This window comes from Erythrolamprus reginae, chromosome 2 (assembly GCF_031021105.1).
Source record: "Erythrolamprus reginae isolate rEryReg1 chromosome 2, rEryReg1.hap1, whole genome shotgun sequence".
Lineage (NCBI taxonomy): Eukaryota > Metazoa > Chordata > Lepidosauria > Squamata > Dipsadidae > Erythrolamprus > Erythrolamprus reginae.
Window position 1 is genome coordinate 117,314,571 of NC_091951.1, and position 288,358 is coordinate 117,602,928.

A 288,358-nucleotide genomic window follows, 5' to 3' on the forward strand; every position below is an offset into this window, starting at 1 on the left:
TCTGACTCAGAGTTCTATCAGGAACCTTCTCCCACCTTATGTAAAATTGCTAAGATCAATTGGTAATGTCCAGAACACATAAACCAGTGATGGTTTCCTACGGGTATGGTCAGATATGCAGAACCAGTAGAAAAATTTTGGTCGGGTGCACAGTATCGGCAGAAAAATTTTTGAATTTTTTTCTTTTTTCCCCTTCTGGGCTCTTTCATATCGCAGTAAAATGAGGTTGAATGTGTATAATTTTAGAAGAGCTGTGTGTATGTGTGTACATACAAGTACAGTTTATATAGAAGATAATATATATTGTTGTGTGCCTCTGTGTAATATGTATGTACACATATGGCATATATACATTGAATTAAATAGTATATTTTGGATGTTCAGTCATAGAAAATAGATAGGGAAATTGTATCTCTTTGAGGTGAGGAGAGGCCAGGGACTCTAACCCTAACCCAAACCCTTGATGTAAGTGATATCAAGTTGGCCACCTTTAAGCCAGACACAACCTTTAAGCCACCCCGGCCACATGATCGTCAAGCCACTCCCACCTGGTCACATGGCCAGCAAACCACACCCACAAAATAAGCCACAACCACAGTGTGGCAGTAACATTTTTTGCAACCCTTCACTGACATAAACACTGGGTTATAAATCTTTCAGACCAAGATAATATGTATATTTCACTACACAATCTCTGGGTATCGAAGTGTGGAGGGGATCAAAACTATGTATGGATAAATTTGAGAGAACAAAAGGAAGAGAATTTTGGAGAGGGGCGGCATACAAATCTAATAAATTATTATTATTATTATTATTATTATTATTATTATTATTATTATTATTATGTCCTATGCAGATATTAAAAATGTTAATCTTCACCAGGAACAACTGTTTCAAAGGGAACTTTGCTTTCTAATAGGAATATCTAATGCACAGGTGTCAAACTCATGGTGTCATGTTGACGTCACATGACGTTTTTCCCCATTTGCAGAGCTGGGGTGGGTGTGGCCTATGTATGACACATCCAGCCTGCGGGCCACCACTTTGACACCTCTGGTCTAATGTTCCACACATTCTGCCCATTTAAACATATTCTACTGTTCTCATCAGATGACCATCCTCCATTCATAGATAATTATTTAGGAGAAATAAGGAGTAAGTGCTGCACTATACTTGGATATTCACCGTAAAAGGTGAGGCGTCAGCCTAAAGCATCACATAAATGGTCTAAGAAAATATCGACTTGCTCAACGGAATCTTGGGGCTCCAGGGTGATAGTACCTAAGATCATGTAATCATGTTGATTTTGAAAGAAGGGAGATCTAAGCCACTTGGGAAGGCAGCAGTGGTTAGAAAATTGCAAAGACCACAATTAGTCTTGTGTCTCTCCAAAATGCAAGGTAGGCAACTGAGATGGTCTTAAAATATATATAAAGATAATACCAATTTGTATTCCTGATATGCATTCTCTCCCCCTTCCCCTTAATTCATAAATAGCTCTACACCATTACTTGAAGAATGGAGATCAAAACAGCTATCACAATCAAAGATCTGTCCTTCTCTATGTGCATGTGAAATTGATACAGATACAAGAGGGATGGGACTTAGATATTTGATATAATTATAGATTATGGCTTTTTTTTAACCAACACTGTCACCCTGAATAAAATAAGACAATGTTAACAACTAGCAGTTAAAGGGACAAACTTGTATTTATTGCACAAAATTCCCCTAAAACTGGGAACAGTTATTATAATACAAGTGCACATCTTGAGATATGTATGTACATTTGTGTATGTGTGTGTGTGTGTGTATGCATATGTATATATCTCAGAAAAACACAAAATATAACAATTATGTACATTTTATCCAGCATATAACACATACTACCATTTACATAATTTAGAGAAGACTTAAAACAAGACAATTAAACCCCCCCCCTTTTTTTTAAAAAATCTGTTTTTAACTCAGATTTTAAAAGGCTACATTGAAAAATCATGTTTCAGATTCCCCTTTCCCTTTGTTTTTTTAAAACAATCTTGCATTTACAAGTTAACAATGGAAATAAATCTGTTAGCATTTATGTGCAATATACTTAAATATTTTCAGCCTTAAAATTAAGACATATTAATGGGCATTAGAAATATTGCAAAAATCAAGATTAGTCTTGCACATACATTGTTCTGAACAGCATGATATGAGGTCAATGCTACAGCGCTGTTATATTTCCCTTAGAAAAACAAAATTAAAATTCAGATAAATCTATGCAGTACCTTGATATTTCATGTACCATATACAAGTTATCAGTCACAAGAAAGCATGCTCTCATGCCATACCTTTTGCACAGTAACTATTCCCATTATATAATTAGAATGAGTAACAAGATCATTAAAAAAAATCCCAATTCAACCAAATGCTTGGAATTGAAGGATAATGTTTAATCGTAATAATTTTGGAGAAATTCATGAAAGGTAACACTTAATACTTGAAGAAATTACCAAGATCCCCTGTTAATCCAGTACTTTTCAACCCTGACAGTTTGAAGATATTTGGACTTCAACTTCAACCTGGCTGGCAAATTCTAGAAGTTAAACTCCACAACATCTTCAAGTCGCCAATGTTGAGAAACGCTGGCATTTACAAGCTTTTAAAATAGCTAATGAGCCTGTATGCAGTGGGAAAACTTCCCATTTAGAGGTCCTGTTTTTAACTCTATTCACCCAGGAAACCACTTAAATGGATGTCTTCAAATCACCAATAGCCGCCATCAAGAAAGATAACAGAGTAACTACATACGCAGCTGTCACACAATGTAGAACCAGAGAGGGAACAAATAAGCAAATTTGTTGCTCCAACAAGATTTCCTGTATTTTACAAACATGAAAATAGCATACCAGAATATTTTAAATCCACTTGTAAATGCCTTTGCAGCCAAGAACAGAAGCCCTAAGAGGAATGGGAGAGTTGTAAGGCCAGACAATACAATCAACAGTTTAATTTCTCAATACCGCAGGAGGAAAACTAAGATGGAATATCATTTGGGATTCTAGTTTTAATTTTGGAAATTAGATGACAAATTGTTAAAGGCCGATCTATACGTGGCAAGAGCAGGCTACAGTGTTCCCTCGATTTTCGCGGGTTTGAACTTCGCGAATAGCCTATACCACGGTTTTTCAAAAAATATTAATTAAAAAATACTTTGTGGTTTTTTTCTATACCACAGTTTTTCCTGCCTGATGACGTCAGATGTCATCGCCAAACTTTCGTCTGCCATTGTTGATTGGCTGAAATCTCACCCAATCAACGTTGTTATCGGAAAAAAATAATTATTATTGTTAATAAATAATTATGTTTATAAATATCAGGATCACTAAGTGTCTTATTCATTGGTGAGTACCAGTAATAATGGTGAGTAAATGGTTGTTAAGGGAATGGGAAATGGTAATTTAGGGGTTTAAAGTGTTAAGGGATGGCTTGTGATACTGTTCATAGCCAAAAATAGTGTAATTACTTCCGCATCACTACTTTGCAGAAATTCGACTTTCGCGGGCAGTCTCAGAATGCATCTCCCGCGAAAATCGAGGGAACACTATATATCCTAGCTTTACATGTGAATCACACACTTTTAGATATGCAGATGATTTTTAGTCTTCTACCATTTGGAGTAATTATAACCTTCACTTCAGAATAATGGAGGAAAGAAAATTGACTGGAGAAAACAAAAGATTATGGTATAAACTGTCCTATCCTTTTGCAAAAAAATACAAATAAAAATGCAATCACAGAATATCTGCCATGAAGCTGCAGTATAGAAACCCCCGTGGGACTTAACATTTGAGTTAAAATTATGCTTTCAGTACTGCAGACTTTTATCAGCACGTTCAACATATCCATCACTTTTTTCAACATGGAAATCCTTGAAACCTGCAGTTTCTTTACTAAATATGTTCAAGGTGATTGTCTGGAAGATATATGGAGGTGAGGGGTGGGAGACAGATTTATCTTCAAACTGGAATGCAAATTATTTCTCAGTTGGGAAGAACCATAGACAATATTATAAATCAGGTGTCCTTGACTACTGAAAACCCCTTTTCCTTGTCACAGTTGTAGTTTCTGTTTTCAGGCAGACTTTTAGATCCCATTGTTTTTTAAAAAATTAAATTTTAGCACAATTATAATGTAGCCACCTGATGAGAACCACTTAAAAATCTAAGCATACATTTATTTTTGCTCCAATTTCTTTCTATTAAGATATTGAGATATTGAGCCCATGTTTGCTATTTGCTGGAGTTACCTTAATGACCAGCCCAAGATTAATTAATTTTAAGTACCATAGGCAAATCTATGTCCACTTAATTGTAACATTTAGTGCAGCCATTAGTGAGTAACATCTGTATTAAAATCAACCTGAGCTCTCATGGGTTCACATTAAGCTTACTGGGAGACAGCCTGATCTGCAAAGCTTCTTATCTTTCCATTTGTTCTGAAGAAAAACAATGGCCTGACAAGTTAAATGCTAAACCTACTCACTTGCCTCTACCACTGCAAAGGCCCAGCAGGCTGAATGCTAATTTATGATTACACTTTTTGCTAATGTGCAGGCGTAGGGATGAATTTTTATACCAGAAAAAAAATCTTGCTAGAATTTTTAAATGTTTGGAAAGTTTAGGGCATGTGTAACAAATAGGTAAGTGAAAGAGGAGACCACATTTATCTGTGGGCTCTGATGGAAATTGAATATTGTTTTATATGGATTTCTATTCAATTCTCAAGTATGTTATTAAAACTGTTCTTGTCTGTCAAGGAACAAGTATATTTGTAATGTGGAAGAACAGTCTGCATATATTATTGGGACTTAATTATTTCATCATATACTTTATTCAAATAAAAACTGTATTATTATTCATTTTTAATAGTTTTTTTCCCTGTAATATTAGCCCCAATCATGCCTATTGCAGCAAGTACTTGAAAGTAAGTGAAATGAAAGTGAAAAATAAGTGAAAATGGAAAAGAAACAGATAAATTAGAATCAGGTAAATGCTGCATAAGGTAGTGATTTTGTCCAGTTTTTAAAAAAACCAAAAGTATCAAATGCTGGAGAAGACATCAAGTAGTAAGAAGTGGGGAAGCAGGAATTCTTTAACAAGTGATAAGGTTTTAGTAGAGAAAATAATTTCAGGCTCTGACCAATTATTATTTAAAATTTAAATAGACTGCATAGGCTACTGAGCATAAAATCAATGATTATTTGTAAAGCTGCCCTATACCTTCTCCGGTTAAAACTGTTTTAAAGTTCCTAGATTAATCTAAAAAGTAGGATGGGGTTTCCTCCTATTACTATTGATCAGGGGTGAAATGCTGCCAGCTCTGTTGTGCTTGTGTTGGCCGGTAGCGCCAGCGACATGAGGTTTGGTGAATCAGTGGTAATGGCATGAAGCTCTGCCAACCCGCCCAGACGTTGGTCACATCCTGGTTTTAATCCTCTGTGCACACGCAAAGCCTTCTGTGCATGTGCACATGATCAAAACCGTGACATGATGATGCACGTCTGAGCGAACCAAGTGCGCGCGAGAGGCGCGTGCACTTCCGAACTGGTAAGGAAGCCAGCTGCATTTCATCCCGGTTATTGATGTCACAGACCTAATACAGTCATAGTTCACAGTAATGGTGTTACCAAAGTAACTCCAGAAGAACTTTTTAAATTACGGACAAGGGCAAGGTGAATATATCTTGAGATATGCTTTCCAGAAAAGGCAAGGAGGGAAGACTCTAGCAAGCTTCAAACATAGACCAAAAAACCTCCAACAACCCCTCAACAGCTGAAAGATTTCATGTGTGTGTGTATGAATTAGGGAAAATGTGTTTTGAATTCAACTGAATCAAAATATCACAAAAGAAAAGCAATTTGCTATGTTGATGATGGTACAGGGGAAAGTATTACATGTTCTTCATGCTATTTCCCCTTGTTTAACTCAAGGTAGTAAAAATGATTCAAAATAATATCATCACCCCCAAATTAAAAAGTATTACATCTTTTGGAACGACAACTCCCAAAAATCCATGTTGGCTGAGAATTCTTGGAATTATAGCTGTAAGACATCTAGAGGGTTTTTCAGAGGTCCCATATTAGAATTCTTTATTGCTTAATCATGACCAAAATGATGAAAGAGCATGGCATAATTTGCCTTTTCTTTTCTATATTCCCACTCCATATTTTCAGCTCTTCTCCCAAAGACTGTAGGTGGACACAAAGTGGTTGCCACAGGACACAATTGGAAAGAACTTGTAAATCCCATTAAACTCCCTGGGACTCACTTCAAAGAAAATATGCATATGATTAATCCAGTTCTTAATAAACAGGTTAGAAATGTTATCCCATCTGAATAGCCTAATAATTAATACAATGCAAATAAATTGAGTTTTAAAGCTTAAAATTTGTCAGAATAGTTGAAGAATTTTACCCCCAGCATTTTAACTCTATTATAGAAATTGTATAATTTTCAGTAATCCATTCCCTTTTGAATTTTTTGAAAAATACACTGAAATTAATGGAACACCAATATGTAATAAAGCTCTTTACAACATCCTCTTGTTTAAAAAACAGGTTTAACAGCGCTAGTTTTTCTTTATAGCATCCCAAATGAAGCATGATGAAAAGGGGAGGAAATTCTTGTTAAAAAACCCTAACAAAATATTACAGATCATTTGTTCAGCTTTTTGCTTTTTTAAAAATAAAAAAACAAACATTTGTTTTCTGTAGTCTTTAAACAGTAGTATCAACATCAGAACATAACAAGCATAATGTCAATTTCATACCCAAATGGGGGGATATGAATATATGAATATATTCATATTTATTCATTCATTCTCAACCAATATCATGCATTCATACAAATATTACACCCAGGTCTCCTCCTATGGAAAGAATTGCACACTACCTTCCCAACTGCTACCTGCCAACAACAAATTAATTTCTGCACTTCTGACACAGTTGAATTGGTTACAATCCTATCTGCCTTTATCAAATAAACATTTTGTTGTACTTCTAATGCAGTTGAATTGGTTACAAAAAGAGCTTCATCATTATGCATTGTAAATATACTATTAATTGGCTTCAAACATTAGCTGGTTCCAATCTCTTGTACAAGCACCAACAGCACTTTGGAGGCTACAAAGGAGTTATTCATTCTGGTGATCCTATTCAACAGTCTGCAGTTACAATCATTTTGGCAATCCTTGTCCAAACCATGTACTCCAAGCTCTAGTGTCTGTTCTATTGGTTGGTTGGTTGGTTGGTTGATTTTTAAATGAATAGGCAAGGAAAAGAAGGGGGAACATGTTTGTACATTTATGTGTTCACTTGCAGAGGCACATTATCAAGCTGGCAGGTTGTTCAAGTCACTTGCCTGCAAGCAAGAACGAGTCTGGAAAATGGAAGTTCATGTCTGTTTCCTTGTCTTCCGTTTTATAAAAATAGAATTATTGTCTTTGCCCTTTTGGTGTTTTAGAGAAGAATCTGGGCAACATATGGAGAGTGGGTGCTTGCTACAGCTGCCAATAAAGGGAGGTCACTGGATTCAATCCTACAAGACAAAGAAATATTATCATCAATAACCACCCTGACTTGAAAAGTTCTGAAGCTCATAATTTTCTCCTGTAAACGTACTTCTAGTTAGTTTATTAAAACATAAACAGCTTGTTTATATAAACTGTCAATGTACTTTAAATATTTTACAGTCTGGATGTTTCTGTAATTAAAGAATGCAAATACTTATTTCATAAGTGCATATGATGGGACTGATGATCACCAGAAGCAATTCCCCAGGACCAGTCTGACAACAGATCTGTTTTGCTAAAGTTTTAGTCAAAAGTGGACGGATGCAATGCAGGCACACAATTTTTGATCACTGGGTTTAAATTCGGAATGCTTTCTTAAAATTAAATATGAATAAATAGGAACCAAAGTAAAAGAAAAGCATAAACTAAGAAAATATATCCTTGGCATTGGCCTGATTTTATATGCTGCCTACAAAAATGGCTTTAAGGACTGGTTTTAAAGTGGATTCTTACACTGCATAAGAACAACATATTAAGATTTATCGTACATACAAACTTTTGTTCTTCCAAAAATTACCCTGTAATTTACCAACAGTCAACTCTAATTGCTGCCCTTAGATAGACTCTTCTTGCTTAAAGTTTTCGTTGTTTCTCACAGGAGTTAATAGCCAAGCAGCTGGTGAAATCTATCTTTCTTGCTCCAAGGAGGTTATAATTTAAACTCTGCAACTCAGTACAGGTCCGTTCCGTGTGAAAGCAAATTGCAAGTCAAATTCCTGACCATGGAACATTTGTAGCAAATGTCCAAATTGCAAGTCAAATTCCTGACCATGGAACATTTGTAGCAAATAACCCTACAAGTTGTGTATTCAAAATAAACAAGTAAACAAGACCAAGAATTGGATAGAAAGCATACCCCAGTACTACTCCCAGTTCCTTCACATGAACCCGCATTTGGCCTTTGAGATATTCTGACAACATTTTGCTCTTAAAATACAGCTCTTGCAACCGATCTTCTAGGTGCATGATACACTAGGAACAAATGAAAAAAGAAACTATTAAACCACAACATTGGCCAATAAGTCTTTATTGTAGACGCATACACATTTGAATATGCTTGCATTTTGTAGTCATTATAATCAGTAAACATATTAGACATTAAATAGCATCAATTCTTGAAAGTTGTCAAAGTTAAGTTAAGTTAACCAAAGATAAGTCTTCCAAACAGGATTCTTATACAGAATCTCAATAACTAAACTTATTGATTGAGGAAGAACAGGGTCCAGGAATGTCAGTAATTGGATTCTTACTCATACAGAACTTAAACAATGTCTTAATGTGAAAGCTGACAGTTTCTCTTAACAAATGTCCTGTGAAGATAAAAAAATCCATATCTTTGCAAGGCATAGAAAACCTGGCAATTACCTGCTTATTAAACCATCTCCTTTATCTTTTTTAGCTTCTGAACATTAGTTTTATATTAACTTACCATAGGTTGCAGAGCTTAACATACCCCCTAATTCTAGGGCTTTTGTGAAATTAAAAAAAAAGTAAGACTAATGATAATCTTAAAATGGAAGGAAGATACTCAATGGAAACCTTTCCTGCTTTAAAACTCATTCTGCTACATATCAACAAGTATTTGTGAAATAAAGCAAAAAAAAGTGCAGAGATAATGGATAATCTCTTCTGACTTAGTTTCATGAAGATAATTTTACCTGATTGTTGATATCATGATCAGTTTTCAAAATAGCCTCTGACTTGATGCATATAATACTCTTTAAACTTTCAAAATCAAGCAGGTTATAGGAAAAGTGGGAGTATATTTGAACAGCATAGGAAGAAATGATGGAAAAGAGGCAAGAAATGAATAAATATTAAATTGTTGCAAAGTGATTAGTTATGGCCACTCTGACGCATTTTGTAACATTTTTTCAGTTATTGAAGTTATAAATTCAAATATGAAAACTAAATAGTGTGTAGTCTGAAATTTCCTATTTAATCTACATAAGAAATAAAACCTGAGAGTGAGAGCTTTAGATGTACTGATAATCATAGTATTTTTCAGAGTATAAGATGCACCTTTCCCCCCTCTAAAAGTGGGTGAAAATTTAGGTGTGTCATATAGATTGAATACGGGCGTTTCTGGCTTCCTGAACCCATCAAGCGTCATGTTTTCACCCTCCCCAGCCCCAAGAAGCACTCTGCAATGCTCCGTATGGCCCATTTTTGCCAAAAATAAGCCCATTTTTGAGTTCCCATCAGATTTTCACCTTTTTTGACTCCCAGAAGCACTCTGTAGGCCAAAAATGGGTGCTTTTTTTGGGCAAAAACAAACTCTGGAGCATTGTAGAGTGTTTTTGGGAGTCTGGGAGGGTGAAAACAATGCACAGAGGGCTTGGGATCCCCAAAACAGGCCCATTTTTTGCAAAACCGGGCTGTGCAGAGCACTGCAGAGCATAGTTCCCTCTAAGCTGAGCAGTGAGCAATCGCTCACTTAAAAATCATCATCAACTCAGAGTTTTCCAAACCTGCCCAGAAGCCGAGAGGGAAAGAGTGAGAGGGAAGGAGAGAGAGAGGAAGAGAGAGAAACAGATAGAAAAAAGAGAGGAAGGAAAAGAGAAAGAAAAAGAATGGGAGTAAGGAAGAGAGAAAGAAAATCAAAATCTAGTTTGAAACTAGCTCAACTATTTAAGTGGCATTTTGATATTGATAGAGTTGCCCTATTATGAGCTCACTGTTATAGACACACAGTACAGTATTTTATTTTGAAATTCTCTGAGGCAAAACAGGGTGGGTTGTTTGTTTGTTTATTTATTTATTTATTATTTCTGTGCCGCCCAGTCCCAAAGGGACTGCCGCTCAGGCACTATACTTTTCGCCCCCCCCCCCAAAAAAAATAGAGGGAACACTGCTGCAGAGTGCTTCTGGGAGACTGGGAGGGTGAAAATGTGACGTGGAAGGCCAAAAACTATTTTTTTCTTGTTTTACTTGTGTAAACGTAGTTGCATCTTTTAGTGCAGTATGTCTTGTAGTCCAAAAAATGCAGTGTATTTTTGGAGCATAATCTCTAACCACTTCTGCTCTTTCATTCAACATCAGTCTTAGGGAACAACCAGAAGTTGAAGAATTGCTAAATTTGCTGGGAAGTTCCAAAGTTTGTAAGAATTCGTAGAGCTCACATTAAAAAAATAAATTCCACTGAAGTCAAAGGAACTAATAAAGACATTTTGATTTTGGGGGGAAGAGAACAAATACAGTAATGTTGCACAGTGACAGAAACCACAGGATTCCAATTCACAATTCAACTGCCCGAGTACTTACAAAATTTGGAGATAAATTATGCTTATAAAGTTGAAGAGTGGAATGAAGCAGGTTGGAGACAAGGTTAGAGACTAGTACATCTTTCCCGAGTTTGTTGTCGATGATTCGTCTCTGGCTACTGGCCACTTGCACTGTCCATTTATCAGTATCTGCGATAATGCAGACAGCTTCTGCAATTGGTTCATCCAGGACAGGATGCTAGAAGTAAAACAGGTACATGCCATTTAACAAATGTGACTTTGATATTAAAGATATTATAGCCAACAGCCAATGGTGTGGGAGAACTTTCTCAGTAAACTTGATTTGAGAATGAAAATCTCAAAATAATTTAGAATGAGAGGCCAAACAATGTATCAGCGAGATGCAGTGTTTTGGGGAAAGCTGCAATTCCATGAAAGGCAGTATATAATTTCATGAAACAAACTCTTAGTATATTCACTGTAATAAAAGAAAGTAGCTATAAGCAATTACAAAAGTCAATCTTTTCAAGGAAAGTTCCAGATCTCATTTTCAAGAACAGGTTCACATACAAGCTCCAAAACTTATTTAAAGATTTCTTTCTCTTCCTTTATTCTTTTGTGCACGAATGCTTCAATTTACATCAATTAAATTGGTATAGATCAAATTGTGAAGCTGTAGGCACAAGCCTGCCTTAAGCACCAACACCAGTAGAGGGAGCAAAAGAGAAGCACTTGTAAAATAATGAGTTTGAAGTATAGTTCTGAAGCAGACCAAAAGTGCCCAAGTTGTTTACATTTGAATCACAAAAGCCTAAATGATTGAGACTCTCAAATCACCAATATTATATCCATTCTCTCTTACAGCCAGAGTGGTGTATGGGAATGGATATGGGAGTCTGTATACAGTATATTGTCTCATCACTCTTTGTAATTTTTGATGTTGGAAATTATACAGGTAATCCTCAACTTATAATAGTTTTTTAGTGACTGTTCAAAATTACAACAGCATTGAAAAAAGTGACTTGACTGTTTTTCCACACTTAGGACTATTGCAACATTGCCATGGTCACATGATCAAAATTCAGATGCTTGGCGACTGACTTGTATTCATTCATTTATTCATCTATTGGATTTGTATGCCGCCTCTCTCCGTGGACTCAGGCCGGCTCACAACAAACAATTTTATGATGGTTGCAATGTCTCGGGGGCATGTGGTCATCTTTTTGTGATCTTCTGACAAGTAAAGTCAACATGGAAGCCAGATTCACTTAACAACGGTGTCACTAACTTAACAAATGCAGTGATTCACAACAACTGTGCAAGGTAAGTTGTAAAATGGGGCAAAATTCACTTAACAAATGTCTTAGTTAGTAATAGAAATTCTGGGCTCAATTGTGGTCATTATTAAGTCGAGGATTATCTCTAATCTGAGAAGAGTATGTTTCCTTTTGTTTGAAAATAAATGGAAAACTCCCCATTTCAAATCACAAGCCAGAAAATGATGACTTATATTTCCTGAGTAATGTTAATCTTTAAGTCGCTACTGCACAGGAAGTTGTTGGACAAAAATACAACCGGCTTCTAACCTTAAAAGGCTATGGCACATGTAAAGTTAATTTTAAGGTCATATTTAATATACATATTCCTGTTCATAGTTCATTACTACTTGTCTGCATTAGTAACAGAAACACCCTATTACACTTTTTAGTCCCAGTAACAAGTGAAAAAACTTAAATAATAATAACTATTAATGTATAATTCAGTTTAGACAAAGGGCTAACCAGATGCCTGAAAAACCTTCTAAGCAGGACAGGAAAATGAGTTCTTTCCCACTAATACCTATTAGTCAAACATTATATAAATAATATCACTAAATAGTCAATGAAATAAGATTAGCCTCAAATTTGAGAATTATGACCTCAAGGAAGAGACCACCTAAAGATCCTTAGCCAAAGGTTCTTAGCCTATATTGAACAAGTTTTTCATTTTTCTATCAAACGATAAGAACCTTTTCTGATTAAGATAATGACTAAAAAACAAAACTCCATGCCTGCTCTAGCAAGGCTTCAGAAATATTTCCTTTTGTTGGCTTTTGAGATATACTTCATCTGTTGAATATAGTTTAAATTACCTGCACAGCATGCGACAAATCTGACATCAAACAGTGTCTCAGTTTCTCATCATTTCCTAGTCCTTGCAAAACAAAGTCAGGTACGTAAGATGGACAGTAGCCACCTAGCAAGGACCTTCCAAAATTGGCAATATTGGGCTGGACAGAGTTCACTTCAATTAATTTTGACCTGAAAAAAAGGTATAACATGGGCATACATACTATAACTAGCACTGATTTCTCTCCACCGAAACACTACGGTGGGCAACTACTGCATCAACGCCACCAATATTTCACTGATTTCAGTGGGATTTACACACATATATGCTCCTATACAGCATGTGTTTGCTATACCATACCTTCTAGTACAATAAAGATCCCATCTTACCTGGAAAAACACCTGGAAAATTCTGATCATTTTTATGTACGGTTATAATGATTACATTAGCATGATTGCGTTTCCCTGAACATAGCCAAATTTTAAAATACTGCCTGTAAAATTATACATACTCCAACCTTCTACCAATGAATTTGCCAGCATGTAATGTTCTTATTCTGTTTTGTGCTTTTATTCTTATTTTAACATGTTTTGTTTTCAACTGACCATAATAAAGTCTGTTCATTTTGTATAAGCATATTTATATCAATTTTAGTGCAAATTGGGTCATCTTCACTGTGGATTAAAATTAGAATACAGATTAAAGAAACTCCCAATTGGATCATAGAATAGACATGAAGGAACTACAGTGGTACCTCAAGATACGAACCCCTCGTCTTACGAACAACTCGTGATACGAACCCGGGGTTCAGAAAAAATTTGCCTCTTCTTACGAACTTTTTTCGAGTTACGAACCGGCGTTCAGAGACTGCTGGGAAGCGGCACGGCTGTTTTAAAAGGTCGCAGCCGGCCTGGGGGGCTTCCCAGCACCCCCCGAACCCGGGTCGGGGTTCGGGGGGGTGCTGGGAAGCCCCCCAGGCCGGCTGCGACCTTTTAAAACAGCTGCGCCGCTTCCCAGCTGTCTCCTGAAGCCGAACGCCAAAGCTGAACTTCCGCGTTCGGAGACAGCTGGGAAGCCGCGCGGCTGTTTTAAAAGGTCGCAGCCGGCCTGGGGGCTTCCCAGCACCCCCCCGAACATTCGGGGGGGGGTGCTGGGAAGCCCCCCAGGCCGGCTATCACCTTTTAAAACAGCCGTGCGGCTTCCCAGCAGTCACCGAAAGCCGTTTTTTTGCAGGGTTTTTTTTGGTTGCACGGATTAATTGACTTTACATTGTTTCCTATGGGAAACAATGTTTCGTCTTACGAACCTTTCGTCTTACGAACCTCCTCCTTGCACCAATTAAGTTCGTATCATGAGGTATTACTGTATATAAACCTGGTTAAAAATTGTCATAGTACAGTAGTACCTCGTGATACGAACCTCTCATTATACGAACTTTTTGAGATACGAACCCAGGGAGTCCACGTTTCGGCCGCCCAGGAAGGATGTCTCCGTGACGTCAAAGCTCCGCCCATTGAATTCCCTATTTGGGATTCCTCACCTACGTTTGAGCCTCCCGACCGGCCGACAGCTCCGTGGCTCTTTTGCAAAGCTGACAGCCAGGTGGCGGGGTTTCTCAGCGTCCTCCCAAACCCGAACGCCGAACCTGAACTTTTGCCAAATTTCTGGGTTCGGCGTTTGGGAGAACAGCGAGAAGCCCCCCGGCTGTTTCAAAAGGTGACAGCCAGGCAGAGGGACTTCTTGATGGCCTCCCGAACGCCGAACCCAGAAGTTCGGCAAAAGTTTGGGTTTGGCGTTCGAGTTCGGGAGGATGCCGAGAAGCCCCCTGGCTGTTTCAAAGGGCAACAGCCAGGCGGTGGGGCTTCTCGGCGGCCACCCGAACCCGAACTTTTGCCGAACTTCCGGGTTCGGCATTTGGGCGGCAGGTTCGTAAGGCGGAAAAAGTTCGTAAGAAGAGGCAAAATTTTTCCGAACCCCGGGCTCGTATCTCGGGATATTCGTATGGCGAGGGGTTCTATCACGAGGTACTACTGTACTTTGAAAAATACGGTATGTGTCTAACTTTATACAAACACATACACCTATAAGTCTGGCTACTATCTTCAAAACCACTATTTGGGAGGAATGTAGTAAATCACTGGGCAGAGAAGAGGGAATGTCCTTGAGGAAAAGGAGGAAGTTTCACTACCAAGACAATGGTCAGATAAAAGAGGGTTGAGTCCAAGGCGGATAATAACCTGAGAAGACATCTCAGACAAGACCCTCTCTAGTTCTCACAAAGAAAAAGGAAAGGAGGGAGGGGGCAGCACATTCAGATTTGCAAAATTCTGTTATTATTACCTATTCAATAAAAAAAAATTGGTTTCCACATTTGGTCTACACTGAAGGGCTGACAATCATCCAGATTTGAGAAAATGTACATTGCTACAATAAATACTACCTACCCAGGAAATGGTATGTCCTCTTCTTCTGTCCATTCTTCTTGTTCTGCCCCATAATAATTGCTGCTTGTCCTTGCAGCATCCTGAGCTGCATCCTCACTTTCACTGTCACCAAGAGCGCTATCAGAACTCTCATTCCTTGGAATGTCCCAATCCACACCTGGATCAGATTTTTTTTCTAAGTTCTCTCTTTCCCCATGGGGGATAAATATGGAGAGCTTTTCTCTTTGGTCCTGCTCTGCAAAACAGCTTTTACAAGTTTCTTGACGAACAGATTCCATAAACTTACAAAATTCACTAGGGGATTTGTTATTCTTTGTACTCAAAGTTTTGGGTGGAAATTCTAAGCTACTGTTAGAGTCTAGAATGTCTCTCGCTGTTTCCACTGGAATATCATCTATAGTCCTGGTTACAACAGAACCTTCTTCAGCAAAATATTCGGTAAGCAAATTTCCACTTTCCGCTCTGCAAGGATTCCAATTCTGGACCTCAATAGCAACCTGAGGGAATTTTTCTGGCACATTTGGATCTGTTTTTTGGTCCTCAAGGATTTGTTTTTCACAGTTCTGCTCAACAATTGTCCCTTCTCCAATCTCCATATGGCTGCTATGCCTGGACATTTGTTCTTCAGCCACTTGACTTCGCACCTCAATATCTGAATCAGGGGACATAGAATCTCCAATGAGGAAAGTCACCTTGGTTTGAACTTCAGCCATGCTACAAGGAATTGCCTGCGATGACATTTTATCCGGTGGTTTCTTCTCTACCATTGTATTTGTTGATCTCAACAGTTCAACAGGCTGATTGTCAGAGTCTATCAGTTCTCTATTCTCCCATAATCCACCCGTTGGTTCCAAACTGGACTCTGGCAACACACACGTTTCCACAGATGCTGATCCCGAGAAGACTACTCTTTCTAACTTTATTCCTGCACAAGGCATTGATACTTCTTTACATTTAATTTCAACAGACGTTTCTTGAACATCAGAAGGCTCCACACTGCTGTCACATGAAGCAGCTTTATCCATCTTTAGGCCATTCTGTAAATCTTCTTTCTCCAGTCCTGAAACAGTATCTGCTTTTTGATTAATAGGGCATTTACAATATTTACAACAGCAGTCAGAAGTTCTCACTTCTTCAGACTCTTGAAAGGAAAGATTGCTTCTGTTCTTGTGCATTGTGACAAGCACATATTCAGATTCCTCTACCTCCCCTTTTGCTATTGTTGTGGTGATGACTGTACCAGGCATTACTATGGCTTCATCTTCACCGTTTTCCAAAAGATGAGTCTCTTGCAACTCCGAGCATCTTATGAAATAAGTAAGGAAATAAAGTAAACGTTGCACAAGATCTTGCCTTTTGCCAACCACAACTGTTTTTGATAGTCTCACAGGTGATCCAATGGCTCCATACAGATCTCCTGCGAAACAAAATATAAAAGTAATATGTTGTTATTTTCAGTATGCAACAGTATAATGGCAATCTTCTTTGTAGGCTAAGCGGACAATCTAAGCCAAATTGGTAGAGGGAACACAAATCTGCATAAACACACACAGACACATATTGTCTATCTCACAATCATAAACTTGCTGTTAAGGGCCACTGTCACTGTTGAAATTCATGAGAAGGCAGAGTATCTTTCTATTTCCTGACACTTGGAACATAAATAACCAACTGGAGAAGAACCACTGTGTAAGAGGGGGAAAAAGCAACATGGCTTTCCTAACATGAATTTTATAATGCAGTTAAGAGAGAGAGACAAAGACAGAGAAAGAAATGTCCCCCAAACTGAACTCTAGGGCTGGGCAAATCATTCAAAGTCACTCCTTGAAGCCTGATATAACATTTCTGAGATTATTTATAAATGTCAGGGCACGCATTAAAAAAATGATTGATGGAGGGTACCTCTCAGAATAGTTTGCAGAGAATCCTGGTTACATTGGTTTGTTCTATCTCAAATTGTTACTCTCAGATCGCTCTATTCTACTTCAATGATTATAACCAAATACTGTTCCAAAGTATGTACAATATGTTGTAACCTCTCTTCAAAAGCTTTCTAGACATTCTCTGTTTGGAACTCTTTCAGATGCAGCCCTTTATCTGGTTACTACTCTATAAGAATGTACTATGGCCTTACTGTCAATTTATTCTTACTCCTGTCTTTTTAAGCTCATTTTGACCATTGCTACAGAATAAAAACAAACAAACTGGCAGCTGTCTTGAAACTTTGCATATAAAAATCCCACAGAATGTGATTTGATTAATGCATAATAATGCCCAATCCATTAGGATTAGCTGGATAAAATCCAGAATTTTGCACTTCAGAATTTGTAATTTATCATAATGCTATTTCTAAATAAATATGCATAGAATCAGACTGTAACAAAGTTGATTAACAAACTTGGAAATACAGGTAGTCCTTGAGTTACAAGAGTTCATTTAGTGACAATTTGAAGTTATAATGGCACTGAAAAAAGTAACTTATAACCATTTTTGACACTTATGGCCATTGCATCATCTCCATGGTCATGTGACTTATATTCTGATGCTTGACAATTGACTCACAATTATGATGGTTGCAGCGGCCCAGGGTCATGTGACCACTACTTGCAACCTTCTAACAAGCAAAATCAATTGGAAATCCAGATTCATTCAACAATCGTGTTACAGTGATCCCCCGATTATCGCGAGGGTTCCGTTCCAAGACCCCGCGCGATAATCGTAAACTCGCGATGTAGCGGCACGGAAGTAAAAACACCATCTGCGCATGCGCATCCTGTTTTCCATGGCCGCACATGTGCAGATGGTGGAGTTTGCGTGTGGGCGGCGGGGAAGACCCCTTCGGCCGCCCAACAGCTGATCTGCTCCGCAGCGCGGCAGCAGCGAGGAGCCGAAGATGGGGTTTCCCCGTTGCCCAGGCAACGGGGAAACCCCAAGATCGCTTGCCGCTTGCCCGTTCGCCCGCCCGCCCGGCTCCTCGCTGCTGCGGCGCTGCAAGTGAGCACCCGGGCGGGCGGGCGAACGGGCAAGCGGCAAGCGATCTTGGGGTTTCCCCGTTGCCTGGGCAATGGGGAAACCCCAAGATCGCTTGCCGCTTGCCCGTTCGCCCGCCCGCCCGGCTGCTCGCTTGCAGCAGCTGAGTCCTGAAGCCAGACGGCAAAGGCGAACTTCCGCGTTTGGCTTCGGGACTCAGCTGGGAAGCGGCGCTGGGGTCTTACTGGCCGCCCACGCAAAGGGGAAACCCCGGCTCCTCGCTGATGCCCGCCACTCGCCCTCCCGCCAGCAAGAGGAGGAAGACCCAGGGAAGCCGCCCAGCAGCTGATCTGCCCGGGGAACGCAAACTCCACCATCTACGCATGCGTGGCCATAGATAAAAGGGGCGCGCATGCGCAGATGGTGTTTTTACTTCCGGGTGGAAAAATCGCGATATAGCGATTAGCAATGATCGAGAGCGCGAAACTCGGGGGATCACTGTACTAACTTAACAACTGCAAAGGTTCATTTAACAAATGTGGCAAGAAGCTCTAATACATCTGTTTCAACAATCAGGAATTAACAGCTTAGCAAAATAGAGCCGGGGTGGCCCAGCAGGTAGAGTGCTGTACTGCAGGCCACTGAAGCTGACTTTAGGTCAGCGGTTCAAATCTCATCACCGGCTCAAGGTTGACTCAACCTTCCATCCTTGAGAGGTGGGTAAAATGAGGACCCGGATTGTGGGGGCAATAGCCTGGCTCTGTAAAAAAAGTGCTATTGCTAACATGTTGAAAACCGCCCTGAGTCTAAGGAGAAGGGTGGCATAAAAGTTGAATAAATAAATGAAAGGATATTTTGTTTATGGAACAAATATACCGAGGTAGTTTAAAACATACCTAATTGTGCCCACAGTGGATTGTATGGGTGACTCTTTGCCAAAAGGTCCACTGTCTGTGAGGAATGCTTCTCTAGAAATATTCGAATTGGTGGCTGGCCATTTGGCATGACAGTTGGAACCCAGGCCAGATGGTTTGTCAAAACTGCAGTTAGAAGAGCAGGTAAAAATCTGGATGGGGAGGGAAAAGGCATATACTTTAGAAACTGAAGAACTGTAAAGGGTTTTGGATGAATTTACTTCTATAAAAGGAAGCCTGTAATAGACAATATCCCTTACGTAAGAGAGAATTCAATTAACATTTCCAGATCAGGGAAGAGAGTCTAAGGCAGTGATGGCGAACCTTTGGCATGGGTGCCACAGGTGGCACGCGGAGCCATATATGATGGCACGCGAGCAGTTGCCCTAGCTCAGCTCCAACGCGCATGTGTGTGCAGGCCATCAGATTTCTGGCTCACACAGAAGCTCAGGGAGGGCATTTTCGGCTTCCAGAAAGCCTCCAGGGGGATGAGGAGGACCTTTTTACCCTCCCCCGGCTCTAGGGAAGCCTTTGGAGCCTGGGGAGGGCAAAACATGAGTCTACTGGGCCCACTAGAAGTTGGGAAACAGAGGGCGTCTGGGGGGGAAAGCTGTTTTTGACCTCCCAGACATTGAATTATGGGTATGAGTGTGATAGCACACGTGCATGCTCTTTTGGCACCCGAGGAAAAAAAGGTGTACCATCACTGGTCTAAGTTATTTGCAAAACTAGTAGTATCACATTGTTGTTTCTGTTTCACAAACAGTACATCGGGGAACAGAATGCAGATCTTGTGTTCTACCAACACATGGAGTTTCTGAACTGGAACCATTAAATACAACCCATTTTTAAAAAATTCTACAATTCAGATTTTTGTAGGAAACCAAAATGTGTAATGCTAATAATTTTTAAAGGCAACTAGAATTTCAAATTCCCTCCCCACCCCCTGGTTTTCTGGAAGAGAAGATCCATTTGATCTTTAAAAGGACTACTGGCTTGGTCTGCATCACATTGTGCTCTCAAATAGCACAAAAGGGTCTTCAGTCAGTCACCTCTTCACTGGATTATTGTAACATCTCTACTGCTTCTCATGCTGCTGACAGCTGGCTTATAGATGTAATTCAAGATCCTGATTATTCCTCCTAAAATCTTGCATGGGCCCGATTATGTGAGGAACTGCCTGTATCCATATGTCTCCTGGTCCCAATAATTAAATAGTGACATCTTGGAGAACCTCAGAAGCATCCCTTCTCAGTGATAGTCTCTGTTGTGTAGAATGAGTCTACTGGGCCCACCATCATCCTGAGATTTTTTATTTTCCACACCTTTTTTATTTTCCACAAATTGCTAAAGATCTAGTTGTTCCCCCAGACCTTGGTTTAAGATTGTGATTGTTTTAGAAACATAGAAGACTGACGGCAGAAAAAGACCTCATGGTCCATCTAGTCTGCCCTTATACTATTTCCTGTATTTTATCTTACAATGGATATATGTTTATCCCAGGCATGTTTAAATTCGGTTACTGTGGATTTACCAACCACGTCTACTGGAAGTTTGTTCCAAGGATCTACTACTCTTTCAGTAAAATAATATTTTCTCATGTTGCCTTTGATCTTTCCCCCAACTAACTTCAGATTGTGTCCCCTTGTTCTTGTGTTCACTTTCCTGTTAAAAACACTTCCCTCCTGAACCCTATTTAACCCTTTAACATATTTAAATGTTTCGATCATGTCCCCCCTTTTCCTTCTGTCCTCCAGACTATACAGATTGAGTTCATTAAGTCTTTCCTGATACGTTTTATACTTAAGACCTTCCACCATTCTTGTAGCCCGTCTTTGGACCCGTTCAATTTTGTCTATATATTTTTGTAGGTGAGGTCTCCAGAACTGAACACAGTACTCCAAATGTGGTCTCACCAGCGCTCTATATAAGGGGATCACAATCTCCCTCTTCCTGCTTGTTATACCTCTAGCTATGCAGCCAAGCATCCTACTTGCCTTTCCTACCGCCCGACCACACTGCTCACCCATTTTGAGACTGTCAGAAATCACTACCCCTAAATCCTTCTCTTCTGAAGTTTTTGCTAACACAGAACTGCCAATGCAATACTCAGATTGAGGATTCCTTTTCCCCAAGTGCATTATTTTACATTTGGAAACATTAAACTGCAGTTTCCATTGCTTTGACCATTTATCTAGTAACGCTAAATCATTTACCATATTACAGACCCCTCCAGGAATATCAACCCTATTGCATACTTTAGAGTCATCGGCAAATAGGCAAACCTTCCCTACCAAACCTTCCCCTATGTCACTCACAAACATATTAAAAAGAATAGGACCCAGAACAGACCCTTGTGGCACACCGCTTGTAACCTGTCTCTGCTCAGAATACTCGCCATTAACAATAACTCTCTGATGTCTATGCTTCAGCCAGCTTGAAATCCACTGAACTATCCAGGGATTAAGTCCAATCTTCACTAATTTATCTATCAGCTTTTTATGTGGAACCGTATCAAAGGCTTTGCTGAAGTCCAGATAGGCAATATCCACGGCACCACCTTGATCCAACACCTTTGTGACATAGTCAAAGAACTCAATGAGATTAGTCTGACATGATTTGCCTTCAGTAAAGCCATGCTGATTTGGGTCCAATAAGTTATTGTTTTTTAGATGCTGATTTATCCTCTTTTTGAGTAGAGTCTCCATCATTTTAACTACAACTGATGTCAAGCTAACTGGCCTGTAGTTACCAGCTTCTTCTCTACTGCCCTTCTTGTGGATAGGCACAACACTGGCCATTCTCCAATCCTCAGGAACATCTCCTGTTAACAGGGACTGGTTAAACAAATCAGTCAGGGGGGTAGCAATGACAGATCTGAGTTCTTTAAGAACTCTGGGGTGGATGCCATCTGGACCCATTGCCTTATTTATCTTTAATCTTTCAAGTTCTTCTAAGACATCGGCTTCTAAGATCACTGGAGCTGAATCCGTACAGCTGGAAGCAATGCTATATCCCTCTATAGTATTATTTTGTAAGGTGTCTTTTGAGAAAACTGAACAGAAGTAGCTATTGAAATGGTCAGCGATCTCCTTATTCCCATCAATGCATGTATTATTCCCGGTACTAAGCTTTGTGATGCTGCAGTTTTTCTTCTTCCTATCGCTAATATATCTGAAGAAGGTTTTATCCCCCTTCTTTACAGATTTTGCTATTTCTTCCTCTTTTGAGGCTTTAGCAGCATATATTATCTGTTTCGCCTCCTTCTGTCTCATTTTATACACCTCTCTATAAGCTATACTTCCAGACTCTTTATACCTCCTATAGGCAGCCTTTTTTTTCCATTGACTATAGCCCTTACATCATTGCTAAACCATAGCGGTTTCTTCTTCCTTTTACCTTTAATTACTTGCTTTACATAAAGTCTTGTGGCTTTTAAGATGGCCTTTTTTAATACAGTCCACTGGGTGCTCGCTCCTGCCATTTTATCCCTCCCCTTTAATTCATTATTTAAATATTCCCCCATTGCATTAAAATTTGTTTTTCTGAAATCCAATACTTTGGTTGCAGTATAGGATTGCTCACAATCAGTTTTTACATCAAACCACAAACATAGATGGTCACTGCAACCTAAATTTTCTCCCACCTTGACCTCTGAAACCCAATTCCCATTTGTAAAAACTAAATCTAGAATATTCTCCCCTCTAGTTGGTGTCTTAACTAGCTGTGCCATAGCTGCTCCTGTTTTGCTGTTTTATTTCTTGGTTTTGTCCCTGGCCAGTTGTCTTTTTGTTTCTTGATCTTAATTTTCTATCAGTAAGCCACTTAAGAGTTGTCAGGAATTTAGGCTGCTTTAAAATTCAATTAATAAGTAAATAAATAGTATTCATAAAGAAGCTTTGAAATCTGGATACAATATACCATGGAATTGCATCAGTTCAACTGTCTGCCCTTTGAATAAGGCAAATTCAAGAAACATAGAAGGCAGGAATTTCAGGAATCTTCTTTATTGTTGGAGGGTAAAATAACAAAATCTCGAAAGTCTATCAAGATAGATTTTCTCTATGTCCCATCTTACATCAAACAAAATCATAGCTTTTATTTAGCTATGTTAAAATCATAGCATAGTTTATTTTCATTTCTTTTCTTGTGGTTTCCTCTTTCTCATGCTGATTTTTTTTTATAAAAAACCTGCTTGTCTTCACCATTCCCAAGGGCAATTCTACATTCCTTCCCTCCCACCCCCCTAAGAAAATGTAGTTAACATATGATATTGGGCAGCTGGTAGCTTTCCAGCATCTGGTTACTGAGCACTTTGGAGATTATATGGTTTGGCAATTCATCTTAAGTTTTCCTTCCTATTTATGCAAATTTGTATTCTTTCAGTCAGACACGAGGTTCTCATTGGCTAAAATCTTTTATAGCAACATTAACTTTTTATTTTAGAAACAGAATTGAACCGTGACTTAAAGCACCTGAATTTTTTTTAAAAAATCTACAAGTTGTGGTTTAAGTTATTATTGGCTATCAGGGTTATATAGTAGTATCAATATTAAGCAAATGTATTCTGTTTAATTTTTTGTTGCTTTAATGGTAATTTTTGGTTTGGAATTGAAATTTATGCTACACTTAATAAAGATTTAAAATGTTAATCCAGCAGTTTAAATTTGGCTTCAAAGAGAAAATTGAAATTAGTTATCAATTGAGATAATTTTCTTTTAGGTTTCTACTCTGTTTTTCCCAAAATAAGACATCCTCTGATAATAAGCCCAAACGGGATTTTGAGTGCACGGCAATAAGGCCAAGCACTTATTTCAGGTTCAAAAACAATATAAGACAGGGTCTTATTTGGAGGAAACACAATATCTTTCACTGTTATTTAAGGGCACATTTATAAATCCTGATAGATAGCATCTTTTATGGGCTTGAAGCATTTTTATGGGGGAAATGACATTGTCATGCATGTGATCCTTAATAAACTGCTACAAGATTTAAAAAGAAAAGAAAAAAGATAATATAGGAATGCTTTACTGGTTCCTGGAGGCTTGTTCCATTAGGAAAGTAAATTCCTTCATAAAGTGATGGCAGAATTGGTTCTTCTCTAGCATCCCCGACATCATAGTGAGCCAAACTGGTTCTGTAATTCGTGGCATAGTATAGAGATTGCAAATTGTTGTTCTAAATGGCAAAAAAGAGACAATTTTAAGTTTACCAACATAAATATTACATCACATGGTTCAAAGAGGCATTTTGTATGGGGGCAAACAAACTGTCCCCTATCCTGAGAAGCCTTGCCTCCCTGCTTTCAACATCTCCTACATACTGAGGATACTAAAGCACCCCATTCAACCTCAGAACTGCATCTTCTAGCCAACTTTATATCTCCAAGTGCTTCTCTGATATTTCTGTCTGGATGCCTCATTGTCAGCTCAAGCTCAGTATGTGTCAAAGGCTGAACTTCTCATCTTTCCCTTCTCTACTCATTCCATCTCCTTATCCATGTCTTTCAACTTGCCACTTATATTTAGTTGAATGATGACCAGATAGCATTACTTCAAAGTAATTTATATTACATTTTTTCCTTTTTTACAGTACAGATACCTCGTCTTACAAACCCCTCATAATACAAACTTTTCGAGATACAAACCCGGGGTTTAAGACTTTTTTGCCTTTTCTTCCAAACTATTTTCACCTTACAAACCAAAGCCACCGCCACTGGGATGCCCCACCTCTGGACTTCTGTTGCCAGCGAAGTGCCCGTTTTTGAGCTGCTGGGATTGCCCTGAGGCTCCTCTCCATGGGAAACACCACCTCTGGACTTCCGTGTTTTGCGATGCTGCAGGAGAATCCCAGCAGCGCAAAAACAGGCGCTTCTCTGGCAACGGAAGTCCGGAGGTGGGGTTTCCCAGCAAGGGGAGCCTCAGTGAAGTCACAGCATCATGAGGTGGGGTTTCGAGGACTTCTGTGTTTTTGCGATGCTGCAATTTCGCTAAGGCTCCCTTCACTGAGAAACCCCACCTCCGGACTTCCATTGCCAGCGAAGCACCCGTTTTTGCAGCATCACAAAAGCACGGAAGTCCGGAGGTGGGGTTTTCCATAGAATCAGGGGAATCCCAGCAGCGCAAAAACGGGCGCTTCGGCTGGCAAAAGGGGTGAGTTTTCACTTTACAAACCTCATCCCGGAACCAATTAAGTTCGTAAGACGAGGTATCACTGTATAAGCCTTTTAAGAGCTCTCTTCAGACCTAAGCAACTTATAACCATTTACTGTAGAACATCTTCCTTTTCAAGAATCTAAATGAGGTAAATTAAAATGTGTTAAATATGATGATGATGATGATGATGATGATAAAAATAATAATTTATTAGATTTGCATGCCCCTTTCCTAATCGTCTATAACCACATTAAATATAAAGCATGAACATTTTAACTACATTGATCAATTAACCACGTACGAGCACAAGTACACATATATTATTAATAGTATTTAATATGACTTCCTATATAATGTGACTATGAAGCGATAATTTTTGTCTTGATGCTGAGTATTTATGTAAGTGGTCACATATGAAAAATAGATCAAATGGGATTTCAAAGGAAGCGAGAAAGGAAAATACGTTTCTTCTAGAAGATTTCAGCTTATTCAATATATGGAGCATGGTTCTTCAAAGAAGACACAGGACAAGGTTTTTCAAACAAGGGACAATCCCTATGTAAACTAAATGAAACAATGGCATGCAAATAGAAAGATACAAGTATGTAGAGTATGAGAAAAGAGAAAAAAAGTTATAAAAACGTGTAGATTTAAAACAAAATACAGTTCATGGTAGACATCCCAATTCAATTATTGGAGAATCCAGTCCTAGCTTGACTACATAAAGTTGGATAAATATGCAGTTATGTAAATACACAAGTGAGTAGAGTTTTTCATTCACAAAATGAACAACAGAAATTGTAAAGCTGAGTTTCAACAAGTTCTGAGATTTGGGATTGAAAAACAAAGAATAAGTAACACTGGAGAAATTCTAAATATCTTTATAATAGTGTGATTCATCATCTTGAACAAACAGTCCTGCTAAACTACTACTAGCTCTAAGTGACTTGATAGAGATTTTCTGTGTACTGTATTACTCTGTAGTTATTGATTCAACATAACAAGTTTTTGTCTATTGTTGTGTCTTATTTAGGCAGTAAACAAATACAATTTACCAAATGCTGTTAGTAAATCTAAAAGCTACAGACAAGTTTAGATGTGCCTTCAATATTTTATCATCATTATCATAACATTCATCATTGTTGCGATGTTTATCAATATTATATTCCAACTTGTTTTTCATGGCCTTGATAGTTGGAAACACACTAACATAGTTGAAGTCCAACATAGCTGCAGAGCACTAAGCTAAAGGAAAGTTACTCTACTTTTATTAAAATAATTTACTTATCATTAATCTAACTGCTTACTCTTTTCCTGTTCACCTTATGTACAGTATTTCCTTCCTATATTTAGAGAGAATTGTGTAAATAAATCAATAAAAAACTTTTGTTTTTTATTGATTAATAAAATCAATATTTTATTGATTTTACTGTGTTTAATAAATTCATGTAAAATGAAAGCATTACATAGAAGGATAGAAAATCACTTATTCTGCAGACAAGAGAATATTGTTTGAAAATCTACAAACTCAAGAAGAAAAAAAAGAACTCCAAGAATGGAATATTATTAGCATCATTATTGTTCTATACTTTTAAAATCACACAATCTCTCAAGCTTTATTTACTTCATTTTTCTGGATATCACTTCATGCAGTTTAGAAATTGCCACAGTGGCCTGTTTGAAGGTCCCATGTCAAATACTAATGCTGCTTTCCATCATCCTTACTGATTTCTGAAACAGTGTATGTGGGTTCCATGAACTCTATACTATCCAACCTGGAATTTCTCAAATGACAACCGAAGGCAGCGATGGAGAACCTTTTTTGGTTCCGGAAGGCCCAATTTTTCTGCTCTCCCAAGCTCCAGGCCTTTCTAGGAGCCTGGGGAAGGTGAAAACAGCTTTCCCCACTGCCCCTGGAGGTCCTTCCATTTGCTGACTTCTGATTGAACCGGAAGGCCTGTTTTTTTGCTCTCCCCAGGCTTCAGAGCCTTTCTAGGAGTCTGGAGAAGGTGAAAATGGCCTTCCCCACCCATCCACCCAGAGGTCCTCCGGAGGACAGAAATAGCATGTTTTCCAACTTCTTCAACCTCTGAAGCCTAGAGAGAGCAAAAAAAATGGAACTTCCAGCTCAACCGGAAGTCAGCAAATGGAATATTTCCCACCTCTGGAGGGTTTCCAGTGATTGGAGGGTGGGAAGGGCCATTTTCACCCTTCCCAGGATCCTAGAAAGGCTCTGAATCTTGGGGAGAGCAAAACACGTGCCTTCCCCATCTCCTCCGGAGGCTGAAAAGAGTCTGTTTTCTGACTCCCAGTGGGCCCAGAAGGCCCAAACACCAGCTGGCTGGTACATGCCTTCATGCCAGGCCTGAGCTCATGTGCCCACCCATTGATATGGCTCCATGTGCCATTTGTGGCCCACGGGCCATAGGCTTGCTATCATGTACCTAAGGATTTCTCACCGAGAAAAGAGACTATAACAAAGCCTAGCAAAACTGATCAGCTTAAGTTCAGGTAGTCCTTGACTTACAACAGTTCATGCAGTTCAAAGTTACATCACTGAAAAAAAGTGATTTACGACCATTTTTCACACTTACAACCATTGCAGCGTCTCCATGATCGTGTAATCAAAATTCAGGATGCTGATGCCTCACATTCACAATGGTAGTAGTGTCCTGGGATCATGTGATCGATCACCTTTTGTGACCTTTCTGACAAGCAAAATCAATTGCTAAGCCAAATTCACTTAACAACTGTGTTAAGTTAGTAACCGTGTTACTAACTTAACAACTGAAACGATTCCCTTAACAACTGTGACAAGAAAAGGGACAAAACTCACTTAACAAATGTCTCACTTAGCAACATAAATTTTGGGTTCAATTCTGGTTTTAAGTTGAGGATTACCTGTATTAACAATATCAATGTGATTCAAACTAAGCCCCTGTAAAAGGAAATTAATATTAGCATCTCTAAAAGGTCCTGGAGATTATGAAAGTTTGAAAGACATAAAGAAACTGTTTATTATTAGAAGGTGTCCTCCATAGGTAGTCCTCAACTTACAACTGTTCACTTAGTGACTGTTTGAAGTTAAAATGGCACTGAAAAAAAGTGACTTATGTTTTACACTTGGGACTGTTGCAACATTCCTACAGTCATATGATGAGAATTCAGATGCTTGGCAAATGACTCATATTTATGAAAGTTTTAGTATCCTGGGTTCAAAGTCCTCAGCATTTTGCAACTTTCTGACAAGCAAACATCAATGTGGAAGCCAGATTCATATAACAACTGTATTACTAACTTTAACAACGGCAACAATTCACTTAACAACTGTGGTAAGAAGGGTCACAAAAGGTAAGAAAGGTCATAAAATAGGGCAACTGTTTAACACTTGCTTCACTTAGCAATAGTGAAGACTTGTGGCTGTAAGTCGAGGATTACCTGCATAGAAAGCTACTGTGTAGTATTTTTTTTCCTATGATGCACAGTATTGCTTGCTGTTTTGTTACCAAAGATTCAGAATTGGAGAATTCTGGTAGTTGAAGTTCACATATCTGCCTGAGGCCAAGATTGGGAGACACTGATGTAGACTCACAGTTAAACATAAAAACTGGAAGAAAACTACAGTGACTTTCATTAATAATAATAATAATAAATAATAATAATAATTATTATTATTATTATTATTTATTGGATTTGTATGCCACCCCTCTCCGTAGACTCGGGGCGGCTAACAACAATAATAAAAACAACATGTACAATCCAATAATAAAAAACAACTAAAACCCCTATTATAAAACCAAACATACACACAAACATACCATGCATAACTTGTAATGGCCTAGGGGGAAGGGCTATCTCAACTCCCCCATGCCTGGCGGTATAAATGAGTCTTGAGTAGTTTACGAAAGACAGGGAGGGTGGGGGCAGTTCTAATCTCCAGGGGGGAGTTGGTTCCAGAGGGCCGGGGCCGCCATAGAGAAGGCTCTTCCCCTGGGGCCCGCCAAACGACATTGTTTAGTCGACAGGACCCGGAGAAGGCCAACTCTGTGGGACCTTATCGGTCACTGGGATTCGTGCGGTGGCTTTCCTTGACTGCCACCCCGATCTGCCATCCAGCCATCAGAATTCCCACCACCACCAAAACAAAAAAATCAAAGAAATGGTTGAAGCGGAAGATGTAACTTGCATAAGAAAAAAAACAATACCCCATTTTGCAAAGCTGAGGTGGAATTCAACGTTTTCAAACCGGCCTCCTGGGCCCCATTTCAGCATATCCAACCCCCACCCACCTCACGCAAGCTTTCAGAAAGCTACCTCTGAACAGTCCATAGGTACTTCAAGGGCGGGAGGGAAACAGGAGGAGGAAGCAAGAGTTTCTGTTTTAAGCCAGAGATATTAAACGATTTGTTTTCGTTGAAAGGCTAGCTCTAGTCTTGTGACTCCTTATTTACTATTCTGGTAACTGTGGCTGCATCTGCAACTGATAGTGTTTCCTCAGAGAGATCAGATTCCACTGGCCGGCCGCCAGCAGGCATGTGACTGCAGCGAAGGGAACCCTCCGTGCCAGATATAGAAGTAATTTGCACAAAACACTAGGCAGAGGATTAACTGGCCAAGGGCGGCTGGACAGCCTGCCTTGCATTTCTCCCTGGTTCTCTCTCTCTCAGGATAAGCACTATTCCTTCCCTCCTCAAAGAAGCATCACAGGGCACAGCCAGGGATTATGTAAGGCCCAAAGCACGTCACAGACTGTTTCAATTCTTTCCTCCTCACATTTGCATCTTAAAGAGTCTCTGGGAAATCTCTTTGCCTCTTTTTCTGAGGAAGGCCTAATCAAGCCAACGTGGCCACTACGCAGAAAAAAGAGTGGGTGAGGTGGGGACAGGGCTGGAAAAAGGAAGCTATGCACACCGAAGAAGAGGAACTGGGATAAAAGGACACAGGCTAATTGTAGAAATACACATATATCTACAAGTCTAAGTCAACCTGTAGTCAATGCGGGGGTGAGTACAAGTGCACTAGAGTGCCTTCCATCCCCTGTCTTATTACTCTCCTATATCTCCTATACCTTTCTTCTATTCCTATATCTCTTCTTCTATTCTTTCATTGAAATGTTCTTTTACTATCTATTCTTTTCTATTCTTTCATAGATATATTTTACTATGAGTATCTCCTCTATAACCTTCATCATGTATTTTATTATGTGTATATAGATATTTACCCACTAAAACCCTCATTGTGTATTGGACAAAATAAATAAATAAATAAATAAATAAATAAAATAAAATATTTATTTGTTTTTGTCAAGTCCGTATTGGTGGTATACAAATATATAACAATCAAATTCGGGTTTTTGCTGAAATTTTAAAATTAAGGGAGACTAGGATGGCACCATTCCAACATAAAAAACATATATATACATTATACTGTACTAGCAAGAGAGAAACATTAAGACAGGGGACAGAAGACACGCCGGTGCACTTATGCACGCTCTTAGGAATCAGGAGAGGTCAACAGTGGATTATTATTATTATTATTATTATTATTATTATTATTATTATTATTATTATTATTATTTAGATTTGTATGCTGCCCCTCTCCGTAGAGTTGGGGCGGCTCACAACAACAATAAAACAATGTACTGTATAACAAATCTAATAATTTAAAATCACTAAAAAAAACCTTATTAAAAAGCAAAAAACATACACACAAACATACCAGGCATAGTATGGTCTAAGGGTAAAGTTTTGGGGGGTTAGATGATGATTCTACAGAGTCTAGTAAGTGAGGTCACTTGTCCAGGAGTTGATTAGTGGAAAGCAAAGTCAAGGCCCTTGGAGTTTCTTCTTTTGGTTCCTCAAGACTACATCTGTTTTACAACAGTCAGAAGCTGTTTTGCCCCTGCTTCCACTATTGTGATAATTATAATTATTGTAAAATTAAAAGGGGCAGGGTGGAGGCATCCATTCACAGAGCACAATGTTTGGAAACAAGGCCACATGCTTGTCACACTGCTCGCTGTGTATATTGCACCACACAGACTGCGGTATAGTATGGATATTCACAATCCAACTGAGCTGTTTTTTAATAGAGAAAATCCCCTCAGAAGATAAAGCTCAGAGTTTATGTCTGTGCTCTGCTTAAAAGCTCCGGTACTCCCGACCTTTCCCACAATTGATAGAAGAAAATCTCCTCATTATGAAGGAAATGGGAACGGGGTTGTAGCCGGGCATTTGCATTTCTACTCTGGATTTGTCAAAAATTGTGGCTTTAACTCAGCATCACAACTCAGACTCTTCTGGATGTAGTGGGAGATAATTTCCATCATCCCAGATATTGTGGTCAGGAATATTTAGGGCCCGGGATAACAACAGTTAAATCATTTAGCAAGAAAGGGACAAGGTTGGGGAGCATTACTTTAAATTTGACCACATTCAAATTGAATAGAAAGAGATATCACGCAGTTCTCGTCATACTAATTTACTTATCTCCAACTTGGTATCTAATTAGTTGAAAATTCTGCAACTTGCAGTCATAAAACAAATATACAAAGGGAAGGCTATTTTAGGCAATAATTTATAAAAGATGGAAACACACCTAAATTAGGTACTTAGGCAAACCAGGTTTTGGAGGAAGAAACTCTATTTATGTCCCTTTTAGAATACCCTTTTAAGCAGGGGTGAAATTTATTTATTTATTAGATTTATATGCTGTCCGTCTCTGAGGACTCACAAATGCTACTGGTTCGTACATGTTTGGGCGTACCAGTAGCAGTGGGCGCTGTTGATCTGGAGAATTGTTAGCAGTGGCAGCGCTACTCTCCGCCCACCCGCCTGGACACCCCCACTTTCTTTTTTTAACCCCCTGCACATGCACAAAGCCTTCTGTGCATGCGCAGAGAGTGAAAAAGCACGCATGCGAACGGAGCAGGGGTGACAAAGCGCGTGAAGCGTGCACCTCCAAACTGGTAGGAAAGGTAAGTAGATTTCATCGCTGCCCTTAAATTTTCTGTGATGGAGATCTACCAACTTTGCAGATTCCCCACAGATAATACAAGAGTCAAAACATGCCTGTTTAATGAAGCCCAACCATTTTGAACTTGGAAAAGCCAAAGTACTGTTGATAGCCTGATTTGTTTTGTGCTTATTTTTTCCACTTGTTCTGATCTTAACCCAAAAGCTGAAAAATTTACTCTGGAAAGGAAAAATTAAATTCATAATATGTTGAAGTATGCACAGGAAAATATTTATTTTTCTTTCTTTTTTGGGTAATGAAAAGTGCACGGACACTTTGTAAAAAGAGGTCACAATGCACAATTTGTTTTTTAGTGTAAAGATTCTCAAGAGAATAGTGGGGTGTGTTTTAAAACATTGTGCACACTGGCTTTCAAAGCTGACGATATGTTTCCCATTTGTAATGTTTCTTCCTTTTTCTGCACATTTTCCTCTCCCCATATGGTTATTATTTAAAAATGTCATAGCCACTGAACACACATGCCAGCAAACTTATCGTATGGTCTCTTGGGTGCTGGTTGCTTAAAGCCTGGATGAACTCATCTTTCATGGGCCTCTCAGTGACTGATTTAAATTCTGAAACTTGTTCCCTCCCTGTTATGTTTCGATGACAAAAGTTTCTTTGCTGTTTCTTTAGCATTTGAAACACTTTGGTGCTAACCAACCTTTTTCAGTTTCTTGTCAGCAATTCCAATGAATCATCTCCACCCACCAATTTGCCTCAAACCTGATAGAAACATTCATATACTAAAAATAAAACTGGTCTTTATATAAGGCTGGTTTCCTTAAAAAACCAGCTTCTTTTGAAAGGAAGGCAGACTCACACCAGCTGACAGCTCCTTCCCTTTGCCAACATACTCAAATAAACAAGACAAAAATTTGGAGGCAGAGTCTGTTTAAAATATATATGCAATCAGTGAAGAACAGAAAAGTAAGAATGATGCAATGTTATGACAGCAGTAAAAACAGGATTCCTTTTATTAGAACTCTTGGCATCCTAGTTCTTATTGTAACATTGTTCAAGCTATTATGTAACTTGTGGTAAGTAGAAATAAGTTTATAAGACGCTCTTGCTGAATTTATGAAAAACCTACAGTTTCTACAAATAACATTCCTCCACCCTCTATGCATATACGTTTGTCTAAAGAAAAGTGCAAAAATGCTTATTTTGAAGCGTTCTTACACTCGTACAGGTAGTTCTCAACTTACAACAGTTCTTTATTGACCATTCAAAGTTACAATGGCACTGAAAAGCGTGACTTATGACCATTTTTCACACTAATGACCATTGCAGCCTCCACAGGGTCATGTGATCAAAATTCTGAGGCTTGGCAACTGGTTCATATTTGTGACCATTGCTGGGTCCCAAGGTCACATGATCCTGTTTTTGCAACCTCCTGACCAGCAAAGTCAATGGGGAAGCCAGATTCACTTAATAAATGAGTTACTAATGTATCAACTACAGTGGTTCACTTAACAACAGGGGCAAGAAAAGTCGTAAAATGGAGACAAAAAATCTTATTTAACAACAGATTTTGGGCTCAATTGTTGTCATAAATTGTGGACGACCTGTATAAGAACATCTATACACGTACAAGAATGGGCATCATTATCTTCTGGTTTATTTGCTAATAAAGGGTTGGGCAACTTGCAGGTGTACAGTCACTGGCAACCACTTTGGTCCTTTGCATAGCACTCCACTGTGCATTTGATGAAAACATCCGTGTTACTTCCCCATCATGTGGAAACAGGACAAATACTAGTTTAAGTCAATGGTGAAATTCAAAATTTTTCCCTACTGGTTAGAGAGGGCGTGGCTTGGTGGTCATATGACTGAGTGGACGTGGCTCAGTGGTCATGTGACTGGGTGGCTATGGTTCAGTGGTCATGTGACCAGGTTAAAAAACCCAACTATCACACTTTACACAAAATAACACAAAAGCTACACAACTGACTCACAAACAATGCAAAAGCAGCTGGACTTAACATAAAATGACCCCTGCAACAAGCAGGAACCAGAGTCAGGTGAGGCGCTGAACTGAGTGGGCAAAGGAAGTAGTTGGCCGTGTGGCGAAGGGAACTTATATAGGGCAGGGGTGGGTGCACAGGACAAGTGTCTGGAAGCAGCGAGCAGGAAGTTAAAAAAAAAGATTCTGACGATTGCGTGGCACAGCTGATCATCATAACCTTTTTCTTACTTTTTGTTACCATTTGTTGCTATCTATTTGCACAATCTGGTAGAAAAAAATGCTTTAAAAGTTTTTTATAAAAAACTCTGATGATCAGCTGTGCGGTGCAATGGTTGGAGCATTTTTAAAAAACTTTTTAAAGCATTTTTTTACTACTAGTTTGGGTGAATCAGTAGCATTTTTATTACTGGTTCTGGCAAACCAGCCCGAACAGATAGCATTCCACCCTTGGTTTAACTCCTGGAACAAGCTTAATAGGGTTTTTTTAAACAAACAAGAAAATGTTGTATGCCATGGCATGACAACTCTTTAGGGGAAAAAAGATTGGAAAGTGAATTAGCTACTCTACTGCTAATATAAATAACTTGATAAACCGTTCAGTTTGCAGAACTCCAAAATTCCGAATTAGATCATCACTCTGACAACGCCAGCTCTTCTACACATTAACATGATTAGTTAAGTAGTAAAATCACTCACAGGTAGTTTCATCTCTATAATATTTTGGTTTCTATGCACCCGGCTTAGCTACTGTAGAATATTTATTTTATTTCAGAACTCTGGACACATTACTTGCCCAGCACTTCTCTATTTTCCTCCCGCCCAGCCAATTACATAATCATGTCATGTGCTTAAAGAGGTAGTCAACAAATATCTCTATACAATACAGAGTATAGATTTTGTTTTTCCTTTTTGAAATGTTTTCCCTTCCGTTGCTCTTTCACTTCAGTAGCAAACCACCCCTTTTTATTTAATATTCTCCATGAAGGTAAAAGTGCAAAAATCAGTCCCTGAGATAAACAAAGGAGGAATTAGCAATTTCAAGCCAAATCGGAACTGCAGAGAAATCCTACAACACATATACAAGATAAGAGTGCTGCTTATCCTGCATATGTCTACAGGGCAGCAGCACTAATAATATTAAAAAATACAGTGGAGCACAAGCAAACACCTCCTCTCTTTCAAAACCTCCCAAAGTCCATTTCAGGATACAATGTGCTGCAGCTTACAGACACTTGCAGATTTATTCATGTGAAGCAGCCTTTTGGGGGAATGAATGCCAGACCCCTTTATCAGCATGAACCACTGCCACGCAATTCCCTAAAGATGTCATCGTTTCCTTGTAGCCATCAGCAACAACTGCATACAAGAGGATAGAAAGGAGGCTAGGAAGGCAATATAATGCAGCACAGAGGAAGTAATTTCCTCACTGAAGCAGAAACATTCAGCCACTAGCACGTGTTTCCCTCCCCAATTTTAACGGTTTCCTTATTGCATCTGCTTTTGCAAGTGAAGAAGAAAACCCCAAAAACAAAATGTGGGGAGCACACTAAAACTACCATTACAATCACTTCTACCCAATGCCAAGACACTGTGGCATTTTGGCTTCAGAAAGAAAGAGAGAGAGAGAGAGAGAGAAAGAGAGAGAGAGAGAAATAGTGAGTGAGTGAGAGAAATAGTGAGTGAGTGAAAGAAAGAAATAGTGAGTGAGTGAGAGAGAGAAATAGTGAGTGAGTGAGAGAGAAATAGTGAGAGAGAGAGAAATGGTGAGAGAGAGAGAAAAAATAGTGAGTGAGAGAGAGAAATAGTGAGAGAGAGAGAGAGAAATAGTGAGAGAGATAGTGAGAAATAGTGAGAGAGATAGTGAGAGAGAGAGAAATAGTGAGAGAGAGAGAGAAATAGTGAGTGAATGAGAGAGAGAGAAAGAGAGAGAGAGAAAGAAAGAAAGAAAGAAAGAAAGAAAGAAAGAAAGAAAGAAAAAGAACTATCTCAGATGTCAGCAGGCAGAACAAAAGCGAAATTTTTGGCAGTGGGATTCTGCCAGCCCTGTATCTCTAGAGAAAAGAAGTCTTCAGATTTTCCTCTGTACCATCAGTTGGGCTGAGAGTTAATTAGCAGAAGCTTTCAGAAGCCAAAGGGAACATGGGGACATAAGGATGCAGCAGTAAAACCAGACTGGCATTGCTTAGTGTTCCTATGTAGAAGAAGTTATGTGATATTAAAACATTAATACAGTGACAGTCTCCAGTGACTTGTTTGTTCCTTGTTTCCACACAATCCTAACCTTAGCTTTACATTCAGTATCGGGTTCCTAACGGAAAAGGAGGCGCGGGGGGGACGCCACACCAGTAGCAGAAATAGAACTGTGGGTGCTGGCACGCGTGTCAGAGCGAGATTTGGCTTCTGCGCATGTGCAAGAAGCAAAAATCTCACGAGAGGGCACGCATGCGTGTGAGATGTTGATGATTTTCAGTGATTTTCTGCATGCGCAGAAGCAAACAAAATCGCCAAAATCTCATGCGCCCACACGTCTTCATGCAAGATTTGCTTCCTGTGCATGCACAGAAGCCAAATCTTGCTCTAACGTGCACATGTCCCTGCCAGACACACCCGCCCCCCCCCCAGTCACCTGGCACTGCGCATGCATCAGCACAGGTAGCGGCAGTAAATTAGGCCTGTCTACCTTCCAAGGTGTTCTGGTTTCTGGTAGAATTTTAGCTATTACAAATAACTCTTACTAAATGCAGTACAGTATTTCATAAACAAAGAAACTCCATCTTTGTTTCTCTTCCCTTCCGTATTCAAAATACAGTTCATACTAGCACATTCCTCTTCCTCCCGTTATCTTTCTTAATTGCATTCCTCATACATTCCTCCCAGCCTTCTCCCTTTAACAAGATTTATGTACTGATAGCATGATTCAAAAACAGCAGAAATGACTGTAAAATAACACAGAATACATTTGCTTGCTTGGAAGCTGAACGAAATACCTTTCATTTTAGCCCTACAACATTGAAACTCCACCCTTCTTCCCCACTGACCCCCTGACGTACCAAATACATCACTCCAGTATTTAACCCATTCCGCCTCTTAATATCTTCTTCCAAACACCTGTTCCTTATGTTTTTGGACCCTTCTGAATTTAGGATTGACCCAGCGAATGTCTGTTTCTTCCTCGCTAGATTCTGGACTCATAGCCACATCCTGTGGCTGGCCTCCCACCTGTTCTACTTACTACCTGTAACCCCAGGCCCACCACTAATTCATAAACACTATCTGTATCAGAGTCCTGAATTTCTTCATCATCCTCCAACTGACCAGGAGTATGTACAACACAAGGTGGTAATGGATTTAGAATGGGGTGTCCATCTTCCAGGATAAGAATCTCCTTTAAAAAACAGAGATATACCTGCAAAGATGGCTCAGGTCAAAGGCATCAAATGTAGATTCTGGTTTCAAAAGAAATAGCCAAGGGAAGAATTCAAATGCTGCGCTAAATAAATAAATTTTCTGTTAGGTCGTTGCAATTCCACTGAATAAAGACTATTGCAAACATGAGATGGCCTTGTGAAATGCTTTACCATTGTGCTGTGCTATCTAGGCTTGGATTTGGTTGGCCCATCAAAGTCTATTCTGCTGAATAGTAGCTGTCCAATCTCTCAAAAAACTAACTCTGCCCTCTAAAAATCCTGTGAATGGGATACGTCAAGAACCAAAGTTGGGGCTGCACATACTTTCTGCTCTACTCCTAAGTAATGGCCCCATCAGGATCTCCTCTGCTTTTCACTAGGAGCTGATACAAACCATCTTCAAAGTGCCAAGTCTGTTCCAAGCCTCAGAGGAAGACACCACAGATCAGCTGATTTCTTGAAACAGGATTTACAGTACATTTCAAGATTCAAATTTTAAGAGGAATAACATGATTCCAAATGTGGAAGCAAATAAAGCAAATAAAAGGAAGAATCTAATAAGAAATCAAATAAAAATAAGAATCCAAAATCCATTGTACCTCATGCTTTTCAAACAAAAAAACAACAGCTCAGAAGGGCTGACTTGAATGGAAAACAGAAGTACATTTTAAATCCATCCTTATTTTTTTCTCAAGCAAACTTTGGAAATTCAAGGCAGCAGGACAGTAGATGGCAGATTAAAGGCTTTGCACCCAAAATATAATTCTGAGTTAGTTTACTGTGCTGGATAGCTTATGAACTACTGTAATAGCAATTATTCTATCTGCATTATTTTCCCTTAGGCAACATATTTGCTTGCACAAAACAGCTAGAGACTGAATCACAGCAATTGATCGCATAAAAGGCATTCACGTACATGAAGGTATTTCCCCCCATTCCCTAGAAAAGTTCTTGGTGCTTCCTGTTGCACTGCAATCTTCTAGGAGCTACACCTTTTGTTGTGATGATGAAAGCAATGTTGTACTGTAAACACACATTTCTTAAATGCATGCCATGTCCCCACACTAGTGGAAAAGGAATGGAGGCTGGATGCAATGCTGCTTTCATCATTTACCCCTCCCCCCTTCCTCTTCTGCAGAAACCTCTGTTCCCAGGGTTCTTCTGCGTTACAGATTCACTATAGGTGACCCTATTATAGATCTTTGCCCTGGAACAGCAACAAGATTGAAAGCCTGAAAGTCTCTAAATTAAAATTTCCTTTAGATCTAAAAATAGACCACCAGAAGCCCACTAGTTTCCCCAGCTAGAACATCTGGATTCAGAACATGCAAAGAATATAAATTAACCACCTCTGTTTTAAACAATAGCCGATGATGGTTTAACTACTGCTATTCAGCAAAGAATAATGTGAATTGAGAGTTTATGTTCCGCATTATACATTTGTTACCAGAAGCATTTAAATACTTGTTAGAACTGAAAAACAGTTTCTAAAAAACACAAAACCACTCACCTGAATTCATTTAAGGCATCCACAATCCTGTTATACGCCAAACTCCGTTGGCTGGGATCAGCTGACCGACGGCTTGTTTTCATAGCCTTGAAAAAAAATGTTTAAAGTAATATCAGACAAAACTCCAAGTCATATGCTATGTTTTATCTAAAGTGGACTTAAGCAGGCAAACAGAGGGTGGGGTTCTTTTTGTTTTGTTATGTCTGTGTGTGAACTTCTTTTTAATGCGATAAATATTGTCCTTTGATAAGTTTCATATCAAGATAGAGATATGTGAGGAACAAGTATTTACACTGTCCCTTTTTTCAACACTCTTGCTTGTAAGAAGCTATAAAGGGGCCCAAGTTTTCCCATATACTGCAAGAGCAAAATACACATTCAAACAAATCCTTCAACTAATTGCCTGCACCCAATAGTAAATAGAATTCATTGTTAGAAAGGTAGGATTTGTTCTCTGAACAAGGGGCAGAATGCAGGTTAATGTGAGTCATAATCCTAAAGTAATCAGATCCATTGTTCGCACCTCTTTTATCTCTTTGAAGCAAGTGACTAGGACCCAATTCAGAATTCACATGGTGTTCCATCATGTGCTCTCTACTATCACGTAGATATTCCCATATCTGATTGAAACTCTCTGTGGCTTTGTGCAAACAGGAATGTGCACAATGTGCTGTATTCATGGGGGACTGCAACTCAGGCCACTTTCCACCACTAAAATAGGGTACAGGAGCTTAATAGATGTAGTCATCTATCAATCTATTGTTTATTTTACAGTCTTAGAATTCACCCTAAAAGCCCTGAGGGATTTCTATGCAGAAGATATAAGAGGGTTCAAGGAAGAGAACATCTTATTCTGCAAGCAGAAGTCAGTTTCCACGGCTGTGGATTCTGTATAATGTTAATACAGTGTTCCCTCAATTTTCGCGGGGATGCGTTCGAATTTCCATGAAGTAGAGATGCGGAAGTAAATACACCATTTTTGGCTGTGGACAGTATCACAAGCCTTCCATTAACACTTTAAACCCCTAAATTACCATTTCCCATTCCCTTAACAACCATTTACTCATCATTATTACTGGTACTCACCATTGAATAAGACACTTAGTGATCCTGATATTTATAAACATAATTATTTATTAACAATAATTTTTTTTGTTATTTATTTGCAAAAATTATTAGTTTGGTGATGACATATGATGTCATCGGGCAAGAAAAAACATGGTATAGAAAAAAACTCGCGAAGTATTTTCCAATTAATATTTTTTGAAAAACCGTGGTATGAGCTATTCGCGAAGTTTGAACCCGCGAAAATCGAGGGAACACTGTATATACAGAAGAGAGAGAACGGCAGAACTATTCCTTCAACTCAGTAAGGCTAATTCCAATAGCCATGCTCTTATTCCATATCAGAGCTAGCTGGGATCCAACCCATCCAAAATTTGGCAGCCTTTGCCTACCATGAGCACTCATAGTAAGTGCTCTACTCAGTGCTTCTGACTGTATATCTGCAGTATTTACCAAAGCAAGACGGCAGAGACTTATGTCATCTGCCTTACCCAAGGTGATTGGCAATTGGCACATTGGCTGCTTTTCGAAAACTTTTTGTGATTATTGAAATGTGCTGCTGGTGAAGAGCCCTACCCAAAGTATCATTTAAAAAAGAGGGAGGAATGGTTCTGTGGTACAGTGTCCCACAGGGGCAAAACAAGAATGGGCAGTGGGGTCATAGCAGTCAGGGACTAGAGGCCAGGGCAGGGGACAGTCCAGGATCACAGTGAAAGAGTCCACAAAAGACACCAGATCATTGGTGCAAAATGTGTTATGGCGAACTCTATCCTGCACACCAATGCGCCCTCCACTGCATGGAGTGATTTGGGTCCCAGCAAAATAGTACCCTCTATTTGGGCACCACCAAACCTACATCCATCTTTGGTCCGAGATGCAGACACTGATTCATGGAAGGGTTGCAGAAGCACCTTCACATCAGGGTGTGGAGAATATGCTAATGTACCCAAAGACACCTGTCTATGTCAATGGCGTGACTATAATTGGCATACCTGTTTTGGGCATGTAAATACATTTCAAAGAGAAGGCCAAACTGCCTTGGCAAGATAATTGAGCAAAGGAATTATAACCAAGAATTTAACTCAATCATCTGTAGTCATAGCTATTAGACCATGCAACTCCAAAGTAACAAAATCAGCTCAGCACCGTCTTCCCTTCTTGGCTACTTAAGAGTGATCTCAAGAGTTTTATGCATTGCCTGAAATAAGACCACTTCACAATGTTAGCATTATGGAGTCTGCATGTGTATCGCCAGCTTGGCCTAACACAGTCTTTCTCAAACTTGGCAACTTAAAGATACAGTATGTGGATTTCAAACTCCCAGAATTTTGTAGCCAGAATGTTTAAATTCACACTTTTTAATGTTATGAAGGTTGCAATGCACTGGCCTAATGCTGCTAAATGAATTCTGATAATCCTCAGTCTTGCAAATTAAACTGGTAAAGCCGTATCGTGAAATAGATTTAGCAAATAAATTAGTAGTATGTATAGTTGATGATAGTATTTACCTGTTCTATTGCACTCTTCAGCTTATTCATATGGCTCTCAAAAAGAGGGAAGTGTGAGAAAAAGAACTCATTAAATTTGCTATTTTCTTCTTCATCCTTTGAAAGTGAGAATATCACCCCAATTGCTATCTTCTTTTTCCTGACAATTCCTGGACTTGGGCTGGAGTTATCGTCTGACAAGTTAAAGCTTTCTTCCACTGACCTTTATAAAAACCAAAAATGAAGAAATGCAAATTATTTGAAATGTTTCAAACTATATTGCAGGTAGAACTTTGATACAGTAAAATAACTCTCTCACTTGTCTTTTTTAAATTTATAATAATCTGAAATTAATACTAGATCTTAGTCTCTTTATCAAAATCCAGCATATTTGTTCTGGGCATCTGCAATAAATTCCCAGAGTTCTAAACATCATAGAATTGTGGAGGACAATTTAAATCACCGATTGCAACCCTCTGCTGAGTACAATAATCCAATTCAAAGTAATCGCAACAGTCCAACCTCTAAACATATCCTGAAAACAGTTCTTGTGGGACAATTTTCCACAACATTCACCTGGAACTTGTTGTCATGTTAAATCTGTTATTCCAAGTAGAATCAGCACCTGTACCATAGCTGCATTCTTTGTTACTTCATTTCAAGAATTTGAAATATTCCATCACATTTTTTTCATCTTCTCAAAGCTAAACATTCCCAATTCTTTCCAATTTTCTTCATGGGACTTAAACTTTAATTTTCTTTGTTATTTAAGAAACTGTTCCATTGTCTCCAATTTCTTCTTTTAGTGCCCAGAATTGGATACAATAATGGAGGTGGGGCTGACCCAGTAATAAATATAGTAGAAGAAGCTATCTCACACCACCAGTTCATATTTATTCATAGGTACCTTTGCCAGCCTCCTCCATCTCCTGCTTGTGCTTTTTGTTTCTTTGCCCTTTCTTAACCCACATCATCATGAAACGTTATGTTGCAGTAGGCCTATATTCTATCACAACATTTATAGAAACAGAAACATAGAAGACTGACAGCAGAAAAAGACCCCATGGTCCATCTAGTCTGCCCTTATACTATTTCCTGTATTTTATCTTAGGATGGATATATGTTTATCCCAGGCATGTTTAAATTCAGTTACTGTGGATTTACCAACCATGTCTGCTGGAAGTTTGTTCCAAGGATCTACTACTCTTTCAGTGAAATAATATTTTCTGACGTTGCTTTTGATCTTTCCCCCAACTAACTTCAGATTGTGTCCCCCTTGTTTTCTACTTTCCTATTAAAAACACTTCCCTCCTGAACCTTATTTAACCCTTTAACATATTTAAATGTTTCGATCATGTCCCCCCTTTTCCTTCTGTCCTCCAGACTATACAGATTGAGTTCATTAAGTCTTTCCTGATACGTTTTATGCTTAAGACCTTCCACCATTCTTGTAGCCCGTCTTTGGACCCGTTCAATTTTGTCAATATCTTTTTGTAGGTGAGGTCTCCAGAACTGAACAAAGTATTCCAAATGTGGTCTCACCAGCGCTCTATATAAGGGGATCACAATCTCCCTCTTCCTGCTTGTTATACCTCTAGCTATGCAGCCAAGTATCCTACTTGCTTTTCCTACTGCCTGACCACACTGCTCACCCATTTTGAGACTGTCAGAAATCACTACACCTAAATCCTTCTCTTCTGAAGTTTTTGCTAACACAGAACTGCCAATGCAATACTCAGATTGAGGATTCCTTTTCCCCAAGTGCATTATTTTACATTTGGAAACATTAAACTGCAGTTTCCATTGCTTTGACCATTTATCTAGTAAAGCTAAATCATTTACCATATTACAGACCCCTCCAGGAATATCAACCCTATTGCACACTTTAGAGTAATCGGCAAATAGGCAAACCTTCCCTACCAAACCTTCCCCTATGTCACTCACAAACATATTAAAAAGAATAGGTCCCAGAACAGACCCTTGTGGCACACCGCTTGTAACCTGTCTCTGCTCAGAATACTCTCCATTAACAATAACTCTCTGATGTCTATGCTTCAGCCAGCTTGAAATCCATTGAACTATCCAGGGATTAAGTCCAATCTTCACTAATTTATCTATCAGCTCTTTATGTGGAACCGTATCAAAGGCTTTGCTGAAGTCCAGATAGGCAATATCCACGGCACCACTATGTCCCATAAAACAGTATGCTCTGGTTTCCTTTCATATTTTTCAAATGATAAGTTGGGAGTGCAGGAAGTAAACTCCACTGAATTAAAAGAAGTCATTTAGATACTGGGAAATAATTTGGAGCAAAGCAACTGGGGTAATTGTGTTTCAAATGATTAGGTACATAACTCTAATGCACAATATAGAATGAACATTAAGCTAAGTTCTATGCTCACACCATTTTCCTAAAATATTTACTCTCTTGCAGGAGCACTGAAAAGTGCACAAAGATGTTGGTTTCCAGGCAACCAGCCAGTCACACCTATAAACATTGTGTGGAAATTTAAACAGCATTTCCAATCTTCTCACCATCTTGGGAAGACTCCATTCTCCAAGCTCGTTGTTTGGCTGCGACGCCAGCGCCGTTGGTAACTGCTAGCACAGCTTCTGTTCAGTGAAGAACCCGGAGATGGAAAAGGAGTGATAAGCAGGCTGCTAAGAGATGCTGCAACAATTTTAAAAGGGGGGGGGGGGGAGAGATTACATTAAAAAAAAACTATTTTATTCATGAAACATACGTTTATTTTGTGAATGTGAGAAGCAAAATCTGAACATATTACTGTTTAAAGGGCTTTCTCTTTTCTGTAGCGGCTATATGTTTCTTCTTCTTCTTCTATAAAAGAGACTATAAAGTAACCCAGATGCCAGGTACAGACTCCCATTCATATTACAAGGGTTATCTGGAAAGTAAGGTTACAAGGCACGTAGCTCTCATGGGGAATGTTCGTGGGGGAAGTTGGTATTACTATCGTGTAGCAGGAAGCCAGCGGAAGAGAACGAGCAGTGCCAGTGGTCAGTAGATCATCGACTGGTGTTGTTGCGAAGGTTAGAGATGAGCGTCCTCATTCCGTTTCCCTCCAAGTGCGAAGTGTCCGCTGTAATACGCTACCTGAATGCTAAGGGCAGGAACGCTGCTGCGATGAGTGCCCAAGATTTATGCGTGATGGGTGTCCAAGATTTTTCTCGCCAATTGTGGCATTGACTCTGTCAATTTTCTGTGCTTGAGTAAGCATCTTGGGCACCCATCGTAGCAGCATTCATGTTCTTAGCATTCAGGTAGCGTATTACAGTGTGCACTTCGCACCTGGAGGGAAACAGAATGAGGACGCTCATCTCTAACCTTCACCACAACATTAATCAATGATCTACTGACCACTGGCACTGTTCATTCTCTTCTGCTTGCTCCCCGCTAAACGATAGTAATACCAATTTCCCCTATGAACATTTCTGTGAGAGCTACATGCTTTTTTAACCTTACTTTCCGAATAACCCTTGTATTTTTATTTTGTTTTACATCCTATCTATAGACTGATACGAACAGGATGCGCTAGAAGAAATGTTATTTTAGCGTCTGCCTCCCCTGTCAAATACTTCTCTTGAAATTATTTAACTTCACAGCGATATCTTTTTAATAGAACATTTCTTTCTGTTAAAACAATACTTGAGTCTTTTCAAGCTGTAACATTCAGCAAACTGATAGGCCAGTTATTCTTAGGAACATATAATACATTTTATGCTTTTGCTGAACTAGCAAAGGAACATTATGCAAAGCCATGGTTTGTTTATCATGAATGAAAAAAGAATGGGTTGGATTCAGTACTGTGCCAGATAAAAAACATATTAACCCTTAATAATCCAACCAAAAAGATATACAATGACAAAATAAATATACAATAAAGAAAAAACCAGGTCCTTATGTTACTAATGTTGATGTTAATAACATTACCAGATCTTGCAATTCCACTGTCTCTGTCTTCGTTCAGTTCTCTGCCAGGCATGTCCATAGGGTTGCTGTGAACTGTGCAAAAAAGACCACCCATTAATCCAAGTTCATAAAACCTCCCCACCATCTCATGCTCCATTTAATTTACCAAATAATCATGCTCATTGGTGACTTCATTTAGAACTTTGAAAATAACAGCAAGGCATACCCATCACCAAGGAAGGCTGCAAAGCAGATCTAGTCGTACACAGCAGTTTCTACAGAGGTTCAGGCAGTATTTGCAACCCACCTCTTCATTTCAACAGAAATGAAACATTATCGAAAAAGGAAGGTTAGCCATGGAGCAAAAGCACTTGGTACCAAGCTTTAAGCAGTGCTAGAATAAAAAGAAGAGTATGACAAGCACTATAGGATGGGTGCTCTACGACGCATCAAATCTGGATTTGCACTTCTATTGCTTCTTCAGGTAAGCATGACACTATCTGCATTTGCAGCCAATTCTTATTCACCAGAGGTGAAATTCTAAGCGGAAGCTAGAACTCCAATCTGCCAAATCAAAAGTTTCTTGATCGTAATTATTTCAGAAATCATAGATTTGCAGATCCACAAATAGAAAAAGGAAAAAAAATCTAAATCAGCCATGGAAATAAAACTTGGATAATGGAAAGCCAAACAGGAGAGGCTTAGTTCAGGTTTAGGCAAATGGTGAAATAAAATGGTTTTTTAAAATTATCATTGATTAATTTGGTTTTGCAGAAGCCAATGGGTAATCCCTATATTGTTAGGGATTGAAGATGATAGGGATTTCACTTTTGGAAGGAGTGGGAGAGAGCTTATCCTCTCTTCTGTAACTAAGGGTCTTATTTCCAAGGCCAAACTACTGATCCACTCAGTTTTGTCAAACCAACTAGACTATCCATACAGCACATAGCAAACCTGCAAAGAAAGAGGCGCTCCGGATCAGGCGGAGCGGACCTTGTTCAGAGAATGCCCGCCTAGGGCTGCAAAGCTGTGAGAAACCTACATGGCAAAATGTAAAATACACATGAAAGAATGAGGTTAGTAAAGCAGAACAGATTCTGTGGAGGGGAAGCCAACACAAATGCAGACCCACAAACACAGCAAAACCCACACCCTTTACACCTGAATACAGTATAGGAGAGTGGTGGTGAATCTTTTTTCCCCTTGGGTGCTGAAGGTGTGTGTGCGCGTGTGCGCATTGTTGCATGTGTGTGAGTGCCTACTCACCTAATGCAATGCCCTACTGCATTTCCCATCCCCTGCACATGTGCACGTGACCCACCGTGCATGTAGGCGTGACCCCCTCCTGTTTTGGCCTCCTATTCCAAAAGGGGGGAAGCCTCTTTCCCCAAATGGAGCTGGGAGAGAGGAAATGCCTCTTTCTCCAAATGAAGCTGAGGGGGGAGCTTCTTTCCCCAAATGGAGCTGGAAAGGGGGAAAGGCTTCTTTTTCCAAACGCAGCTGGGGGAGAGGGAGAAGCTTCTTTCCCCAAACGGATGGGAGGGAGGAGCTTCTTTCCCCAAACGGATGGGAGGGAGGAGCTTCTTTCCCCAAACGGATGGGAGGGAGGAGCTTCTTTCCCCAAACGGATGGGAGGGAGGAGCTTCTTTCCCCAAACGGATGGGAGGGAGGAGCTTCTTTCCCCAAACGGATGGGAGGGAGGAGCTTCTTTCCTCAAACGGAACTGAGAAGGGGAAAAAGCCTCTTTCCCCAAAGGCAGCTGGGAGGGGAGAGAAATCCTCTTTCCCCAAATGGAGCTGGGGGGGGGGGAGTCTCCCATCCCCAAACAGAGCTGGAAAAGTGAAAAAGTCTCTTTCCCTAAATGGACCTGGGGGGGGGAGCCTCCCATCCACAAATGGAGCTGGGAGGGAGGCAAAAGCCTTCCATGCCCAAATAGCGCTGGGATGGAATCTCCAGAGATCCGGGAAGGCATGGGCTGCAGAAAGTGAGGAGAAAGCATGAGCTTATCTGACCCCAAAATCAGTTGGCCGGCAGGAGGCATTCGCACATGCGCAGTGGAGCTGAGCTGGTCAACGGCTTGTGTGCCTGCCGAGCGGGTTCCGCGTGCCATAGGAATGCCGTCACGGGTATAGGATATCAGTTTTAATAACAGATCAGTTTTAATGTAGGTGGTTCCTTTCTTTTTTTCTTCATTTTGAATAAATCAATACATGAGGTAAAAGCTTCAAATAATTAACGCTTCAAATTATTATTAATTGCAACATGAGTAAATATAGTCGGTCCTGATTTTTTGCACACTTATAGCAGTCTTTTATTAGTTTGATAATACATCAAGCACTTAATAATTTCATAAACAGAAACATTCTCTTTATCTACCAAAGCAGTTCTTTTCTTAAGTTTTTCCAGACTGAAGGGATGCCTTTTGCTTTAAACGTTTATATGTACTTGTGCAGAGAATAAACCTAATTTAATTTTTTTAAAAACCCTCTTTCTTAGGTTCAAAACTTTTCCCCTCCCCTCAATTGTCTCAATTCACAAATCCTCATAGTAAACCTATAAATAATCTACAGTATTTTTAAAGCAGATTAAAATCTTTTAAAGGAACAGCAGGTAGTCCTTGATTTACAACAGTTCATTTAGCGAGTGTTCAAAGTTATAATGACACAGAAAACAGTGATTTATAATAAACGGTTTCCCACTTATGACCATTGCAGCATCTTCATCATCATGTGATTTACATTTGCACAACATCATGTGATTTACATCATCATGTGATTTACATTTAACTCAATCTGTATAGTCTGGAGGACAGAAGGAAAAGGGGGGACATGATCGAAACATTTAAATATATTAAAGGGTTAAATAAGGTCCAGGAGGGAAGTGTTTTTAATAGGAAATTGAACACAAGAACAAGGGGACACAATCTGAAGTTAGTTGGGGGAAAGATGAAAAGCAACATGAGAAAATATTATTTTACTGAAAGAGTAGTAGATCCTTGGAACAAACTTCCAGCAGACGTGGTAGATAAATCCACAGTAACTGAATTTAAACATGCCTGGGATAAACATATATCCATCCTAAGATAAAATACAGAAAATAGTATAAGGGCAGACTAGATGTACCAGGAGGTCTTTTTCTGCCGTCAGACTTCTATGTTTCTATGGATGTTTGCCAACTGGTTTCATATTTATGATGGTTGCAGTGTCCCAGGATCATGTGATCACCTTTTATGACTTTCTGACAAGCAAAGTCAATAGCAAAGCCCGATTCACTTAACAACGGTGCTACTAATTTAACAACTGAAGTGATTCACTTAAATAAACAATGTAAGAAAAGTCATAAAATAGGACAAAACTCACTTAACTAATTTCCCACTAACATAAATGTTGGGCTCAATTGTGATAGTAAGTTGAGGACTACTATAAATTGTGTACTTGCACATGCACACATAACGTCCACAGATGAAATATAACACGAGGGAGGCAAATCATTTCCACCTATTGTCCCTCCGTCTAGATTGTAGCCGTCTAACAGGAGTTGTCTTATTGCCCTCTCACCATTTTCACGGCAATGAATCCAGAGATGACAGAAACAAAGACGTAATGCCTAGGGCATAATCCTACATCCCTTTTACATATCCCCATGGACCTTCTACCCCAAAGTCTCAGTTCAACCCAATTTTCCAGCTCGAATGAATGTGGATTGATTTACTGCCGGAAAATGAAATGAAAGGAGACCTTTTTCTCCCTTTTGCCTCTGAGTAATTTCACGTTCACATCTTGTTTCTAAGCAAAAGATGTCACAATATTTTCACTGAATGCTGTGCCTAGAATTCTGGCCATATGTGTGAATATTTTTTCACTCTTGCAAGAAAGATTTTTAAAAAGTTTTGAGATGAATGAAAGAAAAGCATTTCTTGTACTTTCTCTTATGTCAGAAGAAAATAAGAACAGCATCATTGCATCACAGATTTTAGAAGGTCACTAGTAGTACAGGGAGTTCTCAATTTACGACTCGTCACTTAATGACCGTTCAAAGTTACAACGAATCCCCCAAAAGCTGTTTATAACTCATTTACAGAATTCGGATGACTACACAAACACCTGTGGTCATATGACAACATTTCAGGCACTTGTCAACCTTTTCACTTTTACGGATAGTTGAAGCATATTTTGGTCATGCGACCACAATATAGGATGTCTTTTGTTAGTTTCTGGAATTTTGAAAACAACCATATAAATATATTGATTGGTGAGCTAGCATTATATAACTATAATGATAATGGGAGATAGATGATAGATAGAGATGATTGATGGACTGATAGATGAGCTAATATTATATAAGTATTGATAATTGTGTGTGTGTATATTTTTGCTGATAATGAAAAAGAAGAGAGACTACTATAGATCTATTTCGGGCTTATTTGCCTTCATCAGGTAGCCACACCCTTACTGGGATTTGAACCTAGAGCCTCTGCTTTGTAAAGCAGAGACCTTAGCCATTAGACTTGCAAGATTTTGCTTCCTGCACATGCACAGAAGCAAAATCTCACTTGGACACTGGAGATGCAGACTTGTGTGCGCTAGCGGCAGGAGCAGCAATCCTGCCTGATGTATATGTATAAGTTATATGCAGGGATGGGCTACCAAGCGTTTTACTACCATACTGTGGGTGTGGCTTATGCATTTTGTTTCAACATGCAAATTGGGTGCTCTGGGGTGGAGCTCCAAATTTTGCTACCGGAACTGCGTTCCTGACCGTTCCCCATAGGAGCCCATCACTGGTTATATGCTATATGTATATGTGTGTGTATGTATGTATACACACACACAGACACCTCGATATTATAAAGCTCCTGCCACAAAAAAAGTCATAAAGTTAGGCCTGGTCACATGGGTGCTTCAACTTACGATTGTCATGACTTTCGACAGAAATTCCAGGTTCGATTACAGTCGTAACTAAAGGTCTATCTCCATGGAGAACAGAGTGATGAGTATTGAACCCAGGACTTCTCTTCACTCTGTGTGTGTGTGTGTGTGTAGGCATGGATTTTAATATTCAAACAGCTGCACAGTGAAAAAAGTTCTTTTCTAGGTGCTTCAAAAAATGGTAAGCAGAAGTACTAAGTTTTCCACCAGGAGAGAGATAGGTTGAAAAGGTTGGCTAACCCACATATAAAAGCACACAACCTCCTTCTGAAAAACCCAAGAATTAGCAAGAATCCATGAGTCATAAGTATTCTTTCTATTTGATTTAGCTTCTAGAACTGCTCTGGTTACAAATTAACTCACTTTTGTACTGCCTGACTCTGAAGCATGGACTGTAAACAAATATTGATGAGCGGATTATGCATTAATCTAGGTTTGTATGTTTTTTAATATGCAAAACTACTGTACTAGATTTTACTTTTATACTGCATCAAATGATGTATAAAAGTAAAATCTAGTACTTTTCTCTTTAGGTTTCAAAAATACTTGCAAATGAGCTGTTATTAAGTTCAATGGTTAGCAAAAAGCTACCTCCTTTATTCATTATTCCAGTGTATATATAGGTAATCTTAAACATGCTACTATTGGTTAACATAGATCCAGAATTACATAATTAATGTAAGTACAGAATTGCGGTCTCAGAAAGGGTGCTTTATGGCCCATAAAGAACTTCTGCCTGTTGCAAAACATTGCACACCCCTCCCCATTATTATAATTTGGGTGCTTGGCAGCCTATTTGCATTTATGACTGGTTGCCAAGCACCCCACCATCACGTGATCATCAGTAGCTATCTTCTCTGATGTCTTCCCCAGAAAAATCAATGGGGAAGCTGGCAGGAAAGAGCGCAAGCTGTTGCCCCCCACTCATGAGATGGCTTAGAGACCACAACCAGAAGTGCCCAAATCACAGTTGTTGAGAGAAACAGTCGTGTGTTTCACTTAATGACTGCTTTGTTCAATGTCCAAGTTTCTGATACCAATTGTAGAGGTAAGTGAAGGATTACTGATTCATTCAGCTATTTGCACTAGCCATTAATTTTCCATTTCCTTTTGGTATTACAAACTTACATATCTGTTAAGTCAACAACTCTTAAACTGGGCATAGATAAGTAAGCAGGATTAAGGAATACAATACCGAGCAGCTTCAATTATGCTACTTTTAAATTATTTAATTACACTTTAACAAGTCATTTAATAAATCTAGGTTATACTTGTAAATCCTACCACACTGGCATTTTCCCACGTATACTGTGCCTAGTGCACACAAAGCTTCCTTTCCATGCCGCTGCCCAATACAATTGACCATAAAATTGGCTTGCAGTTACACTTTAAATCAGAATTGCAACCCCAGTCCCTTGTAGTAATCTTCATTCTCTGCTAGGGAAGTTTAAATTTAGTAAAGGACCAAGAAGAAGGACAGCAAGAGTTAAAAGAAGGACAGCAACACATGAATGTGTTATGTTGTAGTTTGAAGGGATCAGAAAATTATACTTCAATTATTTCAAGATGTACATGAAAGCAATAGGGTTCCACAAGTAAAACCAAATTGTTTTGTTTTATGTTCTTGATCTTTCGCTTTCTATTAAATCCAAGTTGGTTTCTAAAAGGTGAGTGATATTGATTAAATAAATGGATTAAAAGGGTGTTGAGTGAATCATTCATCCAAGGATGAAGCAATCCCAATATATAAATTCAGTATGCATTGATCTTTCAGCCGACCTATGGGTTTTGGCACCAGAGAGCCAAATAATTCATTTTAAACAATAAGCAACTAACTGCACAAACTGTGTGGGTGCTTAATCTGAAATCATTCTGCTGAAACAGATGATGCCTTAGATACAAATATAAACGATATGTCTTATAGGAAAAGGAAAGGATTTCATCTGGGTCATCATATTCTTGGCAGAGTGCTATTATTGAAGATTAATTAGGCTGCTGAGGAACAGCTGTATGAGTAAGGGCAGCAAACTGAAGCCAAAGAACCCAGTAAACATGATCATGGTTAACAAATCTCATTCTTCCCATTTCCTCTGTGTGTATGTGTGTGTGTAGCTTTGAGTCAATTGTGATTTCTGGCAATTGTCTGGACAAGTCTCTGCAATTGTCTTAGCAAATATTTTGGATATGGCTTGCCTTGCCTTCTTTGCAGGGCTAAAAGAGTGACTGGCTCAAAGTCACCGTCTGGCTTTGTGTCTAAAGCAGAAATATAACTCACTGCCTCTTGGTTTCTAGCCTGATGCTTTAAACCAACTGTCTCTCTTCACATTTTCTAGAAAATGCTTAAAAAATAAAGGATAACAAAACTAAGAATGGAAATACAAGACATCTGGCAGAATTTCTGCAGCTTCTCTTAACAATTATGCAACATTATAAAGACTCTCTGAACTCCAAAGAGGAGTATTTGTAGGGCCATTGGAGGGGGCTGCAGCATGGTATGAAGTGGGGACCTCATAGTTTGACTTGACTATCTCTCAAGTCAACTTAAAAACTTTGGGAAGAACAAGCCAGTCTTCTTGTTTGAAAACAACTCCTGTGCTCCTGTTAATTTTCCTCTTCCTGATGTTGTGTGTCCAAAGCAGTTGATGTGAGTTATGTCATGTATACGGTATATGAAACATATTCATGGATGAATAGATCCATCATTGTCTCTGCAGGCTGTGATGACAACCAAGGTCAGCAAGGATACTTTTTATCAGTGGCAGCTGAGTTATCACTGCAGGCCTTTCAGGAGATGGATAGTTGTGGTCCATGCACTAGATTCAGGTGTTGGGGTTCCTGCAAAGCAGCTACATAGCTTTGCCAGAAGGTTCAACTGATGAAGAATACAACTGTCACAATTTTAATTACTAGCTGCTGTTTATTATTATTGTATTATTATTAACTTTGGAGGGAACTGTCCCATATCAGCTTTTAGCATCTTTTTCTGAAGTCTTTTTCTTTCTGGCGGGCTACATAATAATATAATAATAATAATAATTTATTAGATTTGTATGCCGCCCCTCTCTGAGGACTTGGAGCAGCTCACAACAATAAAACATCATATACAAATCCAATGTTAAAACAGTCTTTAAAAAAACCCTATTAAAAACAATCATACAACCCAAACACACCATGCATAAAACCAAAGGCAGCTAAGGATATATCAATTCCTCCATGCCTGGTGACATAGATGAGTTTTCAAAAGTTTGCGAAAGGCAGGGAGGGTGGGGGCAGTCCTAATCTTGGGTGGGGGGGAGCTGATTCCAGAGGGAATGATCTTTTCACTAAAGTGGTTGTAAAAACACCTGCCTGATGCCTGTATTACAATTTTATTTACTGCCAGATTTAATATTTTTAAGATGTTATAAGTTATCATATTGTGATTGTCCTGAAATGTAGAATGAAAGTGAATGTAAGCATTTACATGTAATTATTTAAAATAAGCTAAACAAACAACTGAGCAAACCAACTGGAACTATGAACTAAACCTGACATCACATTCTTTACATATTCACATGCTAGTAAATACACAATAGCATTTTTTTTGACGTACAGATGTTTAAATATTAATAAATATAGTTTTACCTATTTAGAATATAATTCTAACCGGGGGGGGGGGGGATTTTGTGGTTTATATTAGTTGGTTGTTCTCATCATAAAGGGATTTCAACCGACTTCATTGACTTCTTCCAAATAGTCACACAGTTGTAATTTTCAAATGTCATGAGCTGTGTCTGAACTGAAGGTAATGGCTGCCTTAGCCTCAAATCCATAGCATTTCTTTAAAAAGATATTTTAGTATCAGTCAGATTAATCTTCGTCAATCATTAAAGGTCTTATCTTGCAAATAAGAAAATTACCTATGTTCATAAGCAGTCCATTCATAACTGTGGTATGATCTGGCTTCAAAGTATTATTATCTTGATTAATAAACTCAAGACTATCTTGAAGCCTACAGGGGGGAAAAAAAGAGAAAACAATCTTGTGCTATTACGTTTGCCTTTAGTTATCAGCTGTGTCTAACTTTCCTTTCCCCCTTTCTCCACCTGCACCCTTATGTCTTCTGAGAATGAAAGAGGAATCCTTAGTGGGGAAAAAGGAACTAGGAAGAGACAATCTATTCTCCTGGAGAAACCAAAAGCACTAGTCTCTATCACTTCCTAATGATCACATGCTCTTTCTAATGTACTCACGTGTTTAAACTTCCATAAATACTGCTTCCTGTTCGAGCTGTAAAAACTTTGCTCAGCATAAGTTGTGGAGGAGAGCTGTGAAGCCAAGAGAATAAGAATGAAAAGATGTCCTCACCAAATAGCAATCCCCATTCATAGAGGCACTAGATGCAGTGCTTCTCAACTATAGCCACTTTTAAGAGGTGTGGACTTCAACTCCCAGAATCCTCCAGCAGGCATACTGCCTGGGGGATTCTGGGAGTTGAAGTCCACAACTCTTAAAAGTGCCTGAGGTTGAGAAACATTGTTGTAAAGTACTAAATTCTACTAAATTCATTATTAAAAGAACATTCCAAAGCATTCCCCAGAAATAGTGGGCTAAAGAAAAAAAATAAACCATTTATGTCATTATATTAAAATAGGATTCATTTGTGTTTTCCCCAGGTCAGCCAATCATCATAAACATACCTCAGTTTTAGGCATGAAGCACATAAGCACATAAAAGCAATACTAAACACCAGAAACCAACAATCCTCTCCTGAATTTTAAGAAAGAAACATTCATGCGATAATACTTTTCTAAGAGCCTTGTTTCCAGAAAGCTCAATTTTACTTTATAAAATTATTGCAGGATCCAATCTGATTGGAACCAAAGATTTTGTCTTCCAAGCTCTCGAACTCATGCTGAGCCCATCTTCAGAAAAATTCTCTCTATAAAATTATTTGTAATTTCTAAAATATATGGGTCTACTATTGCTCTTAAATCCCATCAGAATCAACTGCAGCTTCTGTAGCCTCAACTCACCCTTTGATGAGCTTAACAGATGGCAGCATTACTTTTTTCTGTAAAAATTATATATCCCATGTTTTTCCACACTAAAGGACAACTAGGGTAATAATGGAACAGCATGCTTATTTGTGAGCTGTGGGATTCTGGCTTTAAATGTATACAGATGAAAAGCACATTATTATTATTATTATTATTGTTGTTGTTGTTGTTGTTATTATTATTATTATTATTATTATTATTATTATTAATAATATTTAGATTTATATGCTGCCCCTCTCCGAGGACTCGGGGCAGCATATCAATCTAATAAATAATAAGTAACTAGCTGGGGATAAGCATATCAAAACCACATAATTAAAATTATTCTGTAAATACTTAACAGCATAAAATTCTGGAAAGAAGTACTTAACTACAGCAGGAATGATGGAGGGCTTTGACCTCATTAAGGCAATGGAGGCTACAATATGGATAGGGCCACGTGGGAGGGTCTTGGGAAGAGTTTGAGAAAGTTTGGGACGTTTCGAAATAATTACATGCCTACTTAGGATTTACACTCCATATTTATTTCCCACTTCATATTTCCCATAGTATCCAAGCGTGACATCAGTTTTCAGTAATCACAATCAATTTCGGTTTCTGTGCTAAAAAATGCCTGTGGAACATCATGCACACCTAACTGTCCATCTCTATCCCATTACTGGCACACTGTACACAGTCCAATATACTCTACTGAATTTACCATAAATACCCGATACCCACACTGTTATTTCTATATTATCATCGTACTACAAAAGAGAAGAGAGAGAGAGAGAGAGAAAGAGAGAGACAAGATAGATAGATAGATTAGATAGATAGAAAGATATAGATAGATAGGATTAGATCGATAGATCAATAGATATTTACCGAATCTGGTGGATTTTTAAAGTTGAACCCTTGTAGCTCATAGCCACAGAACCAAACATCATCTCCCCAAGCATGTTGGCATCTGAAGAACATCGAGAACCCTGAAAAAAAAAGCATTGCTAATAATTATGTGGCACGGTGATAATTTTTAAAGCATTCTTCAGGTAGGGCAGTGTTGGCTAACCCTTTATCGTCATGTGCCAAAAGCACATTCGTGCCCTTCTGGAAGTGCATATGTGTGCCCGCACCCATAAATGCAATGTTTCATGACCTCCTCCAAGCTCTCCCCACCCCTTGTGCATGCATGCGTGATCCCCCACGCCCCACCTGCCTGCATGGTCCCGCACATGTGTGCATGACCCTCGTGCCTCCGGTGTCCCTTGCACATGCATGCATGACCGACCACCCACTGCGCATGTACCCTGCCCCCCATGCATGTGCAACAGAGACCCAAGAATCAGCTGGCCAGCGGGAGGCATGCGCACTTTCACGGTGGAGCTGAGCTGGGGTGACAGCTTGCGTGCCATCAGAGAGTGCGCCGCATGCCACCTCTGGCCATAAGTTTGCCATCACGGAGATAGGGCGTGGGAAATAAAGAGACATGACAACTGTAAATACATTCAACAAAACATGACTGCATGAGTTACACCCACATCAACCCCATCCTCAGGTACCAAGATCTTTACACAGGTTCATTTTGGCTCTTTAGATTCATAGATCTAAACGTTGCTGTAGATGGCAGCTGTTCCCCATGCTGAAAATAATCTTTGTGCAGAATCAAAATCTTCTGCACCTGCTGCTGCTCTCCACACATTAACTGTTGTGATTTTATGGCAGGTGTGGATGCCAAGGGCTCCAACATATGTGATGCAAAATGAATGGGATCACATCACACATGCGGCAGGGCCAAGATTTTATTCGGTGTTTGAACATGTGAGCAGTTTGTTTCAGGTGGTTCCCCCCCCCCTTCTTTCCTTTCCCCTTGTTTTGCACTGAGCTTGCTTGAGGGCTTATGCTGCAATTTTCAGACTTAGCACTTCAATATAGTAGGAAGAGATGCTCCTGACATTTGACCAGAGGGGAGTCATGATGCTACACGCAACCCCGGAGTAACAAACTGTTCACTCCTATCTTATGGCTTGCTTTGCAGGACATCATGTGCCTCAAAAGCCTGATCTGCTGTCAGTTTGCCTCCTTGCTTCTTATCTTGAGTCCGGGCACACGGACTTTGATACTCCCTTGGTATTTGGCCATTCTGTCTTAAAGGATGTAATTTGATTTGATGGGAGAGGTGCATATTGGAACTAAATCCTGTGAGAAAAATAACAAACCCAGCGTAACATAATAGTCTATTGCCCCATAGATATTTCTACCTGTGGATTTGAACCAGTAATACAGAATGCACAACTCTTTTGAATAGTTTAGTTCACTATAGTGTATCTGCTTTTATCATGAACGCAGCAGCTTCTGCATTCAAGGGCTTAGAATTTCACACACTTTCCACACCTGGTGTCAGAGCACTTAAAATTGTTAGGCAGTAATCACATATGTCACACCACAGGATAATATATGCCTTGATTATCCAGTAGGTACTGGCATTTTGTACCACAATGGGAGAAGTGTCAAGATGTCTGACAGGAAATAAAATTATTTTAATTTTTGTTGACTGTATGACTGTAACTTGTTGCTTATTTCCTAAGATTTTTATTAATATTGCTTCTTCATTGCTTATTTGACCCCTATGACAATCATTAAGTGTTGAACCACATGATTCTTGACAAATGTATATTTTATTTTATGTACACTGAGAGCATATACACCAAGACAAATTCCTTGTGTGTCCCATCACACTTGGCCAATAAAAATTCTATTCTATTCTATTCTATTCTATTGGTAAACAAGATTCTAGGTACTTTTTCCATCAGGACTATAATAGTTATTTCTGTCAATTATAATCAAAACTGCCATTTACACCAAATTGTAAAATCAAATACAATAAGATGAATTGACAAAATGTAAAACAAAATAAGCTTGTATTTGGATTTTCTATATAAATGTGTGCAAACCTTTTAATACACTATTTAAGACATCAGCCATTCCTAGATTTAGGAGCTTGAAGAACATAATTGTCAGGGGGAGAGGGGGCAGAACTAAAAAATACCCCCAAATAATGGTTTGATAAATCCTTGGGCGTCAAGCAAGAAAAGTTGCTAGATTTTTCTTCTTTCTGGAAGAAAACCCAGATGATTGGAAAAAAAGTGAATTTACATGGAATTATTATAGAAGTTATGCATCCCATGATGCCCTTCATCCGTTCTAGAAATGCATTAGGAGATAATGAGTTTTGGCTGATCTCATAGATAGTTAAAAAATTTCCAGTCCACCCAATTTTAAAATTGTGTGAAATTTTCTTTATAGGGGTGTGTGTGTGTGTGTGTGTGTGTGTGTGTGTGTTTATCTTACATGTAACTGACAATGCTGCCCACTCAGATTAGAAGCAGAATTTAAACAGCATGCAAATAAAACATGTAGATGTTTACAAAATTTGCTGTTATACTAATGCTCACAAAAACAGAAAGAGCCTGTATTTTAGATTCCTGCAAAACAGATTTTAGCTATTTTTCTATGACAGATAAAAATGGATTAATAAATTTATAATCATTTATATTGGCTGCCACATATTAATATCTCTGCTATTATTTCATCTCATAACTGTTCTATACAGAACAGTTTGCCTATTACCTCTTTGTCATTCAATTATAGAATGCAAAAAATGACCCCCCCCCCCTCCATTAGCAGAATATTAACAGTCTGGGCTGGGCTGAGAGTGGTTTTATTAATAAAGTTTGCTCCCTTACATAAATGTTACTTTTATTATCAACAATGTCTAGCTACATTGGAATCTTTCATTCCCGAGACACCAGATCCCTGAAGATCAGTGGCTGGTGGAGAGCAGTAAGAAAAAGTTTTGTCTGTAGACTTAAACAATCTTGTTATCATTCAATAACATATCTACTATGTCCTGCAGCTTTTGATAACTAAAAACTCTATGTCCATTCTACATTTTACAAATTAACTTTGCAAATACTTTGCACATTTTTTAATGGAATAATCAAATTCCATTGTAACCACTCCCTCTGCACCTCTTAGTATCTATGTGGTCTGCCTCTTTAATTGTGGATGCAGCACATTTATTGAATATGGGACTACTTGGCAGAAAGCACTGATTGAGACAGAAATCCTTTTCCAAAAAACCCCTCTGTGTCCTGGAAGTTAAATAAGGTATAACAGGCTGCAAAATGTTATTCTTATTTTCTATTCTAAGAACAGAATTCAACATAATCCCTACTCTTTCTTCATCAACCCATATAATTGTCTTTCATGAAGAGATTTTAAAAAACCCTATCATTTTCAAATACACAAAAAAGATACAGTGTATTTGAGACTGAAAGACAAGGTGTGTAAATGATACACAACCGGAACCGCCTGCTACTGCACGAATCCCAGCGGCCGATAAGGTCCCACAGAGTTGGCCTTCTCCGGGTCCCGTCGACTAAACAATGTCGTCTGGCGGGCCCCAGGGGAAGAGCCTTCTCTGTGGCGGCCCCGGCCCTCTGGAATCAACTCCCCCCGGAGATTAGAACTGCTCCCACTCTCCTTGTCTTCCGTAAACTACTTAAGACCCACGTATACCGCCAAGCATGGGGGATTTGAGACACCTTTCCCACAGGCTTATTATAATTTATGTTTTGTATGTATGTGCTGTTTGGTTTTTAATTATGATAGGGTTTTTAGTTTTTTTTAAATATTAGATTTGTGCCAGTATAATATTGTTTTTATCATTGTTGTGAGCCGCCCCGAGTCTTCGGAGAGGGGCGGCATACAAATCTAATAAATTATTATTATTATTATTATTATTATTATTATTATTATTATTTTATTATTATAAAACGGGGAGGCTAACATTTTTTTTAGCAAAGAGATCAGGTCCATTGGCATCAGTCAAGAAGTCATCCAGAATGTGTCATGTTAGGATCAGACACAGTCTTAAGCAGAGTACTACTCCACTACAAAGAATAGAAAGGCTCAACTCTATTTTAGGAAGGCTTAATAGAAAATACTTCTCTCAGCACAAGGTGAGATGACAGAAATACATCAGTCAGATGACTGGCTTTACTGGTAGCCAAAACCTCTCTTAAAGTGTAACTCAGGTTCATTGAATGCCACTTCATAATCCTTTTAAAGTGACAGCGAGCAAACACCTATCGTTTACATGTTCCGATTACTTTACATAAAATGAACTCTACTGTACAAGCCTTTCAAAATATTTAAAATAAGAAAACAAGCCTGCTGCTTGTCAAGCCAGCATCCTAACACCTTGAGCCTCCATGCCCCTTTCCACAATAAAGTTTTAGGATATTCATATTTAAAAAAGCTAAATTTATTCCCACAAGGCTCACTTCCAGGTAAACACAAATTGTGAAATTGTCCACTAGCCAGTATTCTCCGCCATTAATGTTCAGTTCACTGGACAACATCCATTCTGCAGGTCGTATTCCCGACTCAGAAGATATCAACCATCTGTTCTATTGGACAATCACCCAAAAAGGTTCTTCTTAGCTCAGATCTCTCTGCTCAAAAGTCCGGTCCCTTCTAACATTTTAAGCACAATTCAAAGGACTCTCACCTGAAATTTTGGACAGTGTTCTTTTGTTTCAGTAGAAGAAGAGGAGGAATTGATTGAACTGTCCAAAGAAGATGAACTATCTCCTCCTGGTTTGAGCTGGCAACATTTTCCAAAGATTTTGACCGGCGCATCACTGCAGAGTTTCTGATGGAGGAAAAAGATGCAATTGACACATTATACTTAGCAATCTCCAGATTACACGTTTACCATGATATGGTTCTTCTGCAGGGACACCAGAAATGCACCTTCTCTCTAGGTGTGTCTGCTCTCTGGAAGAAGGTTTCTCTTAGACCCAGATGGCCTCCATTCTGCTGTTTAAAATAATTTTAATTGGCTTCTTTAATTAAGAATGAGGTCTTTCCCCTTGCGTTTGGCAATGGACAATGAAATCCTCACTTCATTGCACTTGCTATCTTTTATCTTTTATTCATTGCAACTTCTTTTTAATTGCTGTGAGCCAATCAAAGTTATTGAGAATCAGGAAAATTTAATAAATTATTATGGTTCATCACACAGTCAACCAGATTTTTAAATTGAATTTGGCACTTTTATCTACCTGTCATGTTCTCCCAAGGACCTGGAATAAGCGAATGTTGTTTGAAGGTGTTGGAGAATGTTAACTGTTGCAAGTAATGGATTGACTAATATTCATTTTGTCAACCCTGATTGCATTCAAATGGTGGTCCAAATGCTTTGGAATGACATCAAAATGCCTATTACTATTGGTATTACCTTTGATTTCTTTTACCAGTAATTTCTACTTCTATTTGCTGGTTTTGTATTTTGTGATTGTTCTCTATTAATTTTATTATTGGAACAATATTTGAAAAGTAACACATTACAGCTGAGGAGTATTTGAACTTCAGTTTTGAAGATGGACAGGAACACAAATTTATTATCTATTGGAACTCATTAAAACAGCTGCATAGAAACATAGAAGACTGACGGCAGAAAAAGACCTCATGGTCCATCTAGTCTGCCCTTATACTATTTCCTGTATTTCATCTTACAATGGATATATGTTTATCCCATGCATGTTTAAATTCAGTTACTGTGGATTTACCAACCACGTCTGCTGGAAGTTTGTTCCAAGGATCTACTACTCTTTCAGTAAAATAATATTTTCTCACGTTGTTTTTGATCTTTCCCCCAACTAACTTCAGATTGTGTCCCCTTGTTCTGGTGTTCACTTTCCTATTAAAAACACTTCCCTCCTGGACCTTATTTAAGCCTTTAACATATTTAAATGTTTCGATCATGTCCCCCCTTTTCCTTCTGTCCTCCAGACTATACAGATTGAGTTCATTAAGTCTTTCCTGATACGTTTTATGCTTAAGACCTTCCACCATTCTTGTAGCCCATCTTTGGACCCGTTCCATTTTGTCAATATCTTTTTGTAGGTGAGGTCTTTTCTTAGGATGTTTTGAAAACATTTATATCTCATTTAAATGAGTTACCAATACGTAAAAGTAAAGGTTTTGCTTAGTGACTGCATTGCTTAACGACTAAGTTGCCAGTCTTGCTATGGTTACTAAATATGGACTTCCTGTGTGCTGTCAATTAACTTCTGAATCCTTAAGCTTTTGGTAGAAATAGTTCCAGCCAATAGATGCTGAACAGGCAGAAAGTAATAATGAAGTGCTACAGGTTGTCATTCAGGCCCATGAGCAAGTCTCAGTGGGGAGTCCCACTGCATGTGCTGAAGTAAAATTTAACTGCCATATTGTCTTTCATTTCAACTACGGTAGCAAGTACCTTGGGTTGCCTCAAAATTCAAGCCAGCAATTTTTAAGACAGTAAATGATACCAGTAAGGAAGATGATATCCAGGCTTCCCTATTCCTTGAAATGGAGAAGTGGTATAGAAACATGAGAAAACCAAGTTCCCAGCCAGACATTTAAAAAATGAGCTTTTATTCTGAAGAGATCTGACATTTCCACAAAGTTTGGGATTGGAGCTGATTTTTTAAAAAACAGTCTTCAATGAAAATGATTCACAGAAATTCAGATTGTATTTAAAACAATGGAAGTTCAGTTATTAATCACAGATTATTCTCCCGATAACAACATTTGCAAAGGAAAACTTTATTTATTATTTATTTATTAATTGGATTTGTATGCTGCCCCTCTCTGAGTTCTTGGGGCGGGCTCACAATATAGCAAACAATATACAATGTACAAATCTACAAATATAATTAATTTTACTAGAAAAACTTTAAAACTCTACTAACATTTAAAATCATTCTTTATTGGGGTGGAAGGAAATAAATCAATATGTAATTTTTTAATGCATGGCTTTTAATTCCCAAGAAGTTGTTACTAAAACTCAGGTGGAACATCTGTATCAGGGAAGATTAGGAAGGAGCCCTGGGTTTTTCAGCCTTTCTGATGTTAAATTCAGTAGAGAGCTGGAAATTACCAAGGCCAGCAGTTTAGAGCCCTAAACAACAGTATTATTACAGAGAGAAACAGACCCTGAATTTATGAAGTAAATATAAACCATTCAATTTAATATATAATTTTAAATTATATAAACCATTAAACCATTGAATTATATAAACCAAATATAAACCATTATGGAGGAGTTGGGAGTGGGAGGCACTGTCCTTCAGTGGTTCTCCTCCTACCTCTCTGGCCGGTCGCAGTCGGTGTTAGTGCGGGGTCAGAGGTCGATCTCTAGGTTTCTCCCTTGTGGGATGCCTCAGGGGTCGGTCCTCTCCCTCCTGCTATTCAATATCTACATGAAACTGCTGGGTGAGATCATCCAAGGGCATGGGGTGAGATGTCATCAGTATGCAGATGACACCCAGTTGTACATCTCCACTTGGTGTCCAGTTGGCGAAGCAGTGGAAGTGATGTGCCGGTGCCTGGAGGCTGTTAGGATCTGGATGGATGTCAACAGGCTCAAACTCAACCCTGACAAGATGGAGTGGCTGTGGGTTTTGCCTCCCAAGGACAATTCCATCTGTCTGTCCATTACCCTGGGGGGTGGAAACTATTGACCTCCTCAGAGAGGGTCCACAACATGGGTGTCCTCCTCGATCCACAGCTAACTTTAGAACATCATCTTTCGGCTGTGGCGAGGAGGGCATTTGCCCAGGTTCGCCTGGTGCACCAGTTGCGTCCCTATTTGGACAGGGAGTCACTCATGCCCTCATCAACTCAAGGTTCGATTACTGCAATGCTCTCTACATGGGGCTATCTCTGAAGAGTGTTCAGAAACTTCAGATGCAGCCACGTGAGCAGTCATGGGCCTTCCCAGATATGCCCATGTTTCGTCAACACTCCGTGGCCTGCATTGGTTGCCGATTAGTTTCTGGACACAATTCAAAGTGTTGGTAATGACCTATAAAGCCCTACATGGCATCGGACCAGAATACCTATGGGACCGCCTTCTGCTGCATGAATCCCAGCGACCGATTAGGTCCCACAGAGTTGGCCTTCTCTGGGTCCTGTCAACTAAACAATGTCATCTGACATGACTTAGGGGAAGAGCCTTCTCTGTGGCGGCCCCAGCCCTCTGGAATCAACTCCCTCCAGAGATTCAAACCGTCCCCACCCTCCTCGCCTTCTGCAAGACTTTGAAGACCTATTTATGTCGCCAGGCATGGGGTAATTAATATACCTCCTCTCTGGCTAGTAAGATTTATGTATGGTGATGATTGTGTAATTTTGATTGTTTTAATGATAGTGGGTTTTTAGCTATAATTTTTAATTATTAGATTTGTATTGCATTGTTTATTGTTGTTGTGAGCCGCCCCGAGTCTTCGGAGGGGGCGGCATACAAGTCTAATAAATTATTATTATTAATTATTATTATTATTCAAAATTCACCCTTCTACCATCTTCAAGGCTACAAGGTTACAACACTTTTTCTCATTCTTTAATTGGAGGCAAAGCTAAATAGTATTGGGGAATTTAGTCCCATAGCTTAAGAAATGAAGACCGAGCTGATTCAAGGCCAGTATTTTTCCCCTTAGAGCTAGAACTTAAGATTGCATTACTTCTCCCAAGAACAGCCTCTTATTATGACAGGCCAATGATTAAAAGGACAAAGCTGAACTCGTGCACTGTTAGAACTGCTACTGGCTTCAGGGTCTGGTATTTTCTTTTGTTTGCTTTTTTTTTTTTTTTTGGCATGCAATAGCTAAAAACATGTGAATAGCTATCATATGATTTCACTAGGAACCCATGAACTAGAATTGCGTTTTATCTCTGACAAACAACAGCGTCTTGGACCAAGCTCTGCATCATGTGATAAAACCACACTGAATCTAAGAGTTGCAGCATTTTTGTTCAGGCAAGTCACACTGTAGCATTCAGCTGATGTTGAAGGTTTGCTTAATTATGCTTGGTTGGAATCAGGCATATTTCAATGTGGAGGAAAAAAGGGAAAGAACTTGACCTGGAATGATAGAATCAGCGGTGGGTCCCACTTGCCTTCCCTACCAGTTCACATTGCAACAGAAGTGTGCTTTTTGCGTGTGCTGACTCGCTTCACTTGCGCGCGCGCGCCCCATTGCATTGTGCAAAACACCAGGAAATCACTCTCTGCGAATGCGCAAAAACCTTTGTACATGTACAGAGGTTTTTTTTACAAGCCATGGTGACCAAAAGACTGGTTTGGCAAGCAACAGTAAATTTCTGCTACTGGTTCTAAAGAACCAGTTCAAATTGGCAGCATCCCACCACTGGATAGAATATATTTACTTACGGGACTGCCTTCTGTCGCATAAATCCCAGCGGCCGATTAGGTCCCACAGAGTTCGCCTTCTCCAGGTCCCGTCAGCCAGACAATGTTGTTTGGTGGGACCTAGCGAAAGAGCCTTCTCTGTGTGGGCCCCGGCCCTCTGGAATCAACTCCCTCCAGAGATTTGCACTGCGCCACCCTCCTTGCCTTCCACAAGAACTTGAAGACTCACCTATGTCGCCAGGCCTGGGGCAATTAGATCCAGACCCTCTGACCAATAAATGTGATGCATGGTATGATTGAATTGGTTGACTGATTTTAACCTATTGGGGTTTTAGCTGTGGTTTGTTAACTTATTAGATTTGTTTTGTATGCTTTGTTTTACATTGTATCCTCGAGACGCCCCGAGTTTTCGGAGAAGGGCAGCATACAAATCTAATAAATAAATAAATAAACAAACAAACAAACAAATCAATCTAATAAATATATATATTTCCCAAACCATACATTTCCAAGCTAAACCTAACATCTACAGTATACAATATTTGAACCATCTTTCAAAAAATTATCCTACCAATCAGTTTTCTACAAAGCTCTCCCTGAGCACTGTGTCTTGAATGCATCTTTCTTGATCGAAAATACTGGGAAATGTTATATCTTTGGCCTTTACAGTGGAATGCGATGAACCTCAGAATCCCCATAGGTAAAGAGAGGTCAAATGGTTCACCATCTTTTGGATGCCATCTGTCAGCAGCTTGCCAGACAGCCAATCATACTGAAAATGTGGAAGCCAGACAAATTTTAGAACATGCAAATTTAGAACCAAGCGTATGCTCAAAATCAAGTCACTGGACATCTGGATCAAATATCTGAGATGTCTCCCCCCCCCTTTTTTTTTTTCTTTGCAAGGTTTTCAATTCTGAATGTCAATGAAATACAAGATGCAACAAATTGTCAGAGATGATGCAACAAAGGGATTGGCTGTTTGCTGCTTCAAGCACAGCTCAAGCAATGTTTTCAAAATTATAAGGAGATTAATGACCAAATACTACATATCAAGGAACCTGGAATTGCTCCTTAACAAATATATAAGTGTAAGAAGTCAACATTATAGGCAGGGGCAGGCTACCATTTCCAGCCCTACCGTGTGCGGGCCCTTATGCGGGATTCAGCTTCTGTGCATGCGCAGAAGCAGAATCTCATGCAAGGATGCGCATGTGTGAGATTTCCGGGGGGGGTTTGTCACTTCTGCGCATGTGCAGAAGCAAAAAAAACCTGTAAATAGGCAAAAACAAGATAAGTGCCCACTTGGTGCTGCCCACCGCCATTCACCCCACCGCCCACTATGCCATGCTGCTGCCCTTCATCTCATGTGCCTCTTGCAGCGGCTTCCCCACCACCATCTGCTCTGCCATGCTGCCGCCCCCTCGCCGCCGTTCGCCCCACGCGCCTCTTCTGGTGGCTTCCCCCCAACCACCCGCTCTGAAATGCCACCCCCCTCGCTGTCTCCCCCCCCACTGCCCGCTGTGCAACGCCACCACCCTCATGCACCTCTCGGGGCAGCTTCCCCCCCCTCTGCCAAGCCGCTGCACGATGCGCTGCTAGCAGCCCGCCTGGCCCTTACCTTGCTCTGGTGACCTCCTGCAGGGGTGCCGAGAGCATGCAGACAGGGTGGCCCTGAGCTCCAGCCATGCGGCCTGTTCTGTGCTCTCCTGCACTGCAGACATCTCTCTCCTGCGGCGCAAGAGAACAGGCACGTGGCCAGAGCTTGGCAGGCAGTTTTTGCCAGCTACTGCTCTAGGCGCCACATTGAGATTCTGGCGGACGTCCTTCCGGCAGCAAAAATTGCCAGTTTCTTGGCTTCCGCGCATGTGCAGAAGCAAAAAACTCGGTAATTTTTTACCAGAATTGCTCCATTTGTGCGTGCATGGTGCGTGCACGCCCAGGGGCAATGGAGTGAGCCTACATGCTCCATTTCCACTGTCGGAATGACGTTTTGGCTGGTACCCATCACTGACTATAGGTATTATACTGCTATGTTCACTGAAACCATGAGGCAAGTAAGCTTTGAACTGGAATTAACACAAGTTTTGTCAATATTGCAGAATCCAATTTGAGACCAAAGATTTAGTCTTCCAAGGTTTCAGATGAGTTCCGGACTATAGACTAAGTTGGTACAAGGAACTATATGTACTACAGGTACATATAGTTCCTTATACCAACTTAGGAATGTCCTCTTTTAAATCACAATTTTTGAAATCCTCCTTTTTCTATATGAGTGAAATGAAGCACATTGATGGAGTTTGCTAAACTATTTAATTACAAAGCAATTGAAAGGGAAGGTATAGGTATCCCCTTCATAGTCAAGTCGCTTGAATGATGAAAAATAGAAATTCCAAAGCTCATATTCTGTACGGTCATCACCATATTGGGCCAACTGATCTCTGCTGCCCAATAGAGCTTTAGCTAATCAAGGATTTCATGTCACAGTTTGAATAACACAGTAGATGTAGACTTGGTTTCCAGCCTTAATCACATCCATGCCACATTAATCACACCCATGCCCTGTTAATGACAATTGGAGCATTTTTGTCAAAGTATCACAAGCTCATCATTGCCAGGTTTTTGCTCCAGACACATTCACACTATTTTACACAAAATAGTATTTCTAAACTGGAAACACTGTTGCTCACACTCACCCAAAATGTGGTATTATATGCACTTATATACACATTACGCAACAATTCTGGTGTGGATGGAACAAGCAAAAAACAACAACAAAACACTTGTAAACAAGTTGTCATGCAGCATTTCTCATTCCATTAAAAACTGAGAAATGGACTACTTTCACATAAACTCACATTTTAAAAGGGTAGAGTTTGATATTTTTATGAGGGAGAGAGGGAGTATGCACAAGAGATTTTCAAATGGAACATTGTTCAAGCATGCACCTGCATAAGAAACAGTAAGTCAAGGTTTTTACAAGGTTTTCTTTCGTCTATATAAATATTACAATATTTGGCACACACGCTGAATACATCTCCATAGTATTTTTCTTTAAAATTACAAATGTATTCGTCTTTCATGCACATGTTGAATTTCCTTTCACAATGCAACGTATTTCGAACAAATTTAGCACTGGGACCAAAGCTAGTTTATGTGCAGAAAAAACAATTGCATGTCATTTAAAATCTTAAAATACACATTTTCAGAACTGGCTTTTATGAAAATATTGTATGATCGCAATCATGTTTTTTGTTACCCTCATTGCAGAATTTCTCCAATTACTCACTAGTCACGGCAATTACAAAGATTTGAGATTTTCTATCAGAGTGGAATTTATGGCAAGAACGTGTTGGTTGCAAAAATGTGAAATGAATATGCATCGACTCCATTAAATTCAGGTCCTCCTAACTTTAAAGGTTGAAAGACTTCTTTGTGTCCAAAGGAAAGTCAGACAAAATGCAGTGACAGGAGGAGACAGACTCATTTACACTTTCACCTCTACTACTCCTACTACTGCAAGATAATAAATATAACAGTGAGGTTAGGGTCACAATGAAATTAAGTGGACACAAGTCCAGCCACCACAGGCAAAGCAATCAAATATGGAGAACATTTCTTTGAGGATAGTACACTTTTCAGGGCTGTAGCCATCTTCTCCAAAGTGCATTGGGACATGATCCCCAGTTAGTCTAGTACAGGAATACAGTGTTCCCTCGATTTTCACAGGTTCGAACGTTGCGAAAAGCCTATACCACGGATTTTCAAAAATATTAATTAAAAAATACTTCGCGTTTTTCCCCTATTCCACAGTTTCTCCCGCCTGATGATGTCATATGTCATCGCCAACTTTCGTCCGCCTTTAATAAATATTTTTTTAATAAACTTTAATAAATAAACATGGTGAGTAATAATCTAAATGGTTGCTAAGGGAATGGGAAATTGTAATTTAGGGGTTTAAAGTGTTAAGGGGAGGCTTGTGATACTGTTCATAGCCAAAAATAGTGTATTTACTTCTGCATCTGTACTTCGCGGAAATTCGACTTTCGCGGGTAGTCTCGGAACGCATCCCCTGCGAAAATCGAGGGAACACTGTAGTGTGACATTCTTGCTTTTCTCCTTTGACTGAGGCTTGAGAACAGAGGTATTATGCATCATGGGTTTTTATAAAATATTAATGGAAAAAATATATCGTGGATTTTCGCTACTTCGCGGGTTTCCTGCGGAACTCGCCCGCCTGAGACGCTACTTGCCTACATGGGATTGTAAACAACACACGATTGGTTGATTGATGGAGAAGTGACCATGATTGGCTCAGTACAGTAGCGCGTTGTTTACTTTTCGTCTGTGTGCAGCTTCCCCATCTCTGAGTCTGCTCCTATACTCGGCCATTTTACGTGGAGCATCGTTTCATCGTATAGGTTTAGGAATTCAAAACATTTTACAGTAAGTGTAAAGGTACAATACATGCACAGAACAGTGTGGGAATTGTTATTAATGGAATAGGAAAAGGTTTATGTAGCGTAAAAGTGTGGGGGAGGGTTTATAAAGCCTTAGAATAGTATATAAATACTTAAATAAATATAGCGTCCCTACTTCACGGATTTTCATTTATCGTGGGTGGTCCTGGAATGTAACACCCACAATAAACAAGGGAACACTGTACTGCAATGCTATAGGACAGTGAAGGCAAACCTTTTTTGGCTCAGGTGCCAAAAGGGTGCGCCTGTGCATTATAGCTTGCGCCTGTGCGCCCACACCCATAATGCAATGCCCTCTACCCACACATGGGCACACACCCTGTGCCCCCCCCACGCGTACAACCCCCACGCTTCCTCTTACGCATGTGTACAGGCCTCACTGAAATCTACAGACTTATGGTAGGCGTGTTGGGCTGTTTTTTGCTTTCCCCAGGGTTCAGAAAAGCTTAGGTTTGATGAAAAATGGCTGAAAAGAAGACTGAATATAAGTAGGAGCTGACATAGGGCAACATGTGCCATAAATTCACCACCACTGCTGTAGGGTAAGGAAGTCTTGTGAGGTTTGCCTTTTGGACTTTACTGTTTTGGAAGCATTTTGAGATGAACCTTTGAAACCATCATCTGCTCGTGACAAGAGATTTATTGTAGTATCATATGATACGGTACACAGTTCTTTGTTTCGTTACATTCCAGTTTATTTTTCTTTCTGGTTATGACTAAAAATAAATAAGCAAGGTAAATACACATAGCATATCCTTGATTGCTTTTACCCTGGATAAACCTGGAGGTTGCTCTCTAGTTATCAAATCAACCCTTCACAATCAAGGAACAGCCTAAGGAGGGTGGCGTACCCTCAATTAGAAAGCATAAAAATACATTGAAGTCTAGAAGTAACAATTATAAAAAGTGTAACAATATAAAACAAACACACATACAATTTTTTTTAAAAAAATCTAAAAGAAGAGTTAGGAGCATTAGAAGGGCATAGAAGAGCATAAAAGGTTATTATGTGGCAGACTAGATCTGTAGCAATATAGACCACTCTAGAATGAGAGTTAAACATTCATTAAGACTGTTTTGTGGTGCAGGTCATTTTTTGGTGGATCTTGAGTGGCGCTGTATAGAATTTGGCAAAATACTACTCAGTATGGAATAAATAAATGCCCTACATGGCATCGGGCCAGATTACCTGCGGGACCATCTCCTGCCGCATGAATCCCAGCGTCCGGTGCGGTCCCACAGTCGGCCCTCTACGGGTCTCGTCAACCAGACAATGTTGCTTGGCAGCGCCTAGGGAAGAGTCTTCTCTGTGGGGGCCTCGGTCCTCTGGAATCAGCTCCTCCCAGAGATCTGTACTGCCCTCACCCACCTTGCCTTCCGCAAGAGTCTGAAGACTCACTTATGCTGCTAGGCTTGGGGCCATTAGATCCTAGCCCCTGGTCTTACAAATGTAATGTATGTTCACTGTGTAAAAGGTAGTGACTGATTTTAATATTATTGGGGTTTTAGATCATTATTTTTAATTAATTGGACTATGATGTTGTATTGTTTTTATATGCTGTGAGCCGCCCTGAGTTCTTGGATGTCCAATAAATAAATAAATAATATGAATGGCTGAAAGAAAGAATGGATAAAAGATGAACTAGAACTGTCAATACTTGAAAGAATAACATCAAATCTTTATAGACCATTGTATAGAATAATGTAGAAGAAGAAAGAAGAGAGAAAGAACAAGTAATCTATTAAAATGTAAATATATGTGTATAGGGAAAGTACCGTATATACTCGAGTATAAGTCGCTCCGACTATAAGTCGAGGCGCCTACTTTTGCCACAAAAACTGGGAAAATTTATAAACCCCTGTATAAGTCGAGGGTGGAAATTGCAGCAGCTACTGGTAACTTATAAAAATGGAAACCAATAAAATTACATCAATTGAGGCATCAGTAGATTAAATGTTTTAGAATATTTATTTCAAAGAAAGCCAGTAAACTAGCTCTGTAAGTTTAAAAGAGGGTAAACAGGTATATATCCCCCCAAGGCAGGTATAGGCAAAAAAAATGCAAATACCTAGGTGCAACTACCTGCTCCTGCTGGTTTGGGTTAGGGTTAGGATACTTGACCTCTCCTTGCCTCAAAGAGATACAATTTCTCTCTATATTTACTATTACTGAACATCCAAAATATACTTAATTCTATGTATATATGCCATATGTGTAAATAAATACAGTGATCCCCCGATTATCGCGAGGGTTCCGTTCCAAGACCCCTCGCAATAATCGATATTTCGGGATGTAGTGGTGCGGAAGTAAAAACACCATCTGCGCATGCGCGCCCCTTTTTCCATGGCCGCACATGCGCAGATGGTGGAGTTTGCGTGTGGGCGGCGGGGAAGACCGGGGAAGGTTCCTTCGGCCGCCCAACAGCTGATCTGCTCCGCAGCGCGGCAGCAGCGAGGAGCCAAAGATGGGGTTTCCCCGTTGCCGCTTGCCCGTCACCCGCTCGCCCGGCCGGCCGCTTGCCGCTTGCCCGTTCGCCCGCCCGCCTGCTCGCCCGTCACCCGCTCGGCCGGCCGCTTGCCGCTTGCCCGTTCGCCTGCCCGCCCGCTCGCCGCTTGCCCGTCACCCGCTCGGCCGGCCGCTTGCCGCTTGCCCGTTCGCCCGCACGCCTGCTCGCTTGCCCGTCACCCGGCCGGCCGCTTGCCCGTTCGCCCGCCCGCCTGCTCACTTGTCGCTTGCCCGTCACCCGCCCGGCCGCTTGCCCGTTCGCCCGCCCGCCTGCTCGCTTGCCGCTCGAGAGCAAGAGGGGAAGAGATAGAGAAAGAGAAAGAAGGAAAGAAAGAGATGAGAGAGGGAGGAAGAGAGTGTGAGAGAGGAAGAAGCAAGATAAAGAGAGAGAGAAAGAATGATGAGAAAGGAAGGGAGTGACGTCATCGGGTGGAAAAATCGCGATATAGCGATTCGCAATGATCGGGATCGCGAAACTCGGGGGATCACTGTATTGTCTTTCGTAAACTACTCAAGACCCACCTATACCGCCAGGCATGGGGGATTTGAGACATCTTTCACCCAGGCTCCTTATAATTTATGTTTGGTATGTATGTGTTGTCTGGTTTTAATATGATAGGGTTTTAGTTATTTCTTTTAATATTAGATTTGTGCCATTATAATATTGTTTTTATCATTGTTGTGAGCCGCCCCGAGTCTTCGGACAGGGGCAGCAAACAAATCTAATAAATTATTATTATTATTATTATTATTATTATTATTATTATTATTATTATATTGGTGGATGCAAACCAAGAGATGCTTACTGTAAACATGGGGGAACTGTACCCATATATGTTTGTCTGTCTTGTTTATGTATGTGTTTTATGTGTATATAATAAAAATTTAAAAAGAATTTGGGAAAATTGTATATTGTAGCAGGTTAGTATTGGAAAGCAGCAGAGAGAGGTACAAAATGATCATATGTGCCCTGTATATTTATGTAGTAATGGTGACATGAGGTTAGTACAAATGTCTCTGTATTGCAGGCACTACAGAGGTACATGCTCTACTGTCTCTGTGTGTCCAGATGTGCAACAGCATTATCTCCAGGCAGGAGACCTTCCTGTATTCGCCCTTTGGCGGTTAGGTATTTCAACATTGTTTAAATATCCATAGAAGGGGGACATACGCATTTGCAAAGTTCTGAAGACCCATCTTTGCTGGCAGGCATGGGGGCCGTGAGTATCGAGATCAATTCCGGCCGTAGCCATGGGTGATTGATTGATGAACGCGGATGCTTGAGTTGGGAGGAATGGGTTTTTAATTGTTTTATTTATTTTGTTCATAGCAATTTTTAATATTAGATTTCTATACATGTCTATTGTACTGTATTTGTTATGTTGTACGGCACACTGAGTCGCCTGAGAAGGGCAGCAGAGAAATCAAACAAACAAACAAACAAACAAGCAAACAAATATTTATTGTGTTCACTGGCAATAAAGGTTGGGACCTGGCTAGTTCCAGTTGGTACCCTGTGCGTGCTGCACTCTTGTTTAATGAAGGTTTTGGCTTGGTCATATCCCATGCTAAGTAGAGAAGCTGAAGAAAGCCCAAAGAGAAGATTCTAATTCTTTTCCCATGAGGACTATAAGTCATCCCTCATAGTTAGTAGGGCAAGGAGAGTGCTGCAGGAATGTAGTGGCCATCTCTTCTTCTAAGGATGGCAGATGAGCTCTTCTGTGCATTTTTAACAACATAGTCCCCATGAGATTCCTGCTGTGAGCAGAATGAAGACTTCCAGATATTTGAAATATGAGACCTGCTAATCTTGTGGCTATCTGTGTTCCAGGAGTGGCCTTAAGGCCTTTTGACAAATATCATGGTCTTGGTTTTCAAATCATTCTACTGGCCATAACATTTTAAAACATTTAAATATTTAAAACACACACACACACACACACACAAACAAACAATTTCACTCATTTCCAAACTACTACTTGATTGTCTGCCATCGCCTTTATTTAAAGCAGATCCAAATTCTCTGAATCCTCCTTAAAGTGTGTGTTGCCCAAATCTGGCCACATTACTTAAGGTCTGGCCACAGCAGAACAGAAGGGAACAGATACCTCCTGTGATATGCAAGTTGTATTGTATCTAAGATAAAATTTCTCTGTAATCATGTCAGATTTCTGGCTCATATAGGATTTGAAATAAATTGCTATTGTAAGGTATTTGTCAAAAATACTATTAAAGATAGGTTTCTGTCACCTTATATCTCTACTCTTAATTTTTGTATTATAAAAGAACTTCTCATTTGTCTTTGTTAAATTTTGTTCTATTTCCTTCAGCTCACTTTTCAACACAATTAGGCATTGTTCCTAAATTGGAAAAAAAACCTCTACCAAAGTCACTTTGAATCTTGTTTCAGTCTAGCTAACCACCCAACTTTGTATCATCTACAAATTTGATGACGTTTCCTTCTACTTTATTGTAGAAATCATACATGAAAATGTGGAGGAATAAAGGACACAGAACTGATCTCCAGTGCCCCATTTGATATTTCTCTCCGATTAGTTAAATACTGTAATTTATTAATCATTGACAGGTATCCTTGAAATTTTCTGAGATGCATAGCACTCATTCCAAATCTAAAACAGTGTGACTTGAATCTTGCAGATATTACTTAGAAGCAAATAGTAAGCAACCCAAGTTTAATCACACAATATGTTCAGTATTAATGTCCTCAGTACTGATATGTCATACACAAGCATCCAACAGTACAGTTTCTATTTTGACTCTCAAAACTGGAACACGGGGGATGAGTCTGGAAAAGATCTGAATTATGTAAACATCTGTGGTCATAAATCACCTTTTGCAATTTAATTTATAGTGAACTACTTTTGGCGTGAGTCAAAAATTTAAGAAGTACATCACATGGTTTCTTTGGCATGGAAGTGTCATTTTTATCAGAAGTGCATTTAAATGCCCATATGTTGAAGTATCTTGTCTTGCTTTGTCACAACTAAGATGGACTTTCTTATATGATGACATGTCCCACCAAGCAAAACATTTCAGCCCAGTAGGAGTTGACTGGGGAACAAAATTAAATCGTGCTCCAAAAATCTCTTCTGTCAAACTGATGAACAGTTCCAAACATAGCTGTGTTTAATACCAAATGTAGAAAACTCTCTTTAAAAAGGCAATATATGAAATCACTCATAAACCATTGAGTACACGAAGAGTCAAAAAGCAAAGGCATGAAATTCTAAATTCAGTTAACAGATGATCTTTTCAGAGCAAGAAAACATTTGCCCTGTATACTGTGTTATTTCAAAGGGTAAAACTGTTGTGGGATGCTGATGGAACTTAGCAAACACCGTCAAGTGAAGGTTGTGTGATACGTGCTATTTATCTGAGAGATATAATCAGAACATTTCTACTTCCTACTACCAAATAATTCAACTTTGGTGGTGAGTTATTGGCTTATTTTTGTTAGAAAGATACAGATAGTGTTTTCTTTTTAAGTATACAGCATTGCAGCTTAAGAAATACATAGTCAACAATCTGTATTTCTTCAATCTGTTTATGGCCAAACAATTACCACCATGATTTAGGAATAGCAGTTAGTAGAACTTGCCCTCAAAATTCCTATTGTCCTTTCAATGTATTTTTTATTTGAAACTGATAGAGAGAAATCTTGATGTTAACCAAAAAAGAACCAATAAAGAAGTAGATTAAAAAGAGGAGATTAGCATTACAGTTAAGCCATTAAGGACAAGGGGTGTCATAGGTAGCAGTACCACTGACCTTTGCTGATCTCAAAAGAGCTAAGCAGCATTGGACTTGATTAGTAGTAGGATGAGAGATTGCAAAGAAGTAGCAGAGTTTTAGACTACATTGTCAAAAACCTATCCCAGATGAAGACAATGACAAATCACTTCTGAACTGTTATCAAGTAGGTTATACATATACTGTATCCAGGATAATTACCTGGAGTCAAACTATATTCAAGATAGACAGTACCTAATCCTTAGAATATTAATCTTTAATAACAATTTAGAACAATGTCAGGCCAAAACCATTTTATTTGAGATCTTTGGCCTGACACACTTTATACTATTCTACTATGCATTTTCTACCGTGGGAAAATGAGAGGGGGTGGTGGTATGAGGTTGTTAGTATGTAGCCATAACAAATTCTTTCTGAAAAATGCAATGTCATATTTTGTCTCTATACCTCTGCACCTGCACAGAAGGAGATAGGTGGACTATGCCAGCATGGCAAATGAAGATTGGTCAATGTGATGGATTTGTGGGTGTGGGGGCAAGCTTTCAACTAGGTGGTGAAACCCAGTGGACTTCAGATTCAGATTTCACACAGAGGTACCGATATGGCTCTGTTAATAAACTGGAACTTTGAGGAATACTTTGCCTTGGACACTTATTTAATTTTGGATGCTATTTGGAACTCTGACACAATCACTGAAACAGTAATATATTGTGGAATTGCACAAAGCTTTCAGTTTCAAGAATGAAATGTGGAGAAGTCTCGCTATATCAGCGTTTCCCAACCGGTGTGCCGTGGCACACTAGTGTGCCGCGAGACACCGCCAGGTGTGCCGCCTGGGCGGGGCGCTACGGTGCCTCCGACCTCTCGGCTCCTGCCCGATGCCGCGGTTTCTGGCGCTCTCCTGCTGGGCCCCAAAGAAGGAAGGCAGGAAGAAGGAGAGCTCCATTCTTCGCGCCTTTTTCCCGCCTTCCTTCTTTGGGGCCCAGCAGGAGAGCGCCAGAAACCGCGGCATCGAGCAGGAACCGGGAGGTCGGAGGCACCGGCACGGCAGCGCCCCGCCCAGCTGAAGCTTCCCTGTCGTCGTCGGCACACCTGGCCGTTTCGTCGTCGGCAAGTGTCCTTTGGGGCCCGGCGGGAGGGCACTGGCGGTGGGAGTGGGGGGGGCGGCTGCAGCGGCGCAGGCAGTCGCGGGGAGATGGTGGGGGGGTGGCTAAAGCGGCCCCGGGCACCGTTCCCTGTAGGCTTTTCCAGGGGCGCGCAGGGAGCCGCGGCCACCCGCCCGCCTGCCGGATTTCCCTCCGCGCGGCTGGGGACGCGGATCCACCGCCCTCGCCAGCCCGATCTTCCTCCACCCGGCTGGGGAGGTGGATTTGCCGCCCCCGCCAGCCCGATCTCCCTCCAGTGGCTGGTGACACAGATCTACCGCCCTCGCCAGCCTGATCTCCCTCCGTGGGGGGGTGGAGGGCGACGAACCGACGACCGGGGGCTGTCCGTCCGTGTTGGGTGGTGCAGGGCAGGCACAGGCAGCCCCAGGGGAGAACAAGGGAGGGAGAGAAAGGAAAGAGAGAGAAAGGGAGGGAGAGAAAATTGAATGAAGGAGGGAGAGAAAGAAAGAGTAAGAAGTAGAAAGGATAGAGAAAAAGGAAGAGAAAGGGAGGGGGAGAAAGGAAAGAGGGAGGAAGGGGGAGAGAAAATTGAATGAATGAGGGAGAGAAAGAAAGAGTAAGAAGTAGAAAGGATAGAGAAAAAGGAAGAGAAAGGGAGGGGGAGAAAGGAAAGAGGGAGGAAGGGGGAGAGAAAATTGAATGAAGGAGGGGGAGAAAGAAAGAGTAAGAAGTAGAAAGGATAGAGAAAAAGGAAGAGAAAGGGAGGGAGAGAAAGGAAAGAGAGAGAAAGGGAGGGAGAGAAAATTGAATGAAGGAGGGAGAGAAAGAAAGAGTAAGAAGTAGAAAGGATAGAGAAAAAGGAAGAGAAAGGGAGGGGGAGAAAGGAAAGAGGGAGGAAGGGGGAGAGAAAATTGAATGAAGGAGGGAGAGAAAGAAAGAGTAAGAAGTAGAAAGGATAGAGAAAAGGGAAGAGAAAGGGAGGGGGAGAAAGGAAAGAGGGAGGAAGGGGGAGAGAAAATTGAATGAAGGAGGGAGAGAAAGAAAGAGTAAGAAGTAGAAAGGATAGAGAAAAAGGAAGAGAAAGGGAGGGAGAGAAAGGAAAGAGAGAGAAAGGGAGGGAGAGAAAATTGAATGAAGGAGGGAGAGAAAGAAAGAGTAAGAAGTAGAAAGGATAGAGAAAAAGGAAGAGAAAGGGAGGGGGAGAAAGGAAAGAGGGAGGAAGGGGGAGAGAAAGAAGATATGAAGGAGGGAGAAAAAGAAAGAGAGATAGGAAGGAAAGAGGGAGAGAAAGGAATGAGAGAGAAAGGGAGGGAGAGAAAGGGAATGAAAGAGGGAGAAGGGGTGAGAGGTAGAAAGGATAGACAGAAAGGGAGAGAAAGGAAAGAGAGAAAGGGAGGGAGAGGAAGGAAAGAGATGAGAGAGGAAGGAGGAGACAGAAAGAGAGGAAGGAAGAGAGAAAGAAAAAGGGATGGAGAGAGAAAGGAAGGGAGAGAGAAAGAGGGAGGGAGAGAGAAATAGAGCGAAAGGGAGAAAGAGAGATTTCTTTTGTCCAAACTTTTTTTAGCGCCCCCCCCTCCATGTTCCCCAGGATTTTGAAAATATGAAAAATGTGCCGCGGCTCCAAAAAGGTTGGGAAACACTGCGCTATATTATAGTCCCAGTCCAGACCATGACAAACTACTTCCAAACAAAACTATTCCAGGAACAAATTAATAAGCATATACCTAATGTGTGAATGCAATCATTTTTAAACATAGCAATAATAAACATTTACCTTAAAAGTGCAGTTACCAGTGCAAAGAATCAAATGTTAAAGCCTACATGTAGTATTTGAAAAACAGTGTGCCAAGTAGATTATGCTTTAATGAATTAGGTTGCTCACCGAGATTGACACATCTTCAGTTCTTCTCTTGGCATTGGAATCAAATAAAACATTTCGCCCTCTTCTTTCACAGTCCTGGTAAACAATTAGTCGGATCTGACTTGGATTAAACTCCGGCAAAGGCCAGCTTTAAAAAGATAGGGAGGGGATAAAAAAGAATTTCATATTAGTTGTGACTTTATTAAGTACATTAACTAAATGTCTTTAGATATACAATCAAGAGATGATGGTGATAATGACAATCACAACAATCAATGAGCCAAGCAGAATATATCTTTTAAAACATTGATGTTAATGGATCAAATTTCATAGATAACTTTAACTGTTGTTTAAAACATTTCATACAGCAGATGTCTTCAAACTTGGCAACTTTAAGACTTGTGGACTTCAACTCCCAGCATTTTCCAGCCAGCCTAACTGGTTGGAAGTCCACAAGTCTTAAAGTTGCCAAGTTTGGGGACCCCAGTTTACAGTAACGTGGCATCATTCTTGTTAATACACAGTGCAATATTATTGTAATGTATGAATTAAAAGCAGAATTGTTATTAGATTAGATTAGATTTATTGGATTTATATGCCGCCCCTCTCCGAAAACTCGGGGCGGCTCACAGCAAGACAAAAACAATACATAATGACAATCCAATACCCACCAATCCAATGACAATTTTAAGCTAAAATTCATAAAAAAACAACCCCAGAGTATTAAAACAAATAAACAAAACACGCATACAATCAATCTAATACCAAAACAACATGGGCAAGGGGGAGATGTTTCAGTTCCCCCATGCCTGACGGCAGAGGTGGGTTTTAAGAAGTTTGCGAAAGGCAAGGATAATAGATGGGAGATAAAGAGCTTCAATATATTGGATCTTTTTGCCCTGCAACTTTTATAATAAATAGTTTTCCACAAATATATTCTATGATCATAGAATTCCCATAGCTAACCCATTTGTTTCATAATGATCAAGAGTGAACAGCACATCTCACTGAACTATCCCCTTGTAAATCCCTTCTGAGAAAACCCAGAGACAATAAATAGAGTTTCAGGCCAAAAAATGCCAACATAACTCCCTAAGTACTTTAGAGGCAAGTTTGTCTGCCATTCCAAGGAGGAAGCATCGTAGAAATGTATTGTAGCCTGAATCACTAGCAATGTACTGTAGTGTGAAAAAAGTAGCATAAAAACAAAATGTAAGAATTCAATTTAATTCACCACCACCACCAAAGCAAAAATTAATTTAAAAAACTTAACCTGTCTGCTTTGCACTGTTGCTTTACCCAATAAAGAATTTGATACATACAATACTGTATCACTTGTATTCGATGGTTATCTGCCAAAAGGTAGATACCACTCTAAGCCATGGCTAAAGCCATTGAAAGAAATAATGTGTAATTTCTGCTAGAGTTAAAAAGCAAAGAAGAAGAAGATAAAATCAAAAGGACAGTGAAACACTGGTTGAAAATCACCCAGCTGGATTTCATGCCTATGGTAGAACTAAAACTTACAGTCTCCAGGTTTCCAGCCTGGAGGTTTAACCACTAAAACTAGCCGCAAAATATTATTAAGCCAACAATGACTTTTGAACTCCTTTCATCCAATGGAAATTACCTAGGAAGACTGTACCCTTGCCTATCTATGTAACCATCCACAAGACAAAGAATTCTCCAAATCTGAAACGACAGAATTGGATTTGGTGGAGGGATTATTGGTGTTGGGCACTTTTTCTTTAAGCTTTTTTGTTTGTTTGTTTGTTTGTTTGTTGTGGAAAAATTTAATAAAAAAACTTATTTTTTTAAAAAAGACAGAATTGGATTTGGCATAGGGAGAAAAGCTGACAAAATACAATTCTAGTTCAAAAATATCTATGGACAGGAGTGGGGGGTGGGAATCACCATCTTTCATCTTGCAATCCTATAATGCAATCCTATAATGCAACCAAAGTACAGTGATCCCTCGATTAGCACGGTCTCGATTAGCGCGAAACGCTGCAATGCGGTTTTTCAAAAAATATTAATTAAAAAATAAGTCCGCGCTAGTTCTCTCTCTCTTTCTCTCCCTGTTGCCGGCGTGGTATATGAGAGAGAAAGAGAGAGGCAGAGGTCGGGCGCATTACCGGGAGGTGGAGGCGGCGTGGGGACGCTGGGTGCCGGGGACACCGAGGAGGGGGTGGACGTGGCCTCTCAGCTGCAGAGCCGAACAAGGGCGGAGGCAACGGCGGAGTCCGGCGCTGGGGCCATGCGGGGCCGCTCATCCAGGGGGGCGTGGACTGGCAAGTCGCCCTCCTTTCTCTTTCTTTCTCTCTCTTATACCACACCGGTAACAGGGAGAGAAAGAGAGAGAGCGGAGGGCACCTTGCCGGTCCACGCCCCCCTAGATGAGCGGCTCCGCATGGCCCCAGCGCCGCCCAGGCAAAGGGGAAACCCCAAGATCGCTTGCCGCTTGCTGTATTGCAGCGAAGGAGGCGAAGCAAGGCTCCAAGCTGCAATATGGCAAGCGGCAAGCGATCTTGGGGTTTCCCCTTTGCCTGGGCGGCGGGAAGACCAAGGGAAGGTTCCTTCAGCCGCCCAACACCTGATCCGCTCCGCAGCGCGGCAGCAGCGAGGAGCCGAAGATGGGGTTTCCCCTTTGCCTTTACCCCATCTTCGGCTCCTCGCTGCTTCCGCGCTGCGGAGCAGATCAGCTGTTGGGCGGCTGAAGGAACCTTCCCTTGGTCTTCCCCGCCGCCCACACGCAAACTCCACCATCTGCGCATGTGCGGCCATGAAAAAAATGGTGCGCATGCGTAGATGGTGTTTTTTACTTCCGCACCACTATAACGCGGAAATCGATTAGCGCGGGAGGTCTTGGAACGTAACCCCCGCGCTAATCGAGAGATCACTGTATTGGATTTCAGAAAAACAAATTTTAATGCAATGGGGGAATATTTAGATAATGAATTAAAGGGGAGGGATAAAATGGCAGGAGCGAGCACCCAGTGGACTGTATTTAAAAAGGCCATCTTAAAAGCCACTGGACTGTATGTAAGACAAATAACTAAAGGTAAAAGGAAGAAGAAACCGCTATGGTTTAGCAATGATGTAAGGACTATAGTCAATGAAAAAAAGGCTGCCTATAGGAGGTATAAAGAGTCTGGAAGTATAGCTGATAGGGAGGTGTATAAAATGAGACAGAAGGAGGCGAAACAGATAATATATGCTGCTAAAGCCTCAAAAGAGGAAGAAATTGCCAAATCTCTAAAGAAGGGGGATAAAACCTTCTTCAGATATATTAGTGATAAGAAGAAGAAAAACTGCGGCATCACAAAGCTTAGTACCGGGAAAAATACATGCATTAATGGGAATAAGGAGATCGCTGACCATTTTAATAGCTACTTCTGTTCAGTTTTCTCAAAAGACACCTTACAAAATAATACTATAGAGGGATATAGCATTGCCTCCAACTGTACGGATTCAGCTCCAGTGATCTTAGAAGCCGATGTCTTAGAAGAACTTGAACGATTAAAGATAAATAAGGCAATGGGTCCAGATGGCATCCACCCCAGAGTTCTTAAAGAACTCAGATCTGTCATTGCTACCCCCCTGACTGATTTGTTTAACCAATCCTTATTAACAGGAGATGTTCCTGAGGATTGGAGAATGGCAAGTGTTGTGCCTATCCACAAGAAGGGCAGTAGAGAAGAAGCTGGTAACTACAGGCCAGTTAGCTTGACATCAGTTGTCGTTAAAATGATGGAGACTCTACTGAAAAAGAGGATAAATCAGCACCTAAAAAACAATAAATTATTGGACCCAAATCAGCATGGCTTTACTGAAGGCAAATCATGTCAGACTAATCTCATTGATTTCTTTGACTATGTCACAAAGGTGTTGGATGAAGGTGGTGCTGTGGATATTGCCTACCTGGACTTCAGCAAAGCCTTTGATATGGTTCCACATAAAGAGCTGATAGATAAATTAGTGAAGATTGGACTTAATCCCTGGATAGTTCAATGGATTTGCAGCTGGCTGAAGCATAGACACCAGAGGGTTGTTGTGAATGGCGAGTATTCTGAGCAGAGTCAGGTTACAAGCGGTGTGCCACAAGGGTCTGTTCTGGGTCCTATTCTTTTTAATATGTTTGTGAGTGACATAGGGGAAGGTCTGGTAGGGAAGGTTTGCCTATTTGCCGATGACTCTAAAGTGTGCAATAGGGTTGATATTCCTGGAGGCGTCGGCAATATGGTAAATGATTTAGCTTTACTAGATAAATGGTCAAAGCAATGGAAACTGCAGTTTAATGTTTCCAAATGTAAAATAATGCACTTGGGGAAAAGGAATCCTCAATCTGACTATTGTATTGGCAGTTCTGTGTTAGCAAATACTTCAAAAGAAAAGGATTTAGGCGTAGTGATTTCTGACAGTCTCAAAATGGGTGAACAGTGCAGTCAGGCAGTAGGGAAAGCAAGTAGGATGCTTGGCTGCATAGCTAGAGGTATAACAAGCAGGAAGAGGGAGATTATGATCCCGCTATATAGAATGCTGGTGAGACCACATTTGGAATACTGTGTTCAGTTCTGGAGACCTCACCTACAAAAAGATATTGAGAAAATTGAACGGGTCCAAAGACGGGCTACAAGAATGGTGGAAGGTCTTAAGTATAAAACGTATCAGGAAAGACTTAATGAACTCAATCTGTATAGTCTGGAGGACAGAAGGAAAAGGGGGGACATGATCGAAACATTTAAATATATTAAAGGGTTAAATAAGGTCCAGGAGGGAAGTGTTTTTAATAGGAAAGTGAACACAAGAACAAGGGGACACAATCTGAGGTTAGTTGGGGGAAAGATCAAAAGCAACATGAGAAAATATTATTTTACTGAAAGAGTAGTAGATCCTTGGAACAAACTTCCAGCAGACGTGGTAGATAAATCCACAGTAACTGAATTTAAACATGCCTGGGATAAACATATATCCATCCTAAGATAAAATACAGAAAATAGTATAAGGGCAGACTAGATGGACCATGGGGTCTTTTTCTGCCGTCAGACTTCTATGTTTCTATGTTTCTTTCCCAGAAACCATTTCCGCAGAAGAAGCAATTAGGCAACATCATAAATGTTAACAAATATCATAAATGTTGGCAACGTTTCCATTCTGAGCTCCTTTCCTCGCCCCTGAACCAAAGCACACCATGTGGAGCTCATCCTGTTCTTTCCAGGAGACACATCCATATGAAAAAATGCAGGCGTGAAGAAATCTCAATACTGATGCCATATGGCACAAAAAAGAGGTGCTCCTTACGTCCAGTGCCAATTGTGAGGTTGGAAAGAATTCCTGCAACCATTTTTCTCCAGCTTTTCCTCCCTTCTTACTTACATTATTTGTTTTAGGAATCCACCTCTGATGCTCTCCTACCAACTCTGAGATTAGAATGTGGGCTCAATTGTTTGACAAAAAGACAGACAGAAAGGTCTCTAAAACGCTCACAGGCGAATGAACCAAACAGAGAATGCTGCTGCATTTATCAGCATATGTTATTCAACTACAGTGAACTGGGTTACTTCTCCAGCTATGTTTATGATATTTTAACTACCTTTGGGCTGGAATAAATTTATTCCAGCAGACTATTATTGGGCGTTACATAATATGACTCTTATCTAATCTATAAACATTCTTTGACAGCTGCAATACCATCCCAGGAATTCGAAGAAAATGAAGTGGCAAATCCAGAGGAAGATATTCAGGAAGATGAGCAAAAGAGCCAGACAATGGGATTCTCACAGCTGTCCTAGAAGCATGTCTGCAGACATGTGAATGTGCCTAACATAAAAGCCATTGCTTTAGCAAATGCAATATTAAACATCATCAAGATATAGAATCTCCTCCAAATTTTGAATGCAACTGAAGAAATGTTTAGGGCTTTTCCACCCCACATATGTGGGAATGAGCTTAACTTTAAAAGCTTATACCGTATTTAATTCCACATTTGTAAACATTTATTATGTCCAAGCTTTAAGCTGAAAATTCAAAAGGAAAAAACCAAAAATGGATACTACAGTGGTACCTCTACTTAAGAACTTAATTCGTTCTATGACCAGGTTCGTAAGTAGAAAAGTTTGTAAGTAGAAGCAATTTTCCCCATAGGAATCAATGTAAAAGCAAATAATGTGTGCAAACCCATTAGGAAAGAAATAAAAGCTTGGAATTTGGGTGGGAGGAGGAGGAGGAAGAAGAGGAGGAGGACAGTTGCTGCCCATGGCAAAGGGAGCGTTTCTTTTCTCTGGGCGCTGGCAGAGGTTTATTCCCTCTCCAACCATCCAGAGAAAGGAAAATGCTTTGTTTGCTCTGGACTGCCAAAGCCTCCTTAAGCACCACTGAAAGCTCCTCTGGCAGCCCAGAAAAGCCCAAGATGGCCGGGATTAAAGGGGGAATGGCAGGAAACTGGCCGGGCCTTCGTGCTGCTCTCAAATTTCCTGGGAAATTTTTCTGGGCTCAGGTTCCTAAGTAGAAAATGGTTCTTGAGAAGAGGCAAAAAAATCTTGAACACCCTGTTCTTATCTAGAAAAGTTCTTAAGTAGAGGCATGCTTAAGTAGAGGTACCACTGTATTTTGATAAGAATTAGGGATAGGAATTATTTCTAAATATCTGCCCTCACTATTAAATTGCAACTGTAGAATAAATTAATAGCCATTCTATGAAATCCAGTTAGAAAAATTATCTGAATAAGGATTTTTGATCAAATCTACAGAAAAACCTGAATAATTCAACCAACTCTTAGATTATTTCTCGTCAGATTAAAATGAATACACTGGTTCTAAATCCTCACTTAAAATGCAAATGGATTTTAAATGACAGCAAACAAATTCAACTGGAAACACAGTAGACATATTGCAAATCAGAGGAAGAGCAATTCCAATTTATTGTTCCCTCTTATTTCATTTTATTGGCTCATACAATGCAAAATATATAATAGGATGAAAGCTAGACCAGTGATCGCAGACCTTTTTGGTACCAAGTGGCAAAAGTGCACCCATGCACCCGCAAAATGCAATGCAAGGGTCTCCTGCACATGCGCCCCACCTCCTGAGCATGTGTGGCGTCTCCACACATGCGCCCCACCCGCCCACCCATTTTTGGCTTCCAGGTTCATTCTCTGCATGCCACCAGTGGCACATGTGCCATAGGGTCGCCGTCATGGATATAGACAATTGAGACTAATGTGGCTATATTAAACTATTAAAAATACTGTTATCTGTTTATATCTTTATATTCTAAGTTGCTCAAAGTTTTTTTCTCAGAACAATCCTGAGTGATGGCTTGGTTGAAAACAGTAACTAGATCAAATAGAATCTAATGGCTAAGCAAAATTTGTATGCGTATCTCCCAATTTTTACTTGCTATCATTCTCCATACCGAGGGGCCTATACAAGGAGAATTTATTAGTTATGGTAAAAAAAATACATCTTTTGTTACTCTGAACTGTTAAAGATTGTTTCTTAAAAATAGATATTTTAATACTTTTAACTTAGAAACATACAAACTATATCCCAAGACTCCAATTTCCTACTGGAGATCATTCGTTCTTTTATTTCTTTCTACATAACATTTCTACCATAGTTTTTTTCAAATAGAAAGACATCTGAGGTCTTTAGATAACATTTTCTTTAACAACAACAACAAAAACCCCAATAGACAAATCTTCCTATTGTCCATAATTTAGGTCATAGTTTTAAGCTATGTGGACTTCAACTCCCAGCATACTCCTTACATGTTAAAGTTGCCAAGTTTGAAAAATGCCAGAAATATTTAATTACAGTGGAACCCCGACATAAGAGCTGCTCTACTTACGAGCAACTCGAGATAAGAGCTGGGAGGGGAGAGATATTTTTGTTCTACTTACAAGCCCAAATTCGAGATACAAGCGCCAAGGAGCTGTCTCCTGAAGCCAAACGCTAACTTCCGCGTTCGGCTTCAGGAGACAGCTGCGAAGCGGCGCGTGTGTTTTAAAAGGTTGCAGCCGGCCTGGGGGGCTCGGGGGGGGGGTGCTTGCAGCTTTCTTTCTTGCTCTTTTTCTTTCTCTCTTTTACCTTCCCTTCTATTTCTTCTTTTCTTTCTCCTTCCCACCTTCTTCCCTCCCTCCCTCCCTTCACTCATTCCTCTCTTACTCTCCCCTTTCATAAGTTTCCTTGCTTCCTTCCTTTGTTCCTGTCCCTTCTTGCTTTCTTTCTTGCTTTCTTTCTTGCTCTTTTTCTTTCTCTCTTTTACCTTCCCTTCCTCTATTTCTTCTTTTCTTTCTCCTTCCCACCTTCTTCCCTCCCTCCCTTCACTCATTCCTCTCTTACTCTCCCCTTTCATAAGTTTCCTTGCTTCCTTCCTCTGTTCCTGTCCCTTCCCCCTTTCTTTCTTTCTTTCTTTCTTTCTTTCTTTCTTTCTTTCTCTCTTTTACCTTCCATTCCTCTATTTCTTCTTTTCTTTCTCCTTCCCACCTTCTTCCCTCCCTCCCTCCCTTCACTCATTCCTCTCTTACTCTCCCCTTTCATAAGTTTCCTTGCTTCCTTCCTCTGTTCCTGTCCCTTCCCTCTTTCTTTCTTTCTTTCTTTCTTTCTTTCTTTCTTGCTTGCTTGCTTGCTTGCTCTTTTTCTTTCTCTCTTTTACCTTCCCTTCCTCTATTTCTTCTTTTCTTTCTCCTTCCCACCTTCCCTCCCTCCCTCCCTCCCTTCACTCATTCCTCTCTTACTCTCCCCTTTCATAAGTTTCCTTGCTTCCTTCCTCTGTTCCTGTCCCTTCCCTCTTTCTTTCCTTCCTTCCTTCCCACCCTCCGTCCATTCATTCACCCATTCCTCTCTTGATCGCTTAAAGCCGGTCCCTGGTGCAAAAAGGGTTGGGGACCTCTGTCCTACAGGATTGGGTGGCAGAGAAGTTGAACATATGTAAATTTAAAAGTTTAAGAAAGTTTACAAGTTAAGTGAAAGAAACTTCATTATTCATTTATATGTACATGTACATTTCTTCATTAAAAACATGTCTTTCTGCATAATTTAGACTAACTTTGTGAGTTTTTTGAGGGCTGGAACCAATTAAAATTATTTACATTAATTCCTATGGGGAAAAGTCGTTCGAGATAAGAGCTGCTCGACTTAAGAGCCCAGGTCCGGAACGAATTAAACTCGTATCTCGAGGTACCACTGTATTAACTATTCTATTCTGGTTGACATTTGTTTATAAACCTAAAAAATATGCCATTTATTATTGGTATTTATCACACCAAAATATTAATTTACAATTGTTTCAATAACGATCTCCAAACCCAGTCTTCATCATATGCCTATTCTTCCTGTTCTGTGGATGGAAAAGAGCAAACAGGTGTGTCTTAATTTTACAATTCCTTTAATTCAACCAAGTTTGTCAACTAAAAAGTAAATATGCCCTCTAGTCAAGCTTGACTCATGCAATATTTTTGGCAGTCTTATGGAAATGGTTTGTCACCTTCTTCTTGTGGGATGTATTTTCCCCTTCCCAATCTAGCTATGAGGCTGGTGATTCTCCATCCAAGTAATAATCAGATCCTGTTTATTCCCAGATCAGTCAAGGTCAGCTGGGTGCTAGAAGCTAAAATGGGCAGCTGATGAATTCTGTCTATAAGGCAAATGCTTTTAAATATTTTTGGAATATTTGCTACATGAAGTATCCTCAAATCAGATTTAATGCTTTCAAAAGGAAATCTAATAGTATTAAACATTGTCATAATGTTATTACAGTGGCTTTGATCTAGAAAGTTACAGCAATCAAGACTATTTGTTCCAAAATAATATTAACTAAAGTTATGAAAACTGCCTGGCAATGAATCACTGGTCTAAACTATTTTTAAGGACATCTACGCAAATGTTATTTTTAGTTTACGCCAGCTTATCTGTTCTGCATGCCTTTCATGTTAGCACCTTTTTAGAACAGTGATAGGAACATTTATGCCAGAACAGGTTCCTGGTCCATTTCATATAGTACCTTTGCTTTTTCCAACAATGCTCACTGCTGAACACAATAGAAAGGATATGCACTAAGCTTATCCAGCTACAATACAGCCTAACAGATAAAGAGAGCAACATTTTGCTACGTAGAAGCAATCTACGATAATTACACTTGGTTGCATATATCATTCATTTTTATTATGCTGATATATGTACAGTAAGTAATAAAGCAAGGTTTATGATTGTGAATTCTGATTTAGAAAATAGAAGATTTTAAAAATACTAGTTCTATAGCATGTGAATGCGCATTTAAATTTGAAGTGTCCCATTTGTGATTGGTAATATATTCAGGGAAAATAGTATGATTGTATGATTCAACATTGGAGTACAGACATTGTAGCACCTTGAAAAGCTGTCTTTTTAAAAGTAATTGCTGAATTTGGAAACTACAAGTGGTTGGTAAGAAAGCAGAAGGCAGAACAATTACTCTCTCTCTCTCTCTCTCTCTCTCTCTGTGTGTGTGTGTGTGTGTGTGTGTGTGTGTAATGACAGTGGTCTTTAATCAAAATTATGAGTGCAATCCAAAAATTCACCATTAATCACAAGCAATTGGCTATTGAAAGAATAAACTGCTTAAATTTCTTGTTATGGAAAGAGATTTAATGTATGTGGCTGTGATGATAAAATTCATAACTGGCAGCATGGAGAACATGAGTTAAAAGAAAAGAACTCACCAAGTTTTAAAAATAAAATAATAAATATAATTGGGTGAAAGTACTCACAACCTCTGGGTTCTATTAGTACAATATGCTTGGTATATTAGGCTCAATTAACATAACACAATGATGAAGGGTGTACATTGTAACTCACTTCATTCTAGCTTCTACTTCTATGACAACTTGCAACTAGTTTCTTTTAATGCTTTTAAATTCCTGAGACTCAGAATACTTTTTTAATAAAATATTTTATTTTGGGTATTTATATCAACACTGAATCAGATAAGTTCGTCTATAGACTACTACTGAACTTTATATCTACTAAAGTTACTCCCACACAGCCAAATATATTTGTAAGTCATTGTTGGTTGGTAATGAAATATTTGTCCTGTAGGCCCCTCACTTGTGGGGTACAAGTTGCTATTCTCTCTCCCCTTTTCAATATCCACATGAAATCAGTGGCAAGATCGTCTGCTGCTTTGGTATCAATTTGATTACCGTGCTGATATTAATTCTAGGCTAGAGAAGCGAGTCTACTGAGATTCTGTCCCAATGCCTGAAAGCGGTGTGGGTCTGCCATGGGAAGGAGCCATCTCCGAACTCAATCCAACCCCAGTTGAGTGTTTGCAGGTATTTGGATCGCCCAGATCTGGTATATACAAACTATGATCTTGGATGGAGTTGCACTTCAATCATTCAATGATGGTATGCAGTTTGGGAGTCTTTTTGTATTCGACAACTCTTGCTCAATGAGCAGATGGCAACTTAGAAACATAGAAACATAGAAGATTGATGGCAGAAAAAGACCTCATGGTCCATCAAGTCTGCCCTTATACTATTTCCTGTATTTTATCTTAGGATGGATCTATGTTTATCCCAGGCATGTTTAAATTCAGTTACTGTGGATTTACCAACCACGTCTGCTGGAAGTTTGTTCCAAGGATCTACTACTCTTTCAGTAAAATAATATTTTCTCACGTTGCCTTTGATCATTCCCCCAACTAACTTCAGATTTTGTCCCCTTGTTCTTGTGTTCACTTTCCTATTAAAAACACTTCCCTCCTGAACCTTATTTAATCCTTTAACATATTTAAATGTTTCGATCATGTTCCCCCTTTTCCTTCTGTCCTCCAGACTATACAGATTGAGTTCATTAAGTCTTTCCTGATACGTTTTATGCTTAAGACCTTCCACCATTCTTGTAGCCCGTCTTTGGACCCGTTCAATTTTGTCAATATCTTTTTGTAGGTGAGGTCTCCAGAACTGAACAAAGTATTCCAAATGTGGTCTCACCAGCGCTCTATATAAGGGGATCACAATCACCCTCTTCCTGCTTGTTATACCTCTAGCTATGCAGTCAAGTATCCTACTTGCTTTTCCTACCGCCCGACCACACTGCTCACCCCTTTTGAGACTGTCAGAAATCACTACCCCTAAATCCTTCTCTTCTGAAGTTTTTGCTAACACAGAACTGCCAATGCAATACTCAGATTGAGGATTCCTTTTCCCCAAGTGCATTATTTTACATTTGGAAACATTAAACTACCCCACTGTGGCCAGGAAGGCTTTTGCCCAACTTCAGTTATGCGATTTCCTAGATTGAGACAGTCACTGGTGCCCTGGTCACCTCACAGCTTAACCACAGTAATATGCTGTACATGAGACTGCCCTTAAAGACCACCTAGAACAGTGATGGCGAACCTTTTTTAGCTCAGGTGCCAAAAGGGTGTATGTGTGTGTGCAATGCAGCAGTGAAGGCAATGCCCGCTTCCCACATGCATGTGCGCACAACCCCCACCAAGCTGTCCCCTGCACATGCGCGCAGATCTCACTGATGCCTCTGCACTTTTAGGTGGCCCGTTGGGGCATTTTTTGCCCTCCCCAGGCTTCAGGAAATCCTCCAGAGCCTGTGCATTCAGATAGGCCCATTGGGCCCGTTTCTTGCCATCCACAGGCTCCGGATGTTTTCCTAAATCCTGGGGTGGGAGAAAACTGTCTATCCCTGCCCTCTGGAAGGGTGCTGAAGCTGACTTAGGGTAATACCTCGTGTGCCCTCTCAGATATGGCTCCGAGTGCCACCTGAGGCATGCGTGCCATAGGTTCACCATCAGTGACCTAGAAGCTTCAGCTAGTCCAGAATGCAGCGGTGAAGGCAATGATGGCAAAGGACCTACAGGCTTATGTAACACCTGTGATTTGCAATCTGTACTGGTTGTCAGTTTATTTCCAGGTGAGATTCAAGGTGTTGTTCATTACGTGCAAAACCCCATTATGGTATTGGTCTTGATTTAGATTTATTAGATTTGTATGCCGCCCCTCTCCAAAGACTCGGGGCAGCTCACAACAACAACAACAATATAATATACAAAGTACAAATCCAATATAAGTTAAAAAATGAATTTAAAACCCATAAATATTAAAAACGATCATTACTACACAATCACACCATTCTCATATACAGTATTACCATCAGAAAAAGGTGGTGATGTGGGGAAAAGATAGTTATTTCCCCTATGCCTGGCGACATAGATAGGTCTTCAACATCTTGCAGAAGGCGGGAAGAGTAGGGGCAATTCGAATCTCCAGGGGGAGTTGATTCGAGCGGGCCGGCGCCGCCACAGAGAAGGCTCTTCCCCTGTCTGTCTGTCTCCCATAATATCTATTCAACTGGTTCATTCTGGCAGATTTGTACAATTTGGGTATCATCAATTAATCAATGCCACTTGTCTAGATACTGTTTAGAACAGGGGTGGGTACCAATTACCTTCACCACTGGTTTGTATGATGATGTTTTGTGTGCAAACATGTACGTGTGCATCCCCTCGTGCAATTCTGCTTCCACGTATGCTCAGTAACTATAATCATCGCGAAACACAACTGAGAAGCTGATCAGCTGTGCTTCGGGCAAGGGAATAAAGATAAGTATAAACCCAGTGAAGGGCGTGCACGCCCTTTTTCAAGCAGCAGCAGAGGAAAAAAACTTCAAGACAGTAAAAAAAAAAGGAAATAAATTCCCCCCAAAAAACATGGCGGCGCCCACAGACTGGTACCTCCCGAACTGTATCTGTGACGCCACTATTACATAACCAGTGGGTCACCACTGTTTTGGGCAATCGGGTCCAAATCAGGAGGAACCCAACCCTAGCCTAGAAGTGTGCTTTCTCTGTAGCAGTGCCTGCCCTCTGGAATGAATGTCATCCACCCCAAAATTAGAAACATCCCCATTTTGTGCCCAGGCTTTGGGGAGGACATCGGGTACTCCTTTCTCCTTTTCTGTTCCCTCCTGTGTTTGTTTTATTTGCCATTGTTATTGTTTTTTGCATTATTTTTGTGTTTTCATTTCCAAATGTTTTAATAATTGTAAACTGCTCACAGTGGCTGGAAGTCATGCCACTTATGGAATATAAATTTAATAAATAAATGTCAGATAAGTGAACCTCATTTACTCAACAATTACTTTAACTGTATCAGTTTAACTCAAAAACCTTTTATTTGTTTTACACAGAATACAGGTATTGTGACATACCTCATTCAGCGGCCTTCTAAAAAGAAATAAACATGTTTTATTCTGCCTCTAAATGTTTATATGCCTTAAATGCTGAATATTCTCAGCCTGATTTTTTCTCTCTTATTGTTTCCACATCTCTCTCTCTCAATTGTTAGGGCTTTCCTCTCCAATTTTTTCCCTTTGGGTTTTTCTTTTCAGCATCTAAGTAAGGGTATACAAAATATTTCAATTTTGAAACAGCTGTTCTGGATTTGTAATGGATTGTTCTAAGCATCCCAGAAGTATTTCAAACTCAAAACAAGTAGTATTTGATCTGAATTCAAAAGAGGTCTGAAACACTCCCCCAAATAGTTGGAACAACTTGAGCTGCAAGAGCTTGTGCCCAAAACACTTCAAACTCAAAGCATTTCACACACCTCTATCTACTATCCAGGGACCAATTCAAATTCCATCTCTGCTTGCCTTCCAAATTCAAGCTTGCCTGCTTGTTCTCCCATTTTCCACTTTTTTAAAAAAGCAATATAAAACCATCAGTTAAGGTAGATTTTAAAGATTCTGATAGATTCTTTTCCTGTTCAATTACTGTGGCATTAAAAGTATTAACATGATAATGGGGATTAATCTAGCTCGCTTTAAGCTTTTTTTTTTTACAAATTATTCAAGCCAATGGAAAACTTAGCCAGGTACTTAAATGCATCACCCCTAATTCAAAAATGTTTAATTTTCAAAAGAACATGTGCTATACATTTGTATGATAACATATGAGGACTTACAAAGTTATACAGTTTATCTTTTACAATTCTAAAAGCTTTAATGCATGCATGAACACTTTTACCAGTTAATTGTTTTAGGGAATAGTCCTTGCTGTGTAAGCCGTCTGATTTAAACAGCCCTCAGGATTAAAATTAAAATTATAAAAACTACAGAAGATATACTATCCATTCTTCTAAAAAAACCCAGGTTACTTAGAAAATCATCCTAAGGAGTTTACTTCTGAATAAGGATTGTTGTGCTACTTGTGTTAATTATTATAAAACAAAATCATTTTTTTTAAAAAAAGCACATTATTTCTGCACAATTACTTACATTAAATAAACACAGCCCAAATACCACTGTATTTTAACCATACCTGGAAAGCATCTCTGTCCCTCAAGCGGGTTCCACTTTTTCAGAATTTCCTGCAACTGTTGTTATTAAGAGCAGCTGCCAAATCAGGTTAATAATAGAAATGATCCACATTCATCCAGAACCACAAGACTGTCAGGTGACAGCTTGAGAAGTCTGAATTTAACGAAAACACAAGCGGGCTTCCACGCTGTAGCAAGGGGGGGGGGGGAGAGGCAGCCCCACAGATGGAGGAGGAAGCTTCTCTGGGAGTCAGAATTCCTCCCCAAAGAAGAGGGGAGGGGGAAGAAGGGGGGGAAAGCCAGCGGCGGCGGGGATTCCTGAGACAGAAAACCCGGGAAGCCCTGAGGGAAAATCTTGCCCCCTCACAGACAGAGGCTGCTCTGCATTTCCACGACGGGCAGCCCGCCTTGCCATCCTGCGGGTCGCTTCCGAACGCGGGCTAGAGCGAACATGATTGTCTTGCACCCCGCCACCCCCTTTTGTCTCCTCATGGAGGGAGGAGGGGGGGACTGCAGAAGACCAATCTCACTCATCGGCGGGCTTGAGTGCCCCCCTCAGCAGCCGAGGTCCGTTTCATCTCCTCTCCTCCTTTACAAGACAGGCAGAGCCTCGTGATCAGGCTCCCTGCCGGGCGGGCGGGGGGACAAACAACCCCGCGCCTCTCCCGTCTGGGGTGGGTCAGGAAGGCAGACTGAGCGGTGGGAGAAAGGCAACAAAGCAGCGCCCCCCCGCCTCCCCTCCCCCCTTTCCTACATTCTTGGAAGCTGCAAGATGCCGGGGGGACCAATCCCCCTCGCTGACAAGCTCAGCCTGGGAGTGGGAAAGCCACCCTAACAGCCATCACATGACCCAGAGCTGTCAGTAGATGCTACCTGGATCTGCAATGAGGCGGCCGGCCAATCCCAGCTCCGCCTGGCTTGCATACATGCATGTAGATTTCAGCAGGAAAAGAAGGCGATTACTGTTTAACCATGCAGGGCCCTCGTCTGAGTGCCTGATTTATTAGTTAGCACAAGCCAGGGCATTAAGCTTCCCACGATGTGGGAAGAACTCCAGTAAGTGTTAAAACTTAAAGAAGATATTGTTTTCTCCCTTCCTCCCTCTCTCTCTTTCCCTCTCTCCTTCCCTCCCTACACACACACACACACACACCCTTAAAGCTTCTTCTCCATGCTTGGATCTTCTGTAAGAACAAAGCAGACACTGTTGGCTCTGGGAAGGCTCAGTTTCCCGCAAAAAGGCCCCCAGTTTCAAAGACTTCTGCACACCAATGATTTTGTAAACAAGGTTTTGTAACAGTTCTTTGGGGCAGCACAAGACATTTCAGGCTATGGGGAAAGTACTCATAATCCTCTGTGAGAGTGTTCCTACTACAACGTGGGGTAGTGATAAAGGCGTTGAAGTAAATCAGACTGGACCAGATTCCCACCCACCTTTGATCACAAAAGCTCATTCTGCCTGTGACTATGGCACAGTCACCATTTCTCAACCCAGCTCAACCCTACCTCACAAGGTTGTTTGGAGGGAAATTCACAAGAATGGATGCTATTGGACACACCCGTGGGTTCCTGACAGCAAGGCAGGGCAGACCTCCTACAAACTAAACAAATGCAGCGTGGAACTCTATTCAAAAGTAGGTCCAATAGAGTTGAATGGGGCTTACTCTCCTGAGTAAGAATGTGCTACTGTAACCCCTCAGTATTTCCCAAATGGTTTTCAAATAATTTGATTTGGGTTTTAAATTCAAAAGGTAATTCTAAGTAAAACAGATTAATGAAAATAAAATGCAAGGATTTTAAATGGGTCTGTACAAAAGCAACATGAGAAAAATATTATTTTCCTGAAAGAGTAGTAGATCCTTGGAACAAACTTCCAGCAGACGTGGTAGATAAATCCACAGTAACTGAATTTAAACATGCCTTGGATAAACATATATCCATCCTAAGATAAAATACAGAAAATAGTATAAGGGCAGACTAGATGGACCATGAGGTCTTTTTCTGGCATCAGACTTCTATGTTTCTATGTACATTTGAAGTCAATTTTTAAAAAAATTAAAAGATTACATACTTTATTATTTTATTAGAAATCATGAATTCACAATAATTTCAACAAGCATTAAATAACATCAACTTCAGAGCATCATTAATCTTGTTTCTTCTGTAAATGCAATTATTCAACACCAACTAACATTTTTGTCATGTTTTCCTTTGAAAAAGTTCTGAATTTTCTATAAGAAACCTTCCTTAATTTTCTACAATGTATTTAATTTTCTACAACATATACTGTATACAACCAGTGTTTTTCCTAATAGAAAGTCAGTATAGTTGGATTACGTCATAGAATTCTGACATTAACAGATTCCACTTAAAGAATTTCCTAAATCATACCATGAATTCCATGGAAGAACATCACACATACATTGTAGACATCTAGTAGTTTTCCCCAAGCATTAAGTAGTGTATTCATATGCCAATTCTGAAATATCCTTTTTCAGTAAGGTATGACAATGTCCAATTTTGTTATTAAGATTTGACTCTTGACCCACAACAGATACAGGCTTATTTGAGGAATTAGAATCTAAAATTTTTGATTTTCTGATTTTAAAGGTTTAGAAATATTTAAAATATTTGTTTGTGAGTGTGTATGAAAGAGAGAAAAACACAGGTTGAGGAAGAGGCATAATAATTTTCTCTAAGCATGCACACAGAAAAACTTCCTAAAATTGATACTAGTTCTGATTGAAGAATTATGTTTGAAAGGAAACTCAACTTCTTTGTTTATTCAAATACTCCTAAACCAGGGGTGTTAAACTCGATCCTAATGAGAGCTGCACCAGGGTTGTGTTCGACTTTGGGGGTGAAGTAGGTGCAGCTATAAGGGGCATGGCCAGCTTGATGTCACTCATGTCAGGGGCACCTCTGGTGTCCTGGGTGAGATTGGGGAGATTCACTTTTAGTAATAGTTTATTTGCTAGTACTCTGCCAGCAAAAACAGAGCTCAAGGGCCCCATGTGGAACCCTGGGCTCCATTTTTAGTTGTTACGGCCTCCTGCAGCCCTCTGCCAGTGAAAAGGGCGTGGCCTTCCCAAGCTCCATTTTCGCTCATAGAGGCACTGTGGGCTGCTCCTTCACTGTTTGAAAATAGCGGCCTCATGGGCCAGAGCTAAGCACCCTGTGGGCTGTATCTGGCCCCAAGCCTTGAGTCTGACTGACACCCCTGCCCTAAACTATATAGATTTTAATTCATCGAATAAAAGCTGGAATTACACAGTCTTCATAAATAAAACCCACTTAAACCTGCTTAAAATGTTCAACTGTTTTGATTATATAAAGATTTTAAATCCTTTAACCAGGGTTGAGTTCTGGCTTACCTTGCTGCTGGATCGCTTTCTGATGTACCGTGTAGGTGTGTGCACGCGCATAGACAGTGCTAAAACCCCAGCTTCTGTGCATGCACAGGAGCAAAAATCAATATGGTGGTGCCACCAGGCGTGGTAGGCCTGGGTCGCTGCCAGTTTCAGTGACCCAGGCCGCCAAGTTACTACCGGTTCCATAGAACCGGTCCAACCAGGAGGAAGCCACCTCTGCCTTTAACTAAGTAAACCAGGTTGGCTGTTTCCTTCTAACGTGTACAAATTCATCCAAGTTTTAAATGAGGTTCAGATATTGTTTTAAATGAATATACATAAAAACTTTTACTTTTGAAACTAGACACTCTTAAAAGAGAACACACAAAGGACATACATTCAAACACCCTTATTGCTAACATGAAGTTATGTTACATGCATGTACTGTATATGTATATACTTAGTGTGATCAAATGAGAATGTTATCCCTGGAGCTATGTCGCGGTGAAAGTTGAGTGAGCCTAACATATTCCAATCATATTTGTTTACATGAATATGCCATCTAACTTTTGCATGGATCCACATAAAACTGTTTTTATGCTAAAGGCACAACTGCAATCTAGGAAATGATCTGGGAAAATATGCAGAGGGATTTTCACTAAAGCTCTAGAAATCAGGGACCAGCCTAACAAACATCTGAAGATTAGGGGACATTGAAACTCTGAGACATCTTTCAATCCAGCAGAATGTTGGAAACAATTTTTTGTAAAGTCCCTAGGATTTTGTCTATCAACAGAATAGAACATGGCAGAAATCAGGCATAGAGGAAGATGATGTTACAAATACAAAAATCCTGTTCAAAAGGATCTAGATCTGTTTGGAAGCTGTTGAGGGGAAAAAATATTTGGGAAAGGCTTCTGGATGGCAGCTTGGAATGTCCCCCTCCCTCTTGCTCAAGGGACCCAGAGCAGAGCTGTCATTAAAGGTTGGAAGAATTCCAGAAATATGCTGGGCACTCTGCCCCTAAACTTGTCATACCTGAATCTGAAAATTTAGGTTCACCTTATTCTCTAGACCAGCTTTCTCCAACCCAGTGCCTCTTAGGCCTGTTGAACTGTAGTTCTCAGAATTCCCAGCCAGTTATGGAATGCATCTACATTTCTTGGAAATTATGGCAATTACACTGTGAGGGACAACACATGGGAGAAATAAATAGCAGTACTGTATGTTTCATCTCTGTCTCAGTGGTATTTGCGCATGTTAAACCACTGTTGATAGTCTTTTGAAATATATACTATCTGGAACCTAACAATCCCAGGAGTTTCTTGGGTTCTTTCATCATTTTAAATGCATCTTTGCAACAGAGGGCATGCTAATCCAGCACGAGCACCCAATTGTTATCTCTTCTTTGTATGCTGGTGGTCTGAAGGAAGGAAAAGTCACAAACTGCATCAGCTGATTTTTGCAAAACACACACGTTCTATTTTCTGCAAGAATTCCACTTGTCACATTTCCATCAATAAGGGGGAAGTAACTTTTAGATAAGAATCCCAGGCTAACTCTAATTAAAGTTATTTGCTTAGTCTGAATACACTGAGTAATCTTTGAAGGGTGCTAAAAGTTTAGTGGGGTTAAAAGCTTTTTTTTTATAAAAAAAATAGTGAATAAAATCAGCTACAAAATAGATGAGAAATAATCTCACAAATTGTTAAAACCGCACTGAAATAGCAATGTTTGTTTTTGTATCCCTTTCCCAATTGCAATCCCTTATAAATAGAAACCAAACAAGTCTACATAATACCAACTGGTACTGCAAGACAAAAGGCCATTTTCTCTCCTTACCAAACAGTTATTTTATTGTATACCCAAGCTACTCAATGAGCTGATAAATCCTTCCCCACATCTATCATAAATAAAGTGTGCAATCCTCAACTGGGTACCCTCTAGATCAGGGGTCCCCAAACTTTTTACACAGGGGGCCAGTTCACTGTCCCTCAGACTGTTGGAGGGCCGGACTATAAAAAAAACTATGAACAAATCCCTATGCACACTGCACATACCTTATTTTAATGTAAAAAAACAAAATGGGAACGTACTATTTTGGGGGGGAAAGAAGTCTGAGATTCATATATGTTTATGTTTTGTTTTTAATTTTCTTTTGTTAACATCTGATTGGTTATGCAAGGTTTTCTTGGTTTATAGAAAAATATATAAAAATATTTATAGAAAAATATATAAAGAAAGAAGAAAGCACTTTGGCATAATGGTTAAGTTAGAAATATAATTGGTGTTGTACTTTTAGAAGGAACATTAAGGAGGGAATTTAATTAAAAGAAAAGTATGTAACTGGATCACAACATTAGAAAAAAAACCTTTTGCAACTTTTTTGATGATTGATATTAGTTACTGACAAAATACTGCATTTTATTCAGGGAAAATTAGATGGTACATTGTATTGTTTGAATGTATGTTGAGAGAAATTTTTTTAAAAATTTACACCGCCCCCCCAAAAAAGTCCTTCCTTCCTCCACCCCTCAATTCATTTTATTCTTCCTTCCTTGTTCCCTCCATTTCTTCTTCTTTCCCTCCCTCCCTCCTTCCCTCCTTTCCACTTCTCTCTTCCCTCTCCCTTTTTTTCCTTCTGTCTCATTTGTTTTGTTTCCCTCTCCCTCGTTCTTTCCCTCCATCATTTTCTCATTTTTCTCTTTCTCTCTCTCACATTCCCTCCCCCTCTCACTTGTTTTCTCTCCCTCTCTCTCATGCTTTCCTTCTCTCTCTCTCCTTTTCTTCTCTCTTCCTTCCTCTCTTCTTTTTTTTTCTGCCCTGCAATGCGCCGCGAGCCAGTCGGCTGCAAGCAGAAGCTCCAAGACAGTGGCACCAACGTCGGGTCGCAGTACATTGCTGGCGCTGCGCTGGGCCTGGGCACAGGGCTGGCACTGGCCTGCTGGCTGGGCCGGGACGGCGGTGCCAGCCCCATGTCCAGCGCAGCGCCAGCAATGTACGTAACACATCAAGCCGCCGGCGCCGGTGCCTTGCAGCCAACCGCCCCACCGCCGCCTTACGGCTACTGCTTAGTCCCCCCCCCGCTCGACCCACATTTGGCGGCGCCACCTTTGCGGCTTGCCCTGCTGCCCCGCGCCCGCCAGAGCTGCCCAGTGCAGCCGAAGCCCGGGACGGAGTAGGCAGCGGTGGCTGCTTCAGGCCCGCCCCCAAGCTGAGCTTCCTTTGGCTTCCTTCGATGCAAAGCTGCAAAGCTCACCTGCCGCCTCGAAGGAAGCCAAAGGAAGCTCAGCTCAACGAGGACCGGGTGTTGGTCTCTTGAAGCTGCAGCCGCCGCCGCCCACCAAGGAGATCCCTTCGCCCGAACGGAGGCGGCGGCGGCGAGCTCAAGGAACCAAGAGCCGGTCTTTCTCCGCGCTGAATTGTTGCAGCTTCTGAGGCCGCATCCGCCTCCAGGCGAAGGGATCTCCTCGGTGGGCGGCCTCGGTCCGAAAAGGACCGGCTGTTGGTCCCTTGGCGGAGGCAGAGGCGGCCTCAGAGGCTGCAACAATTCAGCACCAAGAAAGACCGGCTGTTGGTCCCTTGAGCCCGCCGCCGCCACCTCCGTTCAGGCGAAGGGATCTCCTCGGTGGGCGGCGGCGGCGGCAGCTTCAAGGGACCAACAGCCGGCCCTCGTTGAGCTGAGCTTCCTTTGGCTTCCTTCCTTTCTCCACCAAGGAGATCCCTTCGCCCGAACAGAGGCGGCGGTGGCGGGCTCAAGGGACCAAGAGCCGGTCTTGTTTACTGCCCCCTCCAGACGCTCTTGCAGGGCTTCCAGGCTCCCCGCGGGCAGCGAAGAAGCAAAAAAGCAGCACTCTCCCGCTCTCTCTCTCCCTCTCTTTCTTGCGTTATTTCTCTCTCACACTCCCTTTCTATGTCTCCCTCTCTCTCTCTCTCTCTCTCCGCAGCAGACCCCCCACACGCCAAAAGTGCCCAAGCGCGCGCAAACCTCACCGGTGCAAAAAAAAAAGCAAAAAAGCGGCACTGGAGGGACAAAGACGGTCTGCAGCTGAGCGTCTGGAGGAGGAGGAGGCGGAAAGCCAGGGGGCGGGGAGGAAAGCAATTGGCCAATTTCTTTCTCAGAGGAACTGTTGCTGCTCTGCCATAGGGTGCTTTCCTCCCCGCCCTCCTGGCTTTCCTCTTCCTTGCCGCCGCCAGACGCTCGGCAGCAGAGTGGAGATGACATTCGGAACTTAGTATATTATAGATGGTAAAATCTCGTACGCTGCCACGGGCCGGGTAAATGACCTCAGCGGGCTGCATCCGGCCCGTGGGCCGTAGTTTGGGGCCCGCTGCTCTAGATGCACTGGAACTACAGTTCCCAGAATTCCCAGGCCAACAACTAAAAGTGATTTGTGGATTATAGTCCTTTAAACCTGGAAGGCACTGGGTAGAGAGGACTGAAGTACCGCATACATTTAATGGAAAGTCTTTGAATGGGAAAATTCCAACATGAAAGTTCTTTTGGCCATCGCATATTATTTTCTGTGTCTTTCAAATTAAGGAAAAGTGGGTGAAGAGAATACCTTGTGTAATTCAAGATGACATCTTGACAGGTCATGCTATACTTCCAGGGGATAAAATCCTCCCACCGGAATTATTTTGCAGCTTTTAGCCAAGTAGTTAAATCTTTGGTTTACCCTTTCTCACGTTATGCTGACAGTAAAACTATTTAATCACATTTATTTATTTTATTTTATTTAATCGATTTTTATGCTGCCCTTCTCCTTAGACTCAGTGCGGCTTACAACATGTTAGCAATAGCGCTTTTTAACAGAGCCAGCCTATTTTCCCCACAATCCGGGCCCTCATTTTACCCACCTTGGAAGGATGGAAGGCTGAGTCAACCTTGAGCCGGTGATGAGATTTGAACCGCTGACCTTCAGATCTAGCAGTCAGCTTTAGTGGCCTGTAGTACTGCTGTGCCACCTCGGCTCTATTTTTTGGTACATTGATACTCAATTAATGAAAACATTTGATTTTTAAAAACCAAATGGTAAAGTTGGCTTTGTAAATCATAAAATATTCTATTTTGTATTTTAGAAAACTGAAGCTGGCAGTGTATACTCTAGGGGTGAAGGTGTCTACAATCCTAAAATGATAATCTTTTTTCTCACTTAACAAGGTTACTCTTTAGAAGTCAGGCCCAAGAAAATACAGTAAACATTAAAAAAAGACAACGATCATGTTTTATTCCACTAATATTCCCTTTTAATCCAGGGTTCAAGGGCAGCATGCAAAATCACCCCAACAAATTCCATTTTTGTCCACAAAACAATTATTTAATATAGGACAGAGTGAGAAAAAGTCACTGGCCTAAATCCACTGAGTGAACTTTGTAACAAGGTTTCATAGATAAATCTGTGTTATATCTACAGTATTTTTCAGTTTCAGTTATTTATTCTTCTTAACCTATTAAACTCAAGATATTTGAAAGAAACATTGGCACTCCCTGCTCACACGCAAATTCAGAAAAACATTGCAGAGAATCCTCATATGCTTAAGTATTATACTGATTCAAACATATTTGTGAAGAAATGCACATGAATGAGCAAGCAGGGGGGGAAACACCAGTTTAACCTACTCATAAAACTCTTTCTACTACTACCACCAGCCCAGAGGGCTGGTTGGCTCTCCGTGATTTTAGCAAAACATTTTAAACAAGCCAGAGAAGGCATGTGAATCAGGGCATCTGCAATTCTTTCCCACAACCTTCAATTACCATGATTTGAAGTGGTAGCACCTGTACCTTCTTCTGAGAAATAAAAGAACACCTTATTTCTGGGTGTTTCTGTTTTCTACTCATGCCTAGGAAGCATGGGGCAAGTTGCATATGCTTAGCTATCGGTAGGAGCTCACATGATGAAGGAGAAGGAGGGCCTGGAATGGAGCAGTGGCAGCATTCCAAACTCCACCCAACTCCCTTTCCTATAATGATGCACTTGGACACAAGCTACTTGAAATCATTTCTTTCGGCTGGGAATAAGAAAATGGGCTCGCCTGGATGATTCAGTTATACACAGCAGTCCAAATGTCTATGAAGACTCTCAATCACCCAGGTCATGGTTGTCTCAAGGGTGCTTTTTCAAAAGGCAACTGGACTTCCTTTGTTTTTCTTTGAAGATTTTTCGCTTCTCATCCACGAAGCTTCTTCAGTACTGAATGAGAAACGAATTGCCTTCAAACAAAATCAAAGAAAACCCAGCTGCCTCTTGAAAGAGCAAGGGACACAGAAGTGCAACTTTTTAGATCTTTGTAATTTATATTAAAAATTCAACTCTGCATATGAAACATCCCCCTAAACACATTATTTTGTCTTATTTCAAAAAAATAATAATTGTGAATCCTTTTAAAACAATGACCCACCAATGGAGGGAAGGAGAAGGAGAGCTCTGATAACTAGACATAAATTGGCCTGAATCTTCCCTAACTTAGAGTTTGGAAGTAATCACACACACACACACACACAATCTATGGGAAAGAATCATGGCAAATTTACTTCATCTAAAACTTTAAATTCTAAGGAAGGTGTGGATTGTTAGAAATAACTGTGCCTCTTCCTGATACAGTGCATCTGATTGTTAAAGTTTGGACAAACATAAAATATGAACACACATGAAAATCAGTCTGTCAAAACATTTGTTCAATGTAAACTGCAAATCTATTTTGAAAGAGGAAGAAATAGAAATAAATAAATAAATAAACAAACAAATAAATTCAAAATAATAACAATATAGCCAGGAAGTAGAATTCTAAGAACAACAAACCAAAGCAGTATTTTAGTGAGCCAGTGATTCCAACAACCTACTAATTTAGAATGAATAAAATGGACCGTCATAATGGATGAAATTGTATTCTCTCTTCCCATCCCCAACTTTTGATACTAGAATTGAGGTAGCTCTGCTTCCTAGGATCAATTACAGTAAAGAGACATCTACTGGTGAGTCCAAACCAATACTTCTTTGTTTATTGTCATTCCTTTCTTCTCTTTAACTAGATATCTTCAAATACAGATTTCCTATGTGTCCTGAAATGGTAGTCACAATGCTAAATAAGGAAAAAGGGAAAAGAACTTCATTTAAACACATTTGGACCCAAGTCACCTTCACTTCATTCTTGACGTCTAAAAATATCTACAGTACAGTGTTCCCTCAATTTCTGCGGGGGATGCGTTCCGAGACCGCCCGCGAAAGTAGAATTTCCGCGAAGTAGAGATGCGGAAGTAAATACACCATTTTTGGCTATGGACAATATCACAAGCCATCTCTTAACACTTTAAACCCCTAAATTACCATTTCCCATTCCCTTAACAACCATTTACTCACCATTATTATCGGTGATATTTATAGTGATCCTGATATTTATAAACATAATTATTTATTAACAATAATTATTTTTTTGTTATTTATTTGCAAAAATTATTAGTTTGGCAATGACATATGACATCATCAGATGGAAAAAACCGTGGTATAGGGAAAAAACCGCGAAGTATTTTTTAATTAATATTTTTTGAAAAACAGTGGTATAGGCTATCCGCGAAGTTCGAACCCGCGAAAATCGAGGGAACACTGTACTTCTAAGAACCTCTGCTTCTAGATTTGATGTTAATCTAATGCAAATAAATGCATCTGCTAAACTGATATTAGTTTAAAAATCTGCCTCTTTCCATACATATATTTGTCAAGAACTCCCCTAAATGATGGTTTGTCAAACTTCATTTCAGGGTGCATGGGAAATGAGAACATAAACATGCATGACCCTTGTTGAGCCTGCAGAAGTATCACATCAGGCTTATTTGCATGTAATTACTCTATAGCAGGGGTATTAAACTTGTTTTATTAAAGGTCGTATCAGGCTTGTGTTTGACTTGGGAGGGCGTGCTGTCAATCGTGTCGGGGGCACCTAGGGAGGTCCGAGCACTTTGCCAGTGAAAACAGAAGGGTTGCCAATGGCACTCCTAAGCATTGTTTCCAAGGATATCCCTGCGGGTTCAGATCTAAGCCCCTCTGACACGTCTGCTCTATAGAGTCCCTGTAGCAAGTGAAGATATTAAACTGGATTCCACAAGGTATCTAGATTCCTGTTGATCATGCAGAAGTTCTGCAGTACACTAGCTTACCCAGCAGATAATAGGAGATACTTGAAGGCAAAGGTTACTTTCCAATGGCTATGTTTCCTACTTCATCTTTTTTCCTGTTAATTGACCTGCTTTTGCAGAAAATCCAGGCCTACTTCTTCTATGTGAAAGTACCCAATAGCTCCAGAAGATTTTTTTAAAAACATGCTGGATAGTAAATAGCTATACTACAATAGGCTTTCTTATTACACTTTCTGTCACAGCATCTATCCTCAGAGATTTGCACAGCTCCCAACCTACAAGAGTTCCAAAAGATTTTGAAAATATGGCACTGTTTCAAGGCCTGGTATTAAGTTGGTTGTTGAGCATCTGTGAATTTTCTTTTGTCATGTAATATGTGTTTTGTCTGGGTGCACATCCTTCTCTTTTTAACTTTGTTCCTTTAATTATAGAAGCGACTGAGAAATATTTGGGAATCACAAATTTTTAAATCAACTCAAATAAAAAAAATTACAGAACTATCATAAACCAGTTATGGTCTTCTTGAATAGAAAATATACATATAGAGCAAGGATGTCAAACTCATGTCATCACGGCGGTGTCATGTGACATATCTGGACTTTTTTCCCCTTCGCTAAACCAGGTGTGGCCAGCACGTGACTTATCCAGCCCATCGAACGGGAGTTTGACAGCCCTGGTCTACAGCATAATATTTAAAGGATGAGCAGTGCATGTATCTAAAATTGCACCTTTGAACCTCTAGCCTTCTTAGCATGGTCCTTGGGCCAGAAAGACACAAGAAAGGGTTTGAGTGAGACAGTTCTCAGAGAATGCCACTCTGTGGTTGTATTTTCACAATGGAAAATCTTCCTTTCTTTTTTTTTTTAGCAAGGGTTTAAATAGGAGCATAATAACAGTCATCATTCTTGGCAACCTGCAAACAGCAAAAGTTGCCATGATTGAAGAAAGCCACCGGTTTGTAGAATGGGAATTTATTCGACTGGGCATATTCAGTGGTGCAATATGATCTAGCACATTGCCTTGCCTGGGAAAGCGATAGGTCTAATGGAAATCTCTCATAGCCTTCCTTGGCTGCACTTCCTAGCCGTATCATTGATTAAAAGACTGCCCTTGTGCCTGGGTGATAATTGAGAAGCAAATCAATCTCCAGACAAATATTTGTCAGGCAGACTTTTAAAGAGCCAGTGTTGGTAAGAAGATATCACAGGAAATCAAAGATGACAGTAGTTCTTATATTTCATCTAGCACCATCCAGGCAGAAGCTATGGACTGTTTGCTAATTAATTTATTGTGGTAATGACTATGCTAACAATAGTAATAACATTCTAATAATAACTGGAAATAAGGCTTAACAGTATCTTTTTTTAATGAAGTTTTTTATGAAGTTTTATGAAGTAATCAACTACTTAGTTCTTCTAGTTTAATCAAGGGCACTCTGAAAAATAGATATTTTTAAAAATAACAGACTGAAGTTCTATCCCATTACAACTCATTCTAATCCACTGTAACTGAGAATAGGCCCACTTGGATTCAAGGGCATTTATTTCTAATTAAGTTGCATTATCAGATCTGGGCTGCAAAAATCCTTCTTGCCATGAAATGGCTACTAAGCGTTAATGCTTTCTATATGTAGTCTTCATATGAAAGTTTGCAACCCAGATATGCTAGTGTAAGATTAGGTTTATATAGAATTTTCCTGGAAATGAATTTCAGTATCAATACATTGTTATAGATTTGCTGAGGCTTCGAACATGTGCTCATTAGCTAAGTTTAGTATAATGTGCAAAAATGGCTCAAAGCCTAAGCAAATCTATATTAATCATCTGGCCACAATAAACCAGGATTCTGATTGGGCTGACAGCTGAGTTCATTTTCGTGGCAATGCAATATCCTCCAGATTTCTCTCTCTCTCTTCAACCTATGACATCCAGAAACAGTCAAAGGAAGAATCACATATGATACTCCAATCTCTTTCACACTGAAAGAGGCTTGTGTAAATGTGTGGCCTGAATGTACGATTGGTTAGTTGATCACATCTGATGAAAAACTGGCAGAATCTGATTATTTTATGCTAGAAACGTTTTGAACAGTTATAAATTAAGTTTGTGGAAGATTATGTCAAGAGTATGGTGGAAAATAAAATTGTTATGTCACTCTATTCATGCACTATAACATGGCTTCTCGAATCATGATTTGCTGAACAAGGCAATAAAATGTTAATACAAGAAAACACCCACAACAAACACATTTAGGCTTATGGTTCAAAGTGTTATACACACTAAAAATTGGGTTAACTTAATAAATTATTAACTAGAACTGGAGTGCAGATATTCAATTATTTGTTAACCAGAATCATGTTGTGTGTATGGGGCATAATAAACAAACAGGACAACCACTAAGGACAGAAAAGAGATGCAAAAAATTAAATTGAGAATTCTTGGGTAAACGTACTGTTGTGGTTGGCTCTGGCCCAGCTCCTGCTCCAAGGAATGTGGAGGTGGATGCAGGGGAAACATTAACATGTCATAGGCCTGTTTTATTGCCGACAGAGTCAGGTAGTGCAGTTTCCTCAGATGAAGAAGAAGGTGGGAGTGACTTGGAAGAGGGGGGCTTGGCATACAGCCCAATTATCTTCGGTCGATTTGGATGCGGAGGTCTTAGACCCACGCAGGCACAGAGTTATGCATAGAAGAGACCAATTGAGGACATATTACAGGAGATAAGAGAGGCCATCTGTGTTTGGTTGTGGCTCTAGTAATTAGAGCTGCTGATACAAATAGCAGTGTGTTGGTTTGGCCGTTGTGGAAGATTATCTGATCGCAGTTCTTCAGGACCGTGCCTTGCTGTTTTCCGGACTTTGTTCGTTGATTTTTCACACCTTTGAAACCAAAGTAGAGCAAAGTGTGTGTGTCTCACTTCTTTGGAAGAAGGAGGGCTGTGATGTTTCTTCACATCTACTAGCTAAATACTTAAGGACTGATTAAGGGAATTGTACAGCCTACAAGGTTGTTTTGGGACGAGTGCTCTTTGCAATACAAAAAGGGTGCTTTGTTTCTTTTGAATTTTGTGATAAAGAACATTGTTTTGAATTTTCAAACGTGTATGTGTGTCTGAAATTTGTGCCCTTGAATTTTCGGGAGGCTCCAACCAGAGAGCCCGGCAGAACACGTACCCATCTAGAATCTGTCTCGCGGATAAGGGAAGTAATATTATGCTCCTTCCTATCCACCCCAATTTCCTCTGTTCTTCATTCCTTTTTAAAGTTGTTCTTGTCTTGCACCAAAACTGATCAGAGACTTGGGCAAAGCATAAAATCAAATGAAGACCAAGCTGGGTAGCAATAAAAAATATGCATCTGTTTGGACTAAAATCAGTGAGCCAACAACGAAACATAGATTTAACTTAGACTCGTTGCTCCAGGAAAGTCCATCCTATATTCATTGACCTTATTCACCCTCATCAAAAACAAACAAGCCATCTTATGGCTTAGTACAGGGGTATCAAACGTGATTTAATTGAGGATGGCCTCAGGATTGTGTTTGACCTTGGGGGCCAGAGGTTGGTGGTGGCTGGAATGGGTGTGGCCAGCCCAATGTCACTTGTTAAGGCTCTATTTTCAGCCACAACAGCATTCTACAACTCTCTGCCAATGAAAACGGATCTCAGGGAAATTACGTACAGCCTGCCCAGGCTCTGTTTTTGGCTGCATCAGCCTCCTGCAGCCCTCTGCCAGCAAAAACGGAGCCCCCCCGGCTATTGCGACCAAAAATGGAGCCTGGGAGGGGCCCATACAGCCTTCCCAGCCTTCATTTTTGCTGGCAGAGGTCCTTCATTGCTTCCAGGCTGGTCCTCTGGGCCAGATCTAAGCACCCTGCGGGCCAGAACTGGCCCGCTCTGACCTTGAGCTTGATACCCCTGGCTTAGTACAATGCATAAATCCAACCTACAAATAAGTTTCAAGTAGGAACTACTGCTACTTAAAATGCACAAAAGGAACGGCAATATACATTAAGTGAACCCATTCATACAATTAAATCAGTATTCCTTACTACGGTATGATCATGCAACCCTTGAAACTCCATTCCAAGAAGTTGCTTTCGAGCACAAAGGTAGCATCTGTCTGCGACTCTTAAGATGCTGTGCCTTTTTGCCCAGGAACATTTGATTCTTTAAAAGGTTAATGGTGAGTTCAAAGCACCTTTGGCAGTTTAAAGCACCTTTCTAGAATCGATTGGGAAGTACTTCATGATTCTATTGGTTACATCAACTGGAGAAGCCCTTTTTTAGGATTATAGACCAGTGATGCAAAAAAAAATAAACTCAGGGGCATTAAGAATTCAGAGCATGAACTGTATCCTTTATTTGGCCTTTTGGACACATTCAGAGAACAGGGTACTTGGCTGTTCTAATGATATATGATGGATGTGAGGAGAGGAGTAGGAGAAGAAAGAGGAGGAGGGGGAGGAGAGAGGAAAGTGGGAAGGAGAGGGAAGGGGAGAGGAGAAGGGAAGGCAGGGCAGGAGAAGTAAAACTGGGTGAAATATGGTGTATATGAGAAAGAAAAACCGATGGGTTAATTTTTTTTCTTTGCAGTTAATTGATACCATAATGGGAAATAATACAGTATATTGGTTTATACGTTACTGTCTACAATCTACATATATTATGTGCATGTGTGTGATTATAATGAGATGATGGTTGTACATTTCTATGTTAATACCTGGGACACCTAGACAGCACACACATAGAAAAGAAATATAAAAATAAAAGAATAAAAAATATTTCCAAAAATGATATATGTTAAATGATAAATATTCCAAAACAAGAAGAAATGACATGTTTCTAGACATTTGACAGGCACAGAATAATAACAGTAAGATAAATGCAAGAGAAATTATTTTAGAAAACTCTTTCACAGGAAAGGATAACTCTAAAAAGTAATGTTCTTGTTACTTAAAAATGGCAAGTATCTACTCAGCAGTCTACAGCTTTTCTGGCTTCCCATTTTCTTAGGGAAGATATCACAAAGGGACTTTTCCAACCTCCTTTGTTCTATAGAAGACTGCTGAATTCTTCCTTCTAGACAAATGTGAGTAAGGCATCCATCCAATTTCTCTGCCCATAAATTTGGAGTAGCTTTTCTACCTGCAACCAGGTGAAGAAGCAGTTACCTTAAACTTCTCACTACATGGCTAAATTGAATATAATCTCTATCAACCCAGTGTCAAGCTGCTGAAGTGTAACAACTCCTGATTTAATTATATGATATAAAAACATAATTAAATTATACTATATTATTATATTATATATTTAATTATATGATCAGAACCACTTGCCTCTACACATAGCTATTGATCTCACACTGTAAGCTTTTAAGTAGCAAGAGTAAGCTCAAGCAGTACATAAAATCCCTCCACTAGTAGCAATTCATTGCAAGAGCTTACTGGTATTCTTTCATTCAAGATCCACGATGCCCGCAGAATATAAGCATCATAATCATGTTACACAATGGATCAGGCATCTGGAACAGGAACAACCTGTTGCATGCAACTGTTCTATATGTGTGTTTATTTAACAACACAAATGTTTCAGTATGCCTTTAAACAAAAGGTATTGCGTAAAGAACTGCAGGTACTGTCTCAAACAGAGAACGCTGATGGGAAATCAATTTCCTTCAGTTATAACACTTTTGAGTTGATTTTAATCAGAATTGGTGTACTTTATCAGGTTTGGGGGGAGGTAATTCCCCCATAAAGTTCTTAGAAATCAAGAAAATCAAGAGGGAAAAAACAGAAGTTAAAACCCTGGGGGCGAGAGGATGCCTATAGTAACAAAAATGTAGTATGTAGGTGTTTGTCTTCAATTTTGAGGATATTTTGTTCTATTACTAGTAGCTTAGCTTCAGTTCTTCTTTTTCCCTCCCCTGCCCTGATGGAACTGATCACGGTGGTATTTGCATTTCAAAAGAAGCTGGAATTTACATTTGAATTAGACATATGCAAGAATCTGTGAATGTCAGCATTTGATTGCAAGACATAAGCCAGTGTTTCAAGATTTACAATCATCAGTCAGCGAGTCCTTTGACTCTGTCCCTCATGTGACTGCTTCATTAGCTGTTGATTCATTCAGTCATAAGACACAAGTGAGACATGAGCAAACAAGGATACATGGTCTAACCTCAAAGGCATGGCCATGCCTGTTCTGCCAGTTTGTTGTATTAACAATGCAAAAAGAAAAAAGAAAAAAGAAAATACCGTATCCTCAAAAGGGCAGACCTGTGTCAGTCGATTGCAAAAGTCACTTTAGTTCTTGTTTAATTCTCTCTCTCCCCCAGAAGATTTCTTTTCATTTTATTCTGGGGCTGCTTTATCATACACAGGATGACCTTACATACTATATCTTTCATTTCTTTCAAAATACAGTGCTTCATTCAAGGCTCACCATTTACATACTGTTTCACCAGGAAAAAAGAAGAAGAGATAAATCCCAAAGAGACATACTTGAATTCTTTGCTTTCATGTCCTGGATACCAAAAGTTACAGATTAGGCAGGAAAAAAAGTTTAATCAGAGAGCCAGGCATGTCTGCAGTAGAGGTTTTTTTTTTTAAAAAGTCAAGACCTTTTTAATGGGATATTCACCATTTTGGCTTTTTAAATTTCCCTTTGGTGAACATCTGAGATCATCAATAAAATATCCTTCTAAAATACAAGAAATGACCTGGTTATAAAACTGTTTCTTAATTTGGGAAATAAACACCCAAGGGGCTCAATTTAATTTAAATATTCTAATTTGGTCACATTTATGTTTATATTAACTCTCATGGATATAACAACTTTAGTGCTGAATTTATAGGCAAGCAATTGTTTCCCTCAGACATACTTCTTCCATGGTCAAAATTAGATGTTACCTAAAGCACTTATCCTTAAAAACACCCTTATGGAAAAAGAATTAAATAAGACACAAATCTCACAGATGTGCTTGCTTTTTCCTATTGTAGGAAGTTAGCACCGACCCCTCCAAGAAAAATGAAATATCATAGGAAATATTTTAAAAGACAGAACATTATATTATAGAATATCTCCAGAAACATGCTTTAAGGCAAGGGAAAAGAGTCACTCTTAGTAGCCCCCACCTTTGTCAATGTGCAATCAAGGAATGGCCCAGCTCACCTTTGTTGGACCAATCTATTCTACATAACAAACAACAGCCATATTAGGAATTGCCCAAAGCCCTTTCCACCATCACCCAGAAAAGGGTCAGACAATTTGAATTCAAAAACAGAACCCCCAAAGTTGCTTCTGCAACTCTGGGAATCTGACAACCAATCAGAGTGCATTTCTTATACAGGAACAGGAAACTGAGGTGGGGCCCAACAGAAGTTATAAAAACTCAGGGACACTCAACAACAGCCCCTTTTCCTCCTGACTCAATATGTGATCCAACTTTTCTGTTCAGAGCCATGCCATGTGCTCCTGTCTACCATTAAACTTTCTAAGCAACCTCTATGAATCCAGTGTCTTTTCCCCAGTTGGAAATGAACTCAGAAGAATTTTACTTCCTACTATTACACAGAAATCCTTGATCAAGAGGAGCTCATGACTTTGGCTATAATAATATCGTACCCAATCACATCCTACTGGTTAGTTGTCATCCCAGAGGGGATCTAGATTCTAAGTTAGGAGTTTTGAGTGACCTAAAACTGTTTCTGACAAGATGAAAATAGAAGGGATACAGAAAAAGTTTTTAGTTTAACACTCTCATTATGTAACCTTAACAACTTCATAATAAACCAAGAGTAAGAGACAGAAGGAAATCTTGGCAAGGATTCTGCAATATTCTGACAATCTTGAAGTAGATAAATCATTTTTCTCTTCTATAATTATAATTATATATTAGATTTCTACTGTACCTATTTAGCTATTATCTTGCCATTTTGGAGTTCAGCTTAAATGAAGGATGCTTCATAATCCACCAAAAAGTGACAGGTGACCTCTCTTTATATTCTATGCCAAATGCAACTTAGATAAATTTCCCTGTTGTTGTAAACATTAAAGAGGCTGCCAAAGACATGGGAATGCCTTGCTAATAATAATAATAATAATAAATAATAATTTTAATAATTTATTAGATTTGTATGCCGCCCCTCTCCGAAGACTCGGGGCGGCTCACAACAACGATAAAAACAATATTATACTGGCACAAATCTAATATTTAAAAAAAAACTAAAAACCCTATCATAATTAAAAACCAAACAGCAAATACATACCAAACATAAATTATAATAAGCCTAGGGGAAAGGTGTCTCAAATCCCCCATGCCTGGCGGTATAGGTGGGTCTTAAGTAGTTTACGGAAGACAAGGAGGGTGGGAGCAATTCTAATCTCCGGGGGGAGTTGATTCCAGAGGGCCGGGGTCGCCACAGAGAAGGCTCTTCCCCTGGGGCCAGCCAGACGACATTGTTTAGTCGACGGGACTAACTTTCTAAAGAAACCTAATGAGAAAACATAATACACTTGTTACAGTTAGGATGTGAAACCTTTTTCAATTGTAGAATGATGTGCTCCTGTTTTGGGGGCTACATCATGCCACTCAAAATTCATCACTTTATTTCACCTTCCTCCTTGTTCTTATAAATCATTGATAATCTATGTCTACCTTTAATTCTCCCTTTCTGGGTTTTACACACTTGTCACCTCTCCTTATTTTCTAAACATTTTCTCTTGCTATCTATCATGATCTCCTGAGAGTGATCAAGCCTCCCCTTCATCTAGCGATGTTGCCATTTAAGCTACAATGTGATCCCCCACTTGGAAAATCATTGTGAGCAAGTTTTAGCGTGTTCCAAGCAATTTCGTCTTATGCCAAGACAGTTGGCTGCACATCAGAAGCTTGATATGGCCATGACTTCACAGACAGAAGCCTTTTCTTCTTCCTGTCTTTCCTGGGCAGCAGAATAATTCGGTTTTCCTGCTGCCGAAGCAGCTCACAGCAAAATGTGAAGGTGCTCACAATATATTCCAAGAGAACAGGACATTCAGCTCTCCCATTAGCTTAGAAACCTAAGTAGGGTTTTCCTGACCATGTGAGGGCAAACAGGAAACTCTACACAAACTACTGGCAGTTATTTGCCAAAAGCCACAAAGAATTGTTCAAAACTCTGTGTGAATGAAGGTCAGAGGCAAGAGCTGTTTTAAATACTCTGACCAATTTGGGGTTGTTTCCTTTGTTTTTGTAAACCTCCCGACGTAATTACTTCAATTCCTTACATGGCCTCCAATGTAATTATTGTTGCTGGACATGATTTTATAACAAATATGCTAATGCTAATAAACTATTAATACTGTAGGGTCAATAAGAATTAGAATTGCCCCCACCCTCCTTGCCTTTCGAAAGCTGCTTAAAAACCACCTCTGCCATCAGGCATGGGGGAATTGAGACCCTCTTCCCGTAGGCCTTTACAATTCTATGCATGGTATGTATGTATGTATGTTTGGTTTTTTTATATTAATGGGCTTTTAATTATTTCTAACATCAGACTATTATTGTACACTGCTTTATTGTTGCTGTTAGCGCCCCAGTCTCCGGAGAGGGGCGGCATACAAATCCAATCAATCAATCAATCAATCAATCAATCAATCAATCAATAAGGCTAGGGAGGTGGGGAGAGACTGTCAATCAAATCAAAAGCTTGGAACAACCAAGGGAACCTATAGGCCAATTAGCACATCAATGGGTATATTTGTTTATTCCTTATGTTAACTTTGCCCAACATCAAGTGTTCATTTAAAAAAACAACAACCAAGTGGTCACTTTCCTTGCATGGCTGCACTGCCCGCTCCATAGTTCAGCTAAAATAAAGTGCAAGATGAAGCCTTCTACCTGAAGCTCCGAGTGAAAGGATGGACTTGTTATTAAGTGTTAAGAGGCTGGGTAACAAGATGTCCAAGGAAACACCCCCCCCCCTCCTGCCTGTGCAAAAAACAACTGCAATTGTAGAATCAGGCATCTATCTTGCTGGAACGGAGCCAGAGAGAAAGGAAATCTAAGACCAGACCTGCCGCATCTGCAACAGTGTATTCAGCTCTTAGACACCATGCGTGCTTGTGGTGCATACATTTCTGTTGCCTTTTAATCTCTTAAATGCAGTTCTGGCTTGAATCCAAAGATGCACATTGGAGACAAACACATACAACCAGACCGCTTCTTGCTATCTGAGATGCAGCAATTGCTCAGTGACACACAAAAGTTTGCTCAAGTGTTGCTGCTGCCCCTGTTATTGTTGTTGTTATGTGGCCTGGTTCTTTAGCATTAAGAAACATGATTTCAGAAATAGATGATGAAAGGTACAGCTGCATATAGTTCTCCACTTGTGAACATATCCCTCTGAACGCCAGCCAACATATCTGTCTGCTTGTACATGCTTACATAAGACTCTTTGTATCTATGATGCTAAGCGTTGTGAATATACTTTGCAATGACATAGCTGTGCTAGCTGTGATAAGTAGGTGCTAAATTGCACACTGAGTTCCACCTAAACCAGTAAAACTTAATTCATGCTGTTTTAAGAATAAATTTATCAAAGAAAAGCAGATTGATATTTATATGGAGGTGGAATGAAAAGTAATACATTTCATGTTGTAACTTACACTTGTAACTACTGTAAGAAGCTCTGGTCTACTCTTTAACATCTGTTCTTTCAGTTCAGTTGGTGTGGGAAGTTGCTATGCAAAAAAGCAATGCAACTATTATATTAAAAAAACAGAATCCTATAGTAAGTACTAGTCAGTGGGCTTGAAACAATATGTCACGATTGAATGATGAAGGAACTCCTGTATTTGAAATTCCCTACTAAGACCAGGTTGTTCAAGATGATGATTGTATTGACACAAAAATTACCATGTTTCCCCGAAAATAAGATACTGTCTTATATTAATTTTTGCTCCGAAAGTTGTGCTACGTCTTATTTTTGGGGGGTGTCTTATATTTCTCAAATAAGACAAATTCACAGGCAGAAAAGCTGACACCCCCAAAGAAAGTGTACCGTACGGTACACTGATTACGGTACGGTACCTGTCAGTATGGCACCCACCCACACAAACAACGGCACTTATATGGTACAACAGTATACTCCCGCTATTGCAGCTTCCGGCCACCAGAGGAACTACAGTCTACGCACTGTAGTGGAGACTGTAATGGCGGTGAGACAGCAGCAGACTGTGTCTGCTGTACTGGACGGTACAAAGCGATGGAAGGGGCCAGCAGGGGACGCCACATTATTACGGTACTGCTATGAATGGTACCGTATGTTTTTCCACCGTACCGCATGTAAACTTGACTATGCCTGATTTTCGGGGGGTGCCTTATATTAGAAAATTCTGCAAAACTTCTGACATGCCTTACTTTTGGGGTACGTCTTATTTTCGGGGAAACAGGGTATGCATCATTGGACCAAAAATTTTTTGAAAACATAAACCGGGAATAGCTAGTTTATGTGTTCAGGAATAAAGTAGATGGCCTACAACAGCAATTAATGAGGATAATGTGAGAAAGATTAATGGGGTTATTAAAGATAATCTGGAAATCATTCAATGAGAAATTGCTCTCAAGCCTGGCATGTCACATTATTGATGTTCTTCACTATAGGAAGGTATATGTAAGACAGATTACTCGTGATATTGACAGAAATAAAAGCTTAAAGAGTTAAAATCTGTGAGCAATTTGAGGAATTTTTTCACAACTTCACAGCAGCTGACAAAATATGAGCTCATCATTGTGATCAAGAAACAAAGAATTAATCCACATAATATTGTCACGTGTTACCTGAAGAAAAATATAATTCAAAACCCAGAATTTAGCAGGAAAATGCATAGTTACAGATTTTTGGGATAATTGTAACTTATGATTAGAGTTTTCGGGGACATTAATATTGTTACTCACATGGATTTCCATAAACCTATATCACTATTAATGCAGAACACCTCAAAAATTGGATTGCCATAATTAAGCAGAGTGCAGAAACATAAGAAAAAAAAATTTCTGCCTCGCACCTGACCCACCAAAGAATGTTTTATGAGCTGACTCTCACCATTTTTTTCTCATCTATAATTCTAGACTTGAAACCTGAAAGTTCTACCTTTCCCACCTATGTATGACTTAAATGAAGAAAAGGACTGCTGAGATTGGGTGAACAAGCAATGTGCGGAGTTCTTTTGTGACAGCATTAACAAACTTGTCCATCATTGGCTAAAATGGGTCCTGAATGATAGCAATTATGTAGAGAAATATACAGCAGGTAACAAAAGAACTCATTTCACAGATTATTTTTCTGTTTCACTTATTAAGTCTTCGGAGAGGGGTGGCATACAAATCTAATAAATGATGATGATGATGATGATGATGATGATGATGATAATAATAATAATAATAATAATAATAATAATATCCCTGTTTAAACTACAGTTCTGGGGGCATGGTCATTACTTTTTAATCAATCCTTGAATATACATAAAGTACGTTGAAAGGCACTTCTTAATAAGTGATTATGCCAAACAAACTGCTTCTAAAACTCTGCAGTCTCTGCAGCAACATCTCCTTTTAAATTGATGCAGGGATCTCAAATGTGTTATGCTAAGTTTGATCTTAATATGGGCAGGGAATAAACCCTACTTTAATATTATTTTGTTTATTACTGGATTTACCATTTCCCCTTCCTTTATGTAGTCTTTGCATGCTAAAAAGACAAGGCCCTTTACCCCAAGCAACCAGGAACTCTTTATTCTCTTGTTATAGCACAACTATGTAAACCAAAATTGCCGATCTCCTATTTATGGCCATTGCTGACATAACAGGAGAGCAGAAAAGAACCTACTAATCGAAACTTCTGCCTTCATTTCCCTTGTGTAGCTTGCTATATCTTAAGGTTATCTGTCGTCCCACTCTGTACTTTCTTAAATCACTCTTTCTCCCAACAATCTAGATGAAAAGTTTCTTTCAAGTCAAGATTAATTCTGCTGACTTCATGAATAAACCCAACAAAAGAGCCTAGAGCCCTAACATTTCCTAGTGATCTATCATCCAATGCCAACCAGGTCAACCACCCTCCCCCCCTTTTTTTTAATTTACCAAGATGAGCTAAGTACTGCTAGTTTGGTGGACAATGCACATTAGGCCTAGAGTATTTTAAAGCAGATCTAACAAATCTCATCCCATTCCTCTTTTCTATATATATATATATATATAATTCATTGTATGAAAACTCTTCAAAGATAATACTGGCACTTACTGACAATCAGCAAGAGAATTAAGATGTGCCCAATAATACAGGTCACTTAAAAGTGTACAGCTGATGCTCAACAGAATTAGACAGCTGGGCCACAATGGTATAAAAATAAAGACTTCTAAAGATGCCTATTGGGTCACTATCTGAAAATAAAAGCTGAATTAAGTGCACTCCATCCAGGAACATCAGAGGAGATGGCGGGAGTAGGGAGGATGGCCAAATGGCATCAGCTGACCTAATCCAGCAATGTTAAGCTACTGTCAAACTTGGCTATATTATTAGACCCACCTCATTTATTTCTTTAATCTTCTCAGACAGGTGGTAGCTTACTGGGAATTGACTCCCCTCCCTGTCTGTTACCAAGCAAATAGATGTCACTGCAGTTGAGAGGGAAAAAAGACAAGAGGCTGCAGGCAATTTTAACCTGAAGGTTAACAGTGAAATCAAATCCTCCATCATGATTCAGAAAGATATTACTAAATGACCAAGATGAGTGCAGAAACTCACATTTTCTGGGGGCACTTATTGGAACTCAGTGGTTTCATATGAAATAGGGAAGATTACACATGCTTTCCATGATGCTGATAACAGGTACAAATGAGAGCAACAACAAATTAAGATGGGGGAATAGTGAAATGTTGGACTGCTTGCAAACCAGAATTTAAGTAACCACAGTTCTTCAAGTCTGGATGTCACATAAAATTATTTAGCATAAAGTAATGAATAAGATAGGGGTCTAAAACCTTGTACAGTGTTCCCTCGATTTTCGCAGGGGATGCGTTCCAAGACCACCCGCGAAAGTTGAATTTCCGCAAAGTAGAGATGAGAAAGTAAATACACCATTTTTGGCTATGGACAGTATCACAAGCCATCCCTTAATACTTTAAACCCATAAATTACCATTTCCCATTTCCTTAACAACCATTTACTCACCATTATTACTGGTACTAACCATTGAATAAGACACTTAGTGACCCTGATATTTATAAACATAATTATTTATTAACAATAATTATTTTTTTTGTTATTTATTTGCAAAAATTATTAGTTTGGCGATGACGTATGACATCATCGGGTGGGAAAAAACATGGTATGGAAAAAAAACCACGAAGTATTTTTTAATTAATATTTTTTGAAAAACCGTGGTATAGTCTATTCGCGAAGTTCGAACCCACAAAAATCGAGGGAACACTGTAATAAGAAATCCTGGTTTTCCCTTCCTAAACTCCTCTTTGTTTCCATTTAATTGCTTTTAGTTCTGAAATCAATCATTAAGTTTGCACCCAAAAATGTTCAGAATGAGAGCAATGAAGATTGAATCAAAAGTAACGTATTTGATCTGGGCACTGACATCATTGCACTGCTCATCCCAAGGGGGGAAACAGGCACAGCCAAAGCAAAACGAAGCAAAGCACTAAAACCTTTTCTAGAGGAATGTCCAAATTAAAGGGTGCCATTGCTCAGCAGCCATGACTATTCTTAGCGAATCAGATCACCTCTATACATCATAATGGGTGCAATTTTGCTACAGGCAAGCCAGTAGGAGTCTCATGATTTCCCTACTGGTTTGACCAATGCATGCATGCTCACTTCGGTCATGCACGCACCTTCCACACATGTGCTTTGCTCACACATGCAGCTTCCACATATGTGCACGACTTGAAAATGTAGCTAAAAGGACAGCCTAGTGCCAGGGCGGGTGGTGGTGGTGGTACTACAGGTCGCTACTACCGGTTTGCCTGAACTGCTCTAAACCAGCTGAATACCACCCCTGGGACAAGCTATATCCCTACAGGAGACCATGCAGACTTAAATAAAAGCTCCTACCCTACCTACTAGAGTTTAACACCTAAGAAACAATCTTGCTTTGCAAGCAGCTGACTGTGTGTCATTACTACTTCCCTTTACAAGACATCCTATGGCAGAAATGGTTTCATGTCAATCAACTGTAAACTGATAAGGAAGCAGCATAGAAACATAGAAGACTGACGGCAGAAAAAGACCTCATGGTCCATCTAGTCTGCCCTTATACTATTTTCCTGTATTTTATCTTAGGATGGATATATGTTTATTCCAGGCATGTTTAAATTCAGTTCCTGTGAATTTACCAACCATGTCTGCTGGAAGTTTGTTCCAAGCATCTACTACTCTTTCAGTAAAATAATATTTTCTCATGTTGCTTTTGATCTTTCCCCCAACTAACTTCAGATTGTGTCCCCTTGTTCTTGTGTTCACTTTCCTATTAAAAACACTTCCCCCTTGAACCTTATTTAACCCTTTTACATATTTAAATGTTTCGATCATGTCCCCCCTTTTCCTTCTGTCCTCCAGACTATACAGATTGAGTTCATTAAGTCTTTCCTGATACGTTTTATGCTTAAGACCTTCCACCATTCTTGTAGCCCGTCTTTGGACCCGTTCAGCAGACTAATGAAAACATTGGAAGCCTGTTGGAGTAGGATGCATTCCCCTCCCCCCACAATGAACCCATCCTTGGTTGCAGTACCCTATTACTTATTTTCAAATTATTTGTTTTCATGTTTTGGAAGATGAATCCAAGCCAAGTAGAAGCAAGCCAGTGATAACAGGGAATCATCAGTATTTCATAAGAAAATGTCAGAAGGAAGATTCCTGGGGATATGACAGGTGTTTGGATTTGGCATCGTTTAGTAAGATTATTGTTCAAAGTAGTGGTAATATTTTCATAACAGTTTTAGATGGAAACAATGGAAAGTTTCCCTCCTATCCAAATTTGGTGAAACAGAGGTGGCTCTATGCCACAGGTAGTTTTATTGATCATATACATACGAGTTAAAGCTAAATACAATGACAAATTATTGGTAATTAAGTCAGTTGAAAGCTCTTATTAATTTTTATCCTCAAAAATGTGTTTAGGGAGAAATGAACCTCCCAGAAGTAAAAGTAAATGTAGAAGGAAGAGGAAAATAAAATATAAATTTTAGATTTTTAAAGTCCAGCTCAGAAGGGATTAAAATCTGGGTAAATATTGTCTGAAAGTCAGGAGGAAAAAATATGCATATTACAGTACTACAATATGCAGAGTAAACTCTGATCTGAATGGAAATCGGCAAGAAAATCCGAGACTCTAATAGCTATATTAAAAACTGGCCATTTAAAGGAACATCTACTTTTGTTTTTAGAAATAAGTGAACTGCCTTCTTAAGGGGAGAGCCCCTTCTGAATGGAATCTTTAGATCTCAGCAAGCATGTCCCCAGGGAAAATCACAAAATGATGTAGCTAAAACTCAGAACTTCTTAACAGCCCTAACCAGGTACTAATGATTTTCCCAGCTCTTACTGGCTTGCAAGCTCTTTCATCGTTACTCTCTGCAAAGAATGTTTTTCTAGCACTAAGCCTTTGTAGGCTTCTTTCATTTGCTCTGAATGTTTCTTTCTCGCCTTAATGAGGTGCTAACAATGTTCCCAGCTCTTACCAGCTTCCCAGCTCTTTCATTGTTACTATAAGGGGTTTTTAAGCCCTAACCAGGGGATAAATAATGTGCTGAAGCTGATCAGACTAGGGACACCAATAAAATGAATACCTGGTAGGCAGATTCCCCACCCCCATAACTAAGGTGTGTCTTATACTCTGAAAAATATGGTACTTATATTGCTCTGGTAGCATTACAACAACTTCTCTATAGTTACTAGAATGACTCAAGAAGACCAGAACTTGTCTTGGAGATTCTAAGTCATCCAGATAATGGCTGTCCCAAAAGGTGCTTTCCAAAAAGTACCTGGACTTTCTTTGTTTTTTCCTTGAAGACATTTTTCTTCTCATCCAAGAAGTTTCTTTAATCAAGACTGAATGACGGGGAATGGGAGGATTGATATTCTTTGCTGTCATCTGGTCATTAGCTCACTGAAAGTCATTGAGGCTGCTTGGTGGCTTGTCTGAACCCTCAGGGTCATCTGCATCAGAATGCAAGAAGGTTCCACACCACCTTGCACCTTGATTCAGGGTGATTCTGAGGACACAGGTAAAACTCCCAAGTGGCCTCTATGACACTCAGTGAGCTAATGACCGAACTTCGGAGTGATAAGAACCAGATGAGCCTTTGGGACAACCATGATCTGGATGACTGAGAAACTCCATTGATATTTAAAGCAGATGACTGCAAAAAAAAAAAAAATCTTTCATTTCCCACCAGCTCGTTGGATGAGAAAAGAAATTTTTCAAGGAAAAACAAAGAAAGGCCAGTTGCCTTTTGGAAAGCTCAGAACATGCAGAATTCCTGAGGTCAATTCTACTCAATTCTCTGAGGATCAATGTCTAACACTAAGTTCACTTAACATCACAGCTTAACCAAAGTTGTTGAATGAAGCACAATGGGATGAGTTTGTACACTACGCTAAGCTATAAAACATGCTTTACAAATTACAGTGGCTGTTTGATGCAGTAAGATCAAGTAAATGAGGCTTAGCACACAATGTATGGGCTCTTCTTAGAGACGGTACAGAGATTCTTATGTTATTCCAGTGGTAGAAATATAGTCATGCAACTAGAATTTTTATACTGGACATAAAGTCAATTGATTTCAGAAAAGCATAAATATTCCCAAACCATCATAGTAATAAGGCTTTGGTTGGATTGGATACTCTTAATTCAGCAGTGAAATTCAAATATTTTCCCGACTGGTTCTGTGGGCATGGCTTAGGTGTGGTAGGGAAAGGATGTTGTAAAATCTCCATTCCCACCCCAGTCTGGGGCCAGCCAGAGGTGGGATTTGCCAGTTCTCCGAACTACTCAAAATTTCGTCTACCGGTTCTCCAGAACCTGTCAGAACCTGCTGAATTTCCCCCCTGTCTTAAATGTTAACCGAGGGAACATTTTAAAATGTTATCTCTGTGTAAAACACAAACAGGGTTAATACCAAACAAAAATATAATTTTAGTAAATTAATGTGTAGCCTGATTGATAATCTGAAGCACGCTATGTTTCTACTTAAAAGATACCATCTCACGTAACCCTAACTAGGGAAGCGGTAATTTTTTTTTCTAACAAAAGGTTTTAGCTGCCTTGCCCAACCCAAAGAAAGATTAATGTGTTTTAAGATCAGTTAATCCATATCAAATGATCTTGGAAACACACCCTAAATGACAAGAAGCTGCTTCCTGAACTTGGCACATTTTATCTTACACTGGTTTCTTTAAAAATATATATCAAAATTTGGGATCAATTAAAAGAAATGGCTTTTATAACTGGAGTGAAATCAAATGTAATTCAAATACAGAATGATGATCACCCATTAAAGCAAGTGCAAGTTCCTTCTTTGAGTTACTCAGAAGCATGTGATCTTGCACCTACAGTTAAATGTAGCAATAAGAGATCCTGTGTAATTATGAAATCATCCAGCTGGTTATTTTCTTCTTCAGGAAACAAACCCAGAAGCAGCATGTAAAAAAAAGAAAGAAAAGAAAACTCTCAACCCAAGAGAAAGGATAATGGAAGCAATGTTCTAAAAAGAAGATGGTACATGATTTGAAAAAATGATTCTTTCTGTAAAAAAAAAGTTGGGCGGAGGGGGGAGAGATTCTTCAGATTCCATCTTTTTAGAAGAAATTTTGCCAAGTAAAGTACCTCTACTTATGAACTTCATTAGTTCCGTGACCAGGTTCTTAAGTAGAAAAGTTTTTAAGTAGAAGCAATTTTTCCCATAGGAATCAATGTAAAAGCAAATAATGTGTGTGCAAACCCATTAGGAAAGAAATAAAAGCTCGCAATTTGGGTGGGAGGAGGAGGAAGAAGAGGAGGAGGACAGTCGCTGCTGAAGGAAGAAGGTGAGGTGAATCAAAAAAATCCAAAACTTTAAGGCTTAAAAAAAAGAGGGACTCTGAGGCGGGCAATGAGGAGCACGCGTCTCCCATACACCCAGCGTGAGGCTGCCTCCCATATACTGCGCCAGAGAGAGAAACCCATGGGGAATGGCAGGAAACTGGCTGGGCTTTCATGCTGCTCTCAAATTTCCTGGAAATTTTTTCCAGGCTCGTGTTCTTAAGTAGAAAATGGTTCTTAAGAAGAGGCAAAAGAACCTTGAACACTCAGTTCTTATCTAGAAAAGTTCTTAAGTAGAGGCGTTCTTAGGTAGAGGTACCACTGTATAAGGAGGGAGGTGGGGAGTCTACAGGGCTTATTGCAGCAGAAAGGGAATGCTTTCAAGCCAGCCAAAACAGAACAGGAAAGTAACAGTGCAAATGGGACAGTGACTAAACAATGCCACACACATTCATTCCGATGAACCTGAAGGTCAATAAAGGAAGCCAAACAGAGGAAAAAATCACATGGGGTCTGTCTGGAAGAAGATGGAGATCCGAAACCTCAGGGTAACAGTTCAATTTTTCAGTTGCTTCTCACTTTTACTTGTACTGCCTTCTCCAGCATCTTAGGAATTCTAGACATTGATCTCACCCTAACTTCACTGAGCGTCATTGATTTTGCTCTTGCTCAGAGCCGTATTACAACATTCCCTGCAAACAGAGAGCCTCGTGGGGTTCAAAAAGAATGTTGAAATGAGTCATTTCTTCTCCTTTGTGTCTATGAGAAGCCGGATGTAATGGAAAGAAGGCAGGACGTGGACACAGTATCCTCAGATAGGGAGATTCCTCATAGGATTGACTCTGTGTAGATATTACAAAATAACCCTAATGGCTTTAGAGGCCTAAGCCGCCCTCCCCTCAATGTCATATCCTTTAAATGTCCTGGACTAAAGCCTCAGCCTCAGCTCTTCTAACAATCAGATGGTTGTTAGAAGTTGATACTCCCAGTTGGCAGAGAAGCTAAAAGCAGGGATGCAGTCCAGTCCTAGGAATGAATTCCAAGCAAGTACCGTTTAGTGCAATTGGCTTATTCCAAGCAAAGGTGTAGATTTCTTAGCTAAATTCATCGTGCTGCCTTTGTTGGTTCATTAATTAGGTAGTTTTTCAAGCAAAACTCCAAAACGGGAATCCCAAATTATCTTCTGCTATAGTAATTGCTTCTTTAACTAGGCCAGTCAGTTCCCAATACTGGTAAAATGCATTTACCTTTGAACCGTATAAGCCCGGGATGGCTAACCCTTGGCACACGTGCCGGACGTGGTATGCAGAGCCATTTCTCCGGGCATGCTGAGCAATTACCCATTATTCTTCCGGGTTCCAGTGCCCAAGCCAATTGGTCTTCATGCACGCAGAAGCACCAGAAACCGAAAGAGCAGTCACCTGGTGCGCATGCACACACTGGGAAGATAATCTTCCTGTTTGCAGTGTGTGCATGTGTGCTAGCCATGCAGCAAGGTGAGAAAAACTGTGCAGCCCCAGGAGAGCAGCAGGGGCAGGACTTCTTGTTCTCAGCAACTGGAAGGGGGAGGGGGATTTCTCCTCCAGAATCCCAAGCAAATCCCCCACTTATTTATTTATTATTTATTTATTTATTAATCCGATTTGTATGCCACCCCTCTCCGCAGACTCTCGGGGTAGCTAACAACAATAAAAAGACAATGTAAACAAATCTAATATTAAAAATAATCTAAAAAAACCCAATTTAAAGAACCAATCATACATACAAACATACCATGTATAAATTCTATAAGCCTAGGGGGAAGGGAAAATTTCAATTCCCCCATGCCTGGCGACAGAGGTGTGTTTTGAGGAGCTTACGAAAGGCAAGGAGGGTGGGGGCAACTCTGATATCCGGGAGGAGTTGGTTCCAGACGGTCGGGGCCGCCACAGAGAAGGCTCTTCTCCTGGGTCACGCCAAACGACATTGTTTAGTCGACGGGACCCGGAGAAGGCCAACTCTGTGGGACCTAACTGGTCGCTGGGATTCGTGCGGCAGAAGGCGGTCCCGGAGATATTCTGGTCCTTCCAGCCACTTCCAGCCACCGAGAACAAACAGTCCTGTCCTGCTGCTCTCCTGGGGCTACACACCGGTTCTCACCCTGCTGCTTGTGCACGGGATGCTGGCGGAGAAATCCCACCCCCTTGCTAGCCACTGAAAACAAGCAGCGCTGCTGAAAGAGCAGAGTCCGTGCCAAAGGAACATCTGTAAGAGACATGCCAGCCAGGAAGCGGGTGCAATCCTTGGGATAAGGAGTGAGAGAGGGGCTACGGTGGCTTGTTCTTGGTGGTGGGCTGGGAGGGCCACTTCATTGACACTCTTCTAGGTTCCAGTGGCGACAGCTTGCATGCCCAGAAAGGGCGTTGCGTGCCACCTGTGGCACACGTGCCATAGGTTCACCATCATCGGCATAGACATTGATATTTGAACATAGATCTTTTAAACATATTTTATTGGGTTCTACTAATCTACTTGAAATGTTAATTTATATTGCCAATCCAAGTATGATATGCCATAGGCTAAATAAATCAAAAAGTCAAGCTTTATATTAGTATGGTAGACATAATGACAATTCTTATTTCTCTTTCTTCCTGCCTTCCCAGATCTCTGTGGTCACCAAAGAGCTGTGGGAGGCACAAGGAACTGCTTAATATTTCTGTTGAAAAATGATTTACCTGAATGCCGGACAGATGGCCAGCTTCTTAGAAAGGCCAGCATAGGTGTGTAAGAGGCACAGGAAGTAGGCAGTTGTACATGAAAAAGGGTTGATGTAAAAGGTTCCTCTACACAGATTTGCAAATCTCATAGGCTGTGCAAATAAAATGGATGATAAACCCAGCACACCTGTAATTTCAGGTAAACTCTTTTTGACACAACAGCCAACTGAATGTAATCCAGATTTATATAGCTTTTATGCCCGTTACATACTTTGTTGAACAGTAACTTAAAATCCAATACAAATGGCCAATCCGGTGCCACATTGACATTACAAAGAATGTCCAAGGCTATAGCGCAGGAACAGCATTTGGGTTCCTTCCCACCCCCAGAAGGAACGATATAGCTAATAAAAACTAGAGAATGCAATTTCTTGTGTGATATTGTAATCAGGGTGAGAGACAGATGGGTGGAAATACAGATGGCAGGAAAATAACATTTGCAGTTTTCAATGTTTTTTTTTTAAAGGATTAAAAAATAGAACATTTTTAAGTAGTTTCAATGTTTCAGGCCAGCTGTAAAATACAAGTTGATTCATACATATAAGTAGTCCTTGACTTATGGTCATTGTGATTGTTTGAACTTAAGATGCACTAAACAAAAGGACACATAATAAACCACTCCTCAAGTTCTAACCATTACAGCACCCATGAAGTCATGTGACAAGAATTTGGGCACTAGGTAGTGACCCAAACCCTGGCTATGACTGTACTGCAAGTCCCTTCCCCCATGGGATGGTGGTAGGCTTCAACTTTCTAGCTCCACCAGAATAATAATAATAATAATAATAATAATAATAATTATTATTATTATTATTATTATTTATTAGATTTGTATGCCGCCCCTCTCCGAAGACTCGGGGCAGCTCACAACAATAATAAAAACAATGTTACAGTGGAACAAATCTAATATTAAAAGAGAAAAAGACATAAAACTCTATCATTTAAGACCAAACAACACATACATACCAAACATAAAGTATAAAAAGCCTGGGGAAGGTGTCTCAGTTCCCCCATGCCTGGTGATATAGGTGGGTCTTGAGTAGCTTACGAAAGATAAGGAGGGTGGGGGCAGTTCTAATCTCCAGGGGAGTTGATTACAGAGGGCCGGGGCCGCCACAGAGAAGGCTCTTCCCCTGGGGTCCGCCAAACAACCTCAGCCAGTTAAGCTCACCAGCACATGGCCTTCTCCTGTCCCACCACTCCTGGAAGGCTTGGGCCTTCTCCCCACTGACCACTAGAAATCACTTATTTTTCATTCCTGTGCAGCTGTTGGCAAGTGTGGCCAACCGATACAAGGCACAGCTAAAAAAAACTAGCTTTCATGATATTTTGTAAAAATAGAAAGAGCCTCAAAATGTTGCAAGATGAGTGCCAGCCCTTGTGATCTCAGATTTTTTTAATCTATGAAAATATTTTACTGGGTAGCTTTCTACAGAAGCTGCACTTCACAGCATTTGGGGGAGGCAAGTTCTCCCAGACTGTGATAGAAGTCCATGCACCTGTGGATACCAGGCCTCCCAAGGCTTCTCACAACCTCTTGAGGCACTCATGAGCTGGGATTGGGATTGTTAAATTGAGGCATTCAAATGGGTGCCTTGCTTAACCACCTCAATTGTGGGCTGAGTTGTGATTGTAAATTGAACATTACCTGTAACACTTTCAAAATAAACCTGGGGTCATGATTTCTAATTCTGTTTACAGGTACAGTATGCTTTGTATTATTTACAATTGTATCACAGCGGTCAGTTGCTTCGTAGATTTGGCACTGATTATTAGTCGAGCCTGACCCAGGTACTTAGGACGTTGTAATATATTTTCAAAGTGTATGTGCAGAACCGAGCAGTGTGGCTTACTGTATTTGACTGATGGTGATTTTTGTCAATTTTGAGCTGTTTTAAATGTAATTCCAATGCTTTTGGGGCAGCATCCAAAATTGTTGAATTTTGGTTTTTAAGTCCTAGTATTTTGCATTTTTTGTGTTCCTTTTCATCGACCTTTCTATCCACTGATAAATAATAATAATAATAATAATAATAATAATAATAATAATAATAATAATAATCATCATCATCATCACCTTCATCATCATCATCTCATATAACCCCCATATAAATAATTTCTAGAAGTAGTTATTTAGATAATGGTAAGGAAAACCGAAAGTTTTAATACTCAATGTACTGAGTTCAAAACAGGTTGGCAGGAAAAGTGAGCTTAAAAACATTCAGCACTGCGGAACAGCAACAGACCACGGTGTCAACTTTTCTCTAAGAAAGCAAACTTTTGAAATAAAAAAGAACTTACACACATGAACAACTTGGACTTTTTGATCAGTGAATTAGTTAATGTATTTATTTATTTATTTAATTTATTTATTTACAGTATTAGATTTGTATGCAATGTATGGTTTTTAAACAGACTAATATATTCAAGGCATCAACGGTAAATATTGCAACAAATATACATACACACACGCACATGTGCACACACACATACACACATGCATATACAAACCTAAGGAATATTAGTGCTGCCTGGTTGGATTAGGCCAAGATAATTTATTGATACTTATGCTGATTTATAGTCCTCCAGATGATAGCATTACCAATTGGGAATTCTGAGGGCAATAATGCCATTACAGTCCATCTGGTTGGAAAAACCTGGACAAATCCCAACATGCTGTTTCAGTAATAAAGAACTAGATGTCTCTGGCAAAGCACATATAATATATGGTGATTTGTCCCCAGTGTCTGAGAATATCCATGTAGGGATGTCTACAGCTATCGTGTCCAATAACTGCTGATTCGTTAATTCCCTATGAAGTACATGGCTTACAAAATTGTGCTTAGGTGTGTTTTGGTGTGAGCGTGCATATGTGTACAAACAAGGTGATCCCCAACATTAATTAATTAAGAGGATTCTATGATCATCCAAGTATAATTTTCACGCAGTAGATTTTCTACTTCTTTCCCTTCCACGAGGAATCCTCCATGCCTGACCAAAAGCTGTTTCAAAGAATCCCAAACAATAAAAAAGGATTTAGGGAATATTTAACATACTATTGAAGAGATGAGACTGTTCTCTGTTCCATCCAAGGGATAGACTAAGTAAATATGACATATATAGACCTGCACATAAAATAAATCATGCCACATGTAGATTAGTGATGAGCTGCTACTGGTTCGCCCCTATTGGATGATCTGATAGCAGCAGGAGGTTCTGCCAATCTGCCTGGACACCATCAAAAATACTCTGTGCATACGCAGAAGCATTGCGTGTGTGCAAAACAAGCGCACGCTCCCATTCCCAAACTGGTAGCAAAGGTAAGTGAAACCCACCACTGATGTAGACCCGTGTACCAATATGTGTACTGAATTACATATAGGGTACATAGCCTTCTTTTAAGATTCCACTAATAAAAAGAACAATCTGCATTGCCAATATCAAACGTGCTGACAGCCGCATCCTTACTCAGAGCCTTATTAGCTCTATAACCATCAAGATTTTGAAACATGTTTGCATTCCAAATTTCTGAATTCTTCATTTGTATCAAAATTTCACCACCTTCAAATGCTATTCTGCTACTTAAAAAGACAGAAGGTAATCAGTGAGCAAAATTGCAGGTTGACAGCATTCGTAACCAAGCTATTAAAGGTATGAAGGATTGACAAGTCAGGGCTATGAACCTATAGGACAGGTTAACAACTATGTTCATTCTTCTTAAAAACAGAAATATTGCATACACTGAAGATTTCTCAAGGCCCACCCCAAAAGCAGTGTTCATCGATAACTGCATAATGTTTATTTAGATTTGTCGTAAGAAATTACCAATTTTTAAACTGATTAAAAAAGCTACTTATAAGTACACTGTAACAGTAAATATTCTGTTTAACTAGAAGTTTAACTTGTATTGTGCATATTAAAAAGGAAGCCTTTGACTTTTGTTCCTTCTTATCGTTAGTCCTCGATTTATGACCACAATTAGAATGAGAATTTCCATTGCTAAGCAAGGTGGTTGTTAAGAGAGTTGTGTCCAAATTTATTGCCCTTTCTACCATAGTTGGGATAATTAAGTGAATCTTAATGATCTGTGGTGGTCATTAAATGGATCCAGCTACACCCCCCATTGATTTTGCTTGTTGAAAGCTAGCTGGGAAAGATCTTGTGACCCCGTTACCAAGCACCCAAATTTTGATCATGTTGTGTGATCAGTTTTAAGTGTAAGAACCAGTCATAAGTCACTTTTTTTTAGTGTTATAACTTTGAACAGCCACTAAACAAATGGTTATTAGTCAAGAACAACCTGTACTAGAATACTAGATTATGTACAAGTTATACTTCTATGGACTTTCAAATACTGAGCTGCACAAATATTGAGCTAATTCGGTTTATCAGAAATGTGGTAATACAACTATTCAAATTCTCTCATTTCACTCAGAAACCTAGGTTTTGCTCATAACATTTAATATTAGTTTTATTTGTATCTGTTCGGGGGGGAAAGCCCAACAGAATTCAAGAGACTTGCTTCTAGATAAGGGAGTGCAAAGTTTGTAGCTCTCGATCTTCAGATTTATTGGGAGACCTTGATAACACCCTGGCAGAGCCAATTGATGGGCATCACACTCAGAGTGGAAATGTGAGAAGCAAACAGGTTACAGCTCATATGTACATTTTGTTTTATCATTTGCACACATCGACATAGTCAATGTTAAACTGTAAAAGTTGTTAAAGATGTTAAAGTATTCCTAAAAAAGTGGGCAATTAAATAATTAAAAGTCAAGATAAAAGTAAATGCAGTGTCTTAAATTTAAGAAGGAACCCCATGATGCTTGCTATTAGCTTTTTATATATCTATACAAAATCCTTCAAAAGTGCAGTGACAGTTTTACTGAGATAATACAGTAGATTTATAATATGCTACAAATAGTTTCAAATAAATTTAGCATCCAGTGCCAACAAAATAACAATAGAGCTATAATCAAAATTAAACAAAGCTGATAAATGGTTCCTCATAGCCCTGAAGCTATATACAGTATTTTAATTTCTGACATGTAATTGAACTGAAAGATTGGAGCACCATAAAAGGAAAGGCAAGTAGCCAGTTTTAAGTAGGAATGTCATAAAGATAGCTAAATGTATGTCAAAATTAATAGCAACAACCTAGCAGTTTCCACAAGGCAGAAAAGAATGTGTTATGTAATTTATGCGCCTAAATGAAGACAAAAAGGGAACCTCAATTGCACCAGTATTTAAATACTGAATTTCAACTTTCCAACTACTGTATTTCCTCTCCTAGCTGCAAAAGTTCACTTGCAGATGTCAATGCAATCCTATATTTTCAAAGCACAGCACAAACCAAGGCTTTTTGCTCAAATTGGTATTTTGGATTATTTTACTCTCAAGTCATTGTTGAACAAGGTTCATAAGTCCACCCTTATTCAGGATTGCACTCAGGTCCAAGAAACATGTACAGGACGGAGCTGCCACCTCCCTGCCCCTGTTCAGAGGCAAGGCTGGACAACAACAACAAAGGCTTCAGAGTTACTGACTGAACTGAATGAAGCTCAGTTCAACTCTCAATACAACCCTTATCATTGCCATCTCTAGGCAAATAATAGTCATATGAGTAAAGTGCATCATAAATAGATAATAATAGGTTCTAGGTTTCTATCACACGAAGCCACTTTTTCTTCAACAGCCCAAAGCAGAATGATTAAGTATCCAATGCAATGAATAAATAATTCTTGTTGTAAAGCAACTTTCCCCAACCAGATGCCTCCAGCAACCAGCTACCAATCCCATCTATGAATAATGGAAATACTGTGTAGACCAATTCAGCAGGCAAAGCTTGGTGGAGAAAGAAGGCTGCCCTTCAGTATACAGTGAGAAAAAAAGAGGAAGGGAGGTGGAAATGGGGCAGATATCCCTTTGATAGCAGGTGATTGCCACCTTGCAGGATTTGTGTTGTGACTGGACCTGGAGAGACTTCTCCATAACCCTACCCACAGCTGGCAACCCCGTCATAGCCTTTTTTTTGGTCCTTCCTTAAACATTTTAAGGTGGCTCTGGCCAAACGGTAACCCTCCCTTTCTCCTGGCAAAGGCAGTCAAGAGCCTTTAAAAAAGGAAGGAAGGAAGGAAGGAAGGAAGGAAGGAAGGAAGGAAGGAAGGAAGGAAGGAAGGAAGGAACAACCTGTTCAGTCAATACGCGGCATGAAGGCAAGAAGAAAGAGGAAACGAACCAGCCGGTGGACAAGTATGTACAAGGAAGAAGTGACCCCTTTCTGATGCGGAGCGCAAAGAAGAGAACTTCAAAGGTAGCCGAAACGGGACGAGGAGGAAGAGGGGGGGGGGAGAAGTGCACAACGGATCCTCCTGGTTCTTTTACGCTTTGGCAACCGACGGAAAGTGATGCAAACCCAGGTTTGCGCAGCCTTTGCCTGCACGTGATGCGCCCGATTCTCAAGGGGGAGGGGGAGAGATCGTGTTTAGACGGCGGGAAGGAGGAAAAGGAAGAAGAGAAGGAGAAAGAAAGAAAGAAAGAAAGAAAGAAAGAAAGAAAGAAAGAAAGAAAAGCTCGCACGAAGTTTTGGCGCACAGCGAAGGCGCATATCCGTGTGATTTCCGCCCGAGGGAGCCCGGCGATGCGGGCGCCAAGGCAGCGCAGAGCTTGCCAAGAAAGAAACCCTGCTTGCCCGCCGCCGCCGTCTCCTCCTCCTCCTCCTCCAGGCTTCTTCGGGGAAGCCAGATGGGTGGAAAGGCGCCGGGAGAGGGAGGGGGCCACAGACTCGACTACCGCCACCACCACCCCGCTGAGGGACCCGGTGCAGAGGGGTGCAGCGGGCAGGCGGTGGAGCCGAGCGGAGCCGAGCCAGCCACAACAGAGCGGAAACCCCAAGCACGCTTCCCGCCCGCCCGCGCCGAGCTGGCAGCCGCCACCTCGCCCGGCTTTCGCCCTACCTGAAGACCGCCTCTTCCTTGAACTCCTTGCCGGGGGGAACCAAGCCGTTCTTTTTGTTGAAGAGCTTCTGCAACAAGGTGGGTGTGGGAGGCATTTTGGGAATGCGACGCTCCGTTCCGGCCGGGGAAACAGCCCGTGCAAAGCGGTCGCCCTTTGCGCAGCTGGGGCAGCCAGCTCAGTTCCTCGAACCCGACTCCATTCGGTGTGACAGTCATATGACAAAAATTAATCACTTGCAGCAGCCGCGGCTGAAGAGAAACGGGAGGGAGCGGGGAGGGGGGAGGAGGAGGAAGGAGGCGGGGCGTCGCGCGGGTTTCCCCGGCTGCGGATTGGCTGGTCGGCCCGACCCACGTGGGGCTAAACCCGTATCCCTGCTTGGCTCGGCGGCGAGGCAGCCCTGGGATGTTTTGGTGTGGAGAAAGAAACCGAGGGAGGGGAGCGCGGGCGGGCGTGTTAGACAAATTAATTCGGATTCCTCCGCCAGTTTTAGCCCCGATTGGCTTAGGTCCCGTTAAAAACCAAGGGGATTTCGTTTAACCGGCACCAACGGAGCATCCGTCCCACAAATCAAACAGCGACGTAGATCGCAGGAAGGCAAAAAATGCTCTACAAACATAACTTGGAGTACTGTAATAATATTGCTGGGAACTCCCTCCGCCCCTCCCGTGTTTCTGCTCCGTTTCAGTTCCGTTCAGTCAGGAGATGCCTCTAGTTACACTGTTTCAAAAGTCAGAGTTCAAAAGTGCCATAAAGGGGGGGGCGGGAGAGAGGAAGGGTTGAGCGTCTTTCGTTTAGGTTAGCAACTGACCGAAGCGGTTACAAAGTGATTGTGCCAAGATGTTAATTGTGGATGCCGTGAAAGTCATTTCCCTAAGTCCTCTCAGTAACAAATTGCCGGGAAAGAAGTCAAGATGGTTGGGAAACAAAAGTGAAGATGGGCAAGGCCCAACTCCCAGAGTTAAAATCGAAGAAAAAGAGAATGGAATAGAATAGAATTCTTTATTGGCCAAGTGTGATGGCACACACAAGAATTTGTCTTTGGTTCATATGCTCTCAATGTGCATAAAAGAAAAAGATACATTTGTCAAGAATCATGAGGTACAACATTTAATGATTGCCATAAGGGTCAAATAAGCAATGAAGAAACAATCAGTTTTAATAAAAATCTTAGGGATACAAGCAACAAGTTACAGTCATAAGTTGGAGGGAATGGGTGATAGGAATGATGAAAAAATCTAGTAGTAAAAGTAGTGCAGACTGAGAAGAAAGAGAAGGAAGGAAAGGAAGGAAAGAAAGAAAAATTGAAGCTAAGCGCTTTTCCCTTGAGAGCTAAAGATGCTATCCGTAAGAACCTACTTTGTTGGGCTCCCACAAATCCCCCCATTTAATGTAAGGAATGTGAGACTGGGGAGTTGCCCAGAAACTTGTATATTTCATCAGGTAGGAGTAACCTTAAATTTTTAACTTCTCTTCTCCATCACTCCACAACCCTTTACACCGGGGTGAAATCCAGCAGGTTCTGACAGGCTCTAGACTAGAGAACTGGAAATAAATAAATAATAATAAATAAATAAATAAATGTTGAGTAGTTCGGAGAACCGGTAGCAGAAGTTTTGAGTATTTTGAAGAACTGGCAAATATCACCTCTGGCTGCCCCCAGAGAGGGGTGGTAATGGAGATTTCACAATAATTTCTCAGGAGTAGGGAGGGAATGGGGATTTTGCTATATCTTTCCCCTGGAGTGCGGTGGGGATGGAGATTTTGCAGTATCCTTCCCCTGCCACGCCTATCAAGCCACGCCCACCAAGCCATGCCTACAGAACCAGTAATAAAAAATGGATTTCACCAGTTTTACACCAATGGTGTGCTAGGTATGAGTGTTCCAATGATCACAAAACTGCACACCCAATGATTCAAGTTGTGTTACAATAGAGCTCTGGATGTAGTGGACCATATGAATGCAGTCTGCCTTTCAGGAAATCTAGCCATGCATTAAGACTGACTATGGCAATGATACATAATGACTACATTGGTTAGAATTATTCATCTGTCTTTGGCTGGCTATTTCCAAAAAGAATTCTTCTGTGTTGTCCGTATAAAAACCTCAGAAAAATATGAAATATCCCAGAACACAAAAATTGTATGTAACATCTTTGAGCCTTCTCAAAAGTGTTAACTTCCCTTCCCATACACAAAAAGTTCCTAACTTTGGTACAAGGATCATAGAAGAGGACAAGGCTGGAAACAGAATATTTAATGTTGCAACATTTACTGTAGATCTTCCTTTCATCCTTTACCTTACAGACAAGGCATATAGGATTAACAATAGCATTTAGACTTATATACTCATATAGACTCATATGGGCTGCATACAAATCTAAATAAATAAATAAATAAATAAAATATTGCTTCAAAGTGCTTTACAGCCCTCTTCAAGCAGTTTAAAAAATCAGCATATTGTCCCCAACAATCTGGATCCTCAATCTACTGATCCCAGAAGGATGGAAGACTGAATCAACCTTGAGCCTGCTGAGAATCGAACTGCTCAACTGCTGGCAGCAGCCTGTGGTACTGCATTCTAACCACTGCACCACCACAGTAGTCCTCATTGAATGAATGGTAATGGAAGTTTTTAAAGTAGATTTTTATGGATTGTTTTTATGTATTAATTGGATTGATTGTCTCTTTATATATGTTGTGAGCCGCCCCGAGTCCTCGGAGACGGGCGGCATAAAAATCCAATTAAATAAATAAATTTACAATCATTCATTTAATAATGGTTTCATGATAATAATGGTTCAAAGTTCCAGTGGTGCTGAAAAAAGTGACTGTTACTTCCATTGCAGCATCCCCATGATTACGTGATCAAAATTCAGATGCTTGGCAACTTACGTCTTGGGATTCCTAATTGCAGCCTCCCTAACCAATTTGCAACATGCAAGCTTAGTGGTGGAACCTCAGTATGCTTAATATTTAGTAACAATCATAGCAAACCAAAGATTGTAAAGTTGGGCATAACTCGCTTAATCAAATTGCTTCTTAATGGAATTCTGGTTCCAACTGGGATCGTAGGTCAAGAACTATCTGTATAGACAAAAGTCACTTAAATCATCTTGGCAATTGAGACACAAATCCTCCGTGGTAAGTACCGTACATCTACAGTTAAAATAAAATGATCTATATTCCCTTTCTGGTTCCAAATGTCAGATACCAGCGTTGGCCCAATGCAAGTGTTGATTTTAGAAGTTGCTTCTCTTGATATATTTATAGTTATACTTTCCAAGTGAAGTTGTTGCCCTTTTGGAAAAATATAGGCATGTGCTGAGATGATGATCATGTACTGATCTGGGAAGGCACCGCCATGCAAAACCTTGTGACAAAACTAAGTGGTGAAGCTCTTAGCCCTTCCTAATCACAGTAAGTAGTCAAAATCAAGCCATTAGCTCTCTTCTTATTCTCACCTGAAATATAAACATAAAATACTCGTGTTTTTTGGATGAGCTGCATGAATATACTGTATCTTCAATGTGTTGAGTATGATGCACTATTGTGGTCATTCAACAAACCACCGTTAAAATCCTAGCTTAACGTTTAGAGATAATTAAAAAATATTCTTCCTAGTCTGAGTTAATCATATACATTTACTTGGCTTTGATTCATACACCTTTACATATTTTTATTTCTCTCGGTTTTCCCATTTGCTCAATTTCTAGGAGGAACAATCTCATGTCCCAGTTTTGAAACAAGGATATTTTGTCATTGTTTCTCCAAGCCTAAGAAGCCAGACATGGGTGGGGAGAGTGGTTTTAGTGGTTCTCAAAACTTTTTGCCAAGACTTTAAGGCTATCACTCATCTACTACTCACTGAAGAGTCATGATTGCTAGCCATCCTTTTCTTGAGGGTTCCAAATCTATTGATTTGGTGATGAAAAAGACTGGAAGATTTTAGTACCAGTTGGCATATAGGATTGGCTTTATGATTAAGATATTCTTCCAAATGTAGAAATTAACATGTAGAAACATAGAAGATTGACGGCAGAAAAAGACCTCCTGGTCCATCTAGTCTGCCCTTATACTATTTCCTGTATTTTATCTTAGGATGGATATATGTTTATCCCAGGCATATTTAAATTCAGTTACTGTGGATTTACCAACCACATCTGCTGGAAGTTTGTTCCAAGCATGTTAATTTGTCAAAGTAAGGAAAAATATATTCTATAGATTGATAGTGACAAACTGAGATGTGTCTTTCAAAGGATCAAAAAGCCAAATTCTTTAATCTAGTATATTAAAACCTTTTGGGATGTGTGTGTGCTTTTGAGTTATTGTTTTCATGGCAAGATTTTTTGAGACAGTTTACCATTGTCTCCTTCCTAGGGCTAAGAATGATGGGCTCAAGATCACCTAGTTGGTTTGTGGCCTAAGGCAGAACTAGAACTCATGATCTTTCAATTTCTAGGATGCTGCCTTAGCCACTATACTAGACTGTAGGAGAATTTTTTTTTTAAATGCCAGGAAGAATAGCTTGAAAGAAAAAGTTCAAAATCATTGTCGCAATCAGGAAGTCAATTAAAAGCACTAGTGACTGAACAAATGATCTGGGGAGATGAGGGAGGGAGGGAGAGGGAAAGCAGAACATTTGATTCCATGATGCTCAAGAAAGCCCATAGGTCTGCACAGTTCTTCCTTTTGTTCTGTTAGGAGTCTGAATAAATATAATCTTCACTTCCTTGGGAACAAGTTAAAAAGTGACCTCGAGGGAGAAAAAAGGTAAAACATTCTATTGAGTTAGGGAGGAAAAACTAACTAAGTATTTGGTACCATATCTATACATTTTTCTCTTTGAACTCCACATATACATTTGTAATGGTAACAAAACAATATACAAAACTTTCATATTTTTCTCTATTATAGTTTAGCTTTCATTCAAAGTTTTATTTCTTTAAGTTTTACTAAATCTTTAATTAAATTTTATAGAATCTTTTAAACTGCTTAAATGAATCTTTTAATCTTATATACTAATTTAAGATTGAAAATGGGCCATTTTAAGGTTATGTACTGATTAGTCATTTATTCATTCATTTATTGGATTTATATGCCGCCCCTCTCCGAGGACTCTGGGCGGCTGACAGCATATAAAAGATAAAACAGTACAATACAAATGTCCTAATCCAATTAATTTCAATTAACTAATCTAATCTAAAATCCTAGTTATATTAAAAGTCAGACATTCCTACATACATAACATTCATCAGCCAGGGGGCTGGAGTCTAATAGCTCCAAGCCTGGTGGCACAGAGAAGTCTTCAGACGAGGAGGGTGGGGGCAGAGAAGTCTTCAGACGAGGAGGGTGGGGGCAGTACGAATCTCTGGGGGGAGCTGATTCCCGAGGACCGGAGACCCCACAGAGAAGGCTCTTCTCCTAGGGCCCGTCAAGTGACATTATCTAGTTGACAGGACCTGGAGAAGGCCGATTCTATGGACCTAACCGGTTGCCGGGACTCATGCAGCAGGAGGCGGTCCCATAAGTAATCTGGCCCAATGCCATGTAGGCCTTTTAGAAAATATTAGAACATTTAGAAAATTTACAGCCACGCCGCCTCCGAACTGATTTAACTGTTGTTCATAACATCATACATCACAATGTACTCCCTGTTAGTGACTACTTCACCTTTAACAACAACACAAGGGCACACAATAGATACAAACTAAATGCTTATGTTTGTATCTACTCTGTGAGCTGCCCCGAGTCTTCAGAGAGGGGCGGCATACAAATCTAAATAATAATAATAATAATAATAATAATAATAATAATAATAATAATAATAATCTGAAGTTATACGGAAAATCAGAAACTGAGATACAGTCACTAACCAACACTGTGCGAATCTTCAGCAATGACATCAGCATGGAATTTGGCCTGGATAAATGTGCCACAGTGGCACTGAAAAAGGGGAAAATCATTGAAAGTGAGGGCATTGAAATGCCAAATAGTCAAACCATCAAGTGCCACCAGCCAGAAGCTTACAGATACTTGGACATCTTGCAACTGGATAATATCAAGCATGGCCATGTGAAAACTGTGATCAGCAATGAGTACATCCAGAGGACCAGAAAAATTTTGAAGAGCAAACTGAATGGTGGCAACACTATCAAGGCTATAAATACTTGGGCCATGCCTGTCATTAGATACACAGCTGGCATAGTGAACTGGACTCAAGCAGACCTGGACAACCTGGACAGGAAAACCAGAAAATTAATGACAATCCATCATGCACTACACCCCCGTAGTGATGTTGACATGCTGTATTTACCAAGGAAAATAGGCGGCAAAGGACTTTTGCAAGTGAAGCAGACAGTGGAAGAAGAGAAGCATGCATTAGCTGACTATGTGAAGGAGAGCAAAGAGTCAGCATTGATGGAGGTCAACAATAGGAAGTTTCTCAAGGTGAAGCAAACTAAGGACCAGTACAGAAAAGCTGTAACTCAATGTTGTATGGACAGTTGGCGGAACAAAGCACTGCATGGCCAGTTCTTGGGAGAAGATTGAAGGCAAAGTGGATAAAGAAAAGACCTGGTCATGGCTTCCAAGTGGAACACTCAAAAAGGAGACAGAAGGATTAATATTGGCGGCACAAGAACAGGCCAAACGCTGTCAAAGCCAGAATTGAAAAATCAACAGACGATCCAAAGTGCAGACTCTGTAAAGAAACAGATGAAATAATCGATCACATACTCAGCTGCTGCAAAAAGATCGCACAGACTGACTACAAGCATAGACATAATGCTGTGGCACAGATGATCCACTGGAACTTGTGCCGGAACTACCATTTACCAGTGGCAAAGAACTGGTGGGATCATAAGCCCGAAAAAGTGGTTGAAAATGAACAAGCAAAACTACTGTGGGACTTCCAACTTCAGACTGACTGAATTCTGAAGCATAACACACCAGACATCCTGATTGTGGAGAAAAAGAAAGTATGGATCATCTTCATTGCAATCTGTAACCTTCTGAAACAGCTGGGCGCTTCTCGGCGGCCTCTGTAACCCGAACCCGAACCCGAACTTTTGCCGAACATCCGGGTTCGGCATTAAGGAGAACGTCGAGAAGCCCCCTGGCTGTTTCAGAAGGTGACAGCTGGGCGGCGGTGCTTCTCGGCACCCTCCCGAACCCGAAAAGTTCGGGTTCGGGAGAACACTGAGAAGCCCCCTGGCTGTTTTAAAAGGTGACAGTCGGGCGGCAGCACTCAGCGGAGCGCCATTTTGCGATCTGCGGTGGGTTCGTAAGCCGGAAAAAGTTCGTAACAAGAGGCAAAAAATTTCCAAATCCCGGGTTCGTATTTTGAGATGTTCGTATCACGAGGGGTTCGTATCACGAGGTACCACTGTATGTGCAAAAACAAGAACAACAAAGCAAGTCGAGGAGCACCAAGAATCCCAAAGTTACTGGAAAGTAAAATTGAAATACAGATTGGGAAATATCAACTATGCATGAAAACGAATGCACAAAACTGGACTCTAATGCCAGAGTCCATGGCATTCCCACGTAGTACATTATATACTCTCTCAACATTAAGTGAGTCACAATTAAGTAGGAGAAATTATAAGAATCATGATCAGGGGTTGCAAATAAAATGTAACCTCCAGCAAATTTCTAAAATCCAAGATTTGGTCATACTTGATATGCAAGCCATGAAGTGGTGACTAGACAGTGTCAGTCAGTCCCATGTATAATAGTCGCTATAATAAATAATATTGTTTCCATCTAATTTTTCAGGTAAGCTGAAGAGCTGCCTTTTATTGTTTTATAAAGCAAGGGCTTTTGATAGGAACAAACTCTCTCATTAGCAATGTTGGGTTATGTAAGATGAAAATTTGAACTGACACCATGAAGGACTACATCGGGCAGATTATTCTTGACTGGAATCAGAAGCTTGCTGGATATGTTGCTGTGATTATGTCAACACCGTTGAAGACATCCATCAGAGGAGAATCTTCATTATAAAGTGACCTTGACCACATTAGATGTTTTGGAAAATAACATCAAGAGAAATCAGAAGTGATTATTAAGCTTCTCTTTCCACTGTAAACCATATGACAAAGGCAGAAAGAGCCAGCAAAGATTTACTTTGTCTTGATTATTTCTTCATGGAATAGCATTAGCAAAATTGTAATCCAAAAAAGGTTGTACCAAACTAAATCCAAGCATAATAAGGATCTTGGGTTAGTTTACAAAAGGCAGCAGTTGCTTTTGATCTCCTCTTCATAATCACCCACCACACTTCAGTTTTTATAAGTATGTTAGATACTTACAAACCAAACAAAATTTGAAGAATAGTCTTTAAGGTAGAGGGAGAAGGTTGAGTAAAGCAAAATACAGGTTAGATTTGCCCAGGCATACTGGGCTGAATAAACCATGATAAACATGTTAGGAGAATAGTACCACAGAAACTTATCAAAAGTAATACGCAGAAGAATCTTTAAATCCAGCATTGAAGATTTAATATTTTGTCTTAAAATCTGCTGAGGAAAAGAAATGACTCTGTTAAAAAAAACTTCTGCTAACAAAAATAATTTATTTTTTACATATTCAGAGGACAAAAGTATTAGAGTTTCATATTTTAATTTACATTCAGTATAACTGAAATGAAAAATAGAAGCAATTATTTTGAATTGGCTTAAATTCAAATATTTCAGATTAGCTGAATTTAGGTTAATATCTCTGAGATATATCACACACACACACACACACATACACACACGTGTGTGTGTGTATGTGTTGGTATAAATAAATAAATTTAATTCAAATGACTTATGTCATTTTATATTCCATGAAAATATTTTACCTATCAAAATTCATGTATATTTTCCCTCATTATTTTCTTTAAAACTTTCATCAGATTTCAAACGTACAAAAGCCAGATATTTTCTTCAATTATGTGCTGCCTTCCATTTTCTCAATTTCACATTTTTCCTTTTTTAATGATTCAACCAAGTAAATGTTTTATGTTGTCCTTAAGAAAACTGTAAGAAGTAAATCAAAGTAATTTTCAATACAGAAAGAATAAGTTTCCATATGCAAATCCAACAATCTCCTTCCTAGGTGATCGTTTTACATATTATTCAATATATGAAATTCCAAAGAATGTAACAAGAGTAGATAAATACAGGAACTTGGGGATAACTATAGGAATATGTAAGCATCGAAGAAAGTATTAATATAATTTATTCCAACAGAATTTAATGCCCATGAATTTTACTAATTACTGTATATCTGCTGCTTATAAATAGATACTGCAGCAGGATCCAGCAGGTACTCTGCTTAGCTTCTTCCTGCTTTGGTGAGAGAACAACTGAAATGTTCAGCTACCATTACCACAGGTTCAGTTTTTGTGAGCTTGTAATAATATCTGAAATACAAATATTTTTGTACTGGGGTAAAATTTGTTTCACCTTTTGGAGAAAATAAATCAATATTATATTGTTGAATTTGGGAATAACATCACAACTTTAGAACAGTCAGAACTGTCAATGGAAATAGATCTGAAAACATGCCCAAAATGCAATACCTGGTATAACAAGAAATTTGGATGACATACAGTACTTATAACATAGCAAGCAATATCAGTAGCACTTAGACCAGTGGTTCTCCACCTTTCTAATGCCGTGACCCTTTAATATGGTTCCTCATATTGTGGTGACCCCCAACCATAAGTCTAGCACCAATTCTCCAAACATAGCTTTAAGCTGATTGGCGAGAAGGTCACAGGGACACCCCATTATAAATGCCTGATCGTCGGATTGTAAAAATATGTTCCAAGGTGCCAGAATAGAAGCTTTAGTTTCCTAACACCATGGGAAATTTGTCTTTTCCCATGGTCTTAGGCAACCCCTGTGAAACGGACCCCAAAGGGGTCCCAACTCCCAGGTTGAGAGTCACTGACTTATATATCACTTCACAGTGCTTTACAGCCCTCTCTAAGCAGTTTACAGAGTCAGCAAATTGCCTCCGATAATTTAGGTCCTCACAAGGATGTAAGATTGAATCAAGCTTGAGCCAGTGAGAATTGAACTGGAAAAAATGCTGGAAACTGGCAATCAGCAGAAGCAGCCTACAGTACTGCATTCTAACCACTGTGCCATCACGGCTCTAATACACTTTTTGGTAACAGACAAGATATATAAACTGCCATCCATCGATAGTAATATTCTCCTATATCTTTTCCTAATATAATTATTTCTAGACAATAATGTACTTTTATACTCAACATTACCAATTTTGCCTTTGCTGATTTATGTTAGACTGATTAATTAATCAATTAGGCTAACCTTTAAATTAGCTTTTTGAAATGACTTGCCCACAAATTACTCTCTGGATCTAGAGTATAGCCAAGAAATAATTCATGAGCTAATCTCACATTTTTTTTCAATTCATTTCCAAGAAATTTGTGTTGTAGATTCACTCCAAGTCTGGAGTTTGTTCTGAAACTTTTATCCCAAACTACCACATACTATTTTCTGCATATAGAATGTAAAAGCATATTACCCATTTAAGATATCATAATATTTTCTTTCTCTTCCTTTTACCTTCAGTTGCCTCTGGTGGGAGAAACCCTTCTTTTCTATTTATTGGGTGTTGGAGTACTTCCAGAGGTCTAAATCCTGGTGAAAGTTGAATAATAGAGCAGATTTCTGGTGGGCTTTGTAAATTCTGAATGAAGTAGAAGAACATTATTCATACAACATGAAGTACTTTTCAGAACATTAAATTAATGGTAAGAATTGCATGTGTAAGCTTTTGGCTCTTGTGCTTCTCTGTCTTTTTCTAAAATGGATATGAGATCAAAACCATTTCCTTTCATTTTTAAACAGAGTTATGTCTTGTTAATATCCTAGTTAATTTAAACTAGGAATGGGCAAATTAAGAGCAAAGGCTATAATCAGATTCTGCATTTCCGGGGGGGGGGGGGGGGAGGACATATCAGAATAAAACTAAATTTAATTGTAAAAATTAAATACAGTTAATATTAGTCTCCTATTTTTGCAGGATGTAAGCTGTTCCACCTAAAGCTGACTTTTACAATCGACTGATGGTGAATTATTATTTATTACTATTTATTAGATTTTTATGCTACCAATCTCCCCTATAAGGTGATTCTGGGCAGCTAGAATATATGGTCACCACATAGAGAAATATCCTAAAATACTCTCGGTGTTTCAGCAGGTGGTCTACACCTCTACTATTATTTGTGTTATCACTCTTATCTGTCAGGCACAAAAAATCAGGACTACACAAGTTAAGTTAAAGTTAAGAAGATTTCTTGCTCATGCCCAGACACAAGAATCCAGTCAGCTAAGTATCCAATAACTTGTCTCTTCCTATATATATATAAAATATTTCCTCCAATTATCGGAAAGAGTTTGGGGGATACAGGTTTCTTTTAAATGATGGTTTGCTAGAAAGCAAAATCAAATAACATTTGGTTCTGACTGTTTTAAACCAATCATAACTTAAAGTAAACATGGAACCTTCAAGTTTGGATTTACTGTAATGATGATTCTAAAAGGTCTGTATTTAAACCCTTGAGCCCACGCGAGAGGAAAAAAGGAAGGAAAGGTACATAAACCAGAAGCTTGCTGTGATGATACAAAACTAATCCTGAATTTTGATGGTATGTTTGAAAGGAGCCATAGAGCAATATCAACCTGGAATCAATATAAAACAAAGTTTCCTTCCCCAATATACCTTGGGAGGGTATATAACATTTTCTGCAGCAAAAGTTGGTCAGTACTGTATTTTACAAATGTTTTTGTAAAACACTTTAGGAAAAAAAAGTGACATTTGAAATTATAGTGTACACATTAAAACAAGAATGAGCCCAAATCAAGGAGGAAGGTGAGTAATACTCATGGTTCAGAACCAATATCCTTCATCTAAAATGTAAAACCAGAACCTAAGAATATGTCAAATTTCAGAAACAGAGAACTTTGAAAACATTTGCAATCCTGTTCTATTCTACCTTGATGCTTTAAATACCAAATAAATAAATAAATAATAAAAAATTGCACACTAATTTAGTATTGAATCACAGAAAATGTAAATAAACATATAACCTGATAAATGGGCCTTTGAGGAGAAAGAGGAACAATTGCTTCTGAATTCACATTTGGACATTTTTTGTATGCCGAACAGTTGTCCTGGACTGAGGCTTCAAGCATGGACAATAGGTCTACCTGTAACTAAAACAAATAAAAATGCAAGAGGTTATGGTTAATCAGAGGGTGTGCTTCTCAGAAAAATATTTCAAACGTTCAGTTTACAAGTATAGTTTATCTGAACTGGACAAGACAAAACAGCCTTCCTTTGTCAAAAAACGCTGTGATACTGGCTTATAAATTATGGCTCAAGATCAGCAAAGTAGTTGTTATTCAAGGAGATAGTTACATGATATTCTTTTGAACTGGAAACATGTTTAATACAAAAGTGTCTGGATATAATTTTCAGTCTTCAGGTGGATCTCAGTTATTGATAATTCAAAATGTACAGAAAGTAATCCTTAATTTGCTTTTGCTTGAGTTTCTGATAAAAGTCATTTAAATTGGAAACTCTAGTTGATATTCATTTCACTTCAATATTTATTTTTCAAGCCAGAACTGCCAAGCAAGTAATGGTCATTTGTTACCAGAAGTAACAATGTTCAAAAGATATTAATGCTTTTGCAGTTGAATGAATTGGCTCATTTTTTTTAAAAAAAGACCTTTTTTCCTAAAAACATTAGCGGTACACTTCAAACAAACATTTATACTGTTACTTATATGATGAAAATATTAGTTGTTATAACCAAAATGTCTGGAGCCATTAAGATATTTTAACATAACATTTCCAGGTAGTTTATGTTCTGCCGGGCTCTCTGGTAGAAGCCTCCCGAAAATTAACGGGTACAAATTTCAGACACACCCATGTTTGAACATTCAAAACAATGTCCTTTATCACAAAATTCAAAAGAAACAAAGCACCCTTTTTGTATTGCAAAGATCACTCTTCCCCAAAACAACCTTGTCGGCTGTACAAGTCCCTTAATCAGTCCTTAAGTACTTAGCTAGTAGCTATGAAGAAACGTCACAGCCCTCCTCCTTCCCATGAAGTGAGACATGCACACTTTACTCTGCTTTGGTGTCAAAAGCGTGAAAAATCCACAAACAAAGTTCAGACACAGCGAGGCAGGATCCTGAAGAATTGTGATCAGATAATCTTCCACAACGGCCAAACTAGCACGCTGCTATTTATAGCAGCAGCTCTAATTACTGGAGCCCCACCCAAACACAGGTGGCCTCTCTTATCTCCTGTAATATTTCCTCAATTGGTCTCTTCGATGCATAAGTCTGCGCCTGTGTGGGTCTAACACTTCGTCATCCGAATCGACCGAAGATAATGGTGATTGGCTTCCTGGGCTGTGTGCCAAGCCCCCCTCTTCCAAGTCATCCCCCATCTTCTTCTTCGTCCAAGGAAACTGCACTCCCTGACTCTGCCAGCAACAAAACAGGCCTAGGACATGTTGACGTTTTCCCTGCCTCCACCTCCACATTCCCTGGGGCAGGAGCTGGGCCAGAGCCAACCACAGCAGTTTACAGTTTGTAAAATAAGCACACAATATAAACAAAATCTCATTTAGTAGTAAAGAAATAAAGATGTTTATATATGCATTCAATTAATGTCCTGCCTTTAATCTCAATCAAATATTTAAAGTTAGAAACCTATTGTACCTACAGAGTATTTGTGAAATAGAAAATATGTCATTATTCTGTAAACTGGAACCCTTTGATCAAACAATGCCAGATTCATCTATCTATAATGTGGGTGCCAGTTTTAGATAAGATGAATTTAGTATCTACATTTGTGCAAACAGGGAAACCATGGAAAGTCAAATGAGCAAGTTTGCATTCACCAATGTGTAGAAAGGGACTTGGCCCCTGTATCTAGGGTTGAATATAAGTAAGCCTCGACTGGTTATAAGGGTGCTCTTCCCATTGCATCTTTTTCTTGAAATAGAGGGATAAAGGCATTCTTATTCTCAATGTCAACGTGCCAAATAACTCATAGCTGTCGATTTTCTGATATTATGTCAGTATTTCTAAGTGCTGGGTTCAATATGGTTTATATACCTTCTTTTTTCCTTTTATTCATACATTCCACCTTTCCTATGGCCTTCAGACACAGGGAGTAGTTACATACCATGTCAGCATCTGGTGGATTGGATGCCACAATCCCACACATTTCGTTGGAGATGTTTTTTCCAAAGGAAGACGGTACATGAGGAGAGGATATAGAACATACATTTTCAAATGTTACTTTTTTTCTACATTTTCTTTTGACGGGTTGCTGATCCTCAATCTAAGGTTTAAAAAAAAGGAAATGTGTATTAGTGTAAAATCAAGACTAGTGAAAAACGTACTTACCGGTACGTTTAAAATAACCTAATGTGAACAAAGCATTTTGCATTTTTATCTCATTTTTTTAAATATTACTAATTATATGGAAGAGGTTACACTCATTTCTCCACTGTTGTAAAGAACAGATGGTTTTTTTTGAGAAAGTAGATCTGGCAAGGAAAACTGAGACTGCATCCTTTTTCCTTCCTGTTTTTTGAAGGAGGAGTTAAACCCACAGCCTCCCATTGCCTCTTCCTCTCAGACCCAAACTGACCCTCCCTACCCCCAAACAAAGCCCTTTGTACTCCTATCTAAACCAAAGTATTAAACCTTGGCCACCAACTCACAATCCAGCCATTTTTAACAAGAAAACTCCAAGGCTTCAATCAGCTGCAATATTCCTTCCCTTTTATCTATGGATCTTCCTCTGTCCCCCTGACAGAGAATAGACAATAGAACTAACTCCAAGAGTACTGTTAAGGACTTGTCTAGCTTCCCTAACCTGGCTGGCAAATAAAATCCCTAATATTTCCCACTTGGCAACTCCTCAACTGCTATAAAAATATTTTCCATTGTTCAGAGTTTTTCTTTCTGGTAAAGTTGGGTGCCAACATGTTTTTTTTTTGTTTTATTTCCTCTTTAGTATTGTTATGTTTGCAAGTTGTTAGAATAAAGGTGATCACTGATTGGAGCAGGGCGACCAATAAGAAGCCCGCTAGCGCAACCAATGGGAAGCCGAGGCGCGACCAATAAGGAGCCTCTGGGCGCAACCAATAGGAAGCTCCGGCGCAAAGTCTTGAAACATTGTCACCAATCCCAGTGCTAGTAACAAAGTATATAAGGTGCGGTTTTGGCCGCTTGTTTTTAAGTTGCTACCTGCCTGGGAGCTGGTCACTTTAGATGTTCCTGATTATTAAATAAAGAGCTGTTATCCTCTTCATCGGCCTCCAGCCTCTGATTCAACAGTGGCGACGAAGGTGGGATCTGAAATATTATGCTCTATAGTTTGGAATTTTTAGGGACTTCAATTCCTTAAAATCCTCTAGTAAATCCATGAGAGAAGGATGTAGGCCAGGGCTCCCAAAACATGACAATTTTAAGACTTGTGGACTTTAACTCCCAGAATTAACTGGTAGGAGAATTCTGGGAGTTGAAATCCACAAGTCTTAAAGTTGCCAAGTTTGAAGACCTCTGATGCAGACTATCAAAAGGATTTCCTTCCTCATACGTCTTTTCCTAGTTTAAAGTGTCCGGCGGCATCATAACACCAAAACAACTTTAATTGCCCCTTCTGGGGCATCTGCATCTAAGAACAGGAGGACAGTATCATAAAGTATTTTCTTATGGTAACTCCAAAACTGAAAATAAGACTGGCTGATCATGTGGGAAACTCAATCAATATTATGGGCAACAATAAGCAAACAGAGGACTGGTTAAGTAACCCTTACTTCTACCTATCACATTCCACTGAGAGTATGCTTCCATCATTTACCAGTAACATGAAGCATGTTGATGAGAAATCCCGCCCTGTCATTCTACCCCATCCTTGATGGTTGTACTCTATTACAGCTGTAGAAGGGAGCAGCATTTCATCAGGCTTGGCTAATCTTGAAAAGGCTAAATAGGATTACATTTAGTTATATCTTAAGGACAGACTACCAGGAAACCCTAGGGTTGTAGACCTGATTGGGAAATCTGAAGAAAAAAAAATCTCAGGAGATAATAGCAAATAATTTCTGTTATCTTGCCATGAAAGGAGCGTTGGTCTTATCTGATACTTCTCTTCTCGTAGGGTGGAGCTAACCTCCAAGAATGTGATGACACTGTCCCTTGGTCTTTAGTCTCTGTAGCAATCACCTGAGGAGAGATGGGAGGGGAGCCTGGAGGAGCAAAGACCCTCGCTGGAGGGCCAGCTCGTAGAGCAAGCCGAACCTCCCAGCTGCTTAACCCGGTGACTCGGTGTTGACAATCGGCTGGGGAGAATCTCACAGTTGAGCTGTCAACATGAACTGTCAAAAGCACGAACTGTCAGAAGATCTTTGGAGACTACTTCAGAAGAATGGGAGCAGATGAAAACACATGTCCTATACAGCCTGAGGAATGAGTCAAAAGAGAGGGAATTGAGGCAGGACAAAGATATCAATTTGCCAGACTCAGTCCTCATTGGCTGAAGAGATGATGTCATCCCATTCTTGGAGGTTTGCTCCACCCACTATGGAGGAGCTACATGGACAATATGCATATATTTGCTAGGGGTTGAGCTCAGGTTAGCTGAATGTTAATCTGCGTTATCCATTAAAGCCAATTACAGCCCTCTTTCAGTCTTTCATACCAGCTTGATATTCCAAAGAAGGATACGATGCTTTAGTATTAGCTAATTGTCAAGTGGGAATCATGTCCAATTCTATCAATAAATATAGATGTGTTACTACTTTGTTTGGAACGGGTGTTTTGTTATGGTTTTTATAACAGCCTGGCAATGAATAATTTAACACTTCTGTTGAAAATCTCACAATTGTGATTCACTGTAACTAGTAAAGATATTCTCCTTACTTATAAAAAACAGTGGATTGTGGTAGAGAGGTCAAATACATAAGTAACTGTGCACAGAAATAAAGGTAATCATATTGCCCAATTTATATCGAAATTGCCAAAGAATATTAAAAATGGTTACCTTCTTTTTTCGTTTTGGAAGCAATAATGAAACCCCAGAATGCTGTGATTTAAATCTTTTTTCATTTGCAGACAAAATTTTACACATTTGTTTCTCTGAAAAATACAACAAAACACTATGGAATGCTTCAAATCATCTGAAAAAAACTGCCCCTATTTTTGCCAGCCATAGGTTTGTGAGTCAGAGGCTGATCAACAGCATCATGCGCTTATTCCCAATTTCAGAACATATAATTATATCTTTACACTATATATAGCTTACCCACTTTATTCAAAATCCCTCTACAAAGAGGGAATGAGCATTCTGCACTTGATGTATGTATCTAAGGGTACCAATTACTTTAGATGAATCAGGTACTCACAACGGTTACCATAGTGACCAAAAAAACCGGGGTGCAGCCTGCAGCCAGAAATAGCTGCGATTTTGCAGCTTGTTGCCACTTTCCCCCACTAGCAGCCAATCAAAGTATTGCAGACCCTCTTTAGTTCTTCTGATACTGGCTTGGAAACTGAGGCAGTGTAGCAAAGATACGCCTTAAAGGCTGGACTTAATGCACTGAGTTGAAATCAGTACAGGAATCTTTTATAAAGCTGCACTGGCTTCCAAAAGAGGTAGTAACACTCATTTTTGTATTTCTGTGCCCAGTGTTGTTCTCCAGAGCAATCCAGTCTCAATTGTCTTGTCGTCCAATTCAGTATATGTGAGAAGAATCAGGCTCTTTCACTTGATTTCCCTCCCTCCCACTTTCCTACCTTCTCCCAAAATGTTCTCCAGATCATCATTCTGATAGGGTTCTTTCTTTCCCCATCATGTAAATCCTGAGGGCAAGGGAAAAACTCTCCTCAATCTTGAGTTAGTTAGGTGGCCTTGATATAATTAGCTTAACTCTTATAAGGACTTTTCCCCCCTTTGCTAAAGATTCTGTTCACCAGACTTTGCACAATCTTAGTCTAATTTTTTTTTGAATGATTTATAATAGAATGCACAGTCTCTGTTCTTCATTTATTTCTTCCCAGATTCCTCTATAATTGGCATGGAAACAGGTGCTTAATAGCATGCGAGGAAGTGTTTGGCCACAGGATATTCTGTACCATGTCCTTTCAGTACATTCTCCACTGGTGTAAGGACATTATTTGGTATGAACTGAGCTTGGGTATGAAGGCACATTTATGCATTGCCTATTTTTACTGCTTTATTGACACAGGATCAAGACATTTAATTATGTCTTGTGACAAAATGAAATACTGGGTTAAACAAAATATTAAGATAGAAACTACTACCAGGGGGAAGGAGAAATGCACTGTTTGAGATGATCCAAATCAGGAATGATCCAGCAGAAGATGTACAACTTCTGTTTTTTAATTTATTTTAACATTAAGAGAAAATAGATAGATAGATAGATAGATGGATGGATAGATAGATAGATAGATAGATAGATAGATAGATAGAGTAGACAGACAGATAGATGCATGACCATTCAAAGAGAATGGAAAGAGTTCTCAACAAATTAATGAACTGAATGCCTGGGCATTCAGTTCATTTTATTATGATCAAAGATCATCCAAATCTGAGTACAGTGGTACCTCCACCTAAGAACGCCTCTATTTACGAACTTTTCTAGATAAGAATCAAGTGTCCAAGATTTTTTTGCCTCTTCTCAAAGACCATTTTTTACTTACAAACTCGAGCCTCCGAAACTGTAACTGGAAAAGGCAGGGAGAAACCTCCGTGGGGCCTTAGGAATCTCCTGGGAGGAAACAGGGCCGGAAAAGGCGGGAAGAAGCTTCTGTGGGGTCTCTCTAGGAATCTCCTGGGAAGAAACAGGGCCGGAAAAGGTGGGGAGAAGCCTCCGTGGGGCCTCTCTAGGAATCTCCTGGGATGAAACAGGGCTTCCACCCTCCTTGTGGTTTCCCCAATTGCACACATTATTTGCTTTTACATTGATTTCTATGGGAAAAATTGCTTCCTCTTACAAACTTAAGAACCTGGTCACGGAACCACTGGGCAGTGTAGAAGGCTGCTTTGAATATTCTCCCTAATAAGATCTCCCTGAAAATCTGGGATGAACATTCATTAAATTGACTGCAACTAATTTTAGAACTTCAGATTGGAAACGTTCTTCAAAAAAACAGCCATCCAATTCCACAAAAAGATGCAACTTCCACAACAAATTGTATCAGCTGCTATGAAGATCCAGTTTGCTGTAGCAGTTAAGACGCTGGCCTAGAAGCTAAGAGACAGAGTTCTAGACCTCCCTTAGGTTAGGCAGGAAAGCTGGCTGGATGATTTTGAGCTGGTCAATCTTTTTATTATTATTATGTATATTCACTGCCTTGAGAGTTATAACTTCAAGCATAGTTTATTTTACAATTATTTTTAAATTCACATATTTAGATAGGGTAGTACATCTAGGCTCCCAAACAAGCAAAAGTTACTGATAGTTAAATTGAGACATACATTTTTAAATCCCTGATCAGTCTTGTGAGAAAATATGACACCAAATTATTATAGGGCATGTAAACAAATTCCATGAATGACAGCAAAGCAATGCAGAGGATGACAAGGGAACTATTTTAGTTACGATATTTTCAGTGCCAGGATTGCAATCCAGCTGTAGTAAAGCTTTTATAACATATGATTAGAGAGCATTTAAAGGAACCACTATAAATAGGCTGTTGACATAATCCTACCTCAGTAATAACGAAAAAAAAATCTATTAGGGATCTTACTCATAGTAAGGAAACTTTTTTTTTACCTGCTACCACTGAAGTATTTGTAGATTCAGAAGACAGTTCCTGCCTGGATTGTTTTCTGCTGGCAAAAGACTGTGTTATTAATATATTATATATTCAAACATTATAAAAAAATATATAACTAGCATTGCAAATAAAAATCTCTATGTATTAAGATGAAATATTTTTGTTCCTCTGATTAAAAAAGTCACCAGTATTCAAGACAACACCCCAATAACATTAGGAGGACAGGCCTTAAAATTTGTGGAAAAATTCAACTACTGTATCTTGGTAGCATCATGGATACAGATGGAGGAACAGAGCAGATGTGAAATGCCAAACAGACAAAACAGCTGCTGTCTTCCAACAAATATGCTCAAATCTGCCATAAACACAACAACCAAGATCAGATTATTTAATGCCATTGTCATATCAAATGCCATCTATGCTTATGAGATTGGAGATCTTATTGTTCATAAGATCAATACCTTCCAATAACATCTGAAGGATTCCTCGTATCTTGCATAAGGACCATGTGACAAACAAGGAAATCCCACAAAGTAATTTCCAAATACTCTCTTGAGAGTGAGAGAACAAAGAATGTGCTTTGCTGGGTACGTGCTACATAAGTGAGCAATGTCTAGCAAGAATCAAAACCAATTGGTATACCAAAGGATGGCTGCAGATCAAAGACTGTGGAGTACGCTTCTAGCCCAACGTGCTTAGACATAGAAAAAAAAATTAACCAGAAAGCACTGTACAAGTAGTCTTCAACTTACAATAATTTGAAGTTGCAACAGCACCGATAAAAGTAACTTCCTGACAGTCAGAGCGATCAACCAATGGAACGGTCTGCCAGCGGAGGTTGCGAATGCCCCACCTCTCGACATATTCAAGAGGAGATTGGACTGCCATCTGGCTGGGGAGGTGTAGGGTTTCCTGCTTGAGCAGGGGGTTGGACTTGATGACCTGCAAAGTCCCTTTCAACTCAACTCAACTTAACTCAACTCAACAAATAAATAAATAAATAAATAAATAAATAAACCTAACTAACTAACTAACTAACTAACTAACTAACTAACTAACTAACTTAGGACTGTTTTCCACACTTTCGACTATTGAGGCATTTCCATGGTCACATGATCAAAATTCAGGCACTTGGGAACTGGCATATATTCATGATAGTTCGCAGTCCCGGATCATGTGATCACCACCTGTAACCTTCCCAGATGGCTTCAGACAAGGAAAGTCAATGGGGAAGCCAGATTTGCCTAATGACTACATGATTCATTTAAGAACTGAGGTGATTCACTTACCTACTATGGCAAAAAAGGTCAGAAAATGGGACAAAAGTCCCTTAATTGCCTTGCTTAGCAATATAAATTATGGGCTCATTTGTGATCATAAGGTAAGTACTACTTGTATGCAGTAATATACTGTATTTTTAAATTTATTACATTTATTATTTATTTTAATTTTTATTAATTAGATTTCTATGCCGCCTTTCTTGAAGCGACTCAGGGAAGCATAGAAGTCTGCTGCCCATCTAATTTCAAACCACTCTGGATGGCTTACAGCATAATAAACATTTAAAAAACCCATGCCATTAAAATCATCGGATATAAAATGACAAAATCATTAACATAAAATGTTCCATTCGGATACAATGGGAGAGCAGGTGGGGTTAGCTTTCAGTTGGTCAATCACCTACAGTGTAAAACTTCCCCATAGGGACCTCAAGCTATCTGGTCAAATCAGGCATTTAAAGCTCTTACAAAAAGGATGGGAGCCAATCTGACCTCTGGGGTAGGGAAAGATATTACATATTGTATATATAAGCTAATCAATCAAAACAATTTGAATGGTTAATTTTGCTTAATTAATATGAACCTGTCTTGGTCTCACAATAGATATGTGACAGCTCAGCAATTAAAGACACTGAACTTATAAGTTGGAAAGAGGACAAGTCAGGTTTGAAACCCAACGCTACAGAATACAATAAGCTCCCGTCAGTTGCCCCAGCTCCTGCTCACTTAGCAGTTCAAAAGCATGCAAATGCAAGTAGATAAATAGACACCATTTTGGTAAAAGTAACAGCATTCCATGCACCTCAATGTATCAATGACATGACATGACCACAGCAGTGTTTTTGGACACAGCTGGCTCTTTTGGCTAAGAAATGGAGATGAGCACTGCCCCCTAGAGTCAGAAATGAGTGGACGGGGGAAACCTTTATCTTTACAGATACACTGTTGAAATAACAATAGTAATAATAATTTATAAGATTTGTATGCTGCCCCTCTCCAAAGACTCTGAAAATGTAATCTCGAAAAGGGGATCTTCAGAACTACAGTTAGTTTCACTTGTAGAGTTCTCAGCAAAATTTCCACAATTTGTGGAGATTTATTCCAATTATAAATGCCACTAATTTCAAAGCTTATGTGAAGCATTCTCTAAATAAAATGGTCCTTGGGGAGTGAATGTGAACAGACACCGACTAAGTAAAATAGCCTAGTATAACTTGTCCAAGGCGTTTGTTGATTTCCTAAATGTAGAGTGAAATACAAAAGGAAATTGGCATCTGGAATTCTTTTTTTTTTTTAAGTATTTTTTATTAATTTTTCTTAAAATAGACGAACACACATACAAACATTAAACATAGAGTGGGGGTACATTTCCCCCGCTTATCTTGAAAGTATAAATTCAAATACAGAAAAAGAATACATAGTTAAATATATATTGAATATTAAAAAGTCTAGTATATTTGGGTTAGAATTTTCCAAATTTTTACTAATATATGTATATAAACCAAAATTCTTACTATGTTACTTATACATAAACTAATTGTACCATAATCATCAAACGGTATGTTTAAACTAATATTAACATTATTACCCAGGTAAAAACAAATACAAGAAATTAACTAAAAGTAAATTTATATATCTTATTTTTTCTTATCTATCCATTTATAAACGTTGTTCCATGTTTCATAGAACTTAGTATCTTCTTGATCATTTAAACGTCTTGTCATCATATCCATTTCAGCGCAATCTAATATTTTTGCTATGACTTCTTCTTCCTTGGGGATTTCTTCCCCCTTCCAATTTTACGCATATATAATTCTAGCCGCAGTTAGTATGTGTATAATTAAATATAAAATTTCTTTCTTATAGGTCTGATTAGTAATTCCTAATAAATAAAATTCCGGAGTGTTTTCTATATCCTGCTTTACTATTTCTTTTATTATTTTCTCTATCATCTTCCAGTATGTTTTAGCTTTACCACAAGTCCACCATTGATGGTAGTAGGTTCCTATTTCTTTCTTACATTTCCAACACAATGGAGATGTTTTGGGAAACATTTTTGCTATCCTGTTTGGTGGGAGATGCCACCTATAAAACATTTTAATTTGATTTTCTTTTAATGATACTGATTTAGTCATTTTCCAGTTATTAGTCCAAACTTTCTCCCATGTATCGATATCTATTTCCTTGTCAATATTTCTGCACCATCTTATCATATTGTCTTTTAAGGTCAATTCTATATTTTTGTGTGCAATAAGGAATTTATATATTTTACCTATTGTTTTTGTTTGGTTAATAGTAATTAAATTGCTTAGCAAGTTTTTACTTTTATTAAAAATATAGAGGGTTTTATCCTTCTGATATCTAGATCGGATCTGGGCATAGTGCCACCAATCTATTGTTATCCCTTCTTCTTGTAATTTAATCCTGGATTTTAGCTTCATCTGGTCATTTAATAATTCTTTATATCTAAAAAAAAATTTCTTGTCTTTTATAGACTTCGGATGTGTTATTGCTTCTAAGGGGGAAAGCCATTCTGGAATATTTAAAAAGTTATTTTTCCTTATATCTTTCCACACCTCTAATAGATACTTCCCTAATGTATGTCTTTTAAAATATGAGTGGTTTTTCTCCTTGTCATACCATATAAATGCATGCCATCCGAGCATAAGATCATGTCCTTCTAGGTTTAATATTCTTTTATTCTCTAGAGTTATCCAATCTCTAATCCATGTTAAGGCAGCCGCCTGATAATATAATTTCCAATTTGGAAGACCAAATCCTCCTCTTTCTTTAATATCTTCTAGACAGTTTATTTTTATCCTTGCTTTTTTCCCTTGCCATAAATTTTTTTTAACTATATTTGTTAAAGTTTTGAAAAAGATTCCCCCTGGATTTATTGGGATTACCTGGAAGAGAAATAAAACCTTAGGTAAAATATTCATCTTAATTGTTGCAACTCTTCCTAAAAAAGATATTTTCAAGTTATTCCACAATGCTAAATATTTTTTAATTTCTGTTAATAATTTTATGTAGTTATCATTTTTTAATGTTATTGTTTTAGCTGTTAGGCATATTCCTAAGTATTTTACTTTTTTAACAATCTTTATTCCAGAAATACTTTCTAGTTTGGTTTCTTGTGTTTTGCTCATATTTTTAGTTAGGAGGTGTGTTTTACTTTTATTTATCTTTAAACCTGCTACCTTTCCGTATTGTTCTATAACTTGCATTAGTGTAGGGACTGTTGTTATCGGTTCTTCAATTATAAACGTTGAGTCGTCTGCAAAGGCTTGAACTTTATAAGTTTCATCTCCTACAGTTAGACCTTTTATTTTAGAGTCTGTTCTTATTTTAATTCATAGAGTCTCCAGAACCATAATAAATAACAATGGTGATATAGGGCAACCTTGACGAACTCCCCTATTTATCTCAAGTATTGGTAATTGATTATTATTCAATATTATATTTGTTGTTTGTTTTGAATAAATAGTATCTATTAAATTAACAAATTTTGGGCCAAATCTCATTTTGTTTAGTTGCATTTTTATAAATATCCAGTTGACGTTGTCAAAGGCCTTTTGGGCATCTAAGAACATTAGGGATGCTGTCTTACCTGGATGTTGTTCATAGTATTCTAATGTGTTTATGACTGTTCTGAGGTTATTTTTAATTTGTCTACCTGGTAAAAACCCGTTTTGGTCTTGATGTATTATTCCATTTATAACTCTTTTAAGTCTGTCTGCATAAATAGCAATAAATATCTTGTAGTCTACATTTAATAATGATATAGGCCTGTAATTTTTGATTTTTTCTGGCTCTGTACCCGGTTTGTGTATTAAAGTTGTTAATGATTCTGACCAAGATTTAGGAATTTTACCCTCGGATCTACATTGATTGAAAATTTCTAACATATTATTTCTTATTGTTTCATTTTCTATTTTATACCATTCTGCCGGTATGGCATCTGGGCCCGTGGCCTTCTTATTTTTCTGTTTTTTAATTGTTATTAGGAGTTCTTCCATTGTTATTGGTCCATCCATAGTGGCCTGTTGGTCTTCTGTTATTTGTGGTAATTTTGAAAATTGTAAATAGTTGAAAACTTCATCCTCACCAATATTATCTTTTGCATATAAATCTTTATAAAAGTTATACACAATGGCTGCCTTTCCTTCTGTATCATATTTTATTGTGCCATCTTTATCTTCTAGTTTTTTAATTAGTTTTGATTGCCTCTGTTTTCTAAGTTTATATGCTAACCATCTGCCTGGTTTGTTTGCATGTTCAAAATAATGTTGCTTTGCTCTTTTAATTTTTTCAGTTATCTGGTTTTGTTCTATAATTCTAATTTTATGTTTAATTACATTTATTTCTGTTTTTAAGTCTCTATTCTTTGTATGCTGCTGTGATAAAGATTCTAATTGTTTTAGTTCATTTATTAGTTGTACATACTTTAATTTGTTTTCCTTATTATATTTTGCTGTATAGGATATTGTTAATCCTCTTATATAAGCTTTAACTGTGTCCCATAAATTTTGTGGAGTAGTGTCTGAGTTTTTATTAATTTCAAAAAATGTTTTTAATTCTTTTTCAATCCAATCCTTGTATTTCTTATCATTTAAAATGTTTCTATTCATCCGCCAGTTATTCTGTTTGTTATTAATTCTCATAAAAACTACTACTGGATTGTGATCGGCCCATGTATTGGCATCTATCTCGACCTCTTTTATTTGTTCTGCATTAATTTTTGGTGCCCATACCATGTCTATTCTTGTCCAAATTTTGTGGGGGTTGGAGTAGAAGGTATACTGTCTCTTGTGAGGGTATCTTTCCCTCCAAATATCATTTAGTAATAGTTCCGCTTTCATTTTTTGAAAAGTACTAGGTAGTAAATTCTTTCTTGTTTTTTTCCTTTTTTTCCTTTTGTTGTTGCCTCCCCCCCCTGAATGGTCTAATTGTCTATTTGCAATAGCATTAAAATCACCAATTATTAATACATTTTCGATAGCTAATTCTATTATTATTTGATGTAGTTTTTTATAGAATGTCATTTGATCTTCATTAGGGGCATAAATAGAAACAATAACTAGAGGTCTAGGTTCAATGTCAACTTGTACAATCAATATTCTACCTTCATTATCCTTAAATATTTGTTTGGAATTTATAGAGTTCTCAACATACATCACTACTCCTCTCTCTTTTTGATCTGCTAATGCAGCATACATTTTTCCAATTTTGGGATTCAACAGTAATTTTTGGTTACTTTTTTTAATATGCACTTCTTGTAATATTGCAATTTGAGCATTTTGATTTCTGATTTTAGAAAAGATTTGTTTCCTTTTCCTTGGTTCATTAAGTCCATTAACGTTTACGGAAAAGATTTTTAAGTCTTTACTTATTGTCATTTAGTGGGTTTCTTGGTTTCTCGCTGAGGTTGAACTCTTCTAGCGCCTTGGTCCTGCTCGACTATCTGAGCGGTAGCCCCCAGGTCTTCTTCCTGTTGGATTGCTGGTTTTTCCACTGGTTGCTGTTGTACTGTTGTTGTTGAGCCACTTGTTGCTTGGCTGCATGGTCCAGTTGGCTGATACCACTATTTTCAAAAAAATACATGGCTTGATCTATATTTTCCTATTTGTATCTTGTAGAACGCCAAGTCAGAGATAGTCCTTGTGGAATGAGCCAACGAAAAGTTATATTTTCTTTAATCAAAATTCTAGTTAGGAAATGGTAGTCTCTTCTGCTTTCTCTGACACTTCTTGGAACTTGTTTTAATATTTTTATTTCAAGTCCTTTATGTTGCAGTTTGGAGTTTCTTGCCCAGTATGTCATCTCGCAAAGCTTTTCTTGTAAACTTGATGTGTATCTCTCTCGGAAGATTGTGGCGACGAATGTAGCTATTCGAAGTTCTGAAAACTTCATCGATTTCTTTCAATAGTTCTGTGGGATCCTCTTGGAGTATTCCTCCAATAGTTTCAGCCATAGTCATTTTTAAATCTTCATCTTTTTCTTCTTTTATATTCTGAAATCGTAGCCCATACGAAGCATGTTGCATCTCCAACTGGGTGATTGATTCATCATATCTTCTGTATCGTGCATCAGCTCTGCCTTCGAGGTAGTCCATTCTTTTTTCGGTTTTATCAGACTTCTCTTCAACTTTTTTAACACGATCTTCACTTTCTTGAATTTTTTGTTGTATCTCCTTTATCTGATCTTTCATTTCTCCCATGTCAGCTTTCAGTTCAGCCATCTCCGTTTTAAATTCTGCCAATTCAGATTTTATAGCTTCTCTTTGTTGTGTTGCGTCCTCTTTTATAGTCTCTCGTTGTTGAGTTGCATCTTCTTGAGATTTAAACATAAAGTCTTTCAATGTATTCAAAGTTTCTTGTATTGTTGCAAAATTGGACTGCATTGTTTTATCTTTGTCTTTATCTTTCTCCTTGGTGGACATAGTTACTGATAACACCTGGTGCGTCGGGGAAGGATGCGGTGACCCTTGTGGGGAAGAAATTGCTGCTGTAGTTTGTTTTTTAACTGTTTTAACGTAGGTTGAGGTGCTTGACATTCTCAAATTTGAATCCACTATTTAAAATTTAAAATTACTTTCAATTTATATGTGGTGAAAGGAAAAGAATTCCTATAAATTCCAAACCTGTTCAATTTACCTTGTTTGCAATTTCCCTTAAAATATAACAATATATCAATCCAATTACTAACAAAATTCAAAATGTATTGTTATTTTTAAAACTTTAGATAGGCAATACCAAAGAAGCCAGGTGTAAAACTTTTAAAAATAAGAAAAAAGAAAAAAAGGAGAAATACAAAAGGAAATTGGCATCTGGAATTCAAACTTACTGCTGCAGCAAGTGAGACTTAAACCTTAATCATACAAATAAAAATAGTAACATGCGTTACAGAAGTTCATATCTTTTAAAATTTCTGATTATGTTATTTCTTCTCAGCTGCCTAATATATTTAATTTTGTACTATATTGTAAAATAAAAGATTCCTGCAATAATGACAGCACTAGTCACCTGTTTCTAGTGGCAGTTTAAATTACTCTTCTATCGCTACTGCTATTAACAGAATACATTTGGAGTCCAGTAAGATTGTTGGCATCTTTACTCTTACAAATTGTTTTGCATCAGCATCTTTGTGAACACTACTAATATAAGGAAAACAAATTATCAAATTTAAAGAGAATTTTATTTTTACCTGGCAATGCATTGGCCTTGTATTCCTGAAGGGGTACCTGGAAGAGATTTAATTCTGCTGAATATAATAAGCACAAGATAGTACAGTATTTCTAATAGACTATGTCATAGTGCTCATAGTGCTCATAGTGCTCATCCATATTTTATTTGCCCCGTATAAAGGTGCCCCATTAACCACTTGTCCCTTGACTTTGCCTGCCTTGATGAAGGCCTTGAAGACTTGGCTATTGTCCCAAGCAGGATGGTATATGAACCCATGAATATGAGGTATGTTTGTGTCCAGCATGTTTTTAAGGATTCTAATTTGAATGTTGAAGTTTTTAATTTTCAGTTAGCCATACAAAGTTGCTTGGCAAGGGGACACCTATAAAAATAGAAGAAATAAGTATGTAAGAAAGGAATGCATGTCTTTGACCCACCATGGAGTGATCTCTGTGTCTTTTTTTGGTCTATGTCAAAAGCGGGACTGCTGCTTTGTAGTCTGTATGTGATACTTCATTTCCTTGAAGGCAATGTTTTTACTTCAGTTGAGTAACACACTGCTGTGAACCCCTGCCCTCTGGTTACTAAGAAAGCCCACTGCTGCTCTAGGTCTGCTAGGCTGTCTTCTCTTGCAGAAAACCTAATCACAATCTGTTTTGCAAGTTATGTCTTTGGCTTTTGGGAGACTACTTATGTGCTTTAAAACACTAATATAGCAGCTCCTCTTATTTATGGATCAGGCACCAATGTACTGTTGAACATTTCAAGAATTTCAGCTCATTTAAATGGGTATTGTGATTGTTGCTTTTACCTGCTGGCCCTGCCTATCCTCCTATGGAGGAATATGTCACGTAAACATCAGAGGTGGTACCATTTTTGTCTACTCTAATGCCATTTCCCCTTTTTCATGGAATACATTTGGATACCATGGCCAGTTGCTGCCAGCAATCCCTTGTAGCACTCACCAGTTTGAGGTGAAATTGACAAAATGACCCCCAGCTGCCTCTTCCAGCTCAAGTGACTGTGGGTGGAACTATAAAAATAGAGCAAGAATCTTATCTTCCCATATCTCTTGGGCAATGCATGACAAAAAGTAGCAGAAGAGGAAGAAAATAATGGATCCCTTTGTGTCAGTTCTCCAGCCCATAGAATTACTCCATAAAATGGGGAACTGACAACAAAAAGGCCCTTAGATCTTCTAACTGCAACAAAGGAAGTATTTTCCAACCCTACTTCTTTCCTCTCCCCTCTTCATATTCAGATATAATTCTTATTCCACTGAGGTAAAATATGAAATATGACCAGCATTTCATTAAGTCAATATACTTTAAGCTGGCTCCTGCAAAGAATAGCAGGAAATGCTGCTTTGCAGATGAGACCACAGGACATGCAGAATTACCCCCAAAGAGATTCCTAAGCCAAATTAAGTTTAAGAAATGTTTTGCCTTCAATGATGATGTAATTTCCAGTGGAAACTGGCAAATGTAGTTTGCTCTGTCCATTACTATTCTCCCTCAGTTTCTTTTATTTCCTGGCATAAGTTAAACCGTATCTTACAGTTCCTGACATAAGTTCAACCATATCTACCCAGACCTAAGTCAGCTGCTCAATATATAGTTTTTTTCTATAGGACTTCAATGGCAAAGTTAAATAAAATGACAAAGTGATATGTATATCATATTCTGAAACTTACTAAGTATTTTAGAAAGATTTGGTAATTGTGACATCTTCTCTAAGTTGGTGGCTTTGCTGGTATCCAAGAGTGTTGAATTTTTGCGTACCAGGTGTATTTCAGGAGTAGCAGTGTCTTCTGAAGACAGAAGACAATCCAGTTAATGGTTCTACTATTAAAATTCAGAAAGATCTATAATGTTAATAATACCTTTTCATAATGACTTCGGATCATTTTCATACATTTCAGGGGAGCTAACAAATAGGTTGATAATGAGAGTATAATCTGAAGCAAATGTTTTTGCTTAATGAAGCTAATTTATCTCTGCATTTAGGAAACTTAGATCAGGAATTTCCAGATCAAAAGTTAAAAAGTAAGGGCAATTCTGAAGTCATGAGTTGATTGAAGGAATATGCATACACTAGCAAATTAAAAAGGACTGCTTTTAATCTGCTTTCCTCCCTTATTGTAACTAATACATCAAAATATAAAGTGCTAATGGTCTGCCTTCTAATTCAAAGAAAAAACAGATACACGCATACAGTAGTCCCTCGCTATACCGCGCTTCACCTACTGCGGCTTCACTTCATCGCGGGTTTCTGAGGAAGTCGATCGGCAGATTTAAACAGCCCGCCGAACTCGATCGGCAGGTTTTTAAAAAAAAAAATATATCTAAAATTGTAAATACTGTATTTAAATACTGTATCTAAAATAAATACTGTGTGGGAAGGGTTTATAAACACTTAAAACAATGAAAACTTACCAAACAATTACAATATACTTAAATAAGTACTATCAGTCGATAAATTCCCCATCGCGGATTTCACCTATCGCGGCCAGGTCTGGAACGTAACACCAGCGATAGGTGAGGGACTACTGTATATGAAACATAAAAGGTATGTATATCTATTTTCTTCATTTATTCCCACAAATAATTTTTAAAATGTGTACCTAAATCAGTTTCATCCCTGAATATTTCAGGTGATGAAAAACTATTTGCAGAATCAATAGTCTTGGTATAACTACAGTCCAAAGTAGTCTCCATATCCAAACAATCCAGCAAAAAGTCTGAAACTCCTGTTGGTAATGTCATTCCTGGAATTACAGCAAAATGTAACTTTATCAAAAGATAATTTTAACTTTGCAGAAGCCTGGAAAAGTTTCTGCAGGAAGCAGCAGGGAAAGCATACAAGAAGATTTAAGTTTTATCAAATTGCTTACCTCTCCATTGTGGAGCACACTGTTACATAATCAAAAGGAAGCATACAAATTGATCAAGATAAACCAATAATTCTTTTCCATGACAAAATGGTGCTTTCTATCTCAAATAAATGTAATTAGCACCAAAGGGATAAAAAAGCAAACTTAATTGTATTCCTATCACCGAAAAAATACCAAATGTGCTCAAAGAGTTTCTATATATCGCTATTCTTAATTACATTTTTATCTCACCTTTTATTATATTTTTATAAGTTCCTTAAGGTGGCAAACATACTTAATGCTCTTTCTCAAATCCTTGTGAGTTGGATTGGGCTGAGAGAATGTGCTTGGTTCAAATTCACTCAGTGTCAAGCCGGTGCAGAAGTTGTTGATAAATTGCAACACTATCTATAGAAGGCCTGATGTTTATGGGAACTTGGGAGGGGTAATTTTCATGAGGGAATAGATGCAGCCACAAAGCATTCCTTTGAGTGGTTCAAGGCCATCCTATGCCCATCCACATGGGCGGAAGCGGAAGGAGGACATGCCACGCTGGCACAATCAAATTTGTGTGTGGGGACAAGAGATGTGAACTTTCAACTGGTAGGAAACTCAGATTCAGGTTTGCCAGTGTAGGTGCCAGGATAGCTCCAGCAATAAACTGAAACTTTGAGGAGTACTTTGACTTGGACTCTGATTTAGTTTGGATGCTACCTGGAACCTTGACACCCAGATGGCTTTCATTCATAAGGCAGGACTAGAACTCATAGTCTTCTGGTTTTTAGTCCACCACCTTAAGCATTACACCAAATTATACATACAAACATACAAATTTAGTTGTTGTGAGTCTGTTTTTTAAATGAATACACATGCACATCAACACACCAATCCAGTTAAAATCGCATTTGCCTTTAATAAGTAATCAGAAAACTTGGGCTAGTGGAATAAACATAAACTCCAACCACTCAATGGTCTGCTAAGTTGATGTTATGAAGAACATATGAACAAATTTGATTGACACTGATTAGCTATGTATGATTGTAATGAATACCATTTACTGAAATGCTTAGGTGGAATTGTTGAAAATGTATACACCAGGCGAGGCGTTGCCCTATGTCAGCTCCAGTGCATGTGTGAGAGGGCTAGCTGATTTTCAGCCTTGGGGAAGACCATTTCGCCCTCCAGAAGCTTCAGGGAAGCTTCCCTGAATCCACAGAGTGCAAAAAATGGCCCAATGAACAAACCAGAAGTTTGGAAAAATTGACTTTCGGTTTGCCCATTGTGCTGTTTTTCGCACTCCAGAGGCTTCAGAGAAGCATCCTGAAGCCCTGGAGTGCAAAAAACAGCACAGCAGGCAAACTGGAAGTCTGTTTTTCCTAATTTCCCGTTTGCTCATTTTTTCACCGCTTACAGCTTCAGTGAGGCCTATGCGTATGTGCAGGAGGATTGTGGAAATGTGCAAGGGGCAGTGCAAGGTTGAGCATGTGCGTGGAGAGGAAATGAGTGTGGGCATGTGGGCACACCCTTTTGGCATGCAAATTAAAAAGGTTCGCCATCACCGGAATATACTGTATGTTTTTGTTTTCTTTTTCACTATTATTTTTTATTTGAATTAAAAAGGAAAAATAAATAAACATAAGATATTAATCAGGAAGAATACCAGGGGGATGTGTGCTGAAGTACATTTTGATTGGTTGACAAATTATTTCATTTATATTACTTTATATTACCTATACATTATTTTTATTTTATTTATTTTATTATTATTTTATTTTTCTTTATTTTAATCCTTAAAAACATCTCAAACATCTCAAGGGCAATGATGGTAAAAATACATCCATTGTAAATGAAAACTTTTTGAAAAAATACAACAAAGCAAATATATATATTTGTATATGTAAATAACTGTAATTCTGTATATACAGTACCAATCTAATGAAACTAATCAAGTATGTATTTATACACATTTATATATTATAATATTTCTTTTATTTATATTATGTTTTCTAAACATCTTCGGAGAGGGGCGGCATACAAATCCAAATAATAAATAAATAAATAAATAAATAAATAAAGTTAAAATTCCCAAAATTACATTTCTCCCAAATAATATAACTTTAAATGACAGAGTTCTCTTAGATTCAATGAGGAAAAAATAGGCATTTTTTTCTGGTTAATCCTATTTTGGTAACATGGAAATTTCTAAGCAATCATATTTCCAGGCAAACACCTGTTTTGAATGGTACTCCAAACCAGCAAACTTTTAAAGAAGCCTGCTATAGCAGATTTAGGATTTAATAGATATAATTTTCCTTCCAACACTACCTCAAACTAATCAGTTTTATCTGAGGAATTCTAGATGATTCATATAAATTGCATTGTTTGTGTAGATTTGCCTCATTTGTGGATTTAATGGATATCTAGGTTTCACATATATACTCATCTCCTCCAATGGTCTGCTAAATCAAGTGTTTACTCTAATTATTCACTGCTGGTAGAGAAGTACTGCATGAATTTAACAAAAAAATAAATAATAATAATAATAATAATAATAATAATAATAATAATAATAATTTATTAGATTCGTATGCCGCCCCTCTCCGTGGACTCGGAGCGGCTCACAACAAACAGTAATCAATACCAATGCTTTCTACAAAAAGCCATTCACTATAAGCTGCCATTTCCCATGGTGGCAGGATTGAAAGTCCACTTATATTTCTTGTCTTTACAAGTATTTGAGATACAAAAGGGATAGGTCAGTCTGAAGACCACAGCTCAAAAATCTTCTAAAATTTTCAAATTAATAATTTTGCCTGACATGATATCATTATCACAAACTCAAATCCGTATTATTTAGTAGTTAACTAGCTAAAAAAATCTAGCACAATTCTAGATTACTCCATTAATACCACTTCTTCACATATACAATCCCAAATTATCATATGCATTTTGTATAGAGTCTGGATAGCTGAGGGACCGCTTTTCTCCAATAGTTTTTACTCACTCTGTATGTACGTGCACAGCACATCCTCTTTATTAAACATTGACATCTTGTGAGATTGAGAAAGCATGTCCTTTCTTGTGCCTACCTGCCCCGCCCCCCCCCACCCAACAGCATTTTTCTACAGGTAAGGATTAGATTAGATTAGATTTATTGGATTTATATGCCGCCCCTCTCCGCAAACTCGGGGCGGCTCACAACAATAATAAAAACAGTACATAGTAACAAATCCAATGCCCACCAATCTAATTACAATTTTAAGTTAAAAAAATTCATAAAACAATCCCAATATATATAAAAAACAGGCACATAGTCAATCAATCAAACGGCAAAACAACATGGGCAAGGGGGAGATGTTTTAGTTCCCCCATGCCTGACGACAGAGGTGGGTTTTAAGGAGTTTACAAAAGGCAGGGAGGGTGGGGGCAATCCTAATCTCAGGGGGGGAGCTGGTTCCAGAGGGTTGGAGCCACCACAGAGAAGGCTCTTCCCCTGGGTCCCGCCAGACGACATTGTTTAGTCGACGGGACCTGAAGAAGGCTGACTCTGTGGGACCTAACCGGTCGCTGGGATTCGTGTGGCAGGAGGCGGTCCCGAAGATATTCTGGTCCGGTGCCATGAAGGGCTTTATAGGTCATAACCAACACTTTGAATTGTGACCGGAAACTGATCAGCAACCAATGCAGACTGCGGAGTGTTGGAGTAATATGGGCATACTTAGAGAAGCCCATAATTGCTCTCGCAGCTGCATTCTGCACGATCTGAAATTTCCGAACACTTTTCAAAGGTAGCCCCATGTAGAGAGCGTTCCAGTAGTCAAGCCTCGAGGTGATGAGGGCATGAGTGACTGTGAGTAATGACTATGTCCTCTCTCCTAGGGTTGTAAAAAACTCTCAAAATCAGGTTTTGGTCCCAGGCCTGGAGTTAATATATCCTTGTATTTTTGAGGTGTTTGATTTGTATTGCCTTTGAGGTTGTTTTAGTCCAGGCTACATGTGTTTTATGTTTTATCAGTTTTTAATGGATTTTTTTTACTTTGGAGTTGGAGGGCTATAACACTTTTGAACAAATGAACAAATAATAAACGATATCAATCCTCATGAGAAAAACTGACATGGAGCAGGGAAGTTATATATCAATGTTATTTTATGAGACCCATGTGCAAAACCAAAGCTTCAAATTATACTGAAAAGAATAGTACAGCATACATGGGAACTCTCACCTGAAGTAGCTTCACTGTATCTCAGGCTTTGTGTACTTGTAGAGGCTAAATGCAAGGAATCCTATGGGCAACAATCAAAGTCCAGATATCAAAGCATATATACCATCATAAAATTTTTCAAAAATTGTTGCCTGAAAGTAATCCTTTACACGTTTTCTTCAGTTAATCTACCCAAGGTATGCTGTAATTTTGGAATAGCAATTTTTTTCCTCAAGCAGGGACTATCATTCTTATGCTCAAACTATTACACAAGTGAACACCAAAAAACCCATGCAAGCAAGCAAGCAAGCAAGCAAGCAAGCAAGCAAGCAAGCAAGCAAGCAAGCAAGCAAGCAAGCAAGCAAGCAAGCAAGCAAGCAAGCAAGCAAGCAAGCAAGCAAGCAAGCAAGCAAGCAAGCAAGCAAGCAAGCAAGCAAGCAAGCAAGCAAGCAAACAAAACCATATACACACACATCATCCCTTGGTGGTTGTTTTATTTGACATTTTATTTTCTTCTATATTTTTGTAGTTGTTTTACATATTTTAACTATTTGTAAACTGCCCACAGTTGCTGGGAGTCAGACAGCACATAAATTTTAATAAATTATTATGATTATCACATCCTTCTCATCAAGAAGACTAGAAAGGACACCACAATCTCCCAGGACAATGTCTTGCTGTGTAAAATATTCTTAACTTCCCGCTGCACACTTCTCCATAGCCTAGTAAACTTATAAAATATATTAAAATTAGTTTTAGCCTTGGTTAATGTTTCATGACTTAAGTGAGTAGTTCAGTTAATTTATGATTCAGTGTATTGTGTATATCCAATCTAAGTCAACGGGAGCCAGATATGATCAACTTTCTCAAATTACAATCACAGCTGAATGTGGAACTCTGGATATTATCCTCATCTATGCTTCCACACCAATCAAATTTATTCAATTAAAGTGATCTCACAATACTATGTCTACCTTTAAAGGAGTTGTTTCCATGTTATTGATATCGTTGTTTACCTCGGCACTTCTATATTCACTGCAATTTAATTCAATCCTATTTAGAAAAAAATGAGGGCAATTACATTTTCAGAGGCTATTTCAGATCTTTTCAGATATCTACAACCACCTTCAGCAAAACAGTAAGTATATTATGCTTGCTCCTGAGCATTCATTTGGAAACTGGACAAACTGGACAACACAAGAATACCATTGATGGATTACAGCCCCATCATCCCCAGTCTTCATGGAATTATACTGTTAACACAAAATGATCTAAAACATTTCATAAAACAAACAAACAAACAAAACCCTTTAAAAGCCCTGAATGCCTATTATTCCCTACCTTTCTTCAGATAAAGGACAAGCCATCAGAGTCACTTCAGAGTATTCTTGGATGTTTGGTAATGCTTTTGTAACAGTTTCTTTCATTTGCCCTAAGGAGACAGAAGGTAGAGCAAAAGTTACTACAAGAGCAGTAGGGAGGAGGAGGAAAATAAGTGTTTCAAGATCTTCAACGCTATTAAGGTTATCTAAAAGTCACGCATTCACCTAAATGATCTGTTTTATGTATAGGGGGCATAGAGAACCAGTTTGGTGCAGTGCCTAAAGCATTAGACTGAGTTCTAGTTCTGCCTCAGGCACAAAATTAGCTGGGGGATCACTTTCTCTCACCCTAGGAAAGAAGCAATGGCAAATCATTTCTGAAGAACCTTGCCTAATCTCTAATGTCTCTTCAAAAGGAGAAATGCTCCCCCTTCTGGTTACTCAATTTAATTAACTTCGTAAACAATTCACCCACAGAAGACAAAAAGCTTTCATTCTTCCAAGTTTAGGCAGTTTTAAGGTAGCAGACTAATTAAGAGGCGAGTTACTATTCACAGATTGGGAAGAATGTCCCAAACTTGGTGAAGCCAATTCATAATCACATTTCTGGGTTAAACATTGTCCAAAATTATTGAAAAAGGAGACCTGGATCAATCACCAAGTTTAAAACCAGGAACAGGGTGTCTCTCTTCCATAAATTATTATATTTTTATAGTTTGAATACATATTGCACCTTCTGGATGTGATCGCAATTCTCCAAGCAGAATTTTTATTTGGGCCTGGTGTGTGTTTGCGCGTGTTCCTGCAGAAGTCACAACTGTTCTGAAAGAGCACATGGCAGTGTGGTTCCAAAAGCCTTCAAACAGCTTCTTTTGATGCATTAGTTACAACCCTAAGCCAGAAGGCCTTGCTTTTCATTCATTGAGTCATCTTTCATTTGGACTATTGCAATATTCTGCCCATGAGGCTGCCATTTGGAAATTTTGACGAGTCCAGAATGGAGTGACTTGGGCAGTTATGAGACCCGCACAATTTACTCACACACACATACACACATCATTACTGCTTTGAGAACTGCACTGTTTACTAGTTTGCCCGGGACACTGCAACCGTCATACATATGAACCAGTTGGCGAGTGTCTGAATTTTGATCACGTGACCATGGGGATGCTTCAATTATTATAAGTGTGAAAAATGGTCATAAATCATTTTTCCCAATGCTGTTGAATGGTCACTAAACAAATAATTGTAAGTTTAGGACTCTCTGTATGACATTAGTTATATTGATATAAAGTATCAGTATGTACACTGCTCAGTATTAGCTAAGAATGGAGTAGCATATTGGTCTAACACGGGGTAGGCAAAGTTGACTCTTCTATGACTTGTGAACTCCAACTCCCAGAATTCCCGAGTTAATCATGCTAACTCAGGAATTCTGAGAACTGAAGTTCCATGTAAAGTTATGGAATCAATTGTGAACCAATCAATTACTCTCCACCTAGAAACTAATAATCTGCTCTCTAACAAACAATTTGGATTCAGAAAAAAACTATCCTGTAATCTACAGCTCCTTCACTGCAAACAACTCATCTTGATCAAGGAAAATCTATAGATGCAATTTATATTGACTTCTCCAAAGCCTTTGATTCAGTGGTCCATGACAAACTACTTCAAAAACTCAAATCCTATGGTATCTCAGGATCCCTCCACAGCTGGATTACTGCATTTCTGTCTAACAGGCAACAAGTGGTCAAAATAGGAAGCTCCATATCCACACCCGTCCCTGTTAAAAGCGGTGTCCCCCAAGGTAGCGTACTGGGACCTACACTCTTAATTCTCTACATCAACGACCTTTGCAATCTCATCACAAGCAACTGTGTTCTTTTTGCAGACGATGTAAAACTGTACAACACCACTGATAACACAACTACTGTACAAAAAGACCTAGACTCAGTTTCTGACTGGTCCAACACATGGCAACTCCAAATCTCAACCAGCAAATGCTCTGTCCTACACATCGGCAAAAAGAATCAGAACTTCGAATACAAACTTAATAAACAAATTATCACAGATAATCCCCACTTGGTCAAGGACCTTGGGATATTAATACCAAAAGATCTAAGTGCCAAAGCCCACTGCAACAACATCGCTAAGAAGGCCTCAAGAGTTGTTAATCTAATCCTACGTAGCTTCTGCTCTGGAAATCTCACACTACTTACCAGAGCTTACAAAACTTTCGCCAGACCCATCCTTGAATACAGCTCATATGTTTGGAACCCATATCGCATCTCAGACATTAACACCCTTGAAAATGTTCAAAGATACTTCACCAGAACAGCCCTTCATTCCTCCACTCGAAACAGAATACCCTACGAAACTAGACTTACAATCCTGGGTCTTGAAAGTTTAGAACTATGATGCCATAAACATGATCTAAGTATTGCCCACAAGATCATATGTTGCAATGTCCTGCCTGTCAAAGACTACTTCAGCTTCAACCACAACAACACAAGAGCACACAACAGATTCAAGCTTAATATTAACCGCTCCAAACTTGACTGTAAAAAATATGACTTTAGTAATTGGGTTGTTGAAGCGTGGAACTCATTACCGGACTCCGTAGTACTATCTATCTATCTATCTATCTATCTATCTATCTATCTATCTATCTATCTATCTATCTATCTATCTATCTATTCGATTTTTGTGCTGCTCTTTTCCTTAGACTCAGGGCGGCTTACAACATGTTAGCAATAGCACTTTTTTTAACAGAGCCAGCCTATTGCCCCCACAATCCAGGTCCTCATTTTACCCACCTCAGAAGGATGGAAGGCTGAGTCATCCCCTAACCCCCAACATTTTACCCTTAGACTATCCACGGTTGACCTCTCCAGATTCCTAAGAGGTCAGTAAGGGGCATACCTAAGCGCACTAGAATGCCTTCTGTCCCCTGTCCTATAGTCTCTCCTATATTTCGTATTTCTTCTCTACTATATCTTCTATAACCTTCATTGTGTATTATTGTGTATTGGACAAAATAAATAAATAAATAAATGTCATAGAAGAGCCAACTTTGTCTACCCCCGGTCTAACAGAATAAAGAACCTACCCATATTGCTAAAAATGAACCAAAGGCATTGTTTCTTGTTCCCAAAGTGCTTCTGGAATTCAGAATCAGAATATTCTCCACAAAGCTTCTTAGAAATGCATGTAGTCCTTGACTTACAAGAGTTTATTTAATGACTGTTCAAGCTTACGGCATTGAAAAAAGTGGCTTAGGACCATTCTTTACACGACCGTTGCACATCCCCATGGTCATGTGTTTTAAATTCATATGCTTAGCAACCAGTTCACATTTATGACAGTTGCAGTGTCCTGGGCTCTGGAGATTAGACTGGTCCCCAGTCTAGCACTCTTTCAGAAGGTCCTGAAGATGTAGTTCTGCCAGCTGGATTGGAGGACCCAGAGCAAGAATAGAGCCCATTCAATGGCTAGTATGAAGAGTTCGGGTTTTGCCCCGTGTAATATTTTGAGTGTCTATGCGACGTTTCGGTGAAATCACATTCACCATCATCAGGCTGAAGTTTTAAGCTTCGTGTTGCTGTAAATATGAAATGTTTGTAACTGCCATTTCTTCCTTATATATAGTGTTGGGGGTGGAGATTTGGTTTGAATGTAGCAAATAGATTGGGTGATTATGTTTTAGTGATTTGATTGGTTGGTGGAATCACACTTACTTGGAAGATTGATATGGTGATTATTCTGATATGTTTTTTTGTTTAAATGCAGTTACAAACATTTCATATTTACAGCAACACGAAGCTTAAAACTTCAGCCTGATGATGGTGAATGTGATTTCACCGAAACGTCGCATAGACACTCAAAATATTACACAGGGCAAAACCCGAACTCAGAACAATCTACATACATATACCCGTGAAAATCTACGAAAACAAATATATATATATATATATGTGTGTGTGTGTGTGTGTGTGTAGATTGTTCTGAGTTCGGGTTTTGCCCTGTGTAATATTTTGCATATCTATGCGACGTTTCGGTGAAATCACATTCACCATCATCAGGCTGAAGTTCCAAGCTTCGTGCTGTTGTGTTCCATTTTACAACAGCACGAAGCTTGGAACTTCAGTGCTGTTGTGTTCCATTTTACAACAGCACGAAGCTTGGAACTTCAGCCTGATTATGGTGAATGTGATTACACAGGGCAAAACCCGAACTCAGAACAATCTACATACATATACCTGTGAAAATTTACGAAAACAAATATATATATATATATATAAAATATATATCACATGTTTTTTTGCTGAATTTGAAAATTAAGGGAGACTAGGATAGATCTATTTCGGCCTTATTTTGGCCTCATCAGCTAGCCATACCCACTATATGTATGTATGTATGTATGTATGTATGTATCTATGTATGTATGTATCTATGTATGTATGTATATATGTATGTATGTATATATGTATGTATGTATGTATGTATGTATTTTTGTCCTTGTAAGCCACCTTGAATAGCCATGTGCAAGCAGACAGCATTATAAATTTTCTAAATAAATAAATAAAATAAATGTAATCCCCTTTTGCAACCTTCTGACAAGTAAAGTCAGGTTCACTTAGCTGTGTTACCAAATTAAGAACTACAGTAATTTACTTCACAACTGTGGCAAGAAAGGTCATAAAATGAGGTAAAACTCAGTTAACCATCTCAACAACAGAAATTTTGGAGTCAACTGCGATCGTGAGACGAGAACTACCCGTATTTAAGAAAAAATAAAATGCAGGCTATAGAACAAATACATTATATATTATACCCATTTCAGGCCTAAGAAAATCCAGGTGGACCTCCACTCTCTCTGAAACTCTCTTCCTTCAAACTGTCCAGCATAAAGTGCTTTTCCTCATCCAAAACTATCACCCTGCAGAAAACATTTTTTTTACTGTTTTTACCAATATGAATCCTTTTAAAAAAATCTAAGGCTCTTTAAACATTTGAATCCTAAATAAAGGTACTTTTATCACATTCCAAAATTCCTATTTTGCTCTTACTCCAAAAATTGTCTAGGACTAGTTGCAGGGGGTGGGGGCGGGGAATTGCTTCTCTACCAGCTCAAACCTAGGTCAAAATTCAAAGAATCCACCTGCAGTAATCACACATGGCAATAAACAAGTCACAAAGTAGGTTATGGAAGAAATTTCCTAATAACACATGTAAGGCTGTGGTGTAACTAGAACTTTCAGTATTTCTCTTACAGCTATGCAATAAACAACTTCCTATACTCTCCTGACTCGGTTTGCAGAAGGAAACTATTTGGAAAGTTCAAACTGTTCAGGAAACAGAAGCATAAACATGAAATGAGGCCTCACCAAATCACCTGGTTCTTCTATATGAATCTTCAGACCTTCAAAGGAACTAACCATGATTGCCCTGTATATTTTTATAAGGTCCAGGGCCCTGTAAAATCAAGAGTACACAACTACATTTCAACTTCAGACATTCACCCTTAACTCAGGGAAGGCTAGAGGATGGTCTGCAGGTGACATTTAAAAAATACCTTGCCTCATAACTTGAAGTTCTGTCTTCAGATCTTTGAGAGGATTTCAAGTGATTCTAATAACTCTAATAATGACTTTAGATCTACATTAAGCAGGACTCAGTTCACCACAGTCCAGGAGCTATAAACAATAAATTCATTTATTTAATACAGAAAAAAAACCATTTGTTGTAAAAAAAAACTTGAGGCTTTAGAGCTGTATTATTTTCCTTCTACACATTAATTGAAAATCAAATTCACAGAAAATGTAAGTGATTTAAATGAGATGGAAACAAACAATAGCATTCAACTACCGTATTTTTGGTGTATAAGACGCACCTTTTTAGTTCAAAAAAGTGCTTTAAAAATTGGGTGCGTCTTATACACCGAATGTCGCCGAGGCCGCCTGGCAGCCCCCGGTGGGAGGCCAGTGGCTCAGCCCCGGGGATGGGCAGGGTGCCGGGCACTGGCAGTTGTTGGCTGAGGTGCCCTCCTGGCAGGGCCTTCCTTCGGTCTTTGGATGTGGGAGAGCTGAACACTCCCCCTCTAGGGCTAATAAAAATAGCTAAAGCGGGGAAAGGAGAGGAAAGCTGGGGGGGGGGATTTTGAGGCAAGGGTGGTGGCTTGGCTTGCCTCGCTCCTATCGGGGACACAGGAGTTTATGCGCACGCACAGAGGGGGGCACGAGAGCGTGGACACACAGGCAGACAGACACAGAAAGAGTTGGAATGGGAGTCTGTACTGTAGGTCATCGGTCCAGGGGTCGCCAACATTGGCCCCTTTATAACTTGTGGACTTCAACTCCCAGAGTTTCTCAGTCAACAAAGGTTGGAAATCTCTGCTCTAGAAACACTCCTTTTAAGGAATATTTCAGATTTATCATCATCACCATATATTTCCATGCACTTCAATTGTGAAAATTGGAGTAGTCAAGAGGGGTCTGTCAAAACCTCATATTATAGTAGTAATATTAAGGCAACCTCAGCAGGGAATTCTAATTGTAAATGATTCTATCACTAGCCATTTCTGTGACTAAAGAAACAACTAGCAAAATGAATTGTCCTTGTTTGTTTGTTTGTTTGTTTGTTTGAGTTAGGGGTTAGGAGTGCAAGGGTCTTCAAACCTGGCAAGTTTAAGGCTTGTGGACTTCAATTCCCATTTCTGAGCTAACATGACTGGAGGAGGAATTCTGGGAGTTGAAATCCACAAGTCTTGAAGCTGTCAAGTTTGAAGTTTGTAAAAAGTATACATGGTTTTAAAAAGTATACATGATTACAAAAAGTACTCTGCTATATTGGTATTTTACTAAACAATATAATACTACACCATTTGGTTCAGAATACTTTTTTCCTTGGTATCGCCCTCCAAAATCTAGATGTGTCTTATACACCGAAAATACGGTATTCTCTTTACATTGTACAGAAATGTTCAAACTAGATCAGATCTTCTTCAGCTTTCAGGTCATCTAAAAGCTATCTATGATGATCTACAAACAGAGATTATTCAGTCTGAAACATCACTCTAAATAAAAACACTTTAAATTTTCATGAAGATCTCACCTTTTTTTTTACCAACAGTGCTTTTCGCCTGAGGATCACTGCTAAACTTAGAAAGCAGATCTGGGTTCTCCTGAGGTGTTTTGACTTTACTCTTAATTCTGACCATTGCAACAGATGCTGTTTTAGCAGGCAATGGAGAAGCACAATGTGTTTTCTTTAGGACTCGCCTCTTCCCAGAATATGTACGTAATTTCACCCAATCCATCCTCTTTTTGTCTGCTTTTCTTCCTTCAGAACTGCTATCTAAAAGGAAAAAATAAGACAAGATCTAAATCAAATATAAGGCAAGGCATCTTTCTGAAGCCCAATGATCTTCAGACATACTTGTTGTCAATACTTGCTCTACCTACTCAAGCCACAAAGGCTCATGAAAACAGAAACCAAGGTACAACAAACCTTGACACAAGAAAGAAATATATCATTTCAGAAAATAAAGCAGTAATACAACTTAATGTGCCCTAAAAAAGAGAAATCAGGATTTGTCTAGGACTTTCTTGAGCAGGCAGTTGGTCTGGAAGACTTCAATTGTCCCTTCCAACTAAGTTATGTTGTCCAGGAACTGCAACAAGTAACTCCAAGTCTATGATTTCTACAATGAAGTCAAATACCAATTGTCCTCCAAGAGAAAGTGCCCCAAAATGTATTTTCTAGAGGAATATTGTTTGTTATACAGACAGGTAACTCAAAAGGTATTAATTAGATTTGCATTAACATATGCTACATCCAGGACTCTCTCAGGTACCATTCAAGAGCCGAAGTGCACATTTTAGCCAATATAAGGGAGAAAAGCAGAACAGCCCAAAATCAGCAGATGAAGAGATGAAGGGGTGGGAGAAATAAAGATGCTTCGATGCAATTATAAAACCAGATCCGACTTTAAAGATTGGGCCCAAACTGAGATGAAACAGGTGTTGCAGGTGAACTTATAGGTTAACGTGACCGCCTGATTTTTAGGGAAGGGTTAGTGAAAGCCCCCCAAATATAATGCTAAAAAACTATTAGCGAAAGGACGAGAACCTCGTATTCGAGACCTCCTATGGCCACAAACTGCACTCTCCGCCCCCCCTCCCCCGCCCGCCACACACACCACCACCACCACAACAACAATCCGCCGTCATCTTCCCCGCCCGCTTTTTTAGCTCCCTTTATAACAGACTGACAGGCCCGCTTGCGCCGTGGTGGTGGTGGGGGGGTGGGACGACATTTCGGCATTCTGATAGGCAGCTGCTTTCACCCAATCACCGCTCAGGAATGAATCCGATGATCCTATCGGAGTCCTCAACGCGCTCCCTTCCTTAAACCTCATTTGTTCAGCTCGAGAACCGCCGCGGCTTACGTCTGATGAGAAGACTCCGTGGAGGGGCTTCGATCGGATCCAAAGCCCGGCTGCTAATGTTTGTTTGTCTTTTACAAGCGTGTGCTTTACCGTGTTTCTCGCTTCTTAGTGTGGTAACTTTGTAGATGCATTCGGTAGCGGATGCCGTTATCCTTCGGAAGGGAAATTAATTCCTTTGAATTAAGAGGCGTGTTAAAAGAGTTTGGAAGAGTGCATTTCCGCCAACTCTTACCGTGTAATTTTTATTATTTTTTATTTTGTCCAATACACAATAATACACAATGAAGGTTATAGAGGATATAGTAGAGAAGAAATACGAGATATAGGAGAGACTATAGGACAGGGGACGGAAGGCTTGTTACATTATCTCTTTAGGTGTGTGCACCACCTAAAGTAGAAGTTTCTGGCTTTTTAAATACGGAAGACTCCGTATTTCTGTATATTCCTACTGTCACTCAAGGAGATGCCTTTGCAAAAATTCTGATTTTAGAAGAGACACCGATACTTTGAAGGTGTACTACAGGAATGTTTTACTATGAGTACTGTATATCCTCTACAACAGTGTTTCCCAACCTTGGCAACTTGAAGGTATTTGGACTTCAACTCCCAGAATTCTGGGAGTTGAAGTCCAAATACCTTCAAGTTGCCAAGGTTGGGAAACACTGCTCTACAACCTTGCCTTTCGTAAACTCCTTAAAACCCACCTCTGTCATCAAGCGTGGGGGAACTGAGACATCTCCCCCTGCCTATGTAGTTTTTGTGCATGATATGACTTTATGTATGTTTTTATATATTGGGGTTCCTTGCTTTTTAGACTTTTTAAATGTACTATTGTTATTTTAGATTCTAACTATTAGATTTGTCATTATATATTGCTTTTATTACTGTTGTGATCCGCGAGTCTACGGAGAGGGGCCGCATACAAATCTAATAAATAATAATAATATTAATAACCTGTATATACACATGTATTTTACTATGTGTATACCCACTAAAACCCTCATTGTGCATTGGACAAAATCAATCAATCAATCAATCAATAAAATACGTTATTAGTCTGTTGAATATAAGATGAATTAGTATAGGAATCACTCGGGGAAAGGTAAAGAGGTAGTAGAAAGATAAAGGGAGAAGAGAGGAAGTGGACGGAAGTAGGAAGGGGGAGAGAATGAGTAAGAAGGTAGAAGGAGGAGGTGGAGATGAAGGGAGGAGAATGTAAAGAAACAAAGAAAAACAGACTGATAACAGCATAATGGTGCAAAATAGGATATTGAATTATGATTGGATAAAAATGTATAACTATGTACTTGTTATTGATATATTTTAAGGAATATGCATTGATATATATATATAGGGTGACCAGAGCTGCCTTCCCTCTATAAATACTGGTGTGTGTGTGTGGTTTTTTGGCTCAGCAGCTGTAAGCTGTGTTGAAACTTCCTGGTGAGTCAGTGGGGTAACATCTGGGGTGTTGATGTATGCTGATTAGTTGATGTTTGTGGATTGGGGGTGATATCCTGGGTAGTTGGAGCTTGCAGGCTACTTAGTTGTTTTGCAATGTGTGTTCTGAGTCTGGTTTCAGTTTGTATGGCTGGGATACGTTTGTTAATGAGGGCTGGTTTCCAGATGTCTGGTAGGCAGGAGATATCACACTTGTTCTTATTTTGGGGATGTTTTTCTAGTGTAATGTTCTGTTTTGGAAATTAATTTAGTTCTGTCCAAATCAATTTCATGTCCTGTAGTTTTGAAGTGTTGGATAAGGGAGGAAGTTTTTTCTTCTTTTCTTAATGCAGCTCAGTTCTCGCTGTGTTCGCCCTAGAACAAGGACATAAGCACCAGCCTGAAGATGACGAGTGGGACATCGTCGAAACGTTGCCAGAAATCTTTGAATCCTACACGGGAAGAAACCTGAATATGCCAAGACCTTCATACCTGTACCCGTGAAAATCTACGAAAACACACACACATGTATGTATGTATGTATGCATGTATGTATGTATGAAAATTGTGGAGGAAAATTTTTAAAAAATTACCAAAAGAACCAAAAAAGGATACCTTTGTCTTTGTCCGATTGTCAAGACATATTTGTGTTTTAATTGTATGTATGCAGCAAACAAAAGCCAGATAATTTTTTGTTTAAAAAATTGGTTTGTATACATTACATAAAATTGAGATATGATATGTAATATATGTGCTCTATGATAGTATCAGTGAAGGGTTGCAGGCTCTTCCTGTTACCAGCGCACCACTCTGCGCGCCGCTCTGTATCTCCAGTGGGCGCGTGCGCACACCTGAGTGAGACTGTTTCTGCACATGCACGTAGAGTAAAATCGTGTGAGTGGACTTGCAATATTTTGGCAGGGTTTTTTGTCAGCAAAAAATCACTGAAAATTGCTGAAATCTTGTGCAGCCGCGCATTCTCTTGCAAGATTTTTCTTTTTGTGCACGCACAAAAGTCAAATCTCACTCCGACACGTACAGCCGCACACAGTCACCCGGAGCTGCACACTCTTCGCCATTTCCCCTACCGGAACGCCCATCCCCCCCATCCAATATTTGAGAGTCTGATAGGACAAGTTTTCCCCTGCCCAGTTGTGTCCAACTCTAGGGGGCAGTAGTCATCTCCATTTCTGAACTAAGAGAGAAAAACATCCAAAGACATTTTCATGATCATGTGGCTGGCATGACTATGTCAAGGTGTACGAAATGAACCGTTGTACCTACCTGAACGGTCTTCTCAATGCACTGGAAGGAGAGTCCAACATGGGGTATTACTCCAATCTTATTGGTAGAGACTGAGTTAGAAATTTAAATATTAATTGAGCACCACCCCCTCTGCTCTTCCCATGAGCCAGTTTTAAAAACGAAAACATATAAGAGGATAACCAAATTTTATTATAACAATAAACAACTGACTAACTGCCCACTCCGGCGTCCCTGCACCCCTAAACATACTGGGTGGGTTTGGACTCTCCTTCCAGTGCATTGAGAAGACCGTTCAGGTAGGTACAACGGTTCTTCTCCACTGCATCTGGAAGGAGAGTCCAACATGGGATATACCAGAGATTTACGGCCCATGGGAGGGAGAAGGTCTTGTCAGGGACGTTGGAGAAACACAAACTCGTTGTAAAACACGTCTCCCAAAGGCTGCTTCGGCCGAAGCAAAGGAGTCCAACTTGTAGTGCCGTATGAATGTTGAAGGGGCAGCCCACGTGGCAGCTCTGCAGATGTCATCTATGGACGCCTGTGTGACCCAGGCTGCTGAAGTGGCCGCACTCCTCGTGGAGTGAGCTGTCACTCCTGCTGGTACGGGTTGTCCCCGAGTCCTGTACGCCTCCGCGATACAGTCTCTGATCCAACGGCTAATTGATGTGGATGAAATTCCAAGTCCCTTCTTCCTCTGTGCAAACGCGACGAACAATCTCTCTGTTTACCGAAACGATTCCGTTCGCCTCACATAAATCTTGACCGCACGGCGCACGTCTATTTTGTGCCATCTTAACTCCGATGGGTGGTTACCGTGGGTGCAAAAATCCGGAAGTATCAGTCCTGTTTCCGGTGAAAGTCTGAATTAACCTTCGGTATGAAGGACGGGTCTAGTCTCAGCACCACCCTGTCCGGGTGGAAAATGCAAAGGTCCGGCCTTACCGACAAGGCGGATAGTTCCGACACCCTTCGTGCAGACGTAATCGCGACTAGGAAGGCTGTTTTAATAGACAATAGTCGTAGTGATATGGACCTCAAAGGTTCAAACGGTGGTTTAGACAAGGCCCTGAGGACTAGTGTGAGATCCCACGATGGAAATCTCCGAACTGGCGGGGCATGTTGGTTCGATGCTCCCCGCAGGAAATCCTTCACCCAAGGGTGGTAAGCCAAGGATCTTACGTCCTCCACTGGTATCATGGTGGAAAGGGCCGCCACATGACGTCTTAGTGTGTTCGGTGCTAACCCACGCTCAAGTCCTGCTTGTAAAAATTCAAGAACAGTGATCACCGACGCCGTCCTAGGGTTAACTTGCTGCTTGTCGCAAAAACCGCAAAAGGCTGCCCATGTCGTCTGGTAAATGCGAGACGTTGAAGGACGCCTTGCGGCCTGTATGGTATCAATGACCTTGTCAGGTAATTTTAATTGTCGTAGTCTGAGCCGCTCAAGTGCCAGACGGTTAGTTGGAGCCACTGTGGGTCTGGATGCTGTAGACTCCCCTGGCTCAGCGATATCATCCGGTCTGGGATCCTCCATGGAGTTGACACTGACAATGCCACCAGATCGGAGAACCACGGACGCTGGGGCCAATGAGGTGCTATCAGTAGTACCTCTGCCTCCTCCCGTAGAATTTTGTCCACCACTCGCTGAATCAGGTTCGTTGGTGGAAATGCGTAAAGTAGGCCTGGCGGCCAGGGTGTCAGCAGAGCATTGACCTTCTCCGCCCCAGGCTCTGGAAACCGTGTGTAGAATCTTGGCAGTTGAGCATTCTGGGAGCTCGCAAACAGATCTATTGATGGGGCTCCAAATCTGGCGACCATCTGTTGGAAGATGCTCGGTTCTAGTTTCCATTCTGACGGATCCAGGGTAGACCAGCTTAGCCAATCCGCCTGCATGCTGTTGACTCCCGCAATGTGTTCCGCTGACAGGGAGAGCAAATGACTTTCGGCCCAGATGACGAGATTTTCCGTCTCTCTCATGAGTCGTTGCGACCGTGTGCCCCCTTGGTGATTCAAGTGGGCCCTGGTCGTGACATTGTCCGTGAGCACCAACACGTGTCTTCCCTGGACCAAAGTCGTAAATGTCTGTAGAGCTAGGAATACTGCTCTTAATTCCAAGAAGTTTATGTTGACGGGCGATAAATCCTCCGCCCTCCACAGCCCCTGAGCCATCTGGGTCCCGATGTGGGCACCCCATCCTGTAAGACTCGCGTCTGTGGTCAAGATGACTTGGTTCCGCCTCTGGAATGGAGATCCGATGGCTATTGCGGCAGATGTCCACCATCTGAAGGAATCCTTGACCTGTTGTGGCAAATGTACCAGTCTGTGGGAATGGCTCACCTTGGTTCTCTGGGCTGGGAGCAGGAACCATTGTAATGTCCTGATGTGATATCTGGCCCAAGGGACGATGCCAATCGCTGACACCATAGTGCCTAATATCTTTGACAGTAGAGATAGGGGCACTGGTCTCCGGTGGATGCTGGACACCAAGCGTCGTATGTTGTTCTGTCGTTCTGTCGACAGCGCTACGGTGCCCGTCTGAGTGTCTATGACCGCACCAAGGTGAAGTAAACTGGTGGTGGGCGTGAGCTGGCTCTTTTTTACGTTGATGGTAAAGCCGTGACTTTGTAGTGTATGTATGGTCTCGGTGAGGTCTCTCTTCGCCGCTGCCTGGGACCTGGACAAGATGATGATGTCGTCCAGGTAGGCCATCAACCTGATGGATCGTGCTCGCAAGTTGGCTGTCAACACGTCCAGCAGTTTGGTAAAGGTGCGTGGGGCCGATGAAAGGCCGAACGGCATTGCCCTGTATTGATAATGCCTCCCTTCGGAGCAGAAGCGAAGGAACCTGCGATGTTCTGGATGTATGGGAACGTGCAGGTAAGCTTCCTTGAGGTCTATGGACGTTAAAAGGTCCTGTGCTCGGACGGAAGCCAAAATAGTGTGTAGGGAATGCATCCTGAACCTCCGGTACCTTATGAAGAGGTTCAGTTGCTTCAGGTTTAATATCAACCTGCAGCCCCCGGAGGCCTTGGGTACGATGAATATCATTGAGTAAAACCCCTGGCCTTCCTCCTGCCGGGGGACCTGTTCTATGGCTTGTATGTCTAACAGGTGCGTGATCTCCTTGTGCAGCTGTAACTTTTTCTGAAAGTCCTTTAGTCTCGGGCAGTGCAAAAAACGACTGGGAGGCGACTGAACGAACTCCAACTTGAGACCGTGTGTGACGGTGGCCACAGCCCATTTGTCGGAGGAGGTCGTTTGCCAGGTGGAACTGAATCCCTGGAGCCTGCCTCCTAAGGGCTGTGAGGTGTCCGAGTCATTTCGAATTACGTTTAAATCCTCGTTGGTTGCCACCACGGAATGGCCTTCTGGACTGCTGATATCCTCTTGGCCTGTCCTGAAAGGAACCTCAGTCGCTCCTGTAGGACTGTGGATTGTATTGGCCCTGAGCAAAGGAGCGCTGGTTCTGGCCGGAGTTGGTTGATGTGTCCCAACGAAAGGACTGGCGCCTTGAGTATGGCGTGGATCTACGGTCCTGTCGTCGGTTGGACCTGGGGAGGACTTTTCTCTTGTCTTTGTCCTCCACGAGGACTTTCTCCAACAGGTCACCGAACAGGGTTGAGCCTTGGAAAGGACCGGATGCCAGCCGCCATTTCGACTTGAGGTCCGCCTGCCAGTTTCGTAGCCACAGTAGACGGCGGGAAGACAGCGTTGCGGCCATGCTCCTGGTGGAAAACTTGGCTGCATGCAAGGTGGCGTCTGCGGAGAATTCCGTCGCCGCCCGCAGCTTACTCAGATCCTGGCGAAGACGTCCGTCCTCTGGACCAAGGCGGGACTGCATCTCCTGGATCCACAACATCGATGCCCGGTTGATGAATGATGCAGCTGCAGCCGCTCTGAAACTCCAGCCAGACATCTGATGTGTCTTGCGCAGCAACGTTTCCGTTTTTCTCTCTTCAGGTCTCAGGCTGTCACCTGTCTCTGAAGGTACTAATGCGCTAGAAACTAGTGTCACGACCGGTTGGTCGATTGGGGGAAATTCCAATAGTTTCTCTACCTCCTCGTCGAAGGTATAGAATTTCCTCTCCAGGTTGGTAGGTCCCTGGGCTGCTGCAGGATACTGCCAGGGCCTTTTGATTCCTTTTATAAAGATGTCCGAAGCAGGAAAGTGGTCAGACTCGGGCTGAGGTTCTTGTAGAAGTGTGGTCGAAGTGTTGCCAGTCTCAGTGGTCTCTGTGGCCTTCTCTGAACCAGGGAGGTTCATTACGTGCTTGGCCTTGAATAACAGAGTCTTAAACAGCATAGGTTTGAATAGACCCACCATAGGTGTCTGCTCTGGCGCTGTGACATCCTCTGAGAAGCCATACTCCGGTTCGCTGTCCTCAAATTGAGCTGGCTCTTCCAACAAGGACCCCAAACCCGAGGGGGGTGGAGCTGACCACGATTCCTTTGAGTGAAGATGCTGCCTGCCATACTGCTGTGCCCCCATAGCCATGTTTTGCGAATAGGCACTGGCTATGATGTCTTGCAGATCTGGGGGCAAATTTTGCCACGCACCCGGCTGTGATCTCAATCCAGCTGCTGTGGGGGTAAAGGTGGCTGATGGTTCCTGGGAGCTTCTCCCCAAGGGCCCCGCTGATCCAGGTCTGGCCCAAGAAGTGCTGGGGGATGGCATGGCCTGAGGCATGGACAGAAACTGTCTATCTGGGGACCAATCCCCTGCAGGTGGGACCCCCATAGGCCCAAAGGTGGCTGGGGGCGACAAGGGGTCAGGTCCCTGTCTCTGGGCTGGAGGCAGGCCCGCTGGAGATGCTTGCAATGCGGCCTCCAGCTTCTTTTCGAGCGCTTTGATGCGCTTTTCAGCCTCTTTAATGGAAGAGGTGGAGGCAGGGGAATGAGAGGGTTTTGCTTCTCCTTTCCCTTCCCTTTGGCCTTATCCTTTGTTGGCCGGGGGGATTCGGGCTTATCGGGGCCTTGCCGGTCATCCATGGTACTCACAGTGTCCAATTATGCCTCCAAATCTCTTAGCTTGACCTCCGGTAACTGCAGCCTCACTGCGTCAAACAAAAATGGCGTCCGGATCCCTGCTGGGCCCGCGCCTGCGCGTTGGGCTGCTTGGCCTCTTCGCGCTCTTTGCTGCCTGGGGCGGGCGTTTTCGCGCCTAATGACGCGACGCCCAAACTCCATGCCCAAAAATGGCGGCGCCCGCGCCTCCCGGCGTCCGAGCAAGTCCCCAGGGTCCTGCAGCCTCTGGGGCTCTGGCCCCCTTCTCGCCGGCCTTTCCCAAGGCTCCGGGGGCGAGGCAGCTGTCTCTCCAGGCGCTCCGCTGGCCGCAGCTCTCGGCGGCGATTCCGGCGGTTGCGGCGGCTGCCGCACTGAACAGCTGAGAGGCGCTTCCCTGCCGGCAGAGCCGGATCGCCTCCGAGCCTCCCAGTGGAGGGGCATTCCCCTCCACCTTCGGCTCGCAGCCCTGGTATGACCTCGAAGGTCAGGGACCCCAGGCTGGCTGCTCCTCTGTGGGGTGTTCCCTCGGGGGGAATACAAGACCTCTGAGGAGGATCGTTGGGGGTGCTGCCCGCGGAGGGCAGAGACCCCAGCCGTCTGTTCCACTTCGTTTCTGCTATCTGAAAAACAAAGAAACAGATTAAACAGGTTATACAATCATTTTATTATATATTAAACTATTCAAAGTTCTTCAGAACAAACTCAGCATGTCTCTACTCTTAGACTGAGTTTTTAAAACTGGCTCATGGGAAGAGTAGAGGGGGTGGTGCTCAATTAATATTTAAATTTCTAACTCAGTCTCTACCAATAAGATTGGAGTAATACCCCATGTTGGACTCTCCCTCCAGATGCAGTGGAGAAGCTGTTATTTCCCATTGAAATGGTACGTATTTGTCTATTTGTACTTTGTTTCAAACTACTAGCTTGGAAGCTGGGACAGGTAGGGTTGCTCACCTCATCATTCAGTAACTTGTCTAAAATTGACAACCTTCCAGTCAACAATACCAGTGTCTGTCTGTCTTATTTATTTATTTATATATATATTATTTTATTTATTCAATTTTTTATGCCGCCCTTTTCCTTAGACTCAGGCGACTTACATGTTAGCAATAGCACTTTTGAACAGAGCCAGCATATTGCCCCCACAATCCAGGTCCTCATTTTACCCACCTCGGAAGGATGGAAGGCTGAGTCAACCTTGAGCCGGTGGTGAGATTTGAACTGCTGAACTACAGCTAGCAGTTAGCTGAAATAGCCTGCAGTGCTGCACTCTACCCACTGCGCCACCCCGGCTCAGTCTTAACTAGGCCACTGCACTGTATTATACTATGTTATATATATTATATATATTTATCGTATCATGTCATATCACATCATGTTATAATGGCTTTTAGGGATAAAAGAGATTCTGGGCTCCACCAGTTCTTGAGTCATTCTGTATGAGGCAAGGCAATTTCCATTCCTTAAGCTAATGCCTGACCAATTTTGCAATTAGGATTTGCGTTGGTGAAGGTCTGAGGGGCAACACATGAATATGGGAGCTGCTGAAATGCTCCACGTAGGGCAGGCCTGTCAAACTCCCAGCCCATGGACTGGAGGCATCACGCACTTGCCCACACCTGGTTTAGCAAAGGTGGTGGTAGTGGTGGGGAAGTCCCAATACTTCACATGATGCTACTGTGAAGATGTGAGTTTGACATCCCTGATGTAGGGGATAAGCCAATTTGGAAAATGTAAAACAGAACCAATCAATCTATTCTATGCTGCCCAACCCCAACAGAATCTGTTCTGTAAAACATTTATTGAGACAAAATATAAAAACAAATGAAGTACTGTACTTCAGAATATATTGAAAAGAATCCAAGACTTGTTTTATTAACGGGTAGCACATTTTTGAGGGTTTTCTTTTTCATAGATGGATTTATTTGCAAATATATACAGTATGTCAATAAAGGCTTTAAGTTCAGAGAGTCTCTTGAGATCCCATAGAACCCAGGTTCATTCTATAAGAATGGAAATAAATTAAAAATGTAGGTGTGTTGTTTGTTCTATTAATATTTGAAGATCTGAGGTCTGGCAGATGACTCCTTAGCCTTTGCATTATTAAGGGCTTTTCTTACCGTATGTCTCCTTACATGTAACCAAAAGGTAGCATTCTGTCACCTGAATAGAGTATTGACAGACACTAAGGGAGAACATAAGCACAACAGTTATTTCAACTTTGTTATTTTAAAGACATTTTAAAAAAAGCTCTAGATGTTTATAATACCGTCTTTTTGGTTGATAATACTGTCAAACTATTGGAGTAGCTCAAAAATTGTCTTCATTTTCAATATTGGAATACGAGCTCACCAAGTTCATTTCCAAAGTATACTTGTGGGTATTTTTTAAAAGTCCACACATTTTAAAATAGGCAGTCATTTCTGAACAATTCGTTATTGAGTCCATAGACAGATTATTGGAATAAAACAGATTTTTAAAAAATATTTTATTTGTCAGTCAAGAGGAATATTAACAAATTTGATAAACCTTTTACAAAATTAAAGTCTGCATCTTCCCCTTTGCATTTTAAGTGTATAGTACATGCGGATATCCCAAAATTGAAACAAAACCCGATTAATTACAGATATTTTAATTGATCATTGACATTTTTAATCTTCACTTTTTGTTGAAAATAGAATAAATAATATATAAATAAATGGCTGATTTACTTGCAGTTTATTTCAATGCAGATATGTCGTCCTGTTGCATGATAGAAAAGTATGGTGAGGTGCTGTTATCTCACAGAAAAAAAATAACTGGGAAACGACTAATGAATTATTTTTCTTCCCGGTTTTCTTGCATACAATCAGGGTAAATAACTCAGTGCAGAAGAGCACAAGTTTGCGCTGTTTAGTGTTTCTCAGGAAGAGGTCATTTTGGTAGATTCAGATCCTCGTGCAAGATTAAAAGTTGCATGTGCTGAAATGTCTTTTTTCTAAATGTGCTTAGGCAGAATTAATTTTGTTCTCTCTTAAAACTGGGCCCACTAAAGATGCTATTTTTTAATGTCTTCTTAGTTTCCCATTTTAATGATGCAACAGCTCTGTGACTATTCAGAAGTAAACTAGAATGCATTCAGTAGGACATACGCCCTGGTAAAACAGGATAGAATTTCTACTTGATTATAATGCAACAAAAATATATTAACATTTTTATGATGCCCTGAAGTTATTGCCCAACATAATAGTTGCATTATTTGGCTTCAGGATGTTGAGACTAATCCCAAATCTGGAAAATGGAATCCAACTGAGCTTCTTTTGGACAGATTGGAAATGCTGCTGTATCAGCCATAATAGAAAGATGCTATTATGGAAGGACAGAAGATTAACCCTGAAAACGGTAACAGTGGAAATGTTCAAGAACATGAAATGTTTACAGGTGGCAATTTTGCTAGTAGAGACTGAAATGGAGAATTCTGAAAGTAATGTTGAAGCCCAAATTCCTTTGATTCCTTTGGACTAGTTTCCTAACTCTATTTATTCAGGGATAGATCCCCCCCCTTTATTTAATTATTAATTGCTTCTACAAAATCAGAACCACTTTTGCAACTGTTTTGAAGTGCCTATTTTTAAAATTGCATTGTATGTTTGCCTTCAATAGAACAAGAAAATACAGCAATTTATTGGGGGTGGTGGGGGTAAAGTTAAGCAAAATTCTTCAATAGTAAAAGCAGGAATGAATGCCTTGGTTAAGGTTAAAAGGGTGAGCAGAGGTGTTTTTTTTTAGCATCCTTCATGTGGAAATGAGCATAAATCAAAATATATGCTCATGCAGTATTAAGTATATTAAGTATGCTTACTTAAGGAATGAAGTCTCCTTTCTCTTGGTAGAAGCTACTTTTAATCTTTTCTGCTTTACTATTTTGTTTAACCTATCTAGCAAATTAGGAAAAATAGAATGCTCAATCCTCTCATTTTTGTAAAAATAATCAATAGATAGAAAGATAGATATTTAGATATAGATGGATAGATGGATAGATAGATAGATATAGATGGATAGATGGATAGATAGATAGATATAGATGGATAGGTGGATAGATAGATAGATAGATAGATAGATAGATAGATAGATAGATAGGTGGATAGATAGATAGATAGATAGATAGATAGATAGATAGATAGATAGATAGATAGATAGATAGATATTTGGTGCATTTGCTCAATCGTTTATTTTTAATAGAAATCGTTATAATTGTCTAAAAGCTATACTTTACAGCTTTTTCTAATGTGGATTGATATAACTCTAGTGCAGCCTCATCTCCTTTAGGAAACACCTAGAATTCTCCAGCTAACATACAGCTGAAGATTTCTGGGAGCCATAGCACCACCACATCTGCAGAAGATTAAGTTTGGGGAATGACAATATTGTTTCATCTGATTTCCTGTGGCACATGAAGTACTTAGATTGATTTAACTTTTTAAAACTAGGCTTTACAGCACATTTGCTTGCTGGAGTACTGAACACAACCAAAATGACAAAAAGTTTGCTTCCTTCTACCTTTGTTACCAGTAACTCTGAAGGAATTTTATTTTTAAAGCATTGTTGCTTTCCTACTGAGGAACATTCCCAATGAATGAAAGGATATTTTGGTTTATAAAAGGACATCAAGCAAAGTATGATGTTTCTACTAGTTAGCTGTTCCAGATCCACATTGTAGAAAGTTCAAATTAAAGGATGATACATTAAATGAAGTTAGCATGCTGGCATACTGTCAGCCTTAAGGTAAATTCTACCAAGCAACAGCAGTTCTACCTTTAGTGCAAGTTCAGTTAAGACTGGATGAGAGGAATGTAAAGAAAGCAAACTAATGTGCAACTACAGTATGAGCCATCTGTATAATATTTTCCATGAGACAACAGCACAGCTGTTAAATTCCTCAATTTCATGCAAAAATAGTATATTCTTCTAAAATTTACATTCATTTCATAAGTTTATTTACATATAGATAATTAGTTTGTGCTTTCCACACAATGAAAACCAAAGATTATTTTTTTCAAGTTGATTTGATTCATTCCAAGAAAAGTGAAGCTATATTCTGATATATGAACTAATAATTTAATTTTTTTTTAAATGGATTTTGTTATTCTTACCAGCAATGTGCCATAAAAACCTTTGTTTTCTACTTCTGTTTCATATAAAATAAATTCCTGTTTCAGTTCAGGTTCCCTACCCCCAAAATATTATATGGCCCAAGTGAAGCTTTAAATTTTACTATATAACCTCATTGATTTTTTAGAGGAAAGGCTGTTTTAGTAGTATGCTTTATATTTAAAATGAAAAACTATGCATCGTTTTTAACTAGAATGGCCCATTTTTCTTGTGAGAGGTCAGCCTGATCTTGTATTCATTCCTGCAGTTTCTTCACTCAACCAAATTGCAAATTGATGACATCACAAAGCAAATACACTAATACAAAATTTCTAGTACACAGGTGTCAAACTCGTGGTGTCAATTGCCATAATGTGATATTTTGCAACATTTTTTCTCTTTGTGAAACTGGAGTGGATGTGTCCTGTGTGTGATGCATCCAGTCCAGGGGTCACCACTTTGACACCCCTGTTCTAGTATGTCATTCAAACATCCACTAGACATAATTTACTTGTGCATCTGTAAGTTATTAAGCAGTAAACTTCCACCTATTATTCATTGAAGGGAGAATGGCTGCTTTTATAACCAGGATTTCATAATCACTATGAACCCAATTTTAATTTACTGGTATGTAAATTCAGACTGATGAAATATTCCCTTTGTCCTTAATATTGCTTCTAGTGATATATTGTAAAACATATTGATAGCATTTTAGACTCAAATTACAACATCATTCTAATCTGGAATAATTAGACCTTTTCTAAGACATTCAACATCAGTTGTAATGTTACCCTAATAGTACATACTTAATAAAACTGGTTGATAACAAATAGTGCATTTCAAATAAATATGGTATTTAACAGAATGTAAATGTATTCACTTGAACACCAATGGCTCAAGCTACATATGGTTATTTAATTAGATATTTTGATTAAGGCCCTTAGATATTTTTTCTATATTTTCATTTTTTAAGATTGGGCCAAGTGAGCAGATAAAATCACTTAGGAATATCCAATGCACCTGATGTCCACCTGAGATAAGTTCAACAGCAGGTAGAAAGGTTTTATATGAAATCAGCTCTGTGCAGCCAAATGTAATAGTGATGATGAATAAAGACAGCATTTAGCCTCCACAGGGGGCAACATCTAGTCAACCTTGGTCTCAAACTTCAACAAGGACTCTAGGTTAGCTGGTAAGTTAAAAAAATCATTCAGTGGAATAGCAAAACCTTTTGTTGCTGCCAAGATGGCCCTTAGTCACCAAGAATTGATCTCCACTTCAGGGGTTTCATAAAACAAGCAGTGCTTGGGCCAGTCACGTGAACACTGCATCTGAATTCACTACTTTCTAAATCTAGGAATAAATCAGCTTTGTTGCTTACTGTACAGAATTGACAAGTTGTGGGTTGCATACTTTAGCACTTCCAGATTGTGCTTTAGAGCTTGTGTTTAGTCTGTAGACTTCAACTAATGCATCTATTTTGCACACTAGCCCATACCTCAAAACAGCCTTGCTTCTCAATTACTTTCATATTACAGTGTTCCCTCGATTTTCGCGGGTTCGAACTTCGCAGAACATCTATACCACGGTTTTTCAAAAATATTAATTAAAAAATACTTTGCGGTTTCCCCCCCATACCACGGTTTTTCCCGCCCGGTGACGTCATACGTCATTGCCAAACTTTTGTCTGCCTTTAAAAAACATTTTTTTAAATAAACTTTAATAAATAAACGTGGTGAGTAATAATCTAAATGGTTGCTAAGGGGATGGGAAATTGTAATTTAGGGGTTTAAAGTGTTAAGGGAAGGCTTGGGATACTGTTCATAGCCAAAAATGGTGTATTTACTTCCGCATCTCTACTTCGCGGAAATTCAACTTTCGCGGGCGGTCTCGGAACGCATCCCCCACGACAATCGAGGGAACACTGTACTGTCATTTCCAGCAGATCCTGATCAGAAAAAAATATTGAAAATTCATTCCCCCCCCCTTTCAAAAAATCCTTCATACTGTACTAATAGTAGTCTGTAGTGATAACTCCCTAAACTGCAGTGTTCTAAATTTATGAAGTGACTAGGAATAGGTTTGACTCAAAGTTGATTTTTATCTTTTGATCCTTCACTTAACTATGAGAATATCTTGCTGGTTCAAACCAAGGCTAGTCCAGAGTGTGTTACTTCTAAGGTACTCTTGAGCAAAAGATAAATATCTCTCTCCTGCTTTTGTTCCCATTTGAACACAAGCTATCCTGAGACCAACATTTGAGCCTTTAAAATTCATAGCATTAGATACATTTGTCCTCCATGAATATATCCAATCCTCCTTTAAAATCATTAACCCAATTTAGTCTGTTTCTTGCAGTAATAAATGCCTTAGGCTTAGGTGAATTATTTGCTTAGAAAATTGGTTTCTTTCAATCTGTTCTAAATCTTTTTCTAATCAACTTCAAAGGATGGCTCTTGGATTTAGTGACTTGACAAAAGAGAAAACAATTCTTCCTGCCACAAATGATTTTGTATACCAATGATTCCCCCTTCTTTCTAAGCTAAATTTTTCCAATACTCTAATATTTACTTGTAAGGAAAGGGTTTGAGCCCCTGATAATTTGGTTATCTGGTGTACTTTTTTCCAGCAGATCTTGATCACATTTCGAAAACAATCAAATGTGAACAGAACCACCCACAGCAGGCCTGTCCAATCCACAGCTCATGGGCCACATGCAGCCCTACATAGCTAGCAATGCAGCCTTTTAACTTTATTACATGATTTGTATACATAAACTATATTATATATTTTATATGTGACCCAAAACAATTCCTTTTCACTCAGTGAGGCCCAAGCAGACCAAAAGTTTGGATAGCCATAATCTATAGTATTTCAGATGCAGATATAACCATAGTATGATGCAGATATAACCAATACCACGAAAAGGTATTACACTATGCATTATTGCCAGATTTATTTTCAGTTCCTCTGTTAATAATCACTAACATGGAATATATTTTTTTCTCAGATGAGGAACTGTGGTTTGACATCTTTATGAAGCTATCCATTAGGCCTAAGTTCTTTTTCTTGATTAGTTACAGACAGCTCAGCCCTTTTAAAAAAACATGTTCCTTAAAGGTGATCCTGAGTGCAATAGAATACAGTTTAATCACTAGATTGTTAGGATGTTCTAAGATTGTCTTTAAAAAAGTTCCAGTATCTCTTGGGGGAAGACGTACAACTGAAATAAATGTATTACTTTGCATAAAAAAGTATAATCAAGCAAACAATTTCCTCTTGATAAGAACATTTTAAGATGTTACTTAATTTATTCTTCAAATCAAAAATTTATTCAGATAGATTATACCCAACATATTCCTAGCTACTGTTTTAAATAATGGTAAACGTTTAATAAATATATATGATTGTACTTATAATTCTAAGTAAAACATGTGAAACATGTCTGGTAATGCTGAATTTATGTAACCAAAATAATAGAGTTTAGTCTGTATGCCAGTTTTCTCAAAATATTAGTTTTTGGGAATTTAACATTAAAATAATTATCTCCAGGCATCACAGAAATCTAGTTAAAAAGTGTATAGATGTATTTCTATGTCTTCCTGCAGAGAATATGCAAAAAATTATGAGTCTCCTTTATCTATTATAAAATTATAGGTTTGGATCTAAATTAATGAAACTACTAGTCACTTTTTAGTGTAGATTGAGGAAACTACCAGCCTGTCTTAAACATACTCCATGCTAAACCCTAGCTCTCATAATCCCCAACTTGTATGGCTATGGCAACTACTTGGGGAATTTGTACAAACCATATTAATCTTCACAGTCGGTATTGATCAGTTTAGAGGACACAGCTGAACAAAAAATTCTGAAGTACAAAGTAAAATCTCTTAGTTAGGTAATGAAGAGAAAGGGAAGGGATTGGAAGACACACAAAGGGTACTTTTTGCAACAAGAGACTACTGCAACAAATGGGCATATTTCTTTTTAAGAGTATCTTAAGTTAATATAGACCAGATATAAATAAATGTGCTACCTACATTTTCCATCTATTCATTGTGTCACTTTTTTTATTAAAAAAAAAATCAACTGAATTTTGGGTATGAATATTCCAGCAAAATTTAACTCAATTTCAGTCACTACTTTAGCACTTTGAACTTAGAATAAACCATACAAAATAGACTTGCCTAAAAAAATGAATATATTAACAATTGTACAGCGCCATATCTTCTTTAGTATATTTGTAAAGGATTTTGCTTTCAAGTCTGTAGAATCAAACTCAATAGTATTAAGTTTTCAATTTCCACAGAAAAACTGATGTCTGATGCATATGGGTCAAGCAACTTTTTCTTGTTAGGTAATTTCTCAAGAACAGTTAATTTCTTCACTGAAGTTTTGATATTGATTTAAGTGAATTGTTCACAGCTGAACACAGAAAGTCTCAGATATAGGACTAAAAGTTCTCTAGTTTTCATATGGTACATTCAGCCAAAGATAAAAGTGGAAAGGTTACTTTAAAATAATTTAAATCTGTTACTCGAGACCCACCAATTGACTTAGAAACCCCACATCCTCTTTATATGATTTAAAATTATTTCTCCAGAACTCTTGAAAAAGCTTGTCAATGGCTAGAACGCTGAGGCCTTGCATTTTTGCTAAATATTAGGACCGCAATAATCTCAGCAATCTTTACATAAGTGAGACTGCTCAAGATGCTGTTGTGTAATCTAAAGCAATGCAAAGGGAAAACAGGCACTCAGTCGCCGCATTCTTATGTTAAATAAGGGGGGGATATTTAGAACAGAAGGCATAAACGAAATTTATATGGTGTGTTCACAAAAACTAGATTTCCTTTTATAAATTTCAGTTGGGTAGCTGCCAATATAGAAAGCAATCAACATCTTTCAACAGTGTGTCCAGTAAACAAGTCTCGTACATTTTGGAAAGTGTGAGGCCCTATAGTGACAATCACAAGTTACTATTCATCTAGCATGTGGCACTAGGTTCAGCACATTTAATGCATATGAAATACAAGTTATTCCTGTGTGTGAATTGATTACTCCCAACAAATTCAACTTTGCTATGCAGACCATAACAGCTGCCATTTAAAGAACAATTACACAATTCCAGCTTTCAGTTCTGTATCAGGTTAATAGGTTTATTGTGGCTTTGAGCATCAAAGAATATTTGAGGTAGATTACTAGCCTTTGTCAGATATCTCCCTGGAATTTTAAGAGCTCAGTTGCAATGAGGAATTCTTGGTTACATATGCACTCAGTGGTACTTGGGAGGACAAACTCCTAAAAAAAGATGCGTGCATTATGTGTACCTGTGAATCAGGGCAAGAACTTCCTGCTTCTAAAGAGTTCTTAGTAGTACCCATCCAGAGAGACATCTGGAAATCCTACAGATCGCACGGCTGAATCCAGATTTAGAGGAGCGTCACACAAAAAGCAGATTTCTTTTCTGTTTGCTAAGGGAGTTTTGCACGCATTAATAAAGAAAGGCCTGTCAAATACTTTCAAGAAGTGGAACTTTTAAAAAGTTTAATGGTTGTCCAGTATGGGCTATGCAATCTTCTAGGACCTAGAACTAGATGGCAAGGTATTATTCAGTGACCATGTCTTCAGACAGCAGAAGGCTCATGTAGAAAGTCAGATGCTTATTCATGTCAATTGCATCCTTCCCATTTTCAAAATTATCCTAATATTGCTACAGAGTACATTATTCTGAAGAACCTTCCTGTGCTGTCAGATGGAGATACTTGAATAAAGGTCTTCTATTTCTTTCTTGAAGTATTCTCTCAGTTCTGGTCGCCTGGCTTTGAAAGTAGGCGTCAACAAACCATTTTGAACTGTGAACATTTCAGAGTGGATGGAAATCGCTTTAACCTGAATTTTTTTTAAAAAAGAAATAAATAAAATTAGGTATAAAAGGATCAGAAGGAAAAACTAAACTAAACCCTAATCTGAAAACTCTGCTTGGTTGCTTCTTGAAATTTGCCGATAAATTGTGGATTTTATCAGGCAAAGCAAATACTGTATAACTTACAACCTTTCTAACAAAAATTACAGGCAGAGTCCAATTGATGAAATATGAAAATGGTTTTTTTTTCTGGTTTTGTATGAAGCAAGCCCTTTTGATCTGCAGTTTATGCTTTATTTTTATTGCATAATCATTGACAGAGTTGACAATTATTTTGTTGAAAAGTGAGTCCAACTGTTACATTTATTTTGGGTGAGGTATACATTCATTTTAGACTGCTTAAACCCGAGATCATTTGCTTCACTCCTGTTTCCCAGATTTTCCTACATAAATAAGTTTAACTTTATTTTGCTACCAATTTTACCTTTTAATTTAGGAATCTGCAATCTTCCCTGTGAGTAAAAGCTCTTATCCAAAAGAGTCTGCTTCATATTCCCTCAAAGTCCACAACCCTTGGTATAGTTACACAAAAAAACTGAACTGCAGCTAATATTTATTTATTGTGCATGTTTAATGTTATATGGTTTTGATTTATTGTTTGTGTTTTGTGCTGTATACTACTTAGAATGCTACTGTTTGAGTTCATGGGCCATATTAAATCTATTTTATAAAGAATAAATAATTTTTGCTCATGCTCTGACTTGGTATTTCACATATCCTTTGAACAGGCTTTTAAAAATACATTTAAACATCATCATAACAAAAATGTTCTGTGGCCTGAGAACAATTCAAAGATACTTGGAGGCATCTGTAATATGGCAAATGATTTAGCTTTACTAGATAAGTGGTCAAAGCAATGGAAACTGCAGTTTAATGTTTCCAAATGTAAAATAATGCACTTGGGAAAAAGGAATCCTCAATCTGAGTATTGTATTGGCAGTTCTGTGCTAGCAAAAACTTCAGAAGAGAAGGATTTAGGGGTAGTGATTTCTGACAGTCTCAAAATGGGTGAACAGTGCAGTCAGGCAGTAGGGAAAGCAAGTAGAATGCTTGGGTGCATAGCTAGAGGTATAACAAGCAGGAAGAGGGAGACAGTGATCCTGCTGTATAGAGCGCTGGTGAGACCACATTTGGAATACTGTGTTCACTTCTGGAGACCTCATCTACAAAAAGATATTGATAAAATTGAACGGGTCCAAAGACGGGCTACAAAAATGGTGGAAGGTCTTACGCATAAAACGTATCAGGAAAGACTTAATGAACTCAATCTGTATAGTTTGGAGGACAGAAGGGAAAGGGGGGACATGATAGAAACATTTAAATATGTTAAAGTGTTAAATAAGGTTCAGGAGGGAAGTGTTTTCAATAGGTAAGTGAACACAAAAACAAGGGAACACAATCTGAGGTTAGTTGAGTGAAAGATTAGAAGTAATGTGAGAAAATATTATTTTACTGAAAGAGTAGTAGATGCTTGGAACAAACTTCCAGCAGACGTGGTCAGTAAATCCATAGTAACTGAATTTAAACATGCCTGGGATAAACATATATCCATCCTAAGATATAATACAAGAAAAATAGTATAAGGACAGACTAGATGGACCATGAGGTCTTTTTCTGCCGTCAGACTTCTATGTTTTTACTTTTAGCTGCATAGGAACTGTCCCAGGAGAACATGCTTGTTGAATATTTAAAAAAATACTTTCAATTTTTAGCACTGAAATTAATTATGTGTTCAACAGTTACCTTTCCCTGGTTTAAAGGTCTTATCATATATCACATTTATTACTTCCAGTGAGGGGCACCATTGTGGGGATGTGGATAGAGCATCAGTTGGCTTAATCTGGCTCTGCATACCATGCAAAATATTTTATGCACTTGGGCAGCTTATAAATTTAATAAATAAATAAAACATCAATAAATCATAGGGGAGATTTCTGGCAACCCTCTATGCAATTCTGAATACCGGTATATCTATTTAGGAATAAATCCCGCAGAAAGCACCCAGACATTCTGCCAAGTAAGTCTTATATGGCAGGGGTCCCCAAACTTGGCAACTTTAAGACTTGTGGACTTCAACTCTCAGAATTCTCCAGCCAGCATAGCTATATGGGATTAGATTCCAAGGATTTTCTTTTTTTCCTCCATGGGTTCTCTTTCTCTGCCCTACAGATGTACAGTCCCCATTAGCAAACATCTCCTATTTGAATTCTGTAAATCTGTTAGAAAAATATCTATGCATGTATGAGGAAATACAGTAGTCTATGCAGCAAACAAAAATAACTGCTTTATTTTCTAGGTCAGCTATAGGAATGAAGGGGTTGAACTCACTTCCCAGAACTGCTTTCAGCTTATTTTGATATGTACTATCTATTATAAGACATTTTTTGAAAATGACTCTTACGCAAATTTAAATAAATATATTTTAATAAAAATAGAAATATCAATGAATATATCGCTGAACCACAAAGCACAGTGACGCATGTGAGGGTTTAAATAATGCATGCTAAAATCCCCTCCTATTCATCTCAAAAAGGAGTCCATCTCATTTTAGTCATCAATGTTTTTTCCAGTACATACCTGTTCAAATGAATAAAGTCCGCTTTGTTTTCCTAATTGTACCATATCTTCCATTATAGCATCTTTCAGTTCCTAAATAAGAACACAAGACACCTATTTATAGCCATGAGGCTCAATACAGCAACAAGAGAATATTAATATTCAAATAATTTCCTCCTTTTTATGTGCTTGTTTGTTGGGCTGGTAGCAGTGAAAAAGGCAGGGGATGGCACAATGAAAAAGGTATGTACCACTTTAAATCCCACCTATTCTGCACACAGGTTCTACCAATTGTTAATTCTGACTTCATTCTCCCATCACTTGCTGAGGCCTTTAATTGATTGAATTAAGGGTGGTATCTCCTTGCCCAATAAAAAAGAAATGTCCCAAAACCCAATTAGATGTCCAAAAAGACCCCTTTATCTTTATCTTTCAAGCATGCATGTTTATGAGTAAGTTGAGAAGGGTGGCATAGAAATGTGTGTGTTTATCACATGTTTTTGCTGAATTTGAAAATTAAACCAACCTCAGTTTTAGGTATTGTTTCCTTTTTTAAAAAGTTAGGAACATGATTTGTTATACTGATAACTGCTGGAAGACTATTATATGCACAAAAATGGAAATATTCTGAAATACCCACAGTGGGGGGATAGTTGGTAAATATGATGGAACTAGCAGATGGCAAGAATGATTTGTCTGATTAGGAAAGGACAATGAGTTCATTTATTACTGACTGGAAACCCCTCATTGAATTTTTGCTGCAGAAATAAAAAAAACAAAAAAAGAACTTGCACATTTCTGGGTTTGACTGTTACAAAGGCTAGCTTATGGAAAGAAGGAAATTATGATGTAATCTTAAGAAAGTAAAATATACAGTAAAGGCATTTATAACTGCTATTAAATTGGAAATTGCTTCTTTGTATTTTTCTCTTTCTTTTTTATGTATTCATTTTTTAAATTTCTTTTATTCATTCTCTAAATGTTACATAGCTTTCATTATTAAAAATTAACAACTTTAATTAAAAAAATCTTTTTTAAGTTGCCTGTAATCCATACTTAACTATTCTTAACTATGCATTTGCTTTCTCATTACCTGTCCTAAATTCAAATGACCAGTCAGAAATGTTTGAATTTTTCTAACTTTCACAAAGTTTTTTAATATATATATATATCCCTGACTATGATACTGGCCTCATCTGGCTTTTTCCATTTTGTTCCTTGCAGAATGGAAGAAGTTGCCTTGTTGTGGTTGGCTCTGGGCCAGCTCCTGCCCCAAGGACTGTGGGGGTGGATGTGGGTGAATCCTCCCAGTGTCAAAGGCCTGTTTTACTGCCGACTGCTTCGGACAGCGAAGTATCGTCGGAAGCAGGGAGTGACTGTGAAATGGGACCCTCAGAGGGGGTCATGGCAGGCAGCCCATTAGGAAGCAATTCATCCTCATCTTCGCTGGACTCTGATGAAGAAGCAGTTATTGACATACGCAGGCGAAGGGCCATGAATAGAAAAGAGCAGCTACATAGGTATTACAAGAGATTATGATAATTCACCTGTGGTTGAGTGTGGTTCAACTAATTAGGGCTGCTGTTAAATGGGCAGTGTGCCGGCCTCTCAATGTGGAAGATTATCTGTTCGTGATAGTGGATGTGGCTTTACTCTCCGGATTCTCCAAGGACTCTGTGCTTTGATATCAGGACTCTGAACTTAAATCATAGTCAAACGTTGGAAACCGTTTGAAGGAGAGTAGCTGTGACGACTTCACAGCTACTTGTTAATTGCTTTGAGAGTTTTTTTCCCACGGCATTCAAGTCTGTTTGCTTTGAAGGTGAGCCCTTTGACTACCAAAAGGTGTTTTGCTTTTTTTTCCTTTGGATAAAGACAGTATTCTTGACTTTTCACGTGTGTGTGTCTGCTTTTGCTACCTTTGCATTTAATTAGGGGCTCGTGCAGAGAGCTCGGCCGAACATTGCCTTATACTGTATTTTACATCTGATCTGTTGAGAGCAGCTGTGTCTACACTAACGGGGTAGAGTGGGATGGGGTGAAATAGAATATAGAATCTTTTTTGATTTAGTCATCTGACCATATGAAAAGTATAAAACCAATATAAATACCAATACAAAGATAACAACAGAAGCTATTTACAATAATTTGTCACCCCTATATTTAACCCCAACCTGTCCTAAATAGTCTGTCCTCTCTGAAATAGCCATTGATATAGAGTCCTTGGACAGCAACAGTAGCCAACAACCAAGTACTGGAGCATGTAACATCAGGCGTGTCATTAGAAGGGGGGAAAAATCACCTTATTTTGTTTAGGTGACGGGATTCACTGGAGAAAGCAATTATGCAGGGAAGAGTTAGCAGTAAAAGGAAATCAGGCCAAAAAACAATGGCTGGACATCATCAAAGCTGACTCCAGTCATGGCATAGAGAAACTCAAGCAGTGTAAAATCAGAAGATGTGGAAAAACCTGACCCACAGAATTGCCAAGAGTCAGACATGATTGAATGATATCATCATCACCATCATCATCATAAAGAGTGCAGTCTTACTAGTGATGCAGGTTCATTTCCTGCAAAAACACAGTTTCTTTTGAGTGTCCCAATTAGTTTTTAAATAAGAATCTAAAATTCTCCTTTCTGCAGAATATAGTTTGCAACCAAAGAGGATATGTGCAATGTCGTCAACAGCAGGTGTACCATAGATACATAACCTTTCTTAAAATGGAATTCGATGAAACCACCTACATTTTACTACAGAATTCTAATTACAGAATCCAGAGCAGACTTGGTTATACTTCAAGTCCCTTGAATTAAGCCGTGGCATTTAATCAGGTCCAGGAAACATGCCGTCTCTTATTACAACACCTGCCCTCCAGAATGATACCTATTCATTAATCCAGTAGCTCCCAGTCTAATAAAGTTTCCATGCTCCAATTGTTCTCCCAAGCTTTGGGAATGGAGCTCTGTTGATTGCTTTTAATATGGGATATTGACTGAAAGTTTCAGATTCTACTTCTATTGATTTTTGGTTTTGATAGTTATCTACAGTCATTCTGGAGTTAGGTAGCCTCCTACATTTATTTTTTATTTATTTTTATTTATTTATTTTGTCCAATACACAATGAGGGTTTTAGTGGGTATATATCTATATACACATAGTAAAATACATGATGAAGGTTATAGAGGAGATATTCATAGTAAAATATATCTAAGAAATAATAGAAAAGAAGATACAGTATAGTAATAGAACATATCAATGAAAGAATAGAAGAAGAGATATAGGAATAGAAGAAAGGTATAGGAGATATAGGAGAGCAATAGGACAGGGGATGGAAGGCACTCTAGTGCACTTGTACTCGCCCCTTACTGAACTTTTAGGAATCTGGATAGGTCAACCGTAGATAATCTAAGGGTAAAGTGTTGGAGGTTTGGGGATGACACTATGGAGTAATGAGTTCCACGCTTCGACAACTCAGTTACTGAAGTCATATTTTTTACAGTCAAGTTTGGAGCAGTTAATATTAAGTTTAAATCTGTTGTGTGCTCTTGTGTTGTTGTGGTTGTAGCTGAAGTAGTCGCCGACAGGCAGGACGTTGCAGCATATGATCTTGTGCGCAATACTTAGATCTTGTTTAAGGCATCTTAGTTCTAAGCTTTCTAGGCCCAGGATTGAAAGTCTAGTCTCGTAGGGTATTCTGTTTCGACTGGAGGAGTGAAGGTCTCTTCTGGTGAAGTATCTTTGGACATTTTCAAGGGTGTTAATGTCTGAGATGCGATATGGGTTCCAAACAGATGAGCTGTATTCGAGGATGGGTCTGGCAAAAGTTTTGTAAGCTCTGGTATGTGAAATATTTTAAGTTGCACTACTATTATGACATCAGGTATTAACTCATAAAGCATGAATGGTGTTTCAAACATTTGACATGTACAACTACATATATATGACCCTTCTTACATTATGTTCTCCATAATATACCCAATCTCCTTCCCATTCTTAGGAAATTTTTACATGTTATCATGTTGCACTCTTCATTTTAACAAAATCTGCCTCTCATAAAATTCTTTATATTACTTTATAGTACCTGGGAAATCCAATTAAAATTTTCATCTGTGCCTCTTATTTGCATACTCTTGCTAAAGGAGCATTGAACTTGTATATTTGGACTAGAAAGCACAGACAGAAGAACATGTACCTTATTGCTGCAAAGTTGTGTAAACGTTCCATCAAAGCCCTTTCTCTTGGCCCAGCCTGGCATGATTTCAACATCTGGTACAACTATCCCCACCAGAAAGGCCTGCAAGGTAAAAATGGAAGCCGTATTTGCGACCCAGCTTTTCAGTTTAGTCCCATGGTTCCAAAATGGTTAAACCAGCTATTATTAAATAAAAGCAGATGTATTAAATGAAAACAGATGCTTCATGCTCAAAACAACTGAAATGGGTCATTTCAAATTAAAAATGTTTGCACACCTCCACTTGCTACTTATTCTGAAATGCCTCTTTCATCAGCAAAATAGCAGTTTCTAATAACTGAACTTATTCCAGAAGACTTCTGGCACCATCAGTCAATATCCATTCTCCACATTATACTAGGCATACCTATATTTCATATAGGTGAACAGAAAACAAATACAGTAATTATCGTGAGACAACTATGCCACACTCGTAATACGGAAGTAGTGTACCACAGAAGAAAATAGCTATCTTCTTTACTTAACTTTACAGGAAGTCAGAATAGACATTTCAAATTATAAAACAGGAAGAGGAACTTGACTAAAATGCCAATAGTTACCTGTAAGCTATCTCCGTGCACATATATTTGGGAGACAGGTTCACTACGAATGTAGATGTTTTCAATTTTTTCTGGTGCAATGTATTCTCCCTGAGCCAATTTAAATATATGTTTTTTTCTATCGATGATTTTGAGTGTCCCATTCTGTGAGTACACAAAAAACAAAACACCCAATTATCTTGTTCCAAGAAAAATTGCTAGGCAATAATTTTGAACTTATTTTATATTTTGGCTATCTATCTATCTATCTATCTATCTATCTATCTATCTATCTATCTATCTATCTATCTATCTATCTATCTATCTATCTATCTACCTACCTACCTACCTACCTACCTATCTCTCTCCCTCTATCCATCCATCCATCCATCCATCCATCCATCTATCTATTTATTTAGATTTGTATGCCGCCCCTCTCCGGAGACTTGGAGCGGCTCACAACAACAAAACCGTACAAATACAATAGTTAAAAACAATTTAAAACCCTTAAAAAACAGTCATACGTCTCATACACACCATACGTAAACGGCCCAGGGGAATCAATTTCCCCATGCCTAACAGCAGGGGTGGGTTTTAAGGAGTTTGCGAAAGGCAAGGAGGGTGAGGGACAATCCTAATCTCCGGGAGGAGTTGGTTCCAGAGGGTCGGGGCTGCCACAGAGAAGGCTCTTCCCCTGGGTCCCGCTAGACAACATTGTTTCGTCAACGGGACCTGGAGAAGGCCAACTCTGTGGGACCTAACCGGTCGCTGGGATTCGTGCGGCAGAAGGCAGTCTCGGAGATATTCTGGTCCGATGCCATGAAGGTCATAACCAACACTTTGAATTGTGATCGGCAACCAATGCAGACTGCGGAGTGTTGATGTGACATGGGCATACCTGGGGAAGCCCATGATTGCTCTCACAGCTGCATTTTGCACAATCTGAAATTTCCAAACACTCTTCAGAGGTAGCCCCATGTAGAGAGAATTACAGTAGTCGAACCTTGAGGTGATGAGGGCATGAGTGACTGTGAGCAGTGACTCCAGGTCCAAGTAGGGCTGCAACTGGTGTACCAGGCGAACCTGGGCAAACGCCCCCCTCACCACAACTGAAAGATGGTTCTCTAATGTAAGCAGTGGATCGAGGAGGATGCCCAAGTTGCGGACCTTCTCTAAGAGAGTCAGTAATTCCCCCCCCAGGGTGATGGACGGACAGATAGAATTGTCCTTTGGAAGCAAAACCCACAGCCACTCCCTCTTATCAGGGTTGAGTTTGAGTCTGTTGACACCCATCCAGACCCTAACAGCCTCCAGGCACCAGCATATCACTTCCACTGCTTCACTGACTGGATATGGGGTACAGATGTACAGCTAGGTATCATCGGCCTACTGATGATACCTCACCCTATGCCCCTGGATGATCTTGCCCAGCGGTTTCATTAGATATTAAATAGCAGGGGGGAGAGGACCAACACCTGAGGCACCCCACAAGATAGAAGCCTAGAGGTTGACCTCTGACCCTTCACTAACACTGACTGCGACTGACCGGAGAGGTAGGAGGAGAACCACTGAAGAACAGTGACTCCCACTCCCAACCCCTCCAGCCCACGCAGAAGGATACCATGGTTGATGGTATCGAAAGCCGCTGAGAGGTCGAGAAGCACCAGGACAGAGGATAAACCCCTGTCCCGGGCCCGCCAGAGGTCATCCATCAATGCGACCAAAGCAGTTTCCATGCTGTAGCCGGGCCTGAATCCTGACTGCTGAGGGCCTAGATAACCGGCTTCTTCCAAGGACCGCTGGAGCTGGAGCACCACCACCTTCTCAACAACCTTCCCCATAAAGGGAAGGTTGGAGACTAGATGATAGTTGTTGAGAATGGCTGGGTCCAGGGAAGACTTCTTGAGGAGGGGGCGCACAAGTGCCTCCTTGTAGGAAGCCTGGAGGGACCCCCTCCCCAAAGAAGCGTTGACCATCTCCTGGACCCAGCTCCGTGTCACCTCCCTGCTGGCCGAAACCAGCCAGGAGGGACACGGATCCAGTAAGCAGGTGGAGGAAATCACAGCTCCAATGGCCTCGTCCACTTCATCAGGTGTCACCAGATCAAACTCTTCCCAGACAGATGGACAAGTACGGGCCCCAGTCACCTCGACTGACTTGTTGTCAGTTGACTCTGTTATCCAATCGGAGTCGAGGTCCACCAACCTGAATGGTAAGAGAAGCTAAAATTATCTTCGTGGTTTAGGAAAACTGGCAGCATTACTTAACAGAAAAGAATTATATCTTATGAATGAGGCTTTCCATCTAGTAAATGATTTGGGGATCACAATTTACACTGTATTCAATCACATCAATAGTCTGTCTTTTCTCTGAAGATCCCTCAAGAGAGACAATGTGTTATAGTGGCTAAGTTTGCAGGAAGACTGGAGAGATTTAGGTTCTAATCCATCCTCGGCCATAGAGAGTTGGTCATGTGGTCAGTCTCTTTCAGTCAACTAACTTCGTAAGATTGGAATTGGGGAGACAATGAAGGGTGCTTCCCACCCTTTTGACAGAGCTCATGGAGAAATGACCATAAAGTGAACAAATAACAACAACCTGAAAAAGGTGAACAAGTTAAACTCAAATCTCCTTGGAGAAACCCTGACAACCTCCTACATTACAGTATCTCATCATCTATATATACATAAACAGTGATGCCAACTTATTCCCTTTATTATTTCCAAAAATGTCTCAAATCAATGAAGATGTCGCTTTTCAACGTTATTCTTAATGCAGTAATGAAACATTAGCGGTTCAATACATACAGACAGCCACTTTCCAATGTCTCCTGTATGAAGCCAGCCATCCTTGTCCAAGGCTTCAGCTGTTCTTTCTTTATCTTTTAAGTAGCCCTTGAAAACATTGGGACCTTTGACGCAGATCTGAAAGAGAGATCAACATGCTGCTTAACAGTAAGAGTAGTAAACAGTTTACTGTTTACAAAACAGCTGCTGGATGTGAAGCAAACATTTTTGTAATGAGAAGTAATTAGGTTATGTGCTGTTGGGATAAGAGACTCATATGGCAATCTCCCATAAAGAAGCATTTGCAGACTGTAAGGAGACTTCAAGCATTTATTTCGGATGGCATCCCCAACTGCTTCCAGCAAACCAGTGCTGTCAACCTTATTCACCATTGCCCGTAAGCTGCCAAAAGTTGTTTGAATTTTGCAAAGTAGAAGTATTATAAATAAATTTTGATAGAAATCAAACTATCCTGTTTTCTCCAAAACAAGGCATCCCCTGCTAATAAGCCCGACTGACAATATGGCTTATTTATAATTAATGCTTATTTCAGGGTTCAATAAAATAAAATAAGGCAGGGTCATATTTTTGGGAAAACATGGTAGTACTAATCAATATGCCATACAAGTTTAATAAATAATAATAAAAATAATAAAGCTGGAGCACCACTTGAACATCTCTGGCATTGACAAAATCACCAGCAATCAATTACAAAAGGCAGCTTTACATCCTGTGATGATGCCTTTAATTGGTATTTTTTTGTATTTTTATTTTCATCAGGCATGTATTAGATAACAGGTATAAATTGCATTGGCATCCTTCAGTCTCAAAATACCATGGTATCATACTCTGGATTCCCCAGAGCATGAAAGCTGGGTAGGTTAGTATGGAGGAAAGATTATATAAATATAAATATAAGCATAAGTATGAATACATGAAATAGACACAAATAAAAGGGAACCTTAGGACAGGGATGGTAGGCACGCTTGTGCGCTTATATGCACACCCCTTAAAGACCTCTTAGGAATAGGGTGAGGTCGAATTAATATATGTCAATAATGATAATAATGATAATACACCAGTGATGGCGAACCTATGGTACGGATGCCACAAGCGGCACACGGAGCCATATCTGCTGGAACGTGAGCTGTTGCCCTAGTCAACTCAAACATGCATGTGTGTGCTGGCCAGCTGATTTTTGGCTTGTACAGAGGCTCTGGGAGGGCTTTCTTTGGCTTCCAGAGAGCCTCTGGGGGGGGCATTTTTATCCTCCCCCAGCTCCAGGGATGCCTTTGGAGCCTGGGGAGAGCGAAACACGAGCCTACTGGGCTCAACAGGACTTGGGAAAAGGCTGTTTTTGGCCTCCTGAGGGCCTCGAGGGGATGGGGGAAGGTGTTTTCACCCTCCCCAGGCAATGAATTATGGGTGTGGGCAATCGCGCATGCGCAATAGCATACATACACACTTTTTCAACATTCAAAGGAAAAAAAGGTTCACCATCACTGTAAACACATTAATATCATCAATTTCCACATCTGTCTATCCCAGGTCCTTGAGGATTCAATGTGAATAAAAATCTGAATCCAGGCTAAACATATAGCTGACTGTGTGCCAAACTGTAATAAATAATGATCTAACCCTGATAAAAGATGAACAGCTGTTCTCTGCTCCATAATTCATTCATTCATTCATTCATTCATTCATTCATTCATTCATTCATTCATTCATTCCATTTTTATGCTGCCCAACTCTCTAGGGACTCTAGGCAGCTCAGAACCAAAAATATAAAACATCCCAATAATTTAAATACAACATTTAAACACATGTACAGTGATCCCTCGGTTAGCGCGGGGGTTACGTTCCAAGACCTCCCGCGCTAACCGATTTCCGTGTTATACTGGATGCGGAAGTAAAAACACCATCTGCGCATGTGCGCCATTTTTTTCATGGCCGCACATGCGCAGATGGTGGAGTTTGCGTGTGGGCAGCGGGGAAGACCAAGGGAAGGTTCCTTCAGCCGCCCAACAGCTGATCTGCTCCGCAGCGCGGAAGCAGCGAGGAGCTGAAGATGGGGTTTCCCCGTTGCCGCGCTGCGGAGCGGATCAGGTGTTGGGCGGCTGAAGGAACCTTCCCTTGGTCTTCCCGCCAGATCACTTGCCGCTTGCCGCTTGCCAGTCCACGCCCCCCTGGATGAGCGGCCCCGCATGGCCCCAGCACCGGACTCCGTTGCCGAACGCCGAAACCGGAAGGGGCGAGGTGGGGGGGGGGGAGAACGGGAGGCTCAGCATTCCGTCAGTCGCAGCGCTGGCTGTCAACTTTTCTTTTTAGCACTGGGGAGGCAAGTCAGCTCCTGCCCAGTTTTAAAAAGAAAAGTTGACAGCCAGCGCTGCGGCTGACGGAATGCTGAGCTTCCCGTTCTCTCTCCGCCCCCTCGCCCCTTCGCCCCCCTTTGTTCCTAGGAGAAGTGCTGGTGAGGAGCAGAAGGTCTGTCTTGCCTCAATCCCCAGCACTTCTCCTAGGAACACAGGGAGGCGAAGGGGTGAGGGGGGGGGAGAGAAAACGGGAGGCTCAGCATTCCGTCAGTCGCAGCGCTGGCTGTCAACTTTTCTTTTTAGCACTGGGGAGGCAAGTCAGCTCCTGCCCAGTTTTAAAAAGAAAAGTTGACAGCCAGCGATTGTTCCGCTGCCGCCAGCATGGCCTGGCTGGCAGCGGAAGATGTAACGGAGCCCACGGGGGATTCGCCTTCCTCCCACCCGCAGCCGAGACTGATCGTGGGCTCCTTCGCAACCTCGGAGAGCTTCCAGGGCATGAAAGCTCACGAAAACCAGGAAGCTCTCCGAGGTTGCGAAGGAGCCCACGATCAGTCGGCTGCGGGCGGGAGGAAAGCGAATGCCACGGGGCTGGGCTCGGCTCCCCCCTCGGCTCCCCCCCTTACCAGCCCCGCCGCGGAAGGCTCCATTCTGTTCCCTGCCGGCCCGATTGAGTGGCCGGCGGTCTCCATTCAGGGAACAGAATGGAGCCTTCCGCGGCGGGGCTGGTAAGGGGGGGAGCCGAGGGGGGAGCCGAGGGGGGAGCCGAGCCCAGCCCCGTGGCATTCGCTTTCCTCCCGCCCGCAGTTGACGTCCACCCCCTCCTCGGTGTCCCCGGCACCCAGCGTCCCCACGCCGCCTCCACCTCCCGGTAATGTGCCCGACCTCTGCCTCTCTCTTTCTCTCTCATATACCACGCCGGCAACAGGGAGAGAAAGAGAGAGAGAACTAGCGTGGACTTATTTTTTATTTTTTAATATTTTATTTTTTTAATTAATATTTTTTGAAAAACCGCGTTGCAGCGTTTCGCGCTAATCGAGACCGTGCTAATCGAGGGATCACTGTATACCATTTATGGCCGGATCTCGATGGTTACCCCCATCAGCTCAATGGCCCCAAGCCTGCTGGAAAAGCCAGGTCTTTACCCCTTTCCGGAAGGCCAATAAAGTGGGTGTAGTCCAGATCTTAGGAGGTAACTGGTTCCAGAGTCGGAGCAGCCACAAAGAAGGCCCTCCCCCACGGACCTGCCAGCCGACACTGTTTAGCTGACGGGACCAGGAGAAGGCCAACTATGTGGGCCCTTACCGGTCGCTGGGAGCTATGTGGTAGAAGGCAGTCTCAAAGATAGTCTGGCCCTAAGCCATATAAGACTTCAAAGGTAATTACCAACACCTTGAATTGCATTTGGAGACCAATCAGGAGCCAGTTCAGTCTTTGGAAGATTGCTATAATGTAGGTGTATGTAGGTGCACCCACAACAGCTTGTGTGGCTGCCATCTGGATCAACTGTTCTACATGGGGCTACCCCAAATACTCTTCAGGGGTAGCCCCATGTAGAACGTGTTGCAATCTAGCCGTGAGGTGACAAGGCATGAGTGACTGTGAGAAGAGCCTCCTGATCCAAGTAGGGTCACAATTAGTGCAGTGGGCGAACCTGTGCAAAGGTCCCCCTAGCTACAGCTGTTGGTCTAAAGATTCTGGTCTAGCTATGAGTTTTCCCCCTTCAGAACCAAGGAGTGGATAGTCGATATAGTCTTTCAGAGACAATACCCACAGCCACTCAGTCTTGTAGGGGTTAAGTCTGAGCCTGTTAACTCCCATCCAGACCCTCACAGCCTCCAGGCCCCAGTACATCATATCCACTGCTTCACTGAACTGACACAGGGTAGAGATATATAACTGGGTGTCATCAGCCTATTGGTGATACCTCACCCCTATTATCACTATTATGCAGATGGACCTTGGCTAACAATGGTAATTGGGACTAGAATTTCCATCACTAAACAATGAAGTTATAACATGCAATATCATGTCACTGCATGGCTTAGCAATGGCAGTCCCAGAAGTTCCTATTGCCATCATTAAGCAAGGTCCTCCTGGTAACCTCCTGTTTACTTCCAAAAAGCAATCTCAGTGGGGGAGGCTGGCAGGAAATTGCAAGTCTCAAGGAACTTGCAAGCAGGTAGGGGGGCAGGTAACTGGCTACCATAGCCCAGTGTGAGTACAACCAGGCCAGGGAGGTTCCATATTGACTCCTTTTTTGACATTACTTTCAGAGAACCAGTTCTGGAGCAACAAAAGCAAAAGGGATTCCTATATTTCTTAAAGTGCCCAGAAAAGTCCTGGGGGTACCCCAAAACCCTCTCAGAAGTCTGCAAAATCAAAAATATTTGCCAGGTACTGAATATATCCTGCAAAAATGTAAAACAAGGTCACATTTATTATTATTATTTTATTTGTTAAATGGATTTATTTGTGAATAAAATATAGTACATATGTTAATATCTAATGGATTTAATGCCATTTTTTATACAATTCAACAAACATTCCACAAATTCATCAATTTAAAAAATTAATATTAATAAATATAACTCATAAAAACACAAGCTCTTTTGGGGATCCTGCCCAAATAATTTTTAAAAGTGGAAAGGGTGCAGTGAGAAAAGAAATTAAGAAACACTGCACTACAATAAGAAAGCATGAAAGCACTGACTTTCATTAATGCAGGAAGATATAATAGGCCACCCTAAAACCTACAGAGAGCAATCCATGTTCCTTCTGTATCTGTTAGGAACATTCTTGTTACTATCAAGAGGATCATAAAAACCTTTTAAAAATAATGTTAAGTACATGACTTGACCATTTGCTTTACTTTTAGCAAATTCATTTTCAAACAAGTTTAATGGAACATATTTTGAAATGCTCTATTTCCTATTCTACAGCTCTTATTTAAAATAAATGTTGCGTTTAAATCTGTAACTAAGAAACAGAAATGAAGAAGTACCAATACTATACACACATTACCTCGCCCTCTCCTTTGGAAGAAAAGTAATTCAATTCTTCAACATCCACCAGTTTAATTAAATTGCAAGGCAGAGGTGCTCCAACGTGGCCTGAAAATTAAGAAATATGTGGTTTTCTTCTCTTAAAAAAGTAAAAGCCACAGCAGATTATCACATAGCTATCTGCATATTAATGAAATAGTTAAGTCAGGTATGGGTAATTGAGTGAAAAGAATTAATTACAATATCTCACAGTGATATTGGTAGAGGAAGCAGCCCACGGTTTGTCTCTCCCTGAAGGGGGGGGGGGCAGTACAGAAATAGACCTGCAATTTATCACAAATATTGAAGCTAGGATCCCAGCAAGCTACATGATTTACGTAACAATATTTTGCTTAACATTACTTATACTTTCCACTGGAGGTAAATTATTGATTGGTTTTAAAAAGAACTTGCCTGTTTGGCAGAGGATATTAAAGGAGCCTAAATAGATAAATGGTCCTGCAAGCCAGCATGTTTTAGGATTATGGTCTTGGTGCTTTCAACCTTACATGACCACATTCACCTGTCTTTTATGAAGCTCCTGCCTCGTTGTTACCTGATGTCCAATCTCCCGGAGTGGTGAAGGTACACCCGGCTGTACATTCGGTTTGACCATAGCCCTCATAAACCTGTCAAAGAAACGTTGTTTAAACAAGACACTAACGTTAGCATTTTATTTAAAAACTGGGAGAAGTAAAGTTCTCTGCTGTGCTCAGAAGGGAAAATTCTATCATTCAGAGTCACTGATATTGCCCCTGCATGAGCCAAACCTTTGGTTCTTGAAATACAAAAATTATAAATAGTGGTTAATCAGAGGTGGGCTGCTAAGGTGGAACGGTAACGTGTGTTTGCCTCCATGGCTCTGAATGCTAGCAGAGTCCAGCGCAATTCTGCTACTGCAACTGCGCAGGTAGCAGAATCGTGCACGGAGGCACAGGTGCGCCTGTGTTTCAGCGTGGTTTTTTGCGCACATGGACTCCACTAGCACTCAGAGCCACGGGGGCGAGCACACGTCACCGTTCCACCTTAGCAGCCCACCCCTGTGGGTAATGTTCTTTCTTCTTATAAACTAAGAAAGTGGGGTAGAAAAAGTTTTTGGATTATGTTGCTAGGCAAGAAAAAAATTAAGTGGCTGAGAGCTGAATTATTGATAGCTACCATTAATAACATTTCTGAGGGTTAATGCTGTACGTTCTGCCTAGACTAAAGAAGAAGTATCATTTATTCCTGCAAAGAAAGGAAGAGAGCATTGTCAGTCTGGGCACAAGATGCCCTTGAACCTCTGAGAGTTTGAATATGTGTCCCCTTAAATAAAGAAAAGTGACTACAGTATATCAAAATTTCAGGAAAAAAAAGCTTGGCTTGTAGACAACCCATCTAGGAAACGGATTTATTTATCAAACTTGTATGCCATCCATCTTGTCCAAAGAGGTTTACAGACACTGAACAAAATGCAGTATAAAACATAAAGACATTTGCAAATATTGCAAATATATATACATCTTTGGTTATACTTTTTAATACAATTTAATAAAAATTACTTTTAAAAAAACATTAAAACAATAAGGGTCTTAAATTTAAATTAAAGATAATTTCAAGATAGTAGCTAATCAGTAGAACTGGAAGGCAGAAGAATGGCAACTCCCATAATAATTTAGTTTCATTCTCTAAAGATCCAAACCAATAGTTTGGCTGAAGTTGAGAGAAAAAAACCAATTCTTATAAAACATAAGAGACTGATCTTGTTAGAATAGTGACAATTTCTAGTATGAATGTATCTGGACTTTATCTGTCACTTAGGTAGAATTACAGAAAAGGTACACCTGAATAATCCTCTTGTAGATCCTACCTGACATCCTAATGCCGCTCGAAGGAAACCCAGTACTGTAGGTGAAGCAGGAGCAGCTCCAGTAACAATCATCCTAATACAACCACCCAGGCCTGCCTGTTAGATAAACACAATTTTGAAATCGAACACAGTATCACCTTATCATTCATTACTTTGAGAAAATAGAGACATTCTCCATATAAGCAACTTTATTCCCTACAAAGATAACTCCATCTTTGCTATTCTTTTAGAACTAGTTTTTCCAAAAGGCTTTTGCAGAGAACATTGATAAATATGCAACTCCAGAAGCTCTAGCACAGAGGATGGTGGGGGAGTTGGTTTTAGGTTTTCTGTTTTGATAGGCTTCTCTGAATCTGAGTACTGGATCACAGTGCATACAAAGCTCAGAGCCACATTTAACTGGAGTGGTACATAAACCCTGGTAATAAAATAATTAAAATAAAAGTGTCTGCAGGAATGGTGTGACTATCCACATTGTGCAAAGACAAAGGTCAAAGGTTTGTTCATGTTCATTAACTAATGTCCAAGACATAAGTGGGACTGCTCGTTGCTGCTTGCAAGATAAATTTTGCTACAGTTTCAAATGTCTGAATACAGATAATCCTCAAGTTAGGATGGTAATGGAGCCTGACCAGCACAATTGTAACTCGTGATGGTCATAAAGTGGGTCACTCATGTGACAACCCAATTTTACAACCTATTTTGCATTGATTTTAAAGTGAATCACCACAGTCGTTAAGTGAATCTGCAATTGTTATGCAAGTGCCAGAGTCATTAAGCTAAATAACGGCTATGAGCAGTGGTGGCGCAGTGGTTAGAATGCAGTACTGCAGTTCAAATCTCACTAGGCACACATTTGACTCAGCCTTACATCCTTCCGAGGTTGGTAAAATGACCCAGATTGTTGGGAGGAATATGCTTGCTTCCTGTAAACCGCTTAGAGAGGGCTGTAAAGCACTGTGAAGCGGTATATAAGTCTATGTGCTATTGTTATTGTTAGCTATGGAGGCGATTTTGCCAAAAACTGGAAGTAAATGCCGATTTTCAGCAAAAACATCATAAAACATGGTCCCATTACTGCAGGATGCTGCAAACCACCGTAAATGCAGCCCAATTGCCAAGTGTCTGAAGAGCAGTCATGTGCCCATAGGAAAGGAACCACCACAACTTTGAATGCAAATGCCAAGTACTTCCCATCGGAATGTCGGAAAGTTGAGGATACCCATATTGCTTGTAAATTATTGGTTCCCACAACACATTTCTCTCCAGTTCTTTTGGAAAGAGCTCAGTTCACTTAGAAAACAAGAAGCAGGAAAAGCAGTTACTATATATTGCTTAGATTAGCAGAGTATGGTTGAAATAATGAAGAGACCCATTTTTAATGAGATTCAAAGATGATTTAAATATGTGTTTTGTATTTCAGGACTTATCAATCCTCATTCTCCAGGACTGTTATCAAGATCCCCATATCTGCTGAAAAGGATCAATAATAATTCAAATTTTGCCACACACAATTCAAATAAATAAAAAGAAAAGTCAATTAGCTAAGCAATTCACCAGGATAAATATTTGGGGAATGGGAAAGGGCCTTTTTTTTTTTTAAGGAAAATCTCCTTCCTCTCATAGCAAATCCCTGCACATTTCTACTCCAGCTGTGATTTAAAGATAATTTATTATGTTTATATGGCCTCAGATTTACATAGCTGTCTATATAAAGCCCATTGATTTTAGCATATGAGCATAAAATCAATACAATTAAAATCAACATAACGTGAATCTTAATACTGGATGTGAGTCTTGCCACTTTCCTAAATACTGGGGAAATAAGGACTAAATCCACTTTCCTGGGGAAACATTCCTGAGCCTGGGGTCCATATAGGAGAAAGTCCTTTTCTGCATTCACAGCTATTTTGGGGCAGCTGAGGCATCTTTTAAAGCAGGGGTCTCCAACGTTGGCAGCTTTAAGACTTGTGGACTTCAACTCCCAGAATTCCTCAGCGGGCTTTGCTGAATACTGGGAGTTGAAGTCCACAAGTCTTAAAGTTCTAAAGCACCTCCACTACTGAATCTCAATAATTGACCAGGTTTAAAAATACAAAGAAATATTCCCTTTTTTTCTCTTGGTCTTAAATGTTTGGTTTAAAATATGTAGGCCTTGCTTACAAGTAGAAGATCGTAGACTTGTTTAACTTGAAGGGTTTACTCCTGTAAAATTAGTTATGTTAGCTAACTCTCCAATACCTTCATTACAAGGTGTTTCCATAGAGTATGGGTGCCACTCTTTCCAGAGGCAACGCTGTTCAACAGGTTTACAACAAAGGGGGGGAAATGAGCTATTTCCCCTTTTTTATCACCTGAATTCAGTATATGCTCAGCTATTCCTACATTTAAGCTAGCTTTTTTTAAATGCCTTGAGAAATATTTAGGGTAAATTGCATCCCTATTGTGAGTGACTCTCACAAGATCCAGTTTTTAAGAAAGCCTTACCTGTATTTTGTTAAAGAATAATATATCCCACAGGCTGTCATTTCTAACTATTCCACTTTGAACTTCTGCTTTTTTACGATTACCAGCAAATTCAAGAAGCCAGCGTTTCACAGGAGTGTCTGCTTGACTAAAAATCTACAAAGAGATGTAAAAGAACAAGGAAAAAAGCAAGGAAATGTTACTTTCACAGAAAAAAAATTGACAAAAAGCAAATGTATTACTTGAATAAGCAGCCATGACTCAACAAACGTCTTCTTTCCCCCTTTGATTCAATCGTATCCAATTCTCAGGAACTTTGTGGATAAATCCCTGCAATTTTTTAAAAAATAAGTGGTTGTTATTGCCTCCTTTCTAGGGCCGAGAGAAAGTGACTGTCCCAAAGTGACTCTGCTGGCTTTGTGACTAAAGCAGGACTAGAACCTATGGCATCTCCTGATGCCTTAATTGATTAGACCAAACTGACTCTCACAATTGTCATTAGTCATATACAATTTCTAGAATCAATAGTAGCTGTGCCATAAAGCTATTAGGAAAGGGCTAATCTATTATTGCTTGGATTATGCTCTATCTTCATTATACAAGTAAATTAAATAACTGAAATTTAAATGGAGGTTAAGATAGTTTGGAATTTCTAGATGTTTAGTTTGGCATGTTATACATACGGTAATTATTTGGAAAATTATAGCAATAGAACAAAGAGGCATCTGGTAACTGCAGATAAATTCTCACCTCTTAAAAGCCATTTTGTGGCTGATCTTTATTTTTATTACTGTCATAAAATGCAGCAATTATGTCACCTCTTCAGGATAAATCACTTGAATCATATTTTGTACAGTTTCACATACAAAAAGAGTAAAGAACTGAATTCAACTTCATTTATATTGTATTAATCATTCAGCAAAACTATATACTGTCTGTCAAGTGCATACGTATTTGTATGCGGATAATCCTCAACTTATGACCACAATTGAGCCCAAAATTCATGTTATTTTCATTGTTGTTTGTTAAAATTCATTGTTGTTTGTTAAATGAGTTTTGCCCCATTTTATGACCTTTCTTGCTACAGTTGTTAAATGACTGCAATTCTTAAATTAGTAATACAATTGTTTAGTGAATCTGGCTTCAGCATTGATTTTGCTTATTAGAAGATGACAAAAGGGGATCACATGACTCTAGGACCCTACAACCTTCATAAAAGTGAGTCAGTTTTCAAGCATCCAAATGTAAATCATGAGTCCATGAGTCATAAATATGAAAATGGTTATAAGTCACTTTTTTCAGTGCCATTGTAACTTCAAATGGTCACTAAGTGAGCTGTAAATTGAGGACCACATGTATACAAATATACTGTAATAACAAATACATTAAAATGCAGGTTCAAAATAATAGTGAATAGCCTAAGCCAGCAATAATTAACCTTTCTGTCACAGTGTGCTGAAAGTACGTGCAAGCACCCACACTCCCATAATGCAATGCATGTGCAATGCCCCCATGCATGCATGCAGAAGCCCTTCGCATGTGCCCTGCCCCACTCATGCGTGCACTCCCTCTAACCCCATGCATGTGCTCTGCCCACCATGCATGCAACCCCCATGTATGCGCACATGACTCTTGTGCATCCCCGGGCCCCACGCATGTACAGCAGAGACCCAAAAATCAGCTGGCTGACAGGAAGTGCATGTGCATGTTATGAATTGTTTATTATATGCATCTTCCATGCAGAGGGACCGTAAGAATCCTACACTAAAAGAATCCTTCTTTTAGTAAGAAAATTGCATAGCAATATCACAAAAGGACAACTCTTAATAAAATTACAAAGAAAATGGTAGCCATCAAGGAATGACAAAAATGCGCATGCGGTGTGGAGCTGAGACGGGATGACAGCTCATGTGCCTACAGAGAGGGCTCTGCAGGCCACGTGTGGTATGTGTGTGCCATAGGTTAACCATCACGGGCCTAAGGTGCAATGGAGTACAGTGTTCCTTCGATTTTCGCAGGGGATGCGTTCTGAGACCGCCCGTGAAAGTCGAATTTCCGCGAAGTAGAGATGCGGAAGTAAATACACTATTTTTGGCTATGAACAGTATCACAAGCCTTCCCTTAACACTTTAAACCCCTAAATTGCAATTTCCCATTCCCTTAGCAACCATTTAGATTATTACTCACCAGGGTTATTTATTAAAGTTTATTTAAAAAAATATTTATTAAAGGCGGACAAAAGTTTGGCAATGACATATATGACATCATCGGGCGGGAAAAACCGTGGTATAGAGGAAAAAACACGAAGTATTTTTTAATTAATATTTTTGAAAAACCATGGTATAGACTTTTTGCAAAGTTTGAACCCGCGAAAATCGAGGGAACACTGTATATGTTTTATTTCAAAGAGAAGATACTTAAAAAATTGCCATAAGAGAACCGACTCTCTTCCTGGGTGTTATCAAAGAAACACCCATCAGATAGTAGCATTTGATAATGATGGGGATGTTGTTATTACTATCCAATAATGCTAGCAAAAGGTAGGCAGCTGTAGATAAAAAATACTTTCTCAATTATCCTTGCTGCTTAAAATCTTAAGCGGTACCACCAAAGGGTATCCTGCTGTACCAATACAGACCCCCACCTCTTTTGGTCCTTTGCCATGATGTCCCACAGATGCCCGTACAGATTGAGCTAGCAACACAATGCTGCTTTTGTAATTCTGACGAAAGCAGAAAATTTCCTTAGACACCCCTAGGAACCAGAATCAAAATCCTGATTTGCAAGTCCCTTTCCTTACTGTATTTCAAAATCGTTATAAAATTATAAAATAAGATAGGCAAATTCTGCATCTTTGCCATGCTAAAAATCTAGTGATGATAAAGTAAAGTAAGCAAGACGTAGCCATTCAAAGTCCAACAACACCATGTGTATCAGTATCATTCATCACCCCCTAAGTAAGGATGCAGGTGGGAATAGTCCATGTAGCCTATGGTGCTAGCCAGAAGACTGCCTGCATGTTCCTACTGAGGCACAAGCACAGAAGTGGAAATAAAGCAGCGCTCAGGCTAATGGCAAAGTCTTCTCGAGCTACTAATTGTGCTCTACAGACATACTTAATATTTTATATTGCAGATATCATTTAGACAACTGTGTGTGTGAGAGAGGAATACACTTTTTGTAAAATAGAAAACCTGGAGCCTCTGGTCTTCCAGCTTAGAACAAACCCTAAGCAATAGTGGCCACAGAAATCAAATCTTGGAAGTCCTGCGAGCAACAATAAATCTCATATAAAAAGAAATACAGAGATCCAGATTACAACCCTCATATCATTTAAGCCCGACCATCCATCCATCCATCCATCCATCCATCCATCCATTCTCAACTTCCCATCTCCTCAAAGAGGGATTTCTGGATGGTATACAATAAAACACCAAAATATAGGAATAGCACAAAAGACTTCACAGTCTTTTACAGCCCTTTCTAAGCGGTTTACAGAGTCAGCATATAGAAACATAGAAGACTGACGGCAGAAAAAGATCTCATGGTCCATCTAGTCTGCCCTTATACTATTTCCTGTATTTTATCTTAGAATGGATAAATGGTTTTTCCCAGGCATGTTTAAATTCAGTTACTGTGGATTTAACAACCATGTCTGCTGGAAGTTTGTTCCAAGCATCTACTACTCTTTCACTAAAATAATATTTTCTCACATTGCTTCTGATCTTTCTCCCAACTAACCTCAGATTGTGCCCCCTTGTTCTTGTGTTCAGTTTCCTATTAAAAACACTATCCCTATATCAGCGTTTCCCAACCGGTGTGCCGCGGCACACTAGTGTGCCGCGAGACAGTCAGGTGTGCCGCGAAGCTCCTAGGGAAGCTCCAGCTGGACGGGGCGCTGCCGGTGCCGGACCGCCGTATCCGGCGTTCTCCTGCTGGGCCCCAAAGAAGGAAGGCGGGGAAAAGGAGGCAGGGGCGGGGAGGTGCAGCAGTAGGAGTAAAGGGAGCCGCGGCCGCCCCTGCCTCCCCACGGTGCCTCTGGCCAAACGCGCCCCTGGCTTCTCCGCCCTGCCCCATTGCCCGCCCGATCCGCCCACTCTCCGCCGCCGCCGCCTCCTGTCTTGGGGCGCGATCTTCCCCCTCTCCTCCTCCACCGCCTTCTGCCTTGGGGCGCGATCTGCCCCCTCTCCTCTGCTGCCGCCTCCTGCTTTGGGGTGCGATCCGCCCCCTCTCCTCCTCCGCCGCCTCCTGCCTTGGGGCGAGCAATCCAGGAGTCCAGGACTGTGTGGCTTTGCGCCATGAAGAGAAAACGGCAGCAGGGAAAAGTTGGCCGGGCTAACGGGAGGCAGTGTGTGGCCGGGCGCTGTGGACGTCTGGGAGGGCGAGGGGGCTGATGGCTGCTGCCTCTTAGCTGCAGAGCCGGCGGGCGGAGGCAAAGACAACGGCGCCCTTCACTCTCTCTCCGGCTCTCTTTCTTTCTTTTTCTCTCTGTTGCCGGCGTGGTGAACGAGAAAGAGAGAGAGAGAAAAAGGAGGGGAGAGAGAATGAGAGAGAAAGAAAGCAAGAGAAAGAGAAGGAAAGAAAGCAAGAGAGAGAGAGAAAGAGAGGGGGGAAGGAGGGAGAGGTAAAGACATAGAGGGAGGGAAGGAGGGAGAGAAAAGGGAGCAAAAAAGAGAGGAAGAAAGAAAGAGGGATGGAGAGATAAAGAAGGGAAGGAAGAGAGAGAAAGAAAGAGGGAGGGAGAAATAGAGTGAAATGGAGGAAGAGCTATTTTTTTTGTCCAAACTTTTCTTTAGCCCCCCCCGCCCCCCGCCCCCCGTTCAGTGTTCCCCAGAATTTTGAAAATATGAATAATGTGCCGCGGCTCAAAAAAGGTTGGGAAACACTGCCCTATATAAATTGCCTCAACAATCTAAATAAATCAATATAAACAATATAAAATTAAAGTGTTGTTACAATTTTGCAATTAAAAATAATTAAAAAATTTGATAAGAGGCAAGAATAATTAAAACTTGTTAAAATTAGTTGGCAAAGGTAAAGAGAGGGCTCTCAGGGCACCAACCAATCCCATGACTGCATGTTCATGCTCTCTTTTCCATTCTATGCATGGAATTCATTATTAAAATCAATCTACAGTAATTTCAATTCTCACTTAACATAATAGCCAGTCTGAACACAGTTTGACTTCTGCATAGGAGCATTCAAATAAAACAATCTGGAAACAATCTGCACATGTACACAAATGTCCTTTTGAATATACAATGTGACAGCCACAAAATTGATTGCATAGGTTTTTTTTTGACATTTATCTTTAATTCTATGGCACTGCATGGTGATTAATGTTTTACTGTTTATTTTCCAACTACACATCATATTATCTACCCTTATTTTCTGTCTTCCAGTTCAAGGCATAGTGACTGATTATACCAACACGATCAAGAAGAATGGAGGAAACAAGATAGGAAAACATTTTGGGGATTTTTTTCTTCTTCTTTGCAAGCACAGACAATTCACAAAATGTGAGTGATCAGAATTTAGCATGAAATATCAGAATGCAATGTAGAGAATGAATAGAACTTTGCCACTTGCTAGAAATGATAAGGCTAAAGAAATAAAAAACGTTTTACTGAATAGGATTCTTTTTACATAGTAATAGAAGAACCAACTTTATTTCACTTGCTGTCTAACAGAAGAGCACTTCACACTATAGACCTATTGCAATATTATAATAATTAGACCAGGGGTGAAATGCTCCCTGTTTGGACTGGTTCTTGTCTACTGGTAGTGGTGGGCGCTGATGGTTCTCAGAGCCAGTAGCGACGGCTGGATGGTCATGCCATTGAACTAGTCCCCGAGTTGCCACTTGCTCACCCTGCCCTGCCCAGTCTCTGCTCTGCAGCTTGCCTGCCTGAAGCGCTACACCCCTGATCTACCTGCCAGGTAAGCCTGCGAAGTCAAGGCCTACTTAGCTGCCCCACCATCCCAGCCGGCCTTTCCTACTCCATTCCCTGGAGCCCAAAGCCCTAACATGCTTTCTTCCCTTCCCTGTGGCTTTCCCGGTGTCCCATAGCCAGCTTGCGAAGGCAGGCAAGCGGAAGGCCATGTGGAAGGCAGGAAAGCATATCAGTGTGGCGAGGAAGTGAGGTAGCAGCATCCTTCTTCCCCGCAGCTCTGCTATGCTTGGCGGCCTTTTACATAGCCTTCCTGGTGATCCCCATAGCTGCTTGCCTTCCTAGGTCGGTGTCCAGCCCGGCCAGTGGGTAGGTGGGCAGCCCTTGATGGAAACGCAGCCCTTGAGAGGGCAGCAGCAGTGGTGGTCTGGAAGAGCAAGACGATGTCCAGTGGCTGCTGCGTATGCACCCGCCCCATTTCTGCAAAGGCAGAGTTTCCCCCTGCCGCCCGCAGGGCAATCCAAAGATTGGAAGGGGATGCTGCAGAAAAGGCCACCTTCTACCTGGCTCTGTGTGCCTCTTGGGCTAGCTCTGCAGTGCTTGGGGCTCTGACGCAGCCCGTTGGCTTCCCACCTGGCCACTTGCCTGTTTTCTTTGCAGATTGGCCTGGCCGACTGCCAACACCACTCTGGGAACTGTTTCCATGGCAGCACTTCCTGCCGGCAAAAAAGTGGAACAAGAGGCACGGAGGCCTCTTTGCCACTCCCATGCTAACGCCCCAGTGCCATCACTGGGGAAACACCACAGGGCTCCCAAGCATGCTGGTTGGGGCTAGGGAAGGGGGGCGGGTGCCTAGACCATCAAGGCTCGCAACCACAACAGCTTTCCAGACAGCACCACTGTCTCCCTGCCACACCAAGGCCCCTACCAGCCCTGGAGCTTGAGGCTGGTGGAACTCCACAGGTGCATGTCCTGATGCTGCCCAGCCTACAAAGTTTCCGGAACTGAAGCCAGGAAGGTGAGAGCGGCGGCAGCAAGGAAAGGAAAGGAGTGGAGGAGGAAAGAAAAGGAAACTTATGACCACAATTGAGCCCCAAATTTTGTTTGCTAAACAAGAACGTGGTTAAGTGAGTTTCACCACATTTTACAAGTTGGCCATGCCCACCTGATCACCTGACCACCAAGCACGCCCATCTGGTCACCTGATCGCCAAGCACACCCAACAAGTCACCTGACCACCAAGTCATGTCCACCTGAAGCCATGCCCACCTGACCTCCAATCCACACCCACAGAAGCAGTAGGAAATTTGTTTACATTTTATCACTGAATTAGAATGTTTCTTATGTATTTTAAAAAGACATAGGAGTTGTTTTGGAACAAAAATGTAGCAGTCTATAGGCTATAAGTATGCACCTCTATTAGTTCAGTCTTCTCAATTAGTGGAGTGATTTAAGTAGACAAATTAGAATTTTTAAAGATTATTAAGATTATTTTTATGGATATTAATTGGATTACTATGCTATTGTGTCTTTGTATATGTTGTGAGCCGCCCCAAGTCCTCGGAGAAGGGCGGCATACAAATCCAATTAAATAAACAAACAAACAAACAAATTCTTATATTAATTAATTTCATTCTAGTAATTGTTCTGCCTAAAATTCTTTTTATAATTATCCTAATGGTTCTGCTGCTTACATGATAGATTTTTCAAGAGCCCAAACTCATATTTCAGCAAAATCAATTTTCAAGCAGCAGATAAGAATATTTTGCATTTCTTTCGTTCATAAAAACACCATCAAAATTAACAAGCATTCAGGTAGTTAAATACTTTTAAATGGAACATACTATTCTACTGGAAATTTCTGTTACAACATTCTGAGCAAGCAAGCTGGCTTACATAAAAGTTACATATGCAGCAGCCAACAAATTTAAGAAAAGAAAGAAGCATCCAGTCCTAACTACTAAATAAGATAATTTTTCATTTTAATTTGCCAACATAAATGGTACCTTATCGTACATCCTGTTGAGTAGCCTTGGCACAACAGGAAAGATGGTGGGACGCAGAGCTTTCATGTCATCGGATAGCAAGCGAATATCTCCTTGGAAGAAACCAATTCGTCCCCCATGACAATACACTACAGACTGTAACGAAGGAGAAAGAAACAAATTATTTCCTGTTTTTACCTAATAGGCCCCAAATGTGCCAATATGACCTAAATAAAACCCATCTAGTGCTCCTCAGGCATCTTTGTTATTGGTGATACCGGAAAGTCACTATTAAATAACTCCTGATAAGAAGGTTTTATCCAATAGTTTTGGCCATGCCATGTGTGTAAGAGAACAAGTGTCCTCTGTTCTACCATTAGGGGGCAGATGCTTCTATTAAAGAATCCAAGATCTGCTTCCTTGCAATACTGATTTACTCAAAAACCCAGCTTTGATGGGTGAGAGCTATCCACTCTATACTTTAAGTCAGGGGTCCCCAAACTTTTTACACAGGGGGCCAGTTCACTGTCCCTCGGACTGTTGGAGGGCCGGACTATAAAAAAAACCCTATGAACAAATCCCTATGCACACTGCACATACCTTGTTTTAAAGTAAGAAACAAAATGGGAACGTACTATTTAGAGGGGGGAGAAGATCTGAAATTCATATATGTTTATGTTTTGTTTTTAATTTTCTTTTGTTAACATCTGATTGGCTATACAAGGTTTTCTTGGCTTATGAAAAATATATAAAGAAAGAAGGAAGCACTTTGGCATAATGGTTAATAAGTAAGAAATATAATTGGTGTTGCACTTTTTAAAGGAACATTAAGGAGGGAATTTAATTAAAAGAAAATGAATGTAACTGGATGACAAAATTAGAAAAAAAACCTTTTGCAACTTTTTTGATGATTGATATTAGTTACTAACAAAATACCACATTTTATTCATTGAAAATTAGATGGTACACTGTGTTGTTTGAATGTATGTTGAGAGAAAAATTTTAAAAAATTACCCCCACCCAAAACAGTCCTTCCTTCCTCTGTCCCTCCATTTCATTCTTCCTTCCTTCCTTCCTTGTTCCCTCCATCTCTCCTTCTTTCCTTCCTTCCTTCCCTCCTTCATTCCTCTCCACTTCTCCTTCCCTCCCTCTCTTTCCCTTTTCTTTCTTTCTCTCTCTCTTTTCCCTGTGCTCTTGTCACTCACTGGCTGGCCGGATAAATGGCCTCAGTGGGCCGCATGTGGCCCGCGGGCCGTAGATTGGGGACAACTGCTTTAAGTTCTTGGCAAAAGACATTCCATTAAAAATTTCAGCACTAGTTGTAGGGCAAACAACTAGCTGAGTTTAGGAAAGACAGTCTTTGGAAGAGAGGTAGTTCATTACAAGTGGTAAGTTGTAGGTTTGAACCAGGGCTCCTATTCGCTCATACTATTAGTCGTCAGAGAGCCAGTCGCGAAGGCAGAGTGAGGCTCCGCCTACCCACCCTGATGCCACCATTTGGGTTCTTTTATCCTCTGCACATGCACAGAACACTTTGCGCATGCGCAGAGGGTAAAAGAACCCAATGGCGGTGTCCAGGTGGGTGGGTGGAGCCTCACACTGCCTTCGTAACCTGCTCTCCGACAACCAACAGGCACAAGTGAACCGGGAGCATTTTACCCCTGGCTTGAACAATAAACTTAAAAAGAACTGAGAATTAATAGTGTTCTTTTCCAAGTGAAGTAAATATATACATATATTAAAATAACAAACCTGGAGTAACTGAAATTTTAGGTTTAAAGCAGTCACTGGCAAGACTTGTATGTAATATTTTCAACCATGGTTAAACTATGCAGAAAGAACCTAATTTCTCTTTAATATTCTGCTTAGATTCAAGGAGAACAAAATTAAAGTTCACCGTCTGTTTTAGATTAATAGCAATGGCACTTAGACTTATATACTGCTTCATAGTGCTCTCTCTAAGCAGTTTACAGAGTCAACATATCTGACAAACTGGGTACTTATTTTAACGACCATCTTGCAAGGGTTCCTACTTACCGCCGTTACCGGTGCGATGCGTGCGCAGCTCCGGGTGACCGACGTGCACATGCACGTCCCAGCAAAATTTTGCTTCTGCTCATGCGCAGGAAGCAAACTTTCACGTGCATGTGCGTCCTCTCATGAGATTTTGCTTCCTGCACATGCGCAGAGCAAAATTTTGCCAGGATACGTGCCCCCACCTGTCAATCACCCGGAGCTGCATGCACATCACTGTTTTTATTATCGGTGTGCAGTGTGGCCTGTACTGATAAGGAACCCAATACTGCAGACCACGAAAGGAAGGAAGGCTGAGTCAACCTTGAGCCGGTCAGGTAATTAAGTCCAATTCAGCATGTTTCTGAATCTTAAACCCAAGATAATTGTCACTATAATTAGAGGGAAAAGTTTCAGGCCAGAGTTTGTGGAGATGGTTTGTTTTCATGAGTCGAATAGGATAGGGCAGTGTTTCCCAACCTTGGCAACTTGAAGATATTTGGACTTCAACTCCCAGAATTCCCCAGCCAGCATTTGCTGGCTGGGGATTTCTGGGAGTTGAAGTCCAAACATCTTCAAATTGCCAAGGTTGGGAAACACTGGGATAGGGCATGGATGAAGCCAGACCTAGGAGAGTCATTCTTATAATGCTATACTATGATTCAGTGCCATGTTTTTCAATCTTGGCAACTTTAAAATGCCTGAATTTCAAGTCCCAGAATTCCAAAGCCAGCATGCTTGTTGAAGTCCAAATATCTTACGTTTGCCTGGCTGGGGATTTCTGGGAGTTGAAGTCCAAACATCTTCAAGTTGCCAAGGTTGGGAAACACTGGGATAGGGCATGGATGAAGCCAGACCTAGGAGAGTCATTCTTATAATGCTATACTATGATTCAGTGCCATGTTTTTCAATCTTGGCAACTTTAAAATGCCTGAATTTCAAGTCCCAGAATTCCAAAGCCAGCATGCTTGTTGAAGTCCAAATATCTTACGTTTGCCAGTTTGAAAAACACTGACTGGGCCATCCAGTCAGTTCCTAATGTGGGGCCATCCACACATCTGGGCCACCCCATTGCCTAGTCCTCCCTTTTTCAAATTGTTCAGCAGGAGAAAATGTTGGCTTCCACTGACACTGAGGAGGCCTTACCTGTACCATTCGCTCAAACATGTGTGCTAAAGGCAAATAGGAAATGTGTACATCCTCATATGTAGGAGACCACTGACTCTGGAAAAAAAAACACAACAGGGAGCCCCACAAGGCCTGGTCAGTCTAGGCAGTTTCTTACCTGTATCACTCTCTCAAACATGTGAGCCAAAGGTAGGAACGAGATGAGTACATCGTCCTGTCTCGGAAAGATCACTTTCTGCAGATGAAGGGCATGGGAGACAGAAAGGAAAGAAACACTGACAGGAAGACACAACAAGAAAGTCATAAAACAATAAAAAGAAAAATGGCACCAAGAGGAGCAAAAGGGGGGATACAGGTTATTACGTGAGAAAAGAGAACAGTGTTTGAAATGATGCGTTAGGCCACGACACCAATGGAGCTATGTTAGCAGGAGTGGTGAGTAACACAAAGGTGTAATGCAGAGAGTCTCTCCACTGTACAGGGTACCAAAGGTGTCCGTTCCTAATCACAACACCAAAATGACAACAAGTGCATCATATTATCTATTACTGACACAAATCCTGCCCTTTCATACTTGCATTATTACAATTACGCAATTATGGAAGGAATGGAGTTTGCATCATGGCACATATTTTATCTTCAGTCCCGTCCTCTCTCCACCCCCCACCCACCCCGATCTTCTCCAGATACCTAGGCAGGTGTGTTTTGAGACCTAAGCAATGATCATGCCCTTTATTGAAGCATCTCTGATGCCAAGTCAAAATGCCCAGTCCCAAGAACACTTCAAATACTTTTGCTGCTTGGCGTTTTCCCCAAAATAGTGCCGCTTTTTAACAATGTAACAATTTTCAACAAAATTGACATAATAGGCTACAAGTTCAAGTGTCGACATCCAAATGGGTTAGGAACATATTCAAGTCAAACCATTTAGCTAGCAGACACACTATTTGTAATGGAAGGACAGGATATTCATTTATTTATACAAACGCCCATCTATTTATTTACTGAAACATTATTATTAACGTAATAAGATCCCTTTTCAGCAAAAAGCTACCCAGAGTGACTCTAGTAGGAGGTGGGTGGTATATAAATAATAAAATAAATAAAATGAAATAAAATATTCCTCATCCTCCAGTAGAAGGAAATCTGTGGCCTATAATAACTGTTTGATCCCTAGGATCAGCTGTAATCTACAAGTGACAGATCAGTCACATATCAAGATGGGGCGGAAAAGGGTTCCTATGAAATCCTGAATAATTGGAGCTAAGTAGTGGTTTATGTTGTGTTTCATTCTGGCTTAGTGCACTATGTTAATTCATCCATAATAGGGCACTGCAGCTTGTTTTTTTAAAAAAACACAGTTAATCTGATTGAACCCAATTAGCACAAGGCAACCTCTGAGTCATAAACAGAATATAGCATGTGATGCTTTTATGAGGATGAGATATAACACAAAATTGATAGCCAAGTAAATTCTGTTTATCAGTCAGTCATTAAAGGCATCGGAATCCTTCCAAGGTTTTTTTTAAAAAAATATCATGTTATAAATTAACCTTGCAATTTTGCTTTGGATGTCTGCTCATGCTTCCATGCTTTAAATTACACAGATTCTTTATTAACCCTTTCTGGTTTGCTGCTCTGCTCACAAAATATTTTAGATAGAAGGGACTCATTTTCCATTTCTCTGTTTTTCTTTAAAATGCCTAATATTTTTTAAATATATATTTCTATTGCAGAAAATCAATTTATGGATGAGGTGCTCATAGTGATCATTGTAGAAAGGCTATTTATTATCAGCTGGGAGCTGAAAGAGCTGCCATGAGGGGGAAAAATATCTGAAGTTCTCTGACCATTTTTTAAACATGAAGACTTACAGTATTCCTGTTCTTGAACTGGACAGCAATAATATTTAATGATTATGGTTCTAAATCCATTTTCCTTTCCCCAAACTGCTTTTTCCACTTGATCCAAATTTAGTCATGTTTCAAAAAGGCCACTAAAAGTAACTTAAGTTTTAAGGCAATATTAATTATAGTTACTCTGACACAGTGTGTCTGCATGAACCATGCCCAAGTCTCAAGTTGGAATGATCCTTTGTTTGTTTACCCACCCTTCTTGCTAAGAAAAAAATACCTTAAATTCAAAAATCATTATTGGATTTTTTGCTACTATTAATTCAGTTCTTAAGTCACTGGCACTGAAAATTACAGTCATAACTCCCGAGCAGTTTCCTATTTTGTAGGTGTTTCTATTTCCAAAATTATATAGTTCATTTTGTTGTCAGGTTTTAAAGTAAATAGAGTATTCACCTCTGTCACTTTCAAAAAACCTGAAAAATCAGCCACCACATTTCCATGAGTCAGCATAGCACCTTTTGGGTTACCTACAAAATGGAGGAAGAAGCATCTTATCAAATAAACATTCACATTTACCAGCTAAGAAACATTGGCAAAGAAATCAGCGCCACAGAGAATTCTTTCAAAATAAAATTTCTTATTTGCCAATAAGAGCTGATCTTTGACAAGATGTGCACTGTCAACCTTTAAATGCCTGCTTAGCATCTATAGTTTAAGCAGTTTTCACACCTGTAGTATTAGTGAAGGCAAGATGGGTCAATCAAATAAGTCACTTTATATATACCCAAAAGGCACTTTCAGGGACTCTGCCAGGTATTTGCTATAAAAAATTATTGTTCTGATGTTGAAACTTGGTTCCCATAAGCTTTCTCTTCACTGAACTGTGAACTCTCATCATCTACATTAGAAATGTACCTCGTTTAAGGACAACATTTGCACCATGACAATCCTCTGGAAAATATACCTGAGTCTATGGAGAGGGGCGGCATACAAATCCAATAAATATATACCAATTTGGTGGAAGGTACTAAACAAGGAGCCCCTGGCAAGTCCATCCATCATTTCTCAGATGCTTGTTTTCTTCTCTTCTTTTTGCTGATTCCCTTTCCCTTCAGTATGAGGCTAGTACAAGCTTTTATAATCAAGCTGAGGATGTTCTACTATAACCACTCAAATTTAAGCATAATATACCGGTATTTGAAATCACCTTTTTTGTTTCAGAGGTATCTTTGACAACAATAAGCTTCTACCAGGTTCAAATGTTAAGTTGCATTACAGCTTTGTACAGGTTCTGAAACTTAATGTAGTCTTTCCTTACAACTGTCAGGTAATCTACAACCATAGCCAATTCTACTAGTGCTATCTGATGGACAGCAACCAAGATGTTTTCCTTCAAATATTTATAGGCTTGGAAGTATTAAGGAATGCATTAAATAAATGTAGTATTTGAGAGTAGGTAGAGCTAGCAAGATTATTACTCCCAACCAAGGACATTTTTTAAAAGGAGAGATAATGAAATATGCTTTGAAAATCCAAATACAGTGGTACCTCGGTTCCCGACCACAATTCGTTCCAGAAGTGTGGTTGAGAATCAATTTGGTCGAGTACTGAATTAATTTATCCCATAGGAAATAATGGAAATGGATTTAATTGGTTCCCAGCCCCTGTTGACTCGCTGGGAACCAATTAAATCTATTTTCTTTATTTCCTATGGGATAAAAATCTGAGGAGCTCTATAGTCTAACCTCTCCAAGCTGCAGGAAGGGTGGGGGCGGCTGCAATACCGGCAGATTCGGGGGGCTCCTTTCCTCAGTGCTTCATCTTGTGCACCAACTTTCTCCTTCCCGGCAGCAGCGGTGGTGACGACACCGGCTTCCCTTCGAGGAGCAGCAGCACCAGGAACGTCACGTAATGAAGGGAAGCCAGTGGAGCGGCGGCAACTGCTGAGATGGCTCCACCAGCTTCCCTTCATCACGTGACGTTCCCGGCGCTGCTGCTCCTCGAAGGGAAGCTGCTGCTGTCGCCACAGCTGCCGCCGGGAAGGAGAAAGTTGGTGCACAAGACGAAGCACTGAGGAAAGGAGCCCCCCGAAGCTGCTGGTATTGCAGCCGCCCCCACCCTTCCTGCAGCTTGGAGAGGTTAGACTATAGAGACTGTTCAGTGGGCGGTAACATTTTGGATAACAAACAAAATTTTCTGTGGCTGTTCGGTATCCGAATTTTTGTTCAGATACCGAAGCAAATTTTTGCCGAAAATTTTGTTCGGTATCCGAAATGTACGAGAACCAAAGCGTTCGAGAACCGAGGTACCACTGTATATGACATTTGTTCCCATTTTACTTTCTAAAGAAGTTTTCTTGCTGCATTTATCTTAAGATAAATTTGAACTCACAACATCAGGTTCCAAAACACTAAGTAAAGATAATGTATTTGTGTATTTTAAAATAGGTAATGTTTCCAAATGTATAACTCATATATAAAGCACATAGATTTAGAAAAAATAATGAAAATGTCTGAATTAAGTATATTCTACCATAATGTGAGAAAAAGTCAGGTATAAGCATGATTTTTTATTTGTCACATTAAATATATCAAAATCACCAATTAGAACTAGCATTATCAAGATCCAAAAAGCTAACATTTCAATATTTTGGAAAATACATTTTTGCAGTGAAGGAAATAACCTCTTCATTCTTCATGTATTTGACTGTCTATGCAGTGGTTCTCAACCTTTCTAATGCCGCAACCCCTTAATACAGTTCCTCATGTTGTAGTGACCCCCAACCATAAGTCTAGCACCAATTCTCTCAACAGAGCTCTAAGCTGATTGGTAGGAAGGTCAGAGAGACATCCTCATTGTAAACGCCTGATTGGTCAAATTGTAAAATTACTAATAATCGCACCTCGGCTAAACTGGTTGGAAATTGCAATTGCTATACATATACAGTAGCTTGAAGTTAAAATAATGAAGTAAAATAAAAGTAAAATAAATAAAAGATCAATGGTGGAAATATTTAGTAAAGTCACTTTATGCAGAATTCAAAGATCTTTGAATACAAGATTTTAATTCTAATATCCACTGGAGCTGAAATTAAATTCATAATGGGCCAAGTGAGTCATTCTATCCTTGAATTTAACCAGTTATTTACCAGTATAAATGTTTTAACTTTTCAAATATATATCAGCAGTCAGGGTGATAAGCACTTTGTATTTATATATATAGCATTATGCTTTTGAAACCCAAATATTGAAAAAATATGTAAAAGTAATCAAAATTAAAATACACATTTCTATTTACAAACATTTGAAATGGGTCTAAAAGAGTTAAATTATAAATTACATTTATGTTAAATTTAATCAGAATTAAAGTGATAAATTTTACCTGTGGTACCACTAGTAAAGCAGATAATTGATAGATCTTCTGGTTGAGGAGGCTAAAAAAAATCACAATAATAAGAAACAAAATTTATTGCATCAGATTTATCAGATGCAATATAAGATCATGTCTTATATTTTTTTGAATCCTGGAATAAGCGCTTGGCCTTATTGCCATGCATTCAAAAGCCTGATGGGGTTTGTTATTAGGGGATGTCTTATTTTGGTCAAATTAAAAATATCATTTTTAATGCAATCATTTCCATAGGGTGTTGCTCACTTTCTCTCCCCCCCCCTGCAAAATTTGGTTCAAAATAAGATAGAACTTACTTAATAACTGCCTATATAGTGGACATTCAAACTACAGTGGTACCTCATAATGCATTATTAATTGTTCTAGGATGCATGACGAGTAAAAAAAAAAAATGAGTACCAAACAATTTTTCCCCATAAGGAATAAGGTACCCTGTTTGTCCCAAAATAAGACATCCCCTAATAACAAACCCCATCAGGCTTTTGAATGCAGGATTCAAAAAAATATAAGTAACATGATCTTATTTTTGGGAAAATACAGTGGTTAATCACAAGACAGCCAACAATGACAAGTTCTAAACTGTGCTGAGTACTAAACAAATGATGAGTATTGGGACAACATTTTTGCATCAAAATGCATTGAGTATCAAATCTGATGAATGTGAAAGCAACTGGGTACCAATGAACCCTCTAATTTTAGAAAACGGCATGCGGCAATTGGAAAGTGCTGTGCGCTGTTCTCTAGTCATGTTTGCAGGTGCGCAGCCTCCGATATTAGAAGTGGTGTGTGGCAGTTGGAAACTGCTGTGCGGTGCTTTCTTGTTACGTGTGCGATCGCACAACTGGGCAACTTAGAGGGAACATTGCTGAGTACCAAAGTAATTATAAATAATGGCGCAGGGAATGTAAATTTTTAACTGATCTCTACACTTACAGGGTTTCCAGTCATGTGATTGAAATGTAAAGACTTCATAATGAGATTCTAAGTTCATTATGGCCATGTGATGTCTTGCTTACTTAGCAATGTCACTTAGCAATAGAGTTACAAGTCCCCATTGGGTTATGTGCATATACTGTTTTGGGATTAGACCGTTATGTTAAACTCTAATACTACAATTGGATGCATTTTTATTTGGGGTCAAGCTGGACAGAACCTAAAGAACCCCCTGGCATCTCTATTTGTAAGATGGCATAGGTAGGAAGTCAGCCTTTATCCAGAGTCTGATGGCTATTCTGAGGCTGCCATTCTCTCTGCATCTGCGCTCTGTATATGTGTATGTGTGTGTGTGTGTGTGTGTGTAAGACACTGTATTTTTGGGTAAACACTATATGGGAATAAGAGAAATTCACCTCCCTGATGTCTTCTGTTCCTAATCCCACATTGATTGATTGATTGATTGACTGATTTCAAAACTGTGGGCTGCCAAATATCCAGCTATGTACAAAATATCCAATAACAAGTTTTTTGAGTGGTTTTCTCTCCGAGTCCTTGGAGAGGGACGGCATATAAATCCAATAAATAAGTAAATAAACCCTCATATTGCTTGTAAAGACACACAAACATAAACGGTTAGTCATACAAAAGCAGAACCTTTTTCTACACAGAAAATTTTGTCACAGGACGTTCATCCTATGAGATGCAAGAAACCCAGCTTCTGCTCAGTAAGATTCTTCCATGGCACTAAAAATAGCATCAAATCATTATTTCTTTTATATTTTAGTCCTAAACATGCCAAATATTTCACATGATGATACAGGAATGCTCCGTATAAAGATATTCATGTATTGGGCAATTTTGGTGTCTCTTTTCTGAATGAACAGTCAACATTTTTAAAATACTATATTTCCCTGTATCCCTGAAGTGTTATTTATAAGCAGCTTATTGAAAAATTCACAAAAACATCTGTACCACTAATTTTTTACTATAGAAATGGAATGTGAACAAACAACCCATACAATTTTGTGCTATTTTCATTCTTTCCTTGAACATTTAATCATGTATTTAGCCATTTGTTTATGAGAAAATACTAAAGATAAAAAATGATGGGTTATACTCACTACAGGAGCATGCCGGCATTCCCGACCACAGTTCTGAAGAATACAAGAAAATAATCATAATTAGTATTTGTGATAGTCTGTGAGCAGTTCTCTGGCCTGACTTGTTTCCTATTGCTATTTACTTCTTTGAACTTACATCATGCCGTGTAAGTTCTGACAAGACTGTTGTGAGTGGTCCTCGACCAACTCTGGTAATGACAGATTCTGAGGAGGATGAGCCAGGCCCATCTTGGTACCCTAAGCCAGTGGTCCTGCCAGTTGATGCAGCGATTAAGAGCGAGGGAGAGATAGAACTGAATGAATCTGACCACCAGAGGTGGCAGATATGCCAATGACAGTAGGGTCTGACTTAAAGGAGGAGAAGACTATGAGCCTTTGTTAGATGCCTGCTTTAGAAGACTACAAAAAGACAAGAACATTTGTATGGGAAAAGGAAGTAGTCTGTAGTTTTTAACTCTAGGGAACTGTTGACCACTCCCAATGTATTTAAAGGTGGCTTCATGGGAAAATCGGGGTGGAGTTTCAATGTTTGTAATGGAGACAGTTTGAGGTTTGGGGGTTCTAGACATACTATGTTAGCACACTGCTATTTCTCTGCTAAAATCCATGGAGTAGAAATGCTCCTGTCTGCGGAATGTCTGGAGGAACTGTAAGTGTGTCTGGGTAACTCATATCTCACCTATGGACTGTTAATTGGCTTTGATCAGCCGGGACTTTTATCTCTTCTTCGCCTTCACTGGGAAAGCGACCAAGATGGACTACAATGCTTGTAAAATGCTGCTTCTTATATAAAAGAGTTTGATTTAAAATAGCATCGAGTGGGATTCTTCCTGGGTTTTCAATCTGCATTGGTCCGGAACAGAACAAAGACTAGACTAATAAAGCAGTTTATGCTGTCAAATTTAGATTTTTAAAAACATTAATTAAATTGAGAACTCTGGTGCAACGATTAAGACATCAGGCTAGAAACCAGGAGACTTAAGTGACCTTGGACGTTTCCCTCTCAATCAGCTCTAGGAATCACTCAGAGGCAAACCACTTCTAAAAAGCTTTGCCAAGAATTAACACTTATTCAAAACATTTAAAAAAAATCAAATTGTGATACTTATTAACTTTGGCTTGTTTTCGCTTTTTTAAAATAGTCTTTCTTCAGCATATTAAAAAATTCCATTTATTTTCACTCCTTAAAATAGTGTTTCATTTCACAAAAGTATAAGATCAAATAAATCACTGGAAAAGAACCATACCTCTACTTCCAACATAGCCTGGATTTGAACTCCACATTTTTGTCCTCTTTCTTTAAGGTCCTTTTCAAAGGGGTCCATCAAGATAATTGATTTCAAGCCTGGTGTTTGTTTTTTTTCTACATGTTCTAGCAGGATTGTGGCTTTTTCAGGTTTATCACAAACTACTATAGTAATATCAGCTAATAAAATAAATTAAATGATACAGATAACTATATTAAAATATAATTGCATTTTTATTTACAAATCACAAGCTATCTAAATTGTGTGACATTTATTCAAAGAAGAATATATATTCCTGAAAATTATAACCCTCTAATTACCACTGCAAATGTATTATTTCTATTGTGTATACAGGGGTACAGAATTTTAAAATTCTGAATCAATAACTTCCCAATTTTCCAGCCCTAAGTCTTTCTCCTTCTTGTCTGGATTATTCTAGCTTTACAATAGTAAACTTTAGAAGGGACTTAGACTGAAGAATTGACTAATTCCTGAATCTATAAGCTGTAATCAAAATGAGGTTCCAAACTCATACTAAATTAAAACCAGTTCAAAATTGTTCTGTTCTAAAATACTGATTCATAGCTTACATAAGACTTTAACCCAAATTATTGGAAGCAATATGCTGACATTGTATAAAAATGCTCAGAGGGGGATGTAAAGCACTGTAAAGGGGTATATAAGTGCTAGTGCTATATTTTAAAATCAGAAAAGAAATTGGCAAACATTTCTGGTATCAAATTAGTCGTGTAAATGTTTACAGGAATTACATTTTAATTTCACTCTGTAAAACACAAAATATTTATCTCTATACAGTGGTCCCTCGATTTTCGCGGGTTCGAATTTCGCGAAAAGTCTATACCACGGTTTTTCAAAAATATTAATTAAAAAATACTTTGCGGTTTTTTTCTCTATACCACAGTTTTTCCCGCCCGATGACATCATACGTTATCGCCAAACTTTTGTCCGCCTTTAATAAATATTTTTAAAATAAACTTTAATAAATAAACATGGTATCTAATAATCTAAATGGTTGCTAAGGTAATGGGAAATTGTAATTTAGGGGTTTAAAGTGTTAAGGGATGGCTTGTGATACTGTTCATAGCCAAAAATAGTGTATTTACTTCCGCATCTTTACTTCGCGGAAATTCGACTTTCGCGGGCGGTCTCGGAACGCATCCCCCATGAAAATCGAGGGAACACTGTATTGTCAATCAGACTTTCTCAACCTGGTCTCTCCAAAGGTCATAGTGATTCATAAACATCAAAAGCTACAGAAAAGGCTCAAAACATAGAATTTTTAAACAATTAATTCCTGTATTGGAAATATCATCTGGATTTTAAGATCTAAATTTAATACTTGAACCTTAATTCTCTGCTACAATTCTAATTACATTGTCATTTTTTTTAAAATTTAAAAACAATATTTTTTTGAGTAAAATGTTACTCCTTTAGATTTTGGAATGAGGACCATTTCAGTAAAACAAAGCTACATGGTTTTCTAGAATCAATTTGGTCTATGTGATCCTGCAAATATTAAATGCAGAGATGTAGCAAAGTAGCAAATTATAAAAATCCAGTAACATAAATTTTATTCCTATATGATCTTTTTAATCCTTCTTCTAATATTTCACTGTGAAATCAAATTTAAAGTGACTTTAAGTTTAAGTTTATTGGATTTATATGCCTTTATTGGATTTATTGGATACTGAAATACATATTTTGAACAACCAGACTCCTGCTTAAGGAACCAAAAAGTATTTGAATAATTTTTCAAACAAATCTATTCTCTTTACCTGTATTAATAATATAACGAATGGATCCAGGGCCTAATGTATCATACAGGGGAACCACAACCATGGAATAGGTATAGCAAGCCAGCTCAGAAATGATCCACTGGAAGAAGATGATAAAATATATAAACAGGAAGAAAAGTTAATACGAGAATTTGGAAATAAGATTACATTTCTTGCAGCCTCACCTCTGGACGGTTTTGGGCAAAGACCCCAATAAATTGATTTGGTGATGATTTGCATCCCTTTTGAATTAAGCCTGATCCCAATGCTTCTGCTCTTTCAGTAACCTAAAAGTAGAAATAAACCACATTAAATTACCAGGTGGAATTAAGTGGGACATTGCCACAAGCTATTTTTTCCAATCCCTTTCAACTTAACACAAAATTGAGAATTGTATTATCAATTAGTTTAGTTGTTGTCTAATCTCAAAGCAGACCCAGCTTCACTTCTTGTTTAAGAAAGTCCCTGCCACACTGATTTCCAATTACTTAATTTCTAGGTGATTCAGAAATGGACTATAGAACAGTACAGGTAGTCCTCAACTTACAATAGCGATGGAGTCCAACGTTTCTGTTATTTTACCCCATCTTACAACCTTTTTTGCTACAATTATTAAGTAAGTCACTGCTGTTGTTAAATTATGATAGTGTCAACCTTCGCTTATGCTGCTGCATTTCCTTTGCTTGGCTGTCAATAGTAACGAGGTGGGTTAGAGATAAGGTGTTGTGAGAGGGAAGCGCACAGGAGGCCCTATGGAGGAGATAAGTTTTGTTTTCCTGGGTGCCAGGAGGAGACCGTTAGAAGAACATTCCAGAAAGGTGACATGGTGTGAAGATGGACCCACCTGACGGTCATGGACAATAAGGATTGGGCATCTACCCAAGGGGGGTGGTAAAAGGAGTTTTTATATATACGCCATTTTCCTCAGACATTGCTTTTCCTTCAATGCATCTAGTTCTGATTTTGATAAATTTACTTTTGAACTTTTTAAAAGAAGGACTCTGAGTTTTATTTGTCTTACATTCTGACTGGCAGCTTGACATTAAGCAAAGTCTGGTGAAACTCACACTTCGCCAGATTCACATAAAGTTCTGCAGCCTTAAGTTTCTTTAGGAACATGTGGCCTTTATCAGGGAAGTCCTAAAGAAACTTAAGGCCGCAGAACTTTATGCGAATCTGGCGAAGTGTAAGTTTCACCAGAGTAAAATTGACTATCTGGGTTACCGCACATCACGCCAAGGAGTGGAGATGGATCCGGAGAAGGTGACGGCAGTCCTGGAGTGGGAGGCCCCGTGAACTAGAAAACAGATGCAGAGTTTTCTAGGTTTTGACAATTTCTACCAACAATTTATTCCAGCATTCTCCCAGATAACGCTGCCGATCACCAACCTGCTGAAAACGAAAGGGGAAGAAAATCCCAAACCTAATGGCCCATTGCAGTGGACCATGGAGTGTCAAGCAGCTTTTGAGAAGTTGAAAAGACTGTTTGCGAGTAAGCCCATTCTCAAACACCCTGATCTAGAGCGGCCTTTTGTGGTGCAGGTAGATGCAAGTGATGTGGCCGTGGGAGCAGTACTGTTACAGGGGGATGAAGAGCAGTGCCTTCGCCTTTGTGCGTACACTTCTACACAACTCACTGAAACTGAACGGAGGTGTGCTGTATGGGAAAAGGAAGCATTCGCAGTGTGGTGGGCCTTACTTTCCTGGAGACATTTTCTAGAAGGGGCTAAGCAACCATTTGAGGTGTGGACTGATCACAAAAACTTAGAGGCTTTGAAGACCCCCAGGAAATTGTCCCCAAAACAAGCTTGGTGGTCGCAGCATTTTAGCCGTTTTAACTTCTCGCTGCGCTATATACCTGGGGGGAACAATTTCATGGTGGATGCTCTTTATAGACTGCCACAGTACAACAGCGGCAGATTGGAAATAGTTCAACTGGTGATCCCGGCATCACAGAGGGCGTGCCCGCCAATTACCAGAGAGCAGAGTTCGAGGAAGGCGGATCTTCCAGATAGTCTGGCTGCGGATCTCCAGAAAGGTCTACAAACTGATGACTGGTTCTTAACTCATCAAGGAGACTGTTCCCAGCGAAGTGGACTGGCGTGGATAGGATCCCGAGTGTATCTTCCAGCTTCAATGAGAACCAGGATATTGGAAAGGGGCCATGATTCTAAGGGGGCTGGGCATTTTGCATTCTTAAAGACTTTACATCTGCTGAGAAGGCAGTTTTGGTGGCCTTCCATGAAAAAAGGACATTGAGGCTTATGTGGCAAGCTGCCCTGTATGTGCGGCAGCAAAGTGATCCCCGGGTTGGCCCCAAGGACTGTTGCAAACTGTGGCAAGACCCGGGGCACCCAGGAAAGACATTTCTATGGATTTTATTGTGGATCTACCTGAGAGTGGGGGAAATACAATTATTTGGTTTGTAACTGACCTTTTCTCCAAACAGGTTCACTTTGTGGCTTCCCAAAAATCCCCACCTCAAAAACTCTAGCAAAAATGTTCATACAACACATGTACCGTCTCTATGGAATTCCTGAGAGGGTCATTTCAGACCGAGGGGTACAGTTCACCTCGTATTTTTGGAAGGAATTTTTGGGTTATTGGGTACCAAGCAGGGGCTTAGTTCAGCCCACCACCCTCAAACGAACGGGGTATGTGAACGTGCTAACTCCGTACTAGAGCAGTACCTTAGGTGTTACTTGAATTATCAACAGGATAATTGGAGCGAACTTCTACCATTCGCAGAGGTTGCATATAACAACTCACTGCGTAGTAGTACAGGGTTCACGCCTTTTAAATTGGTGAATGGTCAGGAATTTGTACCTATCCCGGAACTACCCCAGGATGAGCCAAAGCATCCACCCTTAAAGGAATGGGTAGTACAATTGAAGGCAAATTGGCCTGTAGCTCGTAAGGTGCTGGATGAGGCCCATGATGCCCAGAGGCACAAGACAACAAAAGGAGAAGAGCTGCAGTGGACTACAAAGTGGGAGATAGAGTTTACCTTTCTACGAAGTTTTTGCGGACCACACAGAAGTCAAAGAAATTGGGTGCTCAGTATGTGGGTCCTTTCCCTATTGTGCAGGTGGTGAATTCGGTAGCTATGAAATTAGAGTTACCGAAAACGTTAAGGAAAATCCACCCAGTGTTCCATGTAAGCTTACTAAAACCGGAATGCACTTGTGACTTGCGTCCTGCTCATGCAGACCCCCCTCCCCCTTTGCTCATTGAGGGAAAGCAACATTTTGAGGTTAAGGAAGTGCTTGATTCAAGGAAACATAGGGGCAAAATCTAATATTTAGTGGAGTGGAAACATTTCCCTGCTTCCCATGCTGAATGGGTCGATGAGAAGCACATGAATGCCCAGAGAGAAATTGATTGGTTTAAAGCGAAGTTCCCTGATAAACCCTGATGTATAAATGTATATATTGGTTGTTGTTTCTTTTCTCCTTTCTTTTGTAGGACTAAAGTCCCTGTTTCAGGGGGTCCGAATGTCAACCTTCGCTTATGCTGCTGCATCTTTCTTGCTTGGTTGTCAATAGTAACGAGGTGGGTTAGAGATAAGGTGTTGTGAGAGGGAAGCGCACAGGAGGCCCTATGGAGGAGATAAGTTTTGTTTTCCTAGGTGCCAGAAGAGACCGTTAGAAGAACATTCCAGAAAGGTGACGTGGTGTGAAGATGGACCCACCTGACGGTCATGGACAATAGGGATTGGGCATCTACTCAAGGGGTGGTGGTAAAAGGGGTTTTGATATATGCTTGTATCGCACAATTTTCTTCAGACTTTGCTTTTCCTTCAATGCATCTAGTTCTGATTTTAATAAATTTATTTTTGAACTTTTTAAAAATGGAATCTGAGTTTTATTTGTCTTACATTCTGACTGGCAGCTTGACAGGTAGTAACATAGTTGTTAACTGACACTGGCTTCTTCATTGACTTTATTTGTCAGAAAGTCACAAGAGGTGATCACACGACCCCAGGACATTGCAACCATCATCCCAGCGACCGGTTAGGTACCACAGAGTTGGCCTTCTCCGGGTCCCGTCGACTAAACAATGTCGTTTGGTGGGACCCAGGAGAAGAGCCTTCTCTGTGGCGGCCCCGACCCTCTGGAACCAGCTCCCCCAGAGATCAGAACTGCCCCCACCCTCCTTGCCTTTCATAAAGTTCTTGAAACCCACCTCTGCCGTCAGGCATGGGGGAACTGAGACATCTCCCCCGGGCCTATACAGTTTATACATGGTATGTTTGTGTGTATGCTTGCTTTTAATAATGGGGTTTTTAGTGTTTTTTTTAATTATTAGATTTGTTCTTACATTTTCTTTGTTATTGTTGTGAGCTGCCCCGAGTCTATGGAGAGGGGCGGCATACAAATCTAATAAATAATAATAATAATAATAATAATAATAATAATAATAATAATAATAATAAATAGGAGTCAGTTGCTAAAGTCTGAATTTTGATCATGTAACCATGGGGATGCTGTAATGGTAGTGTGAAAAACAGTCATAAATCCCTTTTTTCAGTGCCATTGTAACTTCAAAAGGTGATTAATGTCATTACTGCAAGCAGAGTCTACTTGAAAAAGTGCTTCTTACAAAGTAAATAATAGATGAGGTTTATTGTGTATCCTTACAGTAAATTTTGAGTATTTGGGGAGTAGGGAAGGCACATCAGCAGCCTCTATAATATTCTGCTCTGTTAATGCAATCATCCCTAACCAGGTAATATCTTACTTAGTTATCCAATCAGGGTGCAATAGAAAAAATATTTCACATTCATGATAAACTACTTCTGAAACTCAAATCCTATGGCATCTCTGGATCCCTACATGATTGGATAACCACGTTCCTGTCAGACAATAGGGAGCGCTATCTAATCCCGTTCCTGTTAACAGCGGTGTACCTCAAGGCAATGTACTAGGACCAACACTCTTTATACTCTATATACATGACCTTTGCGATCATATTACAACTGGCTGTGTTCTCTTGATGTAAAACTCTTCAACACCTCCGACAACATTGCTACCCTTCAAAAAGACCTTGACTTGGTGTCAGAATGGTTAAACATCTGGCAACCAACCAACAAATGCTCTATCCTGCACATTGGCAAAAAGAATCAGAACACCAAATATAAGCTGAATAAACAAGACCTTTCAGATGACCCTCACTCAGAGCTCAGAATACTCATATCAAATAACCTAAGTGCCAAAGCCCACTGGAACAACATAGCCAAAAAGGCTTATGTAGCTTCTTCTCCAGTAACATCACACTACTAACTAGAGCATACAAAACATTCGCCAGACTAATCCTTGAATACAACTCATCTGTCTGGAACCCACACCGCATATTGGACATAAATACATTAGAAAGTATCCAGAGATACTTTACAAGAAGAGCCCTCCACTCCTCTACCTGCAACAGATTACCTTAGGCAACCAAACTTGAAATGCTGGGCTTAGAAAGCTTAGAACTACGTCGCTTTCGGCACAACACAAGCATAGTTAATAAAATTATCTGCCACAACATCCTTCCTGTAAATGAGTACTTCAGCTTCAACTACAACAATACATGAGCATACAACAGATAGAAACTCAAAGTGAACCACCCCAAACTTGACTGTAGAAAATACGACTTTAGCAACAGAGTGGTTAATGCCTGGAACTCACTACCTGACTCTGTAGTTTTGTCACCAATCCCCAAACCTTTACCCTTAGACTGTCCACTGTTGACCTCATAGGATTCCTAAGAAGTCAGTAAGGGGCATGCATTAGAGCACCATCTTGCCTACTGTCCCTGTCCTAATGTTCCCTCTTATCAGTACTCATCTTATGTATATAAACAATGTTATATCTATGTATATTATAAATACATACTTGACAAAACAAATAAACAACATTACAGTCCCATTTTTTTCTCTTGTTCAATTAAGAGAAAAAGTAATAATATCAATCTTACCTCTTTATAGGATAACCATTGATAAGGTTGATTAGGATTCCTAAATCCTAAGCAGGGACCATTTTCTAGAGAGAGAAAACATTAACATCAGGAGTAGTTAAGTGCGATAAGCCATTTTCAAAGCTGCTTAATAATGCATTTCCTGTTGGCCTATGTATATCTCAGCAGAACAGTATATTTAAAAATAGACAAGTGCTGTGTCAGCCATCCAAGTATTTGTATCAAGGATCATCAAACACAAAGGAGAGTTGTGTTGACAAATGGGATTTCATTTTTTTTTTTTACAATTCCAGCAATGACAATTATTTTTGATGTAAGACCGTGACATGACATGAAGCACATACTCTCTTAACATTTAGCTTTTTTTATATAGTATTACAATGAGTTAATCAAAATTGGCTTCCATTCTAAATAATATCCTTTTGGTTTTGGCGTGTCCTATAACATAATCAATATTCATTAAAGCCATGATGGAGCTGCTTTATGTCAGGAGTGGTAAGGTCTTTTACTACCATGTTTTCCTGAAAATAAGACCCTATATTATTCTTTTTGTACCCTGAAACAAGCCATTGGTCTTATTGCCATGCTCTCAAAAGCCCTATTGGGTTTATTACCAGGGGATGTCTTATTTTGGAGGAAACAGGGTAGTTATAGATTTTATTAAAAGGCACAAGCTGTTTTCTATGACATCTCATTCATCAACTGTATGGAATTAATTGGAAAAGGTGCTATCATACTCCATGGAATTACACAGCTCTCCTCCTACAAGTGTTAAGGTATAATTGCTACTTATTAATTTGATTTACAGATGATATGTAAGTTGTTCAGAATCAGCAGGTTTTAATATTGACAATAGCCCATTTAGCCCATTAAAATAAAATAATCAATATTTCCCTGCACTTTTTGGCTTTCTATCTCAACATATATAGCCCAAATAGTTGAATAAAAATTCTGTAAATTACCTAAAATAACCACGCAATTATGAAAGATTCCAAGAGAACCTTTGTGGCCCTACAACTGAAAAAATGTCAGACTAATCTCATTGATTTCTTTGACTATGTCACAAAGGTGTTGGATGAAGGTGGTACTGTGGATATTGCCTATCTGGACTTCAGCAAAGCCTTTGATACGGTTCCACATAAAGAGCTAATAGATAAATTAGTGAAGATTGGACTTAATCCCTGGATAGTTCAGTGGATTTGCAGCTGGCTGAAGCGTAGACATCAGAGAGTTGTTGTTAATGGTGAGTATTCTGAGCAGAGGACAGGTTACAAGCGGTGTGCCACAAGGGTCTGTTCTGGGTCCTATTCTTTTTAATATGTTTGTGAGTGATATAGGGGAAGGTTTGGTAGGGAAGGTTTGCCTATTTGCCGATAACTCTAAAGTGTGCACTAGGGTTGATATTCCTGGAGGCGTCGGTAATATGGTAAATGATTTAGCTTTACTAGATAAATGGTCAAAGCAATGGAAACTGCAGTTTAATGTTTCCAAATGTAAAATAATGCACTTGGGGACAAGGAATCCTCAATCTGAGTATTGTATTGGCAGTTCTGTGTTAGCAAAAACTTCAGAAGAGAAGGATTTAGGGGTAGTGATTTCTGACAGTCTCAAAATGGGTGAGCAGTGTGGTCGGGCGGTAGGAAAAGAAGTAGGATGCTTGGCTGCATAGCTAGAGTTATAACAAGCAGGAAGAGAGAGATTGTGATCCCGCTGTATAGAGCGCTGGTGAGACCACATTTGGAATACTGTGTTCAGTTCTGGAGACCTCACCTACAAAAAGATATTGACAAAATTGAACGGGTCCAAAGACGGGCTACAAGAATGGTGGAAGGTCTTAAGGCATAAAATGTATCAGGGAAGACTTAATGAACTCAATCTGTATAGTCTGGAGTTCAGAAGGAAAAGGGGGGACATGATAGAAACATTTAAATATGTTAAAGGGTTAAATAAGGTTCAGGAGGGAAGTGTTTTTAATAGGAAAGTGAACAGAAGAACAAGGGGACACAATCTGAAGTTAGTTGGGGGAAAGATCAAAAGCAACATGAGAAAATATTATTTTACTGAAAGAGTAGTAGATCCTTGGAACAAATTTCTAGTAGACGTGGTTGGTAAATCCACAGTAACTGAATTTAAACATGCCTGGGATAAACATACAGTATATCCATCCTAAGATAAAATACAGGAAATAGTATAAGGGCAGACTAGATGGACCATGAGGTCTTTTTCTGCCGTCAATCTTCTATGTTTCTATAATAAGAGTGATCTGTTTCCTAATTGTGATTAAAAATTTGATTTCCATATTTATGCTATTACAGCAGTAAAATACCATGTGTATTGAAGGTCCTATTAGTCCTTCTAAACGAAGGTTAATTCCTGTAACTGTCCCTGAGGTAAGTTTAGGCACACTCAACAACAAAGTTTAACTGCCCCAAAAACTGAAGTATCATGTAAACACAGTTACTTTATCCAAGCATCTACACCTGTCTTTTGTAGTAGCTGGAGTTTCATAGAAAACTGTAACAATATTATTGCTTATAATAAATTCCGTATAATCAAAGATTTTCTTTCAAAAACTTACCGGATATATTAAAACCCCTTCTAAAAACTTCATACATGGTCCTTGCATCATCATAGTAATGAGTTAGCAAATGGGTATTGTCACCAATTACAGACCTCCGTGCACCATTCCTGCCCTACAATGAAATATAGATAAGTTCATATCAGGGAGCTATAAATGTGAAATGATACAGGTAGTCCTCAAGTTACAACAGTTCATTTAGTGACCGAAGTTACAACAGCACTGAAAAAGTTGTAACTTTAGAGACAGTTCATTTAGTGCCATGGTCAAATGAATTCCATTCAAATGCTTGACAATTTTATTTATTTTATTTATTTATTTATTGCATTTTTATGCCGCCCTTCTCCTTAGACTCAGGACGGCTTACAACATATTAGCAATAGCTAATTGGTTCATATTTATGAGGGTTGCAGTGTCTAGGGGTCACATGAAACCCATTTGCAACATAATAACAAGCAAAGTCAATGAGTAAGCCAGATTGTCTTAACAACTGTGTTACTAATTTAACAACTGCAGTGATTCGCTTAAGAAATGTGGTATGAAAAGTCATAAAATGGGGCAAAACCTCTTAACTGATTTCTCACTAAGCAACATACATTTGGGGCTAACTTGTGGTCATCGGTCAAGGACGGTCTGTATACAATGCAGGTGTATTATATCAGTAGCTAGATCCTGATTCCAGTTTCAGGAAGTTTACAGAAGCCATTAAAATTGCACTTTGAAATAACGGAACCTTGCCTAATATTTTTTTAATCCTCGGACAAACTGAAGTTTTCTAAGATTCACCATTAGTAATTCTGAGCTTCCTTGCCTCTTAAATGTCTCTCCTGGTGTCAAAATGTATGCTGCAAGTAATTCAATGTAAAACACTGGCTTTACATTTGTACTTTACAATATTATTCTGTAAAATTTGAGTGAGGAGACTATGTAACACATCAATAATATTTTATTAATTACTAGGTTCGGTGTTAGCACATGTGCACAATTCCTTTGTTTTAAATGCTGGGAATGCACTGCTAAAACACTTATGACAAGCAGATCCGTAAATATTTTTCCTTACTGTGCCTCGGGCAAATCCCCAAAATAAAAAGATAAAGTGAATTCACCATCCATCTGTGCATGGGCACATATATATGAATTGGAATATATCTGTGTTTACCCACACTCACATCCACACCAGGGAAATAATCCCTCTCAAATTTTAACTGACATTGTAGGGTTATCTTTAATTTATAAAATATGAAGACCATTAAATTTATCCATGATAATAGAATAAATACGTGGGGTTGTTTTTAATCATTCTGTTTGCATATTCAATTTTTATATAGAGAGATTTGGTAGCTCAGGAGAAAAAAAAATAACCAGGCTGAAACATAGACCAATCTCAGTTTTGACGCCCAAAAGATTCTTTCTCTCAATAGAATCCCTCCTTGAACACTCCATGTCTTCAACCATGGCTTTAAAGAATAAGATATAGAGTCATAGAAATTATTCAGCCAAAGAATTCTCTAATCTATCAATAACTGAGAGGTATCTCCAGATAAACTCAAATTTTCAAAAGGTGGGATCATTAAAAAACTGAAATATAAATATGACAAATTTGGTTGCAAGTATTGAATGGGCCAAAAATTAGTAAGGAATGCAAAAGAATTTCAGCGGAGTATCCAGAATTTGAATAGTGTTTCTAAAAAATGAATGTTATCATTTCAGATACTTTTCATTTAAAAATTGTAGAATATTCATGCAAGAATCAGCTGCAGATATGAAATACATCCAGAAATGAAGAAATCCAGTACCAAATAATTTGAAACTTTAAACTTAAAATAAATTCAAATATGACTATAGAAGGAGAATATGTCCAGAAAAGTTGTTATAGGCAAATTCTGTGGTTTAACATTTTGTTTTCAAAATGGCCAATCAACTTAGGTGACTGTTAAATGATGTACAAAATGTGAAGCTTTTCAAATTGGAAATGCCTTTTTTGAATTTGAATCAGTTGATTTGTGTTGAAAACAATGTCAGGCTTAAAACACTTCCAGAAGGCCATTTTGAATGCAAATGAACATTTAGAACTCAAAACAATTCCTTCAAAATGACTGAATTCTGGTCATTTCAAATTTAAACCATTCAAGTTTGAAATACTTTGCACTTCACAAATACTAAAATAAAGAAAATGCATTTAAAATTTTTTGTTAATATTTTATAATTAAAACATATAAGGATATATCCTATAGTGCACTGCAGTAGTTAAGAACTGAGGACAGAAAAACCTGGATTCAAACTGCCAGTCAAACACAAAACTCTCTAAATAAATGTAGCCAGTTACTCTCTCAATCCAACCAATCTCTCAGTGTAGGAATAAAATAAGGAGAGGTATAATAAACTCCAGGAATTTAAGATAAATTGCCATGAATTCCTGGATGAAATGCAAAAAAAAACAAATAAGTATTGATTCGATTGCTGGGATGAAAAATGGTATATTAAATTGGTTATTATTTTAAATCTATATACTGTATGGTGTTGTTCTTTTTGCTAAATTGTCCTTTCTATTTGAACCATACCCATTTTACTGAATGCCTAATGTTTTTCCTCAAGAAAAATGGCAGTTATATCCTGGATTAAACAACCCAATTAATACAGCAATGGGCAAGGAACATCTCAAAATAACATTTTTGAATAATCAAGTTAACCCTCCCAAGCACAATCAAATAATGTATGTGTACCATTTCCAAAGTAAATGAAATACATTTTAAAATGAGGCAATAACGATGATTCGCAGATACTATACAGTGGTACCTCAAGATACGAACCCCTCGTCTTACAAACAACTCGTGATACGAACCCGGGGTTCAGAAAAATTTTGCCTCTTCTTACGAACTTTTTTCGAGTTACGAACCGGCGTTCGGAGACTGCTGGGAAGCGGCGCGGCTGTTTTAAAAGGTGACAGCCGGGCGGCGGGGCTTCCCAGAAGCCTCCCGAATGCCGGTTCGTAACTCGAACAAAGTTCGTAAGAAGAGGCAAAAATTTTCTGAACCCTGGGTTCGGTTCGGGGGGGTGCTGGGAAGCCCCCCAGGCCGGCTGCGACCTTTTAAAACAGCCGCGCGGCTTCCCAGCTGTCTCCTGAAGCCGAACGCCAAAGCCGAACTTCCGCATTCGGCGTTCGGAAACAGCTGGGAAGCCGCGCGGCTGTTTTAAAAGGTCGCAGCCGGCCTGGGGGGCTTCCCAGCACCCCCCGAACCCCAAACCCGGGTTCAGGGGGGTGCTGGGAAGCCCCCCAGGCCGGCTGTCACCTTTTAAAACAGCCGCGCGGCTTCCCAGCAGTTGCCGAAAGCCGTTTTTTTGTGGGGGTTTTTTTGGTTGCATGGATTAATTGACTTTACATTGTTTCCTATGGGAAACAATGTTTCATCTTACGAACCTTTCATCATACGAACCTCCTCCTTGCACCAATTAAGTTTGTATCATGAGGTATTACTGTAAAAGGAATCTCAATAGCTTAATTAGTTTCTTTTGTCTGTACTTTTACAAATATATCTCCAAGGATTACACAGCATATTTCAAACAAATAAATAACCAAAAAAATCTTAAGACAATTGATTGCATCATCCATGTTATTCAGGAAACCTACCCAATAAAACTCATCCATTAATATGTACCATATTTTTCAAAGAGTATCTTTTTTTAAAGATGTTTTTCCTGAATCAGATTTCAATTTCCCATATTCTGCTATAATTAACTGGATTATTAACCAACACCAAGCTAATTAAATGCTGAAGTGTTATTTGCAGATTCTGATTTTTTCTAATAAGCAGATAAGGGACATAACCTTAATTCATACAGTTCCACAGAGCTAACCTCACTCTTGTGCTGACAAGTTTTTTTCCTGAAATATTAGCAAATATTGCTAAGACAATATTTGACCAAAGAATCAAGTCATCTATTAAACAGACAAATACATCATCACACAAAGAATATATCCTATAAATTGCATACTATGAATCATGTGCAGACTCTTTTCGTGTACCTAAACATGAATATCACATTTTGTAGGACATGAAACATGCCTTTCTGGGTCAGCCATTGCACTAATTATTAGATGGACAGGCCAGAACATTTACAAATCTACTCATGGATATTATCAAAAAATCAATGTAATAAACAGAACAGCATCTGCTAATAAAAACACTGCTGAGAAAAGGCATGTTATAAAATTCAATTTTATCAATCCTCACCTCAATTTCTTCTGATTGTTTTAGGAGATCGCATGGTGGTTTTACTGCTTTGGGACGATTGACAAGCCAATATGTGATGATAGCTGCAAAGGCACCAATGCCCACCAAAGTAGAAGTTGGCAGGCTTCGGAAAAACTGGCTAAAGTCTTCACATTCTGGAAGGCGTAAATTCCTTAGAATTTCTTGTGCTTGCATCTTTTCAAAGACTGAAATGACTACCTCTGCAGAGAAGAAATAATGAAATTAAGTTGACACGGTATAACAATTGAAGAGCAGAGAAAGAATGCTCCATAAGGTTGAAGGCCAAAAGTCAACTTACAATCTCAGCACAATAAATCACAGTGCAATTGTTAAAATGTTCCCAGACTTAAATTAGTTAAACAGAAGCCAAGGGGCTGACCTAAACATTACTTTTAAAACGGATTGATTACGTGCCATCAAGTTGGTGTTGACTCTTAGTGATTACATAGATTTTCTGCAGAAACTTTCAAAATAGGGATACAACTTTCTATTCTGATATCTATTATGAGAAGACAAGAAGGGATTGATGGAAACTAACCATGGAGAAAAGAAACTTAGAAGAAATTTCCTAACAGTGAGAACAATCAACTACTAGTGGAACAGCTTGCCTTCAAAAATTGTGAGGTTCTGTGTTCTATGATTGGTTCTTTCAAACACTTCCTGTGAGGTTTGAAGCCACTGTGAAGTGAGAGTCTTGTTTGTTTGTTTGTTAATGTATTTATTTATTGCACATTTACACTACCAAATCTGGAGCCAGCTGTGTTTATATACATAAATATAAAACAGATATATAATTAATAATAATTTATTAGATTTGTATGCCGACCCTTTCCGAGGACTCGGGGTGGCTCAATTACAACTGCCAATCAATAAAAACAATGAATTAACAATCACATGCACTAGTTGTAATCAATCATGGCAAAACAGTACTGTACTTCAAAAGCCCTATCTTGGCAGCTCTAAAAGAGTGGGGAAATATTGTCTGAAGATTCCCACAGTTCTCATTTCTCATATGTGGGGAATACCAAGAATCCCTAACAAAAATATGCAGATAGGATGGGTTAATTCTACCCTAAGTAAATGCTCTGAACAAACCAGGGAAATAAGAAACCCCTGGGAGTTAATACAATGACCACAATAAGGGTCCACAATAGGTTGAAGTGGTTGTTACACATTAGCATACAGGCTTCTGTCACTTGAAACAATTGTATTTGTTGTGTTCTATAAAACACCGGTCACCAACCGGTGGTCCGTGGACCACCGGTGATCTGCGAGAAAATTTTGGTGGTCTGCAGAAAAATTATTTGCATTTTTAATATTGCACTAAATCAGGGGTTCTACTTCTCAGACAGATCCAAATTTGAACTGAACCAGCTGCTTTGCCAAGTCTTTCTCATGGTGGCTGCTTAACTGCAACAACTGCTTCCTGTTGGGGATGTAAGGAGCTTGGGTGAGCAGACAAGGAGTGGCTGGCAGGGGAGGGGCGAGTAGAGGCTGTCGAGGTGCCCTTTGACGTTAGTGACATAAGGTTGGCCATACTGACCCAGCCACATGACCACCTAGCCAAGCCCACCCAGCTGGTCATTAGGCAGATCATATTAGATTTAAAATTACGAATTTAGTGGTCCCTGAAGTCTGAAAGGTTGGGGACCCCTGCTATAAAACACATTGCAGCAGTCTAGTCAATGAACTTCTGGTTCCCAGAATATATTCTGCTTCACAGTATTTCTAAAAAAAGAAATAGGACATTTGCCACTTAATTGCCAGTCTTTTTTTAATTTGTCCAAATTTAAAATACAGTACAAAATTGGGGAAAAGAAAAAACAAACAAACAAACATCAAACACTGACAATACATGTAAAAACCATGTGTACAAAATATAACAAATGACAAATATATTATTAGCACTAAAGTTAAATATGAATTGTCCACCATGGCTGAATGCCAAAAAATATGTATGATATATCTGGTACATTCTCCCCGCTTATATAACAGATCTACAAGTAATTAGAAACTTTTATCATTTATGTTTAATAAAAGTATTATGTTTCATTTTTTAAAAATCACCAGTTTTCATCTATGTGAAAATTTAATTTATCTAACAATCCAACACCACCATTATCTATTCACTATATATAAAACAGTCAACAAGTAACCCCAAGGATGAAACTAATCTTTGAAGCCCTCTGTTTAGCATTAGTAATTATTTTATTTACTGCAAAGAAAGTCCACAAACCACTTCCAATCTCATATAAATTTTCTAATCCATCTCTAATACCGTTAATTTTTCACCATCTCTGCCAGTTCAGTAAATTTTAAAGTTCATTCCCCAATGGTAGGCATCTCTTTTTCTTTCTAATACCTAGCATATAACTGCCAGTCTTTTTGACTAAAATAATGTATATACTAGCTCTAGATTATTGTGTATGTGTGGTATCGCCTCTCCTGTGGCAACAAACTCTTACTAAGAGAAGATACTGTCAAAACAAATTCATTTCTTTGCTGCCATGGTCTATATAATGTGATGTTTTTCATTTTGAATATTAAATATATTCAAATATATATTTAGTATATATATATATATAGTATATATATATATATATATATTAGTATAGCTGATAGGGAGGTATATAAAATGAGACAGAAGGAGGCGAAACAGATAATATATGCTGCTAAAGCCTCAAAAGAGGAAGAAATTGCCAAATCTGTAAAGAAGGGGGATAAAACCTTCTTCAGATATATTAATGATAAGAAGAAGAAAAACTGCGGCATCACGAAGCTTAGTACCGGGAATAATACATGCATTAATGGGAATAAGGAGATCGCTGACCATTTCAATAGCTACTTCTGTTCAGTTTTCTCAAAAGACACCTTACAAAATAATACTATAGAGGGATATAGCATTGCTTCCAGCTGTATGGATTCAGCTCCAGTGATCTTAGAAGCCGATGTCTTAGAAGAACTTGAACAATTAAAGATAAATAAGGCAATGGGTCCAGATGGCATCCACCCCAGAGTTCTTAAAGAACTCAGATCTGTCATTGCTACCCCCCTGACTGATTTGTTTAACCAATCCTTGTTAACAGGAGAAGTTCCTGAGGATTGGAGAATGGCCAGTGTTGTGCCTATTCACAAGAAGGGCAGTAGAGAAGAAGCTGGTAACTACAGGCCAGTTAGCTTGACATCAGTTGTAGTTAAAATGATGGAGACTCTACTCAAAAAGAGGATAAATCAGCACCTAAAAAACAATAACTTATTAGACCCAAATCAGCATGGCTTTACTGAAGGCAAATCATGTCAGACTAATCTCATTGATTTCTTTGACTATGTCACAAAGGTGTTGGATGAAGGTGGTGCTGTGGATATTGCCTACCTGGACTTCAGCAAAGCCTTTGATACGGTTCCACATAAAGAGCTGATAGATAAATTAGTGAAGATTGGACTTAATCCCTGGATAGTTCAATGGATTTGCAGCTGGCTGAAGCGTAGACATCAGAGAGTTATTGTTAATGGCGAGTATTCTGAGTAGAGTCAGGTTACAAGCGGTGTGCCACAAGGATCTGTTCTGGGTCCTATTCTTTTTAATATATTTGTGAGTGACATAGGGGAAGGTTTGGTAGGGAAGGTTTGCCTATTTGCCGATGACTCTAAAGTGTGCAATAGGGTTGATATTCCTGGAGGCGTCTGTAATATGGTAAATGATCTAGCTTTACTAGATAAATGGTCTAAGCAATGGAAACTGCAGTTTAATGTTTCCAAATGTAAAATAATGCACTTGGGGAAAAGGAATCCTCAATCTGAGTATTGTATTGGCAGTTCAGTGTTGGCAAATACTTCAAAAGAAAAGGATTTAGGGGTAGTGATTTCTGACAGTCTCAAAATGGGTGAACAGTGCAGTCAGGCGGTAGGGAAAGCAAGTAGGATGCTTGGCTGCATAGCTAGAGGTATAACAAGCAGGAAGAGGGAGATTATGATCCCACTATATAGAATGATGGTGAGACCACATTTGGAATACTGTGTTCAGTTCTGGAGACCTCACCTACAAAAAGATATTGACAAAATTGAACGGGTCCAAAGACGGGCTACAAGAATGGTGGAAGGTCTTAAGCATAAAACGTATCAGGAAAGACTTAATGAACTCAATCTGTATAGTCTGGAGGACAGAAGGAAAAGGGGGGACATGATCGAAACATTTAAATATATTAAAGGGTTAAATAAGGTCCAGGAGGGAAGTGTTTTTAATAGGAAAGTGAACACAAGAACAAGGGGACACAATCTGAAGTTAGTTGGGGGAAAGATCAAAAGCAACATGAGAAAATATTATTTTACTGAAAGAGTAGTAGATCCTTGGAACAAACTTCCAGCAGATGTGGTAGATAAATCCACAGTAACTGAATTTAAACATGCCTGGGATAAACATATATCCATCCTAAGATAAAATACAGAAAATAGTATAAGGGCAGACTAGATGGACCATGAGGTCTTTTTCTGCCGTCAGACTTCTATGTTTCTATGTTTCTAAATCCTGGTAAAAATATTGCAAAACAATGACAAGATACGTCAGTTTCCCGAGACTGCATACTAAGTATGTAGAGCTTCAGTGTGAGAATAAAAAACAGAACAGAGGATTTTACAGAGGATAGCTGATTTCTTGAAAAAAAGGAAACAACAAAGGATTGTCAAATAATTTGGTCAAATTCTTTATTACATACTTCTGTGATGTTTTTATTTTTAAAATATTTAGATTAGAAAACACAGGGTATACATCCTTGTTGAATCTAAAATGAATTGAGCTTTTTGATGCTGTGCTTTTTTTGAATAGAGAGAGAGAGAAAAAATTAACAAGGCATAACAAACCATGAACATATTGTAATGGGTACTACTGATCCTGTCTTGTCTTCATGGCTGCCAAGAAGAATCTATCCAATTTAGTAGGTCCTAATCTGCTGATGGAGCAGATTAAACCTCACAGATGTGTGTCAACGTCATCACTGCATTCTTTCCATCATGCTAAGCTCCACCTTCCTATATACTAGGCTCCACTTTCCTATTACTGCCTTTGCATAGTTTTCTTGCAATTAGCGAACATCAATACTACTTAATAACAGTTTGTGGCTTCTATTAAATGTGACTTTTGGGTTGCAGGCTTCTCTACTAGTTGAAGCCCTACACAATTCCTAATATAGCTTGGAGATATTTAGCCTATCTGTTTGAAGGAGCAGCTTTTTCCATATGTTACAAACTTGGACCTCTGCAGGATGCAGCCAATATTTGGAGTCTTCCCTCTCATTTCTATACTCAAGGTTTTATTTCTTAATATTTCATTTTCAACTGAGAAATCATATAATGCAATATATAGGGGCATTGCTTTCATCAATTAGAATTTTTAATTATAACTACCGGTAATGGCTGACATACTGGAATTAATGAATAATAAAGACGATATATATATACCTGTAAATAAACCAATGAGGTAACAGCAGAGAAATAAATGTTATTTAGGCTAATACTGTAACAAGCGTACGACTAGTATGGCTTCTCTCGAAACATACAACAAACTTACTATTCCTCTATACTATACATGTAAAACTTAAAAAGATAAATATAATGGCCAAAGTACAGATGAAATCATTTCTCTGGGTTGAATCATAACCCTAGGGTTTAAATTATGATACAATTAAAAAATATTTCAGAAATGAATGGTAAATTTGGTAAACCGAACCTCTGGTGTTTATCATAGAGAAATTAAGAAGCAGAAAGGAGTTCCAATGACAATAGTTGTCATGTCTCAGAAGTTTCACTTATGACCATCATATAAATAAATCACTCTTTAATCCAGTTTCTCAGTTTTATAAGTTACCTTAAATTCCACCAAATGTTTGGTGTGGGGTGGTGGTGGAGGGAGAGATGCTTTTTCTTTGCTTATATTCTAATTGCAGTACAGTATATTTCTTCCTTCCACTCTCTTTCTTTACTTACTACTGAACTAATGATTCCAAATAAAATTTCTTGGTTATTTTTTTTACGTCTTTTAATAACCTAGACAAATAACTCTTATCCTTCTTGATTTAATTCTCCTTAAGGAATGTGGGTCACCTTGTTAAGAATGAATTGCATTTATAGAAGGTGACCAAATGTCACGTGGCATCTTTTTTGTTAAAATGGCCTAAGAAATAATTGTTATTATTCATATAATAATACACCAGCAGAGGGACTACAATATAAAGGACAGATCTCATTACATTTCTAAAAGTGGCACTAAGCACATATAATATGCCTGATGGATGAGGTAGTAAAATATCAATCAACTTTCTTGCTGGAGGGCAATTTCGAGGACTGGCCCAGAAAAGGAAGGATCTGCCTTGTGACACAACCAAAAGCTCTTCATCTAATAGTGGAACAACAAGGTAGATTTCCCCCAAAACAAATCCAAAAGCATGATATGAATCAAGAACCTTGATGGGGAACAAGTATTTCCATATTTGAGGATGGAATGGGACAACTCAGCGCAGCCACTGGCTCACCACCACCAGGTGACCTCTACCAACTGACCACTGCCAAGTGGTTGCAAGACAACTCAGTGCAGCCAATTCACCACGGGGACAACACATTGTGGGTGGCATGAGAGAGAACTGGGTGGGCGAGCCGGTGGGCAGAATGCAGAGCAGTAGCAACGGCTGGGGCTTCCTATTATTTTCACATCCCCCACTACTGTCACACCAAGTTCTGGGCCATTCCGAGTTCAGGCAGTTTGGTGTGGCAGTGTTTATGCCATTTAATGGCAGTGGGCAGGTTGGGACAGTGGGGAGATGGTGGCAGCTGGGCGCAAACCATTTTCATAGCCAGTGGAAGAGGCAAAGGATATGAAAATGATCCTTGCCACTCATCCCGCCCACTACGGAATGGCCTGAACTCCGAATAGCATAAACCTCGGCAGGCCAAAGGAGCAGCAGTAGCAGTAGGGGATGTGAAAATGGGAAGCCTTGGCCTCCGCGGTTACTACCACTGCTCTGCATTCCGCCCACCCTGGCTTACCTGCCCCCCTGGTTGTCTCTCTGGCCACCCACAACAGGATGTCCCCAAGGCAAATTGGCCGCGTTGAGTTGTCCTGCAGCAACTTGGTGGCAGTGAGTTAGCAAAGGCCACTTGGTGGTGGTGAGCTGGCAGCAGTGTGCCCACCACACCGAGTTGTCATAGACCCATCAGAGGAATATTAACAAGGGACACCTAGTCCAGGGCATTTTTACTTCACACAATTCAAAGGTGTCAAACTGCAAATTTTAATAATGAATTAGCTCTGATGAAAGTTCTTAGCAAAGAAATAAATGCATTCTCCAATGTCTTTCACCGTACTTTAAAAGCAAGCATCCAAGGATTTTGCCTGTCATTTTGCAGAGTTTGGGAGATAATATATCTAAAAACTCACTATACTGTTGTGCAATCAGAAAACTAGATCCTTTAACTATGGAGACATACCTAGGTATCACTTTCCTGAGTAGCAGGAAAGGTATAGATGAAGAAATGCCTCTTGGGAGTAAAGTTAAATTAAATCTTATATGGATGGCTAATGGTTTGATGGCACCCCATTTTTGTTTGACAAAAACAGTACAGCGTTCCCTCGATTTCCGCGGGGGATGCGTTCCGAGACCGCCCGTGAAAGTCGAATTTCCGCGAAGTAGAGATGCGGAAGTAAATACACCATTTTTGGCTATGGACAGTATTACAAGCCATCCCTTAACCCTTTAAACCCCTAAATTACCATTTCCCATTCCCTTAACAACCATTTACTCACCATTATTACTGGTACTCACCATTGAATAAGACACTTAGTGATCCTGATATTTATAAACATAATTATTTATTAACAATAATTATTATTATTTATTTATTTGCAAAAATTATTAGTTTGGCGATGACATATGAGGTCATCGGGTGGGAAAAACCGTGGTATAGGAAAAAACCGTGAAGTATTTTTTAATTAATATTTTTTGAAAAACCGTGGTATAGGCTATTCATGAAGTTCGAACTCGCGAAAATCGAGGGAACACTGTAAACCTTGAGAATTATGGAAAAGCAGGTGAAAGTAAAGACTTAACCTTTCCCCCAATGAAATGCAATCACTCAGCTTGTACATAGCAATGTTTCTTTTGTTTCTTTGGGGTCACACACAAACTATTTTGTTTCTTTCAGCCAAATTACAAACCACCAACAAAAGGACAAAGCTTTTCTCTAACAAATTATACGCTAGAGATCACAAGAGAAAAAAATGCACAGCCACCACCAAAACCTATTTCAAGGAAGAAAATAAATCTTGCTTGGATTTACAAAGAATAAAATACATGCATAATGTTTGTGGTTCCAAGAGGGGACTTTCTGAAATTTTCATTTTCTCACCCCCACCTTTAAGGCCAACAGTATTCAAATTCTACATACAGCAAGGGGTGAACAGAAGATTGTTCAAAGTAGTAATTTTATTTCTTAATATTTCAGCTCCAATCTTGCTTCAGTAGCAAGTACAACAAAAGTAAGGGTTTACATACACTGAGAATAGCATTGCTACTTGGTAAGCATAGGCAATCAAGCAATGGCGAGGAAGCAACTTTTCTGCTTCTTCACAAACAAAGCAAATCATCACAACTGTGTGAAGAAAATGCAAATGAATTTTCCACAATAGAGAAATAAAAATGTTGCACAGCATTAATATGCACTTACCTTGCTTAACTGTGAAAAAGCAGTCATGTACTTGAAAGGAAGACAAATCCAGTCCTGGAAGTTTTATAATACTTTATATTATCACTTTTGGCAGCAAAGGCCAATAATCCTCACCATCTCTTTACTAATATACTTAAACTACCCAAGAAGTCTACATTAAGAAGGTCCTCGTAGATCTGCATCTTTTTAATGCTGTCATTGTGGACTTTAACCCAGAAGGCAACATCATTATCGGACCAAGGACATGTCGTATTTTTCCACAGTGTCCTCTTAACTGCCCTTCAAGCTCTACTGATTCTTTTGGGGACCTGGTTTCACACGGCCACTTCACAGTTTTTCCGATCTTCGTACATCTTGACTACCCAGAAATTCTCTCTTTCTTAGTTTTCTGTTCCCCTGCCGTAGCTGTTTCCCCTGCTTTGGCTGGCTAACACAAGAACTTTTTCAACTACTTCAAGATTCAGATTTCTTTTGCAGCCTATCAGTCTTCTACTGCTACAAGCAGCCATTCACATTCTGGCAGCATTGGCTGTGCCTCCCTTCTATATTCAAAACTCCCCTTTGGCCAAGCAAAGTGGAAGCTTGCTAAGTAATACCTGTTACTATGGTAGCAACCCTTTGTGCTCAGAAGCACCCACAGAGCTGTTTTTGAGAAAGACAGTAGACTGTAGGATACATCCTGTAATCACACTTGCAAGATATCTCATACAACAAGGATAGTAAGATGCTTGGTTGAGAAACTTTTCAGAAATGTGATCAAACTTTTAATCAACCACCCCTCCCCGCATCTGTAAATTGAATTTTTTTTTATAGTTTACACCTCCTGTTTGAGTAGAGGAAAATACAAATCTAATGTAGCTGTACTTGGATCCAATCTTCATTTACTCAATTCTCACTGGGCAATTTGGAAAGTGACTTCATTTTATATGAAGCTTTTACAACTTCAATTTACCGAATGCAAATATAGTTCTCTAGTCTTATTGCGTGGCTTGATTGTCCATCTTTCTGTTTCCCAATTGCAGATACTGTACTAGTAAGCTGTAAGTTAGTCACCCAAATTTCCAGATATGTTCAAATATAGTCTGTTTTTCTTAACATGTGAGACATCGTCCAATATGGTTAGAAGATTCCTAACTAAAAAAGACTGATCTAGATTCATCAACAAACTTGATAATCTATTATATATATATATATTGTCAATTCATAACTTGCATGGTTTTTTCAAAAGAACTGCACCCAATAATACAAAAGCATTACAGGTTGAAATATTTAATACTACTTTCTGAAAGCATTTAATGTTTTAATTTTTATTTCTAATAAGAAATATTAAACATAAGATAAATTAAATGTAATTTAAGCTACATTGTACTCACAAACAGCAAAGCCTTACAATTATTTCTATTTCACGTATTTAGAGCTGCAAGCATACAAAATAACTAGGAAGCAGATAAAAGTCATCATTTATGTCTGTAAATATCACTCAATAAATGCCACATTAATACTTATTAAACATACTGCCAATAGTAACTAAATGATAATAAAACAATGCAGTTATGTATCAAGTAATTACTGAACAACATATATAAGAATAACTACAGTATATTGTCAAATTAATAAAACTCAGAAATCAGGAGGTCTCTTTTAAATAAACACATTTGGAAATGTATTTTTACTTACAAAATAAGAAAGTACAATTATTGAAATCAGTTCAAAGCTACCATCAATAAACTTGTTTTAATGACAGCAAGAAAACATGGCAAGTTTCACAGTAATGTTTACAACTCACCCAAACAAATAACTAAACCTTGTTATCTGAATAACAAGAGCAAAACTTTGCAATAATCCTTGTACCAAAGTTTTGTGTAAAGTAACTATTATCTTATGCCCAAGCAGTCTAGAATTTACCGCAAGTTAAGCACTTGATTTTATCCCACAGCAAGGACTTTATTGTGAGGATCCAAAATGTCGTGATTGGATAGTAGACAAAATATAGTAGACAAAAATTGAGAAAAAATTAATTAAAGGAAAAAATAGGCTAAGTATTTGATTAGATCAAAATTCACAGTGAAAAAGAATTATGTTCTATAGGTTTTTTTATCTATCTATCTATCTATCTATCTATCTATCTATCTATCTATCTATCTATCTATCTAATATTTACATTTATAGGCCACCCTTATCTTGTACGCCGCCCTGAGTCCGCCCCATAAGTGGACTCAGAGCGGCGTACAAGATAAGAACAATACAATTTTAAAGGCCAAAATGTAAAAAAGTATTAAGACAGTACAAAATTTTAAATCCCAAACTTTTTTTTAAAAAAACCATTCAATTAGCAACTCATACCTCAAACATACCATCGATTGGAGCAAAGAGTTCATGTTCAACAGTGCCAGGCCTGCCAGCAAAGGCGCGTTTTTTAAGGCCTTTCAAAAGGCCAGGAGGGTGGGGGAATAGGCGTTGATTGCTTACCTGAACGCCTCTTCTCGTACGGTGAGTGGGTACAGCAGTCACATGGGTTGCTCCTGTCCAATCCGTTGGAACTGAGCCTAGTATTAAAAAAGACTGCTGGATCCGCCCCTTCCCCAGAATTCGCGAATCCATAGACTAGGCTCAGTAGTGAAGCTCTTTAATGTTCAACTCTCATGTGTTATAAGAAAATAGAATAGAAGGTAAAGAAGACCACACATAGGGAGGGAAGTGACTGCTGTACCCACTCACCGTACGAGAAGAGGCGTTCAGGTAAGCAATCAACGCCTATTCTCCGTACTGAAGGAGTGGGTCCAGCAGTCACATGGGACATACCCAAGAGATAGGTCCCTAGGGTGGGAGTACATTGCTATCGTGAGAGATAACGGATTGGAGTACTCTTCTGCCGAAGGCAGCGTCCGCTGATGCGTACGAATCGATTTTGTAGTGCCTTATGAAGAAATTTGGCGAGGCCCAAGTGGCTGCTTTGCAGACTTCTTCCAACGGAGCCTGAGTCGCCCAAGCGGCAGATGTGGCAGCACTTCTGGTGGAATGCGCTGTAATATTCCTTGGAATGGAAAGGGGAGCTGTCTCGTAGGCCTTAGAGATGGTCCCTCTGATCCAACGACCTATTACTGTAGAAGACACTCTGGATCCCAAGGATCTGGGATGGTAGGCTATGAAGAGTGCTTCAGATCTCCGGATGGATCTTGTGCGTTGGATATAAACCTTTAGCGCTCTAGTGAGATCCAGAGTGTGCCATCTAGTTGCCAGGGGATGCTCTCGTTGGAGGCAGAAGGAAGGTAATATGATATCCTGAGATCTGTGAAACATGGAACTAACCTTTGGTAGAAAGGTGGGGTCCAGTCGCAGAACCACTTTATCCTGGTGAAAACTGGCAAAGGTCCTGTCTGATAGAAAGGGCTGCCAACTCAGATATGCGTCGGGCGGATGTAATCGCCACCAGGAATGCTACCTTAAAGGATAGGTACCTGAGGGACGCAGAATTCAGGGGTTCGTAAGGTGCCTGAGTAAGAGAGTGGAGAACCCGTGGCAAGTCCCAGGTAGGATATCTGTGGATTTTAGAAGGCCTGAGGATGGCCACTCCTCTTAGAAATTCTTGGATTTCTGGAAAAGAGCGGAGGGGCTGCCTGCGAGGCCCCGCCAAGACGGAAGAAATGGCGGCCAGGTGTCGGCGGATGGTGCTGAAAAACCCTCCTGCGAGCACCACTGATGGAATTTGGACCAAGTATGGTCGTAGATCCGGTTGGTAGACCCTCTTCTAGACTTCAGGATGATTTCCACTGTGTCCGGGTCATACCCTCGCAGGTCTAAGTCCCTCCGGATAATAGCCAGGCGGTGAGGTGGAACCACTCTGGGTCCGGGTGGAAGGAGGCCCCCTGTCGCAACATATCCTCCGAAACGGGGAGTCGCCAGGGGTCCTGGACGGACAGTTGTTGGAGGTCCGCGAACCAGGGCCTGCGAGGCCAGTGAGGGGCAATCAGAATTACTCGGGCCTTCTCCAGGAGGATTTTGTTGATCACGTCTGGCAGAATTGGAATTGGAGGGAAGGCATACAATAGACCTGGAGGCCAAGGGCTCCTGAGAGCATTGATTGCCTCTGCTCCCGGAGACGGGAACCTGGAGATGAAGCGAGGGAGCTGGGCATTGGCTTTGGTCGCAAATAGATCCAACACTGGATGGCCGAACCTGAGGCAGATCTGGTGGAACAGTGACTGATGGGGATTCCACTCGCCTGGATCTAAGGTCACTCGCGAGAGCCAGTCCGCTTGGACATTGAGGCTCCCCGAGATGTGGTCGGCTAGAAGCGACTGGAGAGTTTTCTCTGCCCAAAGGCCTAACTTCGGGCCTCCCTCATGAGGGCCTTGGATCTTGTGCCTCCCTGTCTGCAAATATGGCCTTTGGTGACTATATTGTCGGTGAGAATCAGCACATGTTGGTTGGAGATGTGAGAGTGGAATTGTTTTAGAGCTAGAGACACGGCTCTTAATTCTAGCCAATTGATGGGCCTGGAAGCCTCCTCCGGTGCCCATGTGCCCTGAGCTAAAAGACCCTGGGCGTGGGCTCCCCAGCCCGAGAGGCTGGCATCTGTGGTGACTACAAACTGGTCGGGGCACCGGAAGGGAGATCCCTTGTCTAGGGCTGGAGAAGTCCACCACTTGAGGGATCTGCGAACCGTCGGTGGGATGGTGATGCGACGATTCGAGTTGCTGTGGCCCGATCTCTGGAAGGGTAATAGGAGCCACTGTAGTTCCCTGGCGTGAAGACGGACCCAGGGAACAATACCAATACATGACACCATTTTACCCAAAAGGGAAGATAGGGTGGCAATGGAGGTAGATTGCTGGGGCAGGATGCGAGCAATGAGATCCAAAAAGCTGCGTTTTCTCTCAGTGGAGAGGAAAACCTGGGATATCTCGGAATTAATGATAGTTCCCAGATGCAGAATGGAAGTGGATGGATCAAGGTGGCTCTTTTTAAGATTTATGGAGAAACCATGATTCTGTAGAACCGACATGGTAAAACAGAGGTCTGCAGCCCCACCAGATCTGGAATTTCCATGAATTAAAATGTCATCTAAATAACATAAAATATGAATGGGAGAGGCCCGGATATGAGCTGCCAAGGATCCCAAGAGTTTAGTGAAGACTCTGGGAGCTGAGGAGAGCCCAAATGGCATAGCCCTATACTGAAAAAGCCTGCCTTGAAGGGCAAAGCGCAGAAAATTCCTATGGACCTTGGCAATGGGAATATGGAGGTAGGCCTCCGTGAGATCCAGAGACCCCATAAAGTCTCCCTGATGTAGAGCTGCTAAAATGGAAGATAAGGAATGCATTTTGAATTTCCTATATTTTATGAACCGGTTCAAATTCTTTAGATCTAAGGTGGCTCTCCAGCCTCCAGAGGTCTTAGGGACCATGAAGAGGATGGAATAGAAGCCTAAACCTCTCTGGAGAGAGGGGACCGGTTGAAAGCTCTAATAGTCAACAAATGAGAAATAGCCTCCTCCATTCGGATACGAGATGGAGTGGAACTGGGAGAAGGACAAGAAATAAAACGGTTAGGGGGAGGTGAAATGAACTCTAACCTTAGGCCCCTTTCCACAGTGTCAATGACCCAGGGGTCCTTACAAGAACGGTGCCAGTCGGAAGAGAACCAGGCTAGGCGACCGCCTATGGGAAAGGAGGAAAACTTACCATCTGGCTCTTTTGGAAGCCCTGGTAGAAGAGGATCCTCTCTGATAATGGGAACCTCTGCCCCTGGTGGTTCTAGATTGGGATCGAAACCGAGGGAAATACTGACCTGGATTCCTTTGAAATGCGAAGCCCTGATCCTGTTGACGCCCTGTGCGCCGAAAGGGCTGCGGTTTAGGGGCCTTCTTGGTGGTAGGTCCGAAGACCTTTTTCTTGTCTGTGGTCTCCGTAAGGAGAGGGTCCAGAAGGTCTCCGAAGAGGAGGTTACGTTTCAGCGGACCCATGGCTAACTGCCACTTCTGTCTTACTCCCGCCTGCCAAGGGCGGAGCCATAGAAGTCTTCTGGCCGTTGTGGAGGCTGCTACTGACCTGGCTGCAAATCTGGAAGATTGGAGGGAAGCATCTGCTACATATCGGGGAGCTGCGAAGATATTGTTGAAATCCTGTTGACCCCGTAAGTCATCTGGCGGCAGGTGTGGTTGGAGCTGACGAAGCCACAAGAGCACAGCTCTGGAAAAGAAGGATGCCGCTGCAGCACTCTTAATGGCCCATGAGTCTGCAAGGAGACTCCTTTTGAGCATTTGCTCAAGTCGTTTGTCCTCTGGCCGGAGGACCTCCTTTGCTTCGCCCGGTATGGCAGAAGTCGAGTGGAGTGTCTTCACTGGTTCATCTGGCTTGGGACATGTTAGGAGTTCCTCATAGGAGGAGAAGAGCTTGTAGAGTTTCTTGTCCTTGGGAGTGGGAGTAAGGCCAACGGTTGGGTGGTCCCACTGTTTAAGCAAAGCATCCTTAAACAACTTGGGCATAGGTATTACCTCATTGTCTTCCTGTTCTTCCATGAAATAAGGAAGATTTTCCTCCGGAGGGTCTGAGGAAGAAGTAGCCTGTTTTTCTTGCCCGGCTAGCCCCGTGGATACTCTAGCTTTAAACAGGAGAGATTTGAAAAGCTGCGAAGGAAAGATAGCAGCTGGGGCTGGAATCTTAATCTGAGATTCCTCATCTTCCGACAGACGCTGAAATGGGTCATCATCCTCTTCTGCGTCCCCATCCTCATCCTCTTCCTGAGAGGAGTCAGAGACCTCCATGGCTGGGGCTCTGTAGGAAGGAGAAGAACTCACGGGACGGGAGGAGCGTGGTGGGGGATGAGACAGAGAAGGCACATTGAAAGATGAGAGTTTAGCGTCAATGTGTTAGTCAGAATAGTCAAGATAGACTGAAACTCCGGAGGCAAGGAAGAAATATCAGCCGGAAAAGCCGGAGGATCCCTGAGGGCCTGAGCAGGTTCTGGCTGGGAGGAATCCTCGGTAATATCTGGCTCCTCTGGACCTAAACCCCATAGGTTAGGTTGGGGTGGATTTAGGTTTGGCTCATCCAGGGATAGCACAGGAACCCCAGAAAGAGGCAGGTTAGAGGCCTCCGGGGGGGTTGGATTGATATGCACTTGGGCCTGCACCTTAAAAAGTTTGGCTGATTTATCATGTATTTTTTGTAGGGCTGGGTCCCTTCTCTTCTCAGCCCTGGTGGGCTTGGCTAAGGAATGGGTGCCTGAGGAAGAGGAGGAAGAGGCCTGGGGAACTTCAGTAGAATTACCAGTAGGCCTAACCTCTTTGGGACCTTTAGTTGTGCCTCTCTTGGGAAAAGTAGCCATAGTCTGACAATTAACAGAAGACAAGGCTGAGCCAATAACTGAATTATAAGGAGAAGATTTCAAGGACTTCCCAAGAGGAATGGATCCTGCTTCGAGGCCTCGAAGCTGCTGAAACGTGAGGACAATCTGGGCAAACCCAGAGTTCGTGCCCCCAAATCCAGCGGGGCCAGCCTCCCTAAACTTTGTAATTAAGTAAACCAAGGCACTCTGGTTGGAGGCTTAGCCGGTGGAGAATTTAGCCTGGGACCCCCAAGGCCCGCTCCCGGATCCACGCGGTGGACTGAGGCCTACGCGGCTGGCAGAAGGCCAACACGAGAGGCCTAGATTTTTAAAAAAGGGCGCGAAGGCCTTCGCGCCGAAAAGATCGCTGCTGAGAATTTCTTAAGGGAAAAGCGATCGACTAAGTCCAGGAGACTAGAAGGCGTCTCACTCCGCAGGAGGTATTTTATAAGCCCTTAAATATTTATATACAATAAATAATCAATATTTCAATGGATAAATACTTGCACTAGGACCTCCAGGCCAAAGGATTAGAAGAATCCACAAGCGGCCGCAGGAATCGTAACCGGCAAAACCGCCGGGGGAAAACGAAACCGCAACTTCTCCCAAGGAAATAAAGCCAAGCCGCGTTTTTTTCTTTTTTTCTTTTAAACGGCTGGCGCAATAGTGCAAGTAATTAAATAAAGACAATAAATCTTACTACTTTTTGAAGGAAAGATCGAAGGGAAGGTGTTAGAATGTTGAACGAGCTATCACAATACAACCGCAGGATATGCGAACTGAGCGAATTCTGGGGAAGGGGCGGATCCAGCAGTCTTTTTTAATACTAGGCTCAGTTCCAACGGATTGGACAGGAGCAACCCATGTGACTGCTGGACCCACTCCTTCAGTACGGAGAAGTGCGAATCTCCAGGGGAGTTGGTTCCAGAAGACCGGAGTCGCAACAGAGAAGGCCCTTCCCCTCAGCCCCACCAGTCAACACTGCTTGGCTGACGGGACCTGGGGAAGGCTGACCCTGTGGGATCTAACTGGCTGCTGGGATACAGGAGCAGGAGATGGTCCCGTAACCACTCCGATCCTAAGCCATGTAGGGGTTTATAGGTAATAACCAACACTTGAAATTGTGTCCAGAGACCAACTGGTAGCCAATGCAGCTTGCAGAGTGATGATGATGCATGTGTATACCTAGGTAATCCCATAACAGCTTTCACGGCTGCATTTTGGGCTAACTACAGTCTCTGAACATTGTTGAAAGGTAGCCTCATGTAGAGTGCATTGCAGTAATCGAGCCTTGAAGTGATGACAGCATGAGTGACTGTGAGGAGAGACTCCCTTGTCTAAATAGGCCCGCAACTGGTGCACTAGGCGGACCTGTGCAAATGTCCCCCTCGCACAGCTGAGAGATGTTATTCTAACCTCAGCTGTGGATCGAGGAAGAATCCAAAGTTGCAGACCTTCCCTGAAGGGGTCAAAGTCCCCCCCCCTTAAAATGATGGAAGGACAGACGGTATTGTCCTTGGGAGGCAAAACCCACAGCCACTCCGTCTTGTTGGGATTGATCTTGAGCGTGTTGATGCTCATCCAGACCCTCACAGCCTCCGGGCACCGGCACATCACCTCCACTGCTTCACTGAACTGACACGGGGTGGAGATGTACAGCTAAGTGACATCAGCGTGCTGATGAAACCCATCTGGGTCCATTAGCATCTGGGGCGGAACCACCTAATTGGTTCCGCCCCCCTATGGGCGAGGATTGGAGCCTTAAAATCAAGCCGCAGCAGAAAATGATCTGACCATGACAAGAGCATGATGTCTAAGCCTCTAAATTCAGATCTTTACTCCGCTGTCCTGAGAGAAATACCAGATCGAATGTGTGCTGCCCTTCATGAGTCGGACCCTGTATTACCTGGGTCAGGTCCATGTCTACCATGGAAGCCGTGAACTCCTGCGCCAACTCCGAGGTTACACCGAGTGACAGCAGATTACAGTCCCCCAAGACCATTAGTCTGGGGAACTCGAACGTCAACCCGCCTACATCCTCGAGTAGCACAGGCAGGACTATTGCCACACAGCTGGGAGGCATGAACGTATTTATCATACATAGGTATTGGAACTTTATTAAATCTTCCATCCGGTACTGCTGATGGCAAAGCATTAAAATGGGCTCTTGAAAATGCTTATTGATATGTTAGAATCAGTATAAATATTGTGTGGCGAAATCAGAATAACTTAGATATGATTTTAAGAAAGACTGATATGAACTTTTTAAAATCTCCTATATTATAGCAAATAGCAGAACTTACATGACCTTACATAATCCCCCAAAGGGTCAGAGCCAACTAGTGCTTGGCTGGTAAAGCACCAGGGATATGGGAAAGTCTAGAAAACTAAGGGGGGGGGGAATGTACCAGGAGTAAAGACAATCCAACTTTGCACATTGCTAGGAAAACTACACATTCATGTCACCATCGGAGTCAATTTTTATTCAAAGGAGTATTTATAATTCTGTTCTTTGATAGAGTTCACAAAGCATCAATGTTTCATGGATTGACATCACAAGACAAATTCATAGAGCTGATAAAAAAAAATTATAATAGGCAATCTTGACTGTAAAAAACACTTACAGAAAGAGTGCCTGAAGTGGATTTCTCAATTCATGGGCAGTATTTTAAGTAACTTGCTAGATAAAGCAGCTGGTTTAGGGAACAGATGCAGCAGTTAAACTGTCCAGAAATATACTAATTAATGCCGCTACTAAATAACTGGTGTCATATCCTCCAGCATCCAGTAGGTACCAGCTGAAGATAAGAGAGTGTTTTTAAAGGCAGCCCAAGTCCTTGGCTTACAACAATTCGTTTAGTCACCTTTGGAAGTTACAATGGCACTGAAAAAGTGACTTATGGCCGTTTTTTACACTTGTAGCCACTGCAAGTGTAAAAATTTGATATTTATGATGGTTGCCATGTCTCAGGGTCATGTGATCACCTTTTGCAACCTTCTGATAAGAAACGCCAATGGGGAAGACAGATTCACTTAACAATCATGTTACTAACTTAATAACTGAAGTAATTCACAATTTTGGCAAGAAAGGTTGTAAAATAAGGTAACATTCCCTTAACAACTGTCTTCACTTAGCAAAATAAATTTTGGGCTCAATTGTGGCTGTAAATTGACAACTACCTGTAAATTACTATAGCCCAAAGATGATTATTACATGTGCAAGAATTGATGTACATGTTAGATATGTTACTAATGAGACACGGTGATAGGTTAGCTTTTGGTACCAAATGAGTTGAGTTCAAAGTTTTTCAGAAGGAATATACTCAAAGCCAAGCTGAGTATGGAATCAGTCCATTCAATGTAATTCAGTCCCAGCCCTCAACACATCCATTTGCCTGAATTAAAGTTTATTTTTGTTCATCCTCATACAGCACTTTTAAAAAGATTGTTTAAACTTGCCTTGGGCATCCTGTTTTATTCTAGAGCAGGAGTATCAAACTTGATTTCATTAAGGGCTGCGTCAGAGCTGTGTTTGATCTTGAGGGGGTGGGGGGGTTAGGGTGGGTCTGCCCAGCTCAACATCACTCATGTCAAGGTACCTGTAGTGGCCTGAGTGCGCTGCCAATGGAAACAGGTTCACAAACTGTTTTTGCTGGCAGAGGCAACGCGGGCTGGTCCTTCGCTGTTTCCAGGGTGGTCGTGTGGGCCAGATCTAAATATCCCACCTTGAGTTTGACAACCCTGTTGTTGTGGTTAGCTCTGGCCCAGCTCCTGCCCCAAGGACTGTGGATGTGGGGGAGACATCCACATGCCGCAGGCCTGTTTTGCTCCTGGTGGAATCTGATGATGAAGGCTCCTCTGACCAAGAAGACATGAATGACAGGGAGGAGGAGAGTGGGGCAGACAGCTCAGAAGGAGATCAATTATCTAGCTCCTCCTTGGATTCGGAATAAGAGTTAATGATACAGCCAGGCATGCGGAGAGCGATGCATAGGCAGCAACAACTGAGAGATTATTATCAAAGAAAATGAGGCCACCTGTGGTTGAGTGGGGCTGTGGTAATTAGTGAGGCTGCTATAATAGCAGCCTGTGGGTTTGGTCATTGTGGAGGATTATCTGATCATTGTGTTTCGTACCTGCCTTGCTGACTTCGACCTTTGTGTACTGATTTTTTCCCGCACTGAAACTAAACCACAGCAAAGTGTGTTTCACTTTGTGAAAGAAGGATTGTGAATTGCCTCATAGCTGCAAGCTAAGTATCTCAGAACTGATAAGGGACTTGTACAAATTACCAGTTTGTTTGGAGACGAGTGCTCTTTGCTATTCAAAAAGAGTGCTTAGTTTATTTGGATTTTCGGTATAAAGAACATTATTTTGAATTTTCAAATGTGTGTGTGTCTGACATTTGTATCTGTGAATTTTCAGGAGGATTCTACCAGAGACCTCGACAGAACACCTGTTCTACAGTATAATCAATTAATAATGTAGGTGGGAGGCAATATTCAGCAGAAAAATAATTAAGGTACCTGAAGCAATAACTCAAGATTCGAGAGATAACCTAATGATATAAGCGTGGTCAGGTAAATAAAAACTTGAACAATATTTTATTTAGAGACCTAGTTCTTGAACAAGCCATATGACTCCAATTTCTGAACCCTCTAACTTGTATTCCTACATGGTTTTTGACGCCCTCATTCAATACAAAATACATTAACAAGAGAGCTCCACATCCTGAGGGTCTTTTTAGAATATCTTCTGCAAACCACTCTGCTAGTGCCTGGGGAATGTGATATGGGATTTTCTGTTGACACTAGGTTTTAGTGATGTCTCTCAAGGTCTCCTAGCTTAGAGGCTTTGACTGTTACTTAGAAGAGTCAGCCCGGAAGGATTTTGCACTGAGATTTACAAAAAGGGGAAAAAAGACAGATTCATTGCTCAACTAAAAGAAGTAGGAAACCTACTTTTAATTGCAAGATTAGTTCATTGCCACCATATTTCTAAATGCTTTCATGGAAGAAGGGAAAAAAACACATTGACATGTAATGCTCCTAAACACTGAAAAAACAAACTAGCTTCCATTTGTCCTAGATAAAAACACAACTGGATTCAATAATTCATTTTTTTTTTCAAAAGAGGTTTAAACTATTTCAGTTTGTATGGCTTCCTTCCCCCTACAACAAAAAGGAAATGAAAATCCCTGAACAAATGATGCCTTTGTGAATAACTAAGCAACCTAATATATTCTTTATTGGAGACATATTAATCCATATTGTAACAAAGAATCCAGAATAATACCAAATTAAGTTGTGCGTATCATTAGGTAACCCTAGAAGATCTTTTCAAAATCAGGCTCTGCTGATAATTTGTAGGATAAATTTAAATCAGAACACATATGAACTTGCATACGTATACACATAAATGACTGTAAAAACTAAATTAATCTAAAAACAAATACATTTCACATTATTACAGTATTGTGTTCTCTCTCCCTCCCCCTCCCTCTCTCTCCCCTCCCTTTCCCTCTTTCACACACACACATACACCAATCAACGCAAACTTTAGAAGCATGGTTTTTTTTAAAAAAAATCCATCATTATTTTTATCTCTTCATTCCACTTATGCAAATAATATATTGGCTAGATATCTGCAAAAGTTAACTCACCGAATGGATGGAAAGTGACTATGTACTATTTGCTTAGGTTAAGCAGGGGTCTAACACTTACAGAGATTAAACAAATTAATTATTTTTCAGAGTTAAGGAGCAGAGGGCCACAGCAAAGTATGGACAAAAAAGGGCAGGAAGCTACCCTTCACTAATTAGCAGGTTAGCAGACTATCTTTCAGTCTTCTTCCATGTTAAAATTGTGATCACATGGAGTACATTTATAGAACCTTCTAGTGTAGTGTTTCCCAGCCTTGGCAACTTGAAGATATTTGGACTTCAACTCAACTGAGACTGGACCATCATCTCTCGGCTGTAGATAGGGGAGCTTTTTCACTGTTCTGTCTTGTGCACCAGTTGTGGCCCTACTTGGATCAAGAATCTCTGCTCACAGTCATTCATGCCCTTACCACCTCATGCTTTGACTATTGCAATGCGCTCTACATGGGGCTACCCTTGAAAAGTGTTCAGTAACTGGTTCAAAACACAGCCGCCTGAGCTGTTGTGGGTGTACCTAGGTACACCACTTTGCACCAACACTATGACCTCTAATGGCTCCCAATAAGTCTCTGGACACAATTCAAGGTGTTGGTCATCACCTTTAAAGCCCTACATGGCTTAGGACCAGATTATGTATGGGGCCACTTTCTGCCGCAAACCACCCAGTAACGGGTTAGGGCCCACAGAGTTGGTCTTCTCAAGGTTCCTTCGGCCAGACAATATTGGCTGGCAGGACCACGTGGGAGGGCCTTCTCTGTGGAAGCTCTGGCTATATGGAATCAACTCCTCCCTGAGATATGCATGATCCCCACCCTCCTGGCCTTCCAAAAGGCTGTAAAAAGTTGGATCTTCCGGCAGGCCTGGAGCCGGTGAACGGTTCCATCTTGTCCGGGCTGAATGGATGAATGTTTTAATTAACGGTTTCTTAAAATTGTTTTATTGTTTTTATATTGCTGTTCACCGCCCAGTCTGTAAAAAGTTGGGTGGCCTACAAATCAATCAATCAAACAAACGAACAAAGTAAGTTCAAAGATAGTGTACTCATCTCAAACCTTACATGTAAGCCTATGTGTCACACATTCAAGAACAATTTTTTTCACAACCTTCGCACAGCTTCCGGTTCAGACTGGTTTTGTGAACCAGTAGCTCCAGTTCAGCCCACCTGCCCAGGATGCATCTATGCATGTGCAGAAGTGTCACGCATGCACACTTGCAAACCAGTAGTAACAGTTTTTAGAATGTAGTACTGCCTTCACACTATGCTTTCAGGAAATTCTCTTCCACTGTGCCCATGAAATATTTGTAACAGTTGGAAATAAATCTATATATAGAGTATCCTAATTACCCCCAAGTGATTCAGTGGTTTCAGAGATGGGAGTAATTAACTGAATAAATGATGCCTGTTAAATATTAAAATATTAAATAGACATCTATCTTAATATTTAGACATCACTGTATGATATGAAAGTTACTTGGGCAACTTGGATGTGTGTTGTACCTTTGCTTTCTACAAGTATAAATTCTTTCTTTCAATATATCAACAGAAAACAGCTGTTCTAAGGACTTTCTACCTATCATTAGTAAGCCAACGTTCAATCTCACCCCAGTTCTGGTATGGTCTGGGGTCCAGCAGTAGTCGATGTATCAGATGGATTATGTCTTCTCCAGATCCATGTCTTTGTTGAATAAACTGGAACTCGGCCAGAGGAAGAGGCGTGGCTAAAGAAATTGCAACTCAGGTTTTGGCCAATCAGATGAGAAGATAACCCACGCTTGCACTCTCCAGCAACACACATAGAAGTAACATTCAGGTAAGCCTACGTTCATTTATTGCTCTCCAAATATCTAAGTATAAGGGGTCAGGGCTAGAAGGCTTCAGTTTGCTTAAATGTTCTACTACAACAGGATCTTTAAAAGATGCAGCCTGATACTGATCTGCTGAGCCAATTATCAAGGTATTTGGTTGCCGGTATCACCAGCGACACCATTCTAGTTACACTGATGCCTTCGATGCTGCTTAAAATATTTAATCTTGTGCATAGACATCAAACATAGAAGGAAATAGGTCAAGAAAGCCATGCTGTTCAGCTGGGGGTGGCGAGACAGGGGGGGGCAGAAAGAAACACAACCAACAGCAACAGATGTTATAGGGAAAAAAATGCACTGTTGCTGTTTATTCTAGCGTACCACTAATAACAGTAATGCTAATTTCTTCTGTACTACTGCAACAATTTCAATAATTTCACTCAGTACTACTCCTTTAATTTATTACATGCATGCAGTTCTCCCAGCATGAGGCTGGCAAATGGAGATGTAAATTATGTCAAATTCTAGGTTCTTTTCCATGCATTTTTGTCGGAAATAGGTGAAATGCATCGAGAATTCACTTCAATCCAATCAATTAGTTCTGGTCATTTATTTGAAGGTACTTACTGCTAATGCTTGCTGATCTTAGGATCATGTATCAAGTCTATTTTCTTGCTTACAAAGAAACAGTAAAAAGCAGGTAGAAGGCACACTGTTCCATACAATAGAGAGTTTTCAGCCTGACCTACCTAAATAAGACCCAACAGAAAGATTCCTACTGACCCAGTTGTTTATTTCAACATGGGTATACCGGGTACATTAGCTAGATTTTCTCCAAAAGAAACTGTAATGAGAGTTTCTCCGGCATTGCGACATCACTCCACTCTAGTTGTGTTCGGAGGAATAGGACTCCACCCCGAAAGGCAGATAAGATCTCCCCCTTACAGCCAGTTCACCATCACAATTAATAGCCTGAAATCTCTTGCTGATTCCACTGAGCCTTACTGGGAGACCATTTTTTCCCCAATTTGCTCCCACACACAAACCCCACCAAAAGCTAAGTCTGCAGCACACAGAAATAAAAAATACAGTGTTCCCTCGATTTTCGCGGGTTCGAACTTCACGAAAGGTCTATACCACGGTTTTTCAAAAATATTAATTAAATACTTCGCGGGTTTTTTCCCTATACCATGGTTTTTCCCGCCCGATGATGTCATATGTCATCGCCAAACTTTCGTCTGCCTTTAATAAATATTTTTTTAAATAAACTTTAATAAATAAACATGGTGAGTAATAATCTAAATGGTTGCCAAGGGAATGGGAAATTGCAATTTAAGGGATTAAAGTGTTAAGGGAAGGCTTGTGATACTGTTCATAGCCAAAAATAGTGTATTTACTTCAGCTTCTCTACTTTGTGGAAATTCGACTTTTGCGGGCGGTCTCGGAACGCATCCCCCGCGAAAATCAAGGGAACACTGTAGCTCTCTTCTTGTGGGCTCCAGGTGAACATATGTTGAATTTAAGAAATGAAAGACAGATAGTCTTCAACTTATGACCACAACTGTGTTCCAAATTTATGCTGTGAAGTGATACATTTGTTAAGTGGGTTTGGGGCTCAACTGTTGTCAGTCAAGTATTATTACCTATATAGAAACTACAATGCACCTTAGTTGGGAATGTAAATCAGATTTTTGCTCTTTATTAAGTGATTAAAAAATGACAAAAAGTATAAATGGAAGTCATTCCATGCTAGCTGACCAAAAAAAGCACAATGGTAGCATACATACTAGATAGGTAGCTATTTCATCCTGAGTCACTTTGTTTTATAAGGTGGGCTGCTGTATAGAGAAAAACAGATCTGAATTATAAAATGTTTTACGTAAGTATGCAGTTGAAGTTGCTGTACTTAGTAATAGCGGCATGTGATGAAAGCACTGTAAAGCAATTTTAAAACAAGTCTCTCATTAAAACCATTCTCAGAGGCAGAGTTATAGTTATGTAGCTACTCTTTGTATTTTCAGGATATTCGGTGGATTTTGTTCAGATTGATATTCAGAGCACATTCCTTTTCTTTCTAGAACAAGGCTGAAAGAAATTCTTATAAACAGAGCTAAGAAAGCTCCAGCAAGCCAACTGGAGGTCTGACCGGAATGATGAAAGCCAATCAAAGTACTTTTCCCCCCTGCAGAACTCTTAAAAGAATCTGCCACTCTGCAATAAGTGCCTTGTGATATGGAGCCAACACTTTGCCTGTGAGTCAGATTTGTGCCTCACGGACAGAATTTATTTATTTATTTGGATTTCTAGGCTGCCTTTCTCCAACAGACTCAGAACGGCTAAGGGGAAAAGGAAAAAAATTATGTAAAATGCTTCATTACAATAAAGTCCACAATATCTATCTCACAGGCTTTTTTTCAGCTGCACTTTGGCTCTGCTGAACAGCAAATCTGAAAGCTATAGGGAGGAAGCCAATATGATTTTGGAAGCAATGAAGGGAGTCACAACAGGAAAGACTCAGTGTTTCCTTCCCCATTCCACTGAAATACTTCTCCTAAGGTAAGATTCTATCCTCTTAACTTGCCTCTTCCATAGGCGGGTTTTAGTTGGAATTGATCTCTTACAGCCACCATTCTTGTCCCTTCTTCAAATGTTTGCAAGCTTAGACAGTTATACACAAATGCTTTGTAGTAGGTTCGGAATTAGTTTGCCACCGGTTAGGGTGGACAATGCTTTTGCACATGGACAGAAGTTTTTCAGGCATGTGGGCGGAGCCTCCCACCGCTAGCGCAGCTACTGGTTCTAAGAACCGGTCCAAATCAGGAGCACCCCACCACTGGTTTCTACTCCAAACTGAATATTTTCTCCCTCAGAAACCCAAAATGTCTAATTTGTACTGGGTGCCTGTTAAAGGCCTCTTTGCAGAAGAAATTTAAATATCATGGAAGCCTAATTCTCTGCTGAACCAATTCTTTCTTGAATAAATCTGGAACTGAATGTCTGGAGTTCATGAAGTTAAATCTTTTACAATATGTATTTTTTGGTTAAAATCCTTGCCCTAAATCCCCACCAGTGAATGATTATGATTCCCTTTCTATAAAAATGCTGGTCAAAAAGGAAGGAAAGACCAAGTTGATTAAAACAGGATAACCTAATTCTGATAAATTTTAATTCAGTCTAATCATATTAACAACTTATTAATAGAAAAATTACCAAACACAATGGTTTGAATTGCAGAAGGCAATTGACAAAACAAAAAGGGAAAATGTTCTTTAATTATTTTATTTAGAGATATTTTTGCCAAATTTTATGAACTATAGTTATTCAAACAAGGCTCTCTTAGAGAGAAGGAAAGCCTTTATCTCTCATGGGTCTAGCACTGAAACAATGTGAGGTGAAGATCGGAACATTTCTTCCTACCATGCCTCTTTGAAATGCCCTCACTTTTCTTTCGCCAACATTAACCTAGGTAGGGTGTGGTGTCAGTATTCCCATACTATATTAAAATCTCATCAGGACTATCAAACTCGTGGCCCAGAGGCCAGATGCATCACACAATGGCCACACCCCTGCCCAGTTTAGCCAAGGGGAAAAAGTCCCGATACGTTACGTGATGCTGATGGTGACTCAAGTTTGATACCCCAGTATAAATCATAGTTGATGAACCACAGTTCAGGATTTTCATAGCATGCTAATTGAAAATCAAATAAACCAAATTAATATCAGACATAATATCCAGTTATGCCAGACCAGAGAAGGCGCCACACTCGTGCTTTCTAGAATACAGTGTTCCTTTGATTTTCGCGGGTTCGAACTTTGCGAAAAGTCTATACCACGGTTTTTCAAAAATATTAATTCACATTTTCCCCCTATACCACGGTTTTCCCCGCCCCGATGATGTCATATGTCATCGCCAAACTTTTGTCTACCTTTAATAAATATTTTTTAAAATAAACTTTAATAAATAACCCTGCTGAGTAATAATCTAAATGGTTGCTAAGGGAATGGGAAATTGCAATTTAGGGGTTTAAAGTGTTAAGGGATAGCTTGTGATACTGTTCATAGCCAAAAATAGTGTATTTACTTTCGCATCTCTACTTCGCGGAAATTCGACTTTCGCGGGCGGTCTCTGAACGCATCCCCCGTGAAAATCGAGGGAGCACTGTATCCCTGTTTCTTGCAAGTGTCCACAGTAGGCTTGACTCCAGTCTGAAATATATCCAGATAGCTAAAAAGTACAATAATAACTGTTTGTATGTGAAGAAAGTTTTCTTTCAAGGAGGAACTACACAATTACCTACTGGGATCCATTCCTAGTGAATCCCATAGCTTTTGCTACCTTTCCTTCCTGTATAAATTGCATTATTTTACCTGTTAGCATTTTACCACCGAGCAGCTGAGGAGTGGTTCTCTAAAACATCTTCCAAGTGGATTTTGTGAAGGACTCAAGCTTTGGAAACAATATGACAACAGCTTCATATCAGTGAACAAATACAAGGCCTTAGAAATAGTATTTTTCTAAATCATCCCATTAGTCCTGGACATGAACCTTCCCGTGCTCACTTGCTCTCCTAACCCCTACAAGGGTTGGCAAATTTTAATTATTTTTAATTTCTTGTTAACTGGAGGCAAGATGCCCTTTAATGATGAAATGACCATGGGTTTTTCTCTTTTCCTTTTAATCCTCCAGGAGTCAAATATTATGATAAATATTTGATTTATACCCTATTTTTCTATTCAGGAAAATACATTTGTGAAACGAAATTTCAAAGCATAATCAACAGCTTAATTAAAAAGAGACAAAGTGAGCAGATCATCATAAGGAAGCTCTCAGCAGTCAGACTTTTCTCCCAGTTGAAAGCAGACACCTGGAGGGAAGGGCTCTCCAAGAATGAGGAAAACAGATAGGTGTCCTCACAGTAGGCTTATTTTGTCTGCTTTTATAGAATAGGCGTTGATTGCTTACCTGAACGCCTCTTCTCGTACGGTGAGCGGGTACAGCAGTCACATGGGTTGCTCATGTCCAATCCGGTGGAACTGAGCCTAGTATTAAAAAAGCTTGCCGGATCCGCCCCTTCCCCAGAATTCGCGAATCCATAGACTAGGCTCAGTTGTGAAGCTCTGTAGTGTTCAACTCTCATTGTTAGAGGAAGAAAGATATAGAAAGGTAAAGAAGACACATACAAGGGCGGGAAGTGACTGCTGTACCCGCTCACCGTACGAGAAGAGGCGTTCAGGTAAGCAATCAACGCCTATTCTCCGTACTGAAGGAGCGGGTCCAGCAGTCACATGGGACATACCCAATAGATGGTCCCTAGGGTGGGATTAGCTTGCTATCGTGTGAGATAACGGATTGGAGTACCCTTCTGCCGAAGGCAGCGTCCGCTGAAGCGTAAGAATCAATCTTGTAGTGCCTGATGAAGGAATTTGGCGAGGCCCAAGTGGCTGCTTTGCAGACCTCCTCCAACGGGGCTTGAGTCGCCCAAGCGGCCGAGGTGGCTGCGCTCCTGGTGGAATGCGCTGTGATGTTCCTTGGAACTGAGAGGGAGGCCGACTCATAGGCCTTAGATATAGTCCCTCTGATCCAACGGCCTATTACTGTTGAAGACACTTTGGCCCCCATGACTCTGGGATGATAGGCTACAAAAAGTGCTTCTGACCTCCGAAAGGGTCCTGTGCGTTGGATATAGATTCTCAGCGCTCTGGTGAGATCCAGGGTGTGCCATCTAATTGCCAAGGGATGGTCTCGTTGGAGGCAGAAGGAAGGTAGGACAATATCCTGAGATCTGTGGAACATGGAACTGACCTTGGGTAAGAAGGTGGGGTCCAGTCGCAAGACTACCTTGTCCTGATGGAATTGGCAAAGGTCCTGCCTGATTGAGAGGGCAGCCAGCTCCGAAATGCGTCGAGCAGAGGTAATAGCCACCAGGAATGCTACCTTAAAGGATAGGTACCTGAGGGACGCCGATTTTAGGGGTTCGTATGGTGCCTGCGTGAGGGAATGGAGAACCCGTGGCAAATCCCATGATGGGTACCTGTGGACCTTGGAAGGTCTGAGGTTGGCTATGCCCTTGAGGAATTCCTGAACTTCAGGGAAGGATCGGAGAGGCTGTCTGCGGGGACCTCCTAGGACAGATGAAATGGCTGCCAGATGACGCCGGAGGGTGCTGGTGGAAAGTCCTTTATGGAAGCCTTGCATAAGGAAGGAAATTATTCTGTGTATGGGGATGCACAGAGGGGAGAGACCTTCCTGTAGACACCACTGGTGAAACTTGGACCACGTGTGGTCGTAGATTCGATTGGTCGAACCCCTTCTGGCCTTTAAAATGACCTCCACTGAATCGGGGTCATGACCACGCAGCTCTAAATCTCTCCTGATAACAGCCAGGCGGTGAGGTGGAACCACTCCGGGTCTGGATGGAAGGAGGCCCCCTGCCGCAGCATATCCCCCGAAACGGGGAGTCGCCAAGGGTCCTGGACGGACAGCTGTTGGAGATCCGCGAACCAGGGCCGGCGGGGCCAGTGAGGGGCGATTAGGATTACTCGGGCCCTCTCGGTGAGGACCTTGTGAATCACGTCCGGGAGGATTGGAATTGGAGGAAATGCGTAGAGTAGGCCTGGAGGCCATGGACTCCGGAGGGCATTGATTGCTTCCGCTCCCGGGGATGGAAATCTGGAATAGAAGCGAGGGAGTTGGGCGTTCGCATTGGTCGCGAAGAGATCCAGAATTGGTAGGCCGAATCTGAGGGTGATTTGATGGAACAGGTCTTGATGGAGGTTCCACTCTCCTGGGTCTATCGTTGCCCGGGATAGCCAATCCGCCTGGACGTTGAGACTCCCCGAGATGTGGTCGGCTAGGAGCGACTGGAGATGTTTTTCCGCCCAAAGGCCCAGCTTGAGGGCCTCCCTCATGAGAGCCTTGGATCTCGTGCCCCCCTGTCTGCAAATGTGGCTTTTCGTGGCAATGTTGTCGGTGAGAATGAGAACGTGCCGGTTGGGAATGCGAGGAGAGAAATGCTTCAGAGCCAGGGAAACGGCTCTTAACTCTAGCCAATTGATTGGCCTGGAAGCTTCCTCCGGGGACCACGTGCCCTGGGCTATCATCCCCTGGGCGTGGGCGCCCCATCCCGATAGACTGGCATCTGTGGTGATGACAAATTGATCCGGGCACCTGAACGGGGATCCTCTGTCCATGGCCGGAGACTTCCACCACTTGAAGGATCTGCGAACACTCAGTGGGATGACAATGCGTCGATTTGAGTTGCTGTGCCCTGATCTCTGAAAAGGTAACAGGAGCCACTGGAGTTCCCTAGCATGAAGGCGAGCCCAGGGAATGATGCCTATGCATGACACCATCTTCCCCAAAAGGGAAGATAGAGTGACTATGGAAACTGAAGAATTAGATAAAATGTTAGAAATTAACTCCACTATACTGAGTTTTCTCTCGGGAGAGAGAAAAACCTGGGAGGATTCTGAATCAATGATGGATCCCAGGTGAGAAATGGATGTGGAGGGTTGGAGGTGGCTCTTATCAAAGTTGATGGAAAATCCATGGTCCTGAAGGACTGACATGGTGACAGAAAGGTCTGTTTTCACTTTCTCTAGGGAGTTCCCATGAATTAAAATATCATCAAGATAACATAAAATGTGGATGGGAAACGCCCTGATATAGGCCGCCAGGGACCCCAAGAGCTTTGTAAAGACCCGAGGGGCCGAGGAAAGGCCAAATGGCATCGCCCTATACTGGAAATGCCTGCCTTGAAAGGAAAAACGTAAAAATTTTCTGTGGCATTTGGCTATAGGAATGTGAAGGTAGGCCTCAGTGAGGTCTAAGGAGACCATGAAATCTCCCGAGTGAATGGCGGCCAAAATAGAAGACAAGGAGTGCATCTTAAACTTCCTATATTTGATGAATAAATTTAGTTTCTTTAAATCCAAAATAGCTCTCCAACCTCCGGAGGACTTTGGAACCATAAATAGGATGGAGTAAAAACCTAGGCCCTTCTGCCCGGAAGGGACCGGTTGAATGGCTCTGATGGACAATAGATGAGAGATGGCCTCCTCCATACGGTTACAATCTGAGGATGACCTGGGAGAAGGGCAGGAAATAAAACGTTTAGGGGGAGGAGAAATAAATTCTAAAAGAAGGCCTGTTTGAACAGTGTCAATGACCCAAGGGTCCTTGGAGGTGAGACGCCAATTAGAGGCGAAATGAGCTAGGCGACCCCCTATGGGAATAGAGGTAGGATTACCATCTAGGTTTTTTTGAAGCCCTGTTAGAGGAAGCTCCCCTTTGGAAGCGAAACCCTCTACCCCTGGAGTTCCTACCTTGGGAACGAAAGCGGGGGGAATACTGACCTGGAGATCTCTGGTAGGAAGCCGCTTGGTCTTGCTGGCGCCCTGGGCGACGAAAGGACTGCGTTTTGGTAGCCTTTTTTGTGGTTGGACCCAAAACTTTCTTCTTGTCCGTGGTTTCCGTGAGGAGTGGATCCAGAAGATCACCGAAGAGAAGGTCGCGCTTTAAGGGACCCTGGGATAACTGCCACTTTTGGCGAACTCCCGCTTGCCAAGGGCGAATCCATAGGAGTCTTCTTGCCGTAGTAGAAGCTGCAATAGACTTAGCAGAAAATCTAGTAGATTGCAAGGTGGCATCAGCCACGTACTGGGCAGCTGCAAAAACCTTGTTGAAGTCTTGTTGACCTCTCAAGTCATCGGGAGGAATATGCTGTTGAAGTTGGCGAAGCCACAGCAGCATGGCTCTGGAGAAAAAGGAAGCCGCTGCAGAGCTTTTAGTGGCCCAGGAATCAGCGGTGAATCCTCTTTTGAGCATTTGCTCAATGCGCTTGTCCTCTGGGCGGAGGACTTCCTCCGCCTCGCCTGGCACAGCCGCTGCCGAGTGAAGAATCTTGACCGGTTCATCCGGTTTGGGAAAGGATAGAAGCTCTTCATAGGAAGAGGAAAGTTTGTACAACTTTCTGTCCTTGGTGGAGGGATTAAGGCCAGAGGCTGGAAATTCCCACTGTTTGAGTAAAGCATCTTTAAACAACTTAGGCATAGGAATTACCTCGTTATCCTCCTGTTCCTCTGTGAAGTAAGGTAAATTCTCCTCCGGGGGATCAGTGGAAGTGGAGGCTTGTTTCTCCTGGGCCGCTAATCCCGTAGAAATTCTAGCTTTGAGGAGGAGAGATTTGAATAATTGAGAAGGAAAAATAGTAATAGGAGGAGGAACCTTTATTTGGGATTCCTCATCATCTGATAGGCCTTGAAAGGCATCCTCATCATCCTCTATATCCTCATATTCATCCTGGGAGGAATCTGAATCATCCTGAATAGGAGCTCTGACCGCTGGGGGAGAACCCAAGGGGCGGGAGGAGCGAGAAGGAGGAAGAGGTAAGGGAAGCTCATTGATGGTGGAGAGTTTGGCATCAATGGCTTTGGACAACACAGCAAAAATAGACTGGAACTCAGGAGGTAAACTGGAAATGTCAGCAGAAATGGCAGAAGAATCCCTAAAGGCCTGGGAGGATCCTGGCTGGGGGGAATCTTCAATAATATCTGGTTCCTCTGGACCTATGCCCCATAGGTTAGGTTGGGGTCTGTCTAGGTTTGGCTCATCCAGAGATAACACAGGGACCCCAGAAGGAGGCAGACTAGAAGCCTCTGGGGGGTCTTGACTACTGATTACTTGGGCCTGCACTTTCAAACGTTTTGCTGATTTGTCATGGATTTTTTGTAGGGCTAGGTCCCTTCTCTTCTCGGCCCTGGTGACCTTGGTCGAGGGGCGGGCCCCTGGAGAAGAGGAGGAAGAGGCCTGGGGGATACTAGTAATCTCATCGCCTGTAGGCCTGGCCTCTCTGGGACCTTTAGTTGTGCCTCTCTTGGGAAAAGTAGCCATAGTCTGACAATTAACAGAAGACAAGGCTGAGCCAATAACTGAATAATAAGGAGAAGAATTTCAAGGACTTCCCAAGAGGAATGGATCCTGCTTCGAGGCCTCGAAGCTGCTGAAACTTGAGGACAATCTGGGCAAACCCAGAGTTCGTGCCCCCAAACCCAGCGGGGCCAGCCTCCCTAAACTTTATAATTAAGTAAACCAAGGCACTCTGGTTGGAGGCTTAGCCGGTGGAGAATTTAGCCTGGGACCCCCAAGGCCCGCTCCGGGATCCACGCGGTGGACTGAGGCCTACACGGCTGGCAAGGGGCCAACACGAGAGGCCTAAATTTAAAAAGGGCGCGAAGGCCTTCGCGCCGAAAAAAATCGCTCCGTAAAATTTCTTAAAGGGGAAGCGATCGACTAAGTCCAGGAGACTAGAAGGCGTCTCACTCCGCAGGAGGTATTTCTTAAGCCCTTAAATATTTTTGTATACAATAAATAATCAATAATTCAATAGATAAATACTTGCACCAGGACCTCCAGGCCAAAGGATTAGAAGAATCCACAAGCGGCCGCAGGAATCGTAACCGGCAAAACCGCCGGGGGAAAACGAAACCGCAACTTCTCCCAAGGAAAAAAGCCTAGCCGCTTTTTTTCTTTTTTTCTTTTAAACGGCTGGCGCAATTAGTGCAAGTAAATAATTAAAGACAATAAATCTTACTACTTTTTGAAGGAAAGGATCGAAGGGAAGGTGTTAGAATGTTGAACGAGCTATCACAATACAACCGCAGGATATGCGAACTGAGCGAATTCTGGGGAAGGGGCGGATCCGGCAAGCTTTTTTAATACTAGGCTCAGTTCCACCGGATTGGACATGAGCAACCCATGTGACTGCTGGACCCGCTCCTTCAGTACGGAGAATATGCTTCAACCTGTAGATTTGGGGAAAAAATTTAACGGCCAACTTTTTAGGACATTCAATTTCTTTTTACATTATTTATAATGTATATTTTTTCTCTCCAAATTCTAGAATCACAGAAACCAATGAAGCCATTGTGTACCAGTTGCTATTGCTATCTTTCCATATTATAGAAACTTAATACAGTATTAACCGCTCCAAACTTGACTGTAAAAAATATGACTTCAGTAACCGAGTTGTCGAAGCGTGGAACTCATTACCGGACTCCATAGTGTCATCCCCAAACCCCCAACACTTTACCCTTAGATTATCTACGGTTGACCTATCCAGATTCCTAAGAGGTCAGTAAGGGGCGAGTACAAGTGCACTAGAGTGCCTTCCGTCCCCTGTCCTATTGCTCTCCTATATCTCCTATACCTTTCTTCTATTCCTATATCTCTTCTTCTATTCTTTCATTGATATGTTCTATTACTATATCTTCTTTTCTATTATTTCTTAGATATATTTTACTATGAGTATCTCCTCTATAACCTTCATCATGTATTTTACTATGTGTATATAGATATATACCCACTAAAACCCTCATTGTGTATTGGACAAAATAAATAAATAAAAATAAATAAACATTGTCTCTGCATATTGACAGCATTTGTACAGAGATTGAAGAAGTATTTTCCTTCACAAGAGTCTCTTTCATCACCTGATGACTGATCCTTTTAACTGTAAATGCAGGGCTGAAATTAGGGTCTTCGCATATAAGTGCTCTGTCACTAAATTATGACCTCTTAAACCAATCTGATATTTAACTACATACCTGGGT

The 288,358-nt window shown here is 40.0% G+C and overlaps 3 protein-coding genes and 1 long non-coding RNA gene across 13 annotated transcripts in view; 1 reads left to right on the forward strand and 3 right to left on the reverse strand.

Annotated features, from left to right (window-relative positions):
• Positions 1-1,693: 1,693 nt before the first annotated feature.
• On the reverse strand, positions 1,694-135,578 carry FNIP1 (folliculin interacting protein 1). Of its 3 annotated transcripts, XM_070739277.1 has the most exons (18): positions 135,345-135,578; positions 79,773-79,899; positions 61,335-61,478; positions 56,648-56,748; positions 54,977-55,051; positions 54,644-54,735; positions 46,771-46,854; positions 45,838-45,909; positions 44,421-44,556; positions 41,907-42,108; positions 39,334-39,419; positions 24,310-24,456; positions 19,261-19,430; positions 15,395-16,811; positions 12,973-13,141; positions 10,882-11,079; positions 8,474-8,589; positions 1,694-7,583 (listed from the first exon to the last, which is right to left on the reverse strand). In XM_070739277.1, the coding sequence occupies exons 1-18, from the start codon at positions 135,437-135,439 to the stop codon at positions 7,505-7,507; spliced, it is 3,510 nt and encodes a 1,169-aa protein (XP_070595378.1). In that variant the 5' UTR covers positions 135,440-135,578; the 3' UTR covers positions 1,694-7,504. The 3 variants fall into 3 exon arrangements, 2 of the variants coding, with proteins under 2 accessions (XP_070595378.1, XP_070595379.1); XM_070739278.1 differs by lacking the exon at positions 46,771-46,854 and having other exon boundaries at positions 135,345-135,576; XR_011558026.1 differs by lacking the exon at positions 12,973-13,141 and having other exon boundaries at positions 6,549-7,583.
• An 8,325-nt stretch (positions 135,579-143,903) lies between these two features.
• MEIKIN (meiotic kinetochore factor) lies at positions 143,904-180,308 on the reverse strand. Of its 4 annotated transcripts, none has more exons than XM_070739288.1 (14): positions 180,201-180,308; positions 179,184-179,426; positions 172,090-172,180; positions 171,723-171,801; positions 170,770-170,830; positions 166,298-166,441; positions 165,368-165,484; positions 163,694-163,730; positions 155,204-155,259; positions 152,449-152,543; positions 149,578-149,736; positions 147,459-147,584; positions 145,932-146,055; positions 143,904-144,368 (listed from the first exon to the last, which is right to left on the reverse strand). In XM_070739288.1, the coding sequence occupies exons 2-14, from the start codon at positions 179,386-179,388 to the stop codon at positions 144,349-144,351; spliced, it is 1,314 nt and encodes a 437-aa protein (XP_070595389.1). In that variant the 5' UTR covers positions 179,389-179,426; positions 180,201-180,308; the 3' UTR covers positions 143,904-144,348. The 4 variants fall into 4 exon arrangements, with proteins under 4 accessions (XP_070595389.1, XP_070595387.1, XP_070595388.1 ...); XM_070739286.1 differs by having other exon boundaries at positions 143,904-144,754; positions 180,201-180,307; XM_070739287.1 differs by having other exon boundaries at positions 155,204-155,262; positions 180,201-180,265.
• Positions 146,038-150,505, forward strand: LOC139160874 (uncharacterized). The gene is made up of 3 exons (XR_011558028.1): positions 146,038-146,119; positions 146,392-146,437; positions 150,418-150,505. It is a non-coding gene; the product is annotated as an uncharacterized lncRNA (long non-coding RNA).
• Positions 180,309-198,489: 18,181 nt separating the features above from the next.
• The window catches only part of ACSL6 (acyl-CoA synthetase long chain family member 6), a 118,147-nt gene continuing 28,278 nt past the window's right edge, over positions 198,490-288,358 (reverse strand). For 3 of the 5 annotated variants that reach the window (XM_070739281.1, XM_070739280.1, XM_070739282.1), the window contains exons 2-21: positions 253,219-253,439; positions 248,987-249,101; positions 246,409-246,473; positions 240,633-240,734; positions 240,448-240,547; positions 238,652-238,830; positions 237,405-237,437; positions 235,321-235,372; positions 232,393-232,466; positions 230,241-230,318; positions 226,964-227,098; positions 219,088-219,222; positions 216,601-216,696; positions 215,308-215,380; positions 214,732-214,820; positions 209,420-209,536; positions 206,634-206,777; positions 206,035-206,136; positions 201,861-201,932; positions 198,490-199,249 (exon numbers count right to left, since the gene is read on the reverse strand). In XM_070739281.1, the coding sequence (XP_070595382.1) occupies positions 199,109-199,249; positions 201,861-201,932; positions 206,035-206,136; positions 206,634-206,777; positions 209,420-209,536; positions 214,732-214,820; positions 215,308-215,380; positions 216,601-216,696; positions 219,088-219,222; positions 226,964-227,098; positions 230,241-230,318; positions 232,393-232,466; positions 235,321-235,372; positions 237,405-237,437; positions 238,652-238,830; positions 240,448-240,547; positions 240,633-240,734; positions 246,409-246,473; positions 248,987-249,101; positions 253,219-253,413 (2,097 nt within the window). In that variant the 5' untranslated portion in view covers positions 253,414-253,439 and the 3' untranslated portion in view covers positions 198,490-199,108. Of the gene's footprint in view, positions 199,250-201,860; positions 201,933-206,034; positions 206,137-206,633; positions 206,778-209,419; positions 209,537-214,731; positions 214,821-215,307; positions 215,381-216,600; positions 216,697-219,087; positions 219,223-226,963; positions 227,099-230,101; positions 230,180-230,240; positions 230,319-232,392; positions 232,467-235,320; positions 235,373-237,404; positions 237,438-238,651; positions 238,831-240,447; positions 240,548-240,632; positions 240,735-246,408; positions 246,474-248,986; positions 249,102-253,218; positions 253,440-288,358 lie in introns of all 5 variants that reach the window. The other 2 variants (XM_070739279.1, XM_070739284.1) reach the window with 1 other exon arrangement.

What these genes read in the sequence shown, in the direction of transcription:
- FNIP1 (XM_070739277.1), bottom strand. Translation starts at nt 135,439, where the DNA reads ATGCCTCCCACACCCACCTTGTTGCAGAAGCTCTTCAACAAAAAGAAC. An exon ending in AAGGAAGAGGCGGTCTTCAG is followed by an intron (nt 79,900 to 135,344) that starts GTAGGGCGAAAG and finishes ATCTTTTTAAAG; the next exon opens with CTGGCCTTTGCCGGAGTTTA. An exon ending in GAACTGGGAGTAGTACTGGG is followed by an intron (nt 7,584 to 8,473) that starts GTATGCTTTCTA and finishes TTTGTCTTGTAG; the next exon opens with GATTGAATCCAGTGACCTCC.
- MEIKIN (XM_070739285.1), bottom strand. Translation starts at nt 179,388, where the DNA reads ATGGATTGGGTGAAATTACGTACATATTCTGGGAAGAGGCGAGTCCTA. An exon ending in AAATCTTTCTAAAATACTTA is followed by an intron (nt 163,731 to 165,367) that starts GTAAGTTTCAGA and finishes AATCTCTTCCAG; the next exon opens with GTACCCCTTCAGGAATACAA. An exon ending in CCCACCAGAGGCAACTGAAG is followed by an intron (nt 144,755 to 145,931) that starts GTAAAAGGAAGA and finishes TTTGTATTTCAG; the next exon opens with ATATTATTACAAGCTCACAA.